Here is a 277,345-nt window from a genome sequence, read left to right as displayed (position 1 = left end):
AAAAGCATTTTACATACATTATCCATTTGCCCTATAGGTCAGCACAGTTATTTTCATTGTATAAGAAAACAACTTGCCAATGTTACCTGAGGGTTGTTGGGATTTGAAACTAAGTCTATGACTTCATTTGTGTGTTTTCCTCATTATTTTCTAAAAACAGGAATTGCACGAAAATTTGGAGACTTAAAATATAAGGAATGGACTGGAGGTGTAGCTCAGTATAGAGCACTTTGTATAGCATGCACAAGGCCCTAGGTTTGAGCCCCAGCACCACACACACACACATGCACACAAAAGAGAGAGAAAGAAAAGAAAGAAAAGGAAAGGTATTAGGCAAAATTCACAGATACATGATTCACATAACTTTCCAATTTGCAAAGTGTGTTTACGAAGAGGATATTTGAGCCACGTTTTGTGGGAGGCTGGTTGGAGATTGAACCCGGGGCTCTCTTGAAGGTTAAGCATGTGCTGTACCCTGGAGCTACAACCCTAGCCCAAGCTAAAGGAGATTTGAATATTATGTAATTTCAGCAAATTCTGACCTATGTGCATCTGGAAATATAGATCACGACTATTTTATAAAAGTTTCCGGTTTGTATCATTTTCATGTCATTAAAATACATAACTAGATTCTTTCCCAAATGTTAAAACAGTATTTTTTTAGATTTTTAAAATTTGTTCTAATTAGTTATACATGACAGTAGAATCCACTTTGACACATCATACATATATGGAGTATAATTTCTTATTCCTCTGGCTGTATGTGATGCTGAGTTACACTAGTTGTGTAATCATTCATGTATATAGGATAATAATGTCTGTATCATTCTACTGTCCTTCCCATCCCCACCACCCCACCCCTCCCCTCACTCTCTTTTGCATAATCCAAAGTTCCTTCATTCTTCCCTACTTGCCCCCTGACATACACACTATGGATCAGCATCTGCTTATCAGAGAAAATATTCTGCCTTTGGTTTTTCTGGGTTTAGCCTATTTCACTTAGCATGATATTCTCCAACACCATCCATTTACTGGCAAATGTCATAATTTCATTCTTCTTTAAGGCTGAGTAATATTCCATTGTGTATATATACCATATTTTCTTTATCCATTCATCTGTTGAAGGGCATTTAGGCTGGTTCCATAGTTTAGCTATTGTGAATTAAACTGCTATAAACATTGATGTGGCAGTGTCACTATAGTATGCTGATTTTAAGTCCTTTGAGTATATACTGAGGAGTGGGATAACTGGGTCAAATGATGGTTCCATTCCAACTTTTCTGAGGAATCTCCATATAGCTTTCCATAGTGGTTGCACCAATTTGCATTCCCACCTGCAATGTATGAGTGTACCTTTTCCCTCACATGCTTGCCAACACCTATTGTTGCTTGTATTCTTGATAATTGCCATTCTGACTATAGTGAGATGAAATCTTAGTTTTGATTTGCATTTCTCTAATTGCTAGAGATGTTGAACATTTTTTCATTTATTTGTTGATTGATTGTATTTCTTCTTCTGTGAAATGTCTGTTCAGATCCTTAGCCCATTTATGATTGAGTTATTTGGTTTTTTGGTGTTAAGTTTTTTGAGTTCTTTATATGTCCTGGAGATTAATGCTCTACCTGAGGTGCGTGTGGTAAAGACTTTCTCCCATTCTGTAGGCTCTCTCTTCACATTATTGTTTCCTTTACTGAAAAGAAGCTTTTTAGTTTGAAATCATCCCATTTCTTGATTCTTGATTTTACTTCTTGCACTTTAGGAGTCTTATTAAGGAAGTCAGATCCTAGGCCCACATGGTAACGATTTGGGCCTACTTTTTCTTTTATTAGGCATAGGATCTCTCTTCTTGTGCCTGAGTCTTTGGTCCATTTTCAGTTAAGTTTTGTGCAGGGTGAGAGGTAGGGGTTTAATTTCATTTTGTTAAATGTGGATTTCCAATTTTCCCAGCACCATTTGTTAAATAGGCTATCTTTTCTCCAGTGAATGTTTTTGGTATAAAATGGTATTTTTAAAGGATGATTGCATCAACCTTCAGAGTAATTATTCACTCCGACGTAGCTATTAACGTATTAGAGCAAGACAATAACCAAGTTTTATTTCTACTAAGTGTCAAACTCTGAGTTTCATTAGAAGAGACTATGGATTCATCATCAATAGTGATCTTCTCAAACAGAAATGCATCTGGTAGCAGGATGCAGTGGTGCCCCCATGTAATCTGAGAATCAGGAGGCTGAGTCAGGAGGATTGTAGTTCAAGGTCTGCCTCAGTAACTTACTGAGACTCTCTCAAAAAAAAAAAAAATTAAAAAAAATGGAACTCAGTAGTAGAATATCCCTGAGTTCAATCTCCAGTACTACCAAAAAAAAAAAAAAAAAAAAAAAAAAAAAGCAAAACAAAAAAAAGCATTTGGTGACCAAGGGAGGAGACCATCTTTGATCCCTAAAATGAGTTTAATAACTGTCACAAAATTTTATGACAATTTGGATCTTAATTTTAACTACTGTATTAGCCTGTTATGCAACATATACAAATTCACACCTTGTTAATTCCATTGCTTTACTTATAGTTACTACCATCACTTTATTTATTGGCTTCAGTTTTCTCTTTTGCTTTCTCTGTCTTCTTTTGGGGTACTATTACCTGCCGGTCAACCAAACTGAAAAGCTAAGGTCAGCCTTACTTTTATAGCCTCTACTCAGCACGTGATCCCAAAGCGTCTCCTCCCTTCCGTCACCCAGGACTTGGTTCAGGTACACATCTTCATCTTGGCTTTCCCAGACCACTTTCGCAGCTGCCTTGACTCCAGGCTGCTCCTCAAACCCATTCTCCATACAGTGGAAGGAAGTGGGTCCTTGGGGGTGTGTGCCCATGAAGGAGCCATTGGGATCCCACCTGTTCCTGTCCTCTGTGCTTCCCAGACACCATGAGGTGAGCAGTTTGCTCTGCCGCTCACTCCTCACCATGATGTTCTACTTCGACACAGGCTCACAAAACATAAGGCAAAATGACCATGGACTGAAACTTCTGAAATTGTGAGCCAAATAAACTTTCCTCCTTATAAGTTGGTTTATCTCGGGTTTTGTCACAGCAATGGAAAGTCTAGTCATGACTGCAGCAATGCTCAGCTTGTATTTTTGCTATGCGCTGCACTATTGGCCATTCCTCCCCTCTAGCCTTTTGCTCAAGCTGTTCCCTTTGCCTAAAATGCCTTCTCCGCCTACCCCATCCTCTGGCTTTTTCTCCTTTGCCTAGTTCCTAATCATTCTCGAAAACACTGTTCAGCAATCACCTCAAAGAAATCTAGTGTCCCTGCACTGTAAGCCTTTCCCTTTCCATCCTAGGCCAAGGCAGGTGATCTTCCCACTGCTCCTGCTTCAGTCTGTGAGCAAATTAGGCATTTATTAAATGTATTACCTAACCATCATTACGCTTATTACATTTTATTATAATTTGCAATGTGTTTGCTGTCTCTCTCTTTAGAATGTTAGCACATACGCTCTTTCATTTTTTTTTTTTTTTTTTTTTGGCAGTATTGGGGTTTGCCCAGGGGTGCTCTATCTTGAGCTACAACCCCAGTCCTTTTTATTTTTTATTTTGAGATAGGATCTAAGTTATCTAGGCTGGCCTTGAACTTGCAATTCTCATGCCTCAGCGTCCTAATTAGCTAGGATTACAGACCTGTACAATTACTTTTAAAAGTAGCATATAAAAAAGTCAAAATCTAATAGGAAAAACACAAGAGACAGGACTGGTGATATAGCTCAATCTGCCTAGCATGCTTGAGGCCTTGGGTTCAATTCCAAGTACCTTAAAACACAAACACACATAAGAGATGAAGCTACACAGATCATAAGATCATAAAAATAATACTAATAGCCCTTAAACATATAAGATTTTTAATCATGTGAATGAGAGAAATGTATGTTACTATGTTATCACTTCTTACCTATCACATTAGCAAAGTCAGAAAGTTTGACAACATACTCTTTGGGTGAGGCTGTGTGAAAACAGGCAAATTGCCATTCTTCAGGTACTGTGGATAGGACTACAAAATGGGGTATAGCCATTGGTGGGGAGTTAGCAATACTGAGTAAAAAACTATATACCTTTCCTATTACATATGCAATATCCTTTTTAGGAGTCTAACCCAAAGATGTCTGCACAAAATATGAGAATGCAGAAAGCTGTATTTTGTAGCACTATTTAAAATAATGAAAAATTTGGAAATAGCCCAAATGATAATTAGTAGTGGATTGGTTAAATAAATGATAGTAAATGCATACAATTAAGCATTTACAGTTGTACAGTGAGAGAGAACTCTACATCCCAATGTATTAAGAGAAAAAAAAGCAAGATAGAAAAATTTGTGCCACCATTTATTTTAAAAAGGTGAGGAGGGCTGGGGTTGTAGGTCAGTGGTAGAGCGCTTGCCTAGCATGTTCGAGGCATTGGGTTTGTTTCTCAGCATCACATAAAGACAAAATAAATAAAATAAAGGCCCATCAACAACTAAAAGAATGTTTTTAAAAAACTTTAAAAAGAAAGGTAAGGATATGATTATAAGTGCATATGTAGTTATATTTTTTGAAATATTTCTTATAGGAAAAAGGAGAGTGCAAAAGGGAGTTAACAAGGATAAATGCTAGATTTCTCTGAATATCTTTTATTTCGAGGATTTTTACGTACAATGTAAAAGTTTTCCTTAATTATAAGATTACTTTTTAAGTTCCTAAGTAAATGAACCTAAATATGTATTGAGTTGGTGGAATAGTTTCATAGAGAAGAACTAACTCTGGTTTCTCGCCTCTGTTTTCTTCTAGCGTTTTTCTCCTCTATTTTCTTTCTTTTTGCCATAAGAATTGCTGACTGAAGCCTAAAACAGATTGTAAAGTTAGTTGTAGTCTTAAAGGTAAAGCAGAAGCCTATACTTCCCATGGTGGGTTAATGGGAGGTCCTCTGTCAAAACCCAAGACCTCCCTTTTTTTTTTTCTGCTTAAGTCATGAAAAAATTATGGTTCTTTATTTAGGTTCCTTCTTCCTTTCTCTTTACAGCATCATTAAAACCACAAACGAGCAGGACACAAGCAGGCCCTTGTACATTCTGTGGTCCCAGTGACTCTGGAGGCTGAGGAAGGAGGATCAGTTGAGCCCAGGAGCTCCAGGCAGCCTGGGCAACATAGCGAGACCCCATGTCCTGATGAACAGTAACAACAAAACTACAACAACTGACATACTCAAAGGAACAGGTTCCTCTCTTCTGTTAAGAACTTTGCAACCTAGATGCCTTGGAAGATGCGAGTTCCAGAGCACAAATAGGGAATTTTCAGAGAGGGACGCTTTCAATTAGGTGAACAGAGCCCTTGAGTATAGTGATTATAATTAGCTCACCTAATTATAAAAAAGAGGTACAGAAGAGTGTGATGCAGGTCCGGACCAGAGAAGATCAGTAACACAATAAGGACTGATCGTAGCTGCCCATGTGGGGGAAACAGAATCTGTTTCCCGTTGAAAGGGTGGAGTGGTCAAAAGGGCGCAGAAAAAGGGGAAAAGAGTGAAGAAGTGTTGTTGTATGTGCACATTTTTGCATATGTGTCTATGCTGTCTGTCTCAGGTCAGGTGCTTTGGAAGTGGTGGGCAAGATCTATACAGATTTATACACATGAAGGGAAAGGGGAGGAAGCTTGATTGAGCAGAGGGGCACCTAACAAAGAGTGCCCAGGAGGTGAAAAGGTTGTCCATGGCTAACTGGAATGACTGCCTCCGTCCCCCACTTCCCTTAGACACTGGACACAGGCTGTGCTCTCTGCAGCACACCCACCTGAAGGAGCTAATGACTGCAGACAACACTCCCTGCAGCTGAGATATGAGCCCTTCCTTGAAAGCGGACCTTGGTGGGCATCTCTCTGCCTATCATACTAGTAAAGCACTCCGTAGTTAATGTAGTATTTTTTGTTTTTATTGCAGTTCTCAACAGACCAAAGGGATTACATTTCAGTAAGAAACCACATATATTTAGCGAACTCAAAATTATTTTTCAAATGTTCAATGGATTATCAGGCAGTCAATACTGTTTCTTAGCAGACTAGAATTACATGTTCACTCATTTATTCATCCCATAAACATTTATTAGCTATCGGTTGCATACAAGACTTTGGAAATTGAAATATAAATAAAAATGTTTTATCATGAACTTCTGGAAGTTAGAGTGTGGTGGGAAGATAGAGAAAATAAATAGAGGACTGGGAATATAGCTCAGGTCCCATGTGCAAGGCCCTGGGTTTGATCTTCAGTACTACAAAACCAAGCCAAACCAAAATGAATAAATAAACAATTAAAACAAAGTAGTAAGTTAAAAGAAGGTTATAAACACAATGCTATGGAAGTTAATGACACATGAAGAAGAAAATACATAGATCTGCAGATATCCTCCTGGAAGAGGAGATGTGGGCGTTGACTTTCAGAGGACAAGTATTTGTATAGAAATGTTACGAGAAGAGCAAATTGCATGCATAAAGGCTCAGAAGAATGAAAGAGCACTGCACAGATAGGGAGTCACAAATAAACTGACCAAAGTAGAGTGCATTTGAGGAAATATCATAATGTGAGGCTAGAAATATATATGTATATTTATACATATATTAATTATAATTTTTATTCATGTAATTCTTTTTGTATTTTTTATTATATATATTTATATATAATATTTCTTGGTTATGTATATATTTTTTATTTTGTTGTTGTTGTTTGTTTTTTGCCCCCATATATCCCTGCAGAACATTCTTTGAAAAATGTTGAAAGACATTGATGATTGAGCCTGCCAGGTTATCTGGGATAGAAGAATGATCTAATACCTAGACAGCTCTTTTCTTTTCTTACTTTCTTTTTTTTTTTTTTTTTTTTTTTTGAGTTGATGCTAACACTGACTTTTATTCATAATACATAATACTTCGCCAATGTATTATACATCAGATCTTCCATAAGAAAAGGCTAACAAATGTTTTAAGTGGGCACATGCATAACCAAAGGGAGATACTGAGATAAATTAAGAAATATACTCCAGAGGTAATTAAGCTTTGGCAGAGTAAACAAAATACACCAGGATGTTTCTTTCAGAGGTTTCTAGAAAATCCGAACTGCTCATAGGATTCTAGCCAGCCCACAAAATGTTCCTTCCTATATCAGGAATCTCTAAGCTTTTGGAAGATGCCCTGGTAGGAATTAATGGCTATCCACCTCTTCTGATATACAGATGCACTGTGGATCAACATCCCATGGATATAAACATCAATTTAGCAATAGTTTGTTTAGATTCCAATGGAAAAAAACAGATCATCAGCCAGAAACTTACAGATAATAAGGGGGGAAACATCACGATAGGTTGAGCATAATTTGTTGAGTTTTGTCTTCCTCCCAGTTTGGTTTCAGTATATTCATTAAAGAGAAAAGAATTTCTGCAAAATAAACTTTTGAGAAGGCCTAAAAACACTGACCTAAACAGTAGTGAGGACATCAGTTGCTCATGTGTTAGCGGTTTTGGGGACTTGTAACAAGTGCTAAGGGTTCTGCTTAGCTGATTGCCTTTCCCATGGATTGAATTGTTCCCCGAAGTTCCAAATAATGTAATGGTTTCAAAAGTTAGTGGCTTATATTTTGCTCATCTGTGAATCAACATGAATGACTTTGACTTACTTAATATAATAAGGGAGAACTTTTTCCAACATATACAGGGAAAAAAAGTCTTAAGAAATATCTCAGTACTCAACGTGCTAGTCTCAGCAATTAGGAAAATTATAAGTGATTTAAATAAGAATATAATTTTTTTAAAGGTGTTTATTTTAGAGAAAACAAAGTAATCAACTTGTAAAAATAAGTCATGGGAATGGGATGTTTAAACTTTTTTTTTTTTGCGGTGCTGGGGATTGAACCCAAGGTCTTGTGCTTGCAAGGCAAGCACTTTAGCAACTGAGCTATCTCCCCAGCCCTAAACATTATTTTTAATAACATGATTATTAGGATATTTAGAAAGAACATATGAAAATGTATAATTGTGTAATTGTGAAGTCCAAAACACTTAGTATTTTTCAGTATTTTAGTATAAATCCCCTTTTTCATTTGTTTTTTAGTTATACATGACAATAGAATGTATTTTGACATATACATTCTTCCCATTTTTGTGGTTATACATGATGTGGAGGTACACTGGTCACATATTCATATATGAACATAGAAAGTTATGTCTGATTCTTTCTACTGTCTTTCCTATTCCAATTCCATCAACCTCCCCTACTCCCCCACAACCCCCCTTCCTGCATATTGTGAGTTAGCATTCACATATTAGAAACAACATTTGGCCTTTGGTTTTTTGGGATTGGCTTATTTTACTTAGCATGATAGTCTCCAGTTCCATCCATTTACCAGCAAATGCCATAATTTCATTCTTCTTTAAGACTGAGTAATATTCCATTGTGTGCATGCACATTTTCTTTATCCATTCATCTGTTGAAGAGCGACTGGGCTGGTTCCATAGCTTAGCTATTATGAATTGAGCTGTGGACAGGTCTTTTCTAACTCAACATTGACAGATAAGGAAAAATCATTATTGGATGGAGTTCTTGGAAATGCCTCTGCTGTATCTGACTATTCTTGGAGACTGGAATATTGGAACTCCGTTAGAAGGAACATCCTAGATCTTTGTCATAAAGAGTCCTTAGCAACCAACCAGCCTAGGTCATGGACAGGGAGAGCAAGAATTATGGTCTTCGGTTCTAACTGGTGCTGGTTAATTGGTCTGAAGAGATTGAGAAATTCCATTGGCACAGTTAAGACCATAGCCATGGCATCTGTAACGTACCGGGAGCCAATATCTAAAACTGTGGGAAAACGGATGATTTTTACAGGTAAACAAAGTCTTGGTATACATACTCCCACAGCAATCTAAAGTTTTTCTCTCTCTCACTTACGTGGTTTTCATATAATGGAGGTAATAATGAAATAATTATTGTGTTATTTTACGTGGGACTGTTTATGTTCATTTGGTTTTGGTGGTTAGCACCTATTGCCATAAATACATCTTTATAGCAGTTGTCACAGTATCTGAGCCAATTTTTGCATTTTTATTAGCATGGCATTTATGGTTTATGTAAGAACTGCTGATGTTAATAAAAAGTTTACTTTTAATCAAATTTTAATTAGTGCTTTAAGCCTCTTGTATCATATAAACTTGAGATATTTGCTTGATTAAAAATTTGAGCATGATGTGCATTAACCTAGTGAAGTTGTTGGACTGTGCTTTATCTTTCAGTTTAAATAATTTGGCCATGTATGTGTGAGGAATTATGATTAAATAAAAACTAGAATATGACTAATTGTGATAAGTCTGTAAGACAAATGTTTCATCTATCACCTTTCTTTTCCAAAATATGATCATATTTTATAATATTACAGAAAAATAATAAAATGTATGTTATGGTGGGTGTGATTTATGTTGCTCATTACCTATCTCATTCCCTTTGTAATATTCTCAGCTTTGGAAAGAACACCCCTTTCCCATTGTGAGTCTGCTTAAAGAAGGTTACTTCACCCTGGGTTTGCTTTGCAACTGCTGGAGTGCATGAGCCAGACTAAGCCAATTACACTTCATCTCCCTGGATAGAAGGGCTTTGGTTGGGCACAGGACCCTTGTGACAAGCAGGGCCAACAGGACTCAAAAATGAGAACTATGCAACAAAAGTGCTCCCACTGCTAAAGGGTAGTGAAAATTCGAGTCTGAAGTTGCTGAGAAACTGCATAGAGGTTGGGAACACATGGAGTCTCTGTAGGAGCCAATCCAAAAGAAGTAGAGTCAAGGATCTGGGTGTCCTTGAGTCCTGGACTAAACTATGTCTGAAACCTCTCCTACCTCTGCGACTTGTTTTTTAATAGATTTTCTTTATTTTTTTTTTAATTGTACTATTTTTTTATTTCTAATTAGTTGTACATGATAGTAGAATGCATTTATACATTTTGATAGATCATACATAAATGGAGTGTAATTTCTCATTTTTCTGATTATACATATTATAGGATCACATTGGTCATGCAGCCATATATGTACATGAAGTAATAATGTCTGTTACTCTCTACTATCCTTCCTACCCCCATACCCCTTCCCCTCCCTTCACTCCCCTCTACCTATTATAAAGTAACTCTATTCTTCCCTAGCCCCCCACCACTTAGGGTGAATTAACATCCGCATATCAGAGAAAACATTCCGTCTTTGTTTCTTTGGGATTGGTTTATTTCACTTAGCATGATATTTTCCAACTTCATCCATTTACCAGCAAATGTTACAATTTCATTCTTCTTTAAAACTGAGTAGTATTCAACAGATAAATGGATTGAGGAAAATGTGAGATATATATATATCTCATCTAGGTTGGTTCCATAGTTTAGCTATTGTGAGTTGAGCTGCTATAAACATTGATGTGTCAGCATCACTATAGTATGCTGATTTTAAGTCCTTTGGGTATTAATCGAGGAGTGGGATAACTGGGTCAAATGGTGGTTCATTCCCAAGTTTTCTGAGGAATCTCCATACTGCTTTCCATGGTTGCACCAATTTGCATTCCCACCAGCAATGCATGAGTGTACCTTCCTGACATCCTCACCAATATTATTGTTGTTTGTATTCTTGATAATTGCCCATTCTGACTGGAGAGAGATGAAATCTTAGAGTAGTTTGATTGCATTTCTCTAACTGCTAGAGATGTCGAACATTTTTTCATTTATTTATTGATCGATTACATATCTTCAATGAAATGTCTGTTCAGTCCTTAGGCCATTTATGATTGGGTTATTCGTTTTTTTTTTTTTTTTTTGTTTTGTTTTTTTTTTTTTTTTGAGTTATTATATATCCTAGAGATTAATGCTTGAGGTGAATGTGATAAAGATTTCTCCCAATCTGTAGACTCTTTCTCACATTATTGATTGTTTCTTTGCTGAGAAGATTTTTAGTGTGAGTCCATCCCATTTATTGATTCTTGCTTTAACTCTTGTGTTTAAGGGGTCTTACTAAGAAAGTCAGATTCTAGGACAACATTGTGAAGATTTGAACCTTCTTTTTCTTCTATTAGTGGCAGGGTCTCTGTTCTAGTGCCAAAACATTGACTGGAGAAAAAGATAACCTAGTCAACAAATGTTGCTGGGGAAAATGGAAAGGCCACATGTAAAAAAAAAAAAAATGAAATTAAACCTTTATCTCTTACCTGGCATAAAACTCAGCTCAAAGTGGATCAAAGACTTAGACTTTATTTTGTATAGAAGTATATTTACAGAAAAATTACAAAGTTAGCATGGAGCACTCTCATATATCCCTACACACAGTTTCCTCAGTTATCATTACTACTATTGTTATTACTTGGTGCAGGGGATTGAAACCAAAGTCTGGTGCATGCTAGGACACATACTGTGCCACTGAGCTAATGCCCCCAGCACTCCTTAATTACTGCATCTGTTTATTAGCATGGTACATTTGTTACAATTCATGAATTCATGTTACAATTCATGATAGAATCAACTAAAATGTATACTTCATTCATATCAGTGTTACCTAATATCCTTTTTCTGTTCCAAAATTCTATCCAGAATGCCACATAACATTTGATTGGTCATGTTTTCTCTTAGGCTCCTCTTGGTTGTGACAGTTCTCATACTTTTCCTTGTTTTTGATGACCTTGACCAGTTTTGAAGGAATATTAATCAGGTATATTGTAGGATGCTCCTCAATTTGAATCTGTCTGCTGTTTTTCTTACGATTAAACTGGGGTTTTGACTTTTTTGGGCGAAAGATCACCAAAGGTAAAGTGCATTTTTCATCGTGTCATAGATAGATGCTGTCAACGTGATCTGTAACTGTTTATTTGACCTTGGTCACCTGGCTGGACATGGTGTTTGTTTGGTTCTCTCCATTGTAAAGTTGTTTTTTTCTTCTCTTTCTCTAATGTGCTCATTGGAAGGAAGTCTCTACGTGTAGCCTGTACTTAAGGAGAGGTAGTTTTGCTCCTTTTCCTTGAAGATAGAGCATCTACATACACTATCTGCAAATATTCTGCATGGAGAGAGTTGTTTTTTCTATCCTATTTATTAATTTATTTAATCATTTATATCAGTTTGAACTCCTGGATATTTATTTTCTACTGTGGGCTATCATTAATGCTGATTGATTTATTGCAAATTGTCTCAGCTTTGTCCATTGAGAGATCAATTGTCCCCTGTGTCCCTTTAACATAGTCCCATCAATGTGGGTGGTTTGTTTGCTTTGCTTTGGGTAGCACTTCCTTACTTTTCTAGTACTAGAAGTTTCTCTAAGATCATTTTGTGTATTTCCTGTCTCAGTCCTAGACAGAACTGAGCCTCAGTTCCTTTTATGGGAGACTAGATTAGAAGCTAAGAACTGGACACTAGGTGTGCTAATTCTACTGGAGTATGGCTTCCTTTAGGCTTTCTCAACTGACAGAGCAAGAAAATATATGTGTATATGCAAATCTATAAAAATTCCAACGTGTAAATCATCTTATCTATATTAAGTTCAAGGTGAATTTTTGATCATGTCTCCAACTTTAATCCATTTCTATATGAATCATCCTAGCCTCTTCCCTTACTTATGTGTAAAACCACACTCCAATATTAAGAAATATGGCTCCCAACTATACCCCATCTTTTTTTTTTTTTTTTTTTTTTTTTTCTGTGGTGCTGGGGATCGAACCCAGGGCCTTGTGCTTGCAAGGCAAGCACTCTACCGACTCAGCTATCTCCCCAGCCCTACCCCATCTATTTTTAAAATTTTATTTATAGTCTATCTACAACACCATCAGAGTTAGTAACCCATACACCTTGCAGGGGGAAAATGTTATTCAGCTAGAGTACAGTGCTTACTTGCAGTTCCTTTTGCCTTTGGTCTTACAAACTACTCATTTCCTAAGTTATTTAAGTTAGCATCTCCCTGTCACCCCTCTAGCACACTTGTTTTGTACATTGTAATAGTTACATTTTCGCAATCTGAAATACTTCCTTCAGACCCCCAATCTCCTAAATGATTTTTAAAATTTTCATACATTAAACTTTGCTTTTGTGCTGTAAAGTATAGGAGTTTTGACGGATTCATAAAGGCATATATCCACCACAATCGAATCATACAGAATAGTTTCATCCCTCTAAAGATCTCCTGTGCCTCACTTGTTTCTTTCCATTCTTCTTTCCCAAGCGCTGACTTTTTTCACTTTCTATAATTTTTCCTTTTCCTGAATGTCTGTGTTAGTTGGCTTTCAACACTGTTACTAAAATACCTGACAAGAATAACTAGAAGTGGGATAGCTTATTTTGGCTCACAGTTTCGGAGGTTCAGCCATAGTTGGCCCACCCCATCACTCTGGGTCCAAAGTGAGGCAAGGCCCTCATGGTGGAGGATGTGGCAGATTGAGCACTGCTCCATTCATGGCATCCAGGAAACAGAGAGAAAAGGGAAGTGGCCACAGGAGAGATGAACCCTTCCAGGCCATACCCCCAGCGACCCATACCTTCCCTCCCACCCCCACCTGCCATCGTTACACCCAGTTAGTCCATTCAGATTAGAAAGAAACTGATTAGGTCACGGTTCTACCAATCCAATCACTTCACCTCTGAACATTCCTGCATTAACATAAGAGCTTTCAGTGGATAGCTTGTACCCAAACCATAGTAATGTTATAGATCTGAATCAGATGTGTAGTCTTGCTAGTCTTCTTTCCCTCATCAATATGAACTCAGTGGTTCTCCATATCTTTTCATGGCTTGATGGTTCATTTATTTTTATAGGGTAATGAAATTTCACTGTATGGCTATATCACAATTGCCTTATTCATTCACCTGTTGAAGGACATCTTGGCTGCTTCCAGTTTTTGGCAGTTGTGAAAAACAACTTCTATAAATGTCCATGTGCAGGATTTTGTCTACACATTTTCAGATCAATTTGGTAAATATCTAGGAGTGTGATTGGTAGATTATATGTTTAACTTTGTAATAAACTGTCCAACTGTTTTCCAAACTAGGTATACTGTTTTACACTTCCACTAGCAACAAAGGAGGTCCTTGTTGCTTTGCATCCTTATCAACATGTGGTATTTGTTTTTTGATTTTCGATCATTCTAATAGGTGTGTAGTTGAATCAAGTTTTAATTCACAATTGCCTACTGACCAATGATGTCGAGCATGTTTGCATATTATTTATCTGCCATTTGTATACCTTCATTTTTAAGGTATCTTTTGTTTGTCCTTTTAATAGTGGACTTTTTAAAAAAAAAATCTTATTGCTGCATTTTTTATAGGTTTTGTGTATATTTTGCATATACAAGTTTTTTCTTAGACAAGTGTTTTGCAAAAATTTTCTCCCAGTCTGTGACTTGCATTTCATCCTAATGTGTCCTTCAAAGAGCAAAGTTTTTAATTTTAATAAAATGCAATATCAAGTTTTTCTCTTGTAGATTGTCTTTTCTTTATTGTATTTAAAAACATCACCAAACCCAAGGTCGCCTAGACTTTTCTCCTGTGTTCTCTTTTAGAAGCCTATGTTTTTGCTTAAGTTTGTGATACATTTTGAAGCACTTTTTGTGCCTCTTAAATTTGTCATTTCCATCAGTCAATAAATTTCCTCTTTTCCTTAAGCCAGTTTAGGACTTGCAACTGTAAAAGAATCTTAATTGATACTTAAAATTTTTAAAAAATTTTTGTCAGTGTATACTCAATGTTATATATTACATGGCTCAAATTCTTGTCCCTTTGATAGGTTTATAGTCTTTCCTTGTATTGATATACAATAATAAACTTCATGTTCCCCAGCATTTTATATTTAATTTCCAGATTTTTACTGCCATTAATAAAGCTGCATGAATACTTTTTCATCCTTTTTTTCTTTCTTTTTTGTTATTTCTTGTGGCATATTTATAGAGAGTAAAATTAGCAGATGAAAAGAACAAATATATGTTTAACTCCTATTAATGACAAAAGCTTTGAAGGATTATGTAAAATACTATGAAAAATATGTATGTATTTAAAGCCCCCTAGTATGTTAAAAATTACTTCTATTTATTTTGAAGAAGTATGTATAAATTATTTTTCCCTTCAGCTTTTGAACATTTTATTATGAATGTTTTTATAACACGTCAACAAACTCCCACTTACCTGTTAGTCATATTTAACAATTACTGAAATTTTGCCACACTGACCTTTTTACTATGAAAATCTAATATGATAAACAATTTTATAAAGAGATTTTTAAAATATTTTAGAGAATGGTTATATGTTTTCAAAACATCTGTGTACATATGTGATAAAATTGGTGAACCCATTTCCAGGTCCTATGCTGTTTTAAAGTTCAAAAATTATATTTATTAAAAATTACAATTTGTGTGTGTGTGGGTGGGGATTGAACCCAGGGCCTTCCACATGCAAAGCATGTGTTCTACCCCTAAGCTGCACCCCAGGCCCTAACAATACATCAATCAGAATTTTTTTCATGAATTTTCACTTGGTCCAAGATATGTGTAGAATAGTAAATATAGGACATTTAAAAAGTACATAGCCAGGCCTGTTAGCACACACCTATAGTGCCAACGACTCCTAAGGCTTAGGCAGAAGGATTACCTAAGCTGATGAGGTCGAGGCCATCCTGGGCAACACAGCATGACTCTACCTAAAAAATACAAAAATAAGAAGCTACAATAACAGATAATCTAATTCAACCTAACATTTTCCAGGTGGGTTCAGAGAAGCTAAGTGATTCATACAGCCTGGATCAGAAGGAATGGGAGCCTCTGCCTGGCCCCTGTTTATATGGTGTATTTATGTGCATTTTATCCAGATTACTATCTAAATAAAAATATTAATGTGCTTCATCATTATATATCTACTAAAAATAGTTTTCACGTAAACCAGGAATATTGCAGAACCCCACCTTATGATGAAGTGGTCATAGCACAGGGTTTTTGATAAGAATATATTAGAACTAGAAATGGTGAAAAACAGTGTGATGAATTAAACTGTAAGCAGTAGGACAAGTACATAAATGCATTTTGAAAAGTATTGCTCCATTATTCTGGGTTTCAGATCCATTTATTCATCTCATTTTTTGCCCTGTGAAGCTGTCACACTAATAGTCATGTCTCAAATTCAATTATTTTAAAAATAGAAAATGACTTCACACTGAATTGCCAGTGGTTTCCTGTTTAAAGAGAGAAAAAAATAGCCCTACTGCTGCATATTCAGCTCCAGTCTCAGAACTGTAATCCATGAAGGTAATACTGTATATTTTAAAAAACTAATTCATGACAAAAGCTTATACATTTTAATGATATGAAACATGGGTTGGATAAACTGCATTTTACTTATATGTTTTTATTTATTTTAAACTGCATTTTATTATCTTGTCATAACATGCCATTTGCCCTGAGTCATAATTTGTTCTGTGATTTACATCTATCCTTACCATAAATTGTTGGTCTATTCAAATATGGTAAAAATTTAGGGGCCAAAAGTGTAGCTCAGTGGTGGAGTGCCTGCTTGTCATGTGCTGGGTTCAGTCCTCAGCACCAAAAACAAGAGTATAAAATAAAAATAAGAAATTAGCTCAGTGGCGGAGCGCTTGCCTAGCATATGTGAGGCACTGGGTTCGATCCTTAGCACCACATAAAAATAAATAAATAAATAAATAAATAAATAAATAAAGGCGCTGTGTCCATCTACAACTACATTTTTTTTTTTTAATTAAAAAAAAAAAGAAAGAAAACTTAAGGGACTGGGATTGTAGTTCAGTGGTAGAATGCTTGCCTAACCTGAGTAAGGCCCTGGGTTCAATCCCCAGAACCACAAAAAGAAAAAAGAAAAAAAAAAAAAAGTAAAGCTTAGTTGGAAAAGATCTTCTGATGGAATATAGTGAGCATTTATGTAAAATAAAATAATTGAGCATAGCTAGCCTAACCACATCCAGCTGCACTGACTTACTTGCTTTCTGAGGGCCTATTAGCTATGAGGTCCTCCTCCTAGCATACCAAGAGTGCAGGCCTTATGCAGTCCTTCCTTATTTTCCACCACGCATTGTTCTTCTTATATGATACATTATTATTTTGACAAAAGCATGTGTCATGTAAGATAAGGCTGGGGTGAAGACCTTACCCAAGGTGCCTGCAATTCCAAATCAATTCTACCTTAAATTGTTGGTCACTCAAAATTATTACCAATGTGATTTGTTGCCATTGCTTTGAAAAGCATTTAACCAACCCGTTAGAAGACAGTTTCCAACAAAAAGCTTTGTCTCAATCTCAAGTACTTCTCTCTCTCTCTTTTTAAAAATATGTTTTAGTTGTAGATGGACACAATGCCTTTATTTATTTATTTATTTTTATATGGTGCTGAGGATCAAACCCAGTGCCTCGCACATGCTAGGTGGGCACATTACCACTAAGCCACAACCCAGACCCAGTACTTCTCTTTTGTTTTAAATTATGTTTTGAAAACAAGTATCTTTATTACATGCGCTAAGATGGAAGGATGAGAATTTGTCTTCTTGTCTTGATTTAATTTTCCAAACTTGACACCTTATACGTTTTGTTATTATCACTTCTTTAAATCAAGGTGAAATACTCATAATTAGGGGGGAAAACAAAGATTAACTGACTGTTTGCTGTGTGCTAGGCACTGTGCTACCTGATAGGAAATAGAGATGAAAATGATGTTCCTGCTTTCAGATGAAAAAGCTGAAAATTGGACATCAATCAGCTTTCTCCCTTAACCTTTCTGAACTCAGTTTTCTTAATTTGAGGGTAATAGCACCTACTTCATATAAATTCAATTGCTTTAAACAATTTTTTTTTCCCTTGAGGATGATGATCTGGGAGAGGGAGGTGCTGAGAAAAGGACAGAAAAAATAATGTTAAAATCCCATTTTTTTCCCCTCTCTCTTTTGTCGTGCTGGGGATCCAGCCCAGGGCCTTGCACATGCTAGGAAGCCCTCTATCACTGTGCTGCATCCCAGCCCTTTTTTAGATTTTTTATTTTGAGACAGGGTCACGCTAATTGCCCAGGTTGGCCTCCAATTTGTAATCCTCCTGCCTCAACCTCCTGAGACACTAGGATTACAGGCATGCACTACCATGCCCCGCTCATTTTTTTTCTTAATAAACCAACCAAGTGTACTTTGTTTTCCTAAGTCTGAAGTCACAAGTATGTTTTTAAAGGGTAGGGGAAGAAATAATCTAAGATTATGTAAGTGGTTTTAAAACCTTAATGTGAATATGATTCACCTGGGGAGTCTCATTAAAATGCAGATTCTGATTACAAAGATCTGATGTGGGCCTGAGAATCTGCAAGTCTGTCAAGCACCCAGGTAAGAATGCTGTTGCTTCAGGAACCACACATTGTAGCAAAGATCTAAACAACCCTGGCTCCACCATTTACTTACTGTTGTGACCTTGAAAAAGCTAACTGCACCTCTGTGCCTCAGTTTTACTATCACTTAAACAGCGGAAAATCTCTGTTCCATAGCATGGCTGGGAGTTTTATGTGAGTTAATGCATGCAGAGTTTTTGCCAGTCTGGGATGTGGTAAGTTCCAATATGTGTTAACTATTGTCATCTGACAGATATCACTAGCAAAGCAAGTAAACTACTGGCTACTGGGCTTGAAGATGAAGTTATTTGTGGTGCTGGTAACGAAAGCCCATGCAATATGGGGTGTGTGTGTGTGTGTGTACTGAAGATTGAATCCAGGATGCCTAACTAATGAGCCACATCCCCAGCCCTTTATATGTTTTATTTTGAGATAGGATCTTGTTAAGTTGCTTAGGGCCTCACCAAGTTGCTGAGGCTGGCTTTGAACTCACTGTCCTCTGGCCTCAGTCTCGCAAGTCAACAAAGTAATGTCTTAACCTGCCTTTTGGGTTTTCCTTTAAATATAATCTCAATAAAATTAAAAACAAGGGCTAGGGAGATAGCTCAGCTGGTAGAGTGCTTGCCTTGCAAGCACAAGGCCCTGGGTTTGATCCCCAGCACCACAAAAAAAAAAAAAAAAGAAAGAAAAAAAAAAAGAAAATTTCTGGAAGGATGCAGATTTTGGAATTCTATCTATAAACTTCACCAGTTTATCTAATTTTCATGGAAAATTCTATGTCATTCTATAGTTAGGAAGAATGAAAGATCTCATTAGGTGGGAAATCTTTTACTATGAAAGTTGTCTTTGTCTACCTTGAATCCATTTCCCTTTCCTTTTCTCTCCTGCAAGAAGAGAAAGCACACACTGAACTCTGGCAAGGAAGCGCTTTACCCTTGACACCTGCTGCGTATGATCTTAGTCAATTCCATTCACAGCAAGTGATAAAGGATAAAGTGCCTCACTCTCTTGCTAATGCCAGTCACCAGCAATTATCTCAGAAAAGGTAAACCCTTTCACAGCACCTATCAAAAGACCCTTTTGACCACTGATATCACCTTATAGAAAAATATACCCTAAGAAAAAGGCTGAGGAGGATAGATGATACCATGTCTTTGAGAACAGTGGCACAAAAGCACACATCAAATCATCACATTGGTCAGATCATCTATTTGGGGCAGCTCCTACTAAACAGAGATAATTCTGGGGAAACTGCAAGAGTGCAGGAGATGTAATGACTTGGGGGAAGAAATGAGCAGACTGGTGGCTCCTGCTTGGTGGCAAGGGTTGAACCATACGAACACCCCAAGGAGTCCAACTTCTCCATTTACAAGCAGAGCCTGAGCAGGATGGAACCCCTAATCAGGAAGATGCCTGACCCTGGCTCTGAAAAGTACCTACCACAGCCGTAGGAAATCTCCTTCTAGGGGAGAGAGAGGGGATCTGCTCTATTTCTAAGCTTTGTTCTTGGCTGTCAAGAGAACCACCCTGGAAACAGTACCAGGCCAGAGTACATGGACACAGAAAGATCTTTTATTAATGCATTATCATCATCATCATCATTATCATCATAGTAATATCTAAGTTACTTGGTGTCTTACCAAAGGATTACCTTATAACTGTGGTGAAGTTTTAGGCTCACTTCCTACTAAGACTTCCCTAATATCAAATTTACTTTTTGTCCCTTCTGTGACTGTAATAATATCAGGGATGTAATGCAGTGTGTATTTGGACTCCATGACTCTGTGGAAATCCAACTTTATTTTCCAGACAGACACAAAATTCATGTGACTTTTAACTCATTGAAAAGTAGATCCTGACCTTAATATAAAAAAAAATTGAGAAGAGTTGAATAATATTCAGAAGAATCATAAAAATTCAGAACCTTTGGAAGAATAAATACCTTCAAGAAAAGCTGACTGAAAATCCTAAATTCAAATCAACCAAATGACTTTGTTTAATATCACTGGGGTGTGGTTTGTAGCTCAGGTGTAGAGCACTTGCCTAGCATGCTCCAGGCCCTGGACTCCACAGCACTGGGTTTGTACACCATCCTTCAGTCTGCCAGCAATCATATGTCTGTTTCACGCTTCTTTCTCACCTCTTCTCAACCATTTCTAAAGGTGTTCTGGTGCTTTTGAGAAAATCAATAAAATTGTCTGAGACTTTAGTGGAGTGAAAGAACAGAAAAATAAAAAGAGCTTCCTTGGTTCGGCTGTGTTTTCTTGTTTATTTTAAATTTTTTAAAAATAAGCTAATCTGGGTTGAATGTAGACTCCACTGCAATGGGACAAATTGATGCTACTTTCTCTTTCTCCACAGCGATTTCTCTGAAATCCCTGTCATTTTTTTTTTTTTTTTTTTTTAGATTTACAATAGTCAGAAAATTCTTTTCATTATGTGAAAATCTGTGATTGTTAATTTTTGTAAACAGAATGAATGCATCTGAGATAACCTCAATGTTCACTATTTATTTATTAATTATTGTTTTAAAAATCTATTTGGTTCTGCTGGGTGCTGAATCTAGGGCCTCTAACCAGGGCCAGATAAGTGCTCTGTACTGAACTACATCAGCAGCCTGACACCTGTATTTCAAGTCATTCAAATCACATTATGTTAACTAAAAGCCTGTTTCAATACTTTTTAAATTTATAATGGTATTATCATTTTGTAGTGCTAGGGGCCCCACCCAGGGCCTCACACATGCCAGGCAAGTGATCTACCACTGAGCTATGTGCATAGCCCTATATTCTGATTTTAAATAATGTTTTAAACTCTGTGGTCATTTGGTTAAGTATTTCGGGTTTAAAAAAATAATATTATTAGCTATTATTGTGAACAAATTTCTTTGACGATATCTTTATAAGCAAACCGTAGGCATTTCAATCTCAAGTCCTTCTGGGTATTGATGAGCGTCCCTCCCTGCTCCTGCTCAGGCTCCTCTCCCCCGGAGTTCAGCCGGGTAACTCAGGTCCGCGTGGCTCTGTGCCAAGAGAAATGCCTATGGAAAGGAAAGCCCGTTCTGAACAGAGGGCTGACTGCCTTTGTGAAAGATGAGAAGACAAAGCCTAACACTGTGAAACCTCTTTAGAACATTTTCCAGGGAACTGAGCATTTTGAATGTTCTACGTGGGAAAACATGCGCGGGGCGAGAGGCACAATGAGGGTATTTCACTGCACTTCCCGGGCCAGACATTCCAGCGCACCCCGCGCGGGAGCCAGTGGCCCGGCTGCAACAGGAGACGGCACAGAAAGCTCCCCTGCCCGCCCCCGCCCCCCTTGTGGTTGCACCAAATGGTCAATTACTTCGTCTGAAACAGAGGCCACGTCTGTTCTCAAATGCTGTGCTTTGGGCGCGGCCTGAGACTATCCGATGTTTAAGTTGGTTCAGGTGGCCCAGAGAAAGGCAAAACCGTACCTTACAGAATGCAGAAAGCACTCTGAGAATAAACGAACATCTCTGGGAGGAAGCACCCCCCCACGGTAAGTATCGTCTTCTCTAAATGTTGGGGATCCGAGCCCCTTCCACTGTTCCTCTGCACTTTTCTCTAGGTCGTGCGAGTACCAAGTGCTGTGGTTACACCGTTCTCATGTTGGAAACCATGTCTTCTTACTCGGTTTAATAATTTCTGAACACACAAGACTCTGAGACGATTAGGGTCAAAGTCTCAGAATGCCAGGTAGTAGGCAAGATGTCCTCCTGGCCCCCTCCTCCTTTGGGTTCTCTAGACCCCGAGGGCGGCCCTTTTCAACCTGTCTGGGACAGAACGACCTTACTTTTTTTTTTTTTTTTTTTTTTTTTTTTTTTGAGAGCGTGTTCTCTTGTGCTGGGAATTCTACTTCACTGGGGTATTTAGTCATCTAAGAGCATCTTTGGTATTTTTCAGATTACCAAGAATCTGTTGTAAAGTGACTTTGTATCACAGTAGATAAAGAGATCAAGACAGATGGCTGATGGAGCCTCTGCTTTCTAAGTATGGATGATAAGCATTAGTAGATAAATGTTATCAGTCAAGTAAGGGAACCAGGCAGGAATGAGAAGAATGTTTCTTATTAAAAATCTTGTGTAAAATTTGCCCTTAACAAACTCAGAAACTATAAAGAATCAGAGGAAATTTTAAAAGTATAAAATTAAGTAAGAAAAGTATCACCTCCATGCTTGGGTGAGCTAGGGATGTAGTTCAGAGTGCATGCCTAGCATGCAGGAGGTGTGAGATCCCATGTTCCATCACCAGTACTGGGGTGGGAGGGGATGTGTCTCTGTGTGTTTGTGTGTGTGTGTGTACATACGTATACGTCTATACAGATGAGTACAGACAAATAAATAAATAAATGTATATATGTGTATGTATAGGGTTTTTTTTCCCTTTTCTGTTAGGATTACATTTTTTTTTTTTTTTTTAAAGCACTGGGGATTAAACCCAGGGGTGCTTTACCACTGAGCTCCATCCCCAGTCCTTCTTATTTTCTGTTTTGATACAGAATCTCACTAAGTTGCTGAGAGTCTTGCTTAATTGCTGAGGCTGGCCTTGAATTTGCGATCACCTTGCTTCAACCTTCTGAGTCACTGAGATTACAGGTGTGTGCCACTGTGCCCAGTTTTGGATTAGCTAACTTTTTAGAGTAAATTTATTCATTAGTTGATTATGCAGTTTGTCAATAACAACAATACTTTTAATAACTGTTTTAAAACTTAAAAATGTACAAAAGTAGATGTTTATTTAAAAAAAAAGGAGTAATATTTTTCACATTACAAAATGCTAGTTTCCAGAAGATAAGTGGTCTAAACAGAACTCTTTATCACTAAAAGTAGAATGCTCTAAAGGCCTCAGAGAATACTTGGAATGAGACAAGCATATTACAAAGTCTGGCTAACTTCCAACTCCTACCACTAGCCCTATACCATCATTCCCTCTTCTCAGCCATAGGTCGTCTTTCAGCACTTGTTTGGTACAAAAGTCAGTTTAGATGCTGAAGAGCATGAAGCAGCTGTCTAAGGTTTACTATTCAACATCCCCACCATTAAATTCCCCAGCCACACAAGAGGATTTCTCATTGGCTCTCTGCAACAGGCAGCCTACATCTGAATGGTCCCCAATGACCCCCCCCACCTCCTATATTTATACCCCTTGTGTCATTCATAAATGAATCTCATACATGCATTGGATAATGTCTTTCCCTCCAATTGTCAACAGGGTTTTGTGACTCATTTCTAGCAAATAGAGTGAGGTAGAGGTAGTGGTATATTGCCTCTCAGATTTAGAAGACAAAATGGTTGTGGCTTCGTCTTGGGTGCCTCTCTCTTACTTTTCTGCATCTGAAGGAAGGCGTGGTCTACATTGATCTGCCCCTGTGGATAGGAACTCCATGATCCAGTATCCCACAAGGAACTGAATCCTGCCAACAACCACGTGACTGAGCCTGGACTCAGGTCCTTACCCATTGATGTCTTCACATAAAGCCTCAGCCCCAGCTGATGGCTTGTCTGCAACCTCATGAGAGACCTCGAGTCAGAAATAACAAATGTTCATTATTTTAAGGTATTAAGTTTTCCAATAATTTATTATGCAGCAATAGATAATGAAGACCCTGTTCTTGTGCAGTCCTTGGGATACTATTCTCTTCAACCTGCCTTCTCATTTCTCCTTCCAGACCTTTCTCTCTCATTGCTATTCCTCACCCCCATATTCCTTTTCTTCTTTTGGGGGAATGGTTTAAAACTATCTCTATTTTGCCAGCTCCTTTGAGGACATACTCTAAGGGCTTCTTCTTCTTCACCTTAAATGCCTTAAAGATAATAAAGGAAGTTTTCAGCCTAAGAGAACCTCAGGTGCTAGCTGTTATAAGAATACCTTTTTTCAACTTATATTAAGAATGTGAGTCATCCAAAATAAAATAATGTATCTATGATTTCATCAACTTAAGAATACCTGAGCTCTGGTACATGGATAAGGTTGGGATTAAAGAATCTGGATGATTAAATAATCAAATACCTGAGTATTTAAACTTTTTATAGTAATAAAACAAATCATTTTAAATAATTGACAAATGTTCATTTGATCTACCCTTTGTTTGGGTAATTACTTTATGTTAGTGTGAGATGCCTGCATCTGAAATTTTCAAATTTCCTGCCTCTGGGCCACAGCTTCAACTTCAGGACCATAAATGCAATGCCCTATGTGATTTATTACCCCATTTATTATCTTTAAATATGTGCTCATAGGGCTGGCGATGTGGCTCAGTGGTAAAGCCCTCGTCTAGCAAGCATGAGGTTGTAGGTTTGATCCCCAGCACCACAACAAGGAAAAAATTAAAAGAGGGGATATAAATAACTTAAAATTCTGCATTTCCTGAAATTTGACGTTCCTTCAAGATTCCTGGGTGCCTGCAGCCTAGAGAAATCCTGATGATGGCCCTCCTCAGCCTCCCTGCTGCCCTTCCCTCACTGCATGTTCTACTTGCTATTTTCCCTCCAGACCCAGAGTCCTCAGATTCAGTCCTCACCATAACCTTATTTGTCCTTATGAGATGACATTCTAACTTGGTTTTGTTCAAACTTCTGCCATCTAAGTTGTATGCTGAAAGGAGGTGGAGGGTCTCATTTCCAGTACTAGGGAGGCCCAGACACATTTGTGCCTTCTTTTCCCAGATGTCAGGATCTGTCCTCTGCTCAAAATGTTCCTGGCCTCTTAAAAGAACATTGTAAAATGTTGTATATTTTATTAAGAGTTTAAATAAAAAGATTAAGTTTAAAAACCCCAATTAAGGCTGGAGTTGTGGTTTAGTGGTGGAACACTTGCCTAGCATGCATGAAGCACTGGGTTTCATTCCCTAGCACCACATTAAAAAAAAAAGGAGAAACTAAGCAAAATAAAGGTATTGTGTCCATCTACAATGAAAATATTTTTAAAAAATCCTAATTACATGTACAAGAATAAAGTCATTCCATTGATATCCTACTGAATTTCCTTAAAAAAAAAAAAAAAAGATATTCAAAGCAGAGTTTTTTTTTTTTCCTTAAGACTGGGACCAAATATCTACATTATAAATTATTTTATAATTCATTTCAAGTAAATTTTAGGTTTTTAATTATCATTCTTCTTAGGAATCAGTTTCTATACATTTAAATGCACATCTATGGCATGGCAATCAATGGCAAATATTAGAAAATTATGTCTTCTTTTGGCAACATCAGTAGCCTGTAACGGAAACAAATGCTGGATTATAGACTTGTAAATTATGGTTAGTTTCTGGAAGTGTCCTTCATCTACTGATGAAGATAGGACACTCAGCTTCAGACATTGATTTTAAGGAAGAATTTTCAAAGAGCTTATGAAAGAATATGTATCCATTCTAGATGGCATTCAATTTCAGGTCAGAAGGGTTGCTATTGGGCATGCTCTCAGGAAACAGTCCTCTCTACTTCCTCTGGTTAGCCAATTGCACCCCGTGTTTTCAAAGTTTCAAAGCTGGGAGTTTCTAGGAAAAATAACTTGAATCATGTCTGATGAACTGGACTGGGATGAGAAAAGGGGAGCTGGTGAAGGAGGAAAGAAAATTTCCACAGGTGGGTTTTTCCTAGAAGGGGCAAGAATTGCACAGGAGCAATGGTATGGCCTGGTGCATGGGATTGAACAAAAGACACGGGGGTTGGAGTGGAGGAGTTTCCAGATCAAAAGTCCTCACCTGACTCCACAGGCCAGACTATGCTTCTTAAGTATCTCAAAGAGCTACAGTCCATCATTGGGTTGCCCTTTGGAGCCCAAGAAAATGATGGTGATCCTGTGGTGATCCTATGTAAGAAAGTATCTCATAGAGGGAGGGACCTGCTTCCCTTCTTGTTGAGACAGAGTCTGAGTCAGTCAGTGGGTATCAGGAATGGAATGGTAGCTAGGAAACCCAATGGCAATTAAGTGAACTGTGACAAGAGATGAGCAGAGTTTCACCTCAGACCAATGGTCAGTGTGGAGAGGTGCTTCACCAGCTTAAGTAAAGGTATATGCTTGAGGAGCAGGCATTGGGGGTGTGGTTCAGTGGTGAAGTGCATACTTAGCATGTGCAAGGCCCTGGGTTCCATCCACAGCACCAGAACAAAAACACAATAACAAAACAAACAACCCCCACAACTAACCAACCAAAAAACCAAAACACTTAAAGAACAACATTCTATAGGAGAATAGAGAAGGATGTCTGGGCCTTTGGGACCCCCAGAGATTTGTGCTGGTGGATGGAGAAAACACAAAGTTTGGAAGGAGGTTGATTTCCTGTAGTTACAAGGGTGGGAAAGTTAAAATTGAATGTTATTGTCACCCTCATTTGCACTCACAGACTGGGAAGTTACCAAAACTCACAGAGGGAATAGTTTCTAACCATGATCACTTTTTCACCTGGAGAATTTCAATCATGTAAAAATAGCACTTTGAAAAACATGTTTTTTAGAGATCAAAATTAGATTTCAGTAACAAAAACTCAGAAATAGCCAGATTTGGGGATCAACGTTCTCTATCATGGACATAGAATAAGACAAAACTTTGACACTCACCTATGAAACTCACCTCATCAGTGAACCAGAGTAATAATTCTATGTCATACCATTATTGTGCAGAGAACAAGACTTCTGGGGAAGTGTTTATTAGCGCAGTGTCTGGCTCACAGTAAGTGCCCAGTTATATTTCTTCATTGATCAGGGAAGAAGGCTTCACCAGAAAATTTAACCGTGTGTCAGAAGAAAAGACCACTAGAGAAGATGCAAAGGGCTTTTGATATTCAAGGCTCTGTGAATGAGAAAAGAGATGATAGATTGTTTTTGTAAGGCAAAATAGGGAGAAAGCACCCTGAACTGAGAATCTGGAGCATTGGGTCTTTAGTCCTTCCTCTTCCAACTTCCCCAGTGTCTTTGGTTAGCCCTCAACTAACCTCCTATATCAGATCTCTCGTGGGAAAAATGAACAGCTCAATATTTGTCATAGCTGAGGTCATGTTTAGCAATAATTCACACATTTGTGAGATACGACTGTTCACTGTGTCTCAAACACCTGCTTTAAATTGTTCACTGTTTTTTTTTTAATGGATCGTATAGCAATTAGAGTAATTAAATAGTAATTAAAATGTTTTGTAGTTTTAATTTTTAGCACTGTGTTTTTATAGAAAATGTCTATATGTTTTATAATCCCCAATTAATTAATTACAGTTGTGGACAATTGAGTTGATTGGACCGGCAGGGAATAGCAGCCCTCTGCTCTGGGTACAAATATCTGAATTAGAACAGAGAAGGAAGATGACAGATCCTTTCACAAACTGGTCTTGCAAACCCAAATAAAAAAAGTAAAGTTGTGTCACAGTTTAAATGTGTCCTAGTTTAACATATTTTCTCAGGAAAGAATAGGGGGCAAGGATGAAGGAGAGGCTGATAAGACTAATATGATAGCTAAATTTTATTGAGTATATACCATGTGTCAGGGACAGCAAAAAAGCATTTTACATACATTATCCATTTGCCCTATAGGTCAGCACAGTTATTTTCATTGTATAAGAAAACAACTTGCCAATGTTACCTGAGGGTTGTTGGGATTTGAAACTAAGTCTATGACTTCATTTGTGTGTTTTCCTCATTATTTTCTAAAAACAGGAATTGCACGAAAATTTGGAGACTTAAAATATAAGGAATGGACTGGAGGTGTAGCTCAGTATAGAGCACTTTGTATAGCATGCACAAGGCCCTAGGTTTGAGCCCCAGCACCACACCACACACATGCACACAAAAGAGAGAGAAAGAAAAGAAAGAAAAGGAAAGGTATTAGGCAAAATTCACAGATACATGATTCACATAACTTTCCAATTTGCAAAGTGTGTTTACGAAGAGGATATTTGAGCCACGTTTTGTGGGAGGCTGGTTGGAGATTGAACCCGGGGCTCTCTTGAAGGTTAAGCATGTGCTGTACCCTGGAGCTACAACCCTAGCCCAAGCTAAAGGAGATTTGAATATTATGTAATTTCAGCAAATTCTGACCTATGTGCATCTGGAAATATAGATCACGACTATTTTATAAAAGTTTCCGGTTTGTATCATTTTCATGTCATTAAAATACATAACTAGATTCTTTCCCAAATGTTAAAACAGTATTTTTTTAGATTTTTAAAATTTGTTCTAATTAGTTATACATGACAGTAGAATCCACTTTGACACATCATACATATATGGAGTATAATTTCTTATTCCTCTGGCTGTATGTGATGCTGAGTTACACTAGTTGTGTAATCATTCATGTATATAGGATAATAATGTCTGTATCATTCTACTGTCCTTCCCATCCCCACCACCCCACCCCTCCCCTCACTCTCTTTTGCATAATCCAAAGTTCCTTCATTCTTCCCTACTTGCCCCCTGACATACACACTATGGATCAGCATCTGCTTATCAGAGAAAATATTCTGCCTTTGGTTTTTCTGGGTTTAGCCTATTTCACTTAGCATGATATTCTCCAACACCATCCATTTACTGGCAAATGTCATAATTTCATTCTTCTTTAAGGCTGAGTAATATTCCATTGTGTATATATACCATATTTTCTTTATCCATTCATCTGTTGAAGGGCATTTAGGCTGGTTCCATAGTTTAGCTATTGTGAATTAAACTGCTATAAACATTGATGTGGCAGTGTCACTATAGTATGCTGATTTTAAGTCCTTTGAGTATATACTGAGGAGTGGGATAACTGGGTCAAATGATGGTTCCATTCCAACTTTTCTGAGGAATCTCCATATAGCTTTCCATAGTGGTTGCACCAATTTGCATTCCCACCTGCAATGTATGAGTGTACCTTTTCCCTCACATGCTTGCCAACACCTATTGTTGCTTGTATTCTTGATAATTGCCATTCTGACTATAGTGAGATGAAATCTTAGTTTTGATTTGCATTTCTCTAATTGCTAGAGATGTTGAACATTTTTTCATTTATTTGTTGATTGATTGTATTTCTTCTTCTGTGAAATGTCTGTTCAGATCCTTAGCCCATTTATGATTGAGTTATTTGGTTTTTTGGTGTTAAGTTTTTTGAGTTCTTTATATGTCCTGGAGATTAATGCTCTACCTGAGGTGCGTGTGGTAAAGACTTCTCCCATTCTGTAGGCTCTCTCTTCACATTATTGTTTCCTTTACTGAAAAGAAGCTTTTTAGTTTGAAATCATCCCATTTCTTGATTCTTGATTTTACTTCTTGCACTTTAGGAGTCTTATTAAGGAAGTCAGATCCTAGGCCCACATGGTAACGATTTGGGCCTACTTTTTCTTTTATTAGGCATAGGATCTCTCTTCTTGTGCCTGAGTCTTTGGTCCATTTTCAGTTAAGTTTTGTGCAGGGTGAGAGGTAGGGGTTTAATTTCATTTTGTTAAATGTGGATTTCCAATTTTCCCAGCACCATTTGTTAAATAGGCTATCTTTTCTCCAGTGAATGTTTTTGGTATAAAATGGTATTTTTAAAGGATGATTGCATCAACCTTCAGAGTAATTATTCACTCCGACGTAGCTATTAACGTATTAGAGCAAGACAATAACCAAGTTTTATTTCTACTAAGTGTCAAACTCTGAGTTTCATTAGAAGAGACTATGGATTCATCATCAATAGTGATCTTCTCAAACAGAAATGCATCTGGTAGCAGGATGCAGTGGTGCCCCCATGTAATCTGAGAATCAGGAGGCTGAGTCAGGAGGATTGTAGTTCAAGGTCTGCCTCAGTAACTTACTGAGACTCTCTCAAAAAAAAAAAAAAATTTAAAAAAATGGAACTCAGTAGTAGAATATCCCTGAGTTCAATCTCCAGTACTACAAAAAAAAAAAAAAAAAAAAAAAAAAAAAAAAAAAAGCAAAACAAAAAAAAGCATTTGGTGACCAAGGGAGGAGACCATCTTTGATCCCTAAAATGAGTTTAGTAACTGTCACAAAATTTTATGACAATTTGGATCTTAATTTTAACTACTGTATTAGCCTGTTATGCAACATATACAAATTCACACCTTGTTAATTCCATTGCTTTACTTATAGTTACTACCATCACTTTATTTATTGGCTTCAGTTTTCTCTTTTGCTTTCTCTGTCTTCTTTTGGGGTACTATTACCTGCCGGTCAACCAAACTGAAAAGCTAAGGTCAGCCTTACTTTTATAGCCTCTACTCAGCACGTGATCCCAAAGCGTCTCCTCCCTTCCGTCACCCAGGACTTGGTTCAGGTACACATCTTCATCTTGGCTTTCCCAGACCACTTTCGCAGCTGCCTTGACTCCAGGCTGCTCCTCAAACCCATTCTCCATACAGTGGAAGGAAGTGGGTCCTTGGGGGTGTGTGCCCATGAAGGAGCCATTGGGATCCCACCTGTTCCTGTCCTCTGTGCTTCCCAGACACCATGAGGTGAGCAGTTTGCTCTGCCGCTCACTCCTCACCATGATGTTCTACTTCGACACAGGCTCACAAAACATAAGGCAAAATGACCATGGATTGAAACTTCTGAAATTGTGAGCCAAATAAACGTTCCTCCTTATAAGTTGGTTTATCTCGGGTTTTGTCACAGCAATGGAAAGTCTAGTCATGACTGCAGCAATGCTCAGCTTGTATTTTTGCTATGTGCTGCACTATTGGCCATTCTTCCCCTCTAGCCTTTTGCTCAAGCTGTTCCCTTTGCCTAAAATGCCTTCTCCGCCTACCCCATCCTCTGGCTTTTTCTCCTTTGCCTAGTTCCTAATCATTCTCGAAAACACTGTTCAGCAATCACCTCAAAGAAATCTAGTGTCCCTGCACTGTAAGCCTTTCCCTTTCCATCCTAGGCCAAGGCAGGTGATCTTCCCCACTGCTCCTGTTCAGTCTGTGAGCAAATTAGGCATTTATTAAATGTATTACCTAACCATCATTACGCTTATTACATTTTATTATAATTTGCAATGTGTTTGCTGTCTCTCTCTTTAGAATGTTAGCACATACGCTCTTTCATTTTTTTTTTTTTTTTTTTTTTTTGGCAGTATTGGGGTTTGCCCAGGGGTGCTCTATCTTGAGCTACAACCCCAGTCCTTTTTATTTTTTATTTTGAGATAGGATCTAAGTTATCTAGGCTGGCCTTGAACTTGCAATTCTCATGCCTCAGCGTCCTAATTAGCTAGGATTACAGACCTGTACAATTACTTTTAAAAGTAGCATATAAAAAAGTCAAAATCTAATAGGAAAAACACAAGAGACAGGACTGGTGATATAGCTCAATCTGCCTAGCATGCTTGAGGCCTTGGGTTCAATTCCAAGTACCTTAAAACACAAACACACATAAGAGATGAAGCTACACAGATCATAAGATCATAAAAATAATACTAATAGCCCTTAAACATATAAGATTTTTAATCATGTGAATGAGAGAAATGTATGTTACTATGTTATCACTTCTTACCTATCACATTAGCAAAGTCAGAAAGTTTGACAACATACTCTTTGGGTGAGGCTGTGTGAAAACAGGCAAATTGCCATTCTTAGGTACTGTGGATAGGACTACAAAATGGGGTATAGCCATTGGTGGGGAGTTAGCAATACTGAGTAAAAAACTATATACCTTTCCTATTACATATGCAATATCCTTTTTAGGAGTCTAACCCAAAGATGTCTGCACAAAATATGAGAATGCAGAAAGCTGTATTTTGTAGCACTATTTAAAATAATGAAAAATTTGGAAATAGCCCAAATGATAATTAGTAGTGGATTGGTTAAATAAATGATAGTAAATGCATACAATTAAGCATTTACAGTTGTACAGTGAGAGAGAACTCTACATCCCAATGTATTAAGAGAAAAAAAAGCAAGATAGAAAAATTTGTGCCACCATTTATTTTAAAAAGGTGAGGAGGGCTGGGGTTGTAGGTCAGTGGTAGAGCGCTTGCCTAGCATGTTCGAGGCATTGGGTTTGTTTCTCAGCATCACATAAAGACAAAATAAATAAAATAAAGGCCCATCAACAACTAAAAGAATGTTTTTAAAAACTTTAAAAAGAAAGGTAAGGATATGATTATAAGTGCATATGTAGTTATATTTTTTGAAATATTTCTTATAGGAAAAAGGAGAGTGCAAAAGGGAGTTAACAAGGATAAATGCTAGATTTCTCTGAATATCTTTTATTTCGAGGATTTTTACGTACAATGTAAAAGTTTTCCTTAATTATAAGATTACTTTTTAAGTTCCTAAGTAAATGAACCTAAATATGTATTGAGTTGGTGGAATAGTTTCATAGAGAAGAACTAACTCTGGTTTCTCGCCTCTGTTTTCTTCTAGCGTTTTTCTCCTCTATTTTCTTTCTTTTTGCCATAAGAATTGCTGACTGAAGCCTAAAACAGATTGTAAAGTTAGTTGTAGTCTTAAAGGTAAAGCAGAAGCCTATACTTCCCATGGTGGGTTAATGGGAGGTCCTCTGTCAAAACCCAAGACCTCCCTTTTTTTTTTTCTGCTTAAGTCATGAAAAAATTATGGTTCTTTATTTAGGTTCCTTCTTCCTTTCTCTTTACAGCATCATTAAAACCACAAACGAGCAGGACACAAGCAGGCCCTTGTACTTCTGTGGTCCCAGTGACTCTGGAGGCTGAGGAAGGAGGATCAGTTGAGCCCAGGAGCTCCAGGCAGCCTGGGCAACATAGCGAGACCCCATGTCCTGATGAACAGTAACAACAAAACTACAACAACTGACATACTCAAAGGAACAGGTTCCTCTCTTCTGTTAAGAACTTTGCAACCTAGATGCCTTGGAAGATGCGAGTTCCAGAGCACAAATAGGGAATTTTCAGAGAGGGACGCTTTCAATTAGGTGAACAGAGCCCTTGAGTATAGTGATTATAATTAGCTCACCTAATTATAAAAAAGAGGTACAGAAGAGTGTGATGCAGGTCCGGACCAGAGAAGATCAGTAACACAATAAGGACTGATCGTAGCTGCCCATGTGGGGGAAACAGAATCTGTTTCCCGTTGAAAGGGTGGAGTGGTCAAAAGGGCGCAGAAAAAGGGGAAAAGAGTGAAGAAGTGTTGTTGTATGTGCACATTTTTGCATATGTGTCTATGCTGTCTGTCTCAGGTCAGGTGCTTTGGAAGTGGTGGGCAAGATCTATACAGATTTATACACATGAAGGGAAAGGGGAGGAAGCTTGATTGAGCAGAGGGGCACCTAACAAAGAGTGCCCAGGAGGTGAAAAGGTTGTCCATGGCTAACTGGAATGACTGCCTCCGTCCCCCACTTCCCTTAGACACTGGACACAGGCTGTGCTCTCTGCAGCACACCCACCTGAAGGAGCTAATGACTGCAGACAACACTCCCTGCAGCTGAGATATGAGCCCTTCCTTGAAAGCGGACCTTGGTGGGCATCTCTCTGCCTATCATACTAGTAAAGCACTCCGTAGTTAATGTAGTATTTTTTGTTTTTATTGCAGTTCTCAACAGACCAAAGGGATTACATTTCAGTAAGAAACCACATATATTTAGCGAACTCAAAATTATTTTTCAAATGTTCAATGGATTATCAGGCAGTCAATACTGTTTCTTAGCAGACTAGAATTACATGTTCACTCATTTATTCATCCCATAAACATTTATTAGCTATCGGTTGCATACAAGACTTTGGAAATTGAAATATAAATAAAAATGTTTTATCATGAACTTCTGGAAGTTAGAGTGTGGTGGGAAGATAGAGAAAATAAATAGAGGACTGGGAATATAGCTCAGGTCCCATGTGCAAGGCCCTGGGTTTGATCTTCAGTACTACAAACCAAGCCAAACCAAAATGAATAAATAAACAATTAAAACAAAGTAGTAAGTTAAAAGAAGGTTATAAACACAATGCTATGGAAGTTAATGACACATGAAGAAGAAAATACATAGATCTGCAGATATCCTCCTGGAAGAGGAGATGTGGGCGTTGACTTTCAGAGGACAAGTATTTGTATAGAAATGTTACGAGAAGAGCAAATTGCATGCATAAAGGCTCAGAAGAATGAAAGAGCACTGCACAGATAGGGAGTCACAAATAAACTGACCAAAGTAGAGTGCATTTGAGGAAATATCATAATGTGAGGCTAGAAATATATATGTATATTTATACATATATTAATTATAATTTTTATTCATGTAATTCTTTTTGTATTTTTTATTATATATATTTATATATAATATTTCTTGGTTATGTATATATTTTTTATTTTGTTGTTGTTGTTTGTTTTTTGCCCCCATATATCCCTGCAGAACATTCTTTGAAAAATGTTGAAAGACATTGATGATTGAGCCTGCCAGGTTATCTGGGATAGAAGAATGATCTAATACCTAGACAGCTCTTTTCTTTTCTTACTTTCTTTTTTTTTTTTTTTTTTTTTTTGAGTTGATGCTAACACTGACTTTTATTCATAATACATAATACTTCGCCAATGTATTATACATCAGATCTTCCATAAGAAAAGGCTAACAAATGTTTTAAGTGGGCACATGCATAACCAAAGGGAGATACTGAGATAAATTAAGAAATATACTCCAGAGGTAATTAAGCTTTGGCAGAGTAAACAAAATACACCAGGATGTTTCTTTCAGAGGTTTCTAGAAAATCCGAACTGCTCATAGGATTCTAGCCAGCCCACAAAATGTTCCTTCCTATATCAGGAATCTCTAAGCTTTTGGAAGATGCCCTGGTAGGAATTAATGGCTATCCACCTCTTCTGATATACAGATGCACTGTGGATCAACATCCCATGGATATAAACATCAATTTAGCAATAGTTTGTTTAGATTCCAATGGAAAAAACAGATCATCAGCCAGAAACTTACAGATAATAAGGGGGAAACATCACGATAGGTTGAGCATAATTTGTTGAGTTTTGTCTTCCTCCCAGTTTGGTTTCAGTATATTCATTAAAGAGAAAAGAATTTCTGCAAAATAAACTTTTGAGAAGGCCTAAAAACACTGACCTAAACAGTAGTGAGGACATCAGTTGCTCATGTGTTAGCGGTTTGGGGACTTGTAACAAGTGCTAAGGGTTCTGCTTAGCTGATTGCCTTTCCCATGGATTGAATTGTTCCCCGAAGTTCCAAATAATGTAATGGTTTCAAAAGTTAGTGGCTTATATTTTGCTCATCTGTGAATCAACATGAATGACTTTGACTTACTTAATATAATAAGGGAGAACTTTTTCCAACATATACAGGGAAAAAAAGTCTTAAGAAATATCTCAGTACTCAACGTGCTAGTCTCAGCAATTAGGAAAATTATAAGTGATTTAAATAAGAATATAATTTTTTTAAAGGTGTTTATTTTAGAGAAAACAAAGTAATCAACTTGTAAAAATAAGTCATGGGAATGGGATGTTTAAACTTTTTTTTTTTTTGCGGTGCTGGGGATTGAACCCAAGGTCTTGTGCTTGCAAGGCAAGCACTTTAGCAACTGAGCTATCTCCCCAGCCCTAAACATTATTTTTAATAACATGATTATTAGGATATTTAGAAAGAACATATGAAAATGTATAATTGTGTAATTGTGAAGTCCAAAACACTTAGTATTTTTCAGTATTTAGTATAAATCCCCTTTTTCATTTGTTTTTTAGTTATACATGACAATAGAATGTATTTTGACATATACATTCTTCCCATTTTTGTGGTTATACATGATGTGGAGGTACACTGGTCACATATTCATATATGAACATAGAAAGTTATGTCTGATTCTTTCTACTGTCTTTCCTATTCCAATTCCATCAACCTCCCCTACTCCCCCACAACCCCCCTTCCTGCATATTGTGAGTTAGCATTCACATATTAGAAACAACATTTGGCCTTTGGTTTTTTGGGATTGGCTTATTTTACTTAGCATGATAGTCTCCAGTTCCATCCATTTACCAGCAAATGCCATAATTTCATTCTTCTTTAAGACTGAGTAATATTCCATTGTGTGCATGCACATTTTCTTTATCCATTCATCTGTTGAAGAGCGACTGGGCTGGTTCCATAGCTTAGCTATTATGAATTGAGCTGTGGACAGGTCTTTTCTAACTCAACATTGACAGATAAGGAAAAATCATTATTGGATGGAGTTCTTGGAAATGCCTCTGCTGTATCTGACTATTCTTGGAGACTGGAATATTGGAACTCCGTTAGAAGGAACATCCTAGATCTTTGTCATAAAGAGTCCTTAGCAACCAACCAGCCTAGGTCATGGACAGGGAGAGCAAGAATTATGGTCTTCGGTTCTAACTGGTGCTGGTTAATTGGTCTGAAGAGATTGAGAAATTCCATTGGCACAGTTAAGACCATAGCCATGGCATCTGTAACGTACCGGGAGCCAATATCTAAAACTGTGGGAAAACGGATGATTTTTACAGGTAAACAAAGTCTTGGTATACATACTCCCACAGCAATCTAAAGTTTTTCTCTCTCTCACTTACGTGGTTTTCATATAATGGAGGTAATAATGAAATAATTATTGTGTTTATTTTACGTGGGACTGTTTATGTTCATTTGGTTTGGTGGTTAGCACCTTATTGCCATAAATACATCTTTATAGCAGTTGTCACAGTATCTGAGCCAATTTTTGCATTTTTATTAGCATGGCATTTATGGTTTATGTAAGAACTGCTTGATGTTAATAAAAAGTTTACTTTTAATCAAATTTTAATTAGTGCTTTAAGCCTCTTGTATCATATAAACTTGAGATATTTGCTTGATTAAAAATTTGAGCATGATGTGCATTAAACCTAGTGAAGTTGTTGGACTGTGCTTTATCTTTCAGTTTAAATAATTTGGGCCATGTATGTGTGAGGAATTATGATTAAATAAAAACTAGAATATGACTAATTGTGATAAGTCTGTAAGACAAATTGTTTCATCTATCACCTTTCTTTTCCAAAATATGATCATATTTTATAATATTACAGAAAAATAATAAAATGTATGTTTATGGTGGGTGTGATTTATGTTGCTCATTACCTATCTCATTCCCTTTGTAATATTCTCAGCTTTGGAAAGAACACCCCTTTCCCATTGTGAGTCTGCTTAAAGAAGGTTACTTCACCCTGGGTTTGCTTTGCAACTGCTGGAGTGCATGAGCCAGACTAAGCCAATTACACTTCATCTCCCTGGATAGAAGGGCTTTGGTTGGGCACAGGACCCTTGTGACAAGCAGGGCCAACAGGACTCAAAAATGAGAACTATGCAACAAAAGTGCTCCCACTGCTAAAGGGTAGTGAAAATTCGAGTCTGAAGTTGCTGAGAAACTGCATAGAGGTTGGGAACACATGGAGTCTCTGTAGGAGCCAATCCAAAAGAAGTAGAGTCAAGGATCTGGGTGTCCTTGAGTCCTGGACTAAACTATGTCTGAAACCTCTCCTACCTCTGCGACTTGTTTTTAATAGATTTTCTTTATTTTTTTTTAATTGTACTATTTTTTTATTTCTAATTAGTTGTACATGATAGTAGAATGCATTTATACATTTTGATAGATCATACATAAATGGAGTGTAATTTCTCATTTTTCTGATTATACATATTATAGGATCACATTGGTCATGCAGCCATATATGTACATGAAGTAATAATGTCTGTTACTCTCTACTATCCTTCCTACCCCCATACCCCTTCCCCTCCCTTCACTCCCCTCTACCTATTATAAAGTAACTCTATTCTTCCCTAGCCCCCCACCACTTAGGGTGAATTAACATCCGCATATCAGAGAAAACATTCCGTCTTTGTTTCTTTGGGATTGGTTTATTTCACTTAGCATGATATTTTCCAACTTCATCCATTTACCAGCAAATGTTACAATTTCATTCTTCTTTAAAACTGAGTAGTATTCAACAGATAAATGGATGAGGAAAATGTGAGATATATATATATCTCATCTAGGTTGGTTCCATAGTTTAGCTATTGTGAGTTGAGCTGCTATAAACATTGATGTGTCAGCATCACTATAGTATGCTGATTTTAAGTCCTTTGGGTATTAATCGAGGAGTGGGATAACTGGGTCAAATGGTGGTTCATTCCAAGTTTTCTGAGGAATCTCCATACTGCTTTCCATGGTTGCACCAATTTGCATTCCCACCAGCAATGCATGAGTGTACCTTTCCTGACATCCTCACCAATATTTATTGTTGTTTGTATTCTTGATAATTGCCATTCTGACTGGAGAGAGATGAAATCTTAGAGTAGTTTTGATTTGCATTTCTCTAACTGCTAGAGATGTCGAACATTTTTTCATTTATTTATTGATCGATTACATATCTTCAATGAAATGTCTGTTCAGTTCCTTAGGCCATTTATTGATTGGGTTATTCGTTTTTTTTTTTTTGTTTGTTTTTTTTTTTTTTTTTTTAGTTATTTATATATCCTAGAGATTAATGCTTGAGGTGAATGTGATAAAGATTTTCTCCCAATCTGTAGACTCTTTCTTCACATTATTGATTGTTTCTTTTGCTGAGAAGATTTTTAGTGTGAGTCCATCCCATTTATTGATTCTTGCTTTAACTTCTTGTGTTTAAGGGGTCTTACTAAGAAAGTCAGATTCTAGGACAACATTGTGAAGATTTGAACCTTCTTTTTCTTCTATTAGTGGCAGGGTCTCTGTTCTAGTGCCAAAAACATTGACTGGAGAAAAGATAACCTAGTCAACAAATGTTGCTGGGGAAAATGGAAAGGCACATGTAAAAAAAAAAAAAAAATGAAATTAAACCTTTATCTCTTACCTGGCATAAAACTCAGCTCAAAGTGGATCAAAGACTTAGACTTTATTTTGTATAGAAGTATATTTACAGAAAAATTACAAAGTTAGCATGGAGCACTCTCATATATCCCTACACACAGTTTCCTCAGTTATCATTACTACTATTGTTATTACTTGGTGCAGGGGATTGAAACCAAAGTCTGGTGCATGCTAGACACATACTGTGCCACTGAGCTAATGCCCCAGCACTCCTTAATTACTGCATCTGTTTATTAGCATGGTACATTTGTTACAATTCATGAATTCATGTTACAATTCATGATAGAATCAACTAAAATGTATACTTCATTCATATCAGTGTTACCTAATATCCTTTTTCTGTTCCAAAATTCTATCCAGAATGCCACATAACATTTGATGGTCATGTTTTCCTTAGGCTCCTCTTGGTTGTGACAGTTTCTCATACTTTTCCTTGTTTTTGATGACCTTGACAGTTTTGAAGGAATATTAATCAGGTATATTGTAGGATGCTCCTCAATTTGAATCTGTCTGCTGTTTTTCTTACGATTAAACTGGGGTTTTGACTTTTTTGGGCGAAAGATCACAAAGGTAAAGTGCATTTTCATCGTGTCATAGATAGATGCTGTCAACGTGATCTGTAACTGTTTATTTTGACCTTGGTCACCTGGCTGACATGGTGTTTGTTGGGTCTCTCCATTGTAAAGTTGTTTTTTTCTTCTCTTTCTCTAATGTGCTCATTGGAAGGAAGTCTCTACGTGTAGCCTGTACTTAAGGAGAGGTAGTTTTGCTCCTTTTCCTTGAAGATAGAGCATCTACATACACTATCTGCAAATATTCTGCATGGGAGAGTTGTTTTTTCTATCCTATTTATTAATTTATTTAATCATTTATATCAGTTTGAACTCCTGGATATTTATTTTCTACTGTGGGCTATCATTAATGCTGATTGATTTTATTGCAAATTGTCTCAGCTTTGTCCATTGAGAGATCAATTGTCCCCTGTGTCCCTTTAACATAGTCCCATCAATGTGGGTGGTTTGTTTGCTTTGCTTTGGGTAGCACTTCCTTACTTTTCTAGTACTAGAAGTTTCTCTAAGATCATTTTGTGTATTTCCTGTCTCAGTCCTAGACAGAACTGAGCCTCAGTTCCTTTTATGGGAGACTAGATTAGAAGCTAAGAACTGGACACTAGGTGTGCTAATTCTACTGGAGTATGGCTTCCTTTAGGCTTTCTCAACTGACAGAGCAAGAAAATATATGTGTATATGCAAATCTATAAAAATTCCAACGTGTAAATCATCTTATCTATATTAAGTTCAAGGTGAATTTTTGATCATGTCTCCAACTTTAATCCATTTCTATATGAATCATCCTAGCCTCTTCCCCTTACTTATGTGTAAAACCACACTCCAATATTAAGAAATATGGCTCCCAACTATACCCCATCTTTTTTTTTTTTTTTTTTTTTTTTTCTGTGGTGCTGGGGATCGAACCCAGGGCCTTGTGCTTGCAAGGCAAGCACTCTACCGACTCAGCTATCTCCCCAGCCCTACCCCATCTATTTTTAAAATTTATTTATAGTCTATCTACAACACCATCAGAGTTAGTAACCCATACACCTTGCAGGGGGAAAATGTTATCAGCTAGAGTACAGTGCTTACTTGCAGTTCCTTTTGCCTTTGGTCTTACAAACTACTCATTTCCTAAGTTATTTAAGTTAGCATCTCCCTGTCACCCCTCTAGCACACTTGTTTTGTACATTTGTAATAGTTACATTTTCGCAATCTGAAATACTTCCTTCAGACCCCCAATCTCCTAAATGATTTTTAAAATTTTCATACATTAAACTTTGCTTTTTGTGCTGTAAAGTATAGGAGTTTTGACGGATTCATAAAGGCATATATCCACCACAATCGAATCATACAGAATAGTTTCATCCCTCTAAAGATCTCCTGTGCCTCACTTGTTTCTTTCCATTCTTCTTTCCCAAGCGCTTGACTTTTTTCACTTTCTATAATTTTTCCTTTTCCTGAATGTCTGTGTTAGTTGGCTTTTCAACACTGTTACTAAAATACCTGACAAGAATAACTTAGAAGTGGGATAGCTTATTTTGGCTCACAGTTTCGGAGGTTCAGCCATAGTTGGCCCACCCCATCACTCTGGGTCCAAAGTGAGGCAAGGCCTCATGGTGGAAGGATGTGGCAGATGAGCACTGCTCCATTCATGGCATCCAGGAAACAGAGAGAAAAGGGAAGTGGCCACAGGAGAGATGAACCCTTCCAGGCCATACCCCAGCGACCCATACCTTCCCTCCCACCCCACCTGCCATCGTTACCACCCAGTTAGTCCATTCAGATTAGAAAGAACTGATTAGGTCACGGTTCTACCAATCCAATCACTTCACCTCTGAACATTCCTGCATTAACATAAGAGCTTTCAGTGGATAGCTTGTACCCAAACCATAGTAATGTTATAGATCTGAAATCAGATGTGTAGTCTTGCTAGTCTTCTTTCCCTCATCAATATGAACTCAGTGGTTCTCCATATCTTTTCATGGCTTGATGGTTCATTTATTTTTATAGGGTAATGAAATTTCACTGTATGGCTATATCACAATTGCCTTATTCATTCACCTGTTGAAGGACATCTTGGCTGCTTCCAGTTTTTGGCAGTTGTGAAAAACAACTTCTATAAATGTCCATGTGCAGGATTTTGTCTACACATTTTCAGATCAATTTGGTAAATATCTAGGAGTGTGATTGGTAGATTATATGTTTAACTTTGTAATAAACTGTCCAACTGTTTTCCAAACTAGGTATACTGTTTTACACTTCCACTAGCAACAAAGGAGGTCCTTGTTGCTTTGCATCCTTATCAACATGTGGTATTTGTTTTTTGATTTTCGATCATTCTAATAGGTGTGTAGTTGAATCAAGTTTTAATTCACAATTGCCTACTGACCAATGATGTCGAGCATGTTTGCATATTATTTATCTGCCATTTGTATACCTTCATTTTTAAGGTATCTATTTTTGTTTGTCCTTTTAATAGTGGACTTTTTTTAAAAAAAATCTTATTGCTGCATTTTTTATAGGTTTTGTGTATATTTTGCATATACAAGTTTTTTTCTTAGACAAGTGTTTTGCAAAAATTTTCTCCCAGTCTGTGACTTGCATTTCAAAGAGCAAAGTTTTTAATTTTAATAAAATGCAATATCAAGTTTTTCTCTTGTAGATTGTCTTTTCTTTATTGTATTTAAAAACATCACCAAACCCAAGGTCGCCTAGACTTTTCTCCTGTGTTCTCTTTTAGAAGCCTATGTTTTTGCTTAAGTTTGTGATACATTTTGAAGCACTTTTTGTGCCTCTTAAATTTGTCATTTCCATCAGTCAATAAATTTCCTCTTTTCCTTAAGCCAGTTTAGGCACTTGCAACTGTAAAAGAATCTTAATTGATACTTAAAATTTTTAAAAAATTTTTGTCAGTGTATACTCAATGTTATATATTTACATGGCTCAAATTCTTGTCCCTTTGATAGGTTTATAGTCTTTCCTTGTATTGATATACAATAATAAACTTCATGTTCCCCAGCATTTTATATTTAATTTCCAGATTTTTACTGCCATTAATAAAGCTGCATGAATACTTTTTCATCCTTTTTTTCTTTCTTTTTTTGTTATTTCTTGTGGCATATTTATAGAGAGTAAAATTAGCAGATGAAAAGAACAAATATATGTTTAACTCCTATTAATGACAAAAGCTTTGAAGGATTATGTAAAATACTATGAAAAATATGTATGTATTTAAAGCCCCCTAGTATGTTAAAAATTACTTCTATTTATTTTGAAGAAGTATGTATAAATTATTTTTCCCTTCAGCTTTTGAACATTTTATTATGAATGTTTTTATAACACGTCAACAAACTCCCACTTACCTGTTAGTCATATTTAACAATTACTGAAATTTTGCCACACTGACCTTTTTACTATGAAAATCTAATATGATAAACAATTTTATAAAGAGATTTTTAAAATATTTTAGAGAATGGTTATATGTTTTCAAAACATCTGTGTACATATGTGATAAAATTGGTGAACCCATTTCCAGGTCCTATGCTGTTTTAAAGTTCAAAAATTATATTTATTAAAAATTACAATTTGTGTGTGTGTGATGGTGGGGATTGAACCCAGGGCCTTCCACATGCAAAGCATGTGTTCTACCCCTAAGCTGCACCCCAGGCCCTAACAATACATCAATCAGAATTTTTTTCATGAATTTTCACTTGGTCCAAGATATGTGTAGAATAGTAAATATAGGACATTTAAAAAGTACATAGCCAGGCCTGTTAGCACACACCTATAGTGCCAACGACTCCTAAGGCTTAGGCAGAAGGATTACCTAAGCTGATGAGGTCGAGGCCATCCTGGGCAACACAGCATGACTCTACCTAAAAAATACAAAAATAAGAAGCTACAATAACAGATAATCTAATTCAACCTAACATTTTCCAGGTGGGTTCAGAGAAGCTAAGTGATTCATACAGCCTGGATCAGAAGGAATGGGAGCCTCTGCCTGGCCCCTGTTTATATGGTGTATTTATGTGCATTTTATCCAGATTACTATCTAAATAAAAATATTAATGTGCTTCATCATTATATATCTACTAAAAATAGTTTTCACGTAAACCAGGAATATTGCAGAACCCCACCTTATGATGAAGTGGTCATAGCACAGGGTTTTTGATAAGAATATATTAGAACTAGAAATGGTGAAAAACAGTGTGATGAATTAAACTGTAAGCAGTAGGACAAGTACATAAATGCATTTTGAAAAGTATTGCTCCATTATTCTGGGTTTCAGATCCATTTATTCATCTCATTTTTTGCCCTGTGAAGCTGTCACACTAATAGTCATGTCTCAAATTCAATTATTTTAAAAATAGAAAATGACTTCACACTGAATTGCCAGTGGTTTCCTGTTTAAAGAGAGAAAAAAATAGCCCTACTGCTGCATATTCAGCTCCAGTCTCAGAACTGTAATCCATGAAGGTAATACTGTATATTTTAAAAAACTAATTCATGACAAAAGCTTATACATTTTAATGATATGAAACATGGGTTGGATAAACTGCATTTTACTTATATGTTTTTATTTATTTTAAACTGCATTTTATTATCTTGTCATAACATGCCATTTGCCCTGAGTCATAATTTGTTCTGTGATTTACATCTATCCTTACCATAAATTGTTGGTCTATTCAAATATGGTAAAAATTTAGGGGCCAAAAGTGTAGCTCAGTGGTGGAGTGCCTGCTTGTCATGTGCTGGGTTCAGTCCTCAGCACCAAAAACAAGAGTATAAAATAAAAATAAGAAATTAGCTCAGTGGCGGAGCGCTTGCCTAGCATATGTGAGGCACTGGGTTCGATCCTTAGCACCACATAAAAATAAATAAATAAATAAATAAATAAATAAATAAATAAATAAATAAATAAAGGCGCTGTGTCCATCTACAACTACATTTTTTTTTTTTTAATTAAAAAAAAAAAAGAAAGAAAACTTAAGGGACTGGGATTGTAGTTCAGTGGTAGAATGCTTGCCTAACCTGAGTAAGGCCCTGGGTTCAATCCCCAGAACCACAAAAAGAAAAAAGAAAAAAAAAAAAAAGTAAAGCTTAGTTGGAAAAGATCTTCTGATGGAATATAGTGAGCATTTATGTAAAATAAAATAATTGAGCATAGCTAGCCTAACCACATCCAGCTGCACTGACTTACTTGCTTTCTGAGGGCCTATTAGCTATGAGGTCCTCCTCCTAGCATACCAAGAGTGCAGGCCTTATGCAGTCCTTCCTTATTTTCCACCACGCATTGTTCTTCTTATATGATACATTATTATTTTGACAAAAGCATGTGTCATGTAAGATAAGGCTGGGGTGAAGACCTTACCCAAGGTGCCTGCAATTCCAAATCAATTCTACCTTAAATTGTTGGTCACTCAAAATTATTACCAATGTGATTTGTTGCCATTGCTTTGAAAAGCATTTAACCAACCCGTTAGAAGACAGTTTCCAACAAAAAGCTTTGTCTCAATCTCAAGTACTTCTCTCTCTCTCTTTTTTAAAAATATGTTTTAGTTGTAGATGGACACAATGCCTTTATTTATTTATTTATTTTTATATGGTGCTGAGGATCAAACCCAGTGCCTCGCACATGCTAGGTGGGCACATTACCACTAAGCCACAACCCAGACCCAGTACTTCTCTTTTTGTTTTAAATTATGTTTTGAAAACAAGTATCTTTATTACATGCGCTAAGATGGAAGGATGAGAATTTGTCTTCTTGTCTTGATTTAATTTTCCAAACTTGACACCTTATACGTTTTGTTATTATCACTTCTTTAAATCAAGGTGAAATACTCATAATTAGGGGGGAAAACAAAGATTAACTGACTGTTTGCTGTGTGCTAGGCACTGTGCTACCTGATAGGAAATAGAGATGAAAATGATGTTCCTGCTTTCAGATGAAAAAGCTGAAAATTGGACATCAATCAGCTTTCTCCCTTAACCTTTCTGAACTCAGTTTTCTTAATTTGAGGGTAATAGCACCTACTTCATATAAATTCAATTGCTTTAAACAATTTTTTTTTCCCTTGAGGATGATGATCTGGGAGAGGGAGGTGCTGAGAAAAGGACAGAAAAAATAATGTTAAAATCCCATTTTTTTCCCCTCTCTCTTTTGTCGTGCTGGGGATCCAGCCCAGGGCCTTGCACATGCTAGGAAGCCCTCTATCACTGTGCTGCATCCCAGCCCTTTTTTAGATTTTTTTATTTTGAGACAGGGTCACGCTAATTGCCCAGGTTGGCCTCCAATTTGTAATCCTCCTGCCTCAACCTCCTGAGACACTAGGATTACAGGCATGCACTACCATGCCCCGCTCATTTTTTTTCTTAATAAACCAACCAAGTGTACTTTGTTTTCCTAAGTCTGAAGTCACAAGTATGTTTTTAAAGGGTAGGGGAAGAAATAATCTAAGATTATGTAAGTGGTTTTAAAACCTTAATGTGAATATGATTCACCTGGGGAGTCTCATTAAAATGCAGATTCTGATTACAAAGATCTGATGTGGGCCTGAGAATCTGCAAGTCTGTCAAGCACCCAGGTAAGAATGCTGTTGCTTCAGGAACCACACATTGTAGCAAAGATCTAAACAACCCTGGCTCCACCATTTACTTACTGTTGTGACCTTGAAAAAGCTAACTGCACCTCTGTGCCTCAGTTTTACTATCACTTAAACAGCGGAAAATCTCTGTTCCATAGCATGGCTGGGAGTTTTATGTGAGTTAATGCATGCAGAGTTTTTGCCAGTCTGGGATGTGGTAAGTTCCAATATGTGTTAACTATTGTCATCTGACAGATATCACTAGCAAAGCAAGTAAACTACTGGCTACTGGGCTTGAAGATGAAGTTATTTGTGGTGCTGGTAACGAAAGCCCATGCAATATGGGTGTGTGTGTGTGTGTGTGTACTGAAGATTGAATCCAGGATGCCTAACTAATGAGCCACATCCCCAGCCCTTTATATGTTTTATTTTGAGATAGGATCTTGTTAAGTTGCTTAGGGCCTCACCAAGTTGCTGAGGCTGGCTTTGAACTCACTGTCCTCTGGCCTCAGTCTCGCAAGTCAACAAAGTAATGTCTTAACCTGCCTTTTGGGTTTTCCTTTAAATATAATCTCAATAAAATTAAAAACAAGGGCTAGGGAGATAGCTCAGCTGGTAGAGTGCTTGCCTTGCAAGCACAAGGCCCTGGGTTTGATCCCCAGCACCACAAAAAAAAAAAAAAAAAGAAAGAAAAAAAAAAAGAAAATTTCTGGAAGGATGCAGATTTTGGAATTCTATCTATAAACTTCACCAGTTTATCTAATTTTCATGGAAAATTCTATGTCATTCTATAGTTAGGAAGAATGAAAGATCTCATTAGGTGGGAAATCTTTTACTATGAAAGTTGTCTTTGTCTACCTTGAATCCATTTCCCTTTCCTTTTCTCTCCTGCAAGAAGAGAAAGCACACACTGAACTCTGGCAAGGAAGCGCTTTACCCTTGACACCTGCTGCGTATGATCTTAGTCAATTCCATTCACAGCAAGTGATAAAGGATAAAGTGCCTCACTCTCTTGCTAATGCCAGTCACCAGCAATTATCTCAGAAAAGGTAAACCCTTTCACAGCACCTATCAAAAGACCCTTTTGACCACTGATATCACCTTATAGAAAAATATACCCTAAGAAAAAGGCTGAGGAGGATAGATGATATCCATGTCTTTGAGAACAGTGGCACAAAAGCACACATCAAATCATCACATTGGTCAGATCATCTATTTGGGGCAGCTCCTACTAAACAGAGATAATTCTGGGGAAACTGCAAGAGTGCAGGAGATGTAATGACTTGAGGGGAAGAAATGAGCAGACTGGTGGCTCCTGCTTGGTGGCAAGGGTTGAACCATACGAACACCCCAAGGAGTCCAACTTCTCCATTTACAAGCAGAGCCTGAGCAGGATGGAACCCCTAATCAGGAAGATGCCTGACCCTGGCTCTGAAAAGTACCTACCACAGCCGTAGGAAATCTCCTTCTAGGGGAGAGAGAGGGGATCTGCTCTATTTCTAAGCTTTGTTCTTGGCTGTCAAGAGAACCACCCTGGAAACAGGGATGAAGGGGACCTGAGGGTAGAGCCAGCAAGCCTTAGTGGCAGGAATAAGTGCAGCAGTTTCCAAGTTCACTGAATAGTGATCAAAATTCACCAGTGCAAGGATTGGGGGTATAGCTCAGTTGGTAGAGTGCTTGCCTTGCAAACACAAGGCCCTGGGGTCAATCCCCAGTACCACCACCATCACCCCCCCAAAAAAAACCAAAAAACTCACCAGTGCATAGTTGGGAGAGGTGGCAGCAACTGAGGAAACAAAGACAGTGTGCTGTGAAATGTGAGCCACATCCAGTTTCTGGGTCCTCTGTGACATTCTATTATGGGTAACACTAAGCTCTCTGTACTAGTTATGATCTTCTAGAAAAACAGAACCAAGAGGATAAATGTAGATATACAGAAAGAGGTTTATTGTGAGGGATTGGCTCAAGTGATTATGGAGGCTGAGAAATCCAGGATCTGCTGTCTGTAAGCTGGAGAACCAGGAAGTCAGAGATGTAGTTCCACTGCTAACCGGGAGCGCTGATGTCTGAGGGCTCAAACGGAGAGAAAATTTACCCTTCTGCCACCTGTTTTGTTCTATTGGGGCCTTAACTGCTTGGATGATGCCCACCCACATTGGTGAAGGCCTCCCTTTCCTCAGTCTACCAATGCAAAGCCATCTTTTCTGGAAACACCCTCACAGACACAATCAGAAACAACGTTTTACCAGCTATCTGAATGTCCTCTAGCTCAGACAACTTAACACAAAATTAACCATCACAATTTCCCTGCAGGCAACTCAGAGCTAACCACAATTCCAAATCTAGGGCATTGCTTCTCCCAGTGTAATCTTTCTAAGAATCACTTATGGGAGATACTGAAGAATGCCAAGTCTAGGCCCTGTACCTCAAATTCTGAGCTAATTCTTCTGGAACTGTGAAACCTGCATGGTAAAGAAGCTTGCCAGAAAAATAAGGTACATGTGTGGAACTCAGTGGACCCAAGAACACTAGGAACCCTACACATTCAGCTCCTTGAAGCTACCACATGCTCCAATTCTATTTCTTCTTTTCTTGTTTAAGTGCTGGAAATTGAACCCAGGGCCTTGTTCGTGCTAGGAAAGTGCTCTACCCCTAAGCAGCAATCCCCAAACCCAATATTGCTGCTCTTAGAGATCTAACTTGCCTGTGAGAGAGGAGGCTTTTTTTTTTTTTTTAAGGTGGTAGTGTTGCTATGTTGCTTAGTCTGGTCCCAAACTTCTGGGATCAAGTGATGGTTCTGTCTCAGCCTCCCCAGAGCTGAGATTACAGGTGTATGCCACTGTGCCTGGTTTTCAACAATTCCTCATGGTGCTGGGGATTAGAACCCAGGATCTTGTGCATGTGAGGCAAGCACTCTACCAATTAAGCTATATCCCCAACCCTCAACCATTGATTTTTTAAAAAGCAATTTAAAAGCCCACATTATTTTTTTAAAAAGGGATGGAAACATTTGTATAATTCAAATTGGTGTGCATTGTACTATTCTTTAAATGATTATAAAAAATAAAATCTGTTTTTCAGCCCAATGAATGATAGTACTGATGGCAGGATAATTAGGAAATTGAGTTGACAAAATTTATGCAAACAAAACCATGCGAAGTTAAGGGAAGATTAGTGAATAAATGCTGATAGCGTTCCAGTTAGATAAATTCTCTGCTCTTCACAAGCAAATAATACCTCCCACATCTCTTTCCTTTAGAGATTTCGAGTCTTTCAAAGTTCAATTTATAAGTTAAATAGCTATCATTGCCTTTTTCCACAAAATGGAAACAGAACAAAGTTGACATGCTAGTCATGTGGGCTAAAAGAAGATATTAAAAAAAAAAAAACTCTCCCTAACCTGTGATCTTGCAATACTAGGAATGATATGGCAGATCACATTCATTTCCTTTTCTGAGGATTCTGTAGCCACTTAGAACACAAGATCCACCGCTGAACCGTGCCCACTTTCCTCATCACCACCCTACACCAGGGTGTGCAGGCACCTGTGCACACACATACCCTTTGAGACGTGGAAATGTCCTGAGGGATGCCTTGCCTGCATAGATACAAAACAAACGAACAAAATTCTTACTCCCTTATCTCAGAGACCACTTTTTTTCTTTTCTCAAAATAAGGGAGTGTCTTAGACTCTCTCCGTTTGAGCTGAAAATAAGGAAAAGCTTATCATTGACCTAAGCATACAACCACTCAGAAGATAAAGACTGAGATGAGAATTTGCAGTAAATTGCATAATGCTATGTGACCTATATCTCTGTTTCTGGGTAGTGGGTGGAGACATGCTGTGGAAATATGGTCTGTCTGTGTGGGTTGTTTTGTGTGAAGACTATAATGTATTTATGTCCATCTACATATTAGCCAAGAACCCCATTAAACATTGCTTGATAAATAATTTCCTGCTGCTGCTCACAGGGGAACATTCTGAGGTATGTGCTCCAGTGTGGAGAAACTGCTCAATCCCAAGTCAATGGGAGAGATCGAGAGTCTCTGCCTTATGATTTTAAGTTTTGTGGTTATTGGTCCATGTTATTTTCCTTCCTTCCTTCCTTCCTTCCTTCCTTCCTTCCTTCCTTCCTTCCTTCCTTCCTTCCTTCCTTCCTTCCTTCCTTCCTTCCTTTTTCTTTTCTTTCTTTCTTATTGGTACTGAGAATTAAACCCCCTGGAACTCTACCATTGAATTACATCCTCAGCCTTTTTGTTTTGTTTTGTTTTTTGTTTTGAGACAGGGTCTTGCTAAATTACTGAGAGTCTCACCAAGTTGACAAGGCTGATCTTGAACTTGCCATCCTCCTGTCTCAGTCTTTCGGCTCACTGGGATTACAGGCATGCACCACCATGTCTGGCTCCATAGCATCTTCACAGGGATGACCGCCTCCACTTGGCAGTCACATTTGCTCCCTGTTCTACTTTTGCTTTAATGGTCTTGGAGGATTACTCTGGAAGACTAAGATATTTATACATAACATCCAATCTTTATTTTAAGTTAGACAATCTCAAACATCATTTCCAGATTGAGATAGGAATCTGCCCAATCATTTTTTGTGTAACGACATGAAATAAACATAGACAAAAACTGTACTTGTCAGTATGGAGATTCCTCAGAAAGCTTGGAATGGACCCAACATTTTACCAGCTATCTCACTCCTTGGTTTATACACAAAGGACTTAAAATCAGCATACTACAGTGATGCAGCCACATCAATGTTCATAGCAGCTCAATTCACAATAGCTAGATTGTGGAACCAACCTAGACTCCCTTCAATCGACGAATGGATAAAGAAACTGTGGTATATATACACAATGGAATATTACTCAGCCATAAAGAAGAATAAATTATGGCATTTGCTGGTAAATGGATGAAGTTGGAAAATATCATGCTAAGTGAAATAAAGCCCAAAAAACCAAAGGCCAAATGTTTTCTCTGGTAAGTGCATGACAATATATAATGAGGAGGAGGTGATGAGGGGAAGAGAAGACGGAAGGAACTTTGGATGGTGTAGAGGAAAATGGGGTGGGAGGGGGTGGGGGATGGAAAGATAGTAGAATGAAACAGGCAGTTTTACCCTATGTATATGTAGGATTACATTTGTGTACAATGAATCAAAATGTGTCTGTAAAAATAAAAAGATTTTAATTTAAAAAAAAAAAAACTGTACTTGTTAATGTCCACTTCACCACTGTAAATCCCCTGAAATAGGACAGAGTTCCTTAACTTAAAATGATTCAAGTTGAAACATATATTGGAGGCTGAGCATGTGCTCAGAGGAAAGAAAAATGGAAAGGAACCCCTATCTGGCCCATGGCAGAGGGTCCGAGTGCAGGGATACTTCAACTTGCTGGCACTCATTTTCTCACATCTCAACTAGCCACAATGGAGTGGATAAAATTTGGAGCAAACGACTCTGACAAAAGGCAGCTTTAGAGACAGCTTCTACCATAGCAGTTATTCTGCAATCTGTTCATTGAAACAAATCTTCTACCACCTTCCACAGCTGAAGTATTTTTGATCTCTGTGTTTATTCCCCTCCCCAGGCCCTTGCCCATCTCTCCATATCTTCTCTGTCTCCCATAGTTACAAAGAGTTGGAAGAAGAATGAAAAGGATGAGGATGTACATCAAGAATTGGTCTATGTTTACATTTAGGGAAGTTTGGTCAGAGCTTTGAAATTCAGTTTCTCTGCAGAACTGATTTACTGCCCTCTCCCACCAGCAAGCAAATTTAACAGGCCAGTTGGCATGTTCATTTCCTTGGCCCTCTCTCCTGGCTTTAGTTTCCACTGTTGTTCAGGTGGATGAAAACATATTGTGGCCACACCCACACCCCGGTTGAGGTTGACCAGCTCCCCCAATTTACCCAAGATGAGGGGCTACCTAGTTCACTGAATTTTCAATGATAAATAGATGAGCACTTGGTCACTCTAACTCTACCTCTATTGCTGCCCTAGTCAGGCCAGTGTCCCCAGACCCAGTGTCGATTTACTTTGAAAGACAGTTAGGATTCAGATAAGCACAGAGCAGGATGGGAAGTGTTCATGACATCAGGATACTGGGTAAGAGTTCTCTCATATACAGACCATCACTGACTTCTTATCTTGTAATCAGAGAAGGGGAAAAAGTTTGGGCTATGCCACAATTGTCATTAGGTAGATGTGTTCCTCTCTGAGCAACTCTTTTGTTTTTTGAGATAGGGGTCTTGATATGTGGCCCAGATTGGCCTCAAACTTTTGGACTCAATAAATTCTTCCTCAGCCTCCTGTAGCTGCTATTACAGGTTCTACCCTGAGGACATCTTGCCTGGTTATAGACAAGTGATATTCACTGGCTAATTTACATCAGTCTGGTTTGGAATTGCTATTCCTCTTGACTAAAGATAACTTACATCAGTCCATCAATTGAGTTCATTATAAACCCTAGGAGAAGGCTCTGAATTTATCCTAAATTGTTTCAAGTAATTCAGGAATGGCCTCATTTTGCAAGGGGGCATTCTGAACTGCTATACTTGCTTAGGGGAAAACAAAATAAAATATCCTTCATTTTAATATAATTTTGCCTTGTTCAATGATAAGTTCAGGTATTTGTTCAGTTTCTGTTATTAATCAATATATATTGCCTAACACTAGAGTCAAATCACATAAAAGACAATCAAGAGGAAGAACATAATGTATTGCTAGACTGAACTCCTTACCATGACGTGAGTGGCGTAGTTTGGCATTGTCACGTGAGCTAAATTGGAACTACAATTCCCAGAATTCCATTCCCCATATAGTTTTGGAATAGTCTGGGTCAGAGGGGACATTTTCTGTGAGATTTGGAAGACAGAAGCAGCAGATGTATTATTTCTGTGCTCAGAGTTTGGTGTGGGTAACAGGTGCTGTTGCAGGCAGGACACTGTTTCTGGTGTGCAGATCTCACCTTGTAGTGGGGAACAGCAGTCACGCCCACAGCAAAATTTACCTCTTCCAGCTTCCCTGACGTCAGGCCAGGTGGTGTTTAGCCCCATGTTGAAAGGCACCAGCTTTCGCTACTAGCCACTGAATTCATCAAATTTGGAAGTTTGGAGGAGGTAAGAGAGCTACATGGTTGTTACTCATACAACTCTAAAGCTCACTTTGATTCTGTCCTGAGCACCCCAAGCCACAGCTGAAACAGATACCGTATGGTTTGTGTGATTCTTATTTTAGCGTCACTGCTTGCTGTTTTGCCTGCCTGTGTGTGATAGATATCTTCAGGGACCAAGACTCCCTCTTTAACCATTTTCAGGTCCATATTGGTTTCTGGCCTATTGCTTATTTCCCAGCATCTCAATCATATTCCTGGACTACTAGTGTTGGTGGACTGTCCACACTCAGTACATCACAGGCAGAGTCCTATAAACCTGCCTACTTGGGGGTAGCCCTAACTGGGAGACCAAGACTGTTGGGACTCTTTTTTTTTTTTTCTTTTTTTTCTGGTTCCAGTTTCGGAGGATAGGGAGACAGAACATATGCAGTCTCAGCACCAAGACCAGCCTAACACAGAGTACCCTAAAATGTAAATGTAAAGGAATGAACTGATTGAAAAATCCTTGAAAAGTTTGCAGTCTTGGGCATTTTTCTTTATCTTACTATTCATAGGCACTAACTGACATGTTCGACTGATTGTTCTCCTATCCAGAGAGTCATTCTAGATAACTGTTTATCCCTAAACTGGGTCAATAATTATCCTAGCATAAAAGGACAATGCAGAAGAAACACATCATTGTTCATTAATTTTGCTTACTTCTTTGCCAGGAATAGGGCATGTTGATGGAAAAGGAGTCCTATGCAGTACCTTCCTTTTTATCCCAAATTTCTCTGACACTATTTTCTCAATAATTTATATATATAATTATTTATACATAAATAATTATTTATATATAATTTATATATATGTAAATTCACCTTAAAGGACTGCTGAGAACAACATCTAGAAACAGAATTCAGATAAAGAGCTGCCACCTGCTCCCTCCCATCCAATCCATATTCTATTCACCCAGGCCCTGCCTCTCCCATCAGTCCCCACAGAGCGGGCCAAGGTTGGTGATTACTTATGTTCCTTTGGAAGAGATGGATTTGCTTTCTAGTAGAAATGGAAAAGCATAAGTATTGCAGGTGCATTGTGAGATGAAATGAGAGCAAAACCCCACAAGTTCAAAGGGAAGGCATCTCACCCATCCCCTTCCTCCAGGGGCTCAGCTGCTGCTCACCCAGCGTCTTTGTGGGGGGCAGACTTCAGAAAAAAGGCAAAATTGAAAGCACAGTAAGACTCTCCACTTCAGCCTTTTTAGCTGGCAAACAAAGTTGAGGGAGTCAGGAGGCAGCTACAAGGAGACTCCAAAGAAAAGGCAGGGAAATGAAATAGAAGAGATGCTAATCTAGGGAGCCTCCCTCAGAGAACAAAACAGAACAAACAAAAAAGAAACCAGAATCCCTCATTTTTGTGTGCATATGATCTAGAAAAAGATCTGTAATTTTGAAATGGTTGCATTTTTCTCAATAATAAACATAGAAAATTAACACCCCATTTAAGCAAATGTAATATTATATATATATATTTATATATTTTTTTATATATATATATGTTTATTTTATTTGTGAACAGCCGAATGATTAAGTGGGTTACAGGGAGTTCAGCTAATTGGTCCAGGGTCATCACTTTAATTTGTTCATCTGTGCAAGGACTATCTTTGAGAGTTCTTTGTTTCTTTTTCAAGGCTGAGAATCAAACCCATAGCTTTATCCCATTCTTTATCCCAAGAATCCTACCCCTTAGCTATAACCCCAGCTCAGCAATGATCAGCTTTTGAAGCAGGTAGAGAATTGTGAGGTTTTCTTATAAGAACATAGCATGTCATAACGGTCTGGTTAATGGATTGGCTGTGATTTTGGAAATCTGCTTTATATTCTATTTCCCATATTAAAAAATTTAACAAATTGTCAAACCCACATTTCTCATGTATTTATGGGACTTTTTTTTTCTCCAGCACTGGGAATTGAACCAGGGCCCCTCTACCACTGAGCTACAACCCCAGCCTTTTTATTTTGAGACAGGGTCTGATTAAGTTGTCCAGGCTGTCCTTGAACTTGCAATTCTCCTGCATCAGCCTCCAGTGTAGCTGGGATTACAGGTAGCAGGTAAGATTCAGGGGCTGTGGTGCTTTCCTATAATCCAAGCTACTCAGGTAACTGAGGTAGGAGGATTTCAGGTTTGAGGTCAGCTAAAAACTGAGTGCGATTCTGTTTTTTTGTGTGATTTTGGGGGTGGGGAAAAACGACAAAAAACAAGCATTAAAGATAAATGGGGATATAGTTCAGTGGTAGTGTCCCTGGGTTCAATCCCTAATACCACACACAAAAAGAAAGAAAATTATTTCCTTAGCTAGATTATATACTCCCTGAGGGAGGAACACATATCCTTTTGCCTTTTCCTCATCCATCAATGTAATATTGATGCACATGTAGTAATCACTAAATACAATTTTTAAACAGTTACAACTGTTCATTCTAATTGCACAAAAGTCTAGGTTTTTTAATGTCAGCATTATAATATACATTATTCATATTTATGTATAAATTCCAATGCAAAACATTGCAAAAGCTAAATTTGTTTGTCCCAATTCTCTTCTTTCTACTAGGATAGTCTCTCTTCCTTTGGTCTAGCAAATCTTGAAACTTTTGCATTAAAATCTGTTGCAAACGCATAAAGACAGATAGGCAGAAGTTGCCCCAGATTTTCTTGTTTTTGATTTACCGAAGAGACTAAGTGATATGGAATCAAATTTCACTTCTAAATGTTTTGCTGTATCTGAAAAATATTCTTTCTAAATGGAAAATTATCAGCTGTATTTTAAAAGGGGAGTTATTCTTGCAATGTAATACTATCCCAAAATGTGATGCTTAGATGTCTGCAGATGACTGGTTTGTGGGGAATTCTTTTCATAATATGCATACACACATGTATTCATTTATTCACAAATATTTATTGTGTGTTAGGACCCAGACATTCCCTGCTTTTGCACATTAGTCAAGGAAAGGAAAGAAACGGAAGATACAATCAGTCTGGGACTTTCCAATTCTGTTATTTTAGAGTCAATTAATATCTGACAATATTGTTAAATTATTTACATTCTTTCAGGACTTGGAAGTCCCCAAACTGATTTTCCGTAATTCAGTAAATTTATAATTTAATTATCATCACTGTGATGATAATACATGGGGAAAACAAAGCCTCCATTCACAATGAAAATTTAGAAGATTGAATGGAAAGGTAAATGAAGAAATACCCACCAAATATGTTGGAAAAGACAATACAATAAAATCAGAAAGCAGGGACTTAGGCTAGTCAATGTAGCCTGAAAGCACAATGTGGCTTAGGGTAGGTGTTTCCTTTTGCTTTAGGAGAAATAGATCCACTGAGAATGAGTGCCCTTTGGGGTCACACACTAAAGCACGGACGGTATAATCGGAGAGTGCTTTACTCTTTTGTTTAAAATTGTGATAAAGCAAACCTAACACGCAGTTTACCCTTTTGAAGTGTACAGATATGGCAGTAAGGACATTCTCACTGTTGTGTAACCATCAACACCATCCATCTCCAGAACGTCTTCATCTTGCAAAACTGAAGCTCTACACCCATTAAACACTAATTCTCCATTTTTCCCTCCTGCAAGCTTCTGGCAATCACCCTTCTACTTTCTGTCTCAGTGAATTTGACAACTCTAAGAACTTCATGTAAATGGAATCCTGTGGTATTTACCTTTTGTGACTGGCTTATTTTACTTAGTATTATGTGCTGAAGGTTCCTCCACATCATAGCATGTATAAGAATTTTCTTCCTTTTTAAGGCTAAGTAATATTTCATTGCCTATTGTTATGGACTGAATTCTCCCCATCCTGACCCCCAAACCCTCCAAGACTCATGTTGAAACCCCAGCCTCCAATACAACTGTATTTGGTCTTTTATGAGTAATTGATGTTAAAAGAGGTAATATGGATAGGGCCTTAATCTATCAGAACTGGTGTCCATAAAAAGATGAGGGGACACCAGATCTTCCTCTATCTGTACATGCACAGAGGAAAGGCTATGTGAGGACCCAGCATGATTCTATAAGCCAACCAGAGAGGACTCAACAGACAACAATTCTTTTTTTTTTTTTTTTAATGTTGATACACCTTTATTTTATTCATTTACTTTTTATGTGGTGCTGAGGATCGAACCCAGTGCCTCACAATTGCTAGGCAAGTGCTCTGCCACTGAGCCACAACACCAGCCCAACAATTCTGACAGCACTTTGATCTTGGCTTTCCGGCCTCCAGAACTGTGAGAAAATAAATTTCTGTTGTTTAAGTCACCCAGTCTGTGGCATTTTGTTATGGCAGCCCTTGCAAACTCATATATATGCTTGTACCATATTTTGTTTATTCATTCATCCATCAATAGACTCTAGTTGCTTCCATACCTTTTGGTCATTGTGAATAATGCTGCTGGGATCTTGGGTGAACAAAATATCTGTTCAAGTCCCTGCCTTTACTTCTTCCAGATCTTCTTCCAGAAATGGAACTGCTGGATCTTAACTCATTTCTCTGTTTAATTTTTTGAGGAATGCATACCAATTTCCACAGCAGCTGCACCATTTAATATTCCCACTAGCAATGCACCAGAGCTCCAATTTCTTAGAATCCCTCATTTTAAGAACATTTAAATAGGATATTTTGGTTATTGTGAGGAACCTGTGGCCACCGAGTAATAATTATAGAAGGGAACTTATTGACTGCATATTCAGATTTGTTAATTTGCTTTCCTGTAAGCAGGAATGCAAAATACACAAGACTGTTTTTGAAGGGGAAATTTAAATAAGCAGGATCATTGGTACCATTTTATATCAGGATAAATTTATCAAAAATTATTTCAACTGAGCTACGGGTGTTTCTCAGTGAGTGGAGCACTTGCTTAGCATTCATGAGACTGTTGGTTTAATCGCCAGCAGCACCAAAAAAACAAAACAAAGCAAGCCAATCAACATGCTGTGGTGCTAAATTAGCCAGGATTATTCATGTTTAAAAGCAAAAAACTCCCTCCCCTTCCTCCCACAGTGCCTCCACCGTGTCTGCTGAAAACACATTTTCTAATCTTTCCTCTCTGGATGCTCTGAAAGGATTAGATGAGATGTCATCTCAGAGACCACTCCTGAATTGAACTGTGGTATTTGTGATCATGAGGTTATTTGATTTTAGCTTCACATTTCACATAATTAACTATCAATAGAGCTCTTCTGTGTTAAGTAACAGATCTTTTAAATTTTTTCTTTATAGTTATTTCAATTTTTATAGAATTAGAAGCCATGTAAAGAATAATTTTATAAATGCAAAATAAGTCAAAGAAAAGTGCAAAACAATCTAAATTTTCTCATACTGGTTTTCAGTAGAGTATAGCTCTCAAAATTCTTCAATTAATTCCAAATCTTAATAGCCTTTAAATTATTCTGTAGTATTCTCAAACTATCTTCTTCTGCACACAGCAAAGAATGGGGATCACTACTTCAAGTATCAAATACCTGTTAGGCATTCTAAATGTTTCCTAGGAATTATTTACAGGGGTTACCGATTTTCATTTCTCAGTCTATGTCAGCTGAAAGTCAGAATGAAATGAAATTGGCAACTAAAAGTCAATGTTTAACTGTACTTCACTCAGACATTTCATTCTAGTTTTAAGCTTTAATGTTATTAATTGATTGAAAGAGAGGAGCAGGAATTAGCTTTGTCCTGTTCAATACTTTTGTCTGTGATTTTAAGCAGAGAAAGGGATGTGCTAAAGGTGCAAACGTAGGAGGAAGAAATATTGTAAAATTAGACGACAATTTGGATTGTGACGAATTTTGCTCTTTTAGAAGTAAAGGGCCCCAAAGCAAGGTTATAATTTAATAGGAATAAACATGAACTTTACACTGAAGGCTAATAACCAACAATTGGAGTAGGCCTTATGTAATTGTTTGGTATGAAGTTTGTAGCTGATCATAAACTCAAGATGTACCCAAAGGTTAGCACAATTTCTGACAGAGCTATCATAATCACAGAGCTCTCTGTTCAATAAACAGACTCCACCCTGATTGGACCATGTCATAGCATTGTTTTGGGTTCAGCATGCCACATTTTAAAGGAACATACTGATAAATTGAAGAGCATCAGGAGGCAGGATGGTGGAGCCCTAGAAACATATTACATAAAGAACACCTGAAAAAAGTGGAGAAGCCTGATTTGCAAAAGAGCCTAGTGTGAGTACTAGTGTGATACTAGGAGTCTTCCTAGTATCTGAAAGAGATTTCTCACTAGAATTCAGAATTCAGACCCATGTGTTACAGGAAGCCAGATTTCAGTTCAATGCATGGAAGAGAAGTTGACCTGTCCAATTAGAATGTGCTTCTGATACTGAAGATATTTTGTCATTTGGATGAACTTGTGCTGGGGGTGGAACCCTACCTAGGGCTCCCAGTTGACTCTATAGGATACACTAGTCCAAGGTTCCAGAATGTGATGGAAACCATGTACTTCTCTGCCAATACAGTGGATGATATAAATAAAACTGGGGTTACATTATTGTGATTTCCAAACAATCAACTAGTAATACAAGTGGATTAATACATCCAGTAATAGAGCAGGACATGTAAAGGTAAAATTACCTCCCACCTTTCTTTTCTTTTCTTTTTAATTAAATTTATTTTTAACTGGTATATCAAACATAAAATTTCACGTTAACTGGGCAATGCTGTTTTAATACTTGTGCACACTGGATGTTTAATTCAGGTTAACCATATCTACCTCTTCAAATATTTATCCTTTAATTGCAAAAACCTTCAAATTCCTCTAGCTTTTGAAATATACAGTCCATTAATATAATCTACATTTACCCTACCCTGCAATAGCATACAGGACTTGTTTCTATCTAACTTAGTACCTATTGTCAAGATTTCCCCCATTCCCTGCTCTTCTCCCCAGCCTTTGGAACCACCATTCTACTCTCAACTTCTATGAGATCGGCTTCTTAGCTTTCCTATATGAATGAGATCACGCGGTACTTGTCTTTCTCTGCCTGGCTCATTTCACTTGGCATAATGATCTCTGTTTCCATCCATGTTGTTGCAAATGATAGGCCTTCATTCCTTTTGTGGCTGAATAGTATTCCATTGCATGTACATGCTGCATTTCCTTGTCCATTCATCAGCTGGTGGACACAGGTTTTTTCTATTTGAGTTATTGTGAATAGTGCTGCAATGAACATGGGAGGCAGATGTCTCTGATTCCAGGAATACATGACTCACAATTTTAGAGTGCACAATTCAATGCTTTAAAAAATAAGAACACCAGTGATGTTAGTCTTGGTACACTATTTTATGGTATAACTGCTTGGCACTTCTACCCTTTCAGAAACAACTGCAATGGTATGATGCCATGGTTTAATTTTACACATTAAAATCACTTGGAGTAATTATTAAGTCATAAGAGTGCTAGGTCCCACATTCGGAGTTTTTGTTTCAGGAGTCATGGGTGGGTAAAGCCTAAGATTTTTGCACTTTTAATAAATTCCCAGGTGATGCTTATGTAATAGGTCAGTAGAGCACCCTTTGAGAACCAGTGATATAATGAATGAATGAACACCATATAAGACACCATGCTGTAATCAAGAAATTGCCAAGTGTTTATGAGCATAGCATGTGGAAGCCAACTTACACCTGCTTGACCGAGTCAATTATTAACAGCATCTCTTTCCAGATTTATATTCAGTGATATTGCATTGGTAGTTTGAAATTGACCATGGTGGGAATATTTATACCACAAAAACTGGTATATGCTAAAACTACCTTTTTCTCTGGAGAGCCAGTTGTTGGACATTTACCAGTAAACTTCTGCTGTAGATGCAGGGCAGAAAGGAAATGTTGGATGATCTAATGTCTAATGCAGTATTTCTCAGATTTACTTCATTCATGGTTTTAATGAATAATTTTTGAGTCCTGGCTACATAACTACAGCAATATTTTTTCAATTACAATGTGTTGAAAGAACTGAGAATGGAATTCAGGAAATAAAATGCATTCTTGAATTAAAGCAGACAATGAACTATGGTTTCATATGCTAATTGCTCAAAGAAATAGCCAACATTTGATTCATTTTGTAAATGTGTATTAAAATTAAAATGTGAAAATGAACATAGACCAGTAATCCTTAAATGTGTACCAGTTCATCCTCCTCCTCCTCCTCATATAACATTTATTGGCTGCTTAAAATAGCCACGATTACAAATTCTTTACACGAATTATTTCATTTAATCTTACGAAACTGTCGTGTAGATATTTTTATCCCTACTTTACAGATTAAAAAAAGCTGTCACACTTATAGGTATTTGATATTTATATATCAATGTGTCTGTGGAATATGAAGCAGTCATATATCAAATGATCTCACATGTAACATCAAACAGCATGGAAACCTCAAAAAGCATTTCTTTAAAATAATTTACTGATAGCAACTACATTATTGTTATTATGATATAATCACTACATTTTAAATGTATAAAAGAACACAGCTAGTACCAATATTTGCATAGAACAAAACTGATGTTCTAGACAAAGTAATGTTAAATATTGACAATAATATTAAATCGTAATAGCTTGATCGACTCTAACTCTCCTTTTTATTATGATTATTTATACATATTAGTTAACAGGTTTCCTGTGTTGTCTCCCTACGTCCACATAAAATGCCTTGATCATGTCCACCATCCCTCTGTCCCCTCTCCTCCTCCTAGCTCCCCTTTTCCTTCCCTAATGATCCCTTTTCCACTTTTGGGTCATCTTTTAAGATTCTTTCAGGCAGAAATAAATGGAATAGAGACTAAAAGAATGATACAGTATGAAGATCAATGAAACAACGATTTGGTTCTTCAAAAAGATAAACAAAATTTACAAACCTTTAACTAAACTAACCAAAAGAAAGAAATGACCCAAATAAAATTAGAGATGAAAAAGGGGCTATTACATAAGATACCACTGAAATTCATAGGCTCACTAGGGAATATTTTTTTAAAAACTATCTGCCAATAAATTAGAAAATCTAGAAGAAGTGGATGAATTTCTGGAAATATATGACCTACCAAAAATGAACCAAGAGTACATAATAAAACTAAATAGATTAATAACAAGCAAAGAAATTGAAGCAGTGACAAAAAGTCTCCCAACAAAAAAAAAGCCCAGAACCATACTAATTCACTGCTGAATTTTACCAGAATTTTAAAGAATTAATGCCAATGCTCCTCAAACTAACCCATAAAACAGAAAGGGAAGGAACCTTTCCAAATTCACTCTATGAAGTCAGTATTACTCTAATACCAAAACCTGATAACAACATAACACACAAAAAACTATAGATCAATATTCTTGATGAACATAAATGCAAAAATTCTTAATAAAACACTAACAAATCAAATTCAATAACACACTGAAAAGATCATATATAGCCAGGCATGGGGGGGGGGGTGTCTGCCTGTAATCCCAGTGACTCAGGAGTCTTCAAGTTCAAAGCCAGCCTCAGCAGCTTTGCAAGGCCTAAGCAACTTAGAGAGACCCTGTCTCAAAAAATAAAAATGGCTGGGGATGGAGTTGAGTGGTTAAGTGCCCCTGGGTTAAATCCTTGGTATTAAAAATAAAAAATCATATGCCATGATCAAGTTGATTTCATTTCGTGGATGCAAGTATGGTTCAACATATGCAAATCAGTAAGAATCATACAATCTCATAAATAGAATTAAAGATAAAAACCACATGATCATCTCAATTCATGCAGAAAAGACCTTTGATTAAATTCAACATCCCTTCACAATAAAAGCTTAGACTAAACTAGGCACAGAAGGAACCTACCTCAACTTAAAGGCTATATGTGACAAACCCATTGTCAGTATCATACCGAATGGGGAAAAATGAAAGCATTTTCTTTAAAATCAGGAACAAGACAAGGGTGGGTGTCCACACGTTACTTACTTTCCATGGAGCCAAATCTCAGTTTTGTAACCCTCCAGGGAGCAGTGAAGGGAGGAATGGGGAGCCGCTCTCAGGTCAGTGCCCTGCCTCCAGCCAACGAAGGGGAGGGTCAGGTAAATTAATAAGGGGGAAGAACATGTATGAATTTTTCAAGAAGGCACTGCTGTATCTCCAAGAGTCTTGTCTCCCCATCTTGTTTGACCATGTTAATTTTTTTTCTGTTGGTTGCCATGGAACTTGTAAACTCTCATGGCACTCGAAGGAAGGAGTTTTACCATGGAAATGAATTAAAAATGAGACCGTAGGGCAAACTCAGGTCGAGATGGTGTCCAAACAACTTACAAGAGTTTGGTTTTGCGAACACAGCATCCTGCTTCTGTCTTCAGGTTTTAAGATAATGGTGCTTTCCTGTTTGTTTTTTTCCATAGAAACTCACCATCATAAATCATTCATTCTTGGTGCCTGTGCTATTCATGCTAGGGTGGTTGAGCTGGGGTCCAGAAAAGGGAGGGCAGGGAAATAAAAGGAAGGGTGAAGCCAAGAGGGGAAAAAGAAGAAGAAGAAAAAAAAAAAAAAAAAATAGGAAAAAGCATGGCAGAGGGTAACACCACTTTTTTTCAATACAGTACTAGAAATTTTAAACACCACAATCAGGCAAGAGAGAGAAACAAATAAAGGGATATAAATAGGAAAGGAGGAAGTTAAATTATCCTTGTTTGCAGATGATTCTTCTTTTGAGCTCTCAAAAGGAGAACCTCAGCCTTCTTTCACCACAGGTGGACACTATCAGTATTTGCCTGATTCCCTAATATCTATGATTCCCTGAGGTTTATAGCTATGTTTGACATATTTTTATATATGTATCATTATTATGTTATTATCAACCTATGATTGCTCTGACTTAAAAATCGAAGATTCTTTTGTATCCATTTGATCACAACCAAAACAAATCCTGGGGTTTCTGTCATTTAGCATTATTGCACACAATTCATCTTTCATGCTCAGTTGTTTTGTTCAAAGCCTTAATATGACCAAAAATGAATATTAGATTGAATTAAAAAAAACCTAGAAATTCTCAGGATGTCAGCATGTGCAAAATGTCCTGGAGGGAGTGCAATCTCACTTTGGAAGGAATCCTACTGTGAGCAATTAGCTACAGAAACCTGGGGGGCCAGTTTCATGGATGAGTAACAAGTTGAATATTACATTGCACTGGCAGGGCGTGGGACATTTATCCATAAGTTAAAGCCACTGGCTTTTCCTGGACATAAGTGTAGTTACTCAAATCAGTTTCATTTTGATCTTCTGAATTAACTCTTGTATATTACCTCTGTCTGACCCTTCAGCCAATTACCCTGAACACCTAGCCCTCACTAACATTGTAACAAGCATTTCACATCTTACTGAACCCCGGTTGTAATTATCCACCAACTTCATGTATCATAGAATTTCAGTTTCTAAACTCTAGACCAGCATTGTTAAAGAGAAACAGATTTGAACCACATACATAGTACAAAATTTCCTAGGAGCCACGTTAAAAAAATTTTTTTTAAACAGATGAGATAATTTTGTAACAAGTGAAAAATAACTTTAATAATGTATTTTGTTTAATACAATATATTTAAATTGTTATTTCACAATGTCAATATTGAAAACTACCTAGACACTTTGCATTCTTTCTTTTGTATGAAGTCTTTGAAATTGGGGTGTTTTTTACTTACTGGAGCACATCTCAATTTGGGCTAACTACATATCAAGTACTTAAGAGTCACATATATCTAATGGCTGCTGGAGATTGCAGATGTAGACCTCAAATAAAACCCAGGCTGGGTCTGCGGCTCAGTGCTAGAGCACTTGCCTAGCATGCATGAGGCCCTGGGTTTGATCCCCAGCACCACAAAAAGTAAATAAAGCTCAGGTAAACATTATCTTGAAAGATCCAAATAGCCAAACACCCCAACTGATGGTTTTTTTAACTAAGTTTCTGGAAGGAGGTACTAATTAAACATTCTTGATATGATAACTTCAATATTGGGTTGCATAATTAATATTAAGATGAATAATAATGGATTTATTGTGGTGAAGAACAGCTAGAAGCTTACTGTGTATAAACAAAATCCATCCCCCCCTTTTTTGTTTGTTTGTTTTTGTTTTTTTGGTGGTGCTGGGGATTGAACCCAGGACCTTGTACATGCAAGGCAAGCACTCTACCAACTGAGCTATATCCCCAGCCTAAATTCACTCATTTTTTAGTGAATTTATTAAATTTGTGATATAATAGAAAAATAGAACAATTAAGTTGATACCAGAATATCAGTGATATTTAATCTGATAGGGTCAATCCTAGGAATTCCTAATGAGCCTTTTGATTATTGCGATATTTAATGAAAAAAAATCATAACAATTCTAGAATAGATTGAGATCTCTAGTTTCTCTTTAAAATTGACTCAACTGGTGAAAACTTTTAAATAGTCAGTGGTCCCATCTGAATCTCCCTTCTGTATACAACATATTCTGAATTAGGTCTCAGAATATTCTTGCCCCCATCAGCAATCACAAAGCATGCTTGTTTTGGGTTTATAAATCCTGGTAATGGGAGATTGGGTTATATCTCTTACCTGCTTGGCTGAGTGATTAGCATTTCTAATAGCCATATTCTCTTGAGAGAGGAATATTTTTCTGTCCACCTTGAGAAGGGGATGGATTTTAACATCTCTTTTGTAGAAGAATTTCTCATTTTTAGAAAACAAATTTAAGTCCCATCCCCATTTTTTTTTTGGCACTATGACACTCACTAATGACATACATGTGTAAGTCATTAAACAGAATACTATGGGGGCTCAGGGCATTGAGTCATCTCAGGCCCAATTGGCTACAATAACATTAGCACAGTAGAAAGTATGAACATGCAGAAAGGAAATAGGAGAAATGGTTAGATGGAAAGTAATATAATAGCTATGATCATATATTTAATATGTGCCAGGTACAGAACTAGACATGATATACACCTGCTAAAAACAATATCTTGCTTAATTATCTCCCTCCCCTGCCCAGCAGGGGTGCTTTACCACTGAGCTACACTCCCAACCCCTTTTTATGTTGAGCCAGAGTTTTAGTAAGTTGCTCAGGCTGCCCTCAAACTTGTGATCCTCCTACCTCAGTCTCCCAAGTAGCTGAGATTATAGGGGTGCACCACTGAGCCAGACTCTTGCTTAATTCTTATAATAAGTGTATGAGGTTGTTAGCAGCAGTTCTGCTTTGCAGGTAAAGAAACAGAGTCTCAGAGTGTATTTCGAGGAAGGTTACAAGCCTATTATGACAGAGTTCAGATAAACTCTAGTCCATTCTCTTTTCTCCACATCATGATGCCTCTCCATAAAACAAAATAAATGAACAAGGAATTGGTTTGCTTTAAACCACTGCAAACCACAAAAATATTGAGGGAAAGGCCAGAGCATGAATTATACATGGAGAGTGATAGAAATTTGGCGGGGAGAAATAAAACGTTTCATCATTTTCCTCTACTGTAGACAGAAGAGGGAAAAATTGAAGAAAGAGAAAACAATGGTTTCCTGGGGTGATCAAAAATGTGCTTCCACAGAAAAATGAAACTTTAGAGGAAAAGTGGAAATTGAAGAAGTGAGAAATACTGAATGTATAGATGTGATTGATGAGTATGACTAAAAGACCAGAGATGGGGAAAAAATAATTTAGGTCACTATTATGGCATGGCTTTCAAACTTTGTGACTGCAGCCCACGGTAAGAAATACATTTTTGCACAGGGATCAGTTAACAAACACTGTGAGTGTATGTGTGTATATGGACACAAATTTGGAAGCATCCCTAAAGAAAGATACACAGTTGACAAGTAAGCATGAGGTGCTCAATGTGACTGGTTACTAGAGAAATGCAAATGAAAACTGCAAGGAAATACCATTAGTTGTGGTTTATATGAGGTATCCCCCAGAGCTCTTGTGTGAGACAACATAAGAAAGTTCAGAGGTGAATAATTGGGTTATGAGAGCCTTAACTTAATCAGTGCATTAACTTGTTCATAGGGATTAACTGTGTGGTAACTGTAGACAGGTAGGGTGTGGCTAGAGGAGGTGGGAAACTGGGGCATGCCTTTGAGGTTTACATTTTGTCTCTGGTGAATGGAGCTCTCTCTCTGCTTCCTTGTTGCCCTGTCCTGAGCTGCTTTCCTCCTCCACACCCTTTTGCCCTGATATTCAAACTCACTTTGGGCAAAGAGCAATGTAGTTAGCTGTCTATGAACTGAGACCTCTGAAATTGTGAGCTCCAAATAAACTTTTCCTCCTCTAAAATTGTTCTTGTTGGGTCTTTTGGTCACAGCAGTGAAAGAGCTGACTAACGCACCACCATATACCTATCAGAATGGAACAGTTAAGAAGACCAACTCTACCAAATGTTGGCAAAGGTGTAGAGGAAGTAGAACTTTCATACACTGCAGGTGGAAATGTAAAATGACACAACTATTTTTGAAAACAATTGGTTCAATTCAGAAGTTTCTTTAAAAAAAATGAATACTATATGATTCAACCATTCTACTGCTAGCTATTTATAAAGTACATGTCCATGCAATGATTTCTACACAATGTACACAATAAAACATAACAGTTTTATTTGTGACAAGCCCAAACTTTAAATACTCTAAAAATCCATCGACAGGCAAATGGGTAAACATCCTGTTGAGTATTCATACAATGAAAGATTACTCAGTAATTAAAAGAAATAAACTATTATTACATGTTATAAGATGAATGATCTCAAAATTAGTATAACAAGCTGGACGAAAAATAGTGATACTGTACAATGCCATTATGTCAAATTCTAGTATACAAACTGTACTAACAAAGAGTAGAAAAGTTCCCATGCCTAAACATGGAAAAAAAGGACAGGAAATCAGAGAAGATTTACAAGTGGTCATGAATAGATTTTGGGAGTGACAGATATGTTTTTGATCTTGATTGTACTGATGTTCCATGGACAGGGTTGCTACATTTAGCAAATAAGCATACAGGGTACCCAGTTAAATCTGAATAGCGGATAGAAAATATTAATATTTGTATACACCATGTAATGTTTGGCATGAACTTATCCTAAAAAATGGTTCATTGTTTATCTGAAATCCCAATTTAACTGGGCATCCTGTATTTTATCTCAAAACTCTTTTCATGTGTGTACACACATGTAAAAATGAACAGGTTATACACTTTATGTATGTGCAGTTTTTTGTGTGTCAATTACACCTCAGTGAATCCGTTAAAAAAGAAACTGAGGTTAGCCAAGGAAGATGACATCACTTTGCCAGGTCCTCTCTGTCAAAGGCAGGATGGCTAAGACCAAAACTCAATTGCCGTACTCCCTGTCCAAGTATTCTTTTTTTTTAATCTTTTTTTATACCTTTGTTTTATTTATTTATTTTTATGTGGTGCTGAGGATCAAAGCCAATGCCTCACACATGCTAGGCAAATGCTCTACCACTGAGCCACAACCTCAGCCCCACCTTGTTTCTTTTTCTTTTTTTTTTTTTGGTACTGGGGATTGACTCCAGGAGGGCTTTTCCACTGAACTGATTTTACTTTTGAAACAGGGTCTCACTAAGTTGCCTACACTGGCCTTGAACTTGTGATCCTCCTACCTCAGCCTCCCAAGTAGCTGGGACTGTAGATGTGTACCACCAGGCCTTTCTCTTGCTTATTCTATTATACTAAGTTGGTTCTAAAGGTTTTGCTCACATTGATGGAAAAAGAGATCTACAAGGTAAGGATATTCAGATATGGACTGATAAGGAAATTTAAATTATTTGGTAATTCTCTGCTGTCATGTGGTTTTATCCTCCTAATACTTTACCTGTTCATAAATCCATTTTAAAATTTAAAGTGCTACAGCATAATGAAATTCGTTTTTGGAATGAAAAAGCCCATGTAATTTCAATCTTCCAAAGGATCTGGAAGCCCAACCTGTCCCCTAGATGAGAAGAAAAGGGTAAAAGTCCTAGAAAAAAGGATACCAAAAATTTAAAGAATACCTCTATTGATTAGTGCTTAGTTGCTTTTTACAAGTAAATTTTTCTCAGTATTCCAAGTAGCAGGTTCACCTAAGTTTTTCTTATAGTATACTTTTGGCCATTTTATTTGTTGATTACATCCCTACAAGATTGAAAAATGCCTCTTAACTGGTTTAAATTACCCTGGTGTAAATTGAAGTCACTGCCATTTAGAAACAGACAAGTCTTTCCTTATGTACTATTTACCCAGGAATAGAGAAGGGAATTGCCTGCCATATTTCATCTAGGCTAAAAAGTGTCATTTTAATAAATTATATTTTAACTTGTCAGTAATTGTGATATTCTTACCGATGCCTGTGTTTAAAGTGGTAAATTTCTTTGCTTTTCTCTTTTTGAAGCAAAGCTAGTATTGAGTCAATGGTACATTTACAACCCCTGTTACCATAGAGTGGAGAATTTAGAGAACTATTTCCACCCAATCCTGTGTGAATTATGTTCTTCTGTTTGGATTAGGTGGTAATTACCATCATTATTTAGGGCAGTAAGGGAGCAATGCAGATCCTCTCAGCAATTTCCAATGTGGGTGAAACCAATACAATTCTTACCATGTTTTTATTTCCAATCTCTCTGTGTGATTCAGTATCCCTCCACTGTTTAATTTTTTATTGCATGGCAAATCCCCTTTATATTTGCATTTTCTCACTGGTCACTTACACAATTCCGGAAAAAAGCCAATTATCACAAAGTCAGAAATTAGTTGAGGCCAAACTGACACCAGCAAAGTGGAATAAAACAACCCTCTTATTAATAGGCAATATTTATTAGGCACTTATTATTAGGCAAATAAAAAGTGAACTAAAAAAAAAAGCGTACTCTTGGGCTGGAGGTATAGCTCAGTGGTAGAGTGCATACACAGCATGAATGAGACCCTGAGTTCAATCCCCAGAACCACAAAAAAAATTAAAAAGATAAAAAATAGGGGCTAGGGTTGTAGCTCAGTGCTAGAGCACTTGCCCAGCATGTGTGAGGCACTGGCTTCGATTCTCAGCACCACATAAAATAAATAAATAAGTGTATTGTGTTCATCTACAACTAAAAAATTTTTTTAAAAAGATATAAAATAAAGTTTATAAAAAGTATACTCTTTCAAGAATCTGCAAAATAGTGCATTTAAATGAAATATTTATTTTTGCAGTGATGTAATCAACTATTTAACAACAGAGGTTCTTCCTATCTAAAATATGCATGAAGTAGGTATAAGATAAAAGGTAAATATGACAAACTCTTTAGATCAGAGATTAGTAAATTCTGGTTCTTAGGCCAAATCTGGCTTGCTACCTGCTTTTAAATAGTTAAAAATAGTCTTTCACTTTCTAAATTATTGAAAAGAATAAAATAATAATATTTGTGACCCGTGTAAAGAATATAGATTTCCAATTTTAGGGCTGGGAATGTAGTTCAGTGGTAGAATGTTTGCTTCGCATGTTTAAGGCCCTGGGTTCCATTCCTAGCACCTCAAAATTAAATTCTAATTTCAGTATCTACAAGTTAGGTTTTATTGGAACACAGCCCTCATGAGTTTACATATTGTGTAAACTAGTGCTACAGTGGTGCACTGCGTAGTTGCAACAGAAATGGTCTAGCCCATAAGCTTAAAATATACATTTTTCTGGTCCTTTACAGAAAAGTTTGCTGGCCTCTGCTCTAGATCAAAGAGTTCAACTATTGAGGGACACCTACCCGTAAATTGCTCTCTCTCTTGCCTTTGGAAAAGATGATGTCTCTGTATTATTGCAATAGAAATCCTTGTCCTCAAGTATAATAGTACAAATGGCAAACAAATTATATTTTAGTAAGCAATTAAGAACCAAAGGAGAAAAAAATTAGTGACTTCAAATAATTTCATGTTTTGTTGTTTTTGTGGTACTGGGAATTGAACCCAAGTGTGCTCTACCACTAAGTCATATCTCCAGTTTTATTTTTTTTATTTTTTTATTTTGAGGCAGGGTCTTCCTAAGTTGCTGATCCTGACCTTGAACTTGAGATCCTCCTGCCTCAGCCTCCCAAGGAGGTGAGATTACAGGTGTGTGCCACTGCATTCAGCTTCATGTGGTCTTAAAAATGGACTGAAACATAGCAGTCAAACTTACTCTCAGTGTGTGTGTTTCCCATAAAGTGTTTCCCTCTATGATTTGTAGCTGATAATCCAGAAGCCAGTGAACCCTTCTCCATTTTTAGAGAGCCTCCATTTTATGTGGGTATCTACATTGACCTCACATGACTCAGGATTAAATTCTGATTCTTGCAAGCCAGTCACTGAAATCCCAATCTTCTTGCCAGTGTTTGGTTTTAGGAAGAGATGAATGACTCAATCCTGGCAAAGAAAATGAGAGAGGAATTTATCTGGGGCTTTCTAGGAAGTGTTTCCCTGCTGATTAAAAACAGATACACAGGGCTTGTCACAGAGCACTCGCCTAGCATGTACAAGGCCCTGTTTTGATCCCTAGCACCACAAAACAAATAGACACACCCTGTTGGAAGTTTTTGTATCTGCATAATACAGATGTCCGGCACTATAATATACTGCTTGGGGCCTCAAGGGGAGCTCACCTGAAGACAGAGGATGCAAAATGCTCAGGTGGAAAGAACTTGTGATTCTGAAAACATCATTAAGCTCCTGAATTAAACAACCCTGAATTCCTCCTACATCAGAATGTCTTATTATGTAACAAAATTCTCCTTTATTATTTAATCCATTTTGCAATGAACGTCCTTTTACTTAGAGTCCTCTCATGGTTTTTTATTAGTTTTACACACACAGGTCTTTGTGTGTGTATATTTTTTTTAATAGCAATGTCATACCTTTTTTTTTTTTTTAAATGGGAATGTTGAGCGCCTCCAGACATGAATGATGAGAGTATCTTAGAGTAAAATTGACTATGCCCAATGCAGTTGCACATACTTGTAATCCACTTACTTGAGAAGTTGGAGCAGGAGGATCAAAAGTTCGAAGCCAGCCTGAGCAGCTTAGTAAGACCCTGTCTCAACATAAAAGGTAAAAAGTAAAAAGGGTTGAGGGTACAGTTCAGTGGTAGAGGACTTGGCTAGACCGTGTGAGCCCCTGCATTCAATCCCCAGTATTGCAAAAACAAACAAACAAAAGAGGCTCCATCATGCTTATTTGTACTAGTAAGAGTCTAAGTCAAAAACAATATTAGAACATGATCTAGTTTCTACTTGGATCTCCTTTTCTGGTGAGATAGGTATGTCAAGAGCTACCTGGTTGCAAAATTTTATCAATATAATTCATCAGTTTTAGCTTCAGAGTAGAGTAGTGCTGAAATTTGTAGAAAAATTTTAACCCTGCCTTCTTCCCTAACTCAACAAGAAAAAAGTAGAATTTTCTATTTTTGAATTGCATGAGCAACTTTAATGATATAAAGTAGTCCTTCTTCCAACAAATATTACCAAACATATTAGTCATATTTCTATCACTGTGACCAAAATATCTGACAAGAACAATTTAGAGGAAAGAAAGATTATTTTGGTTCACAGTTTCAGAAGTCTTAGTGTGTGATTGGCTGACTCCATCACTTGGGGCCCAAGATAAGGGCAGAACATCACAACAGAAGGAAGGTGCTCAGCTCATGACATCCAGAAAGCAAAGAACATCAAAGAGCCAGGGATAAAATATAAGCCCCAAAGTCACGCCCTCAGTGACCTAACTTCCTGCAGCCATGCTCCATCTGTGTGCAGTTACCACCCATTTAGTCAAGTTCAGTGGTCAGAGAGCTCTCATAATCTGGTCATTTCACATTCTGCATTAACACAGGAGCTTTTGTGGGACACCTCATATTCCAAACCATAACATGAAGCATAAGCTTAATGTTCTGCACTGCCCAGAATGCTACAGGAAATACAAAGGAAATGGAATAGTGCAAATTTCTAAAGGGGACCAACAAGGGTTGGCTTGCCAAGCAGACAAAACATACACTCCTGAACCATCTAGGAAATCTCAGCATGTGCACTAAACAGATCAAACTATAAAGTTTCAATAATGTCTGTTACAAAAAGCAGAAAATGTGTCCTAAAGGAGATAAATATGGTCTTTTTTAGAATGTATGGAAAACCAGAGAAACAGAGGCCATATGTCACATTGATCTTTGTTCACACTGACCTAGCACTGGGCACTTAATAAGGTGCTATCAATATGATTTAAACCATTTGCTGAACTGTGCATAAGCACCAAGTATATTCTTTCTTCTTTTTTATCTTTTTTTTTTTTTTTTTTTTTTTTTTGTACTGGGGATTGAATCCAGGGTCACTCCACCACTGAGATACACCCCCAACACTTTTTACCTTTAATTTTGAGTCAGAATCTCACTGAGTTGCTTAGGGTTTTGCTAAGTAGCTGAGGCTGACCTGAAACTTGTTATCCTCCAGTCTCAGCCTTCCAAGTTGCTGGGATTCAAGGCATACGCCATCACTTGGATTCTCTAATACTTTATAACTCCAAATGCATAATTAATCACATCAGTTATCTTATTGATAGAGTAATTCCTTTCGATTATTGGAAGCATTCTGACTAGAAACTGCTGCCTCTGAGGATTTCAGGTAATTCACAGAGGTTTATGGTTTGAGAAAAAAACCTAATACATGTCCAAAGGAAGTTTCTGCCTGATGTTTATTTGACTCATTCAGAAACTTGACAAGGCAAGTCATCCAGTTTTGTCAACATTTGGAGACCTATTGCATAATTGCGCTGACTGAATTAAATGCAGCATTTAAAAATTTTCCAGTCCACGAGTCAATTCTGTGGTTACTGTAGGAATTGGAGGCTTATTCATATGAGTACTTGAGGCATTTAGTCTCTAACATTGTCTTCTCTCCTGCCCTACATACGTGTGTCAGATGTGCCCATTAGAGTTCATTTCATAGTTCCACATTCCCGGCACTGCCCTCTGACCCTTGCCTTGGCTTGATTCCCCTGACAAGCTGTTCTGCATTGCACATCTGCAATGGCCAAATTATGCCCACGTTTGTCAACAGATTTTCAAATACACTTATTAAAATACCCATTTCCACATTCCATTTGATTCCTTTTGATTTATTTCCTTGATATATTTCATTTTGGTCACTGAGATGTAGGATTGGCCTCGTGAGGCAATATTATAGAATGAAGTAACATTATGATGAACTTTTGTCCTCAATGCTTCTATTAAAAATAAGTGCGTGTCTTGCTGCCCCAAGATTATTTTCTTTTAACATTTTATTTGTCTGAGAACTTATTTAAGATTATGTTTACTAAATGACAAATAATTTGAATTTTTTTATCTCACAATGTCTTTATTTCCTCCAAGTTCCTGAAAAACATATTGCTAGATATAGAATTCTGGGTTGACAAGGTCTCTTTTTTAGAAACTGAAAGTAATTGCTCTACTTCCTTCTGGCCTCTGGTTTCAGATGAGAATCCTGTCTTTAAAATTGCGGTTCCCTATAGAGAAAAAGGAATTAGGATATAGAATACCCATCTTTTCCAGGACAGAGACCACTAAAGTTTAGAAGAGCAGGTCTCAGGATAGTTGGGATGGCAGGTTCCTCTCTGAAGCATGGCTCAGGTGTGGAGAAGGATTTCAGGAACCACTTCTCTCATTAACACTTGAGAAGAAAACCATGTTGAATCATCCCCTAGACCTTAGAAAGATTGACCTCACCTGAGAACACAAGTGGGCTTACAGATAGAACATGGAGCTCCAGTGGAAATAGTCTGTCAGATGAAGATAAGACATTTTTCTAAATCACAGCAAGAAAATGACATGGCTCTAGAATAGGCCAGGGTATTTTGTTTTTCGTTTGTTTGTTTTCAGTTTTGGAGATAGGGTCTTGATAAGTTGCTTAGAGCCTTGCTAAGTTGCTGAGGTTAGCTTTGACCTCACAATCCTCCTGCCTCAGCTTCTTTAGCTGCTGGGATTACAGGTGTATGCCACCATCCCTGGCAAGGCAGGTTTTGTAACAGGAATGTTTTATGTCCAGAAAGTGAAGGTGAATTACTAACTTTGTAAGAAATCTAGTTTCTGTTAAATATTGGGTTCCATATTGAAAGACACATTCCTCACTAATATGTACTGCCAGTGATTTCATTGAGTTCCAGTCTCTGATCTAAGCTCTCAAAAATATTTTTTCACTTAATATCCCACAAAAACTCTTGAGAAGTCACCAGTATTGTAAATATGCATATCTTTCTTTTCTTTTTTCTTTGTGATGCTGGAGATTGAATCAGAGCCCCGTGCATACTAGGCAAGCACTTTACCACTGAGCTACACCCTCAACCCCAATGGGTATTACCTTTATAATTAACACCTTAAGTTTGGACTTGTTAGAATTGGTTAGGATTCTACTTTAGTTCTATGTTCTCTCAATGCCTATATAATGCTGCAGCTACACTGCCTTCTTGCTGTCACTGGGTAAATACTATGACAACCAACATGTGAGTCAGTCAGTTAGTTAGATGATATTTTGTGTGGCATTGTGCTGTAGATAGTTTAAAACAGGTTTCTTAACATTGAGTCCATTGCTACTTGGGGTCAGGTAATTCTTTGTTCAAGGAGGAAAACTTTGCTGTGTGTAGTAGGGTGTTTTGTGCCATTCCTGGTCTCTACCTACTGGACCACAGAAGCAACCGTTCCTCCTTGTAATAACCAAAAATGTCTTCAGTTGTTGTTTTGAATGACAAAAATCACCCCCAGTTGATAACCATAAACCTAGCATTATGGAAATTATGTTGTTTTGCAAATTTAAAAGTATATAGCACATCTGGGATGTTAAAGTCTTAATAATTTTAAAATAAATTTGTGAGTTTTATCTGACAATTACTTGGTTAGTCAAGGTTAGGTTTATGTTGACAGACTCTCTGGAGGATAGTTATTATGGTTCAGATATGAAGCATCCCCCAAAATCTTCTGTGTCGAAGGTTTGGTCCCTAATGCAGCAAGGTTCAGAGTAGGGCTTTTGGGAAGTTGTTGAACCATGAGGTCTCTCACTTCATCTGTCCATTAATCCATGGATAACTGAATAGACTACTGGGAGGTGGTGGAAACTGTAAGCAGGTGGGACATGGTTGAAGGAAGTAGGTCACTGGCAATGTGCCCCAGAGGGCTATATCTTGTGTTGGGTCCCTTTCTACCTACCTGATTCCCCCCGCTCCCTGCTGTGCTTACCAGTTGCCTTGAGCTGAGTCCTTTTCTTCCACCGTGTCTTCCACTATGATGGTGTGTCTCATCCTGAGGTCCAGTGCAATGGAGTCAGCCAACCATGAACTGAAACCTCTGAAATCATGAGCCAAAAGCCAATCTTTCCTCCTTTAGGTTGTTAATGTGAGGCATTTGGGTCGCAGTGATAGAAAGCTAACTAACATAGTGGTTAAATTCTGTGGACTACTTTGTATGCCATTTTGGTTAGTACATGCATTAACATTTTAGTTGTTAACTGGGGAAGTAATATTTTCAGATTGTACATAATCAGATAGTACTTGTATTGTTAATTCAGTCATATTAAATGTATGTAATTCTTGTTATGTAATTCTTGGTGTCTTCACACATTTCAGAACATGATTGCAATATTGAAGTCTGTATGACTTTTATGGACAAAAATGAATTATACGAATTATTGCTCAATAAAACTGATATTATAAATAGATAAATGAATGAATGAATGAATGAATGAATGTAGTGAAAAGTAGTTCTTCTGACTTTACCCTTTGGTGTCTTACCATAAAGTCCAGAATGGAAGAATTTAAGACAGTTCTGAAAACTAAATTGCTCATTAGATATTTAAAGCATTTACATCTTTCCAGCATGAGTTTATATATCGTCATTGTTATGATGGTATTCTTTAATTCATTTACTCAATTAACAATTTGCTTATCTGTGCAATACGTATTTCTTGTGTGGATCTCCTATGTTCAGAGCATTGTGCTGGCAATTAAGAATTAACAGAGATAAAGCCCTCTGTTAATTAACAATAAGATACAGCCCTAGCCTTCTATAAACTCACAAATGGAGAGAAGACCCATTAAATGATGTAGAAAAGAAAACTAAAATTAAATGAAGCTACTATGAAGGCAGTATGCTGTCTCATTTTGATTTAGGATGTTTTCCAGAAAAGGAAGCATTTATAATAATCTCAATAATCTTCATAAACTTTGTCTTAAAAATGAGAAAAGTTTAAGACATCTGTACAAGATGTAGTAGACTTTTTTTTTTTTTTTTTGGTGGGGTGGATACTAGGGATCAAACCCAGGGCCTCCTGCATGCTAGGCAAGTGTGCTGCCACTGAGCTACATACACAGACCTGGAAGATTGATTACTAAGGAGAAAAACCAGAATCAAGACTAAACAGGAGGCTCTTCTGATTTTTCAGAAGAAGGTAATGAAGGATGGTTTGCTTCTATTACCTGTCTCTCGGAGAGAATATAAGTTTCACGAAGGCAGGACCTCTGCTGTATTCACTGCTAGATTCCCAACACTCAGAACAGTGCCTGATATACAGTGTCTATTCACAGTATTTGCTGAATAAATGAATAAATCAGCAAAAGAACAAATGAATGAACAAATTAAATGAGATAAGGAAAATGCAGAGTGTTAGAAAGAGACATTTGTTTCAGAGGTGGGATTTTTTTTCCTTCTCTCTAAGCTTTCTACACTTTACAGCTGGGGTCTTTTTTTCAAATGTTGGAAGGAAATGAAGTTTATTGAAAACCCACCAGATCCACTTACCTGTACTCTTTCCTGCCTCTGGCATCCACATCTTCAGTGACTACCATCTGCAAGATTGGCAAACTAGAGGATCAAATTCATTCTGCAACCCATTTCTGTAGGGCTTATAAGCAAAGAATGGTTTTGATTTTTTTAATGGTTGGGTAGAAGAGCAAAAGAAGAATAATATTTCTCAGCATATAAAATTACAATTTCAGTGTCCATAAAGTTTTATCTGTGCTAATTTGTTTACATATTATCTATGGCTGATTTTGCCCTAATAGGGGTAGGATTGAATAACTGAGACAGAAATTTTATGACCAGAAAAGTCTGAGTAATTTATTCTTGGACTCCGTACAGAAAAAGTTTGCTGACCCTTGATCTTAAAGAGCTCTGAAGAAAGGATTTGAAATCCATTCACAATAAGAAATGAATCATTCAATTAGTGAAAGCTCCCAAGATGTAAACAAAGAAACAAAAAACTCTGATAGGTAAGACAAAGTCTCAAGTTAAAAAATAAACAACAGGGCTAGGGTTGTAACCCAATGGTAGAGTGCTTGCCTAGGATTCGTGAAGAACTAGGTTTGTTTCTCAGTACCACATATAAATAAACAAGTAAATGTCCATTGACAACTAAAAAATTTAAAAAAACAAAAACCAACAATAAAAAACCTATGTAATACTATTAGGTATGGATTATATGCCAGATTCTCAGAGAAGCATTCTGTTAAATAAACACATTCTCTCCTCTCCTTCATACAAGGTTATAACACAGGCCACACTGTGGAGGCTGAGACACAGAAGCTGGATAAATTTTCCCAGGTCACAAAGCCCGCATAAGACAATGCAAAAGTCTCCACCTATATTGGTTGAGTTTGAAACCACATTCTTGACTGGGGTTGTAGTGCAATTGTAGAGTGCTTATCATACAGGCGGCCCTGGGTTCCATCCCCATCTCACACACACACACACACACACACGCACACACACACAAGATGACAACAAGACAACCCTCAGCCACATTCCTAACTGCAGATGTGGCATTTCAGAGATAAGTGAGCAAGTTGAGGACACAGAGAGATGAGAATGGAAGTTGAATCTGCCTATTGTCCTTGAAATCATAGTTTTTCCAAGAGAAAAGTTGAACTATAATTCATGGTACAGAGTTTTATGGGAGTACATTTCCTTCCCCATGATGATGTAGCTACTATAGCAGAATAAGAGTTAGGATTGACTGACTAACATTAAGTAACAGCAATTCCTTTTAAGTATTATACTTAAAGGTCATTCTGCTAGAGTTGGTGGTCAGACATGAAGGAAAACTTCAAAGGAGACGGAAAACGGATATTTTTTCTTTTTCTTTCTTTCTTTTTTTTTTTTTTTTTTTATTAACCTAGAAGTAGCCAACTTCACTGTTGGCAAATGAAGGCTCAAGTTTGTGAAAAGAGGATGAAATGTCCAAGAAAACTTGCTGCAGGATGAAGAAACACTAGAAACATTCTGAGGGATATAGCAACAGTAGTCAATTAAACAAAGATGATATTTGTTAAGGGAAAAATAAAAAGACAAAAAGTTGGCATAAACTGGAAGTTTTACTTTTAATCAGGAAATCCAATCCAGCAGAACCTAGGTTCTAAATAATGAGGTTTGGAAGTGAAAATGTGAGTTATTAAAACCAAATGCCTGCAGAACTGTCTTATTTGAGAAACCATATGCACTACTAAGATTTATGTTACTATAACAAAATACCCCAAGGCAAGTAACTTAAAAAGAGAAAAGTTTTATCAAACTCACAGTTCTGGAAGTTCCAGTCCCTATTAATGTGGGCCCTTGATGAGGCAATAGTTGGGAGCACATGTCAGAGAAAACTGCTCGCATCATGAGTCAGGCAGTGAAGAGAAACTAAGGAATCAGAGTCCCAAAATCCCCTTTGAAGGCACATCTTCAGTGACCTCCAGGTGAGTCTTCCCACTAGGCTCCACCTCCAAAAGGTCCACATCACTTCCCAATAGCGCCACCTGGGGACCAAGGCTTTAACACAAAGACCTTTGGAGAACACTATCTATATTCAAACAATACACTGAGTTTCTGGGTGTTGCTATGGGTAGTGATATGGGGATCTTTTGGTTAGGGAAACCCTGGCGTGACCGCTGAAGACCTGCTGTGACTGGGGGGTCTACCTCGTACCATAACCTACTCATGCCTCTGCTTCACAGGCAGGTACCTGAATCAGCTACATGACTTTCAAGGCCAGGGCAGGGTCTCCCCAAGAAGACTGTGAGACAGGAATCTGTGAGCCAGGTACTGTGCTGTGCACATCACATTGTGCATCTGTAAAGCATATTGGAGGAGGCAGAGGCTTTGTGAAGTTTGATGACTCAGCTTCAGCCACACACACACACTTCAGCTTGGACACACACACACACACACACACACACACACACACACACACATTGCAGAACATGGGCATTTTCCACCATACTCTAAAACTAAGTGCTTTGGGTTTAGCTGGTGCTATGGTTGGAATGTGTGTCTTCCAAAATTCAGGTGTCAAAACATAACAGTCAACGTGACAGTATTAAGAAATGGGTCCTTTAAGAGGTCATGAGGGGTCCTCCCTCATGAATGGGATTAAAGCCCTTGTAAAAGAGGCATCACCTGGCAGTGTGCAGCTAGCTTGCCCTCCTGCCTCCTGCTAGATGAGGATGCTGCAACCAGGTGGCATCTTGAAATCGGAGAGCAGCACCCACCAGAGACTGAACCTGCCCTGTATTGACTTGGATTCCATAACCTCCAGAACTGTGAACAAATAAACTCCTGTTCTTAATAAGTTACCCAATCTCAGATATTTTGTTACAGCAGCACAAATGAATCCAAACAAATAGCATAAAATTGTTATGGGGCACAACTTAAGAACAGACCTATCACCATTGAGAAGTCCAAATTTGAGAGTCTTTATTAAGTTGGTTGGCTGACTGTCTCACACAATGCCCCCAAAATGGCTATTGGGAGAACAGCTCAGACCATAGGGTTGTTATACCATAGAGGTTCTTATACCATAAGTCACATCAATCATAAGTGTCTGTTGCTATGATTCAAAATTACAAACTAACATCATGGGATCTGAAATCATTAGCAGAGGGGGAAGTGGGTCAAAATGACCTTACTTAGGTACAAACTAAAGAATGGTTAATACATCTAAACAATCACTGTTGACATCACAGTTAACATGGTACATTGTTTAGGAAACTAGGAATCAAAAATAAAATAACTTTTCATTGTACAAGAATTGCCATTTTGTCATTTTGTATTGTCAAACAAGTCATGCTAAGCAACTGTTGATGGTACAGAGGTGGGGTGTTCCCATGGGAGAAGCATTTCCTATGTAACATGGAGTCTCAAGGTAAAATGGAGTCTATTTAGTTATTGCCCATATAGTCTGGCCTATAACTTTTCCATGGAGTCAAATATGTCAACCCATCACATAATGACTTTAAAAAACAATTATGGCAGCCACAGAGTAACTGAGGAACTAACTACAGATATACACTTACCTTCACTTTTATGATAGTGTGTGGTGACAAAATTATAATAACTACTGAAACATTATATAGAGGGTCATTATTTCCCCAAATCTTCCATGTTTGTAGGATGCACATAAGTAATCTGATAGAGAAAAAAAAAGCAATGTTTAAATCAAATTTGGAAACTCTCGATTACATAATTATAAACATGTTTGCTTACCTCTCAGCACTCTGAATATACTTTTGCAGGCTGTGAATATCTAAAAGGCAGTGCTCCTAAATGTATTTGACTATGGAACCTCTTCCCTTCCCATACACCTTCATGGTACACTCATGGGATCAATATTTGAGGAAACATGGGGATACTCTGGCCTAAATTCCAGTAAGAATAATACAGTTCTTCTGTATTTCATCCTGTTTAAAAGAGATTGTAAACATGTCTCTATGATGGGAGTCAGTACAGATGAGACTTCAACATCTGTCAGATGGAGAGAACAGTTTTTCATACTCTGACAATTCTGTACCAGAGCAGTTAGATCTAAGTGAAAAGCTGAAACAAATAAAATTGAAGCTACAAAGTGTTCATCAGGGGAAATTAGCTACTCGTTGAATACTCACTGCGTCCTGGGGAGTGACGGGGATTAGGAAGCTGTGAAAACACCTGCCCAAATCTTCTGTCTGAACGGTTCTCACGTCTGCATCCTGCCTGAAAAGCAGAGATGTCTCTTCTAATCACAGACTCAATAGCACATTGACCATCCCATGGGAGCACCTGGGCCATGTGACTGAGGCAATGAGTCCAAGCCGCTGCCCATCTTGTGCTCCCTGCAGATGCCCAGCTCCCTGATCTGAGAGCAGAATGAAAGGAACCATGAGCCCTGGAGAGTCCTGGGGGATGACCTCCATGCAGTTTTTGCCCTCAAGGTCTGTGGTGAACTTTTGGATTGAAAACAGAAAGGAAGCTCCTTCTTTGTATCCCTGATCCACCTGTATAATTTTATACCCATTTTGGTTTTGGAATTTTCAAAATTCTTCCTGGACAAATGACTCCATTGCCTCTTTGTCATCAGTACCGTTCTTCCAGAAAGACTGTGCTCCCCTTCATCATGTTCATATCATTGACTCCAAGAACCACGTTTAAGTGATGTTTTCCCAGACTTCTGATTTTTGTTTTATCCACTTTCACATTTCATTAATCATTTTTGATCATTGTCTTACTCTTTAAATACCACTATTTATCAAACACCCCTGACCTTGCTCATCATCTATTATAATGCCCTCATCTAGTAATTTTCTCAATTTCCAACTGCTTTAAAATCCTTTGAGGAGTATCCTCTTGTTTCAGATTTTATCTATCCAGACAAACGCCCCAACATCTGAAGGCCTACACCCTGAATATGTGGCAAGTAGGAGGAATTCTTGCATATCAAACATGTCTATATTAAACAGAGCAGTTTAGTGGGGTCATTAAGAGTCCAACTTTCAAGGCAGCCTCTCTGGGTATGAAGAGCTTGTTAGCTATGACTCTGGATAAGCAACTGGTCTTTATGTGCCTTACTTTCCCCATATGGGGAAAATAATTCTACCTTTCTCATTTGGTTATTAATAAGGATTAATTGAATTAATATATCTAAAAGGCTTATAATAGCACTTAACAACATAGTAAGCAATGGCTATTATTATTTCCACCATTAAAATAAAAGCATCTTAGCATAAAGTAGGAGGAATAAACATTCCTATATAATTTTTTTCCTGTCTCTTTAAGGTCCAGATTATGTAAAGGATTATTTGCCTAAAGTGCATCAGCATACTTCCTATATAGGAGAAAAGCGTCCAGCATTAGAAAAAACTGGAGATCTCAGATATTTGTGGAGGTCTGCCCCAAACAGAAGCTGGCCAGCAAAATATAAATATGAGTACGTTGGTGGAGTTGGTTGGGGAATACAAGACTATAATTTCATCAACAAATCAAGACAGGAGAGCGGTTTTCATGTCAAGGTATTACCCTTATATTTATGCTCTTTGTAGTATATTGTTTTGTGATTAGTTCTTTCTGGGTTTGCTTCCTCAGACCATATCAGGTACTTGATGTCTTATGGAGAAGCAATGGGATTCTAGTGTGAATAAATGTTCTTGCTACTGCAACGCCCCCTTACCCCGCTCAATACAAGAGAGGGGAGGTGTGAAGAAAATGAAAGTGATGGATAATTCTGAAGCATTTGGACTTGGTTTGGGATGCATTCCGAGTCACATGTGTGCGGAGGCATTTGCACACTCTTCCCCCATCCCGGCACTGTTCTGTGAGTGGGTGGTGTCAAGGAAGAAGAAAGTGTTGGACATAATCCACAGAGCCCAAACAGGAGTCTCGGGATCTTTGAAAGCCACTGAGTTGTGCATGCCTGTGTGTCAGTAATTCAGGGTATGCAGTCAGATGACTCTTAGAAATCTTGTCTGATTTCCTTTAGGTGATGTGGACACAGGCATGTGCCCATAGTCTCCTCTGGGACTGGAAGAGAATGCAGAGGATTTTGGAATGAGAATCTGAGAATTCAGGTATCTATTTCCAGGCAAGCCTATTGCATTGTCTGAACATTTAATGTGTCAGTTATGCAATAACCAGAGTTCTTCAAATTCTTAAGGCAATGTAGTATAGTCCCTCGTGGTAAAGGTTAGCAAACAGCAAACAAAAAAACAAACAAGCAAAAATCTTTGTCTGCTTTGTCTGATTCAATCTTCAGCTATGCAGGAGAATGGTTTGGAGCTCAGTCTTGGAATTTAGTCTCTGATTTGGGTCTAGCTCTGTGACTTTGGGCAAATGTGTTCACATCTCTGCATCCCTGTTCCCCCATCTCCACCTGGCAGTACTGGGAGGCACACATCACAGGATCACCTAAATTCCTATCCTGGTTCTACCAATTCCTAGCTATGCATGGCCTTGGTTAAGTTCTTCTGTGATTCTGTTTCTTCATTAAGAAATTTTTTTTTAACCTTTGTTTGTTTGTTTGTGTGGTGCTAAGAATCAAACCCAGTGCCTCACATGTGCTAGGCAAGTGCTCTACCACTGAGCCACAACCACAGCCCCTCATTATGAAATCTTAATATCTACCTTATTGGGCTGTCAGTGGCACTAAACAAGTTGATACTTGTGAGGTGCCAGGAACAGTGCCTGGCATGTAAGGGACTTTACATGTGTTTAATATTATTATGTTGCAAAAATTAAATATGAGAACATAGGAATGCACTAAGCATGATGCCTGGCAAATGGTTGACATCCAAATTTCAGCTATTAGTATTGATTCTTGTTTCTTCTTCTTTTTTTGGGGTGTGTGTGTGTGTGTGTGTGTGCTTTTCTTTTTCTGTTTTTTAGTTTGTTTCATTTCATTTTGTCTCTGCTTTATGTTGTCCAGGTTGGTCCTGCACTCAGGTGATCCTCATGAGTGGTTAGAACTACTGGCCTGAGCCATTGTGCCAGAATTGTATTTCATGTTTCTCAGTATTACTGAAACAGAATGAACACCCTGAAACATAAATGTTAAACCGTATACTATTCCACTTAGGCAATAATGGTGAAGTTCTGAAATTTGATTAAATATCCAACTGCCCTCAGCAAGGAGAGTCCAACCCAATGCAAAGCAGTTGGTTCAAATAGAGTCCAAAATTCTGCTTACCTGGTTGCTTCCCTTTGGGTGGGAATGTCCTGCTTCCCCACAATTTGCAACCTGTCTGGCTGTCTGAGTGTGCATGGACTTTCTTCCTTCTTCATCTTTAACTTAGGGTTCCATTTTTCTGCTCAAAAGAAGTGCAACCGAGCATTCCTTAGTTTTTAAAGCAAGTCGAAAACCCAAAAGAGACGGTCGCTGGGAGTTAGCTTTCCAGGAAGGTATTTATTCAGTTTCTCTTTTTAGTGTTTCACAGATAGCTTTTAATGAGACTTTGCTTGGTAACAGTATCCTCTTGATCTCTGTGGCAGTTAGTGTGAACCACACAGGGATTTTCTTTTCCAACTTTTTACATTCTCAAGAACCTGGTCTTGTTTGGCATGTGGTCTAAGATGATCACTTGGTTCTGGCACTTTAACATTAATTGTTTCCAAGGATCTACCTGTCTCAGATAACAAGCTGGAATGACACTTTGAAGAATTCCTTAGATGTAGAGCTTTATAAGAGAACAAAATGATTCTAAGAATGACCATACATATCGTCACTGAGAATGACTATACATAGTAGCAAAGAACCATCTACAACTCACCTACCAGTTCAGACTGGTTTTGTCACCAGGAATGCTAATCTTCCTCTGCCTATTTAATTTGCACTTTCCCTTCCTGTTGTTATCTAAGAAAGATCAAAATACCATTCTTTGGGTCTAGACTCAGATTTTGATTTCTTAACACCCCACAGCTTCAGGCAGCTACTTCCAACTAATCAGACCTGGGGTATAATTGACACTTGAACTGACACAACCACATACAAGCCACACATGCAAACACGCCCCCACATACACACAGGCTGTTAAGAGGGGTGGTCTTAACCCAGGTCAGCCACACTACATAGCCGGTCAGTTCTTTAGTGTGGTACCACTTAGGAAGTGGCCCAGTCCACTTGTTGTTCTTTCTCTAGTACCTCACCTTTCTGTACATCATCTCTATATACCTCACCCTTTCTGGTCCCATCATAGTGCAAATTAAACAATGGTCAATTCTTGTTTTGATCTGACTGCAGACACTCCTCAGTGTCTCTCACTCTGTGCTCAGAACTCTGGTGTTAATCTCAGACCTTCATCTACTGGATTTTTATAGCTCTAACAGCTGCTTTTCTTAATTTATTGCTGCAGGTCTAAGACAGGCAGCAAAGGAAGCTCAGCCACCTTCAATAAACTCCTGGTAAAATGCCTGGGGCAGCTGCCCCCTACCTGGGAACTGTCTCTCCTATTTGGGGCAGGAGGAGGGTTTCTATAGATCATCTGGCTTTTGGCAGGAACATAATAACTTCCATGCTGAGTGACACCTGAAAAATTCCTCCCACATTTTAGAGGTCAGTAAAAAACCACAAGATCAGATTTCTCTTCTAAATTTTTTTTGTGTTTAGCTATTTCCTCCTCACTGTTATGTGGGTTGCGATGCTGTAATAATGCATGTGCGTTTCGTTGAGGAAAGATCATTATTTTTGTTATTATTTCAGATTTAAGAGCAGTAGATTCTTTTTGTTTACATGGATCTGGTCTCTGCCACACTGTATGTTTTCTGCAAGAATCTAGAAGGACAATTGAAACAATTCAACCTTCCTGGGGGTTGCTGTGCTTCTTCTCCCCTCGCCTTTCTCACCCCAAACCTCAGCAGGGTCAACAGGCTGCCTGATGCCCGTTTTCTGCTCCTGCACTCTGACCTCCTGACAAAATGATTTAAGTCATTTGCTTTTCCCACAGAAATGATGTCACACTGTTCTCAAGCACTAACTCTTCATTGATGTGATCTTAAGGACAACATTAAATCAGTTAAACTTAACATATCACAACCAATACATTGCACATTATAATAACTTCTAAAAATCCCAGGGGAACCTGGAAAATCCATCAATATATTCATATGTAATACAGTAACTAAAACATTTGTGGTTTTGATATTTCTGCTTCATTTTTAACTGCCACAAATTTCACTGTTGTGAGGGAGGAGGGCTTCTCTGGGACAGTTTTATGGACATTTGAACAGATTTCTGGTGAGATATTGAATTTCTTGATGGCCGATAGGATAAGCTCATCCAGGGTTGGTTGGTTTAGTAGACATTTTCCTTGTGATGGATTTACTTAAACAAGACAAATATGAGAACAGCTACAAGTGAGAGTATTTAATAAGGGATTATCTATTTTACAGATGAGGAAACTGAGGTATGGACAGGTAAGATTCTTTGCCTGAAGCTACACAGCTAGTTAATGGTACAGCCCAGATTTCAGCCCAGAACATGGAATTCGAGCGAAGTACAAGATGTAGGAAATGAAACAAAAGACAAAGATCCAAACATTAGATTGGAGCTGCTGAGGGGCACACTCATTTCTGTTGTCAATTTTCCACAAAGTGAGGTCCTAGACAATTAGGTCAATTCTGGTTGCTTTTTCTGGTAAGGAATGCGTGTCTATTTTCATGGTGCTCTTGGTTTTCTCCCAGTTTCTCACTCTGCCTTGTTTGCACACAGTATACTTAATTTATAATGTTAAAATAAATTGTTAAAAGGTACCACCCCTATATTTGATGTTCAAACAGCTTGGTAATGGTTATTTTTGAATTTTTTATTTAATAAGCATTTTATAACCCTTCAAAACATATCAAATACAACCACTGGTATTTTATGGGGTGTGTGGGGGGGGGGGAGATAATAGTAAAGTCTCACCAAGCCAAACCTTCTTTCTTTGTCCCAGCCTAACTTATGCAGTACCAAAATGGCCTCCCCTCTCTCAAGTTTGCCTGGGGAAAAAGAAAAAAGCATCACCAGTGTGGAGTTGCTAAGTATATACAATACCCAAAAACATGTTCCATAATTCCTGGGTTTCTTTTCCACCACCAAATTTTCATTTACCTTTGGTTCATTTAGAACAATTATTTAAAAAGTTACAGTTTTGAATCTCATTAAAAATCCTAGTCTCCAGATGTTATTATCAATATAGAAGATTTTGAAAAGATAATAATGCTCCCCTTTCCAATCAAGTTATCCAAGCAAAATAGAAAATAGCTTTTCTAAAATTAGGCATGTTCTTTCCCAGACGGGCATGTGTTTAGTTCTCACTTTTTACTTCTTGTAGTTATTTGCATCCTAACACTTTGTGGTTTAATATAAAAATAATTGCATTATCACCTTTCATCCTTAAGTGCCGAGTAAAATAATACATTTCATGATCCCCCAGGAAGCTCTTAGGGGTGACACACGCTGCCCATCTGTGAAGGAGGAGGAAACCCTTTACTTCTTTGGAAATAGTATATTCATACCAGGAGCCTCTTTATACTCAGGGTTATATTTTACCCCATTTTATAAAGCTTGGTTCTATGGAATTCTTCAAATAAATTGAAGGAAGTCATCGCCTCATAAAATCTCACTTGGATCTAAACCTCCAGAAAATAAATTTTAGGTTTGATGCTTCCTTTCTCTAACAGGCCATGAAAACAGCAAGGTAGCCGGCCAGGTCCTGCGGATCTGTACCCTCTGCCCCGTGTTTCAGGCAATTCCGTGAGGAATAGTGAATTCCAATAAGCCAGGCACAGAAACACAAGCTTTGCATATTTTCACTCTTATGTGGAATCTAAAAATGTTGATGTCATAGATATCGAGAGTAGAAGGGTGGTGACCAGTGGCTGACAGAGAAAAGGAAGGGACCGGCAAAGGCTGATCAGTGGGTACTAAGCTACAGCTGGAGAGCCTCAAGGAGTTCTGGTGTGCTGTTGCACAAAAGGATGACTATCAATAATAATAACATACTACACATTTCAAAAATCTTGAAGAAAAGACCTGGAAAGTTTTCTCCATGAAGAAATGATAAGCTGAGTTCTGTGGTACATTGTCTGAAATTCCTGTGATTGGGACGCTGACAGAGGAGAGGTCGACCTCAGCAACTTAGCAAAACCCTGTGTTAAAAAGAACTGCAGTAATATTCTACTGTCAAATACGACTAATTAGAACAAAAAAGAATTTTTTTTTTTTTAAAAAGGGCCGCGGATGTAGCTCAGTGGTAGTGCAACCCTGAGTTCAGTCCCCACTACAAAACAAAACAAAATAAAACGAAAAGAAAAAAAAAAAAAAAAAAAAAAAACCAGGAGAAAATAAATGTTTGAGGAGATAAATTTGTTTAACCTATTTCAACATTATATAATGTATATATGAATTGGGTATTGAAACATTCCAGGATACTCCATTAATATGTATAGTATTGGGCTGGGGAGATAGCTCAGTTGGTAGAGTGCTTGCCTTGGAAGCACAAGACCCTGGGTTTGATCCCCAGCACTGCAAAAAAAAAAAAAAAAAAGTATAGTATTTATGGACAAGTTTGAAAACAAGTATAAAAAATAATAAAATAAGATTAGTAGTTTAAAAAAGAATAATGCCTTTGGTAGCTCACAACATAGCCACGTTCTACTAGGCATCCCAACACTAAATGACCTGGCCTCTCAAGGAAACACAATACTTTCTCTATTGAGATGACTAGTAAGCATTTATTGGTAAATTGGAAAAGAAGAGCATTTTAATTTTCACATCTTTTGTTAAGATGTGGATATATGGGCAGAAATAAGAAAAAAGTACTAAATGCTATTTGAGGCCTCCTGAGTGGTTTTATCCCTTAATTAAGGAAAGCTAAAAATACTTCCTGGTGGTTACTAACTTTCCCAGGGCCTGACATGTCTTGAGTATATATCTAAATGTAATCACCTTTTTCTTTAAAAAAAAAAATTCAACCTTCTTAAAGTTAATTTCTCAAAGTTAATAATAGCATATGTTGTATATTTTGAATAAATATTATTCAGCAACGATAGGGACACAGAAAGTTTAAAAAGGATTAACTTAGAATGGATTCTAGTAATATTGTGATATAATTCCACAGCTAGACTCTTTCAGGTGTATTGTCAAAGAATTCTGAAATTTGTTCATGATCTAATTACATCAGAAGCACAGGTGGATTAAAAAAAAATAGGACATCTGTTTTCTAAATCTACCATTAATTCTGTTTTTTAAGATCACTGGGGGAAATCCTTCAATCATCTTAAACTGACAATGATAGTTTTCCATTATTCATACACAACATTCCCAGGGTAACCACTATGTTGACAAAAATGTATAGAATACAGAGCAAATGAGACCAGAAAACTAGACCTATCTATTTGCTCAGGATTTTTTTTTTTTTTTTTTTTTTTTTTTTTTTTTTTTTGGGTGCTGGGGATTGAACCCAGGGCCTTGTGCTTACAAGGCAAGCATTCTACCGACTGTGCTTACAAGGCAAGCATTCTACCGACTGAGCTATCCCCCCAGCCTCTTTGCTCAGGATTGAATCTAGGAAATCAGGGAATCTTTTTTTGTTTTTGTTTTTGTTTTTGTGGTGGGGGGGTGTACTGGAGATTGAACTCAGGGGTACTCAACCATTGAGCCACATTCCCAACCCTATTTTTTGTATTTTATTTAGAGACCTGTCTCACTGAGTTACTTAGTGCCTCACTGTTGCCAAGGCTGACTTTCAACTCTTCATTCTCCTGTCTCAGCTTCCCGAATCGCTGGGACTGGAAATCAAGGAATCTTAACTGAGAAAGTTAGAAATAATTCATTAAATATGGGAACCCCTGCTATGTGGTCCCTGCTGTGTTTGGGCACAAAGAAAATTGCACTGAAATTATGTGCTATAGGAATCTACTGTGAAAGTTTCTTTGTGTTGTTGCAGAAGTTCTTGGTGTGACTATTGTCAGCAATTGTGCTATCTGGTCCCAAGCCATGTTCCAACCGGCTTTGAGCAACTTAGCTCTAAAATTTGTTGTATTTGACTTTACACTGACGTTATCAGCATAACTCACTCCTGTCTACCACCTCCTAGTGCATCACATGGGTTAGATGATTACCCAGAAATGCTGAGATAGAGACTCAGATTGCCTTGATTCACATGCAGTGACTTTGTTGAGAGACCAAGTTGTAGATGGAGAAAAAAAAAAAAAAGAGAGAAATGAAATTTTAAGTGTGCATTAGATTAACAATTATTCTATTCCCAGGTTATTCATTAAAGTCATTAGACAATTTTTAAATTTTTTTAAATATTTTTTTTTCACTGAAATTTAGATATACTGTTAGTGTTTAAATGCCTGAACTACCACCCCTAGTAGTAGAGCTAATTGAACAATTAACTTGGGGGAAGCTCACTTTTTAACCCTACAATTAACAACAGCAGCAAATGCATTAGAAAACTCCAAGGGTGAGCTTCAGTGCAAAAGCTTGATTGTATTTCAGAAACTGTGCTGTGAGTGCAGGAGACATGGGTAGCTCTGGTGTAGCTTTCCTGTAGCTTGAATGGTAGAATTCGCTCAGATTTCAGACCCTGGTAGAAATAATCAACCGGTCTGGCTCAGGAACTGATATCAGAAAGATTCATTACCCATCACAAATCATAGCAATTCCCAACAAAATACGTTCAACAGAATAAACTCTGGTCTTTCTCTGAAAGAAAATCCATAGAAAGAATGAGAAAAATGTTTTCCCTGAAAGAGTACAGGGAGAACATAAGAGAAATTTGCGTTTTCATCAAGAATCAATTAGATAATTAGAATTCATTTTCCAGGCAAATCTACTGTGGCCTTAAAGAAAGTTGTATGTGACATACAAGAAGCTAAAGTGACCAGTTGAAAAATGTTTTATTTACCTCTTTTTCCTCTTTCACATACCAATCTGACTACTGTTTTTTTTACAATGCCTCAGTTTTCCCATCTACAAAATGGAGTTTACATCGGTTTTCAAATGCTGCATCACAATTGAAGCAATTTAAAGCAAAACCTATTTGCTCACAGTTCTTTATTTAGGTCAGCTGTTCAGGGCTGGCATGACCGGTTTTTCTGCTGAGGTCTCTCAAAGTGGAAATCAGAAAGAACCTATGGTTTGGGGTTTTCTTACCTGCACAGGATTTTGAACTATAGCATTATAAGGACCCTAGAAACATGATGGAATATGTTGATCATTATTTGGATTCCTCACAGAAAGCAGGAACATAGTCAACAAACTCATGAAACCCAGTTTTTAATCCTATTTGTTAGAAATTGATGAATTATTTTAAAATATTTAAAAACACTGCAGTAATATTGAAGAGGAGGAGGAGGAGGAGGAGGAGGAAGAGGAAGAGGAGGAGCAGGCAGAGGCCAGGATAACATGGCTGTTGAAATTCAAGCCCACTTATAATGTATTATAAAATGAAATATGGGCCTCTGTATTGTTCTTTTTTTTAACTTTTTAATAAGAAAAATACATCACAGTAGAAACACCTTAAGTTCTGATTTTCCTAAAAGAATTCTTTTATTTCTACCCATGTTCTGAATATAAAACAAATACTTCAAGTGCTCCATTCCAGAAGAGGTAATATTATGCAACTTGCTGGTGTGGCTTCAACCGGGGGGAACACTTCTCACCAGTTGTGGGAAGACAGACACCTAAAGGGTTAACAGTAATATTTTGCAAATTGAGGCAAGTGGAGAAAAATACATTAGCATAAGAAAAGGTAGCCTTAGGGGATTTTGCCACTCAAATGTTTGGGACTGAGAGCTCTATGTTACCAAGGAGGAGACTAGAGAAGAAAACCCTAGTGTCTACACATTCTCTAAATGCAGGGCCACTGTATTCATTCTACTGGTGAGAAAGACCCGTGGTTATAGAGTTGGAGAAAGGGCTCTTTCTAGTAAAGAAAGCTAAAATTGGATATACTAAGAAAAGCATCCTGGAGTATGATAATAATGCAAGAGGATTCCACTGGGATCAATTCTAAAAAGATTTCCTAAGCACGTTGGAACTAGAGAAGTGGTTTGAGATTAATAGTGAAAATCTTAAGCAACAATTTTGATCTTTAACTAAAATGAGCCTCAAATGTGTGCAATTAATTTAACTCAAATTTAACAGATTTTTCTCATTTCAGAAGATGTGCCTACCTCACAGTATCTGAATGTAGTGTCTCCCTTTTATTAATGCCTAATTTAAATATTGCTTTGTAGAAAGTATCCATTATTATACTTTGTAGAAAGCATAATTTTTTTTAGTTGAAAATATTCAAAATAGGTAGGAAAGGTTTACATTCATTTCTTAAAATACTGCTAATTAGTTAACTGTTTCTATGAAGATGTTAAATTTTTATTAATTTTTATTTATATTTTTTGTGGTGCTGGGAATTGAGCATGCTAGGCCAAACACTCTACCACTGAGCTACATCCCAGATGAATTAGCTGTAATTTTGTTTTTGATTAATTTATTTATTGGTACTGGGATTGAACCCAGGGGTGCTTTACCATTGAGCTACAACTCCAGTCCCTTTTGTTTTTTATTTTGAGACAGGGTCTCACGAAGTTGCTTAAGGCCTTGCTAGATTGCTGAGGTTGACTTTGAACTCAGGATCCTCTTGCCTCAATCTCCCAAGTCACTGTTATTTTCAAATATATATATATATATATATTTTTTTTTTCTTTTTTTTTTTTTCCAGTATTAGGGATTCAACCCAGGGCCTCACATATGCTAGGCAAGTGCTCTACCACTGAGCTACACTCCCAGCCCTGAATTCATTTTTTATTTTATTCTTTATTATAATTACTAGTGCATTGTATTGTACAAATTAATGTTTCACTGTGATATTTCCACACGTCCATGCATCATGCTTTGATCGTATCCACCTTCCCTATGCCTCGCCCCCTTTCCTTTCCCCTCCCTGCATCCACTTCCCTAATAGTCCCACTTCTACTTTCAGGGCTTTCATTTCCAGGTTACCATATATGAGAAGGAATATTCAATACTTGGCTTTTGTGTCTGGCTTATTTCACTTCATATGATGACTTCTAGTTCCATCCATTTTCCTGCAATGACATGATTTTGTTCTTCTTTGTGGCTAATAATACTCCAGTGTGTATATGCCACATTTTGTTTATCCATTCATCTGTTGATGGGCACCTAGGCTGATTCCGTAACCTAACTCCTGGGGCCAGTGCTGCAATGACCAAGGGTGTACGGGTATCTCTTTTGTTTGCAAACTTCATTTCCTTTGCGTATATACCCAGGAGTGAGATTGCTGGATCTTATGGTAGTTCTATTTTCATTTATTGAGGAACCTCCATACTGTTCTCCATAGTAGCCATTCTAGTGTACATTCCACCAACAGTGTAAATAGTTCTCTTTCCCCCATGTCTTCACCAGCCTTTGCTATTTTTTTGTTTTTTGATAATAATCTCTGAATTAGTTTTTATTTTTCCTCAATATTAACTCACTTTTCTTTCTACATTTTTTAATTGGTGCATTATGGTTATACATAATGATGGGATTTGTTGTTATGTATTCATAAACGCATACAACATAGCAATGTAATTTGGCCAATATCCTCCCCAGCACTTCTCCCCTCTCTCCCCTCCTCCTAAACCCCCCTCGCTTTTCCTCTACTGATTTCCCTTTGATTTTCATTAGATCCCCACCCCCAACCTTTCTAGTTTTTAAATCAGTCTTTTCTTTATTCTTATAAATGACTGAGCGGTAAAAAAAATTTTTGATTTATTTGATTCTGAATTTCATTAGGTTTAACATCACAGTGAGCATGGCTGTCTAAATAAATCAGGCTGCCTGATTTATTAATTAATTAAGATAGAGAAAGGGCAAGTTATTTTAGATAATAAAACTTTTATGTCATTATCTACTGATATTGCTAGGAAAGATGGAAAAAAATGTTTTATTTTGTTTCTGAGTAAGGTCTTTCCCAAGAAGATGTAATTTTTGGTTATGAAAAAACTGGAAGCATGCTGGATGTGGTGGGCATGGCCTGTAATCCCAGCAATTAGGGAGGCTCAGCAGGAGGATCGCAAGTTCAAGACCAGCATTTGTCACTTAGCAAGACCAGTTCAAAAAATAAAAAGGGCTGGGAATGTAGCTCAATGGTAAAGCACCCCTGGGTTCAATCCCCAGTACTGAAAAAAAATGGGGGGGCATAGATAGCACGAGATCAAAAGTTCTCCAAGTCCTGGAGATTTTGTGCAGAAGCTGATAATGAAATTATTTGTAAGTTAATGGATATGGTCAGTTTTCAGGGAATCATGTCAGAAATTGAGAAACAAAGCTACACCGTGATCTTTTCATTATATGCAGATTATTACTTCCACATTTTCTGTGGAATAGTGTGGGCAACCTGCATTAAAATCTTATTCTTTCCTTTGTTTATTCATTTTCTGTGTAGACTTTCTAGAGATCAAGGTTTCAGGTCTTTACCCTGAAGAAGGTGACATAAGGAAACAGTTCAGTCGGGCATGGTGGTGAACACCTGTAATCCCAGAGGCTCAGGAGGCTGAGGCAGGAGAATCATGAGTTCAAAGTCAGCCTCAGCAACTTAGTGAGGCCCTGAGCAACTCATAAATAAAACATAACAAGGGCTGGGGATGTGGCTCAGTGGTTAAGTGCCCCTGGGTTCAATCCCTGGTATCAAAAAATAAAAAATAAAGAAAGAAACAATTTAGCAGCAGTCAATAAGTAAAATCTTTCTAAACCAAAGCTTGAAAGAAAAAGAAGAGAGGGAAGATAAACAAAAGGTAGCACTAGGTCATTCCTTTGAATTCCTAACATTTTCATAGTTTGATTTGCTACTTTTAGGGATGTTATGAATCTGGCATCAAATGTAAATCAATGTAAATAAAATGCATTCCCAAAATGAATTATTCTTTGATAATTTTTGTCATGGTTTCCCAGACTCCTTATGGAAAACCGAGAAATGAATACAGACTCATACCCTTTTCAACATAAATCTGAGACCCTTATTTCCTATATTTATTTCCAAGATGGGCCATCCACTGAATGGATCTGGGGAAGAGGAGCTCATCCATAGAGATCATTCATTTAGTAATAAAAGATCATTTCAGGGCTCATGGGAGAATACGGGAACTATTTTTTAATGTGGTAACTGGTACCAAGCTCCCAAATATTTTGTCAGTACTCTAAATTATGCTTTTTAAAGGGCGTTTCCAGGTCTACCCATGACCACAGGTATCTATATCCAGCATTTTCTTATTTTATTGCCACCACATTTTCTAATTCTAGGGGGAGAAGGTAAAGAGAAGAGTGCTAGACTGTTGGAGTCTGAATGATGAATAGTTCAGAACGTCTGCTCGTTCACAGAGTCATAAAGATAGAAAGGAGCTCGAAAGTGGGGGACTCAACCCTCCTTGTCCTCAATATCCGTCTTTCACAGACAGGGAAAATGAAGCACATTGAGTCATATTTATTTTACTTCTTATACTTCCCCCTCAGTTCAGGAAGTAAAAGGCTATCATCTTCCCCAAACTCCTTCTAACTCACTTCAGCATTTCCTATTTCATTTCCCAGCCCAACTTCCTTTGACTGAGAATACAGACCATTAGATATGTTGGTACCTATTTACCTTGGACTGAAGGTAAATTCATTTTCTTCCTTTTACAGAATGGAGAACTAACTTTTGAAGCTATTAATAAAATAAACCACAGATATCAAAACCCATGGTAAGTATCTCTCTCTCTCTCTTATACATATATATAGTGTGTGTGGTGCTAGGGATTGAATTCATGAGCTCATGCATGCTAGGCAAGCACTCTACACTGAGCTACATCCCCAGCTCTCTAGATATATTTTAAATTAATGAGTTTTATTTTAGCAATTAATTTTTTTAAAAATTATTTTTATTTTTATTTTTTTGTAGTTGTAGATGGACAACATGCCTTTATTTTATTTTTCTTTTTTTTTTTTAACGTGGTGCTGAGAATTGAACCCAGTGCCTCACATGTGCTAGACAAGCACTCTACCACTGAACCACAACCTCAGCCCCAATTTTTTTTTTAACTTCTGAAAATATACTACCACATTATTTCTTTTTATTTCATATAGATTAGGGGAGTTAAGATTATGAACTTTATTCCTACTAACTAGGATACTAGGATCAACTTTCACTAACACTAGATTTAATTAAGGGAAGGAAGGAGTAAAGCAAGCATTTGAAAAAGAAATTGTCAGAAGGTAGTAAAGAAAAGATGCAAACGTGCAGCTCTTAAGAACAACAACTAAATGACCAGGTTAGCTTTAGCTTTAAGTTAGTTTTTTTGGTTAAAAACTCATTTCATGCTGTTGGCCTAGAAACCATAATAGTAGGTAACCTTGGTTAATAAACATAATCCTACTGAAGTCACATAACGGCTTGAATTCATGCTGTCTTAAGGTAATGTTGAACCAAAATTAAACATGTCCAGTGCGATGCATGACAAATTAATGGGAAAAGAGCAAAAAGCTGAGCTTGTCAATTAGATGGAACATAAAATTTAGATTCCTGAGAGGGAAGGGATCAATCAGCATAGCTCTTGCAAGACTACAGATTGAATATTGTTATCATAGGTTTGGGGAGATAAAGGTTTCTGGGGCCTACTTTACCTCATTTTTAATTTTTGAAGGATACAGTTACTAACATGTGCAAAATTATTGGATTTTAGTCCCTTTCTGTTCTACTACAACAACATAAACCGCATGCATTAGAGACAAGACTTCAAATTTCATGTCAAAAGCCTATTACGAAGCAGGTGGAGTAGCATACTCTTGTTAGCACCAGCCACTAGGGAGGCTAGTTCAAGGCTAACCTCAGCAATTTAGTAAGATTCAGTTTCAAAACAAAAAATAAAAAGGGCTAGAGAGGTAGCTCAGTGGTAAATAGACCCTGAGTTCAATCCCCAGTACCACAAAAACAAAAACAAAAGCCTATCAGGTACTAATTCCAGGATAATAAGAGGTCCCACTGGACGATTCATGTAACTTATTAAGCATATTCCATATGGAAAGCTATACAGAATAGTTACACTTTATTGTATGAAAAGCACATGTTCTCACTAAAATATTCTACTTTGTTGAAATAACATTGCTGGTATCTACTAAAAATACCCTATCAAATATTTCCAAACAAAGAAAAGCATTAAAGGTCACTGGAAATCAAGGAAATTTTAACAAGTGTTGGTGATAAAAGTGTGAAAATTTGCTATATTTATTTAAATACTAAAAAATTTGTCAGGATATATTTGAGAAACATTGAAGCTTTGAACATTTTCCCTGGGTGAAAGAATATTGGTGACATTCATTTCTGGGGACTATACTATGCTCATGAGGCTACAAAATGCTTATGAAAAAGTGCTTGTATTCAGGGGACTGTAGATTAAGTTGGGAAATTGGGATATAAATATAAGAAGAAAAACATCAAAATCAATTTGTATGTGTTGAATACTGTGTTAGCTTTCTATTACTGTAACACATACCTGAGATTATCGCCTTACCTTGGTTCACAGTTCTAGAGGTTCCAGAACACGATCAGTTGGCCCTGTGCATTACCGCGGAGAGTATGCGGTAGAATAAAGCCATGTCTGATATTCCCTTCTGGCCATGCCCCCAGTTGACCAGAAGGAATCCCACTAGGCTCCATCTTTTTGTTCTCCGTACTGGGGATCAAACACATAGTCTTGCACACGCTACACCTGCACTCTACCACTGAGCTGCACCCCAGACCTTGAGCTCCACCTCTGAAAGGCATCACAGGCTGAGGACCACAGCTTTAACTTGTGGACCTTTGGGGGACACTTACCCAAACTATAGCAAATTCCAAATTAATAATGAGGACAATAACTAGAAAGCTATAGCTAGATAAGCTTAATTTTAAAAACATGTTAATGCCCCGCCCCAACCCAGACTCATCTGTAGTCTCTGGCAGAAATCCTATTTCTAGGGAGTCAGACACCAGCACCTGAATGCTGCTTCTCTTGAGACTCTAACCACCTGTGTCATTGGAAGCCTTTCCGCCCCACTCTCGGCTGGCAAGACACTTTTATATGGGATGTTGGCTCCGAAGGCCCAGGCGTACCTCCGCACTTGTGTTCTCTCAGTTGGACTGAGACCAGGTCAGTGTTTGTCCTCCCAGCGTTCTCAGCCAGCCGCATTTACTCAGTTAATTCAGCACCTCCTGTGTTGAAAACACTGCTGGAATCTATAGTCACAATGTTGAACAAGCCGGGCGAGCACACACCCTTTTTGGAACTTGTATTCTAGGAGAGGAGAGAGAAATTAAAACAACTTGCAGCTTCTAAAAAAAAAAAAAAAAATCACAGATTCTTCATAATTAATTTTGTATGTGTGTGTGTTGCTGGGGACTGAGGGTATGTTTTACTTTTTTAAATTATAAATATAATTCATGCTTGTGGTGACAAATCCAATAATACAATGATATGTTAAGAAAAAGTTATAATCTATCCTACTTCATTTGGTTCAGGATAAAAGGGTTCGGTATAAAAAGTATTTATTGGAGGTAAAGAGGTTTTCCTGGTGAACCAACCTTGACTGAGGATTGGAGAAGTGTTCCTTCAGGAAGTGAACTGATATTTGCTTTGGATTAAGGTACTCTTTACTTAACCCAAGCAGACTTTCCACTATGCTTATCTTGTTATGGCTGTCTCCTCTTATACGTTAGTTCATGTAAATTATGAATTTGGCATGTTATCAAACTGATACTGAAAAGGTGAATGTAAGATCACTCCGGAAAAGGAAGACTTACACACTGTTTGTGGTTCCGTCTATGGAAATCAGTATGGAGGTTGCTAGGTATGAACCCACCATATGACCCAGGTATACCACTCCTCCATGTTGATCCAAAAGAATTAAAGTCAGCATGTCATAGTAAAATGTGTGTACCCATGTTAACAGCAGTTCAATCCACTATAGTCAAATTATGCAACCAGTCTCAGTGTCTGTCAATAGATGGGTGGATAAAGAAAATGTGGCATTTATACACAATGGGGTTCTACTCAGTCTACATCATTTATAGGACAATGGATAGAACTGGAGAACATTGTGCTAAGTAAAACAATTCAGTCTCAGAAAGTCAAGGGTCATATGTTTTACTTCATACATGGAAGTCGATGGGAGGAGGGATCTATAAAAATAGAAGCAAGGCCAGCAAAGTAGAAGAAGATTGAAGGGAGGGAGGAGGGGAAAGGAAAAGGAAGTGGTAGGGAGTGAAAATGGCCAAATTATGTGCAGGTGTGAAGATATCACAATGAATCACACTGTGTGTGTGTGTGTGTGTGTGTGTGTGTGTGTTAGCGCGTGCACACACTCGTGTGTAGGCATTCCTCTTATACATTAGTATAATGTAGGCCCTGGGCTACTGGCCTATGGAAAACAACAGGGTGAGATCAAAGTCAGATTATGCTGACCCTTGTGAACCGGTTCAGAAAAGTTGAGTTTTAATCTGAGAGGAAAAAGAATTCATTGGATGGATTAAAATAGGAAGTAATGTGATCCCATTTTTTTGTTGTTTGTTTTGGGTTAAGATCACTCTGGAATGTTGGGGCGCTTATGGAGAATGGATGGAAAGGAAAGGTGACAGAGGCAGTTGTAGAAAGATCAGCCAGGAAGCTCTTTGATTTGCGCAGGTCTGTCTTGAGTTTTCAATGGGCTTTCAAACAATCCAAAATAAATTCTGTTTTTGGAGGGCTGGGCAAGGGAAAGGACTTGAGTTGAACTTTTAAAGAAAAATAGGCTTAAATAAATGAAGAAAGGAGGAGACAATATTTATCATAATGATGGGAAGTAAGCCTATATGGAGAGCAATCTGATGATGCAGATTTAACATGATTTTGGTGTTTCAGGTGAAGAAATTGAATTTCAGAGGTGTCACATGACCAACAGTCACTGGCTAATACTTCAGTCAAAGGTGATTAATTCCATTAATCTGAATTGGGATCTACCTTGGACATTTTTAGTAGAGCTCTCTAAGCAAATGTAGTGTGCAGCCAGGACTGAGAACCACCAGTTAAGACTGAGAAAAGAAGGGGATTGAGCCTGAAGACTGGGGGTGCTGGATTGTGTGTAAGATAAATAGGAAACATTGAGAGAGGAAAAGGAGCTTAGAAGTAGGTTCCTTAAGACAACAGAGGGTATAGAAGCCAGTGAAGAGCGAGGTTGGTTGGTTTGTGTTTTGGTACCAGGGATTGAACCCAGGGGCACTTAACCACTGAGCTATATCCCAAGCCCTCTTTTGTAATTTTATTTAGAGGCAGGGTCTCACTAAGGTGCTGAGTCTGACTTTGAACTCATCATCCTCCTGCCTCAGCCTCCCGAGCCACAGGGATTACAGGTGTGCACCACCATGCCCTGCCAGTTCACTGACGAGTTTTCAAGAGGCACATTTAAGAGATGAGGAAAACAGTAGCAGATAAATACTTGCATGTGATCAGTGACCTCAGAAAAAGCAGCATAGGAAGATTAGGATGATTTGAGTCAACATCATCAGTGCTAAATAATGTTTGTCTATTGACATTAGAGGCAAGAGTGCAATCTGTTTTCGAGATGAGAAATTCAATTGAGGACCATTATAGGATTTCCTCCATACTAAGGCATACTTTTTTAAAATTTTAAATTGATTGAAGTCAGGATGGATTTCATAATAGTTGTTTATAAATATAGTACCTCTTTCCGCCACCCCCCCATACAAAGCTGTATTAAATCAATGGTGTGTTACACAATTTATTGCATTTTTAAAATTTTATTTATTTATTTTTTGTAAACAAATGGGATACATGTTGTTTCTCTGTTTGTACATGGCGTAAAGGCATACCATTTGTGTAATCATAAATTTACATAGAGTAATGCTGTTTGATTTGATTCATTGTTATTTTTTCCCTTCCCCCCACCCCTCCCACCCCTCTTTTCCCTCTATACAGTGCTTCCTTCCTCCATACTTGCCCCGCTCCCTATCCCTAACTCTAACCCTAACACTAACCCTTCCCTCCCCCCCATTATGTGTCATCATCCACTTATTAGCGATATTATTCATCCTTTGGCTTTTTGAGATTGGCTTATCTCACTTAGCATGATATTCTCCAATTTCATCCATTTGCCTGCAAATGCCATAATTTTATCATTCTTTATGGCTGAGTAATATTCCATTGTGTATATATATATATATATATATATATATATATATATATATATATATATATATATATATATATACACCACTGTTTCTTTATCCACTCATCAATTGAAGGGCATCTAGGTTGGTTCCACAGTCTGGCTATTGTGAATTGAGCAGCTATGAACATTGATGTGGCTTTATCTCTGTAGTATGCTGATTTTAAGTCCTTTGGGTATAGGCCAAGGAGTGGGATGGCTGGGTCAAATGGAGGGTCCATTCCAAGTTTTCTAAGGAATCTCCACACTGCTTTCCAGAGTGGCTGCACTAATTTGCAGCCCCACAAGCAATGTATGAGTGTACCTTTCTCCCCACATCCTTGCCAACACCTGTTGTTGCTCGTATTCTTGATAATCACCATTCTAATTGGGGTGAGATGGAATCTTAGGGTGGTTTAGATTTGTATTTCTCTTATTACTAGAGATGTTGAACATTTTTCCATATGTTTGTTGATTGCTTGTAGATCTTCTTCTGTGAAGTGTCTGTTCATTTCCTTAGCCCATTTGTCGACTGGATTATTTGAATTCTTGAAGTAGAGTTTTTTGAGTTCTTTATAGATTCTGGAGATTAGTGTTCTATCTGAAGTATGATTGGCTAAGATATTCTGCCACTCTGTAGGCTCTTTCTTCGCATTGCTGATAGTTTCCTTTGCTGAGAGAAAGCTTTTTAGTTTGAATCTATCCCAGTTATTGATTCTTGCTTTTATTTCTTATGCTATGGGAGTCCTGTTAAGGAAGTCTGGTCCTAAGCCGACATGTTGAAGATCTGAACCTACTTTTTCTTCTATAATCTGCAGGGTCTCTGGTCTGATTCCAAGGTCCTTAATCCATTTAGAGTTTAGTTTCGTGCATGGTGAGAGATATGGGTTTAGTTTCATTCTGTTGCATATGGATTTCCAATTCTCCCAGCACCATTTGTTGAAGAGGCTATCTTTTCTCCATTGCATATTTTTGGCCCCTTTGTCTAGTATGAGAAAATTGTATTTATTTGGGTTTGTGTCCGTGTCCTCTATTCTGTACCATTGATCTACCTTTCTATTTTGGTACCAATACCATGCCGTTTTTGTTACTATTGCTTTGTAGTAGAGTTGAAGATCTGGTATTGCAATACCCCCTGTTTCATTCTTCCTGCTAAGGATTGCTTTAGCTATTCTGGGTTTCTTCTTCTTCCAGATGAATTTCATAATTGCTTGCTCTATTTCTGTAAGGTACGTCATTGGGATTTTAATTGGAATTGCATTGAATTTGTATAGCACTTTAGGTAGTATGGCCATTTTGACAATATTAATTCTTCCTATCCAAGAACATGGAAGATCTTTCCATCTTCTAAGGTGTTCTTTAATTTCTTTCTTTAGTGTTCTGTAGTTCTCATTGTAGAGGTCTTTCACCTCTTTTGTGAGATTGATTCCCAAGTATGTTATTTTTTTCGAGGCTATTGTGAATGGGGTAGTTTTCCTAATTTCTCTTTCTGAAGATTCATCACTTATGTATAAAAATGCGTTGGATTTATGAGCATTGATCTTGTAACCTGCTACTTTCCTGAATTCACTTATGAGTTCTAAGAGTTTTCTGGCAGAATTTCCGGGTTCCTCTAAATATATAATCATGTCATCAGTGAACAGGGATAGTTTGAGTTCTTCTTTTCCAATTCGTGTCCCTTTAATTTCTTTGGTTTGTCTAATTGCTCTGGCTAGAGTCTCAAGAATGATGTTGAATAGAAGTGGTGAAAGAGGGCATCCCTGCCTTGTTCCAGTTTTTAGGGGGAATGCTTTCAGTTTTTCACCATTTAGAATGATATTAGCCATGGGCTTAGCATAAATGGCCTTTACAATGTTAAGGAATGTTCCCACTATCCCTATTTTTTCTAGTGTTTTGAGCATGAAGGGGTGCTGTATTTTATCAAATGCTTTTTCTGCATCTATTGAAATAATCATGTGATTCTTGACTTTAAGTCTATTGATATGGTGAATTACATTTATTGATTTCCTGATGTTGAACCAACCTTGCATACCTGGGATGAAGCCCACTTGATCATGGTGCACTATCTTTTTAATATGTTTTTGTATGCGATTTGCTAAAATTTTGTTGAGAATTTTTGCGTTGATGTTCATTAAGGATATTGGTCTGAAATTTTCTTTCCTTGATGAGTCTCTGTCTGGTTTAGGTATCAGTGTGATATTGGCTTCATAGAATGAGTTTGGGAGGGTTCCCTCCTCTTCTATTTTATGGAATACTTTGAGAAGTATTGGAATGAGCTCTTCTTTAAAGGTTTTGTAGAACTCGGCTGAGAACCCATCTGGTCCCGGACTTTTCTTTGTTGGAAGGCTTTTGATGACTTCTTCTATTTCAGTACTTGAAATTGGTCTATTTAAATTGTTTATGTCCTCCTCGTTCAGTTTAGGCAATTCATATGTCTCTAGAAACCTGTTGATGCCTTCAAAATTTTCTATTTTGTTGGAGTATAGATTTTCAAAATAGCTTCTAATTATGTTTTGTATTTCAATCCTGTCTGTTGTGATATTTCCTTGTTCATTCCGAATTTTAGTGATTTGGGTTTTCTCTCGTCTTCTCTTTGTTAGTGTGGCTAAAGGTTTATCAATTTTGTTTATTTTTTCGAAGAACCAACTATTTATTTTGTCAATTTTTTGTATTGTTTCTTTTGTTTCAATTTCATTGATTTCAGCTCTGAGTTTAACTATTTCCTGTCTTCTACTACTTTTGGTGCTGGTCTGTTCTTCTTTTTCTAGGGCTTTGAGCTGTAGTGTTAGGTCGTTTATTTGTTGAGTTTACTTCTTTTATTAAATGCGCTCCATGAAATAAATTTCCCTCTAAGTACTGCTTTCATAGTGTCCCAGAGATTTTGATATGATGTTTCTTTGTTCTCATTTACCTCTAAGAATTTTTTAATTTCCTTCCTAATATCTTCTGTTATCCATTCATCATATAATAGCATATTGTTTAATCTCCAGATGTTGGAATAGTTTCTGTGTTTTACTCTTTCATTTATTTCTAACTTCAATCCATTATGATCTGATAGAATACAAGGTAGTGTCTCTATCTTCTTGTATTTGCTAACATTAGCTTTGTGGCATAATATATGGTCTATTTTAGAGAAGGATCCATGTGCTGCTGAGAAGAAAGTGTATTCGCTCTTGGTTGGATGGTATATTCTATAAATGTCCATTAAGTCTAAATTATTGATTGTGTTATTGAGATCTATGGTTTCTTTGTTCAATTTTTGTCTGGAAGATCTGTCCAGTGGTGAGAGAGGCGTGTTAAAATCACCTAGTATTACTGTGTTATGGTCTATTTGGTTTCTGAAATTGAGAAGGATTTGTTTGACATACATGGATGAGCCACTGTTTGGGGCATAGATGTTTATGATTGTTATATCTTGCTGATTTATGCTTCCCTTAAGCAGTATGAAATGACCTTCTTTATCCCTTCTGACTAACTTTGGCTTGAAGTCCACATTATCGGAAATGAGGATGGATACTCCAGCTTTTTTGCTGAGTCCATGTGCATGGTATGTTTTTCCCCATCCTTTCACCTTTAGTCTATGGGTATCTTTTTCTATGAGGTGAGTCTTTTGTAGGAAACATAGTGTTGGATCTTTCTTTTTAATCCAATCTGCCAGTCTATGTCTTTTGATTGATGAATTCAGGCCATTAACATTCAGGGTTATTATTGAGATATGATTTGGTTTCCCGGTCATTTGGTTCATTTTTTAAATTTTATTTATTTATTTGTTTGACACAACTTGTTTCCTCCTTTATTTGACAATTCCTTTAGGATAATTCCTCCCTTTGCTGATTTGCTTCTTTGTTTTTCATCTCTTCCTCATGGAATATTTTGCTGAGAATGTTCTGTAATGCTGGCTTCCTTTTTGTAAATTCTTTTAGCTTTTGTTTATCATGGAAGGATTTTATTTCATTGTCAAATCTGAAGGTAAGTTTTGCTGGGTATAAGATTCTTGGTTGGCATCCATTTTCTTTCAGGGCTTGAAAAATGTTGTTCCAGGCCCTTCTAGCTTTTAGGGTCTGGATTGAAAAATCTGCTGATATGCGTATTGGTTTCCCCCTGAATGTAATTTGGTTCTTTTCTCTCACAGCCTTTAAAATTCTGTCTTTATTTTGTATGTTAGGTATTTTCATTATAATGTGCCTTGGTGTGGGTCTGTTGTAATTTTGTATATTTGGAGTCCTATAAGCCTCTTGAACTTGATTTTCCATTTCATTCTTCAGATTTGGGAAATTTTCTGATATTATTTCATTGAATAGATTGTTCATTCCTTTGGTTTGTTTCTCTAGGCCTTCCTCAATCCCAATAATTCTAAAATTTGGCCTTTTCATGATATCCCATAGTTCTTGTAGATTCTGTTCATGATTTCTTACCATCTTCTCTGTTTGTTCAACTTTGTTTTCAAGGTTAAATATTTTGTCTTCAATGTCTGAGGTTCTGTCTTCCAGGTGTTCTATCCTATTGGATATGCTTTCTATGGAGTTCTTAATTTGGTTTATTGTTTCATTCATGTCAAGGATTTCTGTTTGTTTTTTTTTCAATATCTCTAACTCTTTATTGAAATGACCTTTTGCTTCCTGTATTTGCTCTTTTAACTGTCGATTGGTGCGATCATTCAATGCCTGCATTTGCTCTTTCATCTCATCATTCAGTGCGTGCATTTGCTCTTTCATCTCATCGTTTGCTTCCCTGATCCTTTTAATTATGTACATTCTGAACTCCTTTTCTGTCATTTCTTCTGCCATGCTGTCATTGGGTTTTATTGATGTAACATCTAGATTTGTTTGCAGCATTTTCTTTCCTTGTTTTCTCATATTGTTCAGATATCAGTGGACCACTGAGATATTGCAGATTTCCTCTGTTGACTTACATTGTCCCTGAAGATTTCTATATATATCCCCCCTTAGCCTTCAGTAGGCTGAAGTCTTGGAGGAAGTTGATAATGCGGTGCTCTACAAGGAAGCTGCCTCTCTAGGAGTGGTGGCCTTCAGGTGGGGTATATTCCCTGCCAATGGGCAGAGGTGCCTCCACTTGTTGACCAATGGTCATCCAAAGGGGAACTAGGCTGTGGGCTGAGGCAAGGCCTGTTTGGGCCTGTGTCTCTGGTTTTACCGTCCTTGTGGGGAAACCTCACCCGGCAGGGAAGACTCACCCGGTGGGGAGGTCTCGCTGGTCAGTTCCCTCCTAGAGGTTCCCCTCAATTTACATCTACCGCCTGGGCTGGGCTGCCTTCCTCTGCAAAGTTCCCAGGGGCCCGGCCCTACCTCCTGGGCCTGGGAGCCTCACCCTTCGCAGGTGAATCTCCTTAGGCTGCCCCTCCTCAGAGAATCTGCCCGCAGTCCTGGAACCTTCGCTCCACCCCTAAGCGTGTCTCTGTGGGGCTCTTCCACCAAGAAGCCTCCTAGATCCTGGGACCCTGCTCTGCACCTAATTGCCTAGCTATGCAGCCCCTCCTCTGAGCAGCCACCTGGGGCCCCGTACAATCGCTCTGAGTCCCAGAGACCCGCCACACGCCTCTTCCTCCAGACAGCCGCCCAGTATTCCGGTGCGGTCACTAGGAGTCCAAGCAACTCACTGCGTGCCTCCTCCTCCCACCAACCACCCGTAGCCCTGGGCAATCAATCACTCCAAGTCAAAGTTACCCTCCCCGTTCCTCCTCCTCCTCCAGGTAACCCCCCGGGTGTTCAGGAGCGGTCGCTCTGAGTGGCTCTGAATCCATGTGACCCACTGCACGCGTCCTCTGGGCAACCACCCAGAGCTCTGGTGCGGCCACTCGAGACCAAGCGACCCACCGTGCTTCTCCTCCAGGCAGCCCCCCTGTGTTCAGGAGTGGTCGCTTTAAGTCCAAACAACTCACCAATTGCCTCCTCCTCTGAGCAGCCACCTGGAGCTCTAATGCAGTCACTGCGAGTCCAAACGACCCGCCGCGCTCCTCCTCCTCCTCCTCCTACTCCTCCGGGCAGGCCCCGGTGTTCAGAAGCGGTAGCTCTAAGTCCAAACAGCTCACCACGCAGCTCCTCCTCTGGCAACTGCCTGTAGCTCTGGTATAGCCACTCCGAATCCAAGCGGCCACACTCCTCCTCCTCCTCCTCAGGGCAGGCCCCGGTGTTCTTAGTCCACACAGCTCTCCTCGCCACTCCTCCCCTGGGCAGCCACTGGAGCCCCTGTGGTTGCTCCGAGTCCCAGCGCTGTGCTGAGCGGCTTCCTCTCCGATGCTCCCAGTTGTCCGCGTTCACTGCTCCAGCGGGGGAGGGGTGTCTCGCCGGCAGCTCTACTTCACAAAGTTCCCTGTGTTCTGGGACTACCGCTGGCCCATCCGGGACGCCTCCCCAATGGGAGAGACTCACCCGGCTGCTTTGAGTTGGTCCCAAGTCTCTCAATATCTCCTCTTTTGAATCCTGAGTCCTGGAGCAACATGAAATGCAGCCACCCTCTAGGCCGCCATCTTAAAACGCCCCAATTTATTGCATTTTAAAGACCAATAAAGATATACTTCAGCAAATATGAAATGATGGCCTGGTGTGTGCCAGATGCTCAGAATTTTAAATTTTAAGCAACGTCCTCATTCTCAAGTTACTCAAGATGAGGATTTCAATACAGTGTATACCAATAGAGAATGATTGTAGTAATTGAGTGTAGGGTAACTTTTTTTCTTCTGTATTAAAGTAAAACATCTTTACTTTTAAATATCTCTAGTTTCTCTAGATATGTGACCATATGATTTACTCATTTTCATATTTTCTTCTGTTTGCAATTGGATATTTTCCAACATATACATGCAGTATTCCTAAGTTCAACAAGATGAATAAAAACCACAGATAGAAAATACAGAAACAGTTCCCAGTCCAATTAAGAGAGTTCACAAGAGAATGTACTGGCAAAGAATGAATTGGCAGGGCTTTTAGTTTTAAGAGATAGGATTCTGTTGAAGCTTTATGCCATTATCAAAGACCCACCCTGGGAAGACTGATTTCAGGAATACCTTTCATTCTTTTGTTTTCTTATGAGAGAGAACTTTTTTACAAAAATCTTTCTTAGGAGAGGTTTGTATTAGCTAGTTTTCTATAACTGTGACAGAATACCTGAGACAATTAACTTAAAAGGAGAAAATGTTTCAGAGGTGTCAGTCTATCATCACTTGGCCTAGTTGCTTGGGCTTATGGCAGTACAGTATATCAGGACTGGAATGTGGAGGAGAGGAGATCTGTTCATCTTCTGGTAGCTGGAAAGCAAAGAGAGAAACAGGAAGGGGCTAGAGTCCCAATATCCCTTTCAGGGCACACCCCCACTGATCTATCTTCCTCCCACTAGGCCCCACCTCTTAAAGGTTCTACCACCTCCCAATAGCACCATGGGTTGGAGACCAAGTCTTCAACACAAGGGCCTTCAAGATTCAAACATAGCAAGGTCTAAGTCATGGAACTCTAGAAAAATTATTACTTCCAGCAATAGAACTTCTGTAGCAAGCTGGATTACAACTTCTTATTTGGTGGTTAGAAGTATTATGTTTTTAAATAGCTGAGCATGAGATTCATCTCAAAGATTGTGGGTTTCTCTAAAGTTACATTGATTCAGAAGTAGACAAGTTTGGAAAGGAATAATGTTGCTATAGTTCTTTCTATTCTTAATTCCATAAAATCTTGCCAGGTTTTGTCCTTTTCAAATAAAAAATGAGCAGAAATGATTAGTTGGTAAATTTTACTTTCTTTTATAGTGTATTGATTTTCTTTACCTCAGAGATAGTGAAACAGCAAACATGAACTACTTAAACACAAGTCTAACCTTTAAAGTTAAAATATCAAACCAACAATCCCAAACTGCCTGAATATTAGAAACAATGTGTTTGTCTGCCATACAAAGCAAATAGATTCTGGGTTTCCTTGCCATTTTTACAAGTTGGAATCAAGAACTTAGAAAGTAAGAAATAATCATTGTAAAATCTTATCCCCCTTCCTTCATACCTATAAAGAAAATCTATAAACAAACAAACAAAAAATTATTAAAGGTAATGAAATTGCTGGACACTCTGGACTTTTGTCCACCCCATCGTATTTTAGTCAGTCACCTACTTGATGAAGCACTGTATGCAAGGGACCTTAGTCGTGGAGCTTGACCACAGGCACCTTCTCCCATGAGTCTGACACCAACTCTGCAGGTCTAGCACTGTTTTCTGCATGCACTGTTCTTTGCATATGCTTTTTACCCTACCTGGAATAGCTTAAGCTTCCTCAGGAAACAACCTCCTCCATATGTGTCTTTGATTTGTTGATAAGCTCAGGAATTCAGCACTTGTTTTTCACCCAGTGGTTATCAATTAAGTACATACTATGTGATAGATATTGAGCAAAGTCTTCAGGAAATAAAGATGAATAATAAGATGGTACCTGTCATCAAGAAACTCATAATAGCCAGGAAAAATAAAATCAGGGTATAATAATGGCAGTTTAATCCAACAGGATAAAGTCAAATGGGAAGCTGTATGCAATAGCAGCTCACAGTAGGAAACACCTCTAGTTTTCTGGAAGCCTATATTTGTGTTCAAAACCGTTTAAACACGCTCTCTCCTTTGCAAGTCTTTTAGTTCCTGGGGGCCCGCCCTTCCAACTCCATTTTTAAGACTATGACTCAACTCCACTACAAGCTGATCTTCCCCCTGGGATTGTGAGGCATGGAAGCATTTTGTTTTCTTTTTTCCCCTTACATTTACCCCAGTGCTTGGCATCTATAAGACACTCAACATAAAACGTGTTGTTCTTATTAACAGCACAAGTTGGTAAGAGTTCAGTTGAGAAGTGAATGAGGACTTCTTGAGACAAGTGAAAATCTGGATTTGAAAGGAACATTTTAGGAAAATGTCTGACTGCTTCCTTTTATTCATGCAAATGAAAGACTTGCTGAGATGATAAAAATCAACAGAATTATCCACAGCAAACAGGGTTCTAGAAAGGAATGATAACATGTCTCTGATTTCATGTCATGATGAAGTTGCCTCCTTAAATTGAGGACTTCTGATGTTTGCCACTTATTAGCCAATTTATAGATCTGTCTTGGAATAATGACTTAAGAAACACTTCCAGTTCCTGTGGATGGTCATTGTCAGTAGGTGGAGGTAGAGATGGGGGTTCGTCAAGATGGTCATGGTTACAGAGTAAGGGGCCACCAAAGTGCATGGCAGCCATGAAGAGAAGCATGAGCTGCAAAGGAGGAGAATCAACTACAGCCTCTCCTGGCGTTTCATTTACTTGAGAGTCACCAAGACACAGTGTTCTCAGTGTAAACTCCCCTGTCTGCTCTCCATGGTGTGTCCTTTTGATACCGCCGTTTACCGGTGACGAGTTCTGCTCCTTCTAATGTTGAAGATTGAACACTAGAGAAGCACGCCAAGGCAAGCAGATTAAGCAGGTTTTATTTAAAGCTAATAATACAGACTTCTCCCGGCAGGGAGAAGGGGGCCATGGGTGATGTTCTAATGTCCCAAGAAGTGAGCGCACCCTACATCTTTTATAGGTTAAATTCTCTTTTGTTCTCCTGTTCTCTCCCCCCTTATGTCTCTTTCCTGCCTACCGGACTAGGCCTGGTTTTGCATTAAGTAAGAAGCCACCGGCAGGGGGAGGGCCAGGGTGATTCTGGCAGGCAAGGGCCCAGGGGGCATTAATTAGCAGCTCCTGCCTTGCAGTCCTTGATAAAGGCAGGTAAATTTGGTAATCAATGGGCTCCGGAGATCCTTGACATTCCATTCTTCCAGGGACAGTCTCCAACTTCCAGAGGCAGATGATTTTATGGCCTCCATTTCCTCGATTTGACCCGATCCCCTATTTCTACACTAACTACCTGTTCCCAATTCTGGCTTCACTTTCCTCATCAGTGGACTCATTAGTAAGTACCCATGAGCAAGAGGCATGCAGTGTAGTCCAGTGAAGGAACCCTGAAATGAGAATCAAGAAAGCTCATTTCACTTGGAAATTTTTGTCCTTCCCAAGGAAATTATAAAGAAGGTGCACAGAGTTTAGCTAACAGAAGTCCAACTGTGTGTTAATAGTAATATAAAATTAGAAATAACCTAATATCCCCCAAGTAGGGAATTATAAGCATTTATGAAGCAGTATCCACATAATAACTTTGACTCCTGGTTCTAAAGACAGACTTTGTGAGTTCAAATCCTAGCTTCACCACCAATTAGCTCTGAAACTTTGGACATGTTATTTAAATTAGGTCCCAGTTTTCCAATCTATAAAATTATAATAACAGAATCTACTCTACAGGGTTATTCTATAGACTGTGCATTATATATATACAATACTTAGGATAATGCTTGGTACACACTTGCTCAATAAATAGTATAATAATTTACCATTCCTAATAAAACACTTGTGAGAGTGAAAGAAGCAGCTAATCAAATGGGTCTCCAGGACAACAGGCTAAACTGAAGCTATTTTGAACAAAGCAGAACACTATTAATAAATATTAACTTTTAGTTAAATAAATGAGGTACATTGAAACAATGTAGTTAGTGCCTCTGTTAAAATTCATTTGTTAGGTGAAAGCTATCAGTTGTATAAAGGTTAAATATGGTTTTGAAAGTTTATACCATTTGGTTGTGTAAGGCCCCCAAAAAGGAAACCCCAACTCTGTCCCATGGATGGACGGCAACCCCAATCAACCGCAGGAGGCGTCACTTGATGCAAACCGCAAGAGGTGTTTATTTCAGCACGCTGGGACCCAACTCGAGGAGTCGAGTCCCTAGCAGAAAATCTTGCAGGTTTATAAAGGCAGAGACCACACATCGGGAGGGGTCACACATGAAAGGGAAAAGGGGGACAAAGCTGCCAGGAAATTTCAAAGGGGGTCTGGGTTTGCTGATAACATTCAACATGTTTCACAATGTTTTACAACAGGGCGTAGATTCTGATCAAAAGTTTCTGGTAATCATACTGTTTGATCACTATCTGGCTATCTGGCTCAATTTACCCTTTTATTCTCTGTTTGGGGCTGTTTCTTGGAACACCTGTAAGGGCTTTGTTCCCATTACTGGGAGGGTGACCTTAGGGAGTTAAGATAACTGGGAGGGTGACCTCAGACAGCTTAAAAAAATGTCCATTCTTTCAGTTGAGTTGGTCCACCAAAAGTAGAACAAAAAGTCCAAAAGATGAGAATGAAGTGAGAAAAAAAAATGGAAATGAAGATCAACTAATATTTCTTTCCTTTTTTTTTTTTTTTTGATGAATTGTTTTATTTACCTACATGAAATTCTGGTGGTGCATTTGAAAGTCATGCAGGATGTGAATCTTTGTTTGTTACTTCCCTATGTACTGCAGGACATTTAGCAGCACTACCCCTGCCAATACACGTCAACTTCACTTCTAATCATTGTGACAGCCAAATGTGTCTAATGTTTCTAATATTTGACTAATAAGAGAACCAGAAAGAGATTAGAAAAGACAGAAATAAAGAAATCAATCATCAAGAAAATTTCTCAGAAGAGAATAACATGAATTTCTAGAATTCAATCTAATGTGAATGAAAAACAAAAAAACAAACAATAAAACCCAAAACACGATATTGAGGCACTTCATTGCAAAACTTCATGATACAGGGATGAAGGGACAACTCAAATCTTCCAGATGAAAAGTAGGATGTCTGCAAGGGCTCTGGAATCCATGGTGTCACATTTCTCATCAGCAATACTGGCCTTTATGAGACACTGGACAATGACTTTCATAACTGATAGAAAATGACTTTCAACCTAGAATTCCAGACTCAGCCAATGAGAGGGAAGATAGAAAAAGAGTCATTTTCAGACTACAACTAAAAATAAACCAGCATTTTTCTGAGGAAGCAAGTGGAGGACATCATCTAGCAAGACAAGCAGATAAAACAAGAAAAAAGAAGGGGATCCAACTGGGCGCAGTAGCGCATGCCTGTGATCCCATGGGCTAGGGAGACCGAGGCAGGAGGATGGTGAGTTCAAAACCAACAACTTAGTGAGTCCCTAGTAATTTAGTGAGACCCTGTCTTAAAAAAAAGAGATACAATCCAGCAACAAGGTACCTACAAAGGTGACAAAGGCAATTTCCAAGGTAATGTTCAAGGAAGGCACAGGAACATAACCATTCTGGGGCCCAGAGAACCATCAGTTCCAATGGGAATAGGCAAAGGGTAAGAGAGCTGCAGGCAGCGCTTACTGTATATAGACAGTGGGTTAAATTCAAGAAGAACCTAATTGGCTGAAGGTAGTTTGGTGAGGAGAATGTTGGGACAGGTAGTGGGTAGAAAGGAAAGGGGTGTATCTTTTATTATAAGCATTTTTGTACTAGTTATCCATATTACTACATGTAATAAGTTGTTTTGTTGAATTTAAAAAAATAATACTTTAAGCACATGCATTTTTTTTTAATAAAAATGACTGTGGGAGAAAGAACAATATTCAACTAGAATTTTAGTAGTAAAAGCTCCTAAATTAAAAAACAAAACAAAACAAAACAAAAAAACATTCAATCTAAAACCAGGACTTTCACTGCTAAAGAAATATTCATGGATCCGAATAAGCAAGACTTTGTTTATTCAGAAAAGTGCAAGGTGTGCCTTTATTTGACATTAGTTGGGTGGTGTGTAGAAAATGGCCTGTTTTATTCCATAAGAAATATTGCCAAAACCAGTTGTTAAATTAGCACAGCCTTAATGACAGCAACTGTTTAAAAATATATTGGTACATAAATATGTGCTTGTTTTTTGGAGTTATTTTCCTTAAAACATCCATAAATCTCTAAGGTTTTCTATTTTTAAGACTGTCAGTGACTGGCACATGGGTGGGATTTCCACAAGCATTAAGTATAGCCAAGTTCTGCAACATTTGAGATCATCAGCGTCCTCCTGCTTTGGCTTTTAGATCTGTTAACTAAAAGTTTTCTTCCCACTTCCTTCTCCTGAGCCTCCTCCTCCCATCCTAGCCTCCTGATCATTGCAATTTCAGATATTTTTATTATGTTCACCAATATCTATATAAGTGGTTTATGAAAGATCGGTATCCATTAGCTTATATCTACATTACCAGATGAAGCAATAAAATAAAAATACTTTTCATTTACTACTGTAGAGTGCTACTATCATTTCTGCTTCTCTCTCTTTTTTTTTTTTTTTTTTTTTTACTTTTCCTCTTAGAACTGATCACTGTTGTAGGTTTTTATAATTGGAAGGGCATTTTTCTGGCTTTATGGAATTGAATGGATGATAATGAATGAAAACAATCTGAACACTCATAACATACCTCATCTTTTTCTTTTTTCCTGTGCTCTTTTCAGGACATAAACTCTGTTTGCCTGAGCCTAACATTTTAGCTCAGCCGTTTATAGCTAGTTTGCAGTCCATCTCTGATGAAATTGCATAAACCATTTTGTGAGGACCAGCAGCTGTTTCCTAGGGAGCCCTGGTCTCCTGAAACATGCTCTAAGATCTTCTGAGACCCCAGATGCTGAGAAATTGTAGTAATAGGCAGTGGTGGATAGTTCCTCTTTCTTAAATACTTTAGATGTCCGTATCAAGGATTAACAGTTGAAGCCAGATGTCTGTAATCCCAGCAGCTAGGGAGCCCGAGGCAGAAGAATTGAGAGTTCAAAGCCAGTCTTAGCAATTTACCAAGACCTGTCTCAAAATAAAATATAAAAATGGACTGGGGATGTGACTCAGTGGTTAAGCCCCCCTGGGTTCAATTCCTGGTAGGTATAGCAGTTGAAATTCACATTCTGAAACTAAATTTTTCCCCAGCTGGGCATCCAGTGATAGACTAATAAGATTTCTTCTTAAGAATACCATTATGGCCAGGCATGGTGGCGCATGCTTGTAATCCCAGCGGCTAAGGGGTCTGAGGCAGGAGGATCCCAAATTCAAAGCCAGCCTTAGTAAAAGCAAGGTGCTAAGCAACTTAGTGAGACCCTATCTCTAAATAAAATACAAAATAGGGCTGATAATGTGGCTCAGTGGTCAAGTGCCCCTGAGTTGGATCCCTGGTACCCCCACACCCCCAAAAATAGCAGTATGATCTCTTCTTTGGCTAGCTCTTCTTATAAAACAATACTTTTTAAAAATCAGTTGTATCTTGTCCTTTTGCTGTACATGCTCTATCCTGACACGAGAAATACCCATTCATTCAACAAACATTATATGCATACTACATTTTCTCCCTCATGTCACCTACTATGGTTGCAGTGGATCAGTCTGTTTCTGTCCTGTCTCCCCTGATAGAATGTAAAGAAGGCGAGAATTGTGTCTGTCTCCTGAAACCTAGGCCTCGCATGGTGCCTGGCACGTAGCTGGCTCTTGGGTCTCTTTTGAATGGGTAAATCAGTACCCATTTCCTGTGTAGCACTAGACTAGTGACAACCACAGGAACTTGGTAGCAACCTGATGGCAGTGTCGGCTTCACAAGAAGTCTGCTCCCTTAGACAGGGGTGACTAATGCTCAGAAGGAAAGTTCTTGTCCAGTGTTCGTATTTTTCTTGGAACTCACTTTGTTCCCAGTAATCCCTTCGACATTTAAAGAGGAAATGTTCTTTTCTGACTACTTAGGTTTCTAGTATTTGATGGGTCCATTCATTTATTCAGTGGATAGATCAATAAATTCTTTTAGAGCTCATAACGTAGTGGGAAAAAAGACAGACATAATTCTGAAACATTATGATCAAGTGGCCACGATCGAGTCAGAGGTATTATGAATGTAACCCAGAGCAGAGGAGGGCAGGCAAAGGAAGCTCTCTGTGGAAGCGTCGGAAAAGGTAAGGCTAGGTAGTGGTGCCAGGAAGGACCAGTTCGAGAAGAGTAGACGTCAGCGACAAAAGTCCAGAAGTGGCAAACAGCAGGAACTGATGCAAAAAATGTTCTTTAGTGCTGCTGGATTCAGCAGAGTCATGAATGGTGTGGAGCAGGTGAAGTCAGAAAAGTAATCAGGGACAAGTTAAATCTTGAGAGGATGGGGAATTTCAAGAAGGAATTCAAATTTTAGCCACCTACCTCTTTATATGGTACCTAAAGCCATAAGGTCAGCTTTCCATTTTGAAAAGAGGATGGATGTGAGGGGGGCATCTGTTAGAGTGACCCAGGGTAATGATGATATCCTGAGAGAGTGGGGGTCAAGATGGAGAGGAAGAAAGAGATTTCAGAATAATTAAAGGGTAAAATTAGCAAGACTTGGATGTTGGACATGGGGGATAAAAATAATAATGGGTACAGTGACAACTCCATATTTCTAGCTAGAGTGAATGATTTCACAGGGGATGGACTCAGACTGAGCATGTTCTCCATCCTTTAATGGAGGAAGATGAGGAGAGGATGAGCTTGCATGGATTTGAATTACCTGTGGGACACCAGTGACAAGCAGATAGATCCATGTGTGAAGCTAGATGAAAGGAGCTGTTTCTGTCATTACATTTAGGTCATATTTGAAGATATGTGAGTCGATGAGAAAGAGAAGACCTGAGAAATAAGGGCAGAATTGTAGGGAATTCAAATTCTGATTGTTTGGAAAAAAGGAGAAGAACTGTGAAAGAAGACAGCAGACACAGAAGAGAATCTAGAGGACCAATGTTCAAAGTTAAATAAGATGTGAACTGAACAATGTCCACTGTAGAAAACAGGATGTCACTGGAGACAGGTAAGAGTAGAACAATATGGGGAAGAGAAAGGTCAGGAGAGATAGAGGCTCAAATATGGTAGGTCGTGGTATGAATGGAGGCGAAGTGGATTAAACACGTACATGCCATGGTTTTGAAAAATTTGGAAGAACATGTGCGTAGTAACTAGAGGAAGTTGAAGGACCAAGGCTGTTTAGGATGTGAGAAGCTTTAGCTAGAAACAGGCTTGATGCTGTGGAGTGGGCGGGGCAGGGTTGATGCAGTGCAGCCTCAAGGGCGCAGGTAAATGTGGAGGGCTTGGAGAGGAGGAAGCACTCATTCCCAGAAAATGAAAGGAGGGAGGCAGGACTGGCTTATGTATGTAAGTGGAGATACTTGTACATGGAAGTGGGTTGTGGGGTTGATGGTAGAAGTTGTTCTCCATGGATGTGTGTGTGTGTGTGTGTGTGTGCAATTGTTTTCAATAGTGGTAAAATAGGCACGACTTTTACTATTTTAATCATATATAAGTATACAATTCAGTGACCCATGATGTCTGGTACAAAACTGTCCTACCAAGGACAGATTAGATTAATGGGAATGGAAAGTAAGTAGGGATTTGGGGAAAACCAGGACAGTCTGGGACAGCCACGGAAAGGAGTGGGAATCATGCGCACCAAGGACAAGCAAAAGAATTGGATCTCTGTTCTGTAGAGTGCCAAAGATGATCTGGGGGTCAGATTCCATGTGCTTGTCTTAGCAAGCTTACTCACTTGTTCCATGGACAAGCTAAGCCACCTTGATATAGGGTCCAAGAAAAAGTAAAGTGGGGCAACTGGGTAATTTTCAGCAAAAGTAAAACACAGTACACCTTATAGCATACAACAAAGTAAATGCCATTTGTTTTAAACAGTTAACTGCTTTAAAAGTGAGATAATAAAATGTGGAATAAAATACACAGGAGCATTGATATGACACTTATGAAGTCTGAGGGGACGAAAATCAGACTAGAGCACAATAAGCATTTAGCTGAGGGTTTGTACGTTGTTCAAGATTAAGTTATCTTTCATTGTCAACTCGTGTAATATGATCCTCAAGGGCATCTTCTATTCATTCTCTATAATTCAAATTCATTTTTTCAGCATCACTTCTGTTTTTTATTTCATCCAAAGTGTGAAGAGAGTACCAAGGACATAAGACATAGTTCCTGACTTGAAAGAGCTCATCATCTAGTTGGGGTGGGTGCATAAGTAGATAAGAATACCGGAGCATGTTAGGATCCAGTGTTAGAAATACCGTGCCAACAAATATTTATGGATTCTGCTGGACACTGCTTGTTGCTGCATTCAGATACTTCATAAAGCTTACCTCTAAGTACAATGCCTGTTACAATGGAAGGTATTCTGGAAGGTATGTTGGAAAAACACATCAGAGAGTTTAGACTTTAAGCCAGGATCAGGAAGGCTCAGTAAGGTCACCTGAGTTCGAAGACTGGGTCGGAGTTAGCTTCTAGAACTGCTGGATTTAGATTTCAAAATGTTATTTAAGAGATGGAGCCTCACATGTTCAGATGAATTCTCTTGGAGCACTATTTCCACATATTCAACAATAAAAACTTTTGATTTCTCGTCTCTACAGCAATGTGTAAAGACGGTAGGGTTTATGCAGAATGCTGCAGCTTGTTTTCTGTCTAGCAGCCTAAAGCCTAGCTCATTAAAATTCAAAGATGTATTACATGGTGGGTGGCAGAACAAATGTTTTCTTCACTGAGCAGAGCTAAGGCCTTCGAGACATTTCTCCCAGAATCGAAGTCACTCTTTGCAGCTGTTCAGTAAGACACGAATCAGGGAGCATCTCCTCCTCCAAACTACCAAGACAGTGCCATCCCTATCTCTGCACTGTACATAAAGCAATGACAGCAAGAAAGAAAACAGGCAATACTGATTCTAAACTGACTTGACTTTGGAACTATGTACATATCTTACCTGATTCTAAAATAAATTATTTTAAATATTTTATATATTTTATACATAAATATTTTGTATATAAATATTTATATTATTTTAAATATTTAATTATTTTAAATATAAAAAAAATTTTAACCCACAAATGTGTTTCTAGTTGAAGGTTTAACCAAGAGAAAAGAGTTATTCCATGGGATTTTTGTCGTTGTTATTTGATTTTCTTGCTGTGCTGGGAATCAAACCCAGAACCTCAATGCATGCCAGTCAAGTGCTCTACCACTGAGCTAAACCTCCAGCCCCATCCCCTGCAAAGGGATTTAAAGTATAGTAATTTGAGTATGAGTCTCATGGGTTTATGCTCTGAGAACAAAAGAACAGCAAAAAGCTCAGTGAAAGCTTAGTTTTGTTTCTCTGTTTCTGTTACAGGTGCACTATGGAGTAAAGCAAATGTGAGGTTCTTAATCAGTCATTCCTGGTTTGATTGAGTGCCAGGGTTCTTAGAGTAGGGGAAAGGAAATACAGATGTTGAGATAAAAGAGCTGTAAACAAAGCCTGAATTTGATTAAAAGGTCTGCCTCTCTCACTCTCTCTCTCTCTCTCTCTATCTATATATATCTATATATGTAGATATATAGATATATATAGAGAGTAGAGAGATACACATATATAGAGAGATATGTATACATATATACACATGTATATACACATATATAGACATATAGATATATATATAGATATATGTATACACACACACATATATATACACACACATCTACATATATGAATGATTGTGTGTTTACAGTTTTTCATTACTCTGTTCACTATAAACACCGAGATATAGGGACCAATTCAGTAACTGTCATCTCTCTAAGTATTCTTTGAATACATTTTCCACTAAAAGAAATTGGGGCTTCTTGGAGAAATGGCTGGATCTGGAGAAGGAAATTAAAGAGATGAGCGTGGAACATCTTGCCAGCCCAGACAGCAAGGAACTATCAAGGACTACTACAGTCCTGTCTAAGGGACTTAGGAGTCAAACTTTAAAAGATTTCCACAAGCTGTCCAAACAGGACAACTTGAACTATAGAGGTAATAACTACAATGGATTAATAGGTCTCAGAGATACGTGTCATATACAAAAGCATTTTTAAGTTCATAATATATCACTCATAAAATACAACAGGGGCTGGGGGTGCTCAGTGGCAGAGTGCTTGCCAAGCATGTGCAAGGCTAATTTCAATCCCAGCACCACAATCAACATGACACAGCAAACTAGTCTTGTTGGAACATTCCAATGAACCAATTTATTATTTTGAAAATGGTAAATAAGAGGAAAGAATTAAACATTAACACCACCTTTGAAAATACAAACAATACCACTGTATAAACAAATAGAAAACGAGGTGACTTAAAAAAAATCAAAGTAATAGAGTTAATCAATAAAGAAGGAACAACAGAAATTAGTCCATCACCACTTTGCAAACCCTAATAAATCAATGAATGTAGACACTGATCATCAATGGTTGCCAAAAGCTCCACAAGGAATGTTAATGGAAGACTATACCACCACATATACCACGAAAGTAGCTAAATAGCATTCCTAGTACTCAGAATGTGACTGTGTAGGAGACAGGGTCTTCAAGGGGTGATTAAGTTAAAATGAGGTCATTCAAGAAGGTCCTAATCCCACCCAAATGGTGGGATTTTATGAAGAAGAAATATGACTGGTGTCCTTATGAGAAGGATGAACATAGGCACAGGAGGATGAGCATGTAAGGACACAGGGAGAAGCAGCTATCTATCAAGTGAAGAGAGAGGACATGGAAGGACCAACCCTGCCAATAACTTGACCTTGGACTTCTAGCTGCCAGAATTGGGAGAAAACACAAATGTTGTGTTGAAGTCCCACAGTTATGGCAGCCCTAGCAAACTCATGCAGTGGTCTTGCCTAACTCTGATCAAGCCTCCGGATCCAACCAAGAGTATATAGCAAATGACAGTAGAAAATGTTAAATGGCTTCATGAAAATGTCATCAGAAAAACGTATTTTGGGAAATTGTGTAGGACAAATGACCTAGTTTCTTTAACGAACGAATCAGGAGAAGAAGAAAAGAGATGAGAAATTATAAATTAAAAAAAAAAAAAAAAACTTCAAAGACTCATCAATCAACCAGTTGCATGGTGTGGAACTTAGATTATTTCTAATGAACTGTTAAAAATTATAACATTTATGAAGCAGACTTTTGAATGCTGAATATTTGGTGATAATATTAAAGTTTTAGGATAAATAATGGCAGTATGGTTATAGTAAGAAAAAAGAGTTTTAAAATTTTATACCAGAATGAGATAATGCATGTGTGTGTGTGTGTGTGTGTGTGTGTGTTAGTAAGACAAAGATAAAATGCAATTGGCTATAAATTGATGATTTTTGAGATTGAGTGATGCCTACTGGGAATTCTTATATTATTTATTAGACATATATTTTATATTTATAATTTATTACATATATTAGAGTATATGTTAAAAATTTTAAAATGTAGCTAAAAGTAAATTTGTGTCAACTTTAGCCTTAGTGAAGTTCAAGATTTACCATCTACATGATAAACTTGTCCAAAACTGAATTGAGTCAATATTGCATAGTTTCTCAACCAACTTTCTCCCAGGGCTACCAAGCAGCTTAAATAAACATTGCTGCCCTTTCTTGCCTTGTTGCTCTCTGGTACTCACACAAATAAGCAAGCCATGTTCCAGAAGTGCCAGCACAGGGAAGCCCTAAGTTGCTGAGTGGGCAGAACTTCCTGGATGGATGTCTTATGTAAGATCTCCTTTATCTCTGGCAATATCAGGAATGATATTCAACACTCTAAGTAGGTGACCCTAGACAATCTAATATACATTTCTGGTAAGATTTTGGATAACTGCCTCTGAGACCATGTGCATGGCAAAACCTGAAGTGACAGTCACTTCATAGAAATCATTTAAAAATACTGAGTGAAAATCAATAAACACCTCTGTGCATTTCCACATCACGGGCTGACTCTTGGCAGCAATAACCTCTTTCAGTATGTTATTCTGCACCAGAAGACACATTAGAGTTAGATTGCGTAGCCCGTGCAATGAGAAGCCCAGCTGGAGCCCAGAAGGGCAACCAGCAATGTGCTGGTGACATCACCATGGCAAGAATAGCATTTTTCACATTCTGGAGCTCAGGGAAGACAATCTGGAAAATTAATGAAGTGCTCACTTAGAGTAATATGATACCTTTCATGTTTCAATTAATTCTTTACTTCAGTATAGTAGAATATTTAACAAGGCTTTCAAATAAAATGGTTGTGTTTCCTAGGAAATAAAAGCAATAAATCAAACCCAAATAATCGCAACCCGAGGTCTGCAGCATGTGTGTGTGTGTAATTTACAGAACTGCACAGTCCTTTGATGCTCTCCTTATGGAGGAGAATCAGAACAAGAGGGCGTTTCCTTCTTAAAGGAAAACGAATATTCATACATTTTGTTATTTATTTCTGTCTTTAAAAAACAGCGCTTAAGCAACGTCCGAGATAGATACCCTGGAAATCTGTAAAGACTTCTGCTGTGTTTTCCTGAACAATTCTTTGGGAAACAATTTCATTTTCATCTTTGAAACAGTATAGTTGTCATACTAATGTGGGATTACACAGTTTTGTTTATAAATTTAAATAATTCCTACCTACTTTGGCAAGATAGTTTGTGTCCATGGACATGCAGACCCATTCATAAAATGTTTTTGAATTGTTAATGATGTGAAACTGATCAATGACATTTTTGCTATTTGGGGATGGAGGAAGCTCCCAAAATAAGAAAGGATAAAACATTAAAGTAGGGGCAGAAAATTATTTTATTCCAGGCTGGGAATGTAGCATGGTGGTGGGGCACTTGCCTCAAATGCAGAAGGCTCTAGGTTCAATAACCAGCAATAACAAAACAAAACAAAAGTGAAACAATCAAGCAAACAAAAATCTATCATATTTCATCATGAATAGTTATCCTCCTAACTTTATTGCGCTCAATCTCTTAGTATCCATTTCACCCACTTATAGAGACAACGGTAAATAAGCTATTGGTCATTCATATCATAATGTTGGTGCCTTTTGCCATGTGTCAATATTTTTAAAACTTTTAAGTTGTAGATGGACACAATACCTTTATTTTATTTATTTGTTTGTATGTGGTGCTGAGGATCAAACCCAGTGCCACCTCACATGTGCTAGGCAAGCGCTCTACTACTGAGCCACACCCCCAGCCTCACCATGTGTCTGCATTACATAGGCTATTAGACCTGGGTGGGACTTTCCAGAGGACCTGGTAACACGTGTATGCTTGCTCAATAAAATCTTGAAGACAGGAGTAACGTACATAGAGATAGCTTCTGAATTCTTGAGGCTATTAACTGCCTAAAATTGCCCTAACTAGTTAGTCCGCTGTTACTTTGGATCTTTATTTAATTAATTAATTTATTTTGCAAAACTGGGAATGGAACCCAAGGACCCTTTGTCAATAAGTTATAAACCCAACCCTTTTTATTTTTATTTTGTGGCAAGGTCTTGCTAAATTGCTGAGGTTGACCTTGAACTTGTAATCCTCTTTTTTTAAAAAAAACATTTATTTTATCAATGTATTTATATGTGGTGTTGAGAATTGGACCCAGTGCCTCCCACATGCTAGGCACGTGCTCTACCACTGAACCATAACCCCAGCCCTTGTAATCCTCTTGACTCAGCTTCTCAAGTAGCTGGGATTAAGGTGGGTGCTACTACACCCAGTTGGAACTTTATATTAAACAGGCTAAGTGACCACTCAAAGTTCGAACCTCAATTTTTCCAGCTTCCTGAAGACAGAGCATAAAATAAGTAAGCATAACATATGTTAGATAAATCTCTATAAGCTCCTTAGGATTTTGATTACTAAAAATTAGCTTCTTTTTATAAGCCTCTTTCTCTTTCCACTTCTGAGAATCTCCTGGGCAAAAAATATTCAAGGATAAACTCCATTAACATTTTAATTTTTTTTATTAATAATTGCTGAACATAGTTGCATATTACTTTGATTTGTCCAAAAGCAATATATCAAAATGACCTCCTATTTTCTATAATCTCCATGACAGCTGTTGATCCAGGATCAAATAAGTGTTATCCCAGAGGATTAAGATTAAATGTTTAGAAATCAAGACGCAACATTATCAGGTATAATTCCGTGAAGGCAGAGCGTAAAGGAGGATCGACATGTAAGAAATCAGGCTGGTCTCAATGCAACGGTGTCTAAGGCTAACCTGGAGCATGACCAATTTCCTGTCCGTCCTTTGTGGCCCTCCCCCTTTGAAATATGCTTTCTTGGGAAGGGTCAGTAATGGTGCTATGTAGCACCTCTTCTGGGTGGTGTGCACCAGCAGCCTGGTCTCTAGTTGTAGAATGAATGGCAGCTGCAGGGAGGGTGGAAGGGAGTCTTTTTCTAAGTGTGTCTGAAGTCATACCACACATGCGGCTGCCTGTGTCAGCAGCAGCCCCCACTCCACCTCTGAGGAAGGCTAATTTGGAAAAGAAAAATATGATGAAACACATCTTTGAGGCTCCCACTGAAATTCCTTGGAAGATTCTGACCAAAGATGTGGACTACATCATAAATGCAGAAGATCCTTCAAAAACAGAGATCTTGTTTTTTTGCAAATGTCCTGAGGAGAAAATAACAGGGAAAAAAGCTTGTTTGTCCAGAAAGCACAGACCTTGCCAAATGGTTTCTAAATGTGTTCCTCAAAAATTTCCATGTGCCATCTGTGGCTTTTTTATACTTCCGGAAATGGACAAAGCTAAAATCAATGATGTTGTTAGAAAACAAACACTTAAGAAACAAGCTTGCTGAGAAACCAGATAGTCCTGCCTTTAGGTCACCACCTAGATACGGCACTAGAAACAAGAGCACACGAATGCATACAGGTGCATCACTTCATGATGCCATAAGGAAACTACAAAACCCTGCCTAATTATTTCCACATAATTCCCCTATTGAAACTCAAGTGAGTCTGGGGTCTACATTAGGCGATTAGACTGATTCACTGCAACTTAAACAGTGACTTTTTTTTCTTTAACTGTGGAATTTAAAAAGATAGTAATTTTGCCATTTATTGGAATCTATTTTTAGATGGAACTCAGACAATGTGGGTCAGAAGAGAAATTGTTTTTCCTGGACATGATTGACACTGGGTAGTCAATGGTCCAGAATAATCATCTATTTTAATCAATTTAAATAAACATATTTATTTAAACCAATTTATTTTCTAACACTCAGAGGGTTCGTTGAATTGTTTGGTCATGAATCAAAGTGGTTGCCACATGTCCATGGTGGGCCTAGGCAGAGTCACCAAAGGTAGAAACATGGACGACCAAGTACAGTGCCACCCCTAGCAGGGCTCCGCCTCAGCCACCCAGAGTGTTTTCTCTGGCAGAAGTGTTCAAATGAAAGTCAAGTTGTTCCATCAGTTTTAGACAGTTATATAAGCAAGGCCCAGTCAGTCTTTTGTGAACTGAGTGCTAAAGTCTGTATCACCATCTTCAGTTCATTTCTCTGCTGTCCAGGCTGCTAGGAAAATACTGATCATTTCTCAAATAACCAATGGCTTTCTAAGAAAAATGTAAACATTGCTATATTATAAAAATAAGTCAAATAGTAAAAGACATTATAAATTTAAAATCATTTCCACCATGCTCCAAAACCTCTATTGTTTGTCACAGTCTCTCTAAGAATAGAACATTTGTGTGTGTGCTTTTTTACAAATGCAAGCAAAATTGACTGAAAATATGTTTGATGTCAGGAACTCTGTAAAAACAAAAAAGTAAAATAAGGGCTGGGGGTGTAGCTCAGTGGTAGAGCAGTTGCCTAGCATGCATGAGGCCCTGGGTTCCATCCCTAGCCCTGCAAAGAAAAGAAAAGGAAACAGTTCCTTCCCTCTCCTCACAGATTTAACTGAAGGTGAGAGTCAACGTGACAACATCATGTGGATTAGATATGACCAATGTTCTGTTGGAAAGAGAGGAGGGAATAATTGTGGATAAACATCAAGGTATGCTTTCCATTGCTCCTGGTGACTTGAGATGCCAGGGACATATGATGTTCTGAATTTAGATTACAAAATATTTTAGCACTGAAGTAAGAACTAAATATGTGCAACTAAGTATGTGTTCTTTTTAAAAGTAGTAGATTACTTCTTTTTAAATTTTTCATTAGAGCATTACAGTTATATACAGTTGTTGGGTGCATTTTGTCAAAATCATACATGCATGGAATTGGATTTAGTTCGTTTCAGTCCCCATTCCTCACCTCTCTCCCTCCTCCCTCCCTCCCTCATTTTTCCCTCCTCCACTGATCTTCCTTCCACTCATTTGTTTATTTTTTTATAGAATTGATGAACATCTTACTACTCTTCTCTTTTTTAAAAAAATAATTTGAATTTTATCTTTTATTTATTTATTTTTATGTGGTGCTCAGGATGGAACCCAGTGCCTCACACATGCTAGGCAAGTGCTCCACCACTGAACCACAACCCCAGGCCTCTGTTTATTTTTGATTGGTGCTTTCACCTATGCACGGAGGTGAAATTCCCTAGCATGTGCACATAGCATGATTTGGTTAAATCCTCCCCTTTCCTGTTCCTCCTCCCCCACACTCTATCTCCTTCTCCTACTTCATGGATCTTCCCTATATCTTTATGATATCTGATCCCTGCTCCCTTTTTCCCTTATTTTGCTCTAGCTACTGCATATAAGAGAAAACATTTGACCTTGATTTTCTGACTCTGGCTTTTCTTGCATGTTCTCCATTTCCATCCGTTCACCTGTAAATGCCATCATTTCATTCTTCTTTATGACTGAGTAAAACTCCACTGTGCATATATACCACATTTTCCTTATTCATAGAATTACTTCTGTAATACATTAAAGAAAAGGCGACACATTTGCATGAAGTGGTTTTCTCATTCATCCTTAATCAAGCTAATATAAACCATTAGCAACACCTGTCCCATACTTTCTAACCATCAGGTATCTTGCCTGTTAAAGTTTCTTGAAGTTGTTCCCAGCTATTAAGCTGTATTTGTAAATAATAAAACTCAATAAATTCATCAACAAATAACAGACTCTAGGGCACTACTCCTATGTTCTTGGGAGAGAAAAAAGAGGTTGCAGAAGCGGATGGCTGGGACAGGAATGGAGAGGGTGGATGATCTTTAAATTCACTCAATTCTGCTCTTTTCCCTCTCCCTTCCTTATTCCTTATCCTCTGAGATGAGTGTCAACTACATGTCAGGCAAGGTAATGGTGGTCTTGGGATTCCAACATAAGATACATTCTGAACCTTTTAAGGAGCACTGAGTTTGAATGGAGAGAGTGTGCTGAGTTAGAAATTTCAGAATATTTTAATGGTCTTAGTAAAGGGTATCAAATACCATGTGTTATTGGAAGAAAGAAAAGTCACTGGCTCATCGGAATGAGGGAAGTGTTTACAGAAGAGCTGGCTTGATTTTACGTTTTTATGTTTCGGCAGGGCTGGGGATGGAACCCCACTTCTCTCACATGCTAGACAAGTGCTCTGCCCCTGAGCTGCACCCCAGCCCCACGGTGACATTTAAAGCCCCTTCTTGGGTAAAGGAGGAGGGAAGGGAATGAAGGACAAGCTGAAGGAACAGGTCTGAGAGTGCAGCTTCTTTAGTGTTCTTAGAGGTGAAGGATGGAGGGATGAGGAAGGGTCGTGTGTGTCTGAAAGCAGGGGTGGGCAGAGGGGCGCAGGCCAGGAGACCCCATCCCATGGTCAGACCATGTTAAGAAAGAAAGACAAAAACCAAACAGCAAAGACCAACGCCCTGGGTGTTGTACTTCGGAGTCTGGACTTCATTCTGGGGCCTGGGGATGTCAGTGAAGGGTTTGCTGGTTAGTGCCACGTCACTGCCCTCCCACCCAGGGATGCTGTGATTCCAAGGAGTGGGAAGGGAGTGTCTGACCCTGTGTGCTGTGAGAATTCCTTGCCCTCTGGCTTCCTGCAGCTCTCTGCTCAGGCATGACCTCTTGCCTGCCCTCACAGAAAGAGAACGCCCTGGATTTGCATTCCTCATCTGCCTTTATTTTGCCTCACAGTACTTCCCACACAAAATCCTTGATATTTCTTTGTCTTAATAACCCTCCAGTGCTGGGGTGTCGTGCCTGGAACATAGTAAATGCTCGCCTATTCTAGAGTGGAGAGCAATGCTACAGATCTTGGGCCAAACAACTTAGTGCTGTAGTTTGGATCTTGAATGTCCCCAAGGGCCCACCTATCAAAGGGTCAGTCCCTGGTCTGGTGCCCTTGGGAGGCGATGGAGACTTTCAGAGGTAGAGGTGAGGTCTTCTGGTAATTGGGGGAGGGGAGGTCCTTGAAGAGGACTGTGGAACCCCATCCTTTCCCTCTTGCTCTCTCTCACTTTCCAGTCATGATAAAAGTGACTTTGTTAGACCAGACTCTTCCCTACCATGATCACAGGCCTAAAAACAGCAGACCCAATCAATTATGGCCAGGAATCTCTGAAACCAGGAACTAAAAAACAAAACTTTTTTCTCTATATAAGTGAATTATCTCAGGTATTTGTTACAGTAACAGAAAGCTGACTTGGGAACCCATGAAACTGAGATTCTAGAAAGGCAATTTTGTGGTCACCAAAAGGCTCTGGCAGCCTAGATAAAGGAACGATGGGGAGAAGTTCCAAGAAATATTCTCAAGTCTTCTGAGTGAGATGGCAAGTCCTTACCTGTACAGTTCTTTTTCTGTCTGTTCCCTAGAGTTGGGAAGGTACGGGAAGGTAGGGCTGAGGTAATGCTCTAATTTAAGGTTTTTGGAACCTAGCCAGGATCTCACTGCAGAAAGAGAATGAAGCATAGAACTTTCCTCTAAAATACTGTCAAAAGCCAGAGTTTGAAATCACAAAGCTGGTATTTTCTTAGATACCCATGGGACTTCAAATGGGCAGGCCATGACCTTCAGAACTCAATGTCTCATGAGGTGCCAGCCTTAACGTGCCACCTGCAACTTCACAGCATCTTTCATGCTTGGCTCTGAAAGGACATGAGAGGAAATCGTGACACATCAAGGTTTTCTTAACGTGTCCATCTGGGGGCGGTTCTTGGCATCTCCAGTAACTGACTGACTGGTGATTCAGAGTGGGGAAGGGTCTGGAAACTTCTCAGAATGCCTGCTGATTGGTCAGGCCCTCAGCTTTCCCAAGTCACTTGGCTGGAAATCACCTCAAGTCACCAAAGAAACACAAATCTCAACTCTCTGAAAACTCATGGCCTTGGTTCTAGGTCTTTTCTGTCAGAGAACCAACCAGTTTGTTCCTATTTCAGGCAACCGAAGCCTTTTATCTTGGATAAGCAAGGAAGACACGGTCGTGGTTTTATGGCCTGGAACATGAGTGATTACGAAGACACCACTCAGAGGAATTCCAAATGGGCTGTCCTCGTTAGGCAGAGTAAATTACCATCACCAAGAGCTTCCAAACCTTCCAAGCTGCCGAAGCTAACAAAAACAGAAGCGGTATGACCTATTGTTTTTCTGAATCATCATAGAAACAATTCAGCCTGATTTAAAATATGAAGTAGAGAGTGCTTAGTAATAATACTAACAGTTTTACAGCTCCTTTTACTTTCATCAAATCATGTTGTGATCTATATTGGATTTCCACAGAAACATCCATTCAGTGGGTAGGTGGATATCATTCCCATTTTACAGTAAGGAAAACAAGCAGTTTTTGTAGGTCAGTCCTCAGAATGGTTTATTAATTGCCTGGTTTAACCTGGAGAGAATGACCATCCCCTTGGTTTCCAAAGGCTGAGAAAACAATTTATAAAATCAATGTAAATCTGTAATTCCCTTTAAAACCTTCACACACTGGTTAGTATAGTAAGAATATACCCGTTCAAAATATGAGATTTTTCCCCCTTTGCAATCTAGGGAATCTTGGGCAAGTCCATAATTTCCTTAATTTTTTTTTTTTTAAATAGGGATATTTGGTTATTGTTCTGAAATTTTTTAGTTAACGTGAGAATTGAGTAAATAATGTCTTAGGAAAAAAAAAGAATGGGTAAGTATATATTCAACAATGATTTCCTGAGGCCTATTTACAGATCATTTTACTCTTTTAGCTTTCTGCCTAATCCAATAGCACAATGCCCTTTGTAGTCATTTAAATATTGTTTGACAGCAAATTTCCATCATAAAAAAGGAGATAGATCAAATCCATTAGACCTGTTCCCTACAAGAAGAGTTGTCTTGCTCCACTGAAGAATCTTGTCAACTCACTAGAATATTACTTACCCTGTGTCATCTGAGATCTGATTCCTTAGCAATTAATTATGTCTGTTGGAAAAATTCTGCCAGGGAGCTGTATTGGTCCTCCTTGGGTAGGTCCTGACCCCAGGGGCAGTTTTATGGAAAAGGGGAGCTTGTCTAGTCACTAACATTTCTTTGTGGTCTGAATTCAGAGATGGGTCTCATGAGATGGTTTATTGGGATAGGTGTGGAGGAAGGAGGCTTGGGTTAGTTACTTTCTATCATTTTTGAGCAGGACTAGGGCTATCACAGTTTACAGGCCTATAATTCCAGCGCTTTGGGAAGCTGAAGCAGGATTATTGCAAGAGGAGGCCAGCCTGGGAAGTTTAGAAAGACTCTGTCTAAATAAAATAAAAAGGGATGGAGATGTAACTCAGTTGTGAAGTTTCCCTGGATTCAGAACCCAATACTGCCCCTATCTCCCGCAAAAAAAAAAAAAAAAAAAAAAAAAAAAAATCTGTTTCAAAGACTTTAAAATTTCAAATTTACTGAGGACGTTGCAAGAACTCCTCTTATACTTTTCACTCAGACCTACAGTTCTTAATTTTATTTGCTTTAATCTACTACCTCCCTCCCACACCTCTCTACACACACACACACACACACACACACACTTCAGGGCTAATTGCAGATATGAGATTCTTTTATTCCTAAATACTTCAGGTTATATTTTCTAAGAACACGGCTGTTCTCTAAAATAAACACAGTTACAATCTTAAGATTCAAGAACCTTTATATAAAGTGCATAATAAAATTTTATTAATTGACCTTATATTTTTCCCTGATCCAGGATTCATGCTAGGGTCATGTATTATATTTAATTATCATCCCTTTAGTCTTCCTCAATTTGGAAGTTTCTCAGCCTTATCTTTTACTACACCCCCATTTTTGAAGACTACATGCTAGTTCTGTAATTTTTTTTTTTTCAATAGAGGTTTGTCCGATGTCTCCTCATGAGTAGATTCAGGTTGTGTTTTTTTAATTATTATTTTTTGATTCATTGTACACAAATGGGGTACAACTTTCATTTCTCTGGTTGTACATGGAGTCACACCATTTGTGTTCTCATACATGTACTTAGGGTAATGATGTTTGTCTCATTCTATTATCTTTCCTTCCCCCTGCCCCTTTCCCACCCGTCATTTCTCTCTACACAATTCATCCTTCCTCCATTCTTCCCTTACTCCTTCCCCACCCCCGTTATGTATCATCATTCACTTATCATAGAAATCATTCAGCTTTTGGTTTTTTGAGATTGGATTATTTCACTTAGCTTGATATTCTCCAACTCCATCCATTTACCTGCAAATGCCATAATTTTATTCTTCTTTATGGCTGAATAATATTCCATTGTGTATATACACCACAGTTTCTTTATCCATTTGGCTCTTAATGGGCATCTAGGTTGGTTCCACAGTCTAGCCATTATGAATTGAGCTGCTATAAACACTGATGTGGTTGCATCGCTGTAGTATGCTGATTTTAAGTCCTTTGGGTATAGGCCCAAGAATGGGATAGCCAGTCAAATGGTTGTGTGGTTTTGACAGAAATCCCAGATCCATGGAGCATCATTCTCAGTGCCTCCTATACAGATGCACCAGATGTGGGTTTAACTCAACACTGGTGAAGGTAGTTGATCACTTGGTCATACCTCTTCCTTTCCACAAACAGAATATTCTCTCATTTGAAATAATCTTTGTCACCTAGGCTTTCTCCTAAATTTCCAGACATACATGAAAAACTGTCTTCCAAGTCCACTTTTTGGACACCCCAAAGAGTTGTGGGTATTAAATAAGTACTCACCAGCCCCCCTCAGCATAAATTCTCTCCTGGGAAAATAACTTGAAACAAGTATTCCCATGTATTCAAAAGCAAATAATGAATACCACATGTGGAGAACCTCCAACAAGCTGCCTCACCCTTGACCATCAGGAGGGTGGCCATTAGCACTCTTACCTGAGATACTTGTACATTTTCCATTTTCCTCTGCAGGAGTGACAAGCACACATTGAAAGAAGTAAAACTTTTATCTTAGGAGGCCATGGAGGGAAATTTAAAAGCATGAACCTCTACACAGTAGCCCATGCTTTCATCCATTATAGAGATGGATGACAATGGGGATGTTTTATATTCAAGTTCGGTTTTTGTTTTGTTTTTTTTTACTTAAAAATTGGAGTTTAGAACTTAATTATCTTTCTAAAAAAGTACAATTGATAATATTTAACAGTATCATTCCTTGTACACATTTACCACAAATGCTCTTACAGATATTTTTGGAATTCAATTGGACAAATTTCTAAAATTGCGTATCTTGCCAATATCTTTTTAAAACTACAAAATGTGTCTCAAGTTCTATTCCTTTGTTTTTCCTTTTGGATTTTTGTTAATTTTTTTCTCCAAATTAGTAATAGCTAACTAAATGTAAGATTTGGGGGCATATGACACTTTCAACATCAGTCATTTATATTTCATTTCATTGCCCGCAAATATTCATACTTCCCCTCTTTATTGCAATACATGAACATCAATATTAATGAATGATACATTCTTCCTTCATTCACTCACCCAGTGTGAGTTTAATAGTAATTTTGCTGGGCACAGTGGCACATAACCATGTAAGCTTGGGAGGCTGAGGCAGGAGGATCGTAAATTCAAAGCTAGCCTTTGCAACTTAGCAAGGCCCTAGGGAAACCATGTCTCGAATGAATGAATGAATGAATGAATGAATGAACAAATAGGCCTGGGGATGTGGCCCAGTGGTTAAGTGTCCCTGGGTTCAGGCCCTAGCCCCCCCCCCCAAAAAAAAAAAAAAAAAAAAAAAAGCTTCCAGGTAATGTAATTGATGCTAGTCCAGGGATCTTGAGTAGCAAGGTGCCAGAAAATCTGACAACAAATTGAATTTTGAGCTAGGAACAGGAGGGAATTGATGAAGAAAGAGTAGGAAGAACAGATTTTTTAGGGCAAAGGTACTGATAACAGTACTTTTGGGGGAGTATATGTGGTTCAATAGGGCTGGATAATGGAGTACAAAGATGCCAGGCATGGGGCACACGCTCATAGTCCCAGCTGCCCTGGAGGATGAGGCAGGATTGCTTGAATCCAGGAGTTTGGGATCAGCCTGGGCAATATGAGACCCCATCTCTTAAAAAAAATAAAGAGTGTAAAACATCTGGTGATGAGGCCGCAGAAGATAAACCAGCTGGGTCATGGGAGAGTACATAATAAAGGAACTTGAGTTTTATGGGAGCTGATATTTAAACAGAGGAGGGATGGGTGAATTTTCATTTTAGAAAGACGTACACATCATCCTAGAAGAGGAATGATCAGGAGCCATTGGATATGAAAAAGAGGTGAGGTCAGAGGGCATTTCAGGAACTCAATGGACAAACAGGGAAGGGCTACAAGTAAGGCAGAGAGCAGAGAAAAGGTGATGCATTTGAGAGGTAAAGTCAGTTCAAGTGCACTCTATGCTGACTGGGCCTGGGAAAACTCAGCTTCCATGGGAAGGAAGGAGGTGGAGGCTGGGCCTCAGTCCTCAGTGAGAGTGGCAGAGGCAGAGAATGAATGGGAGGAAAAGGAGTGGAAGCCAAGTAGACTTCTCCAGAAAATCCCTAGCTGTCAAAGGAGAGAAACCAGATATAGACCAGGCCTTACTGTAAGTGAAACTTTGTTTTTTAATTATTTTTTAAACACTTTCAGTAGAAAAAGCTAGCAGATTGAGAACCTAAAGATGAGGGAGAAAGAGATGACTGAGTTCCAAGTTCCCCAAACACAGAGGGAGATGCACAACTGTAGGAATTCACACACAACTGTAAGGATGAATCTTTATAGGAAGGGGACTTTTTTCTTGCACTTTTAATGTTACCTCCTTCCTTTCCATCTGTCATGGTTTAGATATGTCTCACACAAAAGCTCATGTGAGACAATGCAAGAATATTCAAAGGTGCATTGATTGGATTATGAGAGTTTTAATCTGATCAATGGATTAATCCACTGATACAGATTAGGTGGTAAGTGAAGGTGGATGGAATGTGGCAGGAGGAAGTACATCACCGGGGGTGTGTCTTTGGGGTTATAGTTTGTCCCTGGCAAGGCTTTTTCTGCTTCCTGGTTGTCATGTCCTGAGCTGTTTCCTGCTGCTACATACTTCTGCCATGATGTTCTGCCTCACCTCAGGCCCAGAGCTATGGAGTTGGTCATCTCTGCATTGAACCTCTGAAACTGTAAGCCAAAATAAACTTTTCCTCCTCTATGTTGTTCTTGTCAGCTTTTTCGGTCACAAGGATGAAAAAACAACAACTATAACTCCAACTCGAAGGGTTGTTTCTTTTATTTTTGTTTTTCAACTCTTATCTGCATCACATATTCAGATTGTGTGACTTGTAAAAGGGATAATAGTACTGTTTACCATGTGAAAACTCTTTGTTTGGAAGTCTACTTCCTGTAACTTGGAACGACTGTTCTGATCCTACCATACTAGGTCATTCTAAGTGTTACTGGACTGACCTCTTCCATACCTTGGTCAGGGATCTCCAGGGAACGAATAAGATGCAGGTGTGTCTGTATTTAGAAAGCAAGGGAGAAAGGTGTTTTGTAAGGAACTGGTTCACATGATTGTGGGAGTTGGTAAATCCAAAATCTGCAGGGAAAGCCAGCAGATTGGAGACAAAGGGAAGAGGTGACATTGCAATTTGGATCTGAGGCTGTCTTGGGGCAGAATTACCTCTTCTTGGGGGCATCTCTTTTTTCTTGCCTAAATTTTTCAAGTGAAGAGGGTAATCTTCTTTATTCAAAGTTTGCTGATTTAAATTTCATCTTAAATAATATCTTCCTTAGTAACACCCAGACTGGCCTTTGACCAAATAGCTGAGTCCTGTGGCCAAGCCCAGTTGACACATAAAATAGTGCCAATCTATAGGCACCAGGGAACCAAAATGAGACATGGGGTACACATGTATATTTAAGTCCTTTATCGATGGCATGCTTTAAAAGACTGCTTCAGGGAACATGAAAAACATTTGAAATTTTCAATCAAAAAGGATTTTGAAATACCTAATACAACTTCTCCCTACATTCTTTAAGGTAATCTAACAAAGTATGCTATTCTTTGGTACAGAAGTTATATTTAATGGCATATTTTTTCTTGAGATATTATTAAGGTAACTCATCCTTTTTCCTAGTAAATATTTTCTAATGTTCCCTTATTATCCCAAAATAAAATTCAGAAAATATAACTTAAACAATTTATAACACATAAATGCAATCCCCTAGATATACTGTCTAAAAAGTAACATTCTGTACATAGTAAACTCATGTATAAAACACATTGTGCTTCATGTAAAGCAGAACTCAATTTTCAGCCAAGATTATTTTTAAAAGGGTTTTTACCCACATGAATGTCCAGCAGGATGTCTGAAGGTCCACTGGTCCTGGGGCTATCTCACATTTTGTAGGACATTTTGCCTTCCCTACATGCCATGCCAGTATCCCTCACCTGTCTGCTAACCAAAACATCCCATTTCCAAAACACACCTGTTGAAAAATCATTGACACATATAATGAACTTGTTTGTAATAAACGAGACTATATATAATTAAATTTAACAAATCATATGCAGTACCAGTAAATGTTCAAGATAAATTCAAAAGGTTTATTGCACCAAATGCCACAGAAAAACTGATCAAAATAATACATGAACAAGTTTTAAGAAAAAATTCCCAAACATTGACATTGGTATTTATTCAGCTCATCAAAATTATAAAGTCCTAACAATTTCTCTTAATGGAGTTTCAATAGCAATTCCCAGAATTTTCACCTTCTTTTATCTGCCTCAAATTTAAGCATATTGCAATCTCACTTCCTAGATATGTGGTTCATCAAATTTTGACATTTAAAAGTTAACATTCAGAGGAGATGTTTGATTTAGAGAAATTATATTAAAATATCCCCCCAAGCAGAATTAAACAAAACAAAACAAATGGTTCACATTAACTCAAAGAAGCTAAAGACTTTTTCAATTTAATGGTGAAAGTATGCAAGAATGAAATGCTCCCCAAAGTACATATTAGTGGAAAAACCCAGACATTTAAAAGAATTTGGGGGTCACTTTATATTTTTTATATACAACCAACTCTAGTGAAGAACCTAAAAAGCTACAGACTAAATTTTTATAAAATCTGAGGACCTAATTATAAGAGCCCAAACAACAGTTTAGTATCATTTAGCAAGGGGGAAATATCCTCCCTCCAAAAAAGTTAATTTTGAAAAATATGGTCAGTTTAAAAAGTTGCAATGTGTAAACGGCAGTTCCATGGGATGTGAAAAGATTATAGTTACTTTCATTAAAAAACAGCACACTTCAGAAAATGGATTGAAGCCTGTACAAAAAGCTATTTAACACTGATAAAAATAAAATACTTTGGAATTATGCACAAATATGGAAGCTACATTTCAAATTTTCATTGTCATGTTTAAAACATACGCAATTACCTTTACATTCATATCACTTATCAATTTATTAAAAATAAAACTGCAACATGCTAGAAAGAGGTCCATCACAGTAACATTTACATACTTCTGCTCTGTCATGCCTCACTAGCTTGCTTGGAAAAGCAAGATGCTACAAAAGTCACACTCAACAGGTAAGACTTAAAAGTTGAAGAAACCCTAAAGGTGGAATCCTGTCAACTGAGGTAGATTTCTTTATTTTTTATTTTTTTTATTTTTAAATTTTTTTTATTTTTTGAGGTGGGCATGGGAGCAGGTGGGATCCCTCTCACTGTTCAGCTGAGACAAAATGAAGTCACTGGGTGGTTTGTGACGTGCAAGCGGTTGTCTCTCAACACAATTCCATGAGATTTTTTTCCTTTTTTGCTTCTAGGAAGAGGTTGAATGTTAAATATTTAAAGGAGGCTTAAAAAAGGAGCAGCAACATTCTTGGTGTGTTTTTGTAGGTGATAGATATGAGGATTCGGCTCTGACAGGAATCCTGAGTGTCACTGAGACGACCCCCACCTGTGACCCACTTGTAGCTTCCCAATAGGCCTTTTTCCAAGAGTGAGTTTTGGAACATTAGATCAAGAGGCAAATTAAATTTCCTCAGGCTTTAAGGGGCTGGGCTAAATTTTTTATGTATGGAATTGAGAGTCAGTCATTTAAAGCTCAATTTTCCCTGTAAGCATCTGATTTTCAACATGCCGCTATGCCCACATTAGAACTGAATGATTTTGAATCAGGTTATTTTCTATGAAACCCTGGAAGGTGGTGACTGAGGCAAGGTGCCCACAACACGTAAACAAGGAAAAGGGAACCAGAGACGAGGGGAATGCTTGAAGCTGGTGCAGACGGAAGAGCTGTAATGACAGTTTTGACAATTTATTCACATGCAAGTTAAAGCAAATGCTGAGTGGGCTGAGCCACAGGTGGGGTTCATTTTCCTTCTGTAACATCACAGCAAACAATGATGTCACAGAACCAGAGAACTGAAAACACCAAACTCAAATGTTAGGCAAAGGAAATGGAAAACTTCAATTTTGTGAAACCAAGACATAAAATACAAATTAAAGATCTCCAGAACCTTGAAGCACCCATCTACTTTCACAGCACAAAGGAGAAAGAGGAAGGTAGCAGTTCTGACCCATTCCTAAGAAATAAATAGTACAGCCATTCACCTCCATTGGTATAGCTGTATACTCTCAAACAAATAATGACAGACAACGAGAGACAAACCTATGTCACTTTATGGATAGAGTCAGGATTTTATCAAATATAAAATATGAACTAATTCCAACCCATAAAAAAAGAGGTCACCTCATACTCTTAGATTCATGGAAAGGACTGAAATGCTAACAATGCTTTGCCTTACTACATTAGCTCCTGTCTTTTAACCATCATGTTTAAAATTGTTGAAGTGTTTTATTTTATCCTACATGTCAGGACTTAAGTCTGTTTCATGGTTAGTAAACTAAGTTTCTTTAATATTAACAGAAAATTGAAATTTTTTTTTTTAAGTGAATTGGACCAATAATTCTTCACTTTGGTATGTTTTATACGATGGTCAAGTTGATTTTTGGAAAGATGTTTTGAAAAAGATATAGGGATTAAAAGATGCAGAAATGATAATGTAAAAATTTAGGCTGTGTATGGATTTTTTCTTCATGTTAAAACTAATTGCTTTCACTGGCCATCCTGAATTACTGCAGGTTTCAATTCCCACTGGGACAGCAGTGTCTTTTAAAGTATAAATAGTCATTTGTATTAACTATTCTAGGAACAAAGTGGCTCTGGCTGGAAGAATTCACTAACAGAAACACTCTTGAGCTTATAGAAATAACTTTGGTAAATGGCCTCTCTTAAAAAGGCTGCTGAGAACTCTAAAGTATAGTGATAAAACATATGGCATCAGACTATGTTTTGCTGCTACAAACTACATCTTGATGGGATCAGGATGCTACATTGACTCTTGGGTGTATTGCACCAGCAATCCATCTCTGACCTACCTGTGGCTGCATCAAAACAAGGTAAACTCTGAGGAGAAATGAGAACAGAGGGTCCCCAAAGCACTCTCTCTCTTCCCAATAGGCAATTTTCTTTCACATCTTATGGCAAAGAGCTGCTATAGCCACAAATGGCTGTCTTCATTTCACCTTGTCTTTTCTAAAAAGCAAACTCTGACCTGGAATTCAGAGTCATTGTTTTGACTCTTCTGAGCCTAGCACACTGCTCTCTGCAGCTTGCAGTGCTTAAACTCTGAAACATTTCCCACAGGAATGTAACATACACTGTTTACCTACCTGCTCCAAAGTCACCTGTCATTATCCTGCCTGACAGCACAAGGCGATCAGTAACAAATGCTGCGTGTTCAGTGTAGTGCTTAAGTTTTCTCCCACCAGGAAGGCCACTCTCTCCCCTGATTGATTCATGGGTAACAAAGGCCTAAAGTGTTCCTGAAAATCACAAATGCCAGTGTTTAGAGTAAACCTAAGTCTTGTCTTCCAATGAAGCATCCACTCGAAAGCAACGATGCAAAACAAACGGTGGAATGACTGTTTGCTCTTCTCATGCTTTTGATGTCACAGAGAGCTTATTCCTCTCTCCTTCAGATGAGAATTTGTTTTTCTTCTTCCAGGGAAGAACTGTCCTGAGCTTCGGCTTATAGGAGTATTTGAGCCACATAAGGGGAATGAGTACTGGCAACAGCGGTCAGCAGCGGCAGGTCGTTGGATTCAATCCTGAGTTTGAAAACAGAAAGGAATCATACTTAAAAATAGCATGATTTTTATTATTTCTAGGGTTCAAGCTTGCTAGATTATCACTGAAAACAAATGAAAAAGTAAAACAGATGTAAAGGTCGCAAGCTCTCCCAGGGCACACTGCAGGGTGGGGGCAAAGGGAAGGAGGTGCTGGAGCTGTGCTGCCTGAACGTGGGACCTGAGGCTGATCCTCCAGGGTCACTGGCTCCATTTACTTCACGTCTCTCCCTGCTCTGTGTGCCCTATGTGACTCCGTTACACCCAACGTCAAGGTTCCCCCCACTGTCTCATTTCCCAAGGCATAGTGATTTGGTACCTAGGTTCAAATTAGTCTTAGGAAAATGATGATGGCACTTGATGTCTTCAGAAACCCTGGGGATCTGTTCAAGGTCATACAACTTAGATCCTCACTGAACTCCTGAGCCATGACACTGAGAGCAAAGTGACACTAGTAAGAAGCATCAGTTTCAGACAGACAGAGCTCTGGCTGCCTCTCAAAGGAGAGACAGACCCAGAATGGACACTGGCTAAATGCTACCAGTTGTTGTGGAGAAAAAAACAAAAACAAAAACAACAACAAAAACAAAAACTGGCCTGTTTCAGCCTGCAGAACATGTCCTCATTCTTTCCCTTGAATTCCACAAGTTACAAATACAAGAACAGAAGCTGGTATTACTTTGTGGAGTTTTCTATTCCTTCTCCAGTAATGCTACGTACAGATCTCATTCAGACGAGCCCCCTGTTTTCTACTACTCTCAGTGCTGCTGGCCCTGGCCATGGTTCGGAAGGGGATAAAGAGAAAGGATGAACACAACGAGACCTACAGACAGATGCTGAGGGGAAAACATTCTCACTGTTCTGCAGTGTTGACAGATGCCTGTCAGAGTCAGGAAACAGGGAAAGGTCCTAGAAATTAAGGACCACATCTAGCAATAGGAAACCTTATGAGGCAGACTACAGTATGAGACCAGTTAGGAGAGATAAACAAAAACTAACGGAAAGAAAAAAACAGAGAGAGACTATGAAGTAACTGCAAGAGTGACCGACTCAAAAGGGGAAAATATTTTTAAATGAGGTATGTAAGAAAAATGTATGACAAGAAAATGCTAAGAGCCAAAGAAAACAGCCAGTCACATCCTGGGTGTGAAAGATGAAAAGTCTGACAAGAATGCAAAGGCCAGACTTTTAAAATAATACTTGCTTAGCAGGTTTAAAAGAGAATTTAAAGGTTGGTATTATAAACACAGTATTTTCTTATTCCAAGATAGGGAATATCTTCACCATGGATAAAGAGAACAATTTCCTATAGACACAATGCCTTCTTTGTTAGTTCTCTGTTGATACAGGAAGCAGAAAAACTCAAGTCAGAATTTCTCCTAGAGAAGTTATGGTAAATACCCTCTAGAAGATGACATGTATTATTGGTAATTAAGGTAAGACAAGTCTCCTTTTCAGTAGGCTCACAATAAGGGAGAAAGAGACGGTTGTTGGGGACATGTAGACAGCACCTGGAAATCCAGAAGGGCCTCTCCCTGCCACCCAGTGGGAGGAAGTGATTTGTAAATAGGAGCTGCCATGGCACATTTGACAGTTTTGACTTTGGCATCGTATTTACTTGCTTACTAGAAATGGACAGAGTGGGATTAAGTGTTCCCTTTCAAGGGTAAAAACAATCAGGGAGGAGACTGACAAAAAAGTACCACCAGCCCAAAATTCCATAATGGTTTCCAGGTGTGAAACTGGATATCGAGATACAAACAACATGCTGTTCATCAGGGAGCTGAGAGGCACGTGTCTGAGGGAACGTGGGCCTGAAGGCTTTGGGTGGTACAGGCTGAACAGGTCAGAGGACACAACATGAGGGCAAAGGTCAGTGATCACAGGAAGAAGAGGTAGCACCTCACAGAACTCACCCCAGTACAACACCTAATTCCTTCACGTGGACTCGTGTGTGTCCCCGAAGATACTCAGACAGCATTTTGCTTTTAAGGTACATCTCCTGCAGTCTGTCCTCGAGATGCATGATGCACTGTGGAGCCAATTGCATTCACAATGAGGGCTGGAACTCAAGTGATGGCTGATTTCTTAATTCGTTTCTAAGTATATCGCTGTAATCTCACACCTTTTCAAATATACTTAAAAAAACTACAAGCCCCATCACTAATATGTATATGAATCGGTTTTTGTTAAATGACAAGATTTTCATGTATTATTCTAGTGTTTTTTTTCAAAAAAGCATTTCTACATAGTTGAAAATGTTAAAGAATTCCTTACTGATGTAATTTTTATGGCTAAAAATTCCTTAAAATGTGAATTTGTCATTAGTTACTGTACCACATAGCAATTGGCATTTTTCTTATAAGTCATTTTGTGAAGAACATCTTCGCTTGTTTTCTTCTGTATCCCAGATTATTTGAACCTAATACATTCCCAGAAGTAGAACGACTGGAAAAAGGTCATTTCAAACTTTCTGTTTTGCTTTTGAAAGTGTCTTTAACTAGGTCTTCTTAATGACAATAAAGAAAAGGCAATTATTTTCAGGACATTTTTACCCTCGGAACCGTGTACAGCTTCAGTTTTTAGAGAACACCAACCATCTGTGCCTTTCACCAGAGGCAAGTACTTTTGTACTTGGCAGGCACGGCCACCCCAGCACCTTCAGTAAGACACCTGATGGCTTTGGCAAGGGCAATTCCATTATACGTACTTTTCTTCTAGACCATTAGGGCTGTTATTTTCAAGGTAAAAAGATTAACAGATGCATTTAAAAATGGTGATCTTGACCATCTGGGCTGATCAGTGGCACTGAAAAAGTATCTGTTAGAGATTCTACCTTTTCAGCTTCTCATTGCCTTAGATACATTGTGTGGGATGGAAGGAACACAACACAACTACTAAGTGGCTAAGTGATATCAAAGCAAGGGGATTCCACCAATTCTCATGGAAATGTTTTCCCCAGTGAAGAGTGAAGTGGCCTCCAGTTAAGTTTTAGTTCCGTATGGAGTAGAAATACAAAGATTTCAAAAGGACTATTCCAAAATATAAAAAAGACCATTCATATTATATTGAATCCTTTGGGTTTTTATGTGTGCATGTGTGTTGTGTGTTCTGTGTGCTGGGGACTGAACCCAGGGGTTCTTTACTGAGCTACATCCCCAGCCCCTTTAATTTTTTATTGAGACAGGGTCTAAGTTGCTGAGGCTGGCTTCCAACATGTGATCCTCTTACCTCAACCTTCCTATGCAGCTGGTATTCTAGGCATGTGCACTGGGCTTGGCAAATCCTTTGTTTTAAAACAGTTAATTTACAGTGTTTTCACAGACTGCATGAAAAAGATATGATACAACATGGAAATAAACAGAACTCTGGTCTAGGAATTTATACCAAATATGAAATCAAAACATATAGAAAGTTTTTCAAAAAGGCTTGATTATCAAATAGAACTATGATGTTTTTAAAAAAATTCTCTCTATGGGATTTTATTTCGGAGATAGACTTCTTGAATTCCAAACTTCTAAAATTTTAAATACCTATTCTATCCTTTGGTACTAAAGGCCCTAATCATTTATGTTTCATTTAAATGATATATAAAGAGAATTTTAAACTGCAGATGAAAATTTTTTGACATTGGTTTATCAGGTTAAATAAATCATTCTTATTATTACATATTTAAACATTCTTCCACCCAAATGAAGTCAAAAGAATCTGATATATTATTTGTTGGTTTGATAAGCAAAATGTCATATGTAACAAGAACTATGTATCATAGATGAAATAGAAAAGTTCGGTAATACTTATAGCAGTAAAACTATGAATTCTAATACATAATTTTTCCCTTACAAAAAATGGAGACATCAGTCTCTAAGTTAGCACAACCCAACGTGCTTGTAGAAGAAAACCTGCCTACAAATGTAGAACAGAAAATAAGATCATAATAACCCATAAGTACTTCTCATATTACCCTAAGACAGACATCCTAAAATAGTATGCTTTAGTTTAAATCCCAAATAAAGATTTCAGTGAAAAGGTATTGTCAGTTTTTACTGTTCCATGAAACTTATGATTATTAACTGACATGCCAATAATAGTGACTCACTGAGGTCTTATAACATCTAACTCTATTCCAAATACTTTACATGAATTATCTAATTTTCATAAACATGAGATAGGTGCTATTATTTCTCCAGAGTTGCAGAAAAAGAAACTGAGGCTTTGAGAGTTCACATAAGTAAGTAGTAAAACTTGGATGTGACTCTAACCTGGGCACTGACTAGTAATGAATGCATGCTGGCTTTTCACCAACATGTTGGCATGGTGTTTTGACAATTTAACAAAGCATTATCCTATCCCTAATTTTCAGAGGATTCTCAAAGCACAGTTGTACTGTCTTCATTTTACAAATGAGAAAGTTGAGATTCAGAGACACTCAGAATTGTTGATTGGCTCACAAGTAATCAGTAGCTAAGTCAAAAACTTAATCCAGTTATGACCTCTGGTCTTTCTGCCACGCCACACTACCACCGTTTTTATGACAACCATTATTTCAGAGCACCTTCTTCAAAGCCACAAAAAATCCTATTTCTGAGGAAGGTGGTACAACCACAGATATGACCTTAAGAATCCACGAAAGTGATCACTTCACTCACAATTAGTATATTTAATTATATTCAGCTTCCTACTTTGTTGTTAAACAGCTCTGAATAATTTCCCAAGGTCAGAAGGGAGACAGAGGTTTTGGTTTGGAGCCACTCTGTAGAGAGCAACCCTGCAGAGAAGGGAGGAAAGAGCAGACTGCTCCAGCCAAGTGTCTTCCCGAGGATAGCTCACTCAGACTTTTCTCAGATGTACACCCTTTGGCTTCTCTCCTTCTGAAACATTTCTCCCTCCCCTACTAAATGTATTTCCTCTTTTAATCTCTATAAACATATCACACACACACACACACACATTCACTGAAAGGTATATATTAATTCCAGTGACCAGGGGTGAACTGCTGATAATTTTTGAGGACTTCTTAGGCTCTGTTTGTTGTTTGTATTTAAAATAATGTTATGAAAGTGATCGTAAAGTCCCATTTGAAAAGAAACAACTGATACTATCTTACATGTATACAGTACTTCAAAAACATGTTTCCACGAACTGTGGTCTACTTTACCCTTAATACTTCTATGAGGATGGCTGCTTAGCAATGAGTTCTCCAAAGAGGATTTTAGACTCCTTTTATGCTGGATCTCTCCCCTTATACCTTATTTACTTTGTCATACACCTTATTAAAAAGATGTTGATGCCACTCTGATGTTTCATGGAAGGGCTAGTGTTAACTGAAATCCATCCCATTGGCTGGTTTTGTGTTGTGTGTCCCATTTTTATTTCATGCTAACTTCCAATTTTATTAAAACCAATGTCTGGATTTCTGCTCTTATAATCAAAATGTTGCTGAAAGTATTTTTAGCTAAATTTCTCTGATACTTACAAAGTCAGCAGGGAGGTGAAGCTTGTAAAGCTGTAAGATAGACTGAAGTAAACTGGACACCTGACTAGAGACCAAGACATCCTGGCCCAGCTTCATGTTGTCCATCACTTTCCTCTGACTTGTGGCCACCTGGACACTCCACTTGTCTGTGTCTGCGATGATACAGACAGCTTCAGCTATTGGCTCATCAAGCACTGGATGCTGAAAGAGGAACACAGTAGGTCAGCTTTTAAACCTGCTTCCATGTGACACTCAAAATGCCCAGAGTGAGTGTTTTTCTTGAGCATTAGATTAACTTTTAATTTTGAAGTTGTTTAGCAACAAGTAAGTGTGGGAGCTACAGAAATTTAAGGTTTGACAGAGACTCACATAGGAGTGTCACTAAATCATTTAAAATTAATTAGATAAAACATTACACTTAATCATTTAATCATGTTTTCTATCAACTAGGAGGTACATTTTAAATGTTAAATGTTCACAGAGAAGGAAAAGGTATGTGCCCTCCCTACATATATTAAAAATTCTTTTTGAGAGACTGCATTCTCCTTTTAAATAGTGAAAATCAGATTAAGGTATAGAATTCCATTACCATTTTTCCAATAGCAAGGTTAGTCAGGGCACTTTAATAATATTCCCCTAAGGAATATTAAATGTTTTAATCATTAAGTAAAATGATTTAGTAACTATGTGTGCTGCATACATCATCTTAACAAACAACTAAAATCAGACTGAAGCCTGAGTTTATTTATTCATATGAGTCTAAAAGGTTAACATAGGGTTACTGATAAACATGTTTAAAATGTAAAATTTTCTACAGTAACTGTGCCATGGGGTAAACATTGAAGCAGGCAAGGAAAAGGGCCTTAACTACATCTAATCTCTCTAAACTGATCAAAGAGGAACTGCTTTGCCACTAGCACCTCCTGGCATGCGCATGTGGCACACTGAGTGTGCAAATCAACACCCCAACAGGATGGCCCTGCTAGGTTCCAACTAAAAGAGAAAGGAGGGCGGAGTGAGGCTAAGAAGAACAGCAACAGACAGGCTGACAGACAAACCTCAGAGCCAAGGTGTGTGAGCACACTTTTCTAATCCTTCTTTCCCAAAGGAAAACCAGTATTATCTTTCTTCTGTCATTTAATCCCTTCTACCACCCTGTGCTGGCCACTGCTTGCTTTTGGCTGTGGAGCATAACTTCTTCCCAGTAAATTCATTCTGATTCCTCCCTAGAGAATACTTTATTTGAATAAGCCCTGGTAAATCTGTAATCTGGGCCTCACCTTTCCTTTATCACGCTGTGGTTAGTCACAGGACGCAATAAGATGCTTCTACCCTGGAAGCAGGGCACCTCCACATTCTGGCCCAGACAGCAATCAGTATAAGTACTTTCAGGTAGTTCATGTTTCCTGGGCCTGGTCAGATCTGCTTTGTTTTCTGCCTATTCGAGGCCTAGTCTTTGCTCTGCCCTCATCAATTCTGTGAATTTCTAATATCCTTCCAATAAATTTAATTCTGCTTAAGTAAATAGGAGTTGGTTTCTGCTAATTACAACAGAGACCCCAAACAGATACACAATCTCACCAGCAGACAATGGTTATCTGTGGGTTTTTAAGACTTAATGCAAGTTGTGGTACTGCAGCAAACAGAATGCAAAAGATGCAGCCAACCTGTGATCCTAGTGGAGATGTGGCTACCTAGTCCTCGACTCTTTAATTAAAGGGGGAGCAGATGAAGCCTTGTATTTCTACTAAAATTGGGGAAAGAGAATGGTGGGCTGTTCTCTAGTCTTGGGATCTGGGCCTGGAGACTGAAGAAAAGAAAACAGGAGGGGTGGTTTGACAGCACCCTGATGCTGACACATGAACCACATGAGTCTCATTTTCCTTCCCTTACACGGCAAGATAAAGGGAGAGGAATATCAGCTTCATTAAAGAAAGTTACTTGGTGAAATTCCTTTTCTTAATGTCAAAATTCTTCCCAAAGGGCTTTGATTAAATATCACAAGAAAAATAAACAAATTGTAAAAAAGCCCACACTATATATTTACCCTTTAAAATTCTCCTCCAAACCATTATTGTTTCAGATTAATCAGGCCCTCTGATGTTTGAGTTTTAAATGAACATCTGAGGGAAATGTTAACATTAAAAAGTCATCCTGGGCTTGGGGTATAGCTCAGAGGCAGTGTGTGCTTAGCACGCATGAGACCCTGGGTGCAACCCCCAGCACCGAAAAAGAAAGTCCTTTCCACTTAAAACACTTATTTGATTGATGAACTTGGCAAACCTTATGGATGCTCATATACATTTATTTGCTTTTCTCTTTCAAGTTAAGAGAATCGATTTTCAAATGTTACCTGCCCACAGGTTTGTCAAATTCTATCAGAGTAACATGTCGCTACTTTCTCCATAACCTGAGACCTGCAGAAGTGCTGCCCTATCACTGAGTTCTGAGTGTTCCTCCAAGACCCTGTAGACAGCTGCCAGTTTCCACACCACCCACAGAAATGTGATTGGGCAACTCAGAAACTCCTAAAGGGGCTGGGGTAAAAAGTCTCCGGAGAACAGTGAAGAGAACTGAAGGTGGATGGTCCATCTCCACCAGACCAAGGCGGTAGCAGCCACATGCCATTATTCTTCCCTTGCTCTACTCATGAGAAGTACAGATGATCACTTATTTGGTTCTACCTTGTCAATAACTCACTTATCGCAACTACTTTCCTGTGAAGATTTCTCAAGACAGATAAAGAAAATTCTTTGTTTTCCAGATCATTAAGAGTTTTCTTGAATTTTCTTGGCTATCACAGCTTATTGAACTAACACAATTAGCCTGGCTAATCTGTAGTTTCTAAGGATTTGTGGATCCATTTTCTGGGAATGTTAGATGCCTGGGACATTCTGATTTCAAAATTCTTGATTACACTGGAGTATATGCCCCAACTCACACATGCTGACTTTGGCTTAACTTAATCCAGGAAAAACAAAGCCTATGCAGTTTGGAGATCAGAAGAGCAGAGCTTCTGATAACTCCACAAGGGACAATGATGACAGCAAGGGCTCCAAGTCACAGGAGCAGGCTGGAATGACACTTTGCTAACTTGCTAGCTGTAGAACCTTAGCAACTCAGTTTCTACATCTGCAAGATGGGACAGTACTTAGTTCAGAGTTTCGGGTTTAAGTCACAAAAATTTTCTGTGGGAAAAATGATGTGAAAGAGGTAGCCAAGTGCTTAACATGCTTGGAACTCAAACATCTGTTTTCTTTCTACATCACCCTTGCCTCTACTGACCATGTGCCCCAAGACCTCAAACTCAGAACTCATCAACAGTGAGACTGGACACAACACTGCCTGAGTTTATGCCCTTTACCTAAATCCTCACTCTCCTAAAATACCACATTATCATTTCCCTCACTGACCCAAAAACCTATGCTAGCAACACATCACCCAAACTGTTAAGTTAAAGGTGCTCTTTTTCCGTATGTAAAGCTCTTCATAGTCTGGGTACCTAACCACACTGTATTCATCTCCCAGTGCTAAGAAGACCCACGTTCTCCAGGTCTTCAGGACCACCGCCTTCTTCTCTCACCTCAGGTTGTGGCAAGAAGGTCTTCTCTGCTACTTTTTAAGTGTGACATTACTCCAAGGCCCTGGCTTGGGGTCAGTCCCTACTCATGAAGACTTCCCTCACTCTAAGAGCCTGAACTTTCTACATCATTCACTTTGGCATTTAATCACATGCTGCCCTAACTTGTTCTCCATTTCACATCTCTGTCTCCTCAGTGACTTTATAAGTAGCTCAAGTGGAGAAATCACATTTTTTTTCCTGAAGCCTCTGAAATGAGCATAACAAAGTGCTGTGCATGGGAAAAACATTAATATATCCTAGCTGTGCTGAGCAATTCATTTCTGGATTTAACCTAGTTCCTAGTAAGTCTTCTTCACAATTATTAATTCCTATGTACCACAATTAATGACTAGCATTTCATGTGATCATCTATTTTTAACTTGACTAAGGATCAGAAAATGCCATTCTTACATATATGTCTCCTCTAAGTATTTATCACTTCACAATGTCATTTTCTCCTATGGGGTAGACAGAAACATAGTCCTCCTGGTTCTACAAACAGGAATACTGAGGCCCCCAAATTAGGTTTCTTGGTGTGTCGGAAATATAATCGAGGGACTCACAAAGTGTTTCCAACTTTTAGTTTGATGAGTTTGCAAAACCCTTTGCTACAAAACTCAAGGACTTCATCTGAGTGGAAATTCCTTGGATTAGACTGCAAGAAGTATAAAAGATGTTTTCAACTGATTGAACTCAGAGTGCTTTACCACTGAGCTACCTCTCCGCTTTTCACTTACTTTTTTGAAACTAAAACAGGGTCTTGCCAAGTTGCAGAGAATGGCCTTGAACTCGTGACCCTCTTGCCTCAGCCTCCTGAGGAGCTGGGATTACAGGTGTGTGCTACCATCAGGGATCAGCCTCTGGGTAGCATCTTTACAACACAAAGGGAATAAGTGCCTTATCATACCAGTATCTGGAAGTACTTTCCTGTATCTTTTTCTTTGAGATATTTTGAGTAATAAAACATAAGATTTGGGCTGGGATTGTGGCTCAGTAGTAGAGCCCTTGCCTAGCATGTGTGAGGCACTGGGTTCAATTCTCAGCATCACATAAAAATAAATGAATAAAATAAAGGCCTGTCAACATCTAAAAAAATATGTTAAAAAACATAAGATTCTTTGATGTTGACTTGTTAATCTATTTCAAATAATTCTGGCAAATTTTATATCTTTATTAAACTGTACTTGAATTTATGTGACCAAACACCTTTCTGCAATGATTCTCATCATTAGACTATACAGCACCATGACTTATTAATAGTAGTCTTGTATAATAGACAAGAGGGGCCTTTAATTACTGACGCAGAGAAAATGGGATGGTGAGCACAGTGAAGGTCCCTTCCCAGCACTCACTCTCAGTTGAATGTCCTCAGATGTCCTGTTTTCTTCTACCTCCTGATGGTAGAAACCTACTGATATAACCATATCCCTCATGACCTTGGTACTAAAAATTTAACTGTGCAAGAAAGTCCTTGGTCAACCCACCCAACATCTCCATGGCCAAATGCGATATAAAAGGACTGCTGATGTGTGTGGATTACTGTTTTTAAAAATATAAACCAAAAAAACCCCTCCAGTCTTATACCCATCCAGAGGGAAAAAAAAAAACCTGGTTAAACAATGCCCTCCAGTAATATAAAGTCATGTAGGAAGTTTTCATTTACAAAATATTGAATATTCAGACATTCCTTGGTTCATCCATGGACCAAGACAGGGACAGGTGGACCCTCCCACGCCCATGAACCCCTGCTCCCAGCGAGAGGAATCTTCAGTTCCTTGATGGCCACGTTGTCCCTGCACTCATGTCCACCCATGCCTGGCCTGGGGAGTCTCATCCCACCACCCTGCACGCTCCCTCAGTACCCTGTGCTTCCCATGGCTGCACACCAGTCCACAGTGCTTTGTACCGCCTGCTTATTTCTTTTACTTCCTGTGAGTTACTTCCTCAAACTCCATGAGGAGGGGGGTGGGGCGTGGGGGTGTTCTCACCTCTGCCTGTATGAGCTCTCTATCTTTGATGTGCACTCTCAAAGTGTGGATTTGTTTTTATTTACCCTACTTGGGAGCACGCTTCTTTAATCTGAAGAATTCCCATCATTCTCTGAGTATTGTTTTCTCTATTTTTTCATCCCAGGCTCTACGTCTTACTTGTTTTTTCACATTTTTCCTGTCTTTTTGTCTCAGAGCTGCATTCGAAACGGTGGCTTCATGTCCAGTTTCCATTTTACAAATGCTAATTTTCTTTAGCTGTATTTAACTTGCTCTGTCCTTTAACCAACCCCCAGAGTTTTGATTTCAATGACTGTTTTTCAACATTAGAAGTTGTCTTTAGGTCTCACACCACTCTAAATAATCATTTATCACATTATCCTACCTTTTTATTTCATTTTTTTTAAACATCGAGTAAACATTTTAAGCACAGCCACAGAACAGCTCCTGCAGCCGGGGAGCGCTGCCTCTGCCCCGTGTCTGCTTGCTCGCCTTCACCATGGCTTGTGGTTTCCTCATCCACAGTGTGTAGTTTCTGAATGTGGGCCCATCTTATTGGAAGCTGGAGTTCTTTGTTGTGTTTTCTTGTATGTGACATGAGCTTGGGTTGTCAGGTGTCTGAAGCAGTGTGCTTCCTTCAGCCAGAGTCCTGGTGGCTTTCTGCTCCTGGTCTTTATGTTTATTTCTTGGGTAGGCTCTCGGGTCACTCAGGTAGAAAAGAGCTGGACCGCAGTCCTATGGCCAGCACAGTCCTCGGTCTTGATTTCTCACAGGAGGCCGTATTCCCACCCACGTTTCCCCCTGTTTCACTGCTGCTTGGCTGCTTATGTCTGGAATTTTCTAGTCCCTTTTTTATGGAAAAAGAGCTCCAGGCTTTAGGTAAAGGGCCCAGTTCCAGGTTCTGAATCTTATGTGCGTGGGAAACCAGATTGTCACCCAGGGTGAAACTCACAACCTGGGTCCAGGATGGAATCCAAGAGGGCCAGTGCTGTGTCAGCTCACCCTCACTGCTCTGGTTTTGGTTTCTATGAGTCTGGGACAAAAGGATCTCCATTTTTCCACTTGCACAGATATCATAACACAGGGTTTGGCGGTAACATTTAACCCCTTGCTCTTTAGTTTTGAAGGCGAAACACTGTCATCTATAGCCATTTAGTACAACATGTGGCTAGAATCCCCTCGCCTCAGATCCTCAGTAAACACGGTGCCTATCACAAGAATGGTGCTTAGTATTTTTCAGTAACTAAATCTCTGAGGTGTCACTCTCTTACTCTTCCCCCAAAGCCATCTCCAGCTTCCACACCCATGACTAGTGAACTGGGTTAGCCAGACCACCTGCGATGCCATCATCAGACTTCCAGGGCATCACACGGACTTGCAGCATATGAAAATGCCAGGAGGGATTGACAATTACATGACCTTACCACATCTCCATCAGAATTTTTTTTTTTCTCTTGGAACCAGGCTCACTGTCCGTCACTGAAGGCTGAAGAGTTGTAATAAGGTAAAGAAGAGGAAAATCAATCATTGTGGACTATGGTAGGTATACAAGGTGGAGGACTCTGGGGAGCCCTAAGACATCATGAAGATTTGGGGACAGAGGGAATGAGGGGAGGGCCCAAGGTATGGTGAGATGATCTAGGAGGGGTGCAAATGCCTGACCTCTGTGTGCCTATGCCCATGCCTGTGATCACCACAGGCCTCTAATGAACTGGCTCCCAAACTTATCCTACAGCCTTGAAGATCAGTGCACAGCTCTTAATGGGCTTAACTGTCAGGGTGAGGTAAGACAACCTGAGGTTGTGGAGGGGTGCTCAAGATCAAAAAGGGTCACCATAAAAAGTTATGTGAGGGTGTGAGTATCCTCAAAATAAAAGAAGGTTGCTAGCTGTTGGCACAGAATGGCACAGATGTTCAAGTACCTTGGAGGTAGACAAAATTCAGGAAAACATAAAAATTAGACATATGTCTAACTCTGACACAGTACAAGAAACAAGTAGTCTGAGAGACCTAAAATAAGTTTTTACTCTTCTTTAGGTAAAGAAAACAAAGAGTCACAGGCCTCATGTCTAAACATATTACTCTTCCCTTTTATTTTTTAAAAGAAAGATCATATACCATTGTTCTTTACTTCAGAAGAAAGAGGCATGCTACCTAACATAGTTTTACCTGTACTAACAAATATACACTCCACTAAACACAGTTTTATGGGGAACAGTCAACTAATATCAGTGAGCACTTTCTGTGTGCTGGCATCAGGCAAGGTACTGGAACTGGGAGCATAAAGGAAGTAAGTCTGTTTTCTACAGCCTTGGAGGGAGAAATAAGATTTCTGACCCAGTGTACATGTTTGTACAGAGTGAACGTACAATATGTATGTACTTTTAAGTGTGTATGTGTGTATTCACGCACAATACACAGTTCTCATTAAACAACAACCCTAACTTTCTGTGATGATTTCAGTTCTATTCTACATTATTCTAAAACACTGGTCATGGAAGAAACCCAGATACAGGTCAAAACATGTACTTTAAAAAAACCCTCCAAAGGCGGCTCCTAGCCCCAGGTAGCACTGCATTCAGTTCTACAGACTAGAAGACAGTGGTACAGGCCCAAGGCATCAGCATACTCATTATCCAACACAGCGACATGAAAGTAACAAGAGTGCTCTCAACAGCCTGCTTGTTCTATATAGTTGTTTCTTCAGCAACCTATTGATTCTATGGTTGTTACTGACCAGAGGCACTCAATGCTAACTCTGTTACTTAAAGCAGTGATTAACCATTTGATGGGACTTGCTGTTGTTTTGTAGTCTTACTGGTGATATCCTGCGTGAATTAATTAGGCATTCATGAGCATATATCACAGCCAAGCTTTTAGCAAAGCTCCTTATCTGTGCTACTGATTACTGCATGATTATTTCTGGAATCAATCTGTTGCTACTCTTAAAGTTAAATGGGAGAGGCTGCTATATCCAACTGTTATTTCATTTTTTAGATTATTCTGTAAAATGCCTGAAGCCCTGGAGCAACGTTTTTAAAAAGTTATAAGGTGATGTTAATTTTGGTCTTAATGACCCTGCCCAGCAGAGTTCCCCATGACATCACAGGCAAATGGAAGGAGATGCTTCAGCACTGAGTAAACCACACAGGTTCCATCTTCTTGCCTCTGACAGGAACTTTCTGGGATGGACAAGGATATTGACTGGTCAGGACAGCTTTGACTGCATCTGCATATAACCTTCTCATCTTGGATGGTATTTTCATTTTTACTAAAATAATGGCTGCATTTTGCTCTTCATATTAGAAAGGTGTCATATTACTTTATCACTTGCAAAGCACTTGCATATGTATTAACTTAATAGTTAACATTTAGTCAAGTACTTGATGAGGATTAACTTGCAGAATCTCCAACCAAACCTATGCTATCAGTGTTGTCCATTTTATAGTTTAGAAAACCAAAGAAACTTGTTCAAAGGCCACAAAGCCACCAAGGGGTAAGCTATGATTCAAAACTCTGGTCTGTTTTCAGAGGTCACACTCTTAAACACTGGAATATATTCCATCTCATCCTCTAAACACATTCTGAGACTTAGCAATGCAAATGATTTACCTAAGATCAATGAATTGATAATGCTAATTGGTAATGCTAAGTCTTTGATGCCAAGCCGGTGCTCTTCCACCACCCTCACTGCCCAGTGGTTCAGTAAAACCCCAATGTTGTCCAAGTCTGCAGGATTCACAAGCCCACAGGGCGCAGGAGAGAAAAAGAGAAAAGATGACTTGAGGGTCACAGGTACAGTGTGCTAGTGGTTTGCGCTCTCTCTCTTTTTCTCTCCTTTTAAAGTTGAAGGAGGGCTGGGGTGGTGGCTCAGTGGTAGAGTGCTTGCCTGACATGTGTGAGGCACTGGGTTCAATCCTCAGCACCACATATAAATAAATAAATAAATAAATAAATAGATAAATAAATAAATAAATGTCAAAAAATAAAAAAAATAAATAAAATCAAAGGAAAAGAGGAAAGAATGAACATTCAGATGTGGCAGGGGAAAAAAAAGAAACAATATTACTTTGAACTAATTTAAGGCAGCTGTGTAACCTATACATTAGGAGCACAGAAAGAGTTCAAATGACAGAAAAGAGGCCATACATGGGCTAAACAAGAACACGTGTTTAAATATTTAAAGAACATCTGAATCTTAACATGAAGAACAATGAAAAATGAAAATAAATGAAGTAAAGTTAATCTGTCTTTCTTTCATAAGAGACTTGGACAATGAAAACTACAAAAAGGAAGTTTTAGTATTGGACACTCTAGAAAGAAATTCCTCAAGTTCTGGAGAAGAAATTCCAAACTTGTCCACATTTATATATGACAGATTGTACAATCCAAGTCATGCATAGGTCTTAAAAACAGATCAATAACCTAAGTCGATTGCCTTTAAACAGTTATTAAAAATCCTTCTCTAAAAAGAATTATGAATATCAAAGCCTGATGAACTCTTGGCATGAACACTGAAAATTATTTACGTCCACACAAGGTTTTGAAAGCAAGCGATGATTAGGCTATTTATTCTAATCTTCTCATCCTCAGTGAGCTATTCCTTTTAGCTCTAACTATGGCCATGACTTGTTCTGGATCTTTGCTTCTTTTTTTGGCAAGAATCTAAATAATCACTACACTATGCCTTACAGAGTAGTAAGTTTAATGTTTAAAAGTACTCCTAATTTATTTTTCAACCAATATTTGTAAATGTAAGTTGAAAGTAAGGCAGAAAACAAAAACAAAAACAAAAACAAAAAAACCAAAACAAACTGCCACAGACCAGACTGCCAGTCTGAACAGACCACTACTTCAAAAGCAAAACTCATTATGATCAATGTGTCAAGTGAAATTAGAAATCTACTAATGCTAATTGGATATATTATGAGCATATTAAACTTGTGAAGATAATTTTATGAGCCCTTCACCATTTTCCATTAACACCCATGCATGGTTGCACTTTGGATGTACCCACAATCTGACATGATATAGGGTACTGTGCATAATAACTTTCTCTCTCAGGGTGACTTCAGAGTTTAAAGAAATAAGAAATGCTGCAGTGTGAAAACACTACTTCTAAAAAGGGAAGATGAAATCAGAAAAGCTTTAAGAAGAATGATAGGGCAAACATAGTTGTGTTATTTTCAAATCTAAGAATTATACAGCCAGATGGTCACCAATAAAAACCTAATATTCAGAAGTTGGAATGTGCAAGCCTACAGAGAATATTTAAAATTTTCATGGATGGTTTTACAAGTAAGTAAAGGAGAGATATCAATCAATAGATGACATTTCCTTCGTGGTTAGTAAGTGAATACAGGGAATTTGGGCAAAATCTGCCAGTTTGGTAAGATGTCACAGAAGATGATCCCAATAGCTCACATGCAATCTCCTGGAGACTGTCAAAAGCAGAATCTAGGCTGGGCACTGTGGTACCTGGCTGTAATCCCAGTGACAAGGAGGCATATCTCAAGTTCAAAGCCAGCCTCAGTAATTTAGGGAGGCCCTTAGCAACTTAGTGAGACCCTGTATCAAAATAAAAAATAAAAAAGGGCTCGGAAATGTCACTTAGTGGCTGAGTGCCCCTGGATTCAATTCCCAGAACCAAAAAAAGAAAAGAGTCAAAAGCAGAACATAGGGCTGGGTAGAAGAAAGGTCCAATGAGCAACACCAATGTTCTTGGGAATCAAACTGATAGCAGAGCAGAAGAAAAAACACCCAGTTTTGCATATATGGATATAAACATAAGATGCTGACAGAAAAGGAAATGAGGTCCTTTGCTGCCCTGCCTTAATGCTACAGAGAGCTACTAAACACACATGCGCAGTCTATAAAACTGCCTGGCATCACACATCATTTAGGATAACTCAGATAATACAGTGTGCTGAGGGTATGCTCTTATATAGGGTTACTGATGTACAGAATTCTGAAATGATAAGCGAGTATACAGAGTTCATTGTTAACTATGAAAAAGAACTGTGATCTTTTTAAGGAGACAAATCAATTCATAGCTCATTCCAGGAATATCCTGTGAGGGGTGGTGTCTGACCACAAAGGAGGGTGGAGTTAGGAATGTTTGGGTGCACATGTACACTGGGCAAGCCTTCCCCAGCTTAGACCTGCCCTGCCCTCAACTCTTTACCTCCTGGGGGCCTGGAGGCCATCTGCTTCCCTACTGAGCTTTTCTTCCCACTTCACACAAATATCTTCAGCCTATTAAGCCTGTCTGATGTGTGTTTAGTCTTTACAGGGGAGATGCCCAAGGCCAAAGATAATACCCCATGCCTTCAGTTCCACCTTGTAAAAAGAAAACGTGTTGGATGAGGGGTAGTTAATAAGTCAAATTCAAATTTTCTTAATGAAGACTTTCCCTTATTGTACAAGATACAATATGCCTCTAATGCAAAACATCTATTTTTGTGCATCTGCCCAATAGCAGCTCAATTAAAAACAGGCCCATCAGATTGACACAGTTTTCTTAACTGCTCAGTTCCTGTCACGCTGCAGATAGCAGAAAAGCACTTAACGGAAGCCACAAGGCAATTTTCCAGAAAGACTTGTTAATCTTTATACAGTCATCCTCACGTAACCATCAAAGTGAACTTAATGACAAATCAGTTAAAATAAATTACTTTTAGGAACTTGTAAGGATCGAATAAAAAGCAAACCATACGTGACATCTCCTCGGTCTTCCCTGTGAGGGTGTATAATTGTCACCATCTGTGCTATTTATTCTCTTTGCCTGGCCTCCCCACCCCCTTTGCCCTTCTCTGTCCTGTTCTAGGCCCTAGGAGGCTGACCTCTCTGGGCCACAGCACTGTATCTGCCTCAGCTGTGCCCTTGCTCTCTGGCTTCCAGCTGGGATCGGCCAATAGGAGGATGAGAGGATGGGAGGGGAGACTGCAGCCAGCAGTCCCTCTCCCAGGCCCCAGCTCTCCCCAGCTCTGCTGCCATGATCCCTCCCTTTACTCCTTCTGGCCCAGGCGTGCTTACAGCCTGTCCCTGGGTGCTCTGCCAGCCTTGTGGGTTCCCTGAACTCTGTCTACATCTCTAAAAACAATCCCTTAATTAGAGGCTTTTCATTTTAAACACCTGTTGCTGGCCATGGTCTTGGCCGACACCTTTTCAGCAGCCAGTGGCTTCAAGCTGGGGTCACTTACATGCACTGTGTGGACGAGATCAGCCACCAGGCACTGCTTCAGCTTCTCATCACTGCTGGTCCCATGAAGCACCAGATCAGGCATGTATGAGGGACAGTAACCTGCCAGGAGCGAGCGGCCGAAGTTTCTTACATTTGGATTGCTGATGCTTTGAGACCTAAAACATTTGGCCCATTAAAACACAGTTATTAAAAACACAGGTACTTTCTTCTTGCATTCTAAACGGAACAAAAATCCCAATGACACAAGTAAATAAAATGGATTCAGGGTGGCTCATTTTTTAACCAATCCTCCAGTAAGTGGATCATTGGTACAGGAAAAGAAGGGGAGTAAGACTGATGAAAGGGTACTTTCTTTAAAAATGGAAGCCTGGAAGAAACAATAAAGTATTTCCACAACTGGTTAAGATTTTGCTCTTGTACCTGATACATTCCACCAGATGTCTGTCAAAACAGTGAAGGAAGAGAAGGTCTGAGAGGGAGGGGGCTCTTGCCAAGTGTCTAGTTTTAGGAATTTGACCTGTCCGCACAGGGTGGTACCCAAGGCAGTGTTGAAGAACAGAAGAAATCTCTAATTACTGCTTTCAGTCATCACAGACCAAATAATCAACCTGACGGAGTGTTAAGGAAGAGGTGTTGTTTCTCAACCACCTCATGCTGCTCGGAGCGGCAGGAGAGGAGCTCCTACAGCGAGTGTGATCTACCACCTCTGAGGCAAGGCATCTGCTGCCAGCCATCTACCTTCCAAGCAATGACAGAGAAGCAGATTCCCTGTTCCCCATACCACCTCCCTTAACTTCCCCCAAATGTCACAAGAGCTGCAAAGACAACCACTGGTGTTCAGAGTCATCGGTGACTGAGCCAATGAGCATCCTTGGGAGAAGGACAAGTTGGAAAACTTTCATATTGATTTACTTGGTAACAATTCTAATATTTTGAGAGGGAAAAAAGTGCCATGTGTAAAGTAGCCCATGGTAGCCGACATGATAAAAGTGTCAGGCCAGGAAAACACTAGATCCCAGGCCCCTCTGCTTCCCAGCCTGCCAGTATTACCTTGGCAGAGGCAGCTCCACTTCTAAGGACCCTTCAGTCCTGTCACCACTGTGATCTAGATCCAATGCAGTCGAAGCACACACTTCGTCGTCACTGTCTCCAAGAGCGCTATCCGAGCTTTCGTTTCTGGGAATGTCTCCTTCCATCCTGAAGTCAGCCTTCCTATCAGCATCCCCACAGGGGACATCTGCAGCAACCATGAGGCCAGAGTCCTGCTGGACACACCTGTCGGGAGCAGGCTCTAATGAAGGTCCTTCCACATCTTTCAAATACAAACCTCTAGTTCTCTCCAGTGTTCTCCTTCCAGTTCCCATCACACTGTCGGCGGGAACAGCTTGGCTGAGGTGCCCAGTAGCATCTGCTGTCACGTCAGGTCTGATGCCTCTGTCCTCAGCAAAACCCCTGTCAGATTCACCTTCCTCCCCGTCAGAAGATCGATTCTGAGGACAGCAGACGTTCTTCTGAAAGCCAGGCTTGAAGGAGCACCTAGAAACCTGCTGGCCCTGAGCCATGTCAGTAGCTGCACTGTTCTCGGCCAAGGTACCGGCCAGCTCTGGGTACTGTCCACAGGCCTTCAACCGCTCCTCCATTTTTTTGGTGCGGCTTTCAAAGTCAGACTCTGGAGATAGGGAGCTTCCAATTTGGAAAGTGACCTTTTCTACTGGAGGGTTCTCTCGGGAATGTCTGTCAGGACAAGGGCAAGGCCAGGCTGCTGATCGTTCAGGTAGCTTCTTAGTGAAATCCCCTTTCAGCTCCTCGCTGGCAGCTGGCTGGCTGATCTTCATTTCTGCCTCTGAAATGGCACACCTAGGAAATCTGGAAGGGCCATCTTGTGGTGCTTCTTTTTCACTTCCTTCATCCCTACAAAAAGCACCCTGAGGTTTCCAAGAACTGCCTAATTCTATCTCTTGGAATCCCATGCTACGAGCCTCAGGGCCCTGGTCTGGCCTCTTGTTTCCTTCTTTGTCAGGTCTGGGATCTGGGTCTCTAATGTCAGTGCCCTCTGGAGTCCCAGCCAACCCCATGGGCCCGGGGTTCCTTCTCTCAGGCATCGCTGGTGGTAGGATGGGGGGCACAAGAGCAGGCTCATTTCTCACTGTAACTACCACATACTCAGATTCTTCCACCTCTCCTTTCTCCAAGGCTGTTACAATCTTGCTCCCATTTATTACTTGGTCACCTTCACTGTGATTCCCACTCCAGGTCAGCTGGTTCTCTTGCAGCTCAGAGCAACGGAGAAAGTAGGTCAGGACATAAAGAATGCGCTGGACCAAATCCTTCTGCTTCCCCACCACCACAGTGCGAGTCAGTCTCACTGGAGAGCCTATGGCTCCATAGAGGTCACCTAGAGAGCCAAGGTGGACACCAAGACAAAGTCCTCTGGGATTAGCATGCCTTGATAAGAGCAAAACAGATGACTAAGATTGCCAACCTAGAATTACTTCTTCAGACACATGATTTCTAATTTCTAGAAATGACCATGTTTTTATTTTCCTCCATAATCAAGAGCCAGCCTGGAAAGGCCTGGCCAGGCCACAGACACTACCTATGGTGCCTAGGAGTGGTGTTGCTGTGTGCACAGTCCCCTTGCTGTGCTTGTGAGGTCTGCTGGCCAGCAAGCTGGCCCAAGGAAGGCTAAGACCAGTGCTCTCAATATGCAACCAGACCAAATACAACACTGATGGCTGGAGTGACACTGTGTTAAGAGCTTGAATGTTTATGTCATTATGTCTGCCATAACTGATCTGGAGTGAGGAGCTATTAAAAAATAACCAGAACACTGAAAGAAATCAAAATCAGAAAAGATACTGAGTAAAAAAAAAGTTGCTATGTGGTAAACATTTACAAATAAAAACTTTGGAAGTTTTTATTTTCTAGTATATGCCTTTATAAATACTCTCAGGTAAGTATATATCTGAGGAATGTGTCAAACAGAGGCAGGAGGGTATTTATAAGGACATATATGAGAAAAAACTACCTAAAGTTAACAGATTAAGGCTGAAAAAAAAGTTATGAGAAACTATCAAAAAGTGCTTCTCCCTGGGGAGCCACAAGGAAGTACATCTTTTGCAAAGTATTCCCTAGTGTATGGCTCCTTGGAACACTTAAAGAACAGGACAGAAATAATAATAAACATTCTCTGTATAAAAAGCCTAGACTGTACGCTAATAGAGCTTTTGCCACTGGACTGAGGAATCATCCTACAAATCAAAGGAGTGATTCAGGGTCTGCGCATGATGTCAGGCTTTTGCTTGGGAAAACCTTATAGACCAAGAGCTATTCTGTTACTCTCCCGCTCACTGTATGTGCCCATGGCTGCAGGATGTTATAGTACTTCAGAAATTTATGGGACATTTCTGTTTTAAATCATCCTCAATGTTAATTAAGAAGGCAGCATTACACTTTCAAAATCTGGTATAATAAACCACATGGGAAAGGCCGCCTTCAGAATGACAGTATGATTTTTTAACAATTCATTTAGCTTTAGTATTGTATGTTTTAATATATCAAGGAATAAGAAAAAATAAACAAGAAAGTTATTAGAATTTATAATAAAGTATATAAAAGTAATGAGAGCGATGAATGCTATTACTTTAGGGACAGATTTCATAAAATAATGCAACATTAAAATAACAGACTTGTAAAATCAAAGATTAATTGGATCCTGACTTGAAGGCAATTTTTTGAGTCCTGGACTAACGAAGCTACTAATTTTAGAACAGACTGTTTTTGTTTTCTATGAGGATGATTTTTAAAAAAGGCTGAAGAGGTTACACAACAAGGTGAACACACTTAATACTGTCAAACTATATACTCAGAGACAGTTAAGATGATAAACTGTGTCACATGTTGTTTTTACCTGTTAGTAAAATGTAAGGAAAAGGAGAACTGGGAGGGCAAAGCAGAGGGAAAAAGGAAGAATTAAGACTGCCTGTGGGTGAAACAGGCCAATGAAAGAAAGCAGGAAAGGATGCTGGATGGGTGGGAAGAGAGGTCAAGGGAAAGGAGGATAAATATGAGACAGGAGGCAGACAGAGGGGCAGAGGGAAGGTGGAGGGAGCGGGCGGAGGAGGAGGGAACTATGGAACAGAAAGGGGAGAAAGGGGGAGAGGAGTAAGGGGGAAGTGGGGAGAGAGAGGCATGAACCACAGGGCTTCAGAGCACCGCAAAAAGCAAGGGGGGCAAAACACTCGGGAAATGAAAGCACCCAGGAGTCAGGGAGAGGAAAAGAAAACTGGTCTAGAGAGAAACAGTGACAGGAACAGAGACTGGGAGGAGAGGGCGGAAAACCTCAGGGTGGAGAACACAGGAGCCCTGTAAAAGACAGAGGAACAAATGGAAACTGGCACATACTGTGAGCAGGTGAGGAAGGAGAAAGGAGCCGGGCGTGGTGAGGGATGCCACCACACACTGTGCTCAGCTGTCTGCTTGGAGCCCTGCAAAGGGTGCCCCACAACTGCAGCACAAGAATCTTCTAACTTCTCTGTGATTCTGGCTTATTTAAATTGATTATTCAACTTCTGACAGGTGCGAATTTTCTTTTTCCTTTTAACTAATTTAAAGTGTAATTTTCACTGCTTTCTGAAAAATGCAACTTAAACTTTTGGTAGGAAAATGAAGAGATGTCATTCAACTTTTTTTTTTTAAATACATATAAATGAAACATCTTGAGAAGAAAAGCTGCATTCTGCCTCCACACACCCCTGACTTTGATTAGGTCCAAAAGGAGGCAGACTGATGAAGGAGGAGACTCCTCATCAGAGGCACCATGGAGTGACTTTCACACTTTGTATCCTCATGCCAACCAAGAAGGCACATTTTACAGAGCTAGCCTCATGGTACTTTGCCTATATACACAAATCTATACCTCTGAGATGCTTTTCAATCCAATAAATTGCTTCCACATCCTCACTGTGGAAAAGCCCTGTGAAGAGTGGTTGTGTGAGGCAGACACAGATTGCTAAGCTCCTGAGAGTGAGAACAAGGAGCTGCAGCTTCCACTTTCAATCCTCCCTGCCCGGGAGCGCTGAGAAGCCATGCAGAATGTGGGCACCATGGTGCTAAGTGTTCTGCGAGCTCTGAGATAGGTCTTCGAAATAATTTCAGACAGAATCTTTTCTATTACTTCAAAAATCATTTACACTTGGCTCTCCAGAGCTAATCACCTCTTCTCTGCACCAGGGCCTGGTCTCCTCCTCATACTAATCAACAGCCAGACCCCTACTGGATTGTTTGGAGAAAGAGAGGCTTAAAGACCTTCAATAACACATGATCTGCAATGAAAAATGACAAACGTAAACCCACAAGAAGGGATTCTGCCCTGTTATGCAGAACACAGGGAACTAATGGCTCCCAATTAGTTCAGTTGCAAATGAGAAGCATGCCTAATTATAAATACATTTATCTAATTAAATGCAAACTGCTTAATTAGCATTGTTTTTAAATTGGTGACCCAGCAGCTTGAGATACTATATTTCCTTAATATCCAGCCTCCTTTCTTTTACCACTTAATACTGCATTTTTAAAAGGCTACTGTCCCATAAAAGAACAACAACATTCTACCCTTTCAAGGAAGAATGGGCTGAGCCAGGCACATTCTGAGGTCTTCCTAAGCTTAGTGTGGATTATCTGCAATCAAGTATTAAAATATTATATTAAAATGGTTTAAATATTCACAAATTCTTTAATCTATTTAGAATACATCTATTAACACTCCTCCCTGTACCATGAGACTTAAATATTCCTTCTTACACATTTCATGACCAAGGGCACAAGGACAAGAAGGTATTTTTATTGCTCTAAAATAAGGAGAACAGTAATAAGGTAGGAGTGAGAATCTCATTAATTAACATGTGTAAAAAGCACTTAAAGGAGTGCTTGGCTCATTGCTTCAGCTTTTGATATTGTTATTAAAATATGCTGTTTTCTAAGATTGGCGTGCTCTTCCCTAGTTCACTTTTTTTTTTTCCTGGAAAATGCCATTTTAACATTTCCTCAAATATGCCTTCCCTGAAAATCCCCTTCATTCTCTCTCTCTAGGTGCCCCTACAATATAATATTTGCAGTAGCAGCATAACAAAGGTGCTTTATACAGTTGTTTTAATCCCCATGCAACCATGAAGTCCCATTACCACCCCATTTGATAATCTGACAGGTGCAAAAATAGGCCTGAGGCTGGGGTGTGGCTTGGTGGTGCAGTGTTTGCCTGGCAAGAGAGAACAGGAAGAGGAAGAGAAGGAGGAGGAGGAAGAGGAGGAGGAGGAAGAAGAAGAAGAGGAGGAAAAGGTAGGGGAAAGAGGGTAAAGGAGGAAGAGGAATAAGTAGAAGAAGAAACAACAACAAACAGGCAGAGAAACTAAGTGACTTGCCAGTGGAGACTGGAAACTAGTAGTAGGCCTCACCTTCCACTGTACTCTCTCCTGTGTCCCCTTGCACACCCTTATCAAAGCCATAAGCAGGATGTTCTGCAGTCACGTGAACATGGATCTGCTTTGTCCATGGGGCAGCCAGTCCCCGAGCTGAGCAGCTTGTGGTGGTACTCCATTCCCCATCCCACGTGCAGTGCAGGTCTTGGGTACAGTGTGCGAGGCCCCAGAGGATGCCTCTCCTCCACATGAACCCAAATATGCCATCCCACTCTCACAAGCTCCAAACTCTACAACCACCATGGTACAGAATCCCATGCCATGCCTCAGGACAAGGTTTGAGAAAGTCAATGCCACCTCTAATTGCTGATTTATGCTATAACTAAAAAGGTGATGAGATTATGGCGTGCGACTATTTCCTATTTGTCTTATTTTTATTCTTTCTCCATCCGAACCACCCTCCAGTGCAGGGATGGTCAAACAGGGTTTGTTTAGCTGCCCCTCCCTTAGGAACATTTGACAATGTCTTGAAACATTTTTGATTGTTACAACTTTGGTTTCTACTGGTATCTATGGAACAGAGTTCAGGGGTGCTGCTAAACATCCCACAATGCCTAAAATGCTCTCCTCCTGGCCTACACAACTCAACTAATGAAGAATTATCTGGCCCAAAGTGTTAACAGTGCTGAGGTTAAGAAGCCCTGTGCCAGGGTGAACAGGCACTGTGAAATGGAGAAGGCTGTCTATATGCCTTTAAAAGAACAAAGCTATCAGAAGGGGAAGGGTGACGAGGGCAGTAGTCCGGCAGGTGGATTCAGAGGGTCAACTTTCTATTCCTTCCCTGTCCAGTGACAATTTTTGAATTACTGGGTTGGAGAGTCCATATAAGCTACAAATTCTAGCATTTTTCTAATTTTGCCCAATAGGTTCTTTGAATAGTCAAATGAGGTACTAACCCAGCTGTGCCCAGAGAGGATTGTATGGATGTGTTTTGGCCAGCATGTTCACTGACTGAGAGGTGCGTTTCTCTGAGAAGGCCTTAATGGGAGGGTGATCAACAGGCATAACGGTTGGTACCCAGGCCAGGTGGTAGGTTAACACTGCAGTCAATAAGGCAGCAAAAAACCTTAGAGAAATGGAAGAAAATACAGCCAGATTAGTCAATACAGCATGAGGCATGTCTTATGCAGCACATACACTGGCGTGGAATTTGAATACAAGCCTCCAGAGAGTTGAAGCTTACTGATTTTTGTTGATTTGTTCTATCAGAAGTGTAAACTCCTTGAGAAAGCGCTGGCAGAGCTGGTTTTTTTCCAAAGTGCTCGACATCATGGTAAGCCATACTGGTTCAGCTATCCTTGGAACAGAATATAAATTCCAGATAGTTCCTCTGTAGGAGAGAGAGAGAAAGAGAGAGAAGGGATGCACAAAATGGTCACAAATATTTTAGATAATCTGGGTACAAAAGAATAAAGCAGAGCGGAGCACGGTGGTGCATGCTGTAATCCCAGAGGCTTGGGAGGTTAAGGTAGAAAGATTGTGAGTTCAAAGCCAGCCTCAGCAAAAGCAAGGTGCTAAGCAACTCTCTAAATAAAAAGCAAAAAGGACTGGGGATGTGGCTCAGTGGTTAAGGACCCCTGGGTTCAATTCTCGGTTACCCCACCACCACCACCACCAGAAAAAAGAAAAATAAAGGAGAAAACAATAATGTGCCTCTGTGCAGTTCTAAAGGGATTCAAGAAGTATATATAACATGGGTTGGCAGAGTATGAACTACAGGCCAAATCAGCCTGCCATTGTTTACGTAAATAAAGCTTTGCTGGGACACAGACATGCTCTTTCATTGATAAGCTATCTAACGCTGACTGCAGGATAATGGTAAAATTGAATAGATTTGACAGATACCCTTTACAAAAAAAGTATGCCAACTCTGACATAAATATTCATTGTGAAAACAATTTATTTTCACCATACCCTGTGTCAGAATCTATAACTATTTAAAAAAATTTTTTAAATTTATTTTTAACCTATACATAAAACATAAAAATACATATTTGTGGGGTACCACACAACCATTTTTATAGTAAAGGAGATATAGGGAGAAAGTATATGCTATATTGAAATGTGATCAGAGTTAATTCAACTCTCCCTATTCCTGGATAAAGTTTTGATTTTGTTAGTTAAACAACTCTATTTACTTTATAAGAAAAAAAACCTATACAAATTGCTCTTCTTTAATATACTACATATTAACCTTTTTTATGGAGGCCTAGAGAAGATTAGGTTATTTGCCAAGATACACAGATATTTAATAGCAAAGTCAGGATGTGAATTCAAGTCTCGATGTCTAGCACTGAGGGCTCTGCTTAAAGCTACATGACTTACAAGTGTTTTTCCAACGAGTAGTAAAACTTAGGATCTCCACTGGGTAAAAGACCAATATATCTCTGACTTGATAATACTTCCACCCTTCTCAAATCAAGAGAGAAGAGACACACTGATTTGATTTTCTAACTGTATATGAAAGAACTGGGACACAGGAGAATTCCACCTTGGCAATACAAAAACACAGTATTTGCTGAATTAGGTGGCATTGATGAGCTACCAGTACATGGCACCGAAATTCATTTACTAAAACTAAGGCCTTTAAATGCTGACACTTAATTTTGTCTCCATTTTTGGAGGTTTTAACTGTTGAAAACTAAGACCCATCTATGTACATGGTGAAGCTTTCCGGTCCTTTTCTTTCAGTTTCCTGAAAAATTAATACTCTTGTTAAAGTAGTACCCAGACTCTCAAGCGAAATCTAGCTTTGAGTCTGACCACAGCAGAAAAACAGGTAAATCCAGTGCTGCCCAAACTACAGGAGGTTTTAATCATCATATGGCTATCAAAGAGTACAACTTCACAGTATTCTTCAAACATGTGACTTAAGTCTTAACACTCATCAGATAATGCCACTGTGCTACTTGAATACTTTATATACAACCCAGAGTTCAAAAGCATGGTGATTTCATTCCAAGCAGCATTATAGAGTTGACCAGTATATACCTTAAGCACCACAAAAAATGTCCTAATGTGGTAGAAATTATAAAATATTTTTTATCCCTCAGCTGGGGAGTAACAGTGGGAGTCATTAACTCATGGCAGTTTTGGAGTGAGATTCCACTCACCACCAAAATACTGGCTCCAAGAAGTGGTGCAACCATTCCAATTCATCATGGTGGGAGAATTATAACTGCTACCCAGAGTAGACTACCTTTCTACCCAGACACCAAGAGTAAGGACTCTAGAAAAACTGGATTCCAGAGTACAAAGGTCATTGATTAGAAACCGCTTATGAAGACATATGAGGTTGATGAGATAAGAAATGTCCAGATCAGGACACATACAGGAGGACAGTGGATACAAACTACGACTGTTCTGGCAAACTAGAATATAGGTATCCCTGATATGCATGCTCTCCATATGTGGTCTGGACAAGCACCTCTGAACTCAGGTTTCCACCTATGTAAAATGGAGGTAGTAGTGCTTACCCTTAGGATTGTTGTGGTATGACATGACACAATGAACAAACTTACAAGTACACACCTGAATGTTAGTCTTCTCCATTTACACTATACAGAATAATCATATAAGAACTCTGTCAGGCAGGGGTGAAGATTCTTTAGTATTGGATTATTAAATTGCTTGCTCCAGTTGGTCTGTTTCCATCTTGAAGGGAGGAGTCACTCAAATGATTAGCCCCTAATTCTTCCTGTAATCCTAAAATCCATGGCTGCTGCCACTGCTGCTGTTCATTTATTTCCTGTGGGATTTGCCAAACCTTGTACTTTACCTGAATTCTCCCAGAGCTTCCATCAGACGGCTGATGTAAAACTGGACACGGAGGCTTGATTCTGCTATCTTCCTACAGGAGATCATGGCCTTTGTAGAGAGAAAGCAAGCCCAATTACTCAGAGAAGAAACTACTTTACAACTTATCTACTGGGCTTCATTAATTTAAAAAATAAATTATAACAAATTAAGCACACTCAACGTTATAATGTCTTTAGTCATTAGAAAGTGGTAATTTCCTTTCCTAAAGCAACCAGCATCGATCTAACATGGATGTTCCTAAGGATCCATCACTACTGGGGATGACTTAACTTCCTTAGGAAAGTGATCTGGTACATAGATTCTGCTCTCCTAAAACCCCATAATCACTTCTCTTTTTGATATTAGATTATAATTTCCATTACCTTTTCAATTGCACTCTTTAGCCTGTTCATGTGGGATTCAAAGAGGGGAAAATGAGAAAAAAAGAAGTCCTGGAAATTCCGTTGTGCTTCTTCTTTCTCACACAGGGAAAAGATGATGCTTATGGCAATTTTCTTCCTCCTAACGATGGCTGGATTAGAACTACAGGTTTCTTCAGCCAAGCTAAATGTCTCATCAGTGGATCTGGAGGAAGAAAAAGTTTGAAAAGTTGCTGTGCATCAATGAGTCACAGTGAAGGTCAACTGTTATGCCAGGGACAACACGCAGAAAGCTTATCGAGAACACTCAGAGTCTTAGCAAAGAGTTTATCTACTTCGTGTTCCTTCTCTTTTATGATTCCCTGTGTAAAAAATGAGAACATTGGCTTGCCACACGTTATTATTTTAACATGAAAAGAAACTCAAAAGAAAACCAAAAGTCATTTGAAGGTGCCACTGTTAGACTCTCACCCTTTCCCCCGTATCATTTTGTCAGATTGATGGTATTTAGAAGTGGTGTGAAATACCTATTTACTCAAATTTCATAAGCCCCTTTTTTGGGCTATTGACATTAATAGATAAGAATTTCAAAAAAGAAAAGATTTATACAGTATTCTGTCCAACACTGGCATTGCATTTGAATATTTACTGGTATTTCCAGGCTAACTTTTCTAAAGATATTAAAACCACAAGGTGAAGTTACTCCTGTCAGTGCTCAGATTAAGCCATGTGGTTGACAGCTGAGAAATACCCCCAGCAGAAAGAATAGCCTCTTCTGTTTTAAATTCTCAAAAATCTTATGATTTTTTTTGAGAGACTCTGCTTCTGTGACAAAATAGCCATGAAGCGAATAAATTCTGAATGTATGTACCCAATTTGTCTTGTGGAATAATCCTCGCTATTATGGTCTAACCAAATCTCTTTTATTTATTTATTTATTTGTTTTAATTAAAAATCATAAATTTACATAGGGCAATGTTGTTTGATTCATTCTGTTATTTTTTCCCTTTCCCCCACCCCTCCCACCCCTCTTTTTCCTCTATACAGTCCTTCTTTCCTTCATTCTTACCACCCTCCTTATCCCTAACCCTAAACCTAACCCTAACCCTAACGCTAACCCCTCCTACCCCCCCTTATATGTCCTCATCCGTTTATCAGTGAGATCATTTGTCCTTTAGTTTTTTGAGATTGGCTTATCTCACTTAGCATGATATCCTCCAATTTCATCCATTTGCCTGCAAATGCCATAATTTTATCATTCGTCATGGCGGAGTAATATTCCATTGTATGTATATGCCACAGTTTCTTTATCCAGTCATCAACTGAAGGGCATCTAGGTTGGTTCCACAATCTGGCTATTGTGAATTGAGCAGTTATGAACATTGGTGTGGCTGTATCTCTGTAGTATGCTGATTTTAAGTCCTTTGGGTATAGGCCAAGGAGTGGGATAGCTGGGTCAAATGGTGGTTCCATTCCAAGCTTTCTGAGGAATCTCCATACTGCTTTCCAGAGTGGCTGCACTAATTTGCAACCCCACCAGCAATGTATGAGTGTACCTTTTTTCCCACATCCTCGCCAACACCTACTGTTGCTTGTGTTCTTGATAATCACCATTCTAGTTGGGGTGAGATGAAATCTTAGGTAGTTTTGATTTGCATTTCTCTTATTACTAGAGATGTTGAACATTTTTTCATATATCTGTTGATTGCTTGTACATCTTCTTCTGTGAAGTGTCTGTTCATTTCCTTAGCCCATTTGTTGATTGGATTATTTGTATTCTTGGTGTAGAGTTTTTTGAGTTCTTTATAGATTCTGGAAATTAGCGCTCTATCTGAAGTATGAGTGGCAAAGATATTCTCCCACTCTGTAGGCTCTCTCTTCACATTACTGATAGTTTCCTTTGCTGAGAGAAAGCTTTTTAGTTTGAATCTATCCCAGTGGTTGATTCTAGCTTTTATTTCTTGTGCTATGGGAGTCCTGTTAAGGAAGTCTGATCCTAAGCCAACAAGTTGAAGGTTTGGACCTACTTTTTCTTCTATAAGATGCAGGGTCTCTCTAACCAAATCTCTTATTTAACTATCGTGAAAAGCCAGCATAGCTGACATGATGCTGCTAAAAGCAAGAGTAAGGATAAAATAATTAATTTGCTTTGTTCTATAAAGATTCTAAAGCAAAGATATAACATTGCAAAGGAAAGAACCCTGCCTGGAACACAGTAGGTACACAACTTTTTTCTTTTTCTCTTTACCATTTAGCCTCTATCTCTGATAAATACAGGAGGGCACTGCTGCCTATGACCCAACAATTCCTGATGCTGGGCAGAATTCAAGGCAATCAGCCTCCTACCCTTGGTCCTCAGCTTTTTACTTTGTGCTGTATTTTCACAATATGTAAAGTTCCTGTGACTTCAAATACATCCAGAGTTTATAAAACATACAGATCAAAAGTTTTATAGTTAGAAAAGCTATTTTTAAAGGAAGGGAGAAGACATCTTGTTCTAATCTCAGAACTATCCTTCCACTTCACACAAATTCTCAGACATGCAGGTATGACTGATCAGTACGTAAAATGCCCTCACTTCAGACATGCCACTGGCAGCACATGATCTTCTAGTTGTAAATACTACTCTTTACAATAAACCACCAACTATATTCTCCAAGAAATCCCCAGATCCTTCTCATCAGAAAAAATTCTAAATCTTTTAGAATGTCATGTGATTTCACATAATGCCCCATTCTCTTTTCTAAAGTACCTGTGTTAAAACCTTGTTTTCCTACACTAGTTTATTTCTGTTGCCTATAAAAAACTCTTCCGGGCTGGGGATATAGCTCAGTTTGGAGAGTGCCTGCCTGTCAAGCACAAGGCCCTGGGTTCAATCCCCAGCACCACACACACACACACACACAATCTTCTAAGCTTGTACTATTAGACATGCTTAAAATTCTTTCTTCTTTGCCATCTATGTCTCTTCTTTTTCAAAAGTAAACTCTTATATTGGTCTACTCCTCATCAGGTCAACAGATCTTTAATAATCTAACAGTTATAATTACTGAACTCTGCATCTTTATTCTTCTTCCATTATCTTCAATTCCACCCAATAGTCAACTCAGCTCCTCTGTTTTAACATAGCAGAGAGCGCCACCTGCTGGATTTCTGTAAAACTTCCACAGCTGTAACAGTAGCAACCCTCCTCACTTCCCTACATACATCTTCTAGTGAATTCTAAAGCAACTGAGCTTCATTCTATTGGCCTGGATCAACTGTACAAACTGGAACCAGCCAGATCGCATAGTATCACAATTCTATTTTTAAATTATTCCACAATAAAAGGATGTTTGAGAATGTTTTAAAAAAAATTGAGTATACACCCCCAATACTTTAGTATACCTTTACCTACAAGTCACCATGTAAGTAAGGTACACAGGCTGATTTGTAAACAAACAAACCAAGGCAGAGTTGCTTACTCAGTTGTGGGGGGGAGGGGGGGGGCGGAAAGCTTCTTAGTGACAATGCTAGAGTTAGAACCCAGGGTTTTTGTCTCTAGTCTAGGTTCAGATACTGGGCATTAGAAATGAACTCTGACCACATTCCTCATCTGTCAGCTGGTGCTTGTGCCCTCTGAGGCATTACACAGCCGGAGCACTGAGGGGAAAGAGCTGGAAGCAATCGATCAGCTGATGGGCTTCAGGTTGCAGAAAGACCACTGTTTTAGTCCGTTTTTTCACTGTTATGATCGAAAGACCTGACTTGAACAGTTTTAGAGGAGGAAAAGTTTATTTGGTGCTCATGGTTTCAGAGGTCTCAGTCCATGTATGGCGGATGCCATTCCTCAGGGCCTGAGGTAAGGCAGACCATCGTGGTGGAAGTGTGGTACAGGAAAAAGGCTCAGGACATGGACAACAAGAAGTAGAGAAAGACAACTCTCACCACAGACAAAACATAAATACCAAGGGCACACCACCAGAAACCGACCTCTTCCAGCCATACCCTACCTGCCTGAAGTCACCACCCAGTTAATCCCTATCAGCAAAACAATATACTGATTAGGTTAAGGGTCTCACAACCCAATCATTTCACCTCTAAGTTTCTTGCATTGTCTCACACATGAGCTTTTGGGGAGTATCTAATAACCACCCTACACAATTTTTTCCTTTTAAACAAAGAGAACTTAATTGATGCTTTGAATACACATTTATGTACATTTTAAGTACTTCAAGATCATAAAGCAAAACTTATAATTATTTTAATATTTCTTGACAACCTATCATTGTATCAGGACTACTTGTTTTTTTATTTCTGTCAGCTTTGATTTACTATGAACCTATGAATTACATTGAACCACATGGAATTGACATTTTGTTATGCCACAGAACATTCCATCAGCAACTTCATATGGTTTGTTCAATAATTCTTTTTTTTCTTCTTCTTCTTTTTTTAGGTTCTGAGGATAGGACTCAGGGCCTTTTACATGCGAGGCAAGCACTCTACCACTAAGCTACATTGCCAGCCCCTTTTATTTCATTTGTGACAGGGTCTCCTTAAGCTCAGGCTGGCCTCCAACTTGTGATCCTTCTGCTCCAGTCTCCGAGTAGCTGAGATCACAGGTGTGGGCCATCCTGCCTGGCTGGTGTTCCATTTAATAAATCAAATCAAAAGGCTTCCTGGTAGCTGGGGAGATAGCTTAGTCGGTAGAGTGCTTACCTTGCAAGCACAAGGCCCTGGGTTCGATCCCCAGCACTGCCAAAAAAAAAAAAAAAAAAAAAAAAATGCTTCCTGGATTATTTTTACCTTGCTTTTTTTGGGGTTTCAATGGCCTAGTGACACAATCCTGGTGGCTTTTCTTCCCTTACTGGTACTGCTGGTATCAGTTATCCAATGCCCAAGATGCAAAAGCTTACCACCTGGTACAGCGGGGGGGGGGGGGGGCTGAGGTCAGTGTGGTGCCAACTGTTACGGATTTGAATATCACTCCTGACTGCCTTTAATTCTCTTAGAAAAGAAGTTTTTAATTTTCTCTCAAAATCAGAAAATCATTTTTTATACCTACTGTTCTCCTGTCTTTTGTATGAGAAACTAATTTTCTTACCCACTACCTGCAAAAATGCAGGTAATTAATAACAACAGCCTTTGAATGAAGAGATGGCTCTTCACAGGCACAGGAAATCAAGTCAAAATGTCTTCATATTCTCAGTGTTCAACAGTACTATACTAAGGGCTGGCTTTATACGCATGTAAATCTGCTCTCAGAAAGGCCCCAGGTTTTGTATAATGTTCTGCAACTGTCATCTTGAATTCTTAAATGATTTATCTTTGAACTAGTGTCCTTTAAGAGAAGTCTAATGTGACAACGACACTTGTACATGAACTGGGAAGACGTGGGGCAGCGGTTCATACATGGATGGGCTCAGGCCTGAGGATGTGCAAACCAGAGTCTGGCCCAGGAGTCAGATATACACCAAACATTTCTGAGGCAAGACAGGGTGCCACAAGGCTCCAAGATGGCAGGCTGGACTTGGACCCTGACTGATGGCTATGACAGTAGTAATAGTAGAAGCAACAGTGGCCACTATCATGGGAGAGGAATGAGAAAGGGAGGGACTGAAAGGAACCATGGGAAGAGGTCAGACTGCCCATCCATCACTGGAGTCCTTCCCTAAGGAGTCTGCACAAATATTTAATTTTCTGACCTGAGCCCTACAGCAGTAAATTATCACAAAGCAAAGAGTTACACAAGGACACAGCAATAAAGTGAATTGGGAGTTACTGGAATCTTTCAAAAAGTTATCATCTCTGATTCTGAAAATTGCTGCAACATTACAAAAGCAATGTTAACAGGTATAAAAATAGAAATTTAATGTAAAGATTGTTGTACTGGAAAGACTTTCTATATGAAGATTCAGATAAGCGAATTATTAATGAAGAAGATCATTTTAAAATTAATGTTTCCTCATATTTGAAGAAACAGCAATAGAATGCAGAAACAAATTTTGAACAGCTTATAAGGACACTTGGTTTCTTGTCAAAGTTCTAGGAAACATCAAAGGATACATCAAATAGCCACATATAAATTTACATCTGCAATTGAATTCAGATTTAACGCAAAATGGACTTGTGTGAAGAATTTAATCTTTCTTTTTAGAAAAATGCTCCACAAAAATCACCTGAACTAGATGTATGAAAGTTCATATTTTAAAAGTTTATCAGTCATTTATCCCAATGTTATCACAGCCCATAAAGCTCCAGTAGTAATCAGTCAGCAAAAGATCCTTCTCTAAATAACTATTAAATATTATTTGCCATTCTGCATTTGCCAGGAGTGACTAATGCCACTCTCAATATCAAATGAAAGCCAAGTTGCTAAAGTATAAATTTTGATAATAGTGAATTTGCAGAAAAGCCTGAAAAATCTTATGATATATCAAGATTTCATATTAAGTACTTTTATAGCAGTATATAAAATTATGATACCAAGAATATTTTTGGAATTTGTAAGTTTATGTTGTTATTTACATATCACTGTTATCTCTATTATGTTTTATAAGTAAAATATTTTTAAAGACAAAGTTTTATATTTTAATACCTTTAAGAGCATTTTTCCTGCTTTCTGAGCAAGGGGCCTGGCATTTTTACTTTGCATTGGCCCCCACAAATTATGTAGTCAGCCCTGACTGTATTCATAGGCTTTCTGAATGTGAGATTCTTATTTTAGGCAGAAATTCACTAGAGATTGATTAATTCCCAGTGCCAACCCTTGGAATCCTTCAAATTAGAGTTTTGAAGGATTTCAGTACAGTGGGATGGAGAAATGCTATATATAACTTGGGACATAAACCTGAAGGAATAAAAGAGCATTTTCAGTAAAGTGATGGCTAAGGTGGAAGGTTTCCAAGATTCATCTCTTCCAGTCGCAGCTGTCATGCCCGTGGGGATGGTGGTGGCGCCAACTCCTGGAGGTTGTAGTAATAGCAACAGCAGTGACAGGAGTAGCAATAGCAAAAGTCATAAAGGCCAATAGTCTATTCACCATATGCTGTGTCCAGGCTAACCACCTGACTTGCTTTACCTCATTTAACCATCTTAACAACCCTCTGAGGCTGAAACTAATATTATTATCACAATGTAGATGAGGAAGCAATGCTCAGAATCCAGGTTGACTTGTTCTAACATGCAGGACTTATCCTCACACCAAAGGTCGAGTTCTCACTCATTCCACTTGAACTTAACCAACCAAAAAGCAGCTCCTCAGTGAATGATGCAGCTATGCTTTTATCTTCCCGTCTTGCTCCCTAGGACTGTGGGAGGAACAGAAGGGCCGCCCTAACCTCTCTTTTCTCTGCTTATCCTTTCAGTGCCCTGTCCTCCACAGGGCTCCCCGCTTTTTGTACAACGATCACTGGGTTTTCTCCTTCCTTGAGTTCCAAAGGACTTTATGCCTCCCTACAGCATGTATCTCTTTATATTATTATTTAGGTGCATATCACCTTCCTAATAGTGCATACAAGTTTAAATGCAGCCATGTAGCCAAACCATCTTTACATCCTCACTCATCCCTATGGAGTCATTACTAGCTAATTTACTAAATCAACTGATGTGAATTTTTATAGTAACGTATAAAAACTTCCCTTTTTGTGTGCTAGAAGAAGAGCTTGGATGCTACTGGTTTGACATCAAATATGTTTTGGACACAACTAAACTTTAGATTAAAAAACCAACTGAAATGAAAGCAGAAAGTATTTGATGCCACCTATATTTATAACCATATTCATGCCCTGCCTGTTCAGTTTAAGAATTTGAGATTTACAATGAGAATAAACCACTAATATGAATAGAGAGTATGACACATATTTCATAAACCACATCACTCCAAGGAAGAGACTGATACCACCCTGCATGACTTATAAGATCTACATTTGTAAGGGATCCAATTTAAAAAGAGTGCACACTCACTTTAACAGCAAAACTAGCTCAAATGTGGCACAACTACTGAGATATTTCCCAGTGTCTTCTATTCCAGAATTTTTTGGTAAGCTTTAATCTATTTTCTCCTTCAAACTTCTAACTTGTAAACTTTCCAGTTACCCTTAAACTCGTGGAAGGTTCTGGCTCCTCCTACTGACAACAGGTGAGCATGGTTGCCCTCCTGGGCTCATTACGCTGCCTACACTAGCACTTTCCTCAGTAAGAGCAAACTTGAAACTCACCTCCTTGGAATGATGCCATTCTCCAAACTCGTTGTCTGACTTCGAAGCCAGCGGCGTTGATAACTGCTGGAAGAAGATGTAGAGGAGCTTGGCGATGGAAAAGGTGTGATCAAAAGGCTGCTTAGTGAGGCTGTGAAGAAGGAAATTTGAAATTTGAACTTGAGGTAAATGAGTCCTTATGTAGTTACATAATGCACACCAGTATGTATGTATCTAGTACCACTGAACTGTAAATTTAAAATGGATAAGATGGCAAATTTTATGTTATGGGTATTTTAACACAAAAAAATTGAAGAAAAAAAAAAAAAAAACAACATATGCCAAGTCACCTGAATTTTCAAGTTCTACCAATCACATCCAGCAGGGGGAGTCTATAATTTTTGTTTTATGAAGATTTCTACACAGCAAGAAAAGATCCTTTATAAAGGTAACCACATTAAAGGAAATAAGGATCACAGGTAGGGCAAGTACATAAATAATCAGGCCCCACATTATTTATGTAGAATAAATTATTACTCACCCAATCAAGAGACTGCAGATTTCTGATAACATGGTTCTTATAACAACTTTATATTGTTAAGTAGGTAACTAATGCCAAATTATCATGCTTACTTATATGAATTTCTTCCTCTTGACAACCTCTTCACTCTATTTTTTTAGGTCAAATTAAGAATATCCTCCTATCAGATCCTGTCTCCAAACCCTCATTTCCAAATACACAATTCTCGTCCTCGTATGCTCCAACCCCTACAATCCCCTTGCCTGTCAAAGAGCAACTTCTAACTCTAAATATGTTTGTTTCAATGACTTATTTTGCATACATGAGCTTATACTTATGGAATAAATGACTACAGTAATTAACAGAAAAACAAAATGACTACAATTTTCTTTAAGTAATGGGGGTAAATTCTTCAATCAGTGCTCAGAGAACACCTCTGTGAAAACAGATACCTCAAGTGACACTTAAATCCCAACGATAGCAGCCATGGGAAGAGTTCAGAAGGAGTACATCCCAGATATTCTATATGAAATAACTAAATAATATCAACAGTTAAAAAAAAAAAAAGGGAGTATTTCTACTTACATGTATGGATGGACATATTTCCCCCTCTCATTTAAATACTCAACTGAACATCTACTATATATATGTCAACCATTTTATAAGGCACTTTTATAAGGCAGAGAATAGTAAACTCAACTGAGTGAGTAGGTCTCTGCTGCCCTCATGGAGCTCGCATTCTGAGGGAGAAGAAACAAACAAAAACTCCCAGAGAACAAACAAGGTAACCACAGAATGTGGCAAAACACAAGGAAAAACCTTGCCACAGGGAAGAGGAAGTGCAAAAGTCAAAAACTCAGAAGGTGTTACAATTTCTTTGATGCAAGAATCTTGAGATTGACTTATTTTTGCAGAAAAATGTAGTCATAGTATCAGACAATTGACACTCTCAGGACTCTGTGCTGAAATAGGGCTACAGTAAGCATCTAGGGCAGGTCCAAACTAAGGCCTAACAGCTGGTTTTGACACTGACAAACACATTTCAACTTGCAAAAAGACATTTGGGGGAAGGATGCTGCAGACAACACTCAATCTTCTCTCTTCTGCAGCCAACCAAAGGTAAATGTTCGGCAATGTTCCCATCAAAATAAAAAACATTCATGGGATCAATCCCATATTTCTTCTCCAAGTTCATCCTATACCACCCTTTCCACACCACAGATCACCTTCTTTCTCTTCTTCTTTTTTAGAACCAGGAATTAAACCTGGGGGTGCTCTATGACTGAACTACATCCCCAAGCCCCCCCCCCCCCCCCCTTTTTAAATTTTCAAACAGGGTCTCACTAAGTTGCTAAGGCTGGTCTTGAACTTGCAATCCTCCTGTCTCAGGCTCCCACCTGAAAGAAGGCAGCCAGGTTTTGATTATAGATATGGTCATCGAAGACTGGCTGCCTTTTTTCTATTCTTATTCACAATGGATTTTCTATTCCTTATTCACAAATCTGCAGTCTATTATCATCCGAGGTATTTGCACTAGCTGTCCCATCCCTAAAATGGTCTTCTATCCGATCTTCACGGAGAATTCATGGAGACTTAATGGAGATTCATGGAGTCCTACTGGCGTTCAAGTCTCAGCTGAAATTTCACCCTTTCAGAGGACGTGCACCCCATATGTTTTCTTTCCTTCAGTGATAAGTGTGTGCCTACATTTCAGTGTTTAACATCTGTCTCTCCTTTATTGACTATAAATTCCATGAGATCAGGGTTTATGTGTATTCTGAGCACTGATCCATCCCCATCCCTAGAAGACTGTCACATGAGATGCTCACTGAATATTGGGCCAACAATTATGTTAATGACAGTAATGCCTATCTCAATCAGTAAGTATAACAGCAACAGAGCAGTACAGAAACAACTTTCTAGGCTGAATCACTGGCTAAAGTTGTATATACAACACTTAGATTTTACTTTTTTAACCAACCTTCATTTAAAGTTTGTTTTTGTTTTTTTGGTGGTGGTGGTATGTTCTGAACCTGAGTACCTTTTATATCTGTTGGATGAAAAGGGTACACATCCCAAACACAACAGCTTTTGTTCACTGTGAGACTCAAAGTACTTCTTTTTGAGTTTTTGCTTAGCCACTTCAAAAATGTAAGGTGACTTAGTCTAGTATGTAGTTATACTCTAAAGACAAAATAGAAGCATTTAAAAGGTAAACGAGTAGAGCTGTTATTATTGTCTAAGAGGAAAATTTCATTTTTAATAAACTGAGCATATTAACTTAACAGGCAAATCAAATTACACATAATATATTTTAGTTCCCAAACCACAAAATTAATTTAGGACTTTAAAAGGATGCCATTTTAAGTTTTAATAAAATTTATATAAAGTCCCCTGAATAAAAAAAAAAGACAATGTTCTCATTACCATGATTTCAAAACACCTCAAATTTAATTTCTTTTCTTTTTTAAAAATATTTTTTAGTTGTAGATGGACACAATGCCTTTATTTTATATATTTATTTTTATGTGGTGCTAAGGATCAAATCCACTGCCTCACACGTGCTAGGTGGGCACATTACCACTGAGACATAACCCCAGTCCCAAATTTTAATTTCTTATCTGGGACATAAACTCTAGACCACCCTGGGTGATCAACTCATTCTCCACATTTATATACCAAGTTATTTGACCTTTGTCTATTATCCAGAGTCTGAACTCTAAGAATGAAGTATGTATAAAAACTTATGAAAAATAAATAATCTTGGTTCTTTGTTCTTCCATACGAAGTAGAAGTTTAGTCTGGCTTCATGGGAAATTTTAATTCAAATTACATTGAATTTATAGATTAATTTGTAAAATGTGATCTTTCACTCCATCTGTTTAAGTCTTTTAATGAAGTTTTAAAAATTTATCCATCACAGTGTCACACATTTTCTTAGATTTATCCTTTGATCCCTTACAGCTTTGACTGCTACTTGTATTACTTTGTGATTCTAATTTTTCTTAAGCAGGTATATAAGAATACAAGTTTAGAAAGGAAAAAGCTAAAATGAAAGAAAGAGAACAAACCTGTGAAAGTGAAGATGACAAATATTCATTCCAGGAAAATGCCAAAGGTCTAACTTGAAATATAAGAAGTGGAAAGAAAAGAAGAAACTGAGTTCTGCCCAACCTACCCTACAGATCGTCAAACAAATATAATATGAGCAAAGCAAAGCAAGGTCAAGGCCCAGATACTTGACAGTAAAGACACAGGCAGACATTTCTAGACCTGGACAGTTTATCATTTAAGAGGATGGAAAGACTAAGCCAAAAGGACCAGCTCCCAAAGATCCTTATCCCACACCCAAAATTGTAACAGCACAAAAGGGATCAGTACCTCCAACACAAGCTATGGGACACCTATTGCTGGGAGCTCGTTCTAGACTGCAGCTAAGTATTTTTATATTCTGCAGTTCTAGTTTGAAGAGGACAGGACAGAAGGTCCTCATATATCAGAACTGCGGAGGTAAAGAGAGAGTGTCATGGCAGCCTCCCAGGGGAGATGAACTCCTAGCAGCTCCTCAGAGTCCTCCCATCTTCTCATGTGCCAGAAAGATCCCAGGTTGTGCTGCCAAGACTTCTGTTGAAGTTGAAGCTTTTGTCTGTGTACATAGGTGCAAAGGTCAACAGCATGTCAGGGCCTTTCCCCTACACGGATGGTAAACAAAAAATAATATCTGGAGATGAGGATGAAACTCAATGGCAGAGTGCATGCATGGCACCAAAAAACAAAACAAAAAAACAAAGAGTCAAGCCCTCTTGACTCCTACTCCTCTCCTTTACCAAGCACTGCATCAGGTAAGTCAGCAAGAGGTTCAGGTACAAATGGGACATCATTTTGCATTATTCCATGGTGACCTACATTGTGATGAAATCTGACTTCATTTTTGATGTTCTTCTGCTGAAGGCTCTGAAGCTTCACCCCATTCCCCTGGCCTCTTTCTGCTCCCTCTGGGCAAGCCGATGAGAAAGTTCAGGTGCCAGTGGGAAGTTTAAACCACATGCAGAAACACTTGCCCAGATTTACCATCATGAAAACCCCATACTTTTCTTTCTTTGTTTTCTCAAGCCTTTTTCTGGCCAACTTAGGAAGTCAACTGCTCTCTTCAGAAAAAACTCATTACGTGAGTAAAAAGCCTTTCCACTTCCTTATAGTATGTGTATATGATTATCATCAGTCTTGATCCAAATCAAACATTGGGCAGGGTCCATCCTGTATCTGCAGAGTGGCTGAAACATAAGTTTTATCTGAACACTTTGGTGATGTGTATTCTTGGTCATTTGAAAACAATAAAACTGTTGAAAAGTACATATTAGAAATATTCCTCATACCGACCTATTTATTTTACCACTTTTGAAGACAGAAGAAAGGCAGCTACAAAAAGAACAGGAAAATCATTTTCCTTGCTGCTGATTTACCAACTGTGATGAAGAGAGCCTAGAGCTAAATTGTGGGCAGATGATGAGGCTCGACGATGCTAATCTCAATCCCAGTCCTTGGAACCTTACACTGCTCGCAGATCCAAGACTTCTAAATTTCAGCTGCTGCTCTGACCCATCTCTTTTGAGTCAGTTTCTTATTTCTAAATTATAACAGGTTACTCACAAGTGGAGAATCTGTGGACACTTCTAGCTAAAAATTATTTTACTATCTGTCTCCCTGAAGGTCTCTTGCTTGTCCTCCACTGGTAATGTCATCACATTATCCTCTGCTTGTCTTCTCAAGTCAGAAACTGGACAGTCATGCTTGCTTTCTTCCTCCTCCCCTACAACCCATGTCCCATTAGTCACTGAGCCTGCCAATGCTGCTGCTTAGTATGCCAGAAACCCACCTCTCTTCTCTCCTAAAACCTTACTTGAAATAACCTACCATGCCACTAAAATAATCTCTTAAGATTTATCTTTTTAAAAAAATTTTTTAGTTGTGGATAGACCTTTATTTTATTTATTTATTTAATGTGGTACTGAGGAATCAAACCCAGTGCCTCACACATGCTAGGCAAGTGCTCTACCACTGAGCCACAATCCCAGCCCCCTTAAAATCTGTCTTTGCACAGAAGATACATTCAAAGTATCCAAAAGAGAATATAATGAAAAGTATTTCTCCTCTACACCCCAAGAAACATTCTATGAATGAGGAAACAGCTGCTTATGGGACTTGGGCAAAAAATATAGAAGATGACTATATATGTATATATTTCACTTATAAATATATGGCATTTTGTAGTGCAGAATGTAAGAAAGTGCTCGAAATAGCACCCCCACTAGATAGGGGTATATAAAATGAGCAAAGGAGCTAAGAAAAAGAGCTCCCAATAGCCATAGCTGGAATGATTTGAGCAACAACAACAAAAAATGACACAGTATTAGATTATAATCCAAAGTAAAAAAATAAATACCCTTGAGTCCATATTGATTTAATGACCAAATAAATAAATAAATGGGAAGATGAGACATCTCTTCCATGTAGAAGAATTCCAACTAATTTATGTAGGCCCTCTGCTCTCAAGGAGGGGGGCTGCAATCCCCCACTCTGTAGGTGGACAGTGACATCTTATCAAAGCAGAGTATGGAAAGGGGGAAATAATTTGCAGTGGAGAAACCTGACAAATATCACCTCAGCCAGGTAAACAAGGCCAGTGTCAATGGTCACAAGGCACAGTGAGAAGTGGCCTTGACCTGATGTGATGAAAACAGCACTTTACCCCTGTGGTCTTCCCTCCCTGGACTCACAACCTCAGGCTCATCATGAGGAAAACTGCCAACAGTCTAATAGTAGGGCACTCTACAAAATACCTACCAGCCAGTACTCTCAAGACTGTCATGATTCGCAAAAACAAAGTCTGAGAACCTACCACAGCCAAAGAAGCCTAAAGAGACCTGACCATTAAATGTAATGTGGTCCTGGAATAGAGGGCATTAGGTAAAAATCAAGGAAATAACTAAACTATGGACTTTGGCTAATGATCATGTATCACTTATATTAATATTAGTTCATTCATTGTCATAATTCATATACTAATGTTAAGGTGTTAATAACAGGGCAGACTAGGATGAGTTATAAGAGAACTGTGAAAAATCTTCTAAATTTTGCTGTACATCTGTAACTGTTTTAACAATAAAATTTACCTTAAAAACTTTTCCTATCTCTCTACTCTTTAGACAAAAGTTAAAAATTACAGAGCTAAAAGAGAATAAACCCCATCTTACTCTCTCCACTTCCGCTAATTTAACTCTAACATTTGCAACTCCTCTTCTGGTTCAGAACTGGGATCTTGGTTTCTCCACAATTTAAGGTGGGTAATAAGGAGTAGAAATCTTAGAGAATGGATTACAATAAGAACATAAAAGAACTCTTATATTAACAGAGTTCTGAATCCCACCAAAGATGTGATGCTCACACTAGTCTATGTGGACTGAGGGATTTTAGAGCAGTTCCCAGGCATGAACCTAAATGTGAGCACATCTACCAGAAAATTCAGGGGAGCAAACTCCCTCTTAAGGGCATTGACAGTCCTTTCCATCCCCTTTGACCCCTTCCTCTCAACAGGAGAAGTGGAGATTGCAAGTACAGACTGCCAAACTACCAAACAGAGGCAGTCTTCGTTCACTATCAAAATTCACATTAGTATCATACTGTCCCCAATTCCCAGATCTGGTCAGTACCAAGATCCTCTCTTGGACTGCAAGAAAACATTCAGATCTGGCTGCCACAAACCTGTACTTTAATGTGAATTCTATTTTCCTGCTTCTCAAAAGGCATGGAAAAATAGTTTTAGAGCAATTTAGAATCTGAAGATTATCAAACAAATGAGATTTAGACTTGTACAACATGAACTAGTTTTAACAATTATTTATTTTTTAAAATATTTTTTTAGATGTTGATAGACCTTTATTTTATTCATTTATTTATATGTGGTGCTGAGAATCAAACCCAGTGCCTCACACAAGCTAGGTAAGCGTTCTACCACTGAGCCACAATCCCAGTCCCTAGTTTTATCAATTATATTATAAACTGAAGTTACCTAGGAAAATCCAAACTTCCTCCCAATGTTTCTGTTGGCATTAGTTCCCTAAAAATCTCTGAATATTTTCTGGAAGAAGGGGTATAAAAAAAGTAAAATAAGATTACAGCAGGACAGAAATCCTGTGACGTGAACATTCAGAAGAGACTCTGGTGGAACATCACTCATGTCCCTTCCCTCACAGACAGGTGAAGAACTCTCACTTTGCTGCTTTGAAATTCAACCACAGCAAGACTAGTCCAGTGCCAGTCCTATCACATGGGACCTACAAACGCATTGGGCTGAGGGTCACTAGGACACTAGGGTCTTCAGTGCACACTCAGAGTCTTTGAATAACTGATGGAATTCAGAGTTCAGCTGCCAGTGACCCACAAGGAATGAGGAAATTACCCGAGTATCATTAAATGTGAAAAACAGTTCACTTAGCACATCACATACTGCCTTCCGCCTTTTTAGATTTTAAGTGAAAATAACACAGGTCTAATCAATGGGAGCAACATTTCAGACCAAAGGTTATTAGCCCAACTTCACAGAAAAGATAATAAACACCAACATGAATCAATTTTAACCACAGATAAAACACTATATACTTTAGATATACACATGCATGTATGCTGTATATACATGTGTGTAATATAAACATATATACATATGCATATATATGAATGATAGCAAGGGGAGCAAATTGCCATCTCAGGGGCACTGGCAGCCCTCTCCATCATCTCTTTCATATAAATATATATGGAAACTATAAATATATATATATTAAATGCCAAACAGGAAGATTCAGTAATGATCATATTTCATTTAATAACCTGGGAGCAGAGTTGGACAGAGTGGGACAAGGGCTTTGACACTACATAGAAGAAACACAAAGATTTTTGAGGCAGCATCTGAGGGAAAGAACTGGAAAAAATGAGTGAAAGGCCAGGAGGAAAGACACCAGAGGTCTGAACTCGGACGGTCAGGGACTGCTGGCCGGTTGACTTCTTGGTTGAAGGAGCCATGTGTCAGAGGAGAAACCAACAGGATGCTCCTAGTGCTCACTGAAATAGAGGAGGCCTGCAGGAAGTGTATTCATCGGGCAAAGTCCCACAAACCTAAGTCCCTGGATTATTAATTCATCCCCCTTCTGTTCTAACACAGAACGTACCTCAGATCTGAACCACAAATCAAAAATCTAAAGCAGCATCATGTACAAAAGCAGAAACCAAGGGATCCTAAAAGCAGTTATTAGAAAAATTCAGGGAAGGAAGGAAGAAAGGATGGAAGGAAGGCAGGCAGGCAGGAAGGGAGAGAGGGCAGGAGGGAGGAAAAGAAAGAGAGAGAAGAAAAATCATGGAATGAGACAGTCATCAGTGCCCTATGTACATGTATGATTACACAAATAGTGTGAGTCTACATCATGTACAACCATAGAAACAAAAGGATGTACCCCAATTGTGTACAATGAATCAAAATGAAGTCTGCAAAAAATAAATAACTTTAAAAAAAGAAAAAAAAAAAAAAAACTTATCAGGACCACTTGAAAAGCTGTACTAACTGGTTTTATTACTTCCATGTAGTAAGTGCTCAGACTATGGTACAAGGCCCTCTAGAGGGAAAGTTTAAACATTTTGAGTCACCCAACTCTCAATAAAAAAATTTGTGTGTGTACTCACAACATATGTATATTTGTTTATTTCTGTATAAGTAATGTTCCTGTTTTAACATCTCATAATGTGTAACACATAATGTAAATTTTTTAAATTACAAAAAATCCTTAACAGGTGAAGTAAAAATAAATACATAAATAAATAAAGAAAGAAAAGGAGGAGAGGAAGGAAGGACGGGAGGAAGGAAGGAAGGAAGGAAGGAAGGAAGGAAGGAAGGAAAGTAAGTTCAGAGCTTTTAGAAGGACGGCAGGGTACCTGAAACACAATTTAGTTCAGTGTTCTAGGACAGAAGAAAGGGTGAGCAGGTCAGTTGGCACCACTTGCACTGTCATTCACAGATTTACTTCAGCAGACACTTTCCCTCTGATTTCACATTTGGGAGTCAGCAAACAAATTTCCAGTACAACTGGCTCAAGGAAACTTCACTCTGGAAAGTGATTTCTCACCATACACTAGTCTCATATGAATCTGGGTATAAGACTAGTTTATGATGCATAATCATTCCCAGATGCTGCACACCAAAGTTTCAAATTTTTGGATATATAAGACTATCTTATGGAGAAAAAACAAAACAGCAAAAAGACAGAAAATGAGGCTTAAAAAGTTGGGAAAACAGAAGATGGGTAACTTTTTTTAAAAAAATCTTTATGGATTCATTAAACTGATAAAATACCTGATCGAGCAATGCCACTGTCCCTGTCTTCATTCTGCCCTCTGCTTGGCATATCAACAGGAGTGCTGTGCGCTGAGATAAAGGTAGAAGGAAAACATGTTATTGATGTTTTGGATCTAATGATACAAAAGTTTCAAAAATGACTGCAGTAATCTTTACATTTCAAAGTAGGCTACTGCTATTGATGATTGGTCTATTTATAAGAGATTAATTAGAAAGCAAAATTAAATACATAGATGATGGGAGAAAGAAGAAAACAGAAGTAACCATCTGCCTTTATCCTACTGAAGCCCATAAACTTTTTAAAAAATCCTGTATTATAAACTAATCAAGCAGTTAATACAAAGATCATTAAAAAGGTGGATATTTTTTAGCTATTTTCCTCATTAATAGTAGTACTTACACAGCACTATATTTTCAAAATGCTTTATAATTAGTTTCAGTAGTAACTGTAGGCAACTTAGGGAAGACAAATACTTGAAAACCATTTCATAAATTCAAAAAATGTTTCTGTTTATAACCCACTCTCTTGGCAGACAGAAAACATTTATATTCCTTTTCAAATATTTCTTCCTCTACTTCTTTTCCATACACACCCATACACAGTACTATTGTACAGTTACTTAGAAAAACTCCTATGTTGGCATGGATTTTGGAAAATTCTAAAGTATTACAGATTTCTAAGAAGACTTCAGATTGGCCTCAGTTGTAGTCTTACTAAGCTGGAAGGTAGATGAAATGTTGCTTGGTATGTTTTACAATGTACCAGAAGCCCAGTGCCCTGCCTGACTGTTGTACTTGCCAGTTATTTTCTGAAACACATTTATTTTCACAATTTTAAAGAGAGTATATAAACATGTTATCCTCACTCTAAGTAGGTGGGAGGGTGTCAGTTTCATTAGAATGTCAGTTAACTATGGTGTTTAGCATATTTCAGGCTACAAAGAACAGAATGAAAAATATCATTTGCCATACTCACAATCTTAAATGTTAGTAATGAAGATCCCCCACAGTTGTTAATCATGCCAAGACTACAATACACATTTAACAGCCTCAGCTAGCAAGGCCAGTGAAATGTCAGAATACCCAGATGACTACACCTGTAAAGAACCTAGAAATTACATTTAAATTACTTAAATGGGTGGGTGGTGGGGGGAAGGGGGGAGGGAGGGAGAGAGAGAGAGAGAGAGAGAGAGAGAGAGAGAGAGAGAGAGAGAGAGAGAGATTGACTGATCAATCTTCCATGCTCTTTAATTAAAGTGACTTTTAAAGAAACTCCATGCAGGTAAGGATGCAAGTGAATAAATGGAGAGAAAACACCATGGCAAAGGGAAATAGTTTGTAGCAGCAGAAGAGGCCCAGGAAAAATCAGAAAAAAGAATCCTCTTAGAAACACTAGGGGCTCATTTCAGATCAAAATCAGCTTACCCTGGGATATTAGCAGAGACATTTACTATAGAGGTTCATGGGATAAATTTTCAAAACACCATGAATTTGGCTGCATTTGAAATTATGTCTCTTATCACAAGAGCCCCTTGGATTTCTAGAGAAGCACAAATAGGACTTTTTCTGAGAACCAGTACAGGATTTATTAATGTGTGTGGGTCACACTGTACTCAGCATTCCACACAAACCTGCAAAGAAAGAAGCACTCCGGGTGAGCCGGAGAGGTCCTCCTTCAGCTGCCCCCTGCAGCAGTTTGCTGCTGCATGCTTGCAGCAGACCTGGAGACAGACACACAGGGGACGGCAAACAAAGCACACACACACAAAAATAAACACAGATTAAAGGTAATGCAAAACCAAACCAAAACAACACAACACAACCAACTCAAATAAAGTAAAACACACCCATAATAGTGGTATTCATAGAGAAAATTTGTTTGCGTGCCTGATTTTACCTAGGTTACTTCCAGTACGACCGGGACCCAAACTATGCTGACTTGCGTTCAGTTTTCCTGCATGAGGATCTTGGTTGATGTACTCAAAGCTGTCTTGCAAGCTAAATTCATCGAGGAGGAGGGAAGGAAAGAGAAGAGAAAAACATCAAGAGGCTAATAAAGCTGTTTTTTAGTAGACTCCCAAATACATGTAGCTGCTGAGTAGACACTTAATTGCATACAACTATATTTGGTAGTCTCACATCTACCAAAGGGAATTAAATTGGCAATTTTAGAGGAACTTGCTCAAGAAAAATAAAAAATTGTTGGAAGTAGCCAGATCCATACAACTAAACAATTGCATTCCTAACAATTTCATATTCTATAATGGGACAACAAACTCTAAATTCTGCTTCAGTGGCTGACACCTAGGATACTGCTATTTCTTTCTAAATTCTGCTTTAGCAACTGACACTCAAGATGTTGCTATTCATTTCAAGGATTTTACATAAACTCTCAAAATGAAATTAATTTTAACTCTTGATTAACATTTATGAATAATTCAGTAACTTTTTTCAGGGGTAAAAATATATCAAAATTATGATTCTCTTAGGAGTTGATTTCATAACTTCTAAAAAAAGTCAGAATTACTCATAAAATATGAGGGAAGTAGACTTAATAATATATTCTTTAACAAGAAAATAAGTATCAAGACTTTGAGGATAATATAGCATAACAAGGCCAAAATAATTTTTACTTAAATCTGAGCTCAATATTTACTATAGACAGCAGTGTGACAAATATTCAGGTAATCTCAAGGGGCTAAAAAAAAAGAATATCTCATAGTAAATAAACATCAATTCTCACATTGACTTAAGTCATGGTAGCCCAATGTTAAGTGCTCAAATTATTTTGCTGGAGGGTAGAGCAAAGTTTTACTCAGTGGTCCCCAAAGATGTAGAAGAATAAAATTTTAATTTTGCAGAGTTATTCATTTAACATCTAGGAATGCCCCTAATTTATAGTAAGTACTTCTTTTAAATTTATCAAGTATAACAAGTATATAAAATATTTCTGTTTGAAAGTTCAAAATGTATAAACAAAAGTACGGAGATGGGAACTTAAGTTAGATCATTTAATACATTTGAGTATTTTTAGTCTATGCCTAAGTACAAAAGGGGTAAATCAGAAGTCAAAATCAAAGTACCTATCAATCATAAAGGCTACACTGACTGCTCAGAATAGATGGCAAGCACAGACAAACCTCCTGTCAAACAGGTGTGATCAGCCCAGAAAAACTCATTATGTAATTCAATCCTACAGAAATAAATATTTTAAAACATAAAATATTGGGGAATGCCATTAAATCCTTAATATAGTCACTTCTCTTTTCCAGAGAATTAAAACTTGGTGGCTGGCTGCAGAAATGTAGTGGATAACCAAGGGCAACCCAAGATATAGATGTTGCTTTTAAGGCCACCCGAGAAAGTCAAAGTCCTTTTTTCCTGCTCACTGTTATTGAACACTGTCTACTTTTAAAACCCTTCTGTTAATGTGGACTCATCTTGCTTCTCATTTCAAAATGTCTGATGTTCTACAAAAAGTTATTCTATTTAGAAAAAGACACAAAAATAGAACTTACTTATTTGTACTTCCACAGAAGCTGCCCATTCTAGCAGAGAAAACTTTACTAATCATCAGCTGTGGAGGAGAACTGAAATAAATAAATAGATAAATAAATAAACAAATAAATAAATAAATAAATGAGGGAGAAGTGTATTTTTAAATTAAGGAGTCAATATCACCATTTTACTTCTCAAAACTGTAGAAAAAGAAGTTCAAACTCACCGTATATAGTGTATCTTTAAGGTGGAGCCTTTATAACTCATTGCGACTGAGCCAAACATCATTTCCCCTAGCATGTTGACATCAGAAGCTGGTCTTGTGTACTATACGCAGGAAACCAAAGTCAAAGTCAGTACATGGACCGTGTGATGTACGATGCAATAGAAAACAATGCTGTTATGTTGTGTGCACGTACAGCATGTGACAGTGATTCACCATTGTGTATAATCAAAATGTGCTAGATAAAAACATGTTAAAAACTTCATGAGAAAAGGAAGTAATACACTACGGTGTAGAAGTAAAAAAAGAAAACAAGGGTGCTTCTTTACTTTAGTGGCTAATTACTTTAGCGGGTAATTAAACCTGCAATTGGTCATCTTACGATCACAAACTGTAATGGTGACTGCCTGGGTTTCCCCCCAAATATTATTAATGTTCTTTATTTCTTCTTTATGCACATATGTTCACATAGGATCCAAGTGTTTATCAGAATTCATTTTTAACATTTATCCCCATTTATGAATTCTAGATAGATTATATCATGAAAGAAACAGGGTAACTCTTCCCTTGGTACTAAGAACACATCCTGAAAAGAAATATAATTCAGTATTATTCAACCAAATAATTAACAATGCTGATCAAAAATGCCACTGAGTGTAAGCAGGGTTTTGTGCAGGTCCAAAAGATAACAGATGGTCCAACTATTCTAAAATTTCATAAAAATATTTCAAAAATATTTCACTCTTCCAACATCAGACCAGTTTCTCTTATGCCTTTTTGTCATCCAAAAGGGTGGACTATACTCTTATTTACTTTTTATTTTTTGGTGGTGCTACACACAAGCTACAACCCAAACCTCTCCTTTGCTTTTTAACCAGAACAGCCTAACTTCACTGCTAATGCTCCACTGATTCCATTTGCTTTAAGGATAACCTTCTCCTTCCTGTCAAATCTAATGGATATTTTTTTGTTTTCATTTTTTTTTTTTTTTTTTTGGCGATGCTGGGGATTGAACCCAGGGCCTTGTGCTTGCAAGGCCAATTTGTTTTCTTAAACTACTATTCTCCATTTTCAATCTCTTTCTCAAATCATCCCTTGAACATGGTTGTTCCCTGGACGGCACTTCTGCTAACTGAATGCATTTTCAACCATGCTTTTGACTTTAATTTTTATGCACCTGCTGCTACATCTTTATTTGTAGGTCCAGACCTTTCTTCAGGTTCTAGAATCCTATATCCAAATTCTCTGTGATATAGGAGTTTGGGTATGTTTGCTAAGTCCTGAGGACACAAAGATGAACAGGATAGAATGTTGAACAACCAGTGTGCCACAGGCACCCTAGCATAGCTTGGCTGAAACAAAATAAAGTTCTCTGCAACCAAACCCACTAATCGGACTCTTTGACAGCGTGCTTTCTGAGGAAAACATGTGGGCATCCTCAACACTCTCCACTTAATCTTTTTCATTTTTTTCTTTTTCTTTTTGCATCACTGGAGATTGAATTTGGGGCCTTGTGCATGCTAGGTAATGCCCTACCACTAAGCTATGCCCTGAGCCTTTTTCATTTACTAAAACTCCAAATGCACATATATACACACACTGACACAAATATACACACCTACTTACATATGGTGGCAGAGGTGGAAAGAAAAAGATAAACCTACCAGTCTTACTAACCAGGTTCCTCTGTTGGATTAGAGCTCACATCAACCTCTTCCCACCATATGCAGACAGAAACCAGCTGGCTATTACCTTCTTTACTAATAAATTCCACTCATTTCCTTAATTTTATAATCTGCTTTTTTCTTGAGATATAAGTGCCATGTGCCAGATGTAATTCTCAACTAGCTGAAAATTTCACTCAATAATTTTTAAACTACAAACTGCTCTGAGACCCGAAAGCACTGTATAATAAGGGCAAATGCATGTTCCAAGTCCTGACAATGAAATTAACACAGTCCTGTGGACTTATGGCTGCTGGTAATTACCTGGCTTTGCTTTTCCAGCAACAGAGTAGACAAGATCCTACATGGGCTTAAAAGAGGGAGTCTGGCACATTACCCATCAATCAATGCCTTCTGCTCTTCAACAAAACACTTCTACCTTTGTATCTAAGTAGTCAATGTTTCTCATTATTATGGCCCTCATTCCTATCCTCTACCTCCACAAACACACACGCACAGTGTTAAAGAATGTCACCAGCTCTCGAATCTTCACACTCAAGTTTGGTCTTGCCATTTTTTCCTCTCCTAGACACGGCTTTCATTCTTTTACTGGCAAGTTCTATTTTCTTAGGATGCTCATATGCATTCACAAAATCTTTAGGAGTTCTTGTGACAAAATTGGAAAATACAGTTTTATTATTCTGGATCTGACAGCAAAGGAAACAAGACAATTTATCTCGTTTGCAACATTTCTTCCTCATTCAGCATGTATTATGCTGCATCACCTCTGCTTGATTACAGAGTTTTTAGAGAGACATGAGAGACAAAGTGCAAAAGCAGCACTGATGTGAAACATTTAGGATCACTCTGTTGAATACTTGTTCTCCCATTGCTGGAACAGAGTCCTCCAGCAGGCATTAGTCCCTGAGAAGAAGTCACAGTAAATTACTTTGACCCCATGGGGTGTTTCTATATAAGGCATGATTTACCTGGTACTTTGGAAGCTGCTCCTTGGCATGTGGTAAAGATCCCCCAGAAGAACTATGGGAAGAAATGCTGCTGCTGCTGCTGACGCTGCTGCTTCCTTGGCAGCACTTGGCTGATGTTTTCACAGGGACATCCTCTGTTTTCTGTGTTAAAAGAGGCAAGTAAGGTAAAGGATTAACAAGTGTATCAGGCTTCATTGACAAACTCTTCACTGGGAATCCTTTTGTCAAACCACCTAGGAGCCTGCACTGCATTCAAAACCAGAAGCTCTTATACACTTTTTCTTTAAAATGATGACAAAAATATGACTCCTGGGAGCCTAAAATATTTGGGAAGGGGGAATGCTGAAGTTACTATACAAGAACTAGTGAATTTAGACATTATTCTTAGTTTAATTACCAACATTTTATATTTCAAATTCATATTTTAAAAATCATCAAATGACAACCCACATGTTTTTGATTATTAAAAAAATCATTAGTACTATGTGGAATCATAATCTATAAAACTGATGAGGAGAAAGCTGGTGATTTAAACTTAAATTTTTACCAAGCAAATGGAACTAAGAAAACAAAGCTATTAATTTGGACAGGTTGGGTTGTGTTTTTCATGACACACCTCTTCCAGGACCTCTTTCAAGGTAGCGGGAAGGAAAATCACGAGGTTGAAATTGTGAAAGATGAAGCCAAAACCCTGAAATAGGAGCAACTGTTAACTATAGAGCATGTGACAGAAATATGGTCTTTAAAGGTTAGAGGTGATAGAGGATTATGTACTCCATATTCCCTTAAAAGTGTTCACTGCTAATTTTTTACATTAGCAACATAAAGGTATAAAGATATACCATCATTAATTTTCAACTTCATCTTTCACCAGAATCTATCACTCCCTATAGAAGCATCCTGCAACATCTATGAAAAGTAGTTTCTAGTCTGAATCTTGGCTTTTTTTTTTCCTTGTGCAGCTTTTGCTTGGAAAACCATGAATGCAACTGCAGCTTATCTAATCTTTGGTGTGACAGTCACACTGGTGGTCTAATGCAAATGCCTGCAGTCATGTGCTTTAAACAAACTCATGACATTTTGTGCTTGCCAAGTGGGGGTGAGAGGGGCTGAAAATGGGAAAAAAAAATGTAAGGAAAACATAAAATGTGCTGGCCCACAAAAGTCACTCCAGCAATGATGGCATTCCAGGTTGTACTGCTCTTACTTAATACCAGAAACATAGCCCCTCAGAGGACCTAAAATGACAGCAAGTCCCACCTGCTTCACAGACTGCAGGACCCTTTGGCTGGAGTACAACACAGTCAACAGTCTATAATTGGATACAACATCTGGTCGTGAGCAGACCACCAGCTGGATTCTGTGTAGTAGTGGACAAACTACAAGGTCCCTGGACTTAAGCTGCTTTTTTGATTAAACAAGTGCTTCTAAGAAAGCCTATGTTCCAGATTATGGAGTTATCACTACTCTGGTATCCTGACAATTCCAGTCCTCTTAAAAACCAGCGAGGATTCTTCCCCTCCACCATCAGCAGTATTAGTGACAGGACATGTGTGCTCAACTAAACCATTGGTGTGAGGCATTCAGGGAAAAGAGGTAGTGACCTCCTGTCCACCAATAAAGGGTCAAATGCTGGTTCACCTAAGCTTTGATTTCAATCTATGATTAAAGCCTACAGTGAATCACCTGAGAGATGTCTCACCCCACTCCTTCACCTACCTAACAAGCCCAACAGCTTCTGTAATGATTAGCTACCTGGTATAATTCCACTTGAAGTGCTGTGGAATTCACCCTGCTAAACTGCCTTCAAACACTTCCTTTCTGCAAAAATGATCGTTATCAAAAGCAGGGTCCCTGGGCTCCGATGAGACAAAGACCAAACTATAAACTGTTCATTAACTTAGGGTAGACATCCTACAAACTGCCAGAATTTGGTCAGTATGGGTAGTAAGCTACTGAACATGAAAGGAATGAGCACAAAGGAATTTATTTAATCTGTAAGCATCTGTGCAAATACTGAAAAGAGAGTGAAAAGTCCAAGGATGACAATTTAGAATTATCTTGGACTGATATCCAAAGACTCAGGGAGGACCAGACTCTTCTCACCTTTCTTATTCTGGCTCAAAAGGGTAAAGAACTGCTCTTTTCTTCCCCATCGCTAGTCCCCCTCACCTGCCTTGCCCCACCCCACCAATACCACCCTCTACAATAAAAATTAAATTATAAGAGCTTCCTTGGTCAAATAGGGCTTCCTTGGTCAAACACTCTTTTAGAAGATGAAAATGAGCCACTGATGTTAAGGACAGCTATTTAGTTTTGTTTTACCCAATACTATACAATACTTTCAATATCTATGAGAAACACAGGAAAGAATGATAAATTAATTTCTCTTCAGGCAAATACTTTATCACTTTATGAATTTCAGAGTTCTGCTTTATTCCTACATTTGATGCATATGTTTGGCATCAAAAATCCTACTGGATGGACACTCACCAGCAAATTCACCTCCAGGCATATTTAAGTACACTGTCAATTCTTGTCATGATTACTTGCTAACAATTTCACATGTGTTTGTTAATGGACATATGCATGCTGGCTAGGGAAGAGGGGTCTGCATTATGTTTTTTTCTAAACCATTAATGGCATGCAATATATTTCTAAGAGAATTATGGATTAATAAGCAATTGATCAATGAAGTGGTTAAAATCAGGCGTGTGGCACACACCTATAGCCTCAGCATCAAGGAGGCTGAGAGATTCCTTGGGCCCAGGAATTCAAGGCTAGCCTGGACAATGTAGCAAGAACCCCAACTCAAAACATTTGTTTTTCAAATTTAAAAAAAAAAAAAAAGGTGGTTAAAGGCACAAATGATAAAGGTGAAAGCAAATCAGCATATCATACCTGAGTTGCCATCTCTTCAATCTTTTGAACAGCTTTAGAATCAAACAACACTTGTCTGCCTCTTCTCTCACAGTCCTGGTAAACTATCAGGCGAATCTCACTCAGGTCAAACTCTGAACATGACCAGCTGTGGATTAAAAAGGGAGAGAGAAGTTAGGTTACCTGCACACCCAGGTTGATCGTGGACAAGTAAGTTTCAGCCAACACGTGTGTGCGTGAAGAAAGACCACCAGTGTGCAGAGACAGTGATCCCTTCAGACCTGGGGCAGCTAGGGAGCAGGGGAGATGGCCTCCAATGTGGATGCCAAGGTGGCTTAAAAGTTCTGCTGGTTTTCATGACAAACGTTGGGAAGACTGCTTTAAATAATAAATCACTGGAGAGAAAGCTTCTCTTTCCAAAGCCAGTTTGGGCACAGATGGCAGCCAGAAATTGCAAGGACATGCAGAGAGGGCTAAATTTGGATGCCTGGGTTCTGGGGATGGCACACCAGAAGTAAAGCGGTGTTTAGACTTCTGTGTCACTGAGCAGGGGACCATGTGGAACCAGTCAGAAGAGCCTTCTCGCTCCCTCTCCCAGCCACCCACACTCAGGTGACACTGAAAGAAGTTATATATTCTGGAATTTATTATTTTTCTCTAATATGTCCGACTCTGCTACAGAAGTTCTGAAAACCATGCACATCACTGTACAGTATCTGAAGTGGAAAGGATTATAAATAGGAAGCGCAGCTTGTTTCTAAGCAGTCCAAAAAGCTATTGGGATAAAACTGCTCTGATGTAGCTCAGTTGGTAGAGCGCTCGCCTAGCATGCACAAGGGCCTGGGTTCAAACCCCAACAGGACCACCAAAACACACTCACACACACACAAACAAAACATCACTGAAGAAAATACAAGTTTAGGTTTACTCTTGAGTAATAAAAAGCAATAATGTAAAATTGTACCCTTCTGGACACATTCAGATATGAATCCAATCCACACATATCTGAGTGCCTAGTATATATTCCAGGATCTGTGGCAGATGCAGATGCCAAGGAGTCAGTGACGACTAACAGACTTAGTCCTTGCACTCATGGAGTCCAAGGTTCAGACTAATAATTGTATGTAAATGTATAGCTAAAAACTGTCAAAAGTGCAAAAAGGAAAAGCAAATGATGTGAGAGAATCTTAGATTTCCAGACTGAAGAAATGGGAAAGGCAAGAAGTCCCGGAGGACTTTAAGTGACATTTAAACACAGAACTGAAGAAGTAAGAGTTAAAGAGAGAACGAGAATAAAGAATGCACCATGAAGACAAAGAGACGTGGCAAGTGTAAGACTGCTGCACCAGGGGAAGAAACTCCACAGAGTGCGGTGGCAGATGAGGCAGGATCCCGCTCTCAGTGCAAGGAGATGCCAAGGCAAACAGATGGTTGTTAAGATCATCAGATCCATACTGCTTAGAAGTTCTGCCTGGCTGTTCTGAGGAAAAGGGGGTGAATTAAGACTAGAGGCAGGAAGACCAAAGAGAATGTATGATGTTCAGGCCCTTCCTAATGAAGGCGGAAGCTACAGTAATGACGGGAGACAGGTTCAGGAGGTAGAACCAAGCGCCAGTGCAGACAGAGACTGCTGGAGCAGGATGTGGAGGGATGGGTGACAGATGGACAGACAAGAACAAGGACAGAAAATTGTACAAGTAAGAGACTGTGTAAGTGAAGTGAAGTCAGACACATCTGGATTCAAATCCAAACACTCTGACCTTTGCTTTCTGCATTAAGGACAATAAATATAGTAATGCTGACCTCACAAAGCAGCTGTACAGACCAAATAAAATATGTAAAGCACTTCACACAGTGGGTGACACACAGTAAGGGCTCTAAAATGGTAATCATTACCTTGAAGGATTGTGAACATTATGATTTTTAAAGAAAATCAATATACGTCTGTAACCCAATCACAAACTGCATTTTTGGTCCTTTCCTTTTTCTGGCAGTGGTTAGTTAAAAAAATGAACATGCTCTTTTAGTGTAGCAGATTTGTTTTTTTGAATCCCAGAAGAAAAAAAATATAAAGTTCGGATTGTACCTTCTTTCAACAACCTGTGTTGTAATTTATGCCCGGTATCCTTTTCTCCTAATTTTGAGAACAGCATGGCAAGTTTATTTTGGAAACTGATTTTCCTCCACTCTCAGTCCAGAGGTAGTCCAAGTTCTAGGTCTGGCAATGAGACATGGCCACATGACCTGAGCTCAGTTATGGGAGCCAGTCCCAAAACTTAGTTGCTCAGCTTGTAAATGGTAATCCCGGGATTGCTGGTGGCTATTTTTGCCATCACGAGGTAAGCGCCTGTTTGAAAATGAAGTCAACGTGGAAGAAAAGCAGGTGAGCAATGGAATGAGACAGACTCCTGTTGGCACTCGAGACCAGCTGTTCCTGAGTAAGCACTATTCCTGGAGTTCATTTTCTGTCACAACCAAGAAGGTCTGATGACTGTGACTCAAACCACTGAACTTAAAATTACCAAAGGTTAATAAAACACTCTCAGAAATTATGTTTTAAAACAGTACAAGGACTGAGCCTGTAGCTCAGTGGTAAGGCACTAGCCTAGCATGACAGATGGACAGACAAGAACAAGGACAGAAAATTGTACAAGTAAGAGACTGTGGTAAGGCACTAGCCTAGCATGCGTGAGGCTGTGAGTTCCATCCCCAGCACAACAAACAAACAAATAATGCCAGAAACCAGAATACACAGTTTGAAGTTATTAGAAGTGAGTGAAAAAAGTCAACAAAGATTTAATAGCCTTAATTTTCTTATTCAATCTATTTTGCCCCAATAATTACATTTTGCCAAAGTAGCACTATTACTTATAAATTGTTCCATTCTTAGGAGGAATAACACTGATTCAAAATATCAATTAAACTGAAGATAGCCTGACTAGGAAGAACTCAAATTTAATAATGATTGTAAGACTTTATTAAACATTTCATGTTCGTTTTCAATCAAAAGAGACGGAATAAAAGGTATAGAAAAAGTACCTATGTCAGATCATACAATTTTTGACCCAAATGCTTTAAAAGTATTTTACAGAAATGAGGAAAACTCTATTCTCTCATATGAACACTTCCTTTGGGTAACACCCAATCATAATTTTGACATTTACCATCTCTAATATTAGCAGAGGGAATTACAGTTGCACAGTTTGGTAAAAGAAAAAGAGACCTTACAAAGTCCACTAAATGAGGGTTTCAGAATGAGACAGGCCTGGGATCAAATCTGAGCTCTGCCTCCCACTAGTGTTATAGCCTTGGGAAAGTCTTCCCAGCAGATCATAGGGCATGTTGTGAAGATTAAAGGAGATAATCCAGGGAAATTCCCAGCACTCTGCCAGCTCCTTTCCCTATCACACTAACAGGGCTTGAGTTAGTAGTAGTAGTCATGTGCCAAATATATTCTCATTCACAGTCACTTCAACTTCTAACCAACACTTACTATGGAGTTTCTGTAAGCCCAGAACAAAGTTCCCAGAACTCTACTGAGGACAACTTTCCATATGACTGAGGGCAACTCTTCAATAAAAAATAAGCCCTGGGCTGTTTGCCTTACTGACCATTTTGGAGAAATGCATTTTTATCAAAACAACCTTATTTCTCTGCTTTTGTTGACAGCAAGGAAACACTGCCACACCTGGCCTCAGGGATGAAGTATTATTTGTCTACTATGACTTTAAGTGCAAGAAAATAAGCTGTTCTATCTTTCCTTACTGTAAATTTTAAAACAAAATGACAGGCTGGTGGCTTTCAGATTTTAAAATTCTATGATGCTAAAATCTGCCTGGTTAGAATAGAAACCAGGCCTTATTTCTGGAACTACTAATCAAGAGCAGAAAGTAAGTAGCCAAAGTCTGAATTATTTCCTTGAAAGCTGACATGCAAAACAGACTTCTCTAAAATTTATTAAACACACATGTTATTGGTTCAAGTATTCTTTTTTTTAAAATATTTTTTATATGTTGATAGACCTTTTTTTATTCATTTATTTATATGTGGTGCTGAGAATCGAACCCAGTGCCTCACACATTCACACATGCCGGGCAAGTGCTCTACCACTGAGCCACAACCCCAGCTCAAGTATTAATTCTTATACCTACAAATATGACCTTGTTTGGAAAGAAGGTCTTTATGGATGTAATCAAATTAAGATGAGCTCATACTGAATTAGTAAGGGCACTAATCAAATGACTTCGTGTCCTCATAAGAATGAAATCGGGACAAAGACAGAGGGAATAACAAACAAGGGAGTCATTATGGGCTGAGGGCACAGCACAAACACAATGCAAATGGTACAATATCAAAATCATGTGTGCTTGGAACGTGTCTCCTGCTGAAGAAAGATAAGGCAGATGAAGTTGGAGAGTTCAGGATTACTTGTAGGGGATTCAGACACTATGCCAAGGAATGCACATTTTGTTTTATAAGTGGTGGTGTACCAATTCCAAGTTTTCAAGAAAGGCAATGACGTGATCTGACCTGTGTTTCTGAAAAAGTGCTGAAGTGGTCTGAGATCATTTTCAGGGCAATGTAGACATAGTACTGTCTTGCATCCCCAGGATTTCAAAGAATAATGGCAATAAGGAAGAGGGCACTGTTATATAATTTGTTGCAGGGTAATTTATATCCTCCCAAGACTAGTTCTATTGTTCGTGTTTACTCTTGCCTCAAACTTTTACAAGAGTCAGACCATAATGGGGTGTGAGTAAGTCCATGTTGAAAAGCATGATCTACCTTTCCCCTCTTGGTCTCACACAAGGAGGCAACCCTATTGTAAAAAATAAGTTCGCATAAAGAATCTAAAGAGCAGTGTTGTGATCCAAGAATGTAAATGTTTAAAGAGTCAGATATGATAGGGAACTTTAAATGGCCCAAGAAAAGATGTTTAAAAAAAAAAAAAAGAAAACAAACAATAATAACAAAAACTGATAAATACTATGTATTTAAAGGATAGTTCTTGCCTGCTGACTGTGTTGAGCAGTTGTTCAGGAACTGGAATAAAGCAATGAACAAATCAAAATACCTGCTCCAATGAAACTTACTTATGTCTATGAAGATATGTTCCAGCCACTCTTAAGCCCTAGTCTGTTTTTAACTCTCAGCACTTCTCTGCTCTCAAAATTCTTAAAAAAAAAATTACACGCAGAAATGTCTCAAAAGGTTTACTCAAAAAGAGTGATGAGGCCTGAATGACAACATGAAAAGAAAGGAAAACTGGGAATAGAGAAGGGAAAATTATGCTCAAGATGGCATTCAGAGTTCACCCTGTCAGCACAAAATATACATTTTCCCCCATCCAGTAACAAGCTATTTATTTCAAGAAAAAATTATGCAAATAGATGGCAGTAACAGATTGGGAATTTATCTTTTTTTTTTTTTTGCTAGGTTAGTACCCTTAGGAACATGGCTAATAGGAACATAATCTGCAAATTAGATGACTCTCTTTTCTTTCCCAATTTTGTTCTTCTACAGGCTTACATGCAAGAATTGCTTGTTGTCATTTTATAGCCAATTCATCACTGAGTTACTATCCTGTGGTTAAGAGTATAGTAAAAAGTGCTTTAAGATTCCAATTCTTATCAGAGCCTTTAATACACAATGTTAAAGATAGTAATCTCTGAACTATTCTGCTAAATGTATCCCACTGTTATCTTACCAAAAGATTATTACATTGAATACTGGTTATAATTTTTCTGTCTTTAAAAAATAGGTGAAGGTAGGGAGGGAGGAGAGAGGAAAAGCAGAGGTATGTTCTGTGCTTGTACAAATATGTAACAATGAATCTTACCATCATGGTATTATAATGCTCTAATAAAAAATTAAAAATATCAAAAAGATAGTGATATGTAAATAAATTCTTTACTCTTTTTATATAAGAATAATTTGGGGTGAAGAATACATCTTACATAGTCAGCCCCATAGTGTGGAATGAAAACGGCAACACAGGCTCCAAAGCACACTCTGCCATCATGCCTCCACACTCTCTTAAGCACCTGTCCTAACCCAGGCACCATGAAGTTATGGTAACAGAAATTAACTAGATCCACTTCTGACCTCAAAATGCACTAAATATCTAAGTAAACTTGGTAACAGTCCACTGTTATAGGCACTCAGATAATGTCTACATGGTTTATGGGGAAGTTAAAGAATGAAGAGAAGTCCATGTAGTGGGGTGTGAGGGATGGAAGTCACAGAGGACACAATGCCTGGGACTTGGATTAGCCTTCAACATGGTAAATGGAGTTTCTAACTCTACCTCTTTCAACCCAGGTGACTCATTCAAGAATGCTCCAAGTCAAGTACTGAGCTTTCCCCAAATATGTCTGCCTTATCTGTCTCACAAGATTGTCAAAAGAACAGAATAAGTACAAAAGCACTTTTAAAATTTTTTGTAGAGCATAATTCGAAGATCAGTTCAGATACTCAATCCTTTAACTGAGATCCTCAGGGTTGGATGTTTCAGAAAACAGTCACTTTTTAGATTTTAGAAAGTTGCTTATACTATATATAATACCTACTCCATAGTATAAGATATTATCAAACTCCAAAATAAAATAAATTAATATTTCACATTCAGCCCAAGTTATGAATACTTAAATTAGGCAGATTACATGGAGACTATAAATAGAACTTCCATCAGTTCAGATAAGTTCCAAAATACTTTTCAGAGATTTTAGGATTTGGGAATTGTGGGATAGTGGATTGTTCATCTATGTAACTAATACTCTGTCTGAGGGAAGGACAGAAGACATAAATGTAACTTTCTGGTCCCCTATTTTCCTGAATATAACTGATCCCTAACAAAGATGACAGCCAGAAGTTTATAAGTAGGTTGGAACTCTGAGTTTGTTTCCCACTCCCTGCCACTGAAACAATGCTATAAATGGTAGCAAAGGTCACGAAACTACATAATGTGTTCACGGCAACGACCAAACATTATAGAATGAATTACAATAAAGACTGAGGTTTGGCTGTTATGAACAGAGTACCAAGTACAGAAGACAGTTTCTCCCTTGTTTCCTGAGCTCAGGGTCATATCAGGTAAAACTGAACAAAGTGAGGTTTGCATGTGGCTCACAACACTACTCATGCCCCACTGCCCTGTGGCCACCACAGTGCAGAAGAAACTGCATTAGCGGTCAGAAGCCTGGGACGGATACAGTCTGTGACCAGTCACACGCCACCTCAGTCCAGCCTGTTCTCCTCTATAAATTATGGGGTGGGGCTAAAATTATCTCCAAAGGTTTGGTCCTTCCAGCTCTAACACACCATAAGTCCCCATCATCTATTAATGTGCACGGGATACTCTGCAGCAGATGATCTCGGCCAGGTTCTAAGAGGAAAAGAATCCTAATTAATTAATGACATTACAGCATGGTATTCTTTAACACTTCTAGATGTACTCTATGCTTGGATAAGCATGTTTCTTAATAAAAACATGCCTCATCAACGAAACTTTCAAAAGATGCTAACAAAATCTAAAAGAGTAAAGTATACATCCTTTTGGAATGAGAGGGACACTGAGCAGGCAGGTCACCCTGTGCAGTTAAGATTCTGTCCTTGCCTAGTTTTCCAGATTTTGTTATTGCTGTTATTAATAGTTTCTTCCCTAAACCTCACAAATATCTATATATGGCCCATTTTCCCCAAAATGGTTCTTTCAATTCTTAAATGAGCATTAATTGTTTTTTTCTGATGTCTACAAACTAGAAAATGCCTGCACTTAAACAAACAAACAAACCCCATTGGCATAAAGAGTTCTGTTCTTCATCTTCATGTGTGCATTTAATCCAATATTCAAGGAGTTAATTTTTTCATACTCTTATCAACATAACCAAAGTAGTCAAGACTGAATAAATTCTTGGATTACTGAAATGAACAATGGTTTTGCTAAAAAGTAACTTGCAGGGCTGGGGAGATAGCTCAGTCGGTAGAGTGCTTGGGTTGCAAGCACAAGTCCCTGGGTTCAATCCCCAGAACAGAAAACAAAAACAAAAACAAAAAAACACCACTGCCTCTCTTTTCCGGAAGGCAAATTTTCCCTAACCCCTGCCCCATTTCCAGGGAAACCGTATACTAGTAACAGATGAATGAATGGATTTCAAAGTAAAGACTCAAGACATTGTTTTATATATTAATTCTAGATCCAATTAAGTCAAATAGATAGTAGTATTTCTATTTTCCTAGAAGTTTCTAGAGGTCAAAAAGCTTGATTCTTTGTGTAAGGTCTTTTTTGTATGTAAAGTGGCAGAACCAAAATAAACAACTGTAATTTGTCTTTGATTATAAAATAATATTCCTGAAAGAGACAGTACAAACACACATACTCTTGATTCAGGAACCCCATTTCTAGGAAATCAGTCCCACATATAAAGTTGCACAGGTGCAAAACAATTATACACAAAAAGGTATTGACTATGGCACTGTTTGGGATAGCCAAGGACTAAAAACAAACTGTCAGTATAGATGGTGAAACAAACTACGGTATGTCCATATGATACATTGCTATTTAGACATAACAAAGAATGAGAAAGCTCTTACGCAATTCTACACTGTAATAAGCTCTAAGACATAATTCTAACAGAAAAAAAAAAAAGAAGACGTATGGGCTAGGGTGCAGTTCATCAGTAGAGCAGGTGCCCTGCACCACAAAAACAAACATGCACACACAAAGAACATTGTGCATTAAATGCTACCATATACCTACAGAAAGGAAAAACTGGGAGTGAGAGAATCTGGATTTTATTACATCTGAGCGGAACATCTCTGGAAAGATACAAAATGAATTGGTAACACTACTTGTCTCTGGAGCAAAAAGCTGGGTTGTTCAGAGTGGAGAAGCAGGCGACTCTTGCACACTGTTTACATTTCAGTCTTTCTCTTGTTCTCTTAAAGCGCTTAACAGAGTCAGGCACACAGTAAGTGTGCTCTAAATGCTTACCATAGCTTTATGCCTTTTGAATATTAAACTATGTGACTGTACTATTTCTTGATTAATTAAAAAAAAAGATGGGCATAGAATAGAAACAACCATTCATTTAAAAAATTCATCAAAGAATATATTATTGCAAGGTGTGATAGTGAGTACCTGTAATTCTGGCTACTCAGGAGACTGAAGCAAGAAGATTGCAAGTTAACTTGGCAAGACCCTCTCTCAAAATAAAATAATAAAAAAGGGCTGGAGATGCAGCTCAGTGGTAGAGCGCTTGCCTAGCATGTGTGAGGCCCTAGGTTCAATCCTCAGTACTGGGAAGAAAAACGAAACAAAACAAAACCTATTATTAAGACAAATACCCTTGATACTGGTTCCTTTAAGAGGCTTCTTGGTAGCTGAAGCATGAGGCAGTGGGTGAACTCCTACAGGGAAACCACCTTAATGAATTCAAGGCATTCAGATTCAGTTTTCAAATATGTAGTTTCATCTTAGACAATGACATTTATTGAGCTTCTCAACATTTACATACCACATCTTCCTGTCCTCCTTTATCCCCTCTTCCCCCAAAATGAGACTTTTCTCTTAATAAAAAAAAAAAAAAGCATCCCTCTTCTCATTTATTAAACCCATCTATGCTTTTCAGTTTGCTATTGCTGTTCCTGTACCATATGAAATGAATTTCCATAACATTATGTAAGTGCTTTTTTTTTTCCTACATAATTTTCATAGAGCCCAGAGACATCAGTTCCCAAAGACCTGGTGCTGGGATGTAGACACAAATTTGATGACCAGAAATGCACAGCATGGGCTGGGGATGTGGCTCAGAGGTAGAGTTCTTGCCTAACACATGTGAGGCACTGGTTTTGATCCTAAGTACCACATAAAAATAAATAAATAAAATAAAGCTATTTAAAAAAAAAGAATGTTTCTGGAAAAAAAAATATTAAAGCAAAAAAAGAACCACACAACATACAACACAAATAACTGTCTAACATTTTAGAGTTGCCAAACACTTTTACAGAATTTTACTAAGCTGACCTTCACAAATATTCTGTAAGAGCCTGTATTATATAATCTGTTCTACAACGAAGTTAGGAGACTTCAACAAGGTTATAACCAGTACGAGGCAAAGTCAAAATGCAAACCAATGTCACCAGACTCTGGATTTTGTGCATTCCCAACTCCACTACACTACTGGCTTAACACCAGTGGTAAATGAATTGAGGTAATACCCTCTTTTTCCCCATCTGAGGTGTAAAAACCTGCTCTATTTGAAAAATACAAATACTGGCAGTGTAATATTAAGACTGAAATGCAAGAACACAAAATTATGCCTATGGTATGACTTCAATTATGTTTAAAATATCTATCTATATATAATAAGAGCTTTTAAAAAGTTGAAAAAAAATTAGTTCATATCACAAAGGACTTATCACCCCAACACCAAAGGACTAGAAGTTAATTTTTAAAGATTCACTAGAACAACAGCAAAATGGGCAAAAGATACTGAAAGTTCACACACATAAAAAAGAGACAGTCTTAAAACATGAAAAAATGGTAAACCTCACTTTTTTTTTTGTACTAGGGATTGAACTCGGGCACTCAACCACTGAGCCACATTCCCAGTCCTATTTTGTATTTTATTTAGGGACAGGGTCTCACTGAGTTGCTTATTAGCACCTCACTTTTGTTGAGACTGTCTCTGAACTCAGGATCCTCATGCCTCAGCCTCCCATGGGATTACATGCAAGTGACACAGCACAGCACAGCACTTTCCTTTTCACTTTTAAAAAGAGAAAAGGAAAGCTGGTAGCCAGAGGCAGAAGAATATTGAGTTCAAGGCCAGCCTTACCCAGGAGATATTGAGATATCCTGTGTCTCAAAATTTAACAAAAATGGGGAGGGTGTTGGGATATAGTTCAGTGACAGAGCATTTGCCTAGTATGTGTAAGGCCCAGTATTGAGATAGATAAGAAATTAAAATTAATACCTATTAGATTGGTCAAAATCTGAGTTGGACATGCCACACTAAGTAAATACAGATAGAGATCCAAAATTTTATGACCACATACGGAGGGCGATTTGTCAGCTATCTCAAGTGCAGAGGTGGGCAATGTAATTTGTGGATCATCATCATTAGACAGCCTTTTACAGCCACACACACTAGCCAGAGAGTGAGAATATGTGTGCATACAGGTATACACACGCAAACAAAAAATCTGTTTCAATGACATGGTAAAACTATCATGTTATTTTATGAGAGAAAAGCAGATTATATAGCTTGATGCATAATATAATTTACTGAATATAACAACTTATACCCATGTAACCAAAAAATGCTGTAAGTAAATAAATAAAAGCATTAATAATAGTTAAATTTGATGTAATAGTATTAAGGATGATTTGAATTTTCATTCTTAAATTTGCTTGCATTTTCCAAATGTCCTGTGATTAAACTGTATTATTTTAACAATTAGAAAAAAGATTTAGCTGGGTGCAGAGGTCATGCCTATAATACCCAGCAGCTCAGGAGAATCCTGAGTTCAAGGCCAGTCTTAGCAAAAGTGAGGTGCTAAACAACTCAGTGAGATCCTATCTCTAAATCAAATACAAAACAGGGCTGCGGATGTGACTCAGTGGTTGAGTGCCCCTTCCTAGTACTGAAAAAAAAAAAAAATTTATAAATTTACAACAACATAAAGTACCCCTTCCCCCCAAAAAAGAGAGGGCATTTAAGAAGAAAGGGGGAAAGTACCTAGCCTGACATGAACACAGACAGGATACTGAGATCAGCTCTGAATACACCTGTCAGAATATTTTAAAAATATTTCATGTATCAGCAATGAACAAGTAGAATTTGAACTTTTAACAGGTGTTACTAGAACAAATGAATCTAGAAACAAATCTTACAACCTTCTCAAAAAGTAACTCAAAATACATCACCAATATAAATGTAGCATGCAAATATAACTCAGAAAGAATAACATAAGAGACAACCTAGATGTCTTTGGGTATGGCTGAGTGTTTCTGAATACACCAAAGACACAACACACAACCCATGAAAAAAAGGATCACAAAGCAAAACTTCATTAAAATTAAAAACTTTTACTCTGCCAAAGACACTGTCAAGTGAATGGGAAGACAAACCACATACTGGGGAAAATACCTGCAAAAGACCTATCTAATGAATGATTCCATCCAAAAAAAAAAAAAAAACAAAAAAAAAAACTCTTAAAAACTTAATAAGAAAGCAAACAACACAATTTAAAAATGGGCAAAGCTCTGAACAGACACCTCGCCAGAAAAGATAGATAGCAACAATCATATGAAAAGATGCTCTAACATCATGTCATTAGGGAAATGCAAATTAAAACAAGAAACGAGCTATCCACTATTAAATTAACCCAATCTAGAATGCCGACAATGCCAAATACTGACAAAGATAAGTAGTAAAGAGGAACTGTCGCTAACGCTAACTGTTGTCACTTTGGAAGACAATGTGGTATTTTCTTACAAAACTAAACATTACTCTTAACCTTACAATCCAGCAATCAGGTTGAAAACACATGTTCGCACAAAAAACCTGCACATGGATGTTTAGAGGAGCTTTACTGATCAACTGACATTCTGGAAAAGGTTTAACTGTAGAATAGTAAAAAGATAAGTGGTTGCAGGGGCTTAGGAGAGCAGAAGGAATGAACAGGTGAAGTACGGAGCATTTCTAGGGTAGGAAAATTGCTAGCTTGCTTGAATGATGGATAAAGCACATTACAGATTTGTTGAAAGCCATTCGATGTACATCACCAATAGTGAACACTGATGGAAGCTACAGTCTTTGAGTGATAACAATGTGTCAATACAGGTTCATCAATTTTAACAAATACACCAGTCTGGTGAGGAATGTCAATAGCTTGAGAGGCTCCCGGTATGTGGGGGCAGAGAGTACTCTGGGAAGTCTGCTCAACTTTTCTATGAACATAAAAATGCTCTAAAAGTAGTCTATGTAAAAGAGGATTTTTTTAAAATTTCAATTGTCAGAATAACTTTATACAGGAATTTTCAGTAATAGTTTTAATAATCCTGTGACAGGATTATTCTCTGAATTCAGTCTATTATGGTCTGCTAGAAAACTCCCTGTGATGCTGAGAACCAAGGACATAGTACTTGAGCTTTGGATGTCACCATCAAGTCTGTCCCTGTTCAGCAGGAATCACAGGCCACATCCCCAGTTCCATTCATTCAGCTGGAAAGTCAAGGGTTCAATGTCACCCTGCTCCAATCCTTGTCGGTTCTGCTCCTTCCAAAAGAGCAAACAATTCTCATAAAAACAGTTCACACTAAGGTATGAGTTGCTGCCTACAGAGAACAAGGCTTAAATACAAAGAACTGAGGACTGAATAACAGGACTTTCTGCTATCAAGAGAGGGTCAAGTGGGAGCAATGTTAGGGGTGGGCACCCTCCACTTCCCTGGTATGGCATGCCACTGCTAGTGCTGTGTACCAGCACACCTCTGTCCTATTCACATTCCCACGAGGATTACTCGCCATTTAGGTTCTGAATCCAAACCATCTTTGCCCTCAGGCAACATTTTTCTTTTTCTTTTTTTTTTTTTTTTTTTTTTTGCGGTGCTAGGGATCGAACCCAGGGCTTTGTGCTTGCAAGGCAAACACTCTACCGACTGAGCTATCTCCCCAGCCCAACAGTTTTCTTTTTAGGATGCACACTGGGCACGTTTTTTGCCTTGTGCTGTTCACACTGTTGAAACTGATTTCACCAAATATCTACATGGCTTATTCCCTTACATGGAAAAAGATTACTATGAGGTAGTTTTGACTCCCTTGAATACGCAGAGTCAAATCTTCCCATTTCTCAAACACCTATGGGCTTCACTGTTCAAAGACAGATAATCTGAAAGTTAGAGCTAGGAAGTACCTGACACCACCTACACAGTAGTTCCCAGACTCAGCTCATAGGAGCTGCGTGTGTGTGTGTGTGTGTGTGTGTGTGTGTGTGTGTGTGTGTACCTGCAGGGATTTGATTCAGTGACTTAAAATAAATCAGGAACCTACATTTTTAAAATTCATATTTGGGAAATTACTATCCAAGTCCACCATCTCTACTTTTTTAGAAGAGAGTAGAAACAGAAAGATTTGGGCATATTCCCAAAGACACAGTGAATTCAAGGCAGAGAAGACTCCCCTACCCCAACTCATGAAATCGGGGTAGAAAAGACCCCAAATATCTTTCCACAGGTTCTTACACATTAGAGGTAAAAAAAAAAAATTCCTTAATTTTACAAAGTTCTACTTTTAAATTTTTTTTAAAAGAAATTTTGCCTTTGAGCAGGGTAATATGGAATAATGAGAAACAGGACTTCCATTCATATCTATTCTATAAAGACCTGAAAGAAGTTTTCTAAACTCTCTAAACTGATAGAACTTTAGATTAAACCCTTCAATATATAAAGCTTAACAAATGGATTTATGCCTGATATCCAAACATTCCTTTAGGTCCATAAAAGAGAAGAAAATTCTTAGGAATCTTGGTGTTTCTACAGCCCACGGGCTAGGTTTGCTTTGTTAAGTTTGGATTGGGAGCTCCATTATAATCTTAGATGGGTCACAAGTTATTGCTCTCACTAATTCCCACCAGGGCTTGCTCCATCTCTGTTCAGCAGATATTCAGCTTTTGTCACTCTAACAATAAAAGGATAAGGCTAAGCCAGAGCCTGACTCACAACAGAAGTCATAATAGGAGAACCAGAAATCTGGACCAGTCCAATGAGCATTCCAGTTCAGCACAGAGCTGAGCAGCAACTCTGAGGGGAAAAGATTTCAGAAGCTGCCATGGGATTCAGACTTCAGTGATGAAGTAACCTTGCCTTCTGTCTGAAACACTGTCATTCTGGACACAATTATTTATGGTGACTAATAACAAGTGCTTTACCCTGTTATGTCATCAATGCTAATCAAAATAAGACCCAGACAAAAGTTTATGTCAGTTGTCAGTTTCTATGAAAATCCTCTGTAATCAGACTGCTGTGATTCATTCCCAGTAATTGACGTGTCCTCAAAGGGAAAAGACGATGATTCCTGAAACCTAAATCAGACGTGGAACTGCAGCAACACCAGACTATCACCACATTCCTTCATGCATTTACTCAATCAGTCTCAAATTACATCTCCCATCTCCTGACCATGGACCAGTAGAATTAGCTCTTCTCACAAGTCAAAGAAAAATTCTCATTGCACACAAAATCAGTGAAAAGGGAAGGAATGCAGGAAGGGCAGAAGAACTTGTGACAGTAATGACCAGTATATCTGAAAGAGTCACACCCAGCAATTTACAACCTCCCTGGGAAGTTTGTCACAAGCACAAGACGATCAGCTGACGGCTTTGGGTTTTTTCTCTACCCATTTCATTCAACCTGTTCAACAGCTACTTTTTTTTTTTTTTTTATTAAGTAGTATCAGAGTAGAATTTCACACTGTTTCTATGTGTAGAACACAATGAAAAATATTCTTCCCACGCCTACAACCTGCATTGCCTTTATTTTAGCAGCCTTTTCCTAGACTCTTCAGAATTCTTTGGTCTGGTGCCTTAGCATATTGCTCTCTAAATCTGGGACTAGTTCTGCATTTCCCGGTCAGTAATCCTAGCTGCTATAAATAAGGACTGGTAGCAAATCATGGCTGGCTTATGTCTGTGAAGCAGTTCACTAGTGAAAATACACCTTGGTTTCTGCACTCACTTTCCTCTTAAGCAACCACCACAGACAATCTAAGAATTTTCCTTCATAAATAGAACTAGTTCACCTACAATATATGTAAATCAATATCTAAACTCAAGACTCCTCTGTTTTTTCCATCCTGGGGATTGTAGTTCTTTGGTATTGGGGATGGAACCCAGGCCAGCACCTTGCACATGCTAAGCACTGGCTCTACCACTGAGCCACACCCCAGCACCCTTGGGGTTAACTCTAAAGCAGCACAGAGAATTTCTTCTGAACTCAAATGTCAAGATTTGAAACTGTAAGCTTAATTGATTCTGAAGTACTTTGTTTCAGTTCCTCTTCAGCACATAAAGGGTACACTTTAAAGACAAGAAGGTAGGGCTGATTTTCTTTTGCCACTGATTCACATATATGTTTGGCAAATACTGACATAAACAGTCCTAGGGCCTTATCTAACTTGCTGGATAAGGCCAAAATCAAAAGTTGTTAATAGCCTTGCTACAGTCCAGATTTTAAGAAAGGAAATTGGAAGCAATTATTTGAGTACTGCATCATATACTCAGCACCATACTTCAAAGTTACTAGATCTGAATTGAGTAAGCAAGGATATTTGTATTGACAAACCACTGAGAACGCCTCATGAAACTGCAGTTCTTTGTTGACTCTGCAACTTTGTGAAATGAACTGAACCCCAATATCTGGCATTACAGAGGTGAAGAGGAGTGGAAGCAAAGATACAGAGGACTTCTATCCATGAAACCACAATGAGATAATAACAATGTTTCTTTCCTGCATTATGTCTGTTTGACTGCTGTGACCACTGTTACACATGCCATGTGACTCTAGTGTATTGGTGGAGACTTTTTTTCTTCATCTTTTGAATTACTGGAAAAAAATCATGGGGGGGGGGGGACACATCTCTCTTCGTCAGTATGCTCAACTACCTGAAACTATTTACTTCAGATAGCCAAGAGCAAAAGGTGAGTTGGAAGTCCCCCTAACTGACTGCCACATGACTCAGGCAAACAGTTAACTCCTGAGCACTTTGGAGCCAGATCCCCATGGTAGGAGCTCCTGTCAATAATTCACTTCTACCCATGAGGTTGACCCAACTCCTAAAAAATCTGGACACCAGCACAATACTGCAAAGAACAAATATATTTTTAAGACTGTAAGGAAAGGGACGAGAAAATGGATGACATCTAACAAGGCAACTGGTAACCAGAGATGAATTCCAATTCCAAATTTACTAAAAAATCTATGTCATTATTGTTAAAAAAAAAAAAAAAAAAATCTTAGCATTAGGAAAGTAAATCTAAAGGAGGTGAAGAAAAGAAAGGGGTGGCACACACCTGTAATCCCAGTGGCTCAGGAGACTGAGGTAGGAGGAGCACAAGTCAATGCTAGCCTCAGTAAGTTAGCAAGACCTTATCTCAATAAAAAAATAAAAAGGGCTGGGGATGTGGCTCATTGTGGTTAAGTTCATGGGTTCAGTAAAAAAAAGATAAAGGGGAAAATGGGCATACAAACATTTCATTAAATTTAAAGTGTTGTTAAATAAAAATGGTTAAAATCCTACCAAAAACAGCAAGCTCAGTGAAAGGTTAGCAGCTTATATAAAAATTTTAGAAATTTTAAACAAAAATTTGGTGTGGTCCTGCATATTATTTTATGTGAAAACTCAACCCAAATAACTTATTTAGAGCTGGAATTCTACAGAATAACAAAACCAGAGAATACAGAAGGTCCTAATACTACATCTTAGAATATTTTAGAAAAGAATTTTAAAGTAATCTAACCCTACCACATGGCTTAACAACTGAGAGTCAGACCCAGAAAATCCAAGAGAATTCCCCACAGTTACAAGGCTCTTGGGCAGCAGAGCTGGGGATCCCAATCAGGATCTAGATAAACTGAGCCACTCCATTACTCTCCTATCACCCAGTTGTCCTTTCTTGATAAGAAACAGATACAAAGAGACATTATAAAAGTGAAATCCTTATCTGATCACTTAAATGTATTTATCTAAAGTACCACATCATTCATTACCTCCTCTTCTACAAACATATGTCTTTAATTGAGTGGATAGCATGTGACTCAAAAACTTATGAAGTGACTTCCCCCTTCTAACTCTCTAAGCTACTGGGTTCTCAGATTATAAAGAACCCTTTTGTTAAGTTTCTCCTCAGACAAAGATTTTTACATGACAGAAACTATATCCTGGTTATTTATCAATCAAATCAATAAACATGGGATAAACATTTATAAAACATGCTCATTTTAAGCAAATTTCTGTAAGAAAAAAGCACTTAAATGAATTTACAAACTTACTTTTAAACTAATCATGAGAAGCATGGCTCTCCTTACTATCTACAGATATAAGATTTTGGAAAGAAACACAATTCCAAATTTTTCCTTTCTTTCTTTCTTTTCTTTTCTTTTGGGCATGCAATAAAATCTTTACAAATTGTGTTTCAATTAGTTCCATTACTAATAAAATTAATGAATTCCTTCGAAGTGGATGAAATAACCTAAAAGAATATACCAAGTATGTTATTCTTTTAGTAGACAAGCTCCACTATTAAAATTAGTTCATCACAATACATCCTTCTCGTGAAAAGGATGTCCAGAGGGAGACTGGGCTCTCCCTAGGCACCCTGCCTCCACCCACCATGCAGCTGGGAAGTGGAACTCCCAGTCCTGCGCTGCATCTACTAACAGGTGTGGAGGTACTTCAGGACTGCAACTTTCCCCCCTGATAAATAAATGCAAATAATACTTTTCAAGCTTCAACAACAGGACAAGGATATACCATTTCTTTTAAGTTGGCTCCAGCAGACATAATGAAAAGTTAAGAAAGCAGACAGGTAGTAGAAACATAAAAAAATCCTAAAAAATGCCCATGCTGACACCTTTTTCCGTAAAGAAAAGGCCTCCTCCCTGCGCATACACCAGTGAGCCCATTTCTCCCACTTTAAGACATTACTGAAAAACAACTTTCAGGTCAATACAACTCCATATACTTGATACCCATCGAATTAAAACTTTCTCTGAGACTTTAAAATAGAACTAAAGTTTCAAACCTGTCATCTGGTTCCGTGTGATTAGTGCCCCTTCCAACCCCAGCACATTTTCGAATCTTTGTGCATAAAAGCGTCTTGTAAATTCTCCCAGCACCAGAGACGGCACCACTCACACATCTGGCTGAATCTTGCCAGCCTGCTGGCCAGTTTGTGGTTTTTGCTGTGCCGCCACACATCTCTTGAGTGGTTTAATGTTCTTCCGATTTATCCCAACCATCGACGTGGACGTGGACTTGGATGCAGATCTTGAAGTTCTTCGATATTTGAGGGATATTATGCAGTGACCAGCAGTTCTAAGCTATCATTTCACTCCCTATATAGTATATGAGACAAGCTACTTGGCAACAGCCTACTCATTTCCTCTTTAAGAAGCTTTAAAAAAAAAAAAAAAAAAAAAAAAAAAGGAACATTCGTTTGTTATAAAAATTAAGCCCAAGGATGATTTAGGAAGTCAGATGCATCCATCACGTTATAAAACATGCTCTCAGCAAACTCATTATAAACATAGACAAGTACAAATCCCACTTCCTACTTTTGTTCCCAAGCTTGTACTCCAGTTAGCAAAAGAAAAAACACTCAACAGGTTGAGCAGCTTGGACTGACTCACTCCATCTGTGCTCCCTAGCTAGAGATTATGTTGTAGTCAATTAATTGGTCACAAGACTATTCATATGGCTCTGGGCAGTTGCAGTGACTTGCCTTCAGCTGCAAGGTTGTTCTGACATTGGCCACACCACCCTCTTAATGGCTCTCATGTGAGCAAGTGTCAGCTGACAGGTCTTACTCTGCAACCTTGCAAAACTCTACCCATAGCACGTGAGAGACAACAACCCAAATGTAGGACTAAATGTATATTATGGTGATGCAGGGAGAGGGAAGTAGAATATGGACATACTCTTGCTTTAATATAGGGAAAAATTAGTAAGCAAAAAGAATAATGATAATGAGAAGCCATAAACCCTCAAAACTCTTGCATTGAATTCCTGGACACATCCAAGTTGAGAAAGCCCTAGGACAAAAGTCACTTTAATTTTGACTTTTGACCCTAACATACATCATCTGAAAATTAAGAATAATGCTACAGAGTTAATATCATTCTGTGGGTTCATGGAGAAACATTTTCTGCCCACCTATCTATCACGCTGGTGATTGAGCCCAAGGCCTTGTCATGCTAGGCAAGCACTCTGCCATTGAGCTACACACAAGCTCTCAAATTTTCCTTTTAGAGAAATAAAAATTATAATTCCCTAGAGTACAGGCAAAATCTGGATACAAAAAAAAAAAAACAAACAAACAAAAAAAAACAACACACACACACACACACACACACACACACACACACAAAACCAACAACAAAGGATTGCTCCAGTTTTTTTTCCTCATCCTGGAATTTGGCTGAAGAAAATATTAACAGACCCCTAAAATTTGGTAAATCCATGGCTGGCTCTTTGGTTTCAGGAAGCTTGAAATCTATCTCCACATATGGTAGCCATGTATTTCACTCCACAAGTATGAGGAAAAACTAATGACATAGCAGCAGAACCCTAACACATTACTGTATACTCTAGGTGACCCTGAAAGTCCCCCTACAATGAACTCAAAAAATGCACCTCCTTTGAGAAATAAAGACTGCAACACACACATGACAACAGCTTGGCCTCTCCAAGGCACATGCTAAATTGATAGTATCAAGACAAAATCAGATTAGAAGAGGGTGAATTCATTTTTCTAGGAAGGAGAACACACATTGAGCTTAAAGCTTAACTGCAGGGCCATAATCTGGTCATGGGTTCTTTGGTTCCTTGAACTGTCTTTAAGATAACTTTCTCTTTTTAAAAAAGAATCAGAATATCACTTATGCAGCACTATAAAAGTATTTCCAGTTTAAGGCACAGAGTGGTTGGGAGAGCAAAGGCTAGAAGCACAGCCTCCTCTCAGCACCCTGTGCCCACCTAACGAATGGTCCACGCTGGCTCCAAACCAACTTCTCCAATTACCTAGGGTCTGGCCTAAAAATCACAAGAGAAATCAGAGGATAGGACCTTAAAAATGCCCCCAAACTCTAAATTCTATAAAATATGTACTAGAGGTTCTAGGGGAACAACACCCCACTCCTTATGTATAAACATGCAATTTTAGTTTTAAAACTTCAATCTCTAATAGATATTTACCTAGGATCTGATGAAAGGTCATGAAATTCTCTTTTGAAACGCCTATGTGCTTTTTACCAGGTAGTTAGACAAAAAACTGATGTGTTTTCTACATTTTTCCAGAGGCTTCAAATGATGTCAGCAACATGTATTTTATCTCTCATGCAGCAGATTCAAACATTTTAAATAAGAGATCAAAACGACAATATATTTATAAAGGACATTTAGAGAAAAAAAGGATCTACCTGCATGCAGAAAGAATTCTCTGAAACAGAAACTAAACTAAATGGCACAGAAAACACCAGGTCTCTTTTATCATTCCCCTTCATTCAGGCACTCATCCTCAAGTACTTTCTGTGTGCCAGTTGTTGTTCCTCCCTAAATTTAGTCGGCACATCTTTCAGCCACCATTTCCTTGGTAAAGTGGTGTCCAAACCTAAACTTGTAAACATGAACTGCTGCCCAACCCTGGGGGCTCCTGATTCTGAAGTTCTGAAGTGGAGTCTGAGAAATCACATGTCTAACAAGTTCCAGGATGCTGGTGCTGCTGGCTGGGAACTGTACAATTTGATAATCAGTTCCTTAAGCAAAAATGCCAATTCCCCAAAAAGACTTGTCTGATTACTGAGGCCTTTGGTCCTTGTATTGCCCTTTAATACTTTTTAACTACCCTTTTAACACCTAACACATAATTATTTTATGACACTATGTGTATCTTATGATCCTAACTAGATTATAAATACTTTCAGTATAAAAATTGGGCCTTGACATTCATCTTCTTATCAATGTGCCAAGTTTTATGCATGTTGGATGCCCAACAGACACTTCTTGATAACACTGAGTATCTGCATTAAAAACACTGAGTATCTGCATTAAACCTGATACAAATCTACCTGCAACAAGCAGTGCTTCTGTGACAGTCTTGTGCATACACTCTGAGCAGGAGGCACTTGTACACTCACTTTGAACTCTAACCTCATTTCCTATAGCAAAAGTTCCCAGAGGTTCACATCATATGGGCACTGCAATCAATGTAACTCATGTGGTATTTTAACACAAAGGACACTTGGGCTTTTAAAAAGTGAAAATGTCATTTCCTCTGTCATTCTGGTCCATAACCCTTAATTCCACAGTATAAAGTCAGATAAAAAATAATAGAGAGGCACATCAAAACCACTGTTGTACTTAAAATGATGCCTCTCTTTGGACACCAATTTCCTCATGTTTGAGAGTTCTAAAATTTCTTCAGTAAATGAGAAACAAACAAAAACTGTATCATCACAATCATTTTTCTGAGACTCCAGAGCAGCTCACTGGGTAGAGAGAAGGTATGTTTAGACCTTTAGGGCCCCAAAGTCCATTCTCCTCTCAACAAATCTCTCTATTTTCTCAATCTTCTCTTTCCTGAAGTAGAATGAGACACTTACACGGGCACTCACATTGGTATCATGCTGGGAATTCCTACTTTTGAATCTTAAATAATATGTATAATATAATTTTCATTAACCTTATTTGTAGCCCTACACATGGCTGAGTTATCAACTTCCCTCATATCACTGATCCATGTATTACAGAAAATAATTTGGTTTATCCAAAGTTTACACACTTAGAAAAGTGTTTTCAAATGCTGACAAGACTCACACACTCCTGCAGTTCAACACACTGACTGGAACCTTGCTCCCCCACTGATACTTCCACAATACAGAAGAACTTCACCAGACTCTGGGAGGGAGGGGCAGAGAAGTCTGGTGAACCGAACCTATGTGGTATGCATAAGGCAGGGAGACTACTGATTCAGACTTTTGTTTTTTGGAACTGGGTATTGAAAATAGTGTTCTACCACTGAACTATACCCCCAGCCCATCAATAGATATTTTTGTTTGTTTTTATTGGTACATTATGATTATTCATAATAGCAGGATTCACTCATTGTGACATAGTATAAGCACCTAATGTAAATTGATCAGTTTCATTCCCTAGTATCTTCCCTCCTCCCTCTTCATGATACATTTCCTCTACTCTACTGGTCTCCCCTCAATTTGTCTTAAGGTGGTACATTTAAAATGATAAGTGAAATTCATTGTGAAATATTTATGCATGCACGTAGCATAATTTGGTTAATTTAATTCCCCAGAACCTCCTTTTCCCCTCCCATCCTCTGTCACCTTTGTTCCCCTTCTTCTACTCTACTGGTCTCCCCTCTATTTTTGTGAGATTCCTTTTTTTAACAAATTTTTTTTAGTTGTAGATGGACACAATACCTTTATTTTATTTACTTATGTATGTATGTATGTATGTATGTATGTATGCATGCATGTATGTATGCATGCAGTGCTGAAGATCAAACCCAATGCCTGGCATGTGCTAGGCAAGTGCTCTACCACTGAGCAACAAACCCAGCCCAGTGAAATTCTTTTTTATTCCTCTTTTCCCTCTAGCTTCTGCATATGAGAGAAAACATTAAAACCTTGACTTTTTGAGCCTGGCTTATTTCACTTAGCAAGATGTTCTCCAGTTCCATTGATTTATCAGCACATAACACAATTTCATTCTTCTTTATGGCAAAGTAAAATTTCACTGTGTATACGTATCCCATTTTCTACATCCATTCATCTGTCTGTCTGGGTTAACAGACACCCAGACAGGTTCTATAACTTGGCTATGGTAAAATGTGCTGCTATAAACATATGTAGGTATCACTCTAGTATGATTTTAGTTCTTTTAGATAAATACCAAGGAGTAGAATACCTTGGTCATGTGGTGATTCGTTCCTAGTCTTTTGAGGAATCCCCATACTGATTTCCATAGTGGTTGTACTAATTTTGCAGTCCCACCAACAATGTATAAATGTTCTTTTTCCATAAGGCCCTGGATTCAATCCCCAGCACCACAAAAAAAAAAAAAAAAGTTCTTTTTCCCCATGTCCTCTCCAGCATAATACAAATATTTTTTGTATTACTGATGACTGCCATTCTAACTGGAGTGAGATAAAAATCTCATGTAGTTTCGATTTGCATTTCCCTAAGTGCTAAAGATATTAAACATTTTTTCAAGTATTTGTTGGCCATTTGTATTTCTTCTTTTGAGAAATTTGTTTAGTTCATTTGCTCATTCATTGATTAGGCTATCTGCCTGGTGTTAAGTTTTTTTAGTTATTTATATATATATTTATTAAAGTATAATTGATATTTATTATAAATATTTGTTAAAGATTTATAATTAATTTTTATATTTATATTTATATATATAAATAACTAAAAAAACACCAAACAACCTGGTCAATAAATGGACAAATTTATATTTATATATGTGTGTGTATATATATACATTTTTTTCCTGTCAGAAGAGTACTAGGCAAAGATTTTATCCCATTCTGCAAGCTCTCTTCAAGCTCTTAATTATTTTCTTTCCAGTCCCTCAATTTTTTAAGCTGCTATTTGTATAGTCTTCATTCCCACATCCTAGATACTGAGGGGTCCTATAGAAAAAGGCCAAGTTTATGAATCAATAAATGCCATTAGTTACATTCAGATCATGGAAAGCAAATACCTGGTGCTCAAGACACCAGTCCAACCTCCTGCCCATGGAGAGAATCTCTAATCAACCAAAACACTGAAAGTTTCATGTTGTGCCCAGATTCTTCTCTAACTCAGTCCAATGCAGTGATCTCAGAACCCAACTCCTATCCAAGACTGGACATGAGAAAAGGCCCGCTCCCATTCCTGATTTATTTATTTTGTTACTCTATTTTTGAACCAAGGGGCAATCTACTACTAATCTACATCCTCAGTCCTATCTATTTATTTATTTAGAAACAGGGTCTAAGTTGGCTACGCTGGGTTGTTGCTTATCCTCTTGCCTCAACCTCCCAACTTGCTGAGATTATAGGTGTGTGCCACCACACCTGGTCTATGCCTGATTTACAGTTGGGAGAATTAAAAAGTCAGGAGAGTTTCAAGGTAGGTATTGATGCATTTTTGCATTCCCTTGACCTTACTGTTGAGGTTATAAAAAAGTAGCAGATCACAATATGTAATAAAAATTCAGGATCAGAGCATAGTGGTGCACAACTGTAATCCCTGTGGTTCAGAAGGCTGCAGCAACTCAGTGAGACCCTGCCTCTAAATAAAATATAAAAAGGGCTGGGATGTGGCTCAGTGGTTAAACATCGCCAAGTTCAATTCTCAGTACAAAAAAACAAAACAAACAAACAAACAAACAAAAAACAAAACAAAAAAACCCTCAGAAGTCCCAATAGAGAAAAATTAGTTTGAAGACAGAAAAGTCCAGTCCAATTATTTTCATCAAATGACTCTTTCTATAAAGACACCTTCTTTGCCAGTTCACATTACTTTAGTAAAAAAAAAAAAAAAGGAAATAAATGCAGGAAGAGGGGGAGCAGTGGAGTTTACGATCCACAGTACCCCAACCAACCTTCCTTCCATAAAGACGTCCATACATAAGAACAACCAATCACAAACATTTCCATCTGTGACTTTCAAAGTGTGGTCACAAGGAAGCAACTCAAAAAGGTTATAGAACGTTGTTTCTTGTTCTCAGTGCTGGTGCTCTGAACACTAAGCAAACAATATATACACTTTTCTGTATAATTCAGTATGAAACTTATTAAAAACAAAAAGGGTCCTCATGTTAGATGAGAGCAAGTAGACTTAGGTAAGGGAGTATGAGAACGTCTTTGAAGCAGCATGCCTTAGGCGAAAGGGCTTTGTACACTGGATTAGAACCAAGTCTGTCTTCAGAAAAGCGATGCAGGTAGTGTTTGATTACTAAGCAGCAGCCCATCCTCAAAATAACAGTTCAGTGTGCAACCAAAAAATAACATAGGTGCTAGGGCTGTAGTTCAACGGTAGAACACTTGCCTTGCATGCATGAGGCCCTGTATTTGAACCCCAGTACTGCATAAATAAATAACACACCTGCCCTAATACTAACCCAACCATCTGACTAGCTCAGCACCCAAGAAATTCAGCAATATGTATAAATTTGGTCATACAAGGTAGATGATAGTTAGCTAGATTCATTAAGGATTAATTTGCAAGCCAGGCATTGTTCTATATGTTTCATTTAATCAGAAAGTAGGCAGTAGTATCTTCTTTTAACAGATGAGGAGAATGAAGCCCAGAGAAGTTAAGGAATTGACTTGAGGTATGTAACATGCGAGTGGCAACCAGGACTGAAACCCAGGCATCCTTGCTCACGAGTGAACACATCCCACTCATCCACTAGGCATCCATAGTGCATGCATGTCTAGTGGTGCACATCTGTGCAGGACCATCTGTGGATAGACTTGGAAAATGTTGAGGAGGAGGCAGTTGGACATCATTGACTAATAAATTAAAGAAATTCTTTCTCCACCATCTTGAATCCTACGCCACTTAGAATGTTTAGAGTCTCCCTAATTTAGTCCTCTGAGGACAAGGCCCCAGTCATGTGCTTTGTGGGTGACTAAATCTTTTGTCAGACACCTTGCCATGAACCCTGCCCTGCTCTCCTGTAAACAATCCCTGTTCAGGAGCCAAGGACACCAGTGACTACACAGGATGCCTGCTCTGTTTTCCACTGTCAACCCTGCCTAGTCCAGCACTAGGTTAAGGGACAGGCTCGAAAGCAAAGAATTTTTTCCCCCTTTTTTATCCACACACGGTTAACTTAAACATAGGCTAAAATCAACCAGTATTAGTACTTTGACTTAAAACCAGGAACTTCCTGCCTGAGAGATAATTTAACCTTCAGATTCAAGTAAAAGTTACATGAGGCTGGGGATACAGATCAATGCTAAAGTATGTGCTTAGTACTCTTTAGGTCTTGGGTTTAATCTCCAGCACCATAAACAAAACAAAACAAAAAATTACATGAAAATTCAGGATGATCTGTAGTTCTTCACTGTAATCTAGATTATTTTCCACACCCATGCCTCTATACTTTGGAAAGCAAAGCATTCAGCACCCAGCACAAAAAGGAAATGAGTAAATGAATGAATGAATGGCATGTCTAGATAAAATGCGTGAAACATAGAAAGATTTTTATGTTGTAATATTAACTAAAAAGAAAAGGATTCAAAATTCTGTATGCATTTTGATACCAAATGTGCTTTTTAAAACCAAATATAGAGGGTCTGGCATGTATGAGGCCTTGGGTTAGATTCCCAGCATGGCAAAAACAAACAAACAACAACAAAAAACACAGAAAACAAAACCAAAGATAAATATTAAAATGTTTTTGAGTAGCCAGACTAAGGATGACTTTTAAAAAAAATTCTTCTATATCTTCTAATAACAGGCATGTAATGTTTACAAATAACAGGTAAGATTACTTTTCTCACTTTTTTTTTTTTTTTTTTTTTCAGAGCCGAAGACTGAACCTAGGGTCTTGCACATGGTAGGCAAGCACTCTGCCACTGAGCTAAGTCCCCAACCCCAGTAGAACTAATTTCGTTTAAAAAAAAAAAACCCTCTTGCTAGTAATGATTACTGGATTTCTTTATTCTATAACAATTCTATGGGTTTTATTGTAAGGAAATTTTCAGAGTCAAAACCATCTCAGACAGTTAAAAGGAAAATTTAAAATAAGTATATAAAAAAGCACGTTCCCTAGAAGGGTGCAATTCTATCACACAATTTTTTTCCCTACAACATAATAAAATATTGATATTTATGTAAGTCAACAAAAGTCTACAGCTGCAGCTATTATACTCTTAAAGTAACTAAAAGCAAAATTCCACAATTTACCTTTATTTGGAGACTTTGTTTAGTGCTAGCAGCAATATAATACATATAATAATGAGAGGAAATTTTAAACTATACACATCACACTTTCTTTGAAAAGTGCTACTTAAGGGTCATCTGGCCCTGGTGATGCATGCAGTAATCCCAGCAACTGGGAAAATTGAGAGAGGAAAATCACAAGTTTGAGGCCAGCCTGGGAAACACATGAGCTTGTCTCAAAGTAAAAAATAAAAAGGGCTAGGCATTCAGTACTGGGTTTAGTCCTCAGTGCTACAAACAAAACAAAACAAAACAAAGGTTATCTGACGAAGTACCAGCATGCTGGCAACATGAGGAGAAGAAGGAAAGAAGGAAGGAAGGAAAGAGGAAAGAAGGAAGGAAGGAAGGAAGGAAGGAAGGAAGGAAGGAAGGAAGGAAGGGAGGGAGGGAGGGAGGGAGGGAGGGAGGGAGGGAGGGAGGGAGGGAGGGAAAGAAAAGAAAAGAAAAGAAAAAAAAAAAAAAAAAGAAAGAAAGAAAAGAAGGTAGACTCCAGGATATACTGGACCTAATAAATGAAACAGTAGCCCTGGGAGATGAGCTATAAAGTTGTGGTTTTAAGTAACTTTCATTCCTGAACTTTAACACCAAAAGGCAGTAGCCAGTCAGACCCACTAACACAAGGCTGTCCTAAGGCTGCCTAACTCCCTACCCCCAAGAAGGGGTATCTCAGTAAAAAGATTCATTATTTCTGCAATCAGTGAGACAACCAACAACGTAGATAAAGACTTTCATGACTTTTATTTAAAAGTCCAATATCAGACATTAATCAACCATCCTTTTTCCTTAGGCATAATGATTTTTACACCCCATTCCCAGGATTCACTGAAATTAACAAGAGCCAACCAATTATTTCTAAGACTTTCAAAAGTTAGAAAACATTAGCAACAGAATATTATGCAACTTTTAAAGTTTAACTGATGTCAACCTAGGTTGTCACTAGTGTTTGGACCTTAGCAAAGTATCAGTAGTCCAGTCCTGTTTAGGAAGTTGAAAGTTGAGCTATTGGGTTGGAATCATTCACAGTTCTCATTTTCAGCAAATCATGTGAGCAGGACACACAGTTACAAAGTAAAATAGAGGTTGCCCTGAAGAGCCCTGTAAAAACTTTTTCTTAACACATCTGCTCATTACCTACGTGACTTTGAAAAGGGCTCTATAGCACCACTAGTTTTCAAGGCTTGCGTTTTTCCCATCAAAAGCTATCGTTATTCTTAACAGAATCATATAATTCAGTAAAAGTATGTTTGAAAAAATATGTAATGGAGAATTCTCTGCTCCAGAATCTTCATCTTCCCTCCATTTGAATACAGAGTTATAACATAATCAAACATTTCTGTTGATGCTTTGGAACATGCAACCTGGGTTAACTGAGCTTGTGACGCAGAGCTACACAAAGCCCTAAGAGGCTGTCAGTTCTGAGAAGTAGCAGTTCACGAGTCCCAGTTCATGCTGGCTGAGCATGCAGGTCCTCCTGGCAAGACTTCTCAGCCTCCTCAGCCCTGCATCTTCCCATTCACCTTGTTCATTCTGGTGAGCTACATTAGACTGTTCCCTGAGTCTTCCTGGGAAGAATGTTTCTGTAAAAAGGCCTCTTTACATCTACAACATTTTAAGTTAAGCATTTACAATTTTTTAAACATTTATAACATGGAGATACAACTATCTCAAAGAGGAATAAATAATTCAATCAAATTACCATGCCAACACACAAATAATACTATTATTTTAACTACTGTAGCCACTGGGATAATTTTGGAATTACTAGGAATTGTTCATTAACCTGTTTTACCATTAAATATGCCACCAAGTGGGATTAAACAAAATAACAGGCATTTGACACTCTTCTAATTTTTTCTTTTTCAACACAGGGGATTGAACCCAGGGCCTCATGCATGATAATTAAGTGCTCTACTACTGAAGTACATCCTCAGTTTTTGTTTGTTTGTTTGGTACTTGGGATTGAACCCAGGCACTCAACTATTTAGCTATATCTCAACCCTTCCCTCCCCCTTTCTTTTGAGGTAGTGTCTCATTAAGTTGAGAAGGCGGGCTTCAATCTTGCTATCTCCATGTCTCAGTTGCCCAAATTGCTGGGATTACAGGGATGTGCCACAGCACCCAATTTCCCGGTTCTTTTCAAAAATTTTATTTTGAGACAAACTCTAAATTGCCCACACTGGCCTTGAATTTACAATCCTCCTGCCTCAGTCTCCCCAGTAGCTGGGATTATAGATGTATGGCACCAGACCTGGCCTGACACTTTTCTATAGTTTATAAAGTCATCTCATTGCTTCTGCAGCAAATTATGAGCTTATTTCTAAAATATGCTATCTAAAGACTTAGGACCCTACTCATTCATCCTTTGAAATATTTAGTATGCCACGTTTAACAGGGCCAGACAATCATGGGGAGGTCTTGCTAGAAGTACCACAGTACTATGGTCCTCTCTTCACTGACCACTGCTGACGTGAAGACCATGTAATAAGTTTTATCTGGTACACGTGATATACCTGGCTTCCTCTTATTCTTGCCAATGGGGACATGGCAGTTTCCATCACAACTTCCACTGCTACTACCTTAGTCCAAGGTCCATGTTTTGTAAGGGCTGTTGTAAGTCTTCTGAATGCTATCACACTCATTCCTGGTCTGCTAATAAACCTATTCAATGTGAAAGTCAATGATAAAACATTACTATAGAGTTGCTACGACCACAAGAATGAGATTCTAATTAGAATAAGTTATACTCATGTATATATAATATGTCAAAATGCACTCTACTGTCATGAATATCTAAAAAGAACAAATAAAAAAGGGAGAAAACAAAATGCATATGTATTAAAAAAAGAATTATACAGATTTGCTAAAAATTATTCAAGGAAATCAGTGTTGAGCTTAAGAGATGTCAGTGACAGAACATGCTTCTCTCCAGTTCTCCCTCAGTTTTAGTCTGACAAGTAACAACAGCGATACTCATAATATAGTTACAATTAGCTGGACACACTGGGGCATACTTGTAAGCCCAGCACTCATGAGGTTGAAGCAGAAGGATTACCAGTTTGAGGCCAGCTGGGGCAACCTAGTGAGACTGTCTCAAAAAATAAAAAGTACTAGGGATATAGCTCAGCGGTAAAGTGCCCCTAGGTTCAATCCCCAGTACCAAAATATATATATATATAATATATGTAGTGTGTATATATATGTAGTATGTGTGTGTGTATATATAAAACATATATATGTAGTGTGTATATATATACATATATATATGCACACACAGTTAGAATTAGAAGCTTCCCATATAATAAATTTATCTTTAGCAATCTAAAAAAGACTCTTGAGCTGGGGATGTGGCTCTGTGGTAGAGCGCTTGCTGAGCTTGCGCGAGACCCTGGGTTCAATCCCCATCAAAAGAGAGACAGACAGACAGATTCTTAAAAGTTTTGAGGAGTTCTAATAGCCACAAAAACTAAGAAAACTGCTTGGGAGTGGACAGAAATCAATTTATGAGAAGAGAAAGCTGGTAAAAGGATGTTCAGTTCTGAATCAGCAGACACTCATTTCTCTGAATCGGTTCCTCATGATAAGGCTATGCAATAGGAACTCAGGAGATGCCAGAACCAGGAGAGTCATCACCATCAGCACTGTCCCTGCTGAGACAGGCTGTCACACTAGAAAAGAACCTTGGGTTGGAAGGCGTGAGTTTTATCTAGTTCTGGTATAGTCACTATCCACATGACTATGGGGAAAGATACTCAAGACTTTCTAAGCCTCACTTTCCTCAGAAATAAAAGGTTGATGATGATACTTCCTCCACCTATTTCTGAAGTATGTTGCAAATGTTCAATATGAGCATTTGAAAGTCCCTTTGAAAAACTATAAAGTTCTAGACAAATGTGATGTACTTTTTTTAATATACACAAGTACAAAAGTACTCACTGTCCTATTTGAATTGCTAAGTTCAGAGATGACTACATTGTGTTTATACAACATGAAGCCAAGATAAACAACTTTGGCCACAATGACATCTGGCAAATAATAATTTTACCCAAGAAAGTCAATCACCTCCCCACCCCAACTCCACCCGCCAAAAATGCAGCCAATTCTCTTGAAGCTCCAGGCAATCATGCACTCTAAAATAGACTCTGCAAAGTCCCCTGGGAACAGTAAACTCTAGACCAAATTAGTGCAACAACTAGAAAATTGTAACTATGAAACAATTAGCTTTCAAGTTAATAATTGGCATTCTCTCTTTCAACTGATAAATTCCCTCTTCTAAAATGCCTTTCATCTAACTTTTGAAGCCAAATCTAAGTTCTTTGAGGACACAAACCAAGGGTTATCTGCTTTGTAAAAAAAATTCCCACAATGGCCCTTTTCTGAAAATGTTTCAAAATTTGCAATGGGAAGACAGAATGAACTCTATATATAATATCTCTGAAGGATTCTCTATCTGTTTAAGAGTTCAGAACCTCCCTAACTACAACCAGGCTTCAGTTTTTCCCTTGGCTATACCTTAGAAGAACAGTCCCTGTGTCTTACAAGTTGCCCTAGGTCTTAGTTCTGAGAAGAACTGCTGCAGGCTACAATTCCCATAAAAGAATGTGCAGAAGTGGTATTTATTCAGGTAACTTTGGAACTGCATTGTTTTCATAAATAGTTGTCGCATTTTAGTGCTTTGGCTGATTTTATAAACTGTTAATCTCTGCTCACACTTCACCAGATACACCAGATTAGAATGTCCTTTATGAATTCCTCAGGCAGATGAGGAGCTTCTCCAGGACATGGGTCACTTTAATTTCTTTTGTGTTTTGCTTGTGCAGTTAAGCAAAACACTGAGCAGGGAGAAGGTACTTACTAAATGGTTCTTAAATTAGATCCTTTTAAATGAATTTCTTTTCTGTCATATGTACCAAGACCGTCTTGCAAAAAGCTGTTCTTCCAAGTTCTGAAAACGGTCACTCTCTCAGGGACAGCAAAAACTCACTATATCATGGTTCAATGTGACATAGATTCAAAAGATCCTTTGAAAAATAACTACACATTTAATTAAAAGCCTGATTATATTGGATTAGTTCAAAACACAAGCAAATGCTAGCCCAGATATAGATTTTTAAAAGAATTCAGTTGTATTCTATATGGTACAATTGTTGTATTTACTTCATTTTATTATAGAAAAATTTCTAAGAAAAACAAGCCACTTCTGAGGCAGAAGTTTTTTCAGCAGATGGAATTTTAGTATTTTTTTATAGTAATACTTTTGTTTACAAGAGCAACATTCAGGTATACTAGCAGCAACTTTAATGGCATTGCAAATACAACTGCCCCAAGAATTTGGTCTTTGTAAGTATATCATTTAATGCAATCATTTCTAAATAGATCCTTGGAAATCCAAAGGAATAATCCCAAGGAAGCAGTGCTATCCAGAAAGAAGATGTAAAGTCACATACATGTTTTTTAAATACTCCAATATCCACATTTTAAATAGGAAAAATAAACAGATGAAATGAATTTTATTATTTTATTTAACCCAACATACATAAAATCTTTATTAATGAAATATTATTTCACAGTTTTTCATGCTGTCTAAAAACATTTTTTTAAGTGAGTTTTACACTTAACATCTCAATTCAGACTAGACACATTTCAAGTGTCACCAGCCAAATGTGCCCAGTGTAGTGAACTAAGCAGCAGTTTTCAGAAGACTCACAATGGTGGTGTGTGTATGACTTGTCTCTGTTCCAATTCCAAACTCCATCACAATGACCAATGAGAAAAGAAAGGAAACCTAATCCAGTGGTCAGCCGGAAAGGCTAGAATCCAGTGTCCAGAGTTGCCAAACCCTGAGGAGAGTCAAGAGGAAGCAGACCATAGCCCCAAATCCCACAGAGACAGAACTGAAAGGAATCATTACCTCTATTGGCCAAACCCTAAGTATACACGCTTGCCAATCTTAAATACCATAATATTGAAAATCACATGACAAGGGAACTGAAAACTATGTATAACAAAAAATACTCTGGAAGTATAATATTAATCTCATTCTGTGAAGAAAAGGTGTATCAGAGCAATTAGCAACACCATAGCAACCCTTGACCACTCAGCTCTTCTCCCCTCCTCTCCCTAAATTTAATGGATAAACACATCTTGTTGGTTCTCTCTGTCTTTCTTGTGGCACTAGTGGTGTTGGACTTGTAAGCAGAAAAAGAAAGAACCTTTGCAGTTAGAACCTTGCCACTCATTTGATAATCTGCATGGGTCTCCTTATATCTATCTTCATGTCTCAACTTTTAAGATTCCTGGATCATGTCTCAGGGCTCTTGGAATCTCTGCACCAGTGGGCAAACCATCTTTGTCAGCTCTCTGGGCCCTCTGACGTTTAGTAACACTCAACACTCCAGTGAATTGTCTATCCAACAAAAAGTGTGCCATTCTCTGTCTTTTATTAATTTTCTTTATTAATCGTCTTCACTTCTACCTCTTTTCAGTTGGTTAAAGCTAAAAACTCCTATCCTTGCTGCTATCTTATTACCTCCAGGTCTGCCTTCTGACTTTACATAATCGTCCATCCCTTGAAAATTCCTTTATCAAACTTCTCTGGCTTTTCCCTTCCGTAAGGAAAGGGAAAAAAAAAAATAAGAAAAAAAAAAAAAAAAAAAAAAAACCATAAGAGTCACCACTTTGATTCCCCACCTCATCTGCCCTTCAAGAGGAATGAGTCCCAGCCAGACATAGTCGTACACATCTTAGGAAGCAGGAGTATCTCAAGTTCAAGGCCAGCCTCAGCAACTCAGCAAGACCCCAAGTAACTTAATGAGACCCTGCCTCAAAATAAAAAATAAAATGGGATGAGGGAATGTAGTTTAGTAGTAAAGTACCTCTGGGTTCAATCCCCAGTGCCAAAAAGAAAAAAAACAAAAACAAAAACCAGGAATGATCCCCTCCCAAACCCATCCCTAGGAACAAGCCACCCTACCTTCTTGATACTCTAGACTGCTGGGTGCTCCTAGTACCTCCACTGTAAGGTCAATTATTATTATTCAAAGTAGTTATGTTCTACAAAGTCACTACAAACACTGAATTACTGAATATCGAACAATTACTAAGGAAAAAAACACGGTTAGGTTCCTGCAAACTTATAGTTACAATATTTTCCTCAACTAATTAATACACACCTTTTTAATGTGTTTCCCTGTGAAGATACCTTACTTAATATATATTGTTGCTTCATTAACACTGAACTCACAGCCAACTGTACTAACTCAAGGCTGAACCAAGCTTAACTAATACGTATATTCTCTCAAAGGCACACCACAGCTTTCTTATTTTTAAGGACAGCATATCAATACTATGCTGACAGTCACTTTATTAAATGATGAAATCACCAACAAAAAACGCAAAAAAAAAAAAAAAAAAAAGGCACTGAGTGTACTGCAAAAAAGCACTTGTTTACAGTGTAAGACCTACAACAGGACAGCAGAATGTCACCTTGCTTAACCTCAGTTGGGAACATGTGTAAAAGACTCAAATGTTTTGCCACTCTGCGCACATCTGTGGATGACCATAAGAGGGCCAGTAACATTGATTCAGGGGTTACAAATAAATTTTAGTGAGAAGGTGAAATCCCAAACATGGAATCTGCAGACAATGAGAACTGACCGTACTCAGTACCTGATGGGGTTCTTCTGTGAACATTTCCTCTACTAAACTGTAAGCTCCCTAAAAGTAAATCATGTCTCATTCCTCCATCGGATCCCAGAAATTAGCACAATGCTTAGCATATTAAAAGCACTCAATAAGGGGTTGGGGCTGCAGCTCAGTAGTAGAGCACTTGCCTAGCATGTGTGAGGCACTGGGTTCGATCCTCAGCATCACATAAAAATTAAAAAAAAAAAAAAAAAAAAAAAGGTATTGTGTTCATTTACAACTTAAAAAAAAAAAGCACTCAATAAATGTTTGTTAGCCAGAATTTGCCCACATTTGCCTCCTCATATGGGAAAAAATTCTGCTTCTTCTAGTCTAAGGTCTAAGAGTATGACTATGTGGGCCTTACTGTCTTTCATCTCCTCAGGGACACCACTTCATCACTTGCTCTACCACCACCACCTTTCACCTGTTGTAAAAACCTATGTATGGCTCGTCCTGCACTCAAGGTTATGGATATATACAATCCTCATTTGCTACTCTACACAATGCAGAGAACGTGGGGGAAATGAAACACAAGAGTCACTACTGATGGTCCATATTGACAGTCTGTAAGCTTCGGGAGAACAACAGCATTCCCAAAGAGAGTTCCTCACATTTCAACAGGTGCTGGTAATAACTAATAAAATTCTTAGTTTCACAAACATACCAAAATGCAAACTCTTAAAGGGTTCTTTGTATAGAAGAAACACCTAAAACTTACAATGTTTATGGAAACTAATTTTTTTTAAAAATGAGGTTATACAGGGAAGTGGAAACAATACTGCCTAAGGGTGTCAGGGAGAAACCACAAATTCTTATCAGAAATCAGTTCCTGCTGCCTCCTCTCCACCTACCTCTCCACCCACGCTCTTCTCCAATCCATTGGGTTAGTTTCTGAGAAAACTGGTGAATAACTTCTAACAATAATCAAGTTTTAGAAAATCATCTGCAGATAAATTAAAAAGACAATGAGAAGTGGGGGGGGACTATGAGCACAAATATCAAAATAATTAAAAAAACATGTATTTGTTATCAAATGCTTCAAATTGAAGGATTAAAAACAAAAATCAAGAAAGTACTAAATAAAAAAGAATGAAAAAATGTTGGACTCTACCAAGCTTAGAAGCCTAAATCATCTAATAAATCTTGTGGAGACTTTTCTAAGGCCCCCTTGTGTCTACTTCTTGGTATGTTGTTAGATCCAGTTACACAGAACAGTAGGGAATTAACCTTCGCCAGCTGAACCCCTTCCACCTTACCCAGGGCAGGGATGCACCACAGTCATTCCATCTTCCAGCAATTCACAGTCCCTGGAATATGGAAGATGTCAGTAGATGTTCTTGAATGAAGATTGGCTGTAGAAAAGAGAATAACAAGCCAGAGAAACTAGAATTTCTCTTCCCCAAGAGAAATTCTAATCTTCCCTGTCTTTCTCTGACCTACCTTATCTGATAGTAGGTAAAACCCTAATTTCAGAAGGGATTCTGCCCTGTACCTATGAGGAAGGAACACCAAAGAATCTGAACAGACAGGCCTTGCTGGGGTTCCCCACCTAGACTATTAGCATTAGATCATGCCTTTTGTCCAATCACATTTCCACACAGCTATCCATGTCTATGCAATGAAGCCTCCACTGAAATCCCAAAGGACAAATTTCAGAGAGCTTTTGGAAAGCTGAACGAATACAAAGAGTTTCCTGGAGGGTAGCACACCCCAAAGCACAGAGAAGTTCTGTGCCCTTCTGCCCTACTTTGCCCTATGCATCTTTTCATCTGTATCCTTTGTGATATCTTTCAAAATAAACCAGTAAACCTAACTTTTCCCTGGCTTTGTGAGCCATTCAAGCAAATTAATTAAACCTCAGGAGGGGATTGTGGGAACCCCCATTAACAGATGGTTGGATGGAAGCACAGGTAAAATGACCTGGGGCTTGCAACTGGCTTCTAAGGTGGCAAGATCCAGGTCTTTGGAATGGAGCTCTCATCCTGTAGGATCATACCTTACCTCCAGATAGATCTCTAGGTACATGGCTTCAGAACTGCACTGCATTAGAGGGCACCCAGCTGGTGTCTGCTGCTGAAGAACCAGGGCCTGTGTGGGAGGAAATCCCCACCCATGTGGTATCAGAAGTGATCTATGTTCTAAGTTAGGAGAAACTGAGTTTGAGAATGAGCTGGATATTCCTACAAAGGGCCCTATAAGTTCATTTGTAAGTTTACTTTTAGAATCCATCGGAAACATTATAAAGGGTGGTCAGAGCATTTGGCCATTCCACCGGAACCAGGTTAATCTATAATATAGCCATTATTCAACAAATAAATGAACTGCCTGTCCTTTATAATGTATCTTAACTACAGGGAAAATAGTTCCTGAGGGCCAGGTGCAGTGGTGCACACCTGTAATACCAGTGGCTCAGGAGGCTGAGGCAGAAGGATCGAAGTCAGCCTCAGCAATGGTTAGGCACTAAGCAACTCAGTGAGACCCTGTCTCCAAATAAAATACAAAATAGGACTGGGGATATGGCTCAGTGGTCAAGTGCCCTTGGTACAAAAAAAAAAAAAAAAAAAGAATGAAAATACTTTGAGGGATAAAAGCCTACTATTTTACACATACACGCACACTGCTCTTCTAGAGGCTTTGAATTTGGGGGTGGAGAGAAGGGGATCATGGCTGTGAAGTCCAGTGTGGGGGTTGGTTACCTCTGCTTTTCACTACTGCCCCTGGAAACCCTGACAGATTCTTCAGCAATAAATGGCTGAGCTCATTCTTCTAGTACTCTTCACATCATTTAATGGATTTATCCGAGCCCCTGTCCCCTCAGGGAAGGCATTACTTCACCCAGAACCCCTCCACATGACTGCAGGACTGAGACTGCTCACCACCACCCCTGCAGCTGAAAAAAACAGACTCTCATCATTTCTAGCCAGAAACGACTCTACTCTTGCAGAAGCTTTTCCTTTCACATTGTTTTCACTCTTGATTAGAAAGGGAGCATCTAAGGTGAAAAAGTCAAGTGGCTTCAAACACTACTTTATGGCCATGGCACACCTGATGACCAGTGCAAAAACTGAATGCCAGGAAATCCTGACAGTGTGTGTTTAGAGAGCAAGAGCTGGGGGCAGGGGGGCTGTGTCAGTAAACAGACTAAAGCCAGCATCAAGACAGGGCTTCTTGTGAGTACAGCCTGTTGTATGTGGAACCCACTACAACTTTTTCTTAAAGAATGCAACGACTCTGCAAGAGGCCGATCCATTATGTAGCCTCTTGTCCCACAGAGGCTGCCCTTACTGGACAGGCCTCTTAGGGAATAGACTGCACTGAGCAATTCATGTATTACAATTCCAAAGCTTCTATGATGAAATTTAGGTTAAACTGGGAGACAGATGATCTTCTCTATCATCTGCCTTCTCAAAAATTCCCACCAAAGGCCCCAAATGAAAGGTAAAAAGATGCTCACAGAAAAGATGGAAAGCCGGGCTAAAAGATAAGCTGATGATGGACACTAAGGAGGTTTTTGCTTATTCATTTATTCAAATGTTTTTCTGTGCCTACACAGTGCCAGGTACTGTGTCCCAAAGTGAACAACACAGACATGACATGGTTATCCCTGTCCTCATAGTGGAGGAGTGTTATGCACAGGCCGTCACAATCCAGAGGGAGAGGGTGCTACATGCAAAGATGAGTGTAAGAGAGAACTGAGCTATCCAGCTCACTGGGGCTGTGGGTACTATCAGCAAAGCCTTCCACCCATCAGAGTCCTTAGTACGTGCCAGGCAGTTCTAACTTGGCAAGACTACATCCATTTAAATCTCACAGCCACACCAAGAGGTAGCTGTTATCATTCTCAATGCATCAATGAGAAAGAAGCAGCACGCCACAGAGGGGTTAAGTAACTTGTTCAAGATCATGCAGCTATTAAGTGGTGAAGTCTGGTTCCAGCACCCACCTCCACTTCCAACCACTGCAGAAGGTAGGAGTTAGTAAGGTTAAAGGAGGAAGGGAGAAGGCAAATTCCAGGCAAAGAAACCCTGGTAAAGACAAAACTCAAAATTGTTTGTGGAACTGAGACAAGTTCATTTTTACTGGAGTAAGAAGAGTGAGGGGGAAGAGCAGAGAGAAATGAGACAGGGCCACTTGCATGAAGAAGGCTGGATTTGATTTTAACAGGTACTTGTTATAGTTCCGTGCTCCTCAATAGCACAAGGAGGAAAATAAATGAAAATAATGCAACAGTTCAACAACATAGAATATAAATTTACGGTAATTAAAAATCAATTACATATAATTTAGCTACCAAGTCATAACAGCTTTTAACAAGAGGAACTCTGCCATACTCATAGGACTAAAAAGTAGCTGAGGCAAAATGCAGGAATCAAAAGGCCCATGTTTGGCCCGACATGGTGGCACATGCCTGTAATCCCAGTGACTCAGGAGGCTGAGGCAGGGATGTTGCAAGTTTGAGGTCAGCCTCAGCAACTTAAAGAGGCCCTATGCAACTTAGCAAGATCCTGTCTCAAAATAAAAAATAAAAAGGGCTGGGAACCCGACTCAGGGGTTAAGTACTTTTAGGTTCAATCCCTGGTACTAAAAAAATAAAAGAAGGGTCTATACGTCAAGATCTGGTCCTATCCACCTAGCTGTAAGGACAACTAGCTCTGTGTCCTTGGCCAGTAAACCAGTCTCCAATTCTGTAAAATAAAAATAACTGCTTTGGAAAATAAAACCCATGTATATGTCAGCTATGACCGTTAAGTTCATAAACTTAATTGTGATCTTCATCACACTGCTGCACATTTAACCAATATGCACCTCTCTCTCTCTCTCATTATGATTTTTAGAAAAGAAGTCATGAGGGGAAACTGGTTTATATAGCATGTCATTCTTAACTTTAGCATACTAAACCTCCAGCTTGGAGTTTCTGCCTTGAAACTGTCACTACCACAATTTCATAAACTAAATAAATCGTTCTTTGTCTTTGGCAAGACAGATAAGATGCAAATAAAAGGACCTCTGGCTAATTGCATTCATGGGGGGGTGAGAGTTAGGGAATATTGGGAAGTTGTTCAACAACAGCTAGTATAAGGTCTTCCACACCCTAAGCCTACCCCTCCAAGACTGGTGGGATGGCAGCACTACCTTGAGTCACAGGCCCTTCTTTCTGTACCAGACCTAAAATTCAAAATCACAGATTTGGGAACTAAAAGAAAATTTAGGGCCTTGAAAGGTAGTAAGAGACTCAGAAGATAATCTCTTCTTCTACCCCTTCTATTGCCATCCCCCCTGAAAAATTATTTCATCTTAGTGAACCAAAGGGGCAAATTTTACAGCATCATGAAGATGGAATCACAAAAAAAAAAATCACGAGAAAATCCTGGTCAAAACTGCAATACCAGCTACATGCACACCTACAGTCCCAGCTATTTAGGATAATAAGGTGGATTGCAAGTTTGAGATCAACCTGGGAAACTTAGACCATGTCAAAAGAAAAAATATAAAAGGCTGGAGATGTAGCACAGAGGTAGAACACCCCTGGGTTCAATTCCTAGTACCAAAGTGTGGGGGGGGGGGCAATTTAGATAATCCTGTAGTTGGAAACAAAGAACAAATGGGGATAAATACAGTAAGAGGCATGAGTATGAACAGGATAAACTACACATAACTGTTAAATTCAGAGATGCTCTTAAAGCTTCAGAGTCACATTTATGATTTTTAAAAAAGAAATCTTATATATTCACTAATAAGTTTATATTTCTCTAAGTAGTGGTACTTGCTGAGAAAAAAAAGTTCCAAATAAATGTACTCAAACATATACCAAGCTCCTATTGATGTACTTAGTATTATGCTATGCACTACAGGGACATACATATACCTTGCTTTCAAGGTATAATTTGGAAAAGTGTTTGGGAAAACATAAAAGCAGTTAGCAGAATGTGTTAACTGCCACATAAAAAGAAATATGCTAAGTAGGGGCTGGGGTTGTGGCTCAGTGGTAGAGCGCTTGCCTAGCATGTGTTGAGGCACTGGGTTTGATCCTAAGCACCACATAAAAATAAACAAATAAAATAAAGGTATTGTGCCCATCTACAACTAAAAATATTAAAGAAAAAAAAAAAAAAAGAACTATGCTAAACTTAGGAGTTTAGAAAGACCAGTCAGCTCTATTGAAGCAATCAGCAAAGACAATCACAGGTGGCAGCTGAATTTCAAAGAACAAAAAAAAAAAAAAAAAAATTGTTTTTTGACAAAGTAATTTGAGGGAAGGAATAGAAAAAGAAAAGTCTCAAGAGTAAAATATGAATTTCCTGAGCTCTCTGGCAAATATTAGCTTAATATCTCCCCTGACAACAATAACCACATGAATATCACTTGGAGTGTCTGCATGCACCTTCAAATGTAACATGCGCAAGTCCAAATGCATATATTCACTTTTAAAAATCATTTCTCTTTACAAACTTTCCCATTTTCATTAATTATGCTACCATTCTCTTAATTTATTCTCAAAAACTTGAATCTATTTTATGTATTACTTGTAGCTTTTATTATTTTTTATTTTTGTTTACAATTTGCTCTTCCTCACTTTTGCATCCTATCCAGTTTTCCTCTAAATATGCCTCTGTGCATACCTCCATTCATACCAGTTAGGTTCCCAAGGAAGAGAAAGCAATGGAAAACTTAATAAACTCTAATAACTTGTTAAGCTTTGATGCAAATCCAAACTGGACCAGCCTCAAACTGGACCAGGCTTAGGAACGCATGGGACCAGATGGAGTATTCCAGCTGTGAGGATTTTAGACCACCCAGAGTTTAAACCTGTATAGGTCAGATGACCTCCTCTCTGCCGCACAGGGCCACAAAGTAATCTCTTTCATACTAATCTGATGGTGAGGAAGGACCCCTCTCAATGTCAGCAAGCAAGGGGTGAGGGAAGATGAGGAGGAAAAGGATCAAATTTGCTTGCCCAAATATTTAGGACACAATTATCCAAGGCCCCATATCCCAGATATTTCTAAGATGGAATATGTATAAGATGGGAGTCTTCTGAATAGAGGGGTGATAAGTGGCAGATTAGTAACATGTTGGAATTTGAAATAAAGGAGTAGAGAGACTGTATTATTTTATCCTCAAGAAAAATTGTGGGAAGCCCTTGTCACTAAAAATGTTTCTAGGGTAAACCTCAGCAGGAAAATGGTGAATTGGAGGTCCTATGCCATGTACATAAGGTTTCTAAAATAAACAGAGGCTGTGGGTATAACTCAGTAGTAGAACACACATTAATATGAGCCAGGCTCTGAGTTCAATCCCCAGCACAAAAGAAAACAAATGGAGAGAGCACATGTCTAACATGTTTTGGCAACTCCTAAACCCCAAGGAAGTTATCTACTATTTTCTGGGGATTAAACCTAAAGAATTCTGACAATCAGTTGCTAAACTTGATACAGTTCTGAAAAGAATCCTCCTCATAACCAGTATTACACATGTTAGTGTAGCATGCCAGCAGGTCAAGTCAAGCTTAAGACACCTCACACTGCTGCTGCTGTGTTAAAACACAATATCGACTTTAGCAATCCCAGCTCTAAAACTCAATCCTGGGCTGGAGTAAAATTAAAGAGCCGCAGGACAAGTCATCAGCTATAAGATCCAAATCCAATACAAGCTGGATTTGAAGGGAAGAGGACCGTAAGAAAGAAGACAACAATGAACAAATTACAAAGTGGATCTGCACCTACTGAAATCGGACCACTTTCCATAGCTTTAACTGGAACAAGAGGCTACATACTTCCTGTGGCACACTATCTATTAAACTAATACTCCCATGCAAGTAGAGCGGTACTTAGCACTGTGTAAGGTAAGATGACTGGACAATTTTTTTCTGACTTCTAATACAACTGGTCTTCCTCTTCATCCCCTTTGTCACGCATTTGTAAAGACAACAATCCTCAGTAACTGAGGCACAGCCTTCAAACACACACTACTCTACTTGAAGAAAGTCTGGAATTTCAGGATATAGGCACAACTGGCTCTTCACAAAAATGAGTCAATAAAAGAAGTAGAAGAACTGTCAGGAAACTACTTATAGACTCAGAGGCTCAGAAGGCTGAAGTGGGAGGGTAGCAAGTTCAAAGGCACCCTCAGCAAAAGTGAGGCACTAAGCAACTCTGTGAGACACTGTCTCTAAATAAAATATAAAATAGGGCTGGGGATGTGGCTCAGGGTCCAGTGTCCCTGAGTTCAATCCCCAGTACCAAAACAAAACAAAACAAAACAAACAAAAAACCTACTTATGGAAAAACAAACAAAAAAAGAAACTCCTGAAATATGAAACAAGGTATCTATGTATGGTCGAGGCATACCAGGTGCGGATTTGGCCCCAAGTAGAAGGGAAGCCACAAAAGGTGCAAGCATCAAGTTACCAGCTTGTATTAGTTATTTTTCCCTCCTTGGAGATGAGAGAGCTAACATAGGGGAAAGATAAGGAAGATTAATGAATATAGGTATGTTCTGCTTGCAGACATCATACGCGGTAAAGCAGCACTAACTCAGATATTCAGCACCAAAATTTAAATTAAGGTACTTGTGCTGAGCAAGCCACTAAAGCTCTGTACTACTCAGAGCTGTAGTCCCTGCAGAGAAGGAACTTCACCTTTTAATAAGACAAGCTACTTGCCCCTCCCCTTCAACCGTGAGGTCACCTGAAAATGGTATTAATACAGCGAAGCAGCTGGAGGAGCTGACAATATTTACATTTCTGAGGGTTATGAATCACTATTGAATACCTAAAAGGTGCCAGGCTCTCTGTGGTACAACAGACATATGTTATCTCTAGGTCTTCAGACAATCTTGCAAGAAAAGTGATTTTATACCCCTTTATGATGAAAACCCTCATTTGAAGGGATTACTCTACTAACCCTCACTATACACTGGAGAAATCTCCCCTTCTACACTTTAGGGTCACCTAAAATTAAAAGGGATAATGCCTACCACGTCCAATCTGATTGCACTGTACCTTACCTCACAGGAACACTCATTTCAAAGAAACCAGTTCATTCATCACTAATCCAAGACCCCTCTAAAGGTCTTCTTTCTCTCTCTGAATTCTACCCGTTGGATCCTACCTTGTCAAAAAGCCTCCCCCAACTAGCCCAGACTAAAATGCCTACCCCCAAACCTTCCTTTCTTCTTAATCTAATATTAGAGACTTGGTCCTGATTCTGCTTCATGATATCAATTAGTTTTCCACACTTGATATCTATTATTTATTATTAACAGTAAGCTCCCTAGAAGTATTACTTAAGACCTCATAGTTTCTCACAAACCTCATACAATATAGCACAGAATCTCAATTTCTTAGATACTTCAAATATTAATCTACAGAGGGAATACAGATCATGTATTAGTAAAGAACTGACTATAGCTTGAATTCCCAGTATCAATGTTAACCACTCAAGCTCAAACAAGCCTCCATTTTTTCATCTATAAGTTATTATAAATGTATAACCTATAAATTAGTTAATAAAAACACCTACCCTCAAAGAATAACTATGAGACATGAATGAGAACTGGTCAGTTCTATTCTATAAATATTAGACTGTTATCCCTTAAAATTCTTGAAAAGTAGTTACTTATAGGCATCTTAAAAGATTTGGGGGAAGCCAACTGCATACATATTCTATAATTATGTCTTCACAAATTAATGAAGTCTATAATGACAATATATCTTTAACACTATAAATATATGGTTATTTGCTTTATAAGAATTTTTTCTAAATTTCATTTTTTTGCCCACAAAATTTTATAATGATCAAGCATTTATTTTTTATAAAGAATATCCATAATCATTACCCAATCACATTGACTGTGCTTAACTGTTTTCTTCTTTCTAGTTCTTGGTCATACATTTGTGTATTTACTAATATATTCCCAACTTAGATACCAATTGATGTTGCTTTTTCATGTAACATATCAAATATTTCATATTAATACAGACTTTATAATCATTTAACCATCACATAATACCCCTACAAAGTTAACATAATTTAGCTACTTTTTTCTATTGGACAACTGTTCACATTTTTAAAAATTATTTTATCATTGTAATAACACCTAAAGAATACCTTCATGTGCAGAAGCTTTTTTTCTTAAATAAACATTTAAAAAATATTTTGTTTTCGTTATAGGTGGACACAATACCTTTATTTTATTTTTATGTGGTGCTGAGGATCGAACCAAGGGCCTCACCAATGCTCTACCACTGAGTCACAACCCCAGCCTCAGAAGCCTTTTTAAAAACATCTTCATGCACATAGTTTTTCTTTTAAAATACTAGGTCAAAAAATTACATGTGTGGGCTGTGGAGGTAAATGCCTATAATCCCAGTGACTGGAGAGCTGAGGCAGAAGGATCACCAAATTCAAATCCAAACTAGGCAACTTAGCAGATGCTTTTAAAAACATTTTTTAAAAAAGTTAAAGGGCAGGATACAGCTCAATGGGGGCACATCCCTGAGTTCAATCCCCAGTGTGCAGGAAAAAAAAGAGCATTTTAAGTCTAGATAGCACAGACAAACTGAACTGCAAAAGAGTTTAACAATCTAAACAGCCACTAAACTAGACAAGGGATCAAGAATGAGTAGGGCTCAACTACCCAGAGTAAGGTAGGGTCCAAGTTTCATCACCACTTTATCAATATTGTATCTTTACGATACTTCACTAAACAGTCAGTATCACAGGTCATAGGAAAGTGTAAACAAGTGCAACCTCTCTGGAGGTTTTTGGATAATTTCTGCAATGTGTTTATGTATACATATATGTATATGCATGTGCATGCACCCCCACACACACACATACATACTTGAGTTTATGCATTAGGATCTTCTGGCCAGGAAGTTCACCTTTTCTAATAAAGTCTGAAAATAACCTAAAAAATTCATCAATTGGGAACTAGTTAAAAGGCTTGGCTACAGACTAAAATTACCTGGAGAGGGTTTCATAAAGAAAAAGACACAGGACAGGGCTGGGACTGTAGCTCAGAGGCGCTGGTTTTGATCCTCAGCACCACATAAAAACAAACAAATAAAATAAAGGTATTGTGTCCATATATAACTAAAAAAAATTTAAAAATTAAAAAAAGAAAAAGACAGACACAACAGGGAGTCCCAGCTGAGACCAATTAAATCAGGATCTCTGAGAGAGCAGTCTGGGCTTAAATCTCTTTAAGTAACTTTAATGTCCAATCAGACTTAAGAATTACTAGACTAAGTATTATATGCACATTGATTCAGAGGAAATCAAGGTAATGAATCACTAAATGCAGAACAGTACACACAGCAACTGCCATTTTGTATAAAGAAAAGAGAATCGTTTTCTTATATTTGCATAGAATACTTCCAGAAGGTAACAAAAGAAATTGATACAATGGTAGCCTTTGATAAGAGCTCTACTGGGTTGAATCTCCTGTAAACACACACACACACACACACACACACACACACACACACACACACACACATACACACACAACATAGAAAAAAGAGTTCTGTATTATCAACATACACTTAAGGAATAAAGAAATAAAGTGAGAGGCTTACATTTCAACATATTTTATACACAGTTTGATTTGTAACCAGATACACTTAAAATTAATAATCTTTCTTCTTCAATATTTTTTAGTTGTTAATGGACCTTTATTTTATTTATTTATATGCAGTGTTGAGAATTGAACCCAGTGCCTCACACATGCTAGGCAACTGCTCTACCAAAATTAATAATCTTGAACAAAGGCAAATCATAATTTCATACAGAAGCAACTTTTCAGGAACATGTGGAATCAAATAACAGTTATGGCATAACATAGTAGGGTCCAGTTACCAATGCTCACAGTGTCCTCTGTGAAGTCCTGCACACTAGCAAAGAACCAAATGGCTGCCAGAAATCCATCTTTGCCCTCTGGGTAGGGTCAGTAGTTCCTGTCACCTCCTTTTGCCCTAGCAACTAACTTATTTAATGTACCATTCTAGAGCAAACAGTCACTGCCTGATATGCTTGGGGAAAATGTTTACCCATACCTCATTTCCTCACACAGTGTAGGTCACCATTAATGATATGTTAGTCTGATGCATACTTTTAAGGAACAAGTCAGATTCATGAATCCATTTTTAAATTAGTTTTTCAAGTGGAAAAATCATACATGGACAGCAGAGATGATTCAACTTTTTTTCTAAAGCACTTCATGTAAGATACAAACAGTCTCTGCAGGATTCAGCCTACAATACTTTTTTTCATAACTAAGTGTGCTATATCTTAGATTTGAGAGAACAGTTTGTTCATTTCTATCTGTAATCTATTAGTAACAAGTCACACAAGAATCCAAATGAATGTAAAAAGTATAGAGAACAGTTGGTCACGGTGGTACACACCTATAATTCCAGCAACTCAGGAGGCTGGGGTAAGACAATTACAAGTTCCAGGGCAGGCTCAACAACTTAGCGAGAACCTGTCTCAAAATAAAAAATAAAATAAACATGGGTTGGAGGTGTAGCTCAGTGGTAGAGCTGTCCTGGGTTGAATCTTCAGTAATTAACACACACACACACACACACAGTACATAGAAAAAAGAGTTAAAAAGAGTTCTATATTATCAACATATACTTAAGAATTTCATAGCTTCACAAATATTAAGTTAAATATTTTAGGTTACTCTGACAGCTGAGAGATTTATAGGTTTCAGATATATTACTTAAACATATGTTCTTTTTTATGTTTTTCTTTGGAGGGGGGGTAGATCAATTTACCCTTCAGAATACTTATCCTTTCTAATATCAAACAATTAATACCAATGGAAATAAGAAAATTTCTTTGAGTTCCCTATAAAAATATTTCTTTTTTTTTAACATCATAAAGTACATGGGAAATACCAAGAAAGACAATTCCCTACTATAAACATTAACATTTCAAGAAATCAGAATACTGGAGATGTTTTAAGGATTATCAGTTTTCAAAACTCTTAAATTCATTCATTCATTCACTCAACAGGTATTTATTAAATACTAACTTCCTGCCAAGCACTGCATTAAGCACTACAGACACAATGGCAGAGCCTGGGATTCAAAAGAACTCTCATATCCAGGCTCTAACAATACATTTTCTTGTTTCATGCACAGTTACATGTAAATGCAAGTTTTAAATTTAAAAGATTTGTAGCATCAATTTAAAACATATTTTTGTTACTATTTCTCAATCATACTTTGTAAAAGAACTTGAGCAAGTAAAGGTAGTTAATTAAGAGGTATGACAACAAAGATTTCTTTCCCCGCATAATTCTAAAGGTTTTGACTGCAAGATAGAAAAAAGAAAATGTCCAATTTTCTGGGCACATGAGAGAGACAGTTGGCAGTCTGAAGTATTTATAAGGTGTTAAAGGCAAAACTGATTAGACTGGTGATTTTGCTGCTTCTTCCTAACACATCCTAAATCAACACCTGTTTTCATCTCTTGAGGAATGTGCAGGTTAACAACTAACTTGTCTTCAACTGGTGAAGGAATGGAGTTGCTATGACAACATGCAACTATTCTTACTGGGAATCAGACTGAGTTCCCCGCTAGATATGCAGGTTCTCCATCCATTCCCCTCAGCTTTGAGGGATGAATTTCTACTGCTCCAGTACCAGTTCTGCTTAGACACCCTTTGTGAATTAGTTTTCATTTTCTATGAGTCATCATAGATAATCAAATAGAAATAGCAATGGCTATTTATTTAAAGATAGAGCAAATACATCTAATACTCTTATGATTAAAAAGTTGTAGGTGTGTGATAAAAATCATCTTCATAAAGCAATATAGACATCTCTCCTTAGTGCTGTGCTAGGCACAAATTCTAAAGTACAATCTACAAATTAAGCAAGATCACAGGGACATATAACTAGAAAAATATTCTAGCCAGGTGTGGTGTCACACACATCAGTAATTCCAGCAGCTTGGGAGGCTGAGGGAGAAGATTTCGAGTTCAAAGCCAGCAGCAGCAATTTAGCAAGGCCCTAAGTGACTCTCAGCAAGACCCTGTCTCTAAATAAAATATAAAAGAGGGCTGGGGATGTGGCTCAGTGGTTAAGTGCCTCTGGGTTCAATCCCTGGTACCTAAATAAATAAATAAATGGAAATGAAAGGAATGAACAAGAATATGATGATAAGGAATCCAGACTCATGTTGACACAAAAATCTTACATAACAGCACTCTTGCTACACAACACTTACCCACAACATTATAGTATTAATGGCTGCATTTTATTGCACTTAATATATTGTATTATTTTGATACAAACAGAAAATACAGTAAGAAAAAAATATATAGCATGCTGTATGAGAGGGCACATTATTCTTTTCAGAACTCCATTATAAAGGCAGCTGGACAGATTCTGGCTGAACACAAGTGGGATGCCAGCCCATCTCCTTCCATCCCCATCCCACCCTCCCATTCAAGCACTGGTTACAAAAGTGCCTGTGTGGCCATAGAAGTGAGTCATGGATGTTCCATTTACAGATGGGTGCGGTTGAGGGAAATCACTGTAACATGCCCAGTTAGCTGGAAAAGTCCATCCTGTTTTTCCTCTTTTACATAATAATCATTTTTCACAAACCTGAGATAAAGAAAGTTTGGTAAGTAGGAACTCACCAAGTATTTCAGCACTCTTATACTCAAAGGAAAAACTTACTTTTATAGCCAAGTACATGATCTCATAGTCCAGGCCCAACAATTCACACCAGGCAAAGGATTTGTACAATCAGTATAAAACATTTGTTCCTTTTGCACACACCAAGAAAAACAGTGGCTGGAGAAATAAATCACATTACCAGCTCTCAAATCAGATTCACCCACCAGGAATTCATGCTGGCAGCCAAAGCATTTCGTGAGGGCAAGGACAATCTTTTGTAACTTCCTTTGCCAAGGAAACACAAAGTCAACGTGGCTTCCTTCAACTGACCTTAGAAGCAAACATAAGAAACACAACCTAAAGCAACAACAAAAACCAAAGCTCTCCTTGGAGCTACACACTCTGTGCATTAAACCACCATATGCACTAGTCTATCTCTTAATATCACCTACCTAATCAAACAACAACATGTAAGATGACAGATTCACACTTCACAATTTACAATTACAATACTTGTTTCAGATTAAAAAACATCTAATCCAGGTCTTTCAACTTACCCAAATTCCCTCCAAATCAAAAAGTCTGCATCATTCTTTTCTAAACATATTTCAAATAACAATGGAGACCTGCATTCAGCTCCTAAGCTGCTCTGAGCCTCAGGTGAAGACTACACCAGGGTTCAAAGGATTGCAGTGACCTTGCCCAACTGATAAAAATTTTGCACATATGCATTCCTATAATTATTAACACCAACAATTAACTTGTCCTCCTAAGGTGCTGAATGAACTTAAGTTTTTAAGTACATTAAAATTCCTAATAAACATATTATTTTAATAACATAAACTATTGATTATTTTAATGAGGAGAAAAAGTTCTTTTTTTTAAAGTATATGTGCTGCTGAAGGGAGCATTAAGAGGAAAAAGTCTAATAAGAGATTTTATTCAAATCAGATTTTTCCAAGCAAACATTATTCTTACCCTATATATCACAGTATAAAATATTCTAAAAACTATTTAAAATAATTTACCTCACAAAAGCAACAAATTCATTACAGCAAAATCCAAAATTAGTAACAAGAAAGAATAAAACAAGAAATTTTTATCTACCTCTTAATAACCACTGTTAACATGCTGAAGTACAGTGTTGCTAACCCTTTCTGTACATGTTAATCATATAAATTTACATCTTACTTTCACTTCGAGTGAAAACACCTTTATGTGATGATCATTTTGTTCAACCAATCCCCTCTTTGGTTAAACAAAATTTTACTTTTTTTTTTTTTTTTTTTTTTTTTTGTGGTGCTGGGGATTGAACCCAGGGTCTTGTGCATGCAAGGCAAGCACTCTACCAACTGAGCTATCTCCCCAGCCCCCCCCCCCAAATTTTACTCTTGATAATAAAAACTTGGAACTAATCCTGAAAAAAATAAATATTCCTAAAAATATTTCTGAATGCCCAGTCACTTCTATTCAGTTCTGACTCACCGCCTACTTCATGTCTTTAATGCTTCTCTGAAAACTTAGGGTGCTGCATCACCATTAAACAAACCAACAAAAACATGTATCTCAGCTCAGTCCTCTAATCCACAGAAAGAAAACAGTCTCTGAAAATGCTTCAATTTTAGGAAAGCCTCAACAGGAACACTACAAAATTTCATAACCTTAAAGGAGTTGGTAATACTTAAAATCATTTTGTACCATATTTTATTCTTTTTGAAGGATTTTCAAACTATCTTCTCACCACAACTCTATTACATAAGACTGGTGCTGTCACTTTACAAATGGCAAAACTTGAGGATTGGTGAAATGTAGAGTCTTGCTGAATCTTCTATCAACATGGTGAATGAGGCAGAACTCAAAGGCCTCCTTAATCTGTCTGCCAAGGGCTTTTAATAGATCCTACAACTCCCTTCTTCACCTCTGCTAGACATCACTAGTATAAGCCCCAGAGCTGTATGTTGGTAATCAGGACAAGGAGATATAATGTAAAGGGTGTGCCAGGAGATCCAAAGCGCAGGCAAGGACATCTGCAGAAAGACTTTTAAGAGAGTAGTAAAAAGCAAGCAATGCTACTGTTCGTGTGCTATACATCTTAAGGGCATTAAAAACTTGATCCTTCAATATGAATAATCAAAAAAATGAGAGATTACACTCCATTTATGCATGATCAAAATGTATAAATGCATTCTACTGTCACAGATTAGAACAAATAAAAAAAATTAATTAAAAAAAAAAAAACGAGTGTTGGGGCTGGGGTTGTGGCTCAGTGGTAAAGTGTTTGCCTAGCACGTGTGAGACACTGGGTTCGATTCTCATCACTACATAAATAAATAAATAAATAAATAAATAAATAATAAATGAATAAACAAACAAACGAAAGACAGTTATAAAAAAAAAAGCTGTTAACATGCTTTCACAGTGTATTAAAAAAAAACAAAAACAAAACTTGAGTGCACTGAAACAAAACTGTGGTTGTTCCCAGAATATTCTTTATTCTGCCTCAGAAAAATCTTACTAGAAATATTTGCATGTTGGGAGTTGGCAGTGGTGGGAAGTCACAGTCCTGCCCTCAGTCATACCAAGTACAAGAGCAGCAAGTAAGCTCTAAATTCTGTACTGAAGGTAAAAATTTTTCTCTATCAGTGTTTGATTTATATGTATGTTATAGTGTCCAAGGTGCTGTCTGTTGCTTATTCATCTTAGTGTGTAATCTGTTGTCCTATGGACTGTAAATTCCAGGAGGTGTAACCATGGGTGTCCTACCTGAACTTGTATAGGTGGAGTACCAAGTCATAACACACAGACACCAGCTGCTATTTGATAATGATAATAAGTAGATTAATTATATTTATACTACCCTGTAACAGATTACTTAAATTTGTTCTAACAGAACAATGGGGATTAGCATTAACTAGGACATTTGGCTGGAGGTACTCAGGACTGGGGAAAGAAGAGCGGAGTTTACTCTGGCCTTTACACAGCTAACCACCAAGCAGCTGCAATGCTTTTATTCTCTCCCCACATCACAGTAGATATTCATGCCTACTCATTTCATTTAACTGGTCCACCATAAAACAATTGACAGCCATGATATTTTTCACCTCCCTGTTACATTTTAGGTGAAAGCTGGTCCACTAATTCACCAGAGATATTTTAAAAACTACACAAAGCACCTTAAGCTAATGCTTCAAACTTGAACCAGATATGTAAGTCACTGGACATATTTTGGCTTTTTTACTGAGTCCCATGTAAATCTGGTCTTAAATCCAAGGTAATCAAGAGCCCAATTTCATTTCTGACTTGAGCTGCTATACAAGTCAATTTTCTGTCCTAATTTATCATTATGAAACAAAGCATTATCCAAATCCAAACTTATGTATCAATTAATTAAAAGTGAAAAGCATTCTGAAGACCAGCAGAGAACTTCCTCAAAATGTCAAAAATACCATATCCTGTCTACCTCTCTTAGATGTATAAATTCAATCTCCTTTGATTCCCTTTTTAGTTTTCCTAACAACCTCTTTCCTTGAAGCTACACAAGGGCTCATCTAACAAAATACACAAGAAGAAATAGTGATTCTACTGATCCTCTTATTAGGTGAAATGCCAGGAAGCACAAAGAGCTGAAAATGACTTGTGATATAAGCTACTTATTGGACAACAAATCTCCACTCTAATACAGTATGTGAAAACTGGAGGAGCGACAGAACAGTTAAGAAATTCAGAGAAGGAACTAGGAAGTACACCAAAGTAAACAGATGGTAAGGTCAAAACAATTATGAGGGAAAAGTTTTAAGATAATGACATTAGAAAATGTTTCCACAAACTCTCCAACCAAAATCAAAAATATAAAAAAGTTAGATCTTACTTTTACTTAGAATTTCCCCAAAACATGCTACCAAACTGCCCCAAAAAGTCTACCTGAAGTCTCTGGGAACCTTTCGTTCTCCAGATTTAAAAAGTTACACCCTATGTTTAAATGTATAAAGAATACAAATTCACACTAGGAATACTTTTCTTCTTTTATTAATTTATTTAATTTTTTTACAGACTGCATTTTGATTCATCGTACACAAATGGGGTACATCATTTCGTTTCTATGGTTGTACATGATGTAGATTCATACCATTCGTTTAATAATACACGTACATAGGGTAATGATGTCTGTTTCATTCCACCATCTACAGGCTGTGCCTTAACTTCTAAATATCTACTCAGCTACAAAGTGGGCTTTCAAGGGCAGTTAATTCCCTATATGAGGCACACACTTCCCTGAAAAGCACACACCAGGTAAAATCGGAATAAAAGTAAACTTGGGATCATTATTTTTTTTAGGTAGGGAGAGGGAAATTTTCTGGTAAGTTTTTCCCAGGAGGGCAACCCAATATCTAAAAGTTAGGCCAGGTGAAGGAAAGATTTGTTCAGATGTCCATTATTAATCTTATTAGTCTGGTGAACACTGGCAGACTGTCCCCAGCTTCCTGTATCTTTGCTGATATCTGCTACAACTCCTTTTCCATTGGTCACCCCTAATCAAGGACACTACTAACGGGGGTCTTCATTGAGTGAGGTATTCAACAGAGATCCCCAAATTCTCCCAAAATACTTATTCAAAACCATATAGAAAATCCTAATGAGGTCAAGGAAAAAAAAAAAAAAAAAAAAGGGAAAAAGAAAACCCATACTTGCAGTATGTGGCACAATTTTTTTGTCCTTCATTATACACCAATGAAAAATCAGAACACTACTGAAAATGTTCCCATAATGTGGAAATCAATTTCCATAATACGGCAAGCCCTAAAGATAACCACAATTGTTTTTGTTTAAAATATGCCCAATTCCTCCAACTTATAGATGGAGAAGTGGTGGTGGGCAATTGAGCAGCGAACAGAGAAAACAATGACAATATAACTCCACTATCTCCACCAGCATTACAATGGTTTTAACTGCCCTTAGCAAGACACCTGTAACACACATGCCCCTTTTCCTACAGGCTTTGTACTCTTGACCTAGTCTGGGTTACTGAGAAGGAGGGGAAGAAATTACACACCCTGGCTCTGAAGTAATTCTACCATTCTGAGAAGGCACATGGATGGCATCACTAGTACTCAGAGTAGTGCAAGGCAGAAAATTCCTTACTCAAATTATAAGGATTCAGTTAGTCTAAACATGAGACTTTAACTATGGTAGATTGAAGTTCTCACAATTTACCTTTCAAACACCACACAAATAACAAAAATAATGGTTATTTAATTCTCACATAACTACAGGAAGGGACTGTGCTTTTCTAAAATTTTAAAAATTTGTTTTAATTAGTAATACATAACAGTTGAATGCACTTTGACATATCATATATAATGGAAAGGACCACGTGTTTTTAAGTGGAAATCAAGAAAAGTTTTATACAGAGCATAAAACTTAATCCAAAACTCATTTCAAAGTTTCACCTGAAACTTTCAAAAGGTTTACTGGGTCTAGACCTATTTAACAATAAATTGCTTTTGCAAGACATTTTGGCAAAAATAAATCACCTGCCAGGGTATCAGAATTGGGAATGGATGCTCAGCAAAAATTTGCTTAAGATTTGTTATAAATAAACTTCCCAAGGTAAGGATTCTGAAAGGCAACATGGGATCTTTTTTTTACACTTAGCCCTTGAAAGCGGACTAGTATAGGAAATTTATTCCTGATTAAACTGTTTAGATCAAAACAGATTCTGCTACTTACTGCTGTGGCTCTTGAGCAAGGTGCTTAAACTCGCTATGACTTTAGGTTTCTTGCCTGTAAAATGGGAATAAACAGCACCCTTCTCATGGCGTCCTCAGAGAAGGAAAGAGCTCAACATAAATCATTTAAAATAGTAAACGCTCAATAAATGCTATGATTATTCAAAGATGTGTTCAGAATATCGGATCTACTAAACATATGCATCAGCTTTGTTAAATTGAAATCTCAGACCTTTCATAAAAGCACTTCACTCCCCCTTTTCGCACATCATGTGGCATCAACCTTCCAAATGATGTGGAAATTACATACTTTCATTCATCCGTTGGAGAGCTTGTCATATATGGCAAGAAAGAAGAAAGATGCCTTTTTTGTGGCTGTTGCTCCTTCACAACTTCAAAATACTGTCACGCACACAATAGGCTGGTGCTGCCCTCAAAATGACAGCTCACGGCTTTGCAGGGCCCGCAGAGGCGCCAGGCGGCTCTGCCCGGAAGGGGTGCACCCCAACCACCGCCAGTCTCTCAGAGCAGAGCGGTGTGCACGCCCGGGACCCCGAGAACACGCATAACTCTTCCCAACCGGGAAGAACCCCGAGTGGTGGACAGAGAGGGAGGGAGGAGGGCAGGGAGGAAGAGACCCCCAGGTCAGAGGGTCCCGGGCAGCACTCCGCGCGGGCGCGTGCACTGTGACAAACCCCGGTCCGGGAGTCGGCGACGGCGGCGACGTCCGGACAACTCGCGTCCCGGCTCCCGCCCTCCCACGAGCTCAAAGCCAATGCGGGTCCCGCTCGAGACTCGCCCTCGGCTCCCCTTACCTAAAGGCGGGTCCTTCCTTGGGAGCCCTGCCCTGGGCGGACGCCGACGCCGTGCTGCCACCGCTGCCCCTTTTGTTGAAGAGCTTCTGGAGCAGGGTCGGGGCCATGATGCTGCCGCCGCCGCTGCAGCTCCGGCCGCGCGCTGGGGGCCGGCGGCTCAGCGCGCAGCCGGGCGCGGCGGCCGCAGCGGCGGGGCCATAGCGGCGGCGGCGGCGGGGCTGCGGTGGCTGAAGAACTGCGCTCCGCGCTGGGGACGCCGGCGGCCGGTCATATGACGGGGCCGGCCCGCCACCGCCTCGCGCGCTGACAGTTACCTCCTGCGGGAGGAGTCCGCAGCCCCGCGGCGGCGCGGGAGGAGCGCGGCGGCCCCGGCGGCGGCCATTGGCCCGGCGGCCGCCCGCCCCGGGCGCACGCAACCCGGCGGGAGGCGGAGGCGGGAGGCGGAGGCGCGGCCCGAGCGGCGGCCCTGTGCGTGGGGCGGGGCGTGGCGGCGCGGAAAGGGTACGGGGCTGCGGCCCGGGATGGTGGGGGCGCGGCTGGGGCGCAAGGCTCCACGAGGGCGCGAGGCTCCACGAGGGCGCGAGACTCCTGGAGCCTTGGGTCTTGCCTTGCTGTGAGAAGGCCGATCTTTGTTCTTTTGAGACAAAGCCCTGAACTTGGGGCCTCGCGTTGTGCAGGTACGAGAACTCCTTTATAGAAGGCGGCTGCTGGGGAGAGGGCTTCGTGCTTGAGATTGCTGTTTCCAAGGGCTGTCATTTCTACTGCACCCTAGGTATTGATTGGCAGGTTTCTTCCATATCCAGAGATTACTTCGTTAAAATTTAAGCCGTTTGCCCTAAGCAACTTAGTGAGACCCTGTCTCGAAATAAGAATGGAAAAGGGTTGGGGATATGGGTCGGTGCTTTACACCCCTGAGTTCAATCCTAAGTAACAAAAAAAAAAAAAAAAAAAAATTTTAATTAAAAGCAGTTTGTATCATTTGTTCTGCTTGGCATCTTGGGTCACCCCATGCCATGATTTATGTAAAAAGTTGCATGTGAGATGTTAAGCTCTTTTTTTAAAATGCGTGGAACAATATATAGATTTAGAACCAAGGTAGTTTATAGAGAAATTGCTTTCCTAATTTATGTTTACCAATAAAGGCACATAATAATGTTAATAACTGAGATAGTATTTGGTTTGGGGAAAGACTGAATTGTATTTGAGTTCACTTTCTGGTCCAGTTGTAGATCCCCTGAGAATTTAATGTTTTGTGATGAAGGAGGTACCAAATTTAAAGCAGCGTCTTCATGTTTTATAAGCATTGGACTCAAAAAGTTTTTCAGATGATGGATAATAGAGCGAAAGTGAGTAAGATCCCAAGTCTACCTCCTGGTCTCTCCGTCTTGTTCCTTTGAAGAACTCCTGAAGATTCAAAAAGGCAAATGTATTTCCATAAATACAAGTAATCAAAAACATCAGGAAACTGGGAGTATAGCTCAGCGTGGATCAATGACCTGACATTCTCAAGGCTCTGAGTTAGATCCCCAGCAAGGAAAAAAAAAATGTTCTGGATTTATTTTAATTTGCATTACCTTTTTTTTTTTTTTTTTTTTAATCGTATAGGTTTCTGGACTTGGTTGGAAAATAGCTATGAATGATGATATGCTGCAGTTTCACAGAGGTAAGGGACTGATGGTAGAGATTGACATAAGTCGTTTTTTCTTTCAGATTTTTACTGTTAAAGTGGTGGCTTTAGGTATTCATGCTGGGGAGCAGTCATCCTTTTGCACTACTAAATGTAAGTAGAACCTTGATTTTAACTTTGTTCTGTTTACTAAGGGTCTTGACCTCACCTATTGGCTTTATCTCTGTGACTTAACACACAGTGGCTGGACACATATCTCCTTTTCTTACTCCATCCTTGGTCAAAAAATACCCTTTATTATCCTAACTAAAAACCTAAATACTCCCTATGAGCCTAGCAACTTTTGTATTTACAGAAAGAGGAACTTGACATGGTCTTCCTTGTTCCTCAGTCAAGAACTGTCTCAATTCCAGCCCAGTCCAAAATCATCTAAAAGAGGGCCTGGCAGGGTGGCACACACCTTTAATCCCAGTAACTTGGGAGGCTAAGACAGGTGAGACAGGAGAATGGAGAGTTCAAAGTCAGCCGCAGCAACTCAGTGAGGGCCTAAGCAAGTCAGCAAGACCCTATCTCTAAATAAAATACAAAAAAGGGCTAAAAATGTGACTCAGTGGTTAAGCATCCCTAGGTTTGACCCTCAGTCCAAATAAAATCCAAAAGAGACAATTTAAAAGTCACAATTTGCTCCATTAACTTAGTTTTGGTCTTGACTAGGCAACTAGCTATCAAGGAACAGTTTATATTTTACAACTATTAAGGACAAGATTTCAAGTTAAGGGAGAAAAAAGGAAATGAAATGGTTCTGCTTTCTCCTTTGCTTCCTCTCAGTATCACATTCTTCCTCATTCTAGTTCTGCCAACTGCTTTGAGTTTTCTAAGTGTACAAAAATCCTAACCAACGAAGTTCTGGGAGATCTAGACCTAGACGTCTTTCCCAGTTTCATCATTTTTCTTTTTGGCTATTCAAGGCTGTTACAAAAACCCAGTCTTTTTCCCGTCATCCATTGGTCACTGCCTATCCCTGATGCTTGTCATAGTCCCAGACTCCAACACTGATCATATGGCTCTGTATGCAATTATCAGAGAGGAACAGAGAATATCACAATATTCTGAAAGCTAGAGATAATAGAATAACCCTAAAATGAGAAAAAAAAAAAAAAAAAAAGGACTTAGAAAGGGCTGACATATATCCTGGTCCACCCTGAGTCTGTCCTGAGTCCAGGTGACAGTTGTTAGTGTGTGTTTTGTAAGTTGTTGCAGTTTGACTTCTATAGATAGATTGTCATGGACACTCTCAGTAGCCTTCCTGGTATGTTGTACCACCTTGTTCCTAACAAAGGCGCAAGAGGGGAAGTATCTGGAGGAGGACCTATTCTAGAATAAGTTTCCTCAATTTTAAGAGAGATACATTTTTTTTTTCCTTCCTTTGGATATTGTATGCCTAAATACAATGCTATAACTATCTTCATACAAGTCTATAGATGAAACCAGAACTCAAAGTGCCAGAACAGAGAGGTAGAAACAAGCTGGATCCTTGATGACATCATTGACCACAATCCCTCTATCCTAAGCTGTTACTTCCCATTAGGTGAATTAATTTTATTATCTGAGTCCAAAAGGAATCTTTGAGAGATTCATTGGTTTTGTTTTTCTCTGTTTGTTATATTAAATAAACCTATAAATCTTTATCTATTTAACTATCAGTATGCCAGAGGGAAAAACTCAAGACCAATGATCCCGTTTAATTTTTTTTTTTTTTTTTTTTTTTTTGTCAGTGCTGGGGATTGAACTCAGAACCTTGCACGTGATAGGCAAGTGTCATAACATTGAGCTACATTACCCAGACCCATTTTTAAAAAATATTTTAAGTCATTTTGCAAATCATTTATAGAAGCAAGAATAAAAGAATACTTAAATATTTAATACTTAAATATATAATAAGTTTTCATTTAAACCTAGCAAGCCCAGTTTTTTTTTGGTTTTTGGGTTTTTTTTTTTTTTTTTTTTTTTTTTGGTACTGGGGATTGAACTCAGGGGCACTCAACCACTGAACCAATTCCCAGCCCTATTTTGTATTTTATTTAGATACAGGGTCTCACTGAGTTTTTTAGCGCCTTGCTTTTTGCTGAGGCTGGTTTGAACTCCCCATCCTCCTGCCTCAGCCTCCCAAGCCATTGGGATTACAGGCATGTGCCATTGTGCCCAGCAAACCCAATTTTTTATCCCATATTTTCCTACATTTGAAGAAATAAATACCATAAATGATAGTTTTAGTTTGAATACAACCATTTATCAATTAACATATATGAGCAAGGAACATAATTATCATATTCATTTCAAATAGAGCTCTAATCGTTTTAATTTATAACTTGCTTCTTATACCTGAAAAACACAAAACTCAAAGCTTTTGAAAATTTTCGTGACTGATTTTGTTGAAGAGAGGATAGCCATCTTCTTTGCTTTTTAACTATAAAACATTTTCATTTTTAGATGTATAAACAAAAATTAGAATTAGCAATTTATTGAATGTTTTTCATCTCTACCTCAGACATTTCCTTCCATTCACCTATGTATGTACATCTTCCTATATTATTTGTTGCCTTGAAAACTTTATGAAGTATGTTGATATATGAGATCATAAAAGATAGCAGATTTATCACACATCTTCTTTTCCTTTTTATTGATTCTTTTTAGTTGTACAAAACATTGGGATTCATTTTGACATAATTATAAGAGCATGGAATATAATGTGCTCTAATTCAGTTCCCAGTATTTCCTCTTTCCTTCCCCTTCTCTCTCCCCTGTTCCCCTCTCTACTCTTCTGACCTGTTACGCACTTTTAGTTTTTTTTTCTTTTAATTAGTGTCCTGTAGATATACATAATGGTGAGATTGATTATGGTATATTCATATATGTACATAGGAAAGTTAGTGTAGATACAGTCCACTATTCTTCCTTTATCCTGTCCCTTCCCCTTCTCCTCAGTACCCTTCATCTAGTCCACCCATCTTCTATTTTAATGGAATCCCCATCTCCCCACTTTTCCCTTTTTCTGTCTCCCTCTCTCCCACTTCCTCCTTTTGGACTAGCTTCTGCATATCAGAGAAGCATTTGATTTTTGACTTTTTGGGACTGGCTTTTATCACTTAGCATGATAGTTCTAGTTCCATCCATTTATTGGCAAACACCATAATGTCTTTCTTCTTTATGTTTGAGTAATACTTCTTGGTGTATATATGCCACGTTTTCTTTATCTATTCGTCGGTTGAAGGGCGTCTAGGTTGGTTCCATAGCTTGACTGTTAATTGTGCTGCTGTAAACATTGATGTGTCTGTATCCCTACAGTATGCTGATTTTAGATCTTTTGGATGTATACTAAGGAGTGGGATAGCTAGATTGTATGGTGATTCTATTCCTAATTTTTTTGAGAAATCTCCATACTGCTTTTCAGAGCCGTTGCACTAATTTGCAGTCCCACAAATAATGTATGAGTTTACCTTTTTCCCCACATCCTTACCAAAACTTGTTATTATTCATATTCTTGATAATTGCCATTCTGGCTGAAGTGAGATGAAATTTCAATGTAGTTTGATTTGCATTTCCCTAATTGCTAGAGATATTGAATATTTTTTCATATATTTGTTGACCTGCATTTTTTTTCTTTTGAGAAATGTCCCTTTAATTCTTTTGTCCATTTATTGATTGGGTTATTTGGTTTCTTGATGTTAAGTTTTTTGAATTCTTAATATACTGAACATTAATACCCTATTTGGGAAGCAGATAGTAAAGATCTCCCATTCTGTGGGTTCTTTCTTCACACTCTTATTTCCTTTGCTGTGCAGAAGCTTTTTAATTTGATACCATCTCATTTATTCATTTTTAATTTTTTTTATTGTGCTTTAGGAGTCTTGTTAAGGAAGTGATTCCTGTGCCAACATGTTGGAGTGTTGGGCCTACATTGCCCTCTAGCAGTTGCAGTTTCTGGTCTAATTCCTAGGTCTTTGATCCATTTCAAGTTGACTTTTGTGCAACTTTTATGTCATGTTTCATTCTTCTACACGTGGATTTCCAGTTTTCTCAGCACCATTTATTAAAGAGGTTTTTCTCCAACATATGTGGTTTTGGCATCTTTGTCTAGTATTAGATAACTGTATTTATGTAGGTTTGTCTCTGTGTCTTTTATTCCATTTGTCCTTTACGTCTGTTTTGTTGCCATCCCATGCGGTTTTTGTTACTATAGGTCTTTAATATAATTTTAGGTCTGGTATTATGCCTCCACCATCACACTCTCTGCTCACAATTCTTTGGTTATTCTAGGTCTCTTCTTTTTCCAAATGAATTTTAGAACTGCTTTGTTTACTTTTGTGAAAAATGTCATTAGCATTTTGATGGGGATTGCCTTGAATCTGTATAATGCTTTTGGTAGTATGGCCATTTTTTTTTTAATTGTAAACAAATGGGATACATGTTGTTTCTCTGTTTGTACATGGCATAAAGGCATGCCATTTGTGTAATCATAAATTTACATAGGATAATGTTGTTTGATTCATTCTGTTATTTTTTCCCTTCCGCCCACCCCTCCCACCCCTCTTTTCCCTCTATATAGACCTTCCTTCCTCCATTCTTGCCCCACTCCCTAACCCTAACTTTAACCCTAACACTAACCCCTCCCTCCCCCCATTATGTGTCCTCATCCACTTATTAGCGATATCATTCGACCTTTGGTTTTGTGAGATTGGCTTATCTCACTTAGCATGATATTCTCCAATTTCATCCATTTGCCTGCAAATGCCATAATTTTATCATTCTTTATAGCTGAGTAATATTCCATTGTATATATATATATACCACAGTTTCTTTATCCATTCATCAATTGAAGGACATCTAGGTTGGTTCCACCATCTGGGTATGATGAATTGAGCAGCTGTGAACATTGATGTGGCTGTATCTCTGTAGTATGCTGATTTTAAGTCCTTTGGGTATAGGCCAAGGAGTGGGATAGCTGAGTCAAATGGTGGTTCCATTCCAAGTTTTCTAAGGAATCTCCACACTGCTTTCCAGAGTGGCTGCACTAATTTGCAGCCCCACCAGCAATGTATGAGTGTACTTTTCTCCCCACATCCTCGCCAACACCTGTTGTTGCTTGTATTCTTGATAATCACCATTCTAATTGGGGTGAGATGGAATCTTAGGGTGATTTTGATTTGCATTTCTCTTATTACTAGAGATGTTGAACATTTTTTCCATATGTTTGTTGATTGCTTGTGGATCTTCTTCTGTGAAGTGTCTATTCATTTCCTTGGCCCATTTGTCAACTGGATTATTTGCATTCTTGGTGTAGAGTTTTTTGAGTTCTTTATAGATTCTGGAGATTAGTGCTCTATCTGAAGTATGATTGGAGTATGGCCATTTTGATATTAATTTTTCCTCTCCAAGAACAAGGGAGGCCTTTCCATTTTCTAAAGTCTTCTTCAATTTCTTTCTTCAGTGTTCTATAGTTCTCATTGTAGAGGTCCTTTACATCTTTCATTAGATTGACTCCCAAGTATTTTATTATTATTTTGAAGTTATTGTGATTGGGAACTTTTCCTAATTTCTTTTTCAGCAGATTCAGTATTGGAGTATAGGAAAGCAATCGATTTAGGTACATTACACATCTTTTTAAAATGACTTGGGTTCTAGTTGCAGAATATTTAACAAGGAAGTCATTCCTATAAAATGTCTTTAACTGGATGAGAATTCCACATTTTCTTTTTATCTTTAAATATATATTGTTGAGTCATCATTCTTAAGCTTGAGAATAACATCCAGAATGTTATCTGTGAATTCTCAGTCTGAGAATTCTCTTGTATGATAAATTTTACCATCATTCTTAAAATCCAGAGTTCTGTCTTTTTGCATCTTCTAATTTTTCTAACGTTTTGAAATGTTTCCCTTTATCAGTTTTCCTCTTTTTTCCATATGGGAAGACAAATGAAAAATTCTGAATTTTCATCAGTGGTTAATAAAATCTTTAAAACAACAATAAACAATACTAAGATAAGTCTCCAGATTTTTTTAATACTCCCTTAAAAGATGATACAGTGTTTTAGACATTGCAGTGAGCTAAGAAAATAATTATCTTATTGCGATGATTTATTTCACTATTGAATCTACCTGCTAGGCAATACCAAATTCTGCAACTTTTATCTTTTCTAGAATAGTTAGGAGTATTGTTGAATAATGTGTAAATAATTCTTAGAGTAATGATATAGCAAAATGTTTTACTTGTATAAAACTAGAGGAAATCAAAATCACTAAGAGACTATAAGTTAAGAAAGGATCCAGTGAACCCTCTATGGTAATTACAAGATAGAATGAATTTTATTTTTTTTAAATTTACTCTTTTTTTGAAAAATGAGTGTAAGAAAGAATAAAAGTTATAAGATAGTTATCCTTATAACCAGAACATCTCAGAAAAAATAAAACTCAAAATCTGAAATTGAACTGAATGAACCTGGTGGGTTAATCCATGATATATCGGTCCCTCTGGCATTTGCCACAGAACCTAATCCACCTGATAATCTTACTGGGGTAATCAGTGACACCCACGGTACTGAAATCAAGGGACATTTTCCTGTCTTCTTTCCAGTCAATACAATTAACCATATCTTCCTTTTTGAAACCTGCATTCTGTGGTCCTGCATACAGACCTCTTCTAGTTTTAAGTAACCATAATGGCTATTCCCTCATCCTCCTGCAGAGGGTACTTCTCTCCCCATCCTTTAAAATAGGAAGTTCTGGGCCGTGGTTGTGGCTCAGAGGTGGAGCACTTGCTTATACATGTGATGCACTGGGTTCAATCCTTAGCACCAATTAAAAATAAATAAATAAAATAAAGATATTGTGTCCATGTACAACTAAAAAGAATTATAAAAAATAAAAATAAACTAGGAAGTTCATGAAGACTTTCCTTCTTTCTCTTCTACTTGTCTTATCTATATTCTTCTTCTCCCTAAATAAATTCATCCATCCTGTGACTTCAGATGTCATCTATTTGTTGATGACACCTAATTTTTTATCTCTGGTTCTGACCTCTCTTTCTAGATATTTATAGTCACCTCCCTACTTGATATATCTGCTTGGATATCTTACAAACATCCCACACTGAACTCTTGATCTTTACTTGTTCCGAATTCTGCTTCTCTTGCCATCTTCCCTGTGACATCTGCTGCTACATATTTGTTTAAAGCAGAAACCCAGGAAACTTGCTTAACCCTTCTCTTTCTCTCAAAATTCATATATTTCTCACTTCATTTTTCTCCCTGTCCATTGCTACCACCTTAGCCCAAGCCAGCATTATGTCCTGGACTTTGGCAAGAGCCTTAATTGGTTCCTTGCTTGCCCCATAGCCACTGCCATCAGAATCTTTAAAAAATGTAAATTGTTTCATGTACTTCCTTCATTAAAACATTTTAGTGGTTTCTTAATGCTCCTAGTAAAACCAAAAATTCTTAGTGTAGCCTGCACAGTCCTATATGATTAGGTCACTGTCTCCATCCCAAAGGTATTTCACATCACCCTCCACCCCACTCACTGGCTATCTTCCTGTCACAGTGATGTGCTTTTTACTTCTACCCATCCCTTCTACCAGGAACCCACACCCTGATCCCACAACTATGTCTGGTTAATTCCTGTTTATCTTTCACTGCTTAATTTAATGTCACTGATTACATATTGATTGGCTAACTCCCTCAATCTCCATTCTTAGTTAAGGATGACATCTTATTCCTCTGATTTCTGTTTTCTCTTCCCTTAAAACACTGGAATTTAGGGCTCTTGTATAACTCAGTGATATAATGCTTGCCTAGCATGTGCAAAGTCCTGGGTTCAATCCCTAGCACTGAAAAAGAAAGACACATTCAACTCCCAACCCCAACTTTTATTTCATAGTTTATTTTCAGGATTAGTAGTTTGTGATTCAGAAAATAGTTGTCTACTTATTAATGTGGTGTTTAGCTTACAAAGATGAATATTATAATGTATCTATCAAACAATGTGGATAGATAGAAATAGCTACAGTTAACTTGTTTGTGACCTTCCTTCTTTCCTTTCTTCTTTTCTTTTTATTCATTTGGCAGGGCTTTCTATTGTGGGATCTGGTAACTTCCTACGACAATGCTTCACCAAACATCATAGTTGGTTTTCAAATCATTCATTCCACATAAATTTATCTAGTTCATATAAATGGTCACTCATTATCCAGTATTCCAATTAGCTTGGAGCCCTCAAGTGTATGTTGCATAAGAATTACTCTGGAATCAGGTATAGTGTCACATGCTTATAATTGTAGCAACTAGAGAGGATGGCAAGTTCAAGGCCAACCTCTGCAACTTAGTGAGACTCTGTCTCAAAATAAAAAATAAAATGTTCTGAGACGTATCTCAGAGGTAGACCATCCCTGAGTTCAATCCCCAGTACCACCCCCAAAAAAATTTACTTTGGAGTTCCACTTATGAATTGTGATTTTCTCACAAGAATCTCCCTCATACATAATAATTTTTTTCTTCAAAGCTCATTAAAGTATCAGTAAAGTAATAAACAAACAAAAATCCTTTAACCTATAATGACAAAACAAAGGGTGGGGAGTATCAAATTAGAGAAGTCAAACAAGTATTTGGACAATAAGAAGTGTCTGAAAAATGACAGTGAATGAAGGAGTAGTAATTAGTTTAGCAGAGAGGAGGAGATCGAACGCTAAGTCTAAAGATGAAGGCCAGTTCCTCTTAGAGACTAAAGCTTCAGCATTTGGGAGGTACCAGATGTAAAGTTAGGTCAGGTCTAGGCTCAGAATAGCTGGGATGTTTGCAAGTCTCTACGAAACAGTTAGACTCCAGGTTTTTGTACTCAGCCTGCACAGCTGGACAACTTTCCCACTCCTATCAGAAGTGGTAAGGCAAGTTTGCCCGATGTTTATAGTCAAGAACCCAAATATTACAAGTTGATGTGCCAGCACTGAAAAACCAGTTCACTGCTGGCATGTTTACTTGTGAATTTAAAAAAATCATACTCCACACAGAAAAGTTTTATTTTGGTTCATGGTGTTTTGGGGGTTCCAACCCAAGATCAAGTGGATCCATAACTTTAGAACTGTGGTGGGGTGCCAGATGCCAGATGGTTGAAAATGTGCAGCAGAGCAGAACCACTTAATCTCATGACTGGGGAACAGAAGAGAGCAAGAGGAAGGGGCTGGTGTTCCCCTATTCCCTTCAAGGGTATACCCCTAATGACCTAAAGATCTGTTACTAAGCCCCACCTCTTAAAGGTCTCACCACCTCCCAATAGCACCAGTAAGCCTTTAACACATAGGTCTTTGGGGGACATTCAGGAGCCAGTGTCGATATACTGTGTATCTTGAATGTTCCCACCACTGTCATCTGGCACCCCACCAGAGATCTAAAACTGTGGATCCACTTGATCTTGGATTGGGACCTCCAAAACTGTGAGCCAAAGTAAATCTTTTCTCTTCGTAAATTAATTATTTCAGGTACCTCATTATAGTGATGGAAAATTGCCTAACACAAATGCGTAGTCTCATTCTTAAATATGAGGGCAATCTGTGAATCAGTACACTTGTAAATATGTAAACATTCAATAAAAGACTAGACGATAAAGGTGGGGAAAGATAGAAAATAGAAGAGGAAAGTGAGAACATTAGAGAATCCATTTAGTGTTTATTCCTGTTAATAGGAATTTTAGGAAGAGTGATCAGAAAAAACAGGGAGAGCAAATTATCAGGGAAAATTTTTTTTTTTTTTTTTCTTTTTAGTCCCTTGACATTTTCTTTTTTTTTTTTTTATTGTAAACAAATGGGATACATGTTGTTTCTCTGTTTGTACATGGCGTAAGGCATACCATTTGTGTAATCATAAATTTACATAGAGTAATGTTGTTTGATTCACTCCGTTATTTCTTCCCTTCCCCCCACCCCTCCCACCCCTCTTTACCCTCTATACAGTACTTCCTTCCTCCATACTTGCCCCCCTCCCTAACCCTAACTCTAACCCTAACACTAACCCTTCCCTCCCCCCCATTATGTGTCATCCTCCACTTATTAGTGATATCATTCGTCCTTTGGCTTTTTGAGATTGGCTTATCTCACTTAGCATGATATTCTCCAATTTCATCCATTTGCCTGCAAATGCCATAATTTTATCATTCTTTATGGCTGAGTAATATTCCATTGTATATATATACCATAGTTTCTTTATCCACTCATCAATTGAAGGGCATCTAGGTTGGTTCCATAGTCTGGCTATTGTGAATTGAGCAGCTATGAACATTGATGTGGCTGTATCTCTGTAGTATGCTGATTTTAAGTCCTTTGGGTATAGGCCAAGGAGTGGGATAGCTGGGTCAAATGGAGGGTCCATTCCAAGTTTTCCAAGGAATCTCCACACTGCTTTCCAGAGTGGCTGCACTAATTTGCAGCCCCACCAGCAGTGTATGAGTGTACCTTTCTCCCCACATCCTTGCCAACACCTGTTGTTGCTTGTATTCTTGATAATCGCCATTCTAATTGGGGTGAGATGGAATCTTAGGGTGGTTTTGATTTGCATTTCTCTTATTACTAGAGATGTTGAACATTTTTCCATATGTTTGTTGATTGCTTGTAGATCTTCTTCTGTGAGGTGTCTATTCATTTCCTTAGCCCATTTGTTGACTGGATTATTTGAATTCTTGGAGTAGAGTTTTTTGAGTTCTTTATAGATTCTGGAGATTAGTGCTCTATCTGAAGTATGATTGGCAAAGATATTCTCCCACTCTGTAGGCTCTTTCTTCGCATTGCTGATAGTTTCCTTTGCTGAGAGAAAGCTTTTTAGTTTGAATCTATCCCAGTGGTTGATTCTAGCTTTTATTTCTTGTGCTATGGGAGTCCTGTTAAGGAAGTCTGGTCCTAGACCAACAAGGTGAAGATTTGGACCTACTTTTTCTTCTATAATCTGCAGGGTCTCTGGTCTGATTCCGAGGTCCTTAATCCATTTTGAGTTTAGTTTCGTGCATGGTGAGAGATATGGGTTTAGTTTCATTCTGTTGCATATGGATTTCCAATTCTCCCAGCACCATTTGTTGAAGAGGCTATCTTTTCTCCATTGCATATTTTTGGCCCCTTTGTCTAGTATGAGAAAATTGTATTTATTTGGGTTTGTGTCCGTGTCCTCTATTCTGTACCATTGATCTACCTTTCTCTTTTGGTACCAATACCATGCCGTTTTTGTTACTATTGCTTTGTAGTAGAGTTGAAGATCTGGTATTGCAATACCCCCTGTTTCACTCTTCCTGCTAAGGATTGCTTTAGCTATTCTGGGTTTCTTCTTCTTCCAGATGAATTTCATAATTGCTTGCTCTATTTCTGTAAGGTACGTCATTGGGATTTTAATTGGAATTGCATTGAATTTGTATAGCACTTTAGGTAGTATGGCCATTTTGACAATATTAATTCTTCCTATTCAGGGAAATTATAGAAGAAAATTTCCCAGGACTGCAAGATAGGAGTCCCTATATTGATAGGCTCATCATAACAATTTAAACAAAACCACTTCAAGTCACCCTAAGTTTCAGAATATCCTGGACAAAGAAAAAAATTATAAAATCTTCAGAAACAAAAAGCTGATCAGAAAAAAAAAAAAAAAAACACAAAATTGCAAAAGTATTGTTCCTAACCACCCTTGATAGAAAATAATGAAGTATAACCTTAAAAATTTGGGACGACTGAGATGTAGTTTGATGGAAGAACATTTGCCTAGCCCATGCAAGGCTCTAGGTTCTATCCCCAGCACCGAGAAGGAAGGAAGGGAGGGAGGAAGGAAGGGAGGGAGGAAGGAAGGGAGGGAGGGAGGGAGGGAGGGAGGGAGGGAGGGAGGAAGGAAGGAAGGACTAAAACAAATCTGAGAGAAAACTATTTTTAGTCTAGAATCCTTAACCAAACTATGAATCAGTCACGTAGATTATACATTTTCAGATATATAAGATCTCAAATGTTATACCTCTTTTGCATTCTTTCTTAGGAAGCTGGAAGAACTAAATAAAACAAGAACATGGACGATGTGGAAAAGAACATCCAACAAAGAAAAGCAGCAAGAAAAATCCTAAGGTGGCATGAGGGAATATCCCAGAACCTCAAGGAAACAATAGTGCAGGAGATGAGGTGGAAGGAAAGGCTCCAGAGGCAGCTCAGAAAAAATAATCTTACATGTTTTCAGCATAAAAAAATGGAATTGGGGGCTAGGGTTGTAGCTCAGTGGTAGAGTGCTTGCCTAACATGTGTAAGGCACTGAGTTTGAACCTCAGACCACATAAAAACAAACAAAAAAGTATTGTGTCCAGCTACAACTAAAAAAAAAAAAAAAAAATGAAATTGCTCAGTATGTAGCAGAGATGCTGGAACATTGGGGAAAATTAACAATAGGTAGATAAAATAATGGGAAAATGAGGCAGTGATTAACTTCAGAAAAAAAATGAAAATGTGAAGGAAAAGAGGTTGCAATGCATTAGTTGGCTCTGTGAATAATATTGACAGTGTAACATTGACCATTGGTTTAACAAGAAATTATATATAATTAGGGAATGGGGTAAGAAAAATAAAGTTGAGATAGGGAGAGAGATTTAGTATTTTTTCACCTGGGCAGGAAGTCAGCAAACAAGGATTAAAGTTGACAAATTACCAAATGATGGTATAAGGGGCTGGATATCTAGCTCAGTGATAGCAATTGCCTAGAATGTGTAAGGCCCTGAGTTCTATCCCCAGCACTAAAATACAGAAAGAAAAGAAAAATGAATATATACATACAATTTTTTAAAGATATGGAGAAAAATATTAGTGAGACTAAAGAAGTGAGGGTAGTAACCTATAGGGATAGGACTGGGTGTTGGGAAAGTGGGGATAAGAGAGACAAACCTTCTGATACTGTTTTGACTTCTAAAATGATACATTTGGATATGCTTACTCTCTGTGTGTTTTCCTTTCATAAAAAAATTTTTTTTAAAAAACTTTAAAAGTAGATGTTAAAAGTTTTATTTGGGGATTAAAGGTATAATTCAGTGATACAGTGCTCACCTAACATGCAAGACCCCTGGGCAAAAATAAATAATAATAATAATAATAATAATCATAATAGTGGTTACTGCTGTTGTTGTTTCTGGGCCTGATTCTGTGAGATTTCAAACCAGTGGTAGGACTTAGAAATCTGAACTTTTAACTAGAACCTCAAGAAATTTGGAACCAGATGGTCCATAGATGATACTTTGAGAAACATTACTAACATCCCTAAAATACACTAAGTATTGTAAAAATGTGTAGTTTTTTGGAGAGAGTCCATACTTTTTAGTTTCTCTTTGATGCATCAAACCCAAAAATGTTTAAAAAATTGCCATACTCCTGCTTGTTTTCCTTCCAAGAATAACTGACATTCCATTCATTACTTAAGGTGAAACAAGGAGCTAAATATGTTGTAGTAGGCTAAAATTTTTATAAAATTCATGAAATGACAAAAATACAGAAAACTGGCCAGATTTTCAGTCCATCACTTATTATATTGCCACGGTGAATACTTTTACCTTACTACTTGGCAGTATATTAAATATAATCATGGTATCTCAAAAAATGTGAGTGTGAATTCATTAGCACCAACACAGTGTCAACCAACCCTATAGTCAAGTTTATTTTTTTTTTATTCAGTTGATAAAATAGGCTGAGCATCATGGAATGTGCCTGTAATCTCAACTACTTGGGAGGCTGAAGCAGGAGATTCCAAATTTGAGACCAGCCTAAGCAACACATAACAAGACACCATCTCAAAAAAAAAAAAAAAAAGTTTACCTATAGTCATCAGTGGTATCTGTAATGGCATAACAAAGTCACATAAATAGCCCACTGTCCAACTAGAAAAGTTTAATGCAGATATTTTGGCAGTCATGTATCTTTAGTCAAAATTTTTAGTCATTTCATATGCAGTCCAGCCTTTTCCAAAAATTGTTTTTGTCTTTACAAAACATTATAGGAGCCAGGCGCAGTGGTGCATGCCTGTAATCCCAGTGACTGGGGAGGCTGAGACAGGAGGATCAAGAGCTCAAATCCAGCCTTGGCAAAAGTGAGGCACTTAGCAACTCAGTGAGACCCTGTCTCTAAATAAGATACAAAGTAGGGCTGGGGATGTGGCTTAGTGGTCGAGTACCCCTGAGTTCAATCCCTGGTACCTGCCTCCCAAAATTACGGGAGTTTATGAGATGTGTTAAACTAGACAGTACAGTATGATTTGATTTTTGGTACAGAAGCACTAAAATGGAAAATATTAAATTTTGATTTGTATGGGGTTTTTTTTAGCCTTAGACATTAATAAATTAGAAAAGTTAACTTTTTTTTTTTAGTGAAAGCAAAAAGTATAGTAATATATTTTAAGATACATCACATATATTAAGACAAACCAGTAGCCAACAAGTTAATGTTTGTAGAATAACATGTAGCATGACCATAATTAATACTTAAGCTGATAATGCACTGACTTGAATATCAACAATCCCTCACTCCTATATCAAGTCATCTCTGACATTCTTAGGTATGACACATAAGTCCATCCGTGTCACTAACTGTATCCCAGACCTTGTTCTAAGCATTTTCCTTACAATGTATCTCATTTAACCCTGGCAACAACCTTATGAAGAAAGCAGTAGTATTCTCATTTTGCACCTGCAAAGACAGGTGCACAGTTACTGTACTTTGCTAGTATACAGCCAGCAGTAACTTGAACCCATCATTCTGGCACCAAAATCTATCCTCTTAATTATTGTGCTATACTCCCACAAGGCCAGTTGTTACAGAAGAACAATCACATGTACAATTTTATCAGTATGCAATTCACCCTCCATACATGTGGGTTCTGTATCCCAGACTGAACCAAACTTGGATCAAAAACATTCAGAAAAAAATCACATTTATACTGAATATGTACATTTGTACTGAATTTGTCATTGTTTCCTAAATAATACAGTATAATAGCTGTGAAGCATTTACTTTGGGTTAGTCATAAGGAATATAGAGATGATTTAAAGTGTACAGTGTGATTGTGTAGGTCATATGCAAATACTATGCCACTTTATATAAGACACTTAAACTTGTATTTGGACATTCAAGGGGGTCCTGGAATCAATCCCCTGTGAATACCAAGGAATGACTGGTAAGTTCTCATACAGAGATTTTGAAAAAAAAAAAAAAAAAAAATGCCTTTTAAAAAGAAAATTGTCATTACCTAAAAGTTTTTTCAACAGAACATCTGTCAACCTTCTTGTACATCCTTACTTTTTAGAGAACACATTTTATGAAATAATGACCTGAGTAACGGTTTGAAATTTTCATTTCTTTTGTAATCCCTGCCTAAGGTTCCTTTTTTCAGCCCTTTCTGCATTTATTGGCATCTCCTGAGCTACTTCTCTTTCAAGATTTAGTACAAAGGAGATACCTTCATGCAGCTCTCTGGTTATCAAAGTGCTTTCTTAACTTGCCCATTGTTCAATTAAACGCTTGTTCCCTCCCTCTTCCTTCCTCTCCCCCTCCCTCCCTCCCTCCCTCCCTCTATCCCTCTCTCTCTCTCCCTCCCTCCCCCTTCATCTCAGTGCAGTGGGTTTGGGGATTGAATCCAGGATCACTCTATTGCTGAGCTGCACTCCCAATTTTTTTTTTTTTTTTTTTTTTTTTGGTACTAGGGATTGAACCCAGGGGCACTTAACCACTGAGCCATATCCCCAGTCCTTTTTTTGTATTTTAGTTGGAGAGGGTCTTGCTGAGTTTTTGAGGGCCTCGCTAAGTTGCTGAGACTGGGTTGGAACTAGTGATTCTCCTGCCTCAGCCCCGCAAGCTGCTGGGATTACAGGTGTACACCACTGTACCTGGCACGTTTGTCAGTCTTAAAACATAAAAAAAGAAAATTGTAGCCTGTTGTGGTGGCTCAGGCCTATAATTCCAGCTACTCAGAAAGCTAAGGCAGGAGAATCATCAGTTTGAGGCCAGCCTGAGACCTTGCTTCAAAAGAAAAAAAAATTAAAGAAGGGTTGGAGATGAGGCATAGTGGTAAGGCACTCTGGGTTTAATTCCTGATACCAGAAAAAGAAATTGTAAATACGTATCTGAATGATAGCACTAGATGCAGTTTACTCATTCTTATGAATGAAGATTACTTTTTACAATATTGAGACAGGTTCAATATTAACAATATTATGTATAACAAATAATATAATTTTATATTATAAATATAACAAATATGTGATACATAAAATATTTTTGTTTTTGTAGCTGGAAATGCTGAGGCACCTTATTTACATAAATAAGTAGTTGAGAATGGAAGGAGTTTTGTTAACAGCATTATAATTTTTGGTTCCAAAATATATTTTTAAAATATATCTGACTGTATTTCAAGTTGTCCTGGTGGGTTATAGGGAATCATTTTCAATTAGCAATAATCTTACCTCAGATAAACCTCATTGACTAATGATACTGCCACCGTGCCAACTTCAATTGTTTTTTAGTGAGTTTGCTATTATTTTCTGTTTGTTTTTTCCTTTCCAGTCAGTTATCACTTTGCTTTAATTGTCTTAAATTTAGAAGGCATATTAGGGTTCTCCAGAGGAATAGAAACAAAAGAACATATGTAATTAGAAGAGTGGATTTATTAGATTGGCTCACACCATCAGAGGCTGTATCTTCCCATAATCGCATCTGTAGGCTGGAGAGCCAGGGATACCAGTAGCTGCTCAACTCCAAGAGGCTGGAGTCTTAGAAATAGAGAGATCAATGATGCAGCCCAGCCTGAGACAGAAGTCCTGGAAGTTTCCTGGGAAACTGCTGTTACAAGTCTGTTCAAAGACTGGAGAATCTGGAGTCCAATGTCCATAGGCGATGGGAGCAGCAAAAGACAGCACCCATTTAAGAAGAATCAAGCATGTGTAAACTTGGCCCTTCTTCCACTTTTTTTTTTTTTTTTTTTATATATATATATATATACCCGGAAGTGGGATTGCTATTTGTTCCCCTTCAAAGAAAACTTTTTGGCTCATGTGTACCTTTCTCTATAGTTTTTTATTCTGATCAGCTCATGAAATTTAAAAAATTTATTTGGCATATTTACTAAAGGACATTGAATTTTAGATTAATTACAACATATTTGTTGTTCTAATACTGAATCTTACCCCTCTGGGAACCCAATAAGTCTCTCCATTTACGTAAGCCTGTTTCATGTCCTATAATAAAGTTTTATAGTTTTCATGAGTTTCACATACAGCTTTTTATATTTAACTTTTTTCATTGCTGAGCATGGAATTCAGGACTTCATGCATGCTAGATATGCACTGTTCCACTGAACTATACCCCCAGCCCAAAATAACCATTTTGGCACAAAATAACCTGTTTTGGCTACTGTAAATGTGTTTTTTTCTCCTCTGTTCCCTTTTTGTCTTTCCTTCTATGTTTTTTTTTATTTTTATTTTTTCTTATTCCAAATAAACTAAGCTCTTGCAGGATTGGGAATAGTTCACTATTATCACTTCCTAAATGCCTAAAATAAAGCTATGTTAGACTAGTTACTAAGGAAAGAAATACTTGTTGGATAAATAAGTGGATGAAAGACTTGATTCATAAACTAGAAATACATCAAGAAGAGGAATCTGGGGGATATGCCAGGAAAAGTCTCAAAAAATTATAATCCCTCAAAAATAGATGACAAATTTTGGCTTGGTTATGCCATATGGCAAGAATTTCTCCTGCTGTGTGTGATTCCAGCCATAATGAACAGTCTGGGAGTTCTGGGAAAGAACTGATCTATGCTGCTTATCCTGCGGGGTTTCCCTCATTCTTCCCAAAATGAGACTGGGAAGAAACCACCAGAAGACATCAGAAGCTTGAGCACATCAGCCTGAGAGCCCTGCCCTTCCTCCAGAGAAAAGTCCTTTATAGATTCCAGCTGTCTTTCTTACTCTTTGCAGTAATTCAAACCACTTTCCCCTGCTTCTCCCTGTAGTGGCCAAAGAGCAGCCTCAGAATTCCTGAAAAGACCTCTCACTCTTCCCTACCACACAACACTCTCAACTTTGCCAACCTTATCTACCCTGAATCCACCACGATTAATCACACCATTCCTTTATCCTTTTTTCCATCAACACTAAAAGCAGCTGTGCACAGCCAGGCACCCTCCCAAATCCCTCACTCCAACCCCCAGATGGCTGACTGTAACCTCCTCTTCCCTTCTCCCACCCTTCCCCGACTCTAAAGATGTTCCCACTATGCTCACTGTAATGCCTAAGGTGGGCAGCACAGTCCCTGCACCCTCTCAACCTGCTCTGTGAAGGCCCGCTTCACAACCTTGCTGGACCTGAAACCTGACTCTCCCCTGGGAGATTTCCACTTCCCTTATAGCCCTCTCTATCAATGGATATTCCTTCTGTCACATCCTGTTTAACAGCCTGGAGATGAAATGAGGATTCCCTTCACTCTTCATTTCCAGTTTCAAACTACTACTCCTTCCTAGTATGGTGGCATGCACCTGTAATCCCAGCTACTTATAGACCAGAAGAATCACTTGAGCCTAGGAGTTGGAGGTATTGGAGAACAGGCTGGGCAATTTAGCAAGACGCCCTCTCAAAAAAAAAAAAAGAAAAGAAAAAAGAAATTGTGTGTGTGTGTGTGTGTATTCTAGCTTTGCCCCTCATCAGATTATGTCACTACTATCCCATATTTATCACTTGCCTTCACTTCTCAAAAGATTTTAGCAGCTGGTGCATGAGTATTCCCAGCATAATTCTGAGTAATTTCAACATTCATATGGATTAGCCTTCAAATGTTTTGCTTCAGTTCCTTGACCTCCTTTCCTTCTATAATTTTGCCTTTCATCCTATGTGAGTCACTCCCTGTGTGAGATCATCTTACACCCTGATGTAATCGATATCAGTAATTCTATATTCCCAATGTCAAGCATCTTTCTAGAACCCTGATCCCAGTCATCCTACACTCTGCTATCTATAACTCCACCACCTTTTGGTTATGGCTCCTCAGATCCTCCCATTCTTCATTGCTTGGTGTAAATCCCTTAGTTATAATCACTCCTTTGCAGAGAGTTCTAATTGTCTGCTGAGATCCATCCTTCTGGGCTAGGGAAGCAACTCAGTGGCAGAATACTTACCTAATGTGGGAGGTTCTGGGTTCTATCCTCAGCACTGCCACCAAAATAATAACAACAATTACATCCTCCACTTTTAAAATGATAGAAGTACAGCTTAGCACATAGCCAACCTTGCAAGTGCTTCCTCCTCAAGCTGCTACCTCATTTCTATGATTCAGATGAAAATACCTTAGGCATGGAAGAGAAACAAGATGGAAGGACCTTCGTTTGTAAATGATCGAAGCTGACACCTAGTAATCTGCAATGGTCCCTTCTGATTATTGTGTGAAGTCGAAAAAGACATTTGTTTTAAGTCACAGAATAAATGTTGGGTTGCTTTGTTACAGCATCCTAGCTTTATTGTACATAACACTCCAACTTTTCAGTGTGTGCTCACTTGGTGAAACTACAACCTGATTACAACTCTGCCTCTTCCTCACCTATATTCACTCATAGATTCCTACAGAGAAAAACCTTGAATGATGAGTTGCTCCTTAGCTTCTGGACCAGTGAACTCTAGCAGGCTTGTGATGTTACCTGTTAATCAGTCCAGATCCCCCTGATCCATTTACTCCCCCACCCTCCTAGACAAATTATTCTTTCTCAGACCTCCAACATTTTGTGTCCCATTCTCACTCTTCACTGATAACCCTGCATTCTGTTCCCTTGAAGAAATGGAAGGTTTCAGTAGAGAATTTCAACAAGCTTTTTTCTCTTCATGTCCTTACTTATATTTATGTCCACTTTCTTCGTCTTGCCTTGCTTCCCATTGCTATGGATAAATGCTATGTACTCCTGATTAAGACTAATACTTCCTGGACTGGGGCTGTAGCTCAGTGATAGAGCACTTGCCTAACATGTGTGACACACTGGGTTTGATCCTTAGGACCACATAAAAATAAATAAAAAAATTTTTAAAAGACCAAAACTTCTATGTTTGCACCAAAGACTTTGCTCCAGGGCTGGGGAGGAAGCTCAGTCGGTAGAGTGCTTGTCTTACAAGCACAAGGCCCTGGGTTCAATCCCTAGCACCGCAAAAAGAAAAAAAAAAAAAAAAAAAAAAGACATTGCTCCAAGGAGTCTCCCATCTCCCTGCATCTTCATATTTTCTTTCTCTATTCAATGGCATACAAAAATGCCTTTATTTCTCCCATTAAAAAAAAAAAAAACTTTCAAATTTCCTTCTGTTCCAGCTATCACTTTATCTCTCTACTTTGTTTAATAACAAAAGGCCTAGAAACAGATATCTATATTTATTTTAATTTAGCTTTTGTGTTCTTATTCATTCATTTGCTCTCCTCCCCCACCCCTCTTTTGTGGGGGACAGTACCCCTCAACAAAACCAGGCCACTTTATTACTAAGCTTCAGATTGAAAGAAGATGATAGTAATCAATAATGGATAAATGACCACATTGTGAGTCTGTTTGACTATTGTAGGGCTGGGATGAAACCCAGGCCCTTTTTGAGACAGGGTCTTGTTAAGTTTTTGAGGCTGTCCTGGAACTTGCAATCCTCCTGTCTCAGCCTCCCAGGAGCTGGAATTAAAAGGCTGTGACACTGTGCCTGATCCTCTCTTTTATTTAAAAAAAAAAAAAATTACTTTGAAAAATTTCAAGCATACACAAAGGTAGAGACATTGTTTTTTGTTTGTTTGCTTTGTTTGCAGTGCTGGAGATGGAACCTAGGGCTTTTTGCATGCTAAGCAACTGCATTAACACTGAGCTATACCTGCAACCCTAGAAAGACATTATAATGAGCCTCATTTTATCATTACCCAGTTTCAACAATTATAAATATTTTCACAATGTTATTACATTCTCCCTCCTTCCCTGAATTTTCTGGAATATTTTAAAGCAAATTCCAGACATCATATAATTTTACCTATAAACACTCCAGTACACATCTGTAACAGATAATGACTTTTAAAATGCCAATCACAAATACCCATATCATATCTAATAAATTTAACTGCAGAACTAGGGCTTAAATTCCCTAGATTATCTCAAAAACTTCTCCCCATTGTAGATTTGTTCAAATCAGACTCAAAGCAATTGTACTTACCTGATATGTCTGTGAAGTCTTTTTTCATCTCTAACAGTTTCCCTCCCACCTTTTTCATGCCATTTATATGTTTGAAAAACAAACCAGGGATGAGGATGGAACTCAGTGGACGAGATCCTGCTTAGCATGCACAAGAGCCTGGATTTCATTCTAGCCCTCCAAAAATAAAATGTACACACAATGTGGTCATTTATCCCCTCTTGATTACTATCATCTTGATTCAACCTGCCGTCCTTTCTGGCTTCTTACCATAGTCTCTTAACTGTTCTCTCCCCACTCCTTAATTTTTTTAAAATATTTTTTTAGTTGTAAATGGACACAAATGCCTTTATCTTATTTATTTATTTTTATGTGGTGCTGAGGACCGAACCCAGTGCCTCACACATGCTAGGCAAGCCCTCTATCACTGAACCACAGCCCCAACCCTTTAATTTTTATTTTAGTAGTACATTGGTCTCCCCCCACCACAGATATTTAACATCTTATTCATTGAACAAATATGCACGTGGATAAAGCAAAATGGTGAAGTGGGAGCAGATCTGTCTGATCATCTGTAGAGACTAGAAACAAAGGGTAGGGATGAGCAGATACTACTTGTATAAGGCTTCATAGGAGTTCGTGACATTAGTCTCTTAGTCCTATTTTTTTGTTTAGAATATCTGTGGATTCATTAACTCATTCATTCAACAAACTTCTGGGGGTGAATGTGTCTGACGTTAATTTCTGAAAAAGCAACCGTATTTAAGATAATTCCTTTGCCCAGTATACAGCTAATGAGAAGTGCTGGTATAAAATGGTGGAACAAATAAAGTACTTATATGTGCTATGAAAGAGACAAACAAGATAAATAAAACTAATTAAAAATAGTCATGCTAGTCCTTTTGTTTTTGGCATAAAAAACTGATTAAGGGTAATTGTCTAATTGTCTTGCTTATT

At 38.3% G+C, this 277,345-nt stretch overlaps 2 protein-coding genes and 1 long non-coding RNA gene across 9 annotated transcripts; 2 read left to right on the top strand and 1 right to left on the bottom strand.

The window, feature by feature from the left end:
* Positions 1–36,064: 36,064 nt before the first annotated feature.
* On the top strand, positions 36,065–130,601 carry SPMIP2 (sperm microtubule inner protein 2; the record flags this gene model as incomplete). Its single annotated transcript, XM_079153951.1, has 4 exons — positions 36,065–36,799; positions 83,488–83,720; positions 129,842–129,861; positions 130,406–130,601. The coding sequence occupies exons 1-4, from the start codon at positions 36,655–36,657 to the stop codon at positions 130,599–130,601; spliced, it is 594 nt and encodes a 197-aa protein (XP_079010077.1). The 5' UTR covers positions 36,065–36,654.
* A 6,418-nt stretch (positions 130,602–137,019) lies between these two features.
* Positions 137,020–253,961, bottom strand: FNIP2 (folliculin interacting protein 2). 7 transcript variants are annotated; one of them, XM_079153541.1, is made up of 19 exons: positions 234,359–234,424; positions 233,614–233,709; positions 196,958–197,084; positions 194,057–194,197; positions 191,407–191,507; positions 191,201–191,272; positions 189,580–189,680; positions 189,314–189,403; positions 187,680–187,751; positions 177,784–177,913; positions 169,586–169,787; positions 169,183–169,271; positions 166,588–166,734; positions 166,301–166,470; positions 159,979–161,323; positions 158,927–159,083; positions 146,115–146,315; positions 142,555–142,670; positions 137,020–140,620 (listed from the first exon to the last, which is right to left on the bottom strand). In XM_079153541.1, the coding sequence occupies exons 2-19, from the start codon at positions 233,637–233,639 to the stop codon at positions 140,542–140,544; spliced, it is 3,366 nt and encodes a 1,121-aa protein (XP_079009667.1). In that variant the 5' UTR covers positions 233,640–233,709; positions 234,359–234,424; the 3' UTR covers positions 137,020–140,541. The 7 variants fall into 7 exon arrangements, with proteins under 7 accessions (XP_079009667.1, XP_079009664.1, XP_079009669.1 ...); XM_079153538.1 differs by lacking the exons at positions 233,614–233,709; positions 234,359–234,424 and adding an exon at positions 253,540–253,960; XM_079153543.1 differs by lacking the exons at positions 233,614–233,709; positions 234,359–234,424 and adding an exon at positions 244,767–246,723.
* Positions 253,962–254,084: 123 nt separating this feature from the next.
* LOC306669536 lies at positions 254,085–268,151 on the top strand. The gene is made up of 4 exons (XR_013766147.1): positions 254,085–254,216; positions 254,763–254,885; positions 255,145–255,202; positions 267,214–268,151. It is a non-coding gene; the product is annotated as an uncharacterized lncRNA (long non-coding RNA).
* Positions 268,152–277,345: the final 9,194 nt, after the last annotated feature.

The sequence above is a fragment of the Sciurus vulgaris genome (genome assembly GCF_902686455.1).
Source record: "Sciurus vulgaris genome assembly, chromosome: 9".
Classification (NCBI taxonomy): domain Eukaryota; kingdom Metazoa; phylum Chordata; class Mammalia; order Rodentia; family Sciuridae; genus Sciurus; species Sciurus vulgaris.
The sequence above is the reverse complement of the archived record's forward strand: the minus strand, read 5'-3'. Positions and strand labels throughout refer to the sequence as shown.

Coding starts and splice junctions, on each gene's coding strand:
- FNIP2 (XM_079153537.1), bottom strand. CDS start 215,915: ATGTGTGGCGGCACAGCAAAAACCACAAACTGGCCAGCAGGCTGGCAA. Junction 187,752..189,313: donor GAGTGCTTCTTTCTTTGCAG/GTTTGTGTGGAA, acceptor CCTTTATCTCAG/CGCACAGCACTCCTGTTGAT. Junction 161,324..166,300: donor TCCTCTCTGGGCACAGCTGG/GTTAGTACCTCA, acceptor TTGGCTCTCTAG/GTGACCTCTATGGAGCCATA.